Source organism: Melozone crissalis, unplaced genomic scaffold (assembly GCF_028551555.1).
Source record: "Melozone crissalis strain CALT ecotype California unplaced genomic scaffold, PUWL_Pcris_2 ptg000004l_1, whole genome shotgun sequence".
NCBI classification, from domain to species: domain Eukaryota; kingdom Metazoa; phylum Chordata; class Aves; order Passeriformes; family Passerellidae; genus Melozone; species Melozone crissalis.
In genome coordinates, this window is record NW_026535782.1 from 36,858,560 (window position 1) to 37,095,806 (window position 237,247).

General features: G+C 39.7%; 5 protein-coding genes and 1 non-coding gene across 10 annotated transcripts; 3 read left to right on the forward strand and 3 right to left on the reverse strand.

The window, feature by feature from the left end:
- The first annotated feature begins 419 nt into the window (after positions 1-419).
- On the forward strand, positions 420-10,358 carry AMDHD1 (amidohydrolase domain containing 1). The gene is made up of 10 exons (XM_054279668.1): positions 420-562; positions 930-940; positions 996-1,139; positions 3,020-3,084; positions 4,071-4,348; positions 6,962-7,187; positions 8,135-8,259; positions 9,111-9,204; positions 9,599-9,759; positions 10,148-10,358. Exons 1-10 carry the CDS (start codon positions 420-422, stop codon positions 10,260-10,262), a joined length of 1,362 nt encoding a protein of 453 aa, XP_054135643.1. The 3' UTR covers positions 10,263-10,358.
- Positions 10,359-12,455: 2,097 nt separating this feature from the next.
- HAL (histidine ammonia-lyase) lies at positions 12,456-23,567 on the reverse strand. Its single transcript, XM_054272043.1, has 20 exons — positions 23,268-23,567; positions 22,745-22,805; positions 22,548-22,575; positions 22,180-22,254; positions 22,009-22,081; positions 21,858-21,924; positions 21,640-21,677; positions 21,430-21,555; positions 21,020-21,159; positions 19,523-19,570; positions 18,766-18,913; positions 18,586-18,681; positions 18,412-18,470; positions 17,559-17,639; positions 16,802-16,867; positions 16,554-16,719; positions 14,336-14,470; positions 13,660-13,768; positions 13,498-13,567; positions 12,456-13,077 (listed from the first exon to the last, which is right to left on the reverse strand). Exons 1-20 carry the CDS (start codon positions 23,512-23,514, stop codon positions 12,937-12,939), a joined length of 1,974 nt encoding a protein of 657 aa, XP_054128018.1. The 5' UTR covers positions 23,515-23,567; the 3' UTR covers positions 12,456-12,936.
- Positions 23,568-26,171: 2,604 nt separating this feature from the next.
- On the reverse strand, positions 26,172-41,873 carry LTA4H (leukotriene A4 hydrolase). The gene is made up of 19 exons (XM_054272054.1): positions 41,719-41,873; positions 40,607-40,737; positions 38,346-38,466; positions 37,813-37,881; positions 35,938-36,042; positions 33,608-33,660; positions 32,927-32,999; positions 32,470-32,610; positions 32,217-32,240; positions 31,273-31,343; positions 31,048-31,159; positions 30,073-30,217; positions 29,892-29,995; positions 29,471-29,541; positions 29,188-29,242; positions 28,271-28,366; positions 27,664-27,746; positions 26,850-26,954; positions 26,172-26,537 (listed from the first exon to the last, which is right to left on the reverse strand). The coding sequence occupies exons 1-19, from the start codon at positions 41,863-41,865 to the stop codon at positions 26,417-26,419; spliced, it is 1,827 nt and encodes a 608-aa protein (XP_054128029.1). The 5' UTR covers positions 41,866-41,873; the 3' UTR covers positions 26,172-26,416.
- Positions 41,874-42,141: 268 nt separating this feature from the next.
- Positions 42,142-42,213, forward strand: TRNAD-GUC (transfer RNA aspartic acid (anticodon GUC)). The gene has a single exon. It is a non-coding gene; the product is annotated as a tRNA-Asp (tRNA).
- Positions 42,214-84,574: 42,361 nt separating this feature from the next.
- Positions 84,575-121,931, forward strand: ELK3 (ETS transcription factor ELK3). 2 transcript variants are annotated; one of them, XM_054272106.1, is made up of 5 exons: positions 84,575-84,921; positions 101,695-101,903; positions 110,216-111,001; positions 116,183-116,305; positions 118,907-121,931. In XM_054272106.1, the coding sequence occupies exons 2-5, from the start codon at positions 101,697-101,699 to the stop codon at positions 119,003-119,005; spliced, it is 1,215 nt and encodes a 404-aa protein (XP_054128081.1). In that variant the 5' UTR covers positions 84,575-84,921; positions 101,695-101,696; the 3' UTR covers positions 119,006-121,931. The 2 variants fall into 2 exon arrangements, with proteins under 2 accessions (XP_054128081.1, XP_054128090.1); XM_054272115.1 differs by lacking the exon at positions 110,216-111,001.
- Positions 121,932-124,526: 2,595 nt separating this feature from the next.
- CDK17 (cyclin dependent kinase 17) lies at positions 124,527-216,285 on the reverse strand. 4 transcript variants are annotated; one of them, XM_054272086.1, is made up of 18 exons: positions 216,266-216,285; positions 179,246-179,394; positions 174,644-174,682; positions 165,844-166,008; positions 159,544-159,677; positions 142,567-142,692; positions 138,564-138,620; positions 136,497-136,611; positions 135,860-135,954; positions 135,153-135,215; positions 132,343-132,466; positions 131,234-131,354; positions 130,733-130,830; positions 130,353-130,458; positions 129,531-129,573; positions 128,576-128,666; positions 128,270-128,347; positions 124,527-127,850 (listed from the first exon to the last, which is right to left on the reverse strand). In XM_054272086.1, the coding sequence occupies exons 2-18, from the start codon at positions 179,361-179,363 to the stop codon at positions 127,813-127,815; spliced, it is 1,611 nt and encodes a 536-aa protein (XP_054128061.1). In that variant the 5' UTR covers positions 179,364-179,394; positions 216,266-216,285; the 3' UTR covers positions 124,527-127,812. The 4 variants fall into 4 exon arrangements, with proteins under 4 accessions (XP_054128061.1, XP_054128042.1, XP_054128052.1 ...); XM_054272067.1 differs by lacking the exon at positions 216,266-216,285 and adding an exon at positions 215,263-215,483; XM_054272077.1 differs by lacking the exon at positions 216,266-216,285 and adding an exon at positions 214,527-214,643.
- Positions 216,286-237,247: the final 20,962 nt, after the last annotated feature.

Genomic DNA, 237,247 nt, shown 5'->3' on the forward strand with positions numbered 1-237,247 from the left:
GTCCGTCGGAAGTTGTTGCTGGGATGCGGGCAGGGTGTTTGGATTAACTGGAGAGGCGATGGACGCCGGGGAGGGGGCAGGTGGGCAAACAAACGCTCCCAAATCAGAGGCTCCTATTTTCTTGGCAAAGGGAAATCTCCAGGTGGTGCTGTGAGGACTCAGAGACCGGGAAGCCCCAGCTGGAAAACCCGGTGCTTGGGAGCTGCTCACGAACCAGCGCGGTGCACGGGGGCTGTCCGTGTTATCCTGGACCGAATCCCGCAGAGCATCCCGCGCCGGGAGCAGGATGACCGGGCAGGGCCGAGGCCGGGGCCGGAGCCAGGGCCAGGCGGGCGGGCCGGGGGCGGGAGGGCCGCTCGGCCGCGCCCCCCGGGACTTTGAGCCCGGCAGCCCCGGCGGTGGCACCGGCGGCCGCGGGCATGGCGGGGCGGCAGCGGCACCGGCTGCTGCTGGAGAACGCGGAGCAGCTGGTGCTGGTGTGCGGCCGGCGGGAGCCGTACCTGCGGCGGGACGGCGCCCACACGCTGGCCCTGCTGCGGGCCGCCAGCCTGGTGGTGGGGCTGTGAGTGCTCCCGGGGCTCCGCTGGGAGCGGGGCTGGCGGGAGGGCATCCCCCAGCGCGGTCCGGGATTCCCGGGATCGGCCTCGAACTCCATGGGAGAGCAGTCCCAAAGGGCTGCGGCTTCCCGGGGCGAGCGATAGCAGTGGGATTTGAGTGCCCTGCGGATAGACGCTGTGTGCTCGCTGATCCGCAGGAGGAAAGCAGTGTTACCTAGCAGGAATTAGAGCGGAACAGTACCAAGGTGTCATCCAGAGGGATCTAAGGAGAGGACAAGCGTTATGGCAAACAGCTTGAAACGCATGGCATCAGCCCAGTGTTTGCTGTGCCTCTGTAATATGGGCGAACCACCTCCACGTGTGCATCTCCAGTCCTCCTGAAGGTCCTGCCCCTCTTGTTCCAGGAGCTCTGTCGTCGAGCAGTTGGCTTTTGAACAGGCTCACACACTCTTTGGTCACTGTCTGTGTGTTGCAGGGATGGCTGTATCAAAGCTGTGGGCCAGGCAGATGTCATTCGCAATGAGTTTTCAGAAGCAACGTTTGAAAGGATAATTGACTGCTCTGGGAAGTGCGTGTTGCCAGGTAGGTGTATTTTTGTGATACAAAGGATAGCACTGCCAGCAGGTCAAGGCACATGATCCTGGTACTCAGCACTGGTGAGACACATCTGGAGTGCTGTGTCCACTTCTGGGCTCCACAGTACGAGAGAGACATGGAGCTGCTGGAGTGGGTAATCTAGAAAGATTATGACAGGTTTGAAACATCTCACGAGGAGAGGCTGAGAGAGTTTGGTCTGTTCAGCCTCAAGAAGAGACAACTGAAAGGGGGCATCATCAAAATCTGTGAGGATCTGAAGTGGGGGATGGCCACAGGAGGTTTCCAGGCTCTGCTTGGTGGTGCCAAGCAGTAGGACAAGAGGCAATGGGCAGAAACTGATGCACAGGAAGGTCCACCTGAACACGAGGAAAAACTTTACTGTGCAGGTGACTGAGCACTGGAACAGGGTGCCCAGAGAGGTTGTGGAGTCTCCCTGACTGGAGATATCCAAGGGTTCTTTTGGGCTTCATGGTGGAGCTCTGTCTCCTCTTGTTTTGTCTGTAGATCTGTTCCTCTGTATCGTAGATCCCCACAGGTAGCTGACCCACAGAAGGACTCTTCAGATTCACTGCTCTTTTCTGTGCTCTCTTAGCCCATCAGCCATTCGGCCACAGGGCTCAATCTGTCCATCCTGACCTGTGAAGGCAAAAGGGATTTAAGTCACAAATTCTCCAGCTTTGCCTGATAAAAAATCCCCAAAAGATGGGCAAGTCTATTGCACATTAAACTCTCCAAGTGGTGTTAGTACATGAGCTGTCATGTGGGATCTCAGTCTCTCAGAACTGGGGTGCAGGGTGAGCAAGACCCCCCCTGGGGGGCTCGGGAGTCCTGGAATGCTGCCAGAGATGTCTGGTGGCTGGACTTTGATCCCACATGGGAGATGACATCAGTATGAGGACGGGAGGATTTCACTGGGGTGAATGGTGAAGGGACAAGTTAATTGGAGTGTGAGATACAGGGTTTAAGATCCCTGTACAGGGGGGTCTAGAGAGGCAAGATGGAGGGATTGGGGCGTGCCCTTCTCCTTCTTCTTCTTCCTCTGGGCCTCCATCTTCTGTGGTGATGTTGGCACTCCAGGATTGGACCTTACTAGGGGAACACTGGTTAATAAGGGTAGAGGGTATTGGAGAAAAATGATAAATATTGTATACGTAACTCCGGGTATAAAGATAGGTGACCGCCCCAGGGGCTTTCAGTGTGTGCCCATGGCTGACTGCTGAGCAGAACTCTGTCAGGCCAAGAGAAAATCTTTTAGATAAGCAATTAATAAACACCGAGACCGAGAACAAATCTGAAGCTTCCTCTCGTCCTTTCGATCCCGGGGGCCCAAGGCCATCTTTGGGCTTTTCCCCAGACCATCTGAACAGCCCAGAAATCCCACACTGTCAGATCTGTTTCTCTTACAGTGGCCTTGCCATTCAGCACTGTCAGTTTCAGAGCTTGTAGAAAAGGCTCCCACTGTAATAAATGTTGCTAGACAAAGTCTAGTGTGCTAAGCCCAGCCTAAGCAGTCTGCCTTTTTTTAAAGAGTACAGGCTTAAAGTCTAATGAATTCTTTCAAAGTTTGCTATTTATGCTTTCTTCCGCAGTTTGAAAACTTTATCAAAATACCATGACAAACTCAGCAACTGATGCACTTACCTGGAGACCTTTCGCCTAAAGTGTCAGACCTAAAAAAAAATGAAAGAAAATTAATAGCCTCCGAAGAAAATCCTAGATATTTGGCTGGTTAGATTTTTGTTTCTCTAACCAATAGAGACTTTTTAGGGGAGTTTCTGCTGTCTATTTAATTTGCTTGCATGTTCATAACATTTTCTCTTACACAGTGAAGTAACTCAAGTGTACATTTACTTTGTTTTCTTTAGGCCTGGTAGATGCACATACACATCCAGTGTGGGCTGGTGATAGGGTTCATGAGTTTGCAATGAAGGTAACAGCATAAAATTACACAGATGGATTTGTCTTCCTCCTTTTTTTTAATGTATAACTGTTTCTACTTCCTAGTGACTCTCGTCTTTCTTTTACAGAAAAATACATAATTTCTGTCAGATAATCTACCCGAGGGAGAAGGGATGATTTTTGAATACTGATAGGCTGAGAGAGGAGTGTACCTGCATCCTTTGCAGCCACTATTGATATATTTTTGCATTAATTGAATCAATACAGGAGTGCCATCTTCTATTACTGTCTATGTCTTGATTTTTGCCTTCCTTTTTCTTTTCCACATAAATGAATTTTGAGCTAGAGATTGGTTTTCCCCTTGGACTTAGGGGAAGGCAAATCTTTGGAATAATTCTCTTTATGCTTCTTTGTGGTGGTGTTCACAGGGGTCCTAGGATGAGGGAAGAGACAAGAATCTTGACTCTGTGTTTCAGAAGGCTGATTTATTATTTTATTATATATATTATGTTAAAAGAAAATTATATATTAAAACTAGAATAGAGAATAGAGACAGGATTCATCAGAAGGCTAGCAAGGGATAGAAACGAATGGAATGATAATAAAATTTTGTGACTGACCAGAGAGTCTGAGACAGCTGGACTGTGATTGGCCATTAATTAAAAACAACCACATAAGACCAATCAAAGATGCACCTGTTGCATCCCACAGCAGCAGATAATAATTGTTTACATTTTGTTTCTGAGGTCTCTCAGCTTCTCAAGAGAAAAAATTCTAACGAATGGATTTTTCATAAAATATGTCTGTGACGCCGCTTCTTGCAACATTTTTTGACTTGAGTGGAAGGGAGAGAGAAGAAGAGGGGGAGGGAGGAAGAATTAAAGGGGATTTTTTTTCTCTCTGTCTCTCTCACTGCGAAGAGACCTCAAGGCACTTTGCAGTATCTCTTGGATGGAAAACACACTTGTTCATTGCTAATTGTATGGGGTGGTTTTTGTTTCTTTTCTTTAACCCAAGCTGGCAGGTGCGTCCTACATGGAGATCCACCAGGCTGGGGGCGGGATCCACTTCACGGTGGAGCACACTCGGGAGGCCACGGAGGCCGAGCTGCTGGCGGGGCTGCAGCGGCGCCTGGGCCGCATGCTCCGCGCGGGATCCACGCTGGTGGAGTGCAAGAGCGGCTACGGCCTGGACCTGCACACCGAGCTCAAAATGCTGCGGGTGATCGAGCGCGCGCGGAGATCCACCGACATCGGCATCTCCTCGACCTACTGCGGGGCCCACGCCGTGCCCAGGTGATGGGCTTCTCCTCCTCTTCCCAAGCACTGCTGCTTTGCTCTGGGAACCGGCGTCTTCTGCCCCGCTCCTCAAATACAACATGCCTGAAAAACAACAGCCAATGTTTATTTATAGGAAGCTCTCCTGAATTTCAGGGCAGCATTATTTAGTGACTCCTAAATGCTGGCATAGGCTTAGCTCAGAACCCCTGTCTCCAGCTGATGCTCACACTGATCATTACACAGAAAGTTCTTCTGCTTGCATTTGCTGCCATCCTTCAAGCTTGGTCTCTGCCATGAGATTTTATTTTGGCCAAATAACAACAGAAAATACCATATTTAATCATTATATAGCTCCATAAACAAAGTTTAATTATGCTTCCATGCAATGAAGACTTGCATGCAAGTCTTACAGCTGTGAGATGAAAATTAAACTGTGTTTAATCAATTATTCTGATGGTTCAAGTAGACATATCATAAAAATCCTTTCTCACTTCTGATTTTGATTTCGCTATGATGAAAATAACATCTTAATGTTATCAGATTTCAATGTATGAAGGAACTAATGAGGAGTTTTAGCTGGATATTTTGACATACTAAGTGGTAGGCTGCTGCAAGACAAGGCATGTGAGATGGAGGCAGGCTTATTTTGTGGCAGTATTCAAGAGATGTTTGTTAAAAGAAAAAAAAGCGTACTCCAAAAAAAAAACCAACCCACCTTTTCTAACATTCAAGAAAACATGACCTAGAAACTATTTTTTGCAATCTAATTCTTGTGTGTTTGGAGTAGAATGGTAAATTATCTTTTGTCAATCTAACTATGGAAAATGAATCCTGTATCATCTTCAGTAACTGGGAGATGGTTAAGAATAAAGTAACTAAAATTGTCTGAATGCAGCAACTGCTTCTTTCAGGAAGCTCTGCTAAAATTTAGAGGACTTAATGGCAAAATAAAATAGACTTTTCACCCCAAACTATATCTATATATATATTTCTTAGGCCTTCCTTTCTTCTTCCCCTAAAAAGCCTTGGCAGGATCTCAGTCAAAATCCTGAAAGATAGTTTTTCCCACCAAAATGCTTTGAGCATTTCTATAAACCAATGAAATAATTTCCAGTGTTTTTACAAACATACTAACTCTCATGTGTTAGGAAGACAGTTATGCTTTCTCATTCTCTCCACGTTTCTGTCCCCACTGATGCACATCAAGCATAACAAAATGTAGTAGTAGTAAGGATATTGTATTTTAAGTAAAGAGAAAAGGTAGTTGGGAGTTTGAGGAAATTTCTTTAAGGAAATACTGAGTTATCTGTATTTTTCAGTTTGGGTCTTTTAAAACCATCTCTTCTGTTTTCAATCAAATGTTTGTGTCTAGACTATTTTGCTTGAATTTTATGCTACCCCTCAAACTTAGACTCTGGTTTGGGTTGTCATTTTGACCAGGAGGAAATCTGCAGTTCTTCCTTGGTCCCTCCAGTCATCATTTTGAATCAAAACTCATGATATGGAAATGTCTGATTTAAAAAAATCATTCTTTTTTATTGTTAAGAGATTATTGGGCCATTTTCCACTTTATCAAGAAATTTTCCAAGTGTTTTCCTGAGCAGAATTCTTCTGCATTAAAACAACAGCAGTTTTGTTTTGTGTTTTGGGGCATTATATGTCTTAGTGTTTCCCTCTGTTTTGTCTTGGCTCTGGCTCTAATCTTCCAGCCCAAATTCCTCCAAAGGCTCGTGAGTAGACAGAGAAAAGGGAGAAGCCTTGGCAGGGTCAGAGGCTGAGCAACCCTGATGCCTGTTATGGCCTTGTTTATAAATTCAGCCAGAATTTGGCTTCTTGAGTTGATTCCATTGCAAGGCTCCCAACTCAGCCTCATGTGGCACTCCACAGTGCCAGTGTCTGCCTGCCTTGCAGTGCCTGAAGTGAGCATTCAGGTTGTCAGGCATTTAGCTGCTGTACATCCCTTGTCCTTAGACATTAAAATTGGAAAATGCTAACTCAACTGCATGTTTTGGGATTATTTGCTCTTTCTGAGGCATTTAGTGATCTCTCCTGGATTATTTTTATGTAACAGAGGATTTATAAATGGTTCTGACTTTTGCAAATCAAACCTTGGGAAGACCCTCTGATGAGAAACAGTTTTCTGTCCATCACTCTGAGTGATGTAAAAGGAGGAGAGGTGAATTAAAAATAATGACTTATACTGCATATCCCCTTTGAGCTTTGATATTTGCATAAAAGTATTGTATGGATACCATTTAACACACTTAAATTCTCACTTACATATTTCAAATAGTTATATTTTAGGATACAGTATAAAGAGGTCAGAACATATGAATAGGAAAGCAGAAAAAATTGGTTCAAAGTACCCTATATCTTTGTTAGCATCCAGGATGCCAACCTTTTTAAAAATACTCAGTAATACAATCTACTTTTCTTTGAATGGAAAGTAACTCATGTTGGTGAATACATGAATTACCATGGGACCTAATTTTTTGATTTGAATTTTTTTTAAGGGACTCAAATTTACATAATTTCCTAAGTAATTCAGTAATTGCATGTATGGCTAGAGTGTGTGCCAGACTTCAAGGATGTTACTCACAGGGCTCTGTAACATTTTCTTTTTGTTAGAGGGAAAACTGCTGCTGAAGCCACAGATGACATTATCAATAACCACCTTCCTAAACTGAAAGAACTCAAGCTAAGTGGTGAAATACATGTTAACAATATAGATGTCTTCTGTGAGAAGGGAGTCTTTGATCTGGAGTCTACAAGGAGAATACTTCAAGCTGGAAAAGATATAGGGTTACAGATTAACTTCCATGGTGATGAACTGCATCCGATGAAATCTGCTGAGGTACGTCTTGCTTAACATTCATTTTCGCTCCTGTGGGAGCCCAATCTGTGAAGGAGTTGGAGTTTTCAAAACTGAGTTTGTCTTTTCTAAGACTTTATGAAATGACCATCTGATAGAAGCAGGTGCCAGGGAGAGCAGTCCATGTGCAGCTTTGGAGGTGAGGACGTGGGAGGAGGCCTTGACCTCTGGGACTAACGTGCACTGGCTAACCAAACATTGACTTTGCTTATCTTCCACATGGGATACACATTGGGAAGGTGGATATCCATGCACCCAAGAATGACAAAAACATGGTTTCTATGCAACTTGAAAAATATTTTTTTTTGTTAAATATCCTGTTAGAAGCAACAAGCCAAATTGCAGTGAGCACACTCAGCGGTCTCATTACTCAGATATCAGTTTATCTGAGCACACCCAGAGAGGTGGTTTAGTCAAGACTAGGCTCCCAAATATCTTGATAAAGAAAGTCCCTTTGACACCATGTTTCACCATCATTTAAATATTGACTCCTTCCTCTGGGGTCTGCCCAAGCTGTGTATAAAAAAAACCCAACTAAACCAAACCAAAAACTTGGTTGATCATAAAAGCCTATTTGACTTCCCCATTGTAGACAGCATTTAGTTTTGTGAACCATTTTCTGATGGATCATTTATGAACAGGAGTTGATAATGTTTTCATCCATGGCTCTCAAATAGTTTATGTTTTAGGCTGGTAAAAAGACCACTGAAGGTGTGCTTCTACTCTGTGGGTGGATAAAGTGATCAACTTTTCCTGCAGTAAATTAACAAATATTTTGTATCTGTATTCTAACTGTTCTTCTAAGCATTCTTTATTTTTTGTCTTCAGGTATATTTTGCATTAATAGTGAATTTTCAAGTTGTTAAGAAACAACTTTTTAAACTGAATTAATTGAGACTAGTGAGTAATTTGCTTGAATATTCCCTTAGCTTGGAGCTGAGCTGGGAGCCCGGGCCATCAGCCATCTGGAAGAAGTCAGTGATGAAGGTATTGTGGCAATGGCAAGAGCCAAGTGTGCTGCTGTCCTTCTGCCAACAACAGCCTACATGCTAAGGTAAGCCCTAGAGTGAAGGGAAACTTCTGTAACTGCAAATCCATGTGTGCGGTTTGAGGGAGTTTTAATCCAAAAGCAGAAGTGTGTATCTATGCCTTAAGGATCAGTCCGGGTCAGTGAAGGCATTCACACATACAGGGAGCTGAATGAGCCTCCCTCCTTATGTCTTATTTCTGCTGGAAATCCTCAAAACTCTGTGAGACTGCTGAAAAGTCTCACAGTAGATTCAGAGTGGCTTTATGGCAACTATGGCTAAAAATTCCTAGAGAGTGTGTTTCCAATCCCCACTCCTGCAAACACCTACACAGATTAATCCAAGGACTGAACAATTTTGAAGTGGCTCTTCCAGATATTGAAGTTATTGGAAACATCTCTTGCATTATAATTGCTAAGTGAAAGGATCTCTAATGTATGCAGACTAAACTCATAGACTGAAAAAACAGGAAGGGCCTATTGCATTGCATGTGCCACTGCTCATATTTTGGAGCCTGTCTTTGAAGCTATAAGAACTAGAAAAAAGTTTTTTTTTAGAAGTGAAAATTTTCATCTTGTAAATTCTTAAGTGGCTGAGATCTGGCTAAATAACAGAACTTCAGTGGTCTGGAGCCTGATGGTTGACACTGGCTGGTGCCACATGCAGTTACTGCAAAAGTGGTGGCTCACACTTCCCATTTATGTTTGTCATAGGATAATAGGTAGGGGTGCAAGAGGAGGATTTGGGCTTTTACTTCCATAAGGATCAGTGTAACTGAATGCATGAATGTAGCCAAACTGAGAGATGACTTTTACCCTTGTAAATCATTGTATGATAACTAAGCAAATTGTACTGATCAGTTTATTTTTCCCACTAGACTGAAGCAACCTCAAGCTAGAAAAATGTTGGAAGAAGGTGTTATAGTTGCTCTTGGCAGTGACTTTAATCCTAATGCATACTGTTTTTCAATGGTAAGATAATCCTGATACTGAAACCATAGAATTATGAAATTTCTTACTAGTACAACTTGTGTGTAGGTCTTGTACACTTTGTGGCTTCATGTGTACAAGGAGAGCTGCCTGCCCCATGCAGACAGCTGTCTCTGTGTGTGTGTGTGTGTGTATTGGTAGTTTTTGCCAGAAATTCTTGAACCAGAATGGGTTCCATCCTTCATATGCACTGACAGGCCTATTCAAAATGCTCTCAAAGCTACTGATTTCAGAGTTCTCATTTTGGATTTGGCAAAATTTATGTTGTGCAAAACAGCTCCTTCTGTTGTGCAAGGAAAAAGGAGAGTGCTTAGGGATTTGAAGCATAAACAGCTTTGTGTTGTTGGAAACTCCCATTATGCCCTTCCTTGCCTAGCCTATGGTGATGCACCTGGCCTGTGTGAACATGAAGATGTCAATGAATGAAGCACTGGCAGCTGCCACCATTAATGCAGCTTATGCTCTGGGCAAATCAGACACACATGGCTCCTTGGAGGTCGGCAAGCAGGGGGATCTTCTTATCATAAACTCATCAAGGTTTGTTCTTCCACTGGCATTTGAAATGTGCTTTAACCTTAGTTATCTTCACTGAATAAAGGGACACTGGTAGCATTTCAGACCCACTTTCATTTTCCTTAATTACTCCAGTGGAAAATAAAGCCTAAGGCTTTGGGGCAGTTATTACAAGTAATCTGTGCCTAACTAAAAATTACCTAGAGATAATATGTGTTTGTTTTGTGGAATAAATTCTCTACTGATAGACTCACGGTAAGAGTGAGTGATAGACTCACGCAGTGAGACAACATGTAGATATGGAATAGTGTTTTCCCATTTTCAAGCAAATCTTATAAAATTGCTGGGTATGCTGGGCATGTGACCTGCTCTTATGCAAGTTCATATATTCTTAAACATCTTGTCTTTTTAGGTGGGAGCACTTGATTTACCAGTTTGGTGGACATGACGCATTGATCAACTACGTTATAGTTAAAGGAAAAGTCATCTATGAAAATGAGAGGTGTGAGGCAATGGGCAGTTACTGAGAGAAGGAAGTAGTTTAGTGAGCTACTAAAATCAAATTAGGATGGAGTATTTCAAAGCAACAGACAAATCAGATTTGTATTTACTGGTAAATTGTTTGCCTGCTCACCTTACTCTTATTCAAATAAACCTTACCAAGCATTACCCATTTGGTGCATCTCCATGTCCATTGTCCTTCTCTCCAGCACACTAAACAATTTCTAGTTGTATCCATCTTAAATAAGACAGTTTCAAAATATGTTTTCCTATACAACCAATCTATAATATTATAATATTTGAAAATAACCCAAACAAACTGGCAATGAATAAACAGAGTTTGGATCCAGGTAAGATTTACTGGGGAAGGTGATGCTAAGTAACCTGTGACAGAGGGCCAGGGGCTCAGGCATGCACATTTGGGATGGCCCTTGGCTGTGTAGGCAGAAGATCACATGCAGTGTCATAGAGATGTTGCACCTAATTTTATTTATTCTAGGTTGAATCTGAAATAACATGAGATACATTTGTTTGTGGAAGTTTGAATGTGATTCTGGTAAATTAAGTATGATAACTTTTACCCAAAGCCACGTTGAAACTTAGGAGCCTAACTTTTAAAAAGTGCTCTTTCATTTATCTTTCAACTACTCCTTCCCCCCGCCCTCGCTTGTAACATCATTTAGGAATGCAGTATGTAGAAAAAAGGATGATGATACAGCTCTGGATAATTTAGGCTTTTGCAGTATTTAAGCAGAGGGTCTGGGGTAGGAGGGTCTCTGAAAACCCATGGACTAAGTATTTTTTTCAAATTTTCAAATGGATGGTGGCTGCAGAAGCAAAAGGGATTTACTTTCTGAAGTAAAGAATGAAAGTGCACCTGACAAGCATGAAGAACTTCACAGCAAAAATAGTTATTGATATAAGCAAGTGACATAACTTGTGATACAGAGCAGAGTGCTTTAGTGAACCAGACCCTTGAGGAAGGACAATGGTCTCATTCTGATTAACAGGTATTTGAAAGCCATCACAAACATGCATGAGCATTATTTTGACCTCCTGATCTCCTCGAGCCTTGGACACATCTGTTAACACCCAGAATCTGCAAGCCATCCTCTGTAGTATCTTTCTTTGTGCTTTATTTGATCCAGGCTAGCCAACCAAATCAGATTTTAAAACAATGTAATAGCATTCCTGCCACCTGACGTGTTTGCCTGCAAGCAGATGTTGTACCAGATGTGGATGTGGAACTTTGTTTTTATGAAGCTTGAAAGAACATCCCAAGTATGTGATTGCACAGTCCATTCTGCCCAAGACAACCTTCATAAATAATGTTTATACAGGGATTTGGGAAGGCTATCAGGGAAGGAGCACAGGCATCTCTCAAATGCAGGGTGCAGGCAGAGTGGTGCCTCTCAGCCCTGCACAGGCACAGTGCAAAACCTGAGTCCACTGTGCTGCAGTGTGTGCTGGGGATCCCTTGGTCCCACAGCCAAAGGCAGAGGTGAGTGGGAAGCAGGGCCCAGAATCTCTTCTCTGAATGCTCAAGGCATTGGCTTGGGCATTTGGCAACCTGCCAGGTTGGCAGCAGGCAGGAGCCCTCTCCTCAGGGCACAGTTACCATGCCAGGTGTCAGATGCTCAAAGGCAGCCCCACAGTGGAGCTGCCCCTTGCAGCATAGCCAACAGCCTGGGGAGGCTTTCAGCTTGTGCTGAATGCCCCTCAGCCACATCAGTACTGCCCTGTCATCACTGCACCATGAGGTGAAATCCATGTCCTGGTTCTTGCCTTGCAAAACAAAGCCTGTGCCAGAGGTCAGTGCTGTGACACAGAGCACACTGACTCGTGATCCCATTGTGGGGACAGGGCCCCCGGCAGACAGGCAGAGACCTGGGGAGCCACGGGAGGGTAGGTCTTGGTGCTATTGCCTCAGCACTGGTTCACATGCACTAGTCCTACACCTCCTCTTCTCCCTTTTCTGGCCCCTGTGTCACCTGTCCTACTTCCAACTTAAGCTTTTGCTTTACATTTTCATCATCACACAAGTGACAGGAAAATAGATTGCTACAACTATATGTGAAGCCCCAGTTTATTGATTGCAGGTGTGGGCCCATAGCTCTTGGAAAGCTGCATTAAATGTAGTCCATCACCAGAATATAAAATATTTGTTCTGGAGCAGTGATCTCCATAGCACATTCCTATGCACACAGCTCTTCTGATTTGTGAAGCACCTACTCTAAAAATGCTCCTGTTATACAAGAGCCTATACCTCACATATGATCTGCAAAAGAGACTAAGTAAGTGTAAAGATAAACTTGCTTGTGGCAAAATGAAGGGGGTCACAGCAGTTACCCAAGGGGGGAAAAAAAGGTAAGAATATCAAACTTAGGCTGTTTGGTATCATTGGCACAGATGGAGAGAAAACAAACAAAATGTTGACAAAACAAATACAGGTTTCATTAGGAGTCCGAATGATTTGTATTCAGAAGTTCATGAAATTCAGTGAAAACCACACTATCATGACAAAGTTGTCTTTTACACATGAGGAAAGCAGTGAGACTTTTCTTTACTATCTATTTGTGCTTCTGAGCTCGACAGTCAGGTCCTCTGGGTCGCCTGGAGAAACCACACTGAGTGTGAGTGGAATGGCCATGCTCAGGTGAGGCTCTGGAAAGGATCTGCTCTCTTCCAGAGGATCACAGCTCAGAGCTCATTCTGATGCCTGTGGTCATGACTATCATCTGCACTCATTCTCAGGGAGAAAGCTGTAGGTGAAATGGGTCTTGATTCAGGGATGTGTTCCCTCCTGTACTTTTCAATGTAAGGGTAGGCCACTTCCCACACCTGTGGAACAAGAATGTGAAATAGCAGTCAGAGGCAAAGAAAAAGTCAGCTAAGACATCAATGCATGAGTTCAGGAAACCCTGAAGAAAAGTTATTGGGTGGGATATGCTGTATGGGAGGAGCAGAACTAGACAGGCAGATAGAGCAAGGTTTAGGGAAGAACATGTGGAGGGAGCTGAAAAGGCATGGGAAAGGATACAGCTCCAAGGGGACAAGGTGAAAGGACTCAAGGCAAAAATACTTTGTCTTGTCTTGTTACCAGGCTAATGCTCTGTGTGCAATAGTTGGGAGAGGGCCACTGTCACTTGCTACAAAACTACTTGGCCATGAAGAGGGTTGGGCAGCAAAAACAGCAGATGGCATGGACAAAGAAAAAGGGTTCTAGACAGTCCTGCACAGAAGCCAAAAGCCAGCACTCACCTTCTGCTCCACGAGCAGCCTGTGAGCTGCTTCAATGTCGGGGGCCATGAAGCGATCCTTTATCCAGGGCCTGCGAGGAGACATTGGGCAAACATTAACCCCACTGGCAGCAGCTGCTCTCCATGCAGGCAGCCCCTGGGGAACGTGTTTGCCTGCTCTTACCTCACCACGGAGCGCACAAGGTCGTAGACCTTCTCCAATGGCGTGGTGGTTCTCAGAGGGCGGAGGAACTCAATGCCCTGGCAGGCGGCGAGCAGCTCGATGGCCAGGACTGGGAAAGCAGAGCAGCCCAAGGGATGTTGGCAGGCACAACTCTAGGTGAGGCTTCCTGTCTAAAGCTACCCCTGGCCTTTGTGCTCACTCATACCATATGGTTCAGGCAAGGTGAAAAACCAGTGGGTACACACCCCCAGAGAGACAGCCCAGAGCCAGGATCATTCCATGGGTGATGCTGGTGGCAGTGCCAGTCACAGCAAGCAAATTTTGGGTGCTGTTGTACAGACCTTTCAAGTGTACAGGAACTCCTGGTCACCAGAATCTTAAATCCCTAGGAATCTCTTCCAGGGTAACTGGAATACTCAAATTAATGTTCATCATAAATCAGAAAGCTTCTTTTGCACTGAGAAAAGAGGAGCCTGAGTTAAAAAAAAAAGTTCTCCCTCTAAAGCTTGCCAGAGCCCACATGAAAACACCAGGAAAATGACAGCACTTTGGAAGAGAGTCTTCTGTCTTGAAAAGTTTGCATTCTATCTGCCTACCTTACACCTGATCATTATTGGTATTAGCCCCTCATTTTCATGATTCAAGGTCTGTTATGAAATCAGAATTTTAATTTTACCTTGTTCCACATGTTCAATAACTCTCAAAGCTTTTCTTGCAGCCCATCCTCCCATGGACACGTGATCCTCTGTAGCAGCACTGGTTGAGAGAGAATCCACAGAAGAGGGGTGGCACAAGGCTTTGTTCTCAGACACTGCAAAAACCCAGCGCAATGAATGAAGGACAGAATAGGCAGGAGACAGCAGAAGCAATGGACAACATGGAGATAAGAACCTGCCCACCACCTTGGGTCCAACTACTGCTCCTCTTTTGAGGACACATCAGTATTTTACCTGGACTGAGTAATTTGTAATAACCACCTTGAAAACTACCATTGCCTCTGAAAACACTAACCAACAGCAGTCTTTAGATGCAAATATTAACCAAATACAGAATGACAGCTCACTCTTCACTCCCTTATGTCCAGTTTGAGTTGCTGTGGCTCAAAGGCCTGGAGGAAACTGAAGCAGAAGAGCAGACGGCATAACTGAAACACAAGCCTGGTTCTGCCTGTTGCTCTGGGGCAACTCTCTGTAAAGAGCATTGGCTCCCTCTGGTTTGGTCACAAAGATCACCCCTCCCCTGCTTTCAAGAATACAGCTAGAGATCAGCATCTGGTCTGCTCATTGCAGCTGAGGCACCTTCAGAACTTCCTCTAGAAAGATGGGGAATGCAATATAAACCTTCTCCCTCCCTCACCTCATAAGGCAGCCCATGTCCCTGAGGGTGACACACTCCAGCTTTGAAAGCCAGGTCCAAGATCTGGAATAAATTCTCATGCTGCATCCAAAAGCAACAGGCAAATGGCTGCAGAAGAGGCCTTAGGCACCACTCAATGACAATTTGAGGTTGAGAACTGCTCTTTAAAAGAGAAGAAATGCAGTCTGCATTCACAGCACTCTGGCTGCACTCAGCCTTTTCTTTCTGAAGCCCAGCGGGATGCTGTGTAACGCTCTCGCCAAATTAGCGGCTTCAGAAAAGCCACAGGAGCAACAGAGAGGTGGTGACACCAATTGCAAATAGGCTGGAGTGACAGCCTAGGACCAGAGCCCAGCTGGCACATTCAGGTGATGGCAGGTCCCGGAGAGGCTGCCTGTGATCGCTGCAAACAGCTCGGTCTGGCAGGCACAGAGCTGCTGGAGCAGGGGCAGACACACACATCCAATGGTGTTGCAAAATATCTGCAATTTTTTTTCAGATTTATCTATTAACCCCGGGAGTGAAAAACATTAGCTGGTACACAAACAACCCAGAAACTGGCAGAGTGATTTGAGAAATATTAGTGATTAAAAAAGAAGTTGAGAAAAATAAAACAAACTCAAACTTCAGATAAAAATTCAGATAAAATCCTGGCTGTTTTGATCAGGATGAGGTGATTTTGACCCATGGACTTCTAGTGTCAGCAGAGGCAGGGCTGTAATTTCACTTCCCACAGCAGAAATCACAAACACCCCAGAATCTGTCACCCCAGATTGCAGAAGTGTGCAGTGAAACCTGAAGCCATGCAACCAACTGAAGCCTAAATTTTCCCCAGTCAAAGGTAAATCTTTCAGCCCTTAAACAAGGGGATGAGCATTCAGGCTCCTCTTCCAGACCCACTTCCCAAACCAGCCTCTAGGCAGAGTTCCTTTAGCCCATTGATTTCATTAATTCATTTATTTTTCTCCAGACTGTTTATGTACACATTTAACTGATATCCTCTGTTCCTGTGTTTGTTTTTAACTTTTAAAATTTACTCTCTTCTCACAGCATGTTTATCTTTACATTGGCTCATGTTTTCCTGAACCTCTGAACTGTAGTATGCCAGCAGCCAGCAGGCTTCTTGTTGCCTTAGCCATGAGTACTAGAGGAAAAACTGAAGTGATGTTTAATTTAAGTGTGCTCCCCCAATAGCCAGCCCTGCAAACTCCAGTCTTGTGAGGGCTCTGGGGTCTGATATTGATGTGCCAAATGGAGACAGCCAGAAGTGAGGGCATCAGGCCACCTTTGGGACAAGCCTTGCCACCAAAGTCCGCTCAGAGTCTGCATGCCCAAGGGTTGCTGCAGAATAAGGAAGCCTGAACTGAAATAATTGCAGCCACACCCAATGCTCATACTTTACAAGACAGCACAGACCACACAGAGAGGACACAGAAAACAGGAGCCAGAAACCTTTGTACCTACTATTAGATTGCATCTGTCTGAAAAAAGTTAGTCTTTCCAGCTTGCTCTCTCTATGGCATTGCCCAAGCACTCACCCAGGGCAGCTGCTGTGCAGTGTGCAATCATGAAGCCTGAGTTCAGACCTCCTTCAGTGACTAAAAATGCAGGCAGTTCACTGAGTGAGGGGTTGCAGAGCCTCTCAATTCTTCTTTCACTAATTGCAGCGAGTTCATGCACACCAATTGCTAAATAGTCCAGAGCCTACAAAAGAACATCTCATTAAACCAGATGAAAAAAACAAACCAGAAAAAGGTTTTTTGCCTTTCTTCAAATGCTGAATTACCTTTGCAGGATATTCACCATGAAAATTTCCTCCAGAAATGGTCTCTTCTCTTTCAGCAAACACCATCTTTAAGGAGAAGTTAAGGCCCATGTGGGTGAAATACAGTTTACATGAATGATATCTGCCAGTTATCAGAATATCTTAACTGAAGGAGTGTTTGTGCCAATAGGCTTTTTTTTGCAAGCACATTATATTGCATTCACACTTCCATTTTTCAGGAAATGAAGACACAATCTCAGTTCTTCAAATTTGTAGGTACAATTTTGACATGCATTTTTTTCAAATAAGCTACACAAAGGGAGGTCTTTGATTGAGGGTGCAAAAAACCCCAGCTGTTCAGATCCTAGCATAGATTTTCAGTTCCTTGATAGATTCTCTCCATGACAGTTACAATTTTGGCACTTAATTAGTCCAAATTTGAATTGGACTACTTCCAATTAGAAGAATTGAATTAGATTCTAATTAAAGATAAAAAGATGTTTATAAGATTAGAAGCAATAATGCTTATCAGCAATTGATATGATGCTATGTACAGCATCATTATAGTGCTGACAGAAAAGCAGCCGTGCATTACAGAACTGACAGAAATCCTTCAATGCAGTCATAGGGAGAGGAAGAGAGGTTGCTGTTGCAAACAATGGCAGTTATTGACCAAAGCCAGTTATGACTTTTTTGCCTCCAGTGTAACTGTACAGAAGAAAAGAATAAAAAAGGCCAAGCAGAATTTTATATAGTAATAAAGTAATCAAAAAGATACAGGGTTGTCTGTGGCGCTGTTGAGTTCCGTCGTTATTATGTCCTTCACAAAAGCAATTGTATCATTTACAATTCCATGGACCTAGAACAAAAGACATTGGTGCCTGAGCTTAGTATCTGTACTCAGTTCACTTTCAGGATGCTGACTGAGCTGCAGGGACCCTCTTTCCCACTATTCCACTTGATTTTCACAGATGGAAGATGGTTTTGGATTTGCTTTTAACATCAGGAGCATCACTGCCAATCCCAGACACTTCAAAGATGGTATTTACTATTATTACGGCAGTTTTGCCAAAAGAGTAATCTGAATATGACATTGTTTACCTATTTGGGTTGGCTTACCTAAATGGAAGGTATTTATTCAGTGGCAGAAGAATTATAAGGGAAGAAGTAGCCTTAAAAACACTCACAGAAAACAAAACCTCTTATTAATTAATTAACTTTCGTTAATTCCACTGATTTAATAGCTTTGCTCCTGTTAAAATGCATAGGATTGAGGAATTCCAATATATCTGAGAATCTACATTCTGTTGGCTTCTGGAAACACCCAGTTCATGTTACTAACACCAATGCAGAAGAAAATCCCTGCAAAATCTGCAAGCATGGAAATCAGCACTTTCCCTCTGCTTCTGACCTCTGGCCTCTTCCAGATCTGGACATGGCTTTGTTAAATGCTGCCTGATCTGTACACGCACGAGAGCAACAAATTGCATGTCTCCATTAACAATATTGAGGCAAAATAAAGCCACTTCCTCTAACAGTGTCAGACAGCACCTAACTGACCGTATTTCTGAGGTGGAAATTTCGCCATCATTTATCTATTGTTACAGAAGGATCTAAAAGTCAGTCTTTACCTGAGGGCAGCAGCGCATTGTGTACGCGTCCTGAACTCGGTCACAGAATCTGTGGCTCTCTAGAAGACACAAGGAGGGCAAACCCCAAATATTGCTTACATAAAAGCATTGTGTCCTGTTGAAGGACCCAGCCTGTCCTGGTAACCTGAGAGGGTGAAGGTTCAGATTGTTCACCTGCTATTTCTGATGGATGATGGTCAGAATCTAGAAGGGACCTGAATCGAAAGGCCACTTCAGCCTGCCCTCGATGCGGGCGCACCGCGTGGATATCTAGTAAGAGAAGTCAGACTGTCGGGCTGTGCCTCCCTTGTCAGGAAATGCTTAGCAAACAGACAAGGAGGGCCCAGTACTCACCAGTGTCAAAGGCCCTCGTGGTACCCTTCAGCACTTCCAGTGTAAGGGCAGCAATGATGTCAGCTTGCCTCGCTATAGCTCCGGCTCTTTCCACCGCCTCACACCCCAGCGAGGTGATCATTTGTGTCCCATTGATGAGTGCCAGACCCTTCCAAGAGAGAGCAGATGTCAAGTGAATTCACTGCAGTTATTCCACACACTGTGACAATTCCCCCTGTCTGTGACAATTCTCCTTCTCACATTAAGGAGTTAAAGATCTTTGCCTAGCTTTTTGTACCATCCTGAAATCATAAAATGCACAGCTTGACTGAGCACCTTTGCTACAATAAAGTGTTTATGCTCATGACCCCATTAAGTCTCTGCAGACACCCTTGGAGCACCAGTAGTTCCAAGTAAGTCAGATACCTGCTTCAAGTCAGGCATCTGACCTCCTGTCATGGCCAAAGGGCAGGGAGGTACCTTGAAGGTGCCTCTTAGACAGCTGTTTCAGGATGATTTAAAGTGCTTTTGAAAGAGACCTGTCTGTCTCCACTGACTACAGAGCCAATCTGAACACCAAGCTTGGGCCTGACATTTCAAGTCAAGTAAGGTGACACTAAGAGTGGTGACTCCCACTCCTGACAACACTTCATCATTATCCTTCTAAAGTTTGATTTAAAATTATTATTAATTGATGTAATGCTTTTATTGTACCTATAAAGCAAATAGTGATTGACTATGCTCTTTTTCATCAGCTGGCATCATTATACTTTATTACCTCTTTTGGTTTCAAGGTAATTGGTTTCAGTCCATGAGCTTCCAGGACCTGTGAAGGAGTTAAATGCCAAGGCAGTTAATGAAAATACTTTTCAGTCACTAAAGTCACAAAATTAAGTCAGTAACACTTAAATGTTTCCATGAACAGAAATATTAACAAATTTCTTAAGTGATGGGAGAAAAAGAGCTTTACATCACACATATTTTTTTTCTGCTGGGCTAAATAAAGGGCTTCCAAACTAGCACCTCACTTCCTAGTGCTAATACAAGAAGGTAGCAGGAGCACTGAGGCAAGATATATGCCACTGTCACAGCCCATTAACATCTACCATGTTCTAGATGGTGGGAGAGGGCTATAGGAAAGAAGGCTGGAAACCTCTTGGAAAGGCAGTTCTGCCTACACCCTTCCTCATAGCATTTTGGCTTGGCATAAGTTATTCCTTTTTAAATGGTCCCTAATCCTTTCTATAGAAAATCTCTAGTGACAGGAGGAGTCCTATCCAATTTATTCTGGACATTTCTATTCTATAGGGCAATTGCTCCTGCAGGAAATGGAGAAACAGCATAACCTATTTCTCATTTAATCCTCTCACCCTGTCCAATGGAAGAGGTATTGCACCTCAGAAGTGTACAGCTATAACTTCTGGTCTAGAAGGTCCAGGACACACTGGTCTGCTTCCTCCTTACTCCTCTCCCTGTGCAGTCCTCAATCTTTCTCCGGTCTATAGTGATGTACACCTATCAATCCATCAATGGGTCTGGTATTCAAATTTTCATGGGTTGGAGTTACAGGTGTAGCAGAACAAACTACCATGAAAGACTTTGGAGGGGCTGGACTTGGAGATACTTAACACAAGATCAATCTGCTGGTGTGCCGGTGGCAGAATAACAATGGATTAAAAACTAATTTCATTGTAATATCTCCATCTTGTGAAGGAGAATGATATAAAGGTAACCCTAGCTAATTTATCAAAAATGAAATATCCAAACCTGTGTATTTACTTAAAGACACTATAAAATCAGTAGAAATTTTACTGCAAAGGTCTTGCCTCCAGTAAATCCCCAGGTATACTCAGCATTTGAGAGGTGATGTTGGATTTTTTAGAAAAGTATTGATGCTCATGGAGCTGAAGATAGAGTAATAGTTCTTTCATGGTTGGTATCATATCCTCTCCATTTCTCCAGTTCATAAATGATGTCACTGTGGTATCTTGTATAGCAGTACTGTGGCATGATATTTCTTTAGAGGTCAATATCATGCTGCTTATTTATGTCTGCTCCAGTGACAGTTCTTGTATTCTCCATGGATTCACCTTTCTCAAATTAAAGAATGTGTTGCTAAAGGCAACCTAGTCCCAATTCAAACTGGGAGAGAAAATCCAAAGACTTGTACGTGTTACTAATCTGAGCAAAAGCTCTCTTTCTCTCAAAGCTGCATGCAATTTGAAAAATGAGTCAGCAAGCTAAAAAAATAAACTATCAGCTGCATAAATCTTACATATTTAGCATCAGCCCAGCCACTCTTCGGGGACCACATCTTTCCCTCTCCAATTAATCCCAGAGCAAGATGAGAGAGAGGGGCCAAGTCTCCGCTGGCTCCAACTGTCCCTTTCTCTGGGATATAAGGAAGGCAGGATGCTAGAAAGAAAACAAAAATCACTCCTTTTAGAGCCTTCCCTTGATACACTCCTTGGAAAACAGAGAAGCCAGCTCACAAGTGTGGCCACAGTAACAGCCCACAATCATGGACAATGGCAACAGCAGGACTACTCTTGTTGCAGCTCTAGTCTTGGTCTCTCACAACTACCAAGTTGAAAGACCAGCACCTGCATCTTGACCCGCAACCTTTAACAAAACAGTTAAAAGAAAAAAAAGGGAAAGGAAGATTTTCTTTAAACATCTTTTTACCATTAAACACTTCAATAACTTGCTCGAGGGTTTCTAGGGATATTCCACTGTATCCTTTGGCTAGGACATTGATTCTCAGTGCCAAGAGCATGCGAGTTCTCTCTGGGGTCAAAGGTTTCCCCACACCTGAAACAGTAACAGAACCCCCTCGGTTACTCACCCGCTACCAACAAGCGCAGAAAAGGGAAACACCAAGCAATCTCTCATTACCTGCAGAATGTGAACGAACCAAGTTCACTTGAAGCTCCCTACAGAAAAAAAGAAAATATGTTAAACCTCAGAAGAAGTCTCATCAGGTTTGATTTTGCACAAAACAGAAGGAATTTCTGAAGTAGCTCTCTCATTTAACCCCAACTACAGGGTCAAACTGCTCCCTCCACTTCCTTTCCTGAAAAGAAAGGACAGGGAAGGCTGCACACACAACATACCTCAGATTGCTGTTTGGGATTACAGTCCTGGCAAACTTTCCAAAACCCGTGGTGATTCCATAAACAACTGCAAGAAATGTACACTGCTGGTAAAGGAGGGAACCTGATGAAGTCTTCTAAACAATTAGTAGTTTAAAGCAAAAATATTTACCTGTCTGTTCCTTTACGATCCTTTCAATCACTTCTCGTGATTTTTTGACTTTAGTTTCAGCTTCGGGTGTGAGCTAAAACAAGAGTAGTTTAAATATTATTTTATTTGTCATTATTTAGCTGTGGAAAAATAAACATATAATTTTTAGTTGTATTTGTCCAGAATTTTTACCTTTATCTTGTAGAGTCCCTTTCCTAAATTGACCAAGTCCTCCGTTGTTAAGCTGTTGCCATCTAAAGAAATATACTACACCAAAGAACCACCTTTTAGTTTGGGATATGGATACATACAAAGTTACTTAATAACCACTATAAATAAAAAATACAGTCACAACTCAGCAATGACAGGAAGCTGCTTCATGCTTATTCATAAGACAGGAACTCGGGTAACAAAAACATAATAAGCACATTGTAATTTTGTTTCCTAGACCCAGCCAATCTAATAGCCCCTGCTTTTGTGAAATGCTGGCTGAACTCTAAGCATTTTCTGGTGAGTAGCAGGATTTGTTATTGAGTTGTAAAATCATTGGTGATTCTTACCTGTTCTGGTTCTCGGTATTTGCTGTATCTGAAAGTTTTGTAAAGGAAAAAGGGCAGACAGGATTTCACAGGCAGTGACCACTCAATTACACCTGGCAATGTGTTTTAAGAATGAAGGAACCCTAAAAAATGCAGGAAATCTAGAAAATTATAAATCTATAACTGTAAAAACTTCACAAAGCACTCAAAAAGGATACAAATGAACCCCTTCTGGCTGAGATGGTATGAAATCTGGAGACATTATATCTCCTTCTATAACTAGAAGAAATAAGCAGAATAAACACATACAGGTTTAAATTGCATTATTCACATAAGTTAATTTGCTATTTATTACAATTCACAGTAACAAGAATTCTAATTTCCAGTTATCAGTCCTGAACATACTTGCATGCTTCTGGGAAAATAATAAGGAACTATGTATTTATTTAAGATATTCCAAAGGCTAAGGCAGAACAGCTTTCACTATATATGACAGCAGATACAAGAGATATATATATATTGAATCCTGTACCTTCTAACTTTTCTGTAGTTCTGTAATTTAAAAATTAAATATTCTTAAATTATTGGGCATTATTCCATAAAAGCTTGTTTATTTACAAAATCTACAAAGGTAGACAATCTCTCAGGTGCAATTTTAGATGAATCTAGATAAAGCCACAGTTTGCTGACTCAGATGACAACACAGACATTCTACAATGCAATGCTTAAGACTTTGCTTACCAACTTCAACAAATTCATTGTCTTCCAGAGCATCCCCCACGGTATCATCAAGATCCAGCAAGCCAAGTCCCTTGCACCTTCGAATGTAAAACTTGACTTCTTCCACTGAGGCAAATCCCCCGTTGTCGGGTTTGTTTTTCATGTAGCGTCTCACAGCTTCCTTCCCCAGCCACTCGACGGTGTTTGTGGAGCTCAGGCATGGCACTGCCAGCCACTCTCCTCGGACGTGCACCGTGTACCTCGGCATGCTTGCTCTCCTGAAATTGCTCCTTGACCAAGCAGGGCTGCAGCGTGCAGCAGCCTCACATTTACCGTGTGATGATGGCCTGAAGAGCTGTGCCTATCTAGAGCCCAGTGTTGCAATCAGATAGAAGCAAAAATCCACCCTCAACATCCTCACCTTTGTAAATAAACGAGATCAATGTGTTCGGCTGACTTTGTCCAATCAAACCAAACCCAGGGAACACACCCTTTTCACAGAAATGACACACCTCCCTAGCTATTGCCACAGGAATTTTATTCCAAAGATCACATCAGGAATACAGAAATGAAAAACCAGGAGCTGAAATTTATGTACCAGGAATGGATAAATTGGACAAAGATGCAGTGCAACTGTTCTAAAAATGCAAGGGTTTAATAAGAGCTAACAGCTATTGTCCAGGAGCAAATCACACTAACAAAAACTGAGGGGCAGGGCTGCAAGAGAGGCACCTTAGGAATACGGGTTGCTCATGACTGCTAGGACTGAAAGAGGATTCTATTACACTTTTACAGCTCTATCCAGAGCAGGATAAAAGCAGGTAGTAGAGGCAGCAAGCCTGCTTTAATCAGTCCCATGCTCAAGTTGAAAACACATTTTTTTATTGTAGGTAAGAAAAAGATGAATTAATTTCTACAACCTCTTCCCTTATGCTGTGGAAGATGTTACAAGAACAGTTATCAACAAACACTAGGCCACAGCTGCACACTATCAAGCCTGGTGCTGCTGTGTCATATCTTTGCAGAAGATGCAAAGATATGGAGATAGCTGTTGAGATGGTGCCAAAAAAAAGTTTAGCAATAACCATGTACACACAGAATTTGAAAATCCTTCTGGTTTTAAAGGCAAAATGGTAACAACTCACAGTCTATGCTTCCCACACTAGTGGTCCCAAACAAAGGGACTACCTAGGATTTAATTATTGTAGGGAATGTTATATAGGGATCCATCAGTCAGGGACACTGTCCCTGCAGAGCTACCTAGGACCATGATAGAGAAAGCCATGCCTGACAAAATTTTCTTTTTTCTGACTCTGAAGAGTCAGAAAGACTCAGCAAGAAACCAGGATTATCTGGCAGCAGGAACTCTAAGTGCCAAAGCACTGTATATGATACACGGGCTTTTACAACACAATGCAAGTTACCCCAAAACTAGTGACAGAAGGCATTTATAAACCAAGGACGGTTTTCATTGCAATCTGATAACTCCAACCAGAGCCTGTTAACATCAAATATCCCCTCCTGTGACCAGAGCTCAAGCTCACATATAGAGCTGGGGGAAGAAAGAGGAAGCAGGGAGACGTTTGGAGCCCCGAGTAACCCGGCTCTCCCAGAGATGGCTGAACACCTGCCTGCCCATGGGAAGCACTGAATGAATTCCTTGTTTGGCTTTGCTTGTGGGTGCAGCTTTTGCTTTATCTGTTGAACTGTCTTTATCTCAACCCATGAGTTTACTCACTTTTACTCTCCCAGTTCTCTCCCCCATCCCATCCCATGGGGGAGAGAGTGAGTGGCTGTGTGGGGACCCAGTCACTGCCTGGGTTTAAACCACAAGCTGAAAGCTTATACGGATCAAAACTGAAGTAAATCAGCTGGCAGGCTCCTCTCTCGTCCTAAGTGCCCGATTTAAACTGAGCCTTTTGCCAGGATTATACTGCCACTCTTCTCCCCTGAACCAGCACTTTCTGGTTTTGTTTGTCACTCCTTGATATGGGTTATCCCTATGCCAACAGATTTAATTTATGCAAACTGTTCTTATCAAACTCGCTGGAAGACTCAGCCTAGAGATGGCAGCATTTGCCACAGCATCATCTAAACCACTGGCTGGAACTGCTGCAATAAATACAGGAAAAACAGAAACAGCTCTCCCACTGTTTTTGAACTTATCTCCAGTTGTTATATGAGCACGAGGGGTAGTGCCCAGAACCAGTTAAAAAATCCAAATATCAAAAGACTCAAACTGGGTAAGGAAAGACTTGGGCTTTAGCCCCCTCTACAATAATAAGTTTTGAAAATAAATAGTGGGTTGAAAAAACATTTTGGTCTCCATTGTCCTCTTGGACTCATAATAAAAATTTCTCCCACAAGAAAGAAGAATAAATAAAACAAAACTATTAAATCAAAACTTTTTGTACAGATCAATACACAGACAAGACAGACAAGTATGGAGTGAAAAGATTTATTTTTTATTCTTTAGGTACTTGAAGTTTCAACCACTGTGCTATGGAAAAGAATGCTGTGCACAAAGAGCCATACCATCCATCTATTAATTTTCCAAGTTCTTCAATTCTGTCACTGACAAATGACCACATCTCAGAACAGTTTTTGTGTATTCTAAAAATGCCTGTAATCAAAACATTCTCTCAATTCCAGAGATGTAGCAATTTTGCTGCTTTACTTGGAAATGCAAAATAGAAAGTGCAGGAGAATGGACTGCAAGCAACCTTGCCCCTGATGAATTACAGCAGTGCTAATTATCAAAGAGGAAGAACTGCCTTGCCCTAAATGGGACATGGCTGTGTCCAATGAGGATGGGTGTTATAAAAGAGTAGGTTAGCTGGTCAAGGGGGAGAGGCAGAGAGACAGAAAAGGAAAAGGGTTTTTTTTGGTTTTTTTTTTTGCTGGCCCTGCTGTGCAGGGCTGCTGATGGGGCCTGCTGCAGTCAGAGTCTGCAAGGGCAGCCTGCAGTCAGAGTCTGGGAGTAGTTGGAGTCTGCTGGCAGTGCTATCTACTGCAACAGTACTGAACTTGATTTGGAAAATTAATTTTAAGTTACAGAAGTACCAAAGCAGCAGAGCATTTTAGGGTATAATCAAGCACACATATCAAGAGTTTGGGCAACCAGTCTCTTCTTTCAGCAACACAAAATCTCAAAGAAATAAGTACACTTGTCACTGGTCCTGCTTCAAGTCTTTGCCCACGAGCATTGAAGTGACAGGGTGCATAGAGGCCCTATGCTCCAGAAACGTCTTGACAGCCAGATCCCGACTCTTGTCAAAACCATAAAGGTCCCTGTAAAAGAAGGAGTGGGGGGAGGCACCATTACAAAAACCCAGGCAAATAATACAACAGGGATTTTCCTAAGGTTTTACTTTTCCCTCAAAAGCCTTTCCTTAATGTGCATCCTGGCACTAAGCTCTTTTCTCTGAAAAAAAATGTCAGCAAGTGGAAAGCGCCTCTGAAGATAATCTTGTTCACAGTATACAGAGAATTCTGTGTTATGCCACTTCAACATATACAAGAAATGCATTTCAAGCATTATTCATCCCATTATACCAGAGATGTCAACAGCATGAGCTGCTGTGACTTGGAGATTAGTTTTACCTGAACAATGGTCGAGTAAACTTCATCCTGCCCTGATCTGTTGCCATTTTTAAAGCCAGAGGAATAGCTGCTTCCCACTTGGACCTGATACAGAGGCGCAGCCATCTGCAGAGGGGAGAAGGTTGCACTTATAATTTCATTTGTGGCAGTGTGGTGGTTGGTTATCTAATGATTCTGTTCCCATAAATGCTTTGAGCACTGCTGTGTCATCATGGGAATGAGATTCTAGCTCAACATCAAATATTTAGTGTTTGACTAGCACATTACATACATCAGCTTTTTTGTACAACAGGAAAAGATTGCAGCCAAGTTCCTCCAAAATGGAGGATTATTTTCTGCAGCTATTTATTTTTTATATTACAATAGTGTCCAGCTGCATCACTCAGAACTGAACTGTACAGCACTTGTTCCATTTGTCCAATGGATAAAACAACCAACCAACGAAATGAAATTGAAACCAGCTATTATTTTGCTTTAAAAAGAAATTGATCTTGTTACAAGAAGTAGAAACCATACAATATGTTTAACCTTTGTTATCAGGTCATCAGGTTCCTTTGCTAGCATGCCAGATTAAAATAAAGAACAGCTTATCTGCTGTCCACTGAGTTCTTCTACTAGAAGACTGTATTTGCCCAATTCATGAATAACAGGATACCAAGCACAATGCCTGCACATGCATTAACAAAACCACAACAACAAAACCCCAAACCCAAACCCTGCCCCAGTTCTCTAAAACAGGATGTCTTAGGTGAAGCAGGACAACTTGTTTTATGAAAACATTTAATATTTTAGAAGTGCCCATACTAGAACAAACCTGAATCTTATTTCAGAGTTGTTTATAGCATTGAAGTCATATACTTCCTGCATGCGTTGGACATGTGACAATGGAAGAGGCTCCTGAAAAAGAAATTGCACAGTCAGAATAAGCCAGAGGAAGACTTCAAGCCAGACATTTCAATAATAAACAGAGTAATTCAGGATGATGGGTGCTACAAAGAAACTCAAGTCCTACCATTACAAATATTTTATTTGTTCCTTTTATCTTTCCAGTGCATGGAAAGGGGCAAGGAATAAATATTAGCTAATTCCCACATTCTGTACTTTTGAAACATTCAAGACAAGGTATTTTTGTTCAATTTTATTTATAGCTTATTTGCTATAACGTTTGATACAGACCAATTCAAACACCTCATGGTTTTGGTTTTAGCTTTCAATCCAAAACACTTTGTGTGTTGTTCAGTAGTTGAAGAGCCAGACATAATAAGAGGGGCAAGGCTGAAGTTTTCAATAACTATGCATGGTGAAAGCAGATTAATTTAGCAAAACCTAAAGAAAAAAAGTAGCTTAATTTCAAAGCACGTTAGAGCTTCTGTGTCTGCTTTTGTGATACCAGAATCAAGTCATCCCAGGTGTGCATTTACCTCCAGAAGCAACAGTGCCAGGAACTCAATTAACTGATGAGATGACATTTCCTTCAGGTCTGCTGAGCTGAATGAGCCCAAATCACTTTCTTTTGCCTAAAAGAGAGCAGTTACTTAATTTTTCATAGGTATTTCAAAATACAATCAGGTGTTTTTTTCTGGTTTGATATCCATACTGTTGTGCCATTTCACTTAAAGAAGATACCGATCTGTGCAATAAGGGGAAGGGAGGGACTTCAGCTGCTCTCTGATGTTTGTATTCTTCACTTATTTTCTCTCCACTGATCTTTTTATCCCCACTGCCTTTCTGTTAGTTAAGTGAAAAATCAAATACTTTTTTATAAAAAGTAACATTAAGGAAAAGAAAGTTAAAAGATAGGATGCAAGTACAATGAAAAGCTACAGAGGCAACAAAAGCAGGGTGTGCTGAATTCTCTATTAGTTGCATGACTTTTATGCTTCAAACTAAGAGAAAATTATGTGGTATTAATTAATATACTTTATGTACCAGTTTTTGATGGGAAATACATACTAACCCCAGTATACCATAGAGAAACAACTGCTAATACAATATAATCAGTAATGTAGAGGTACCCTGGCATTTGTTTTTGAATTGAGCCATAATATCAGGGTTTAAAGAGTATTTTCCATTTGGTTACTACATTTGTATAACAAGAAGTTGGCTCTGTGCCTTGTGAAAATATGGACTGCACTTCACAGACAGAAGTCACAGCTAATCCCCTGACTCTACATTGAACATCTAGTCTGGGAAATGCAAAATCCCTGGCAGCCATACTGTGACTATAAATACACACACTCTCAACAAATGAGATTTTAGAAGAGAATGGCTCACTTTGTATAACAAAAAATACTAGCTTTTCAAAATAGAGACACTTCAGCATTCTTTAACCACTCACTTGGATCCATCTTTGGCTCAAGGCAATGCAAGCATTTGATAGTGTCGTATCATACCTGTCAAATATTAAAAACAAAGGTTCACATAATGGAATAACCACAGAATAAAAGACTGAAAACATTAACAGTGACTATTTTTACTGCTATATACACCTACATAGTACTAGAGCATTTTCCAATAAAACATAAGATTTTCACCCTGTTTACAAACTGCTTCATGACTTTTAGGAAAATCACATGCAATCTGGAGAAGGAAAAGATGAACTACAGAAGAGTGCAGCTTACGTAGGCTTCACTGGTGGCATTCCTGGAGCATGAAACCACGAGTTCCAGTCAACTTTATCAAGAATATCTACCTACAAAGCAACATAAAATCTTATTAAATTTTAAATCTGATTTTAGATTTTTTTTTGAGAAAACGAAATCTAGTTTCAATCTTATTTGTTTTGATAACACTCCTCCAATTACATGAAGAATCCTACACAGATTACTTCAAAACAAAGCATTGCCCTCTACAAAAAGAAAAAAAAAAATAAAAGGCATCTTAATGCAAACCCATCTTCACAAGGTACCAGATTACATCATATTAAGTTCTTGAAATAAAGAAAAGAAATATAAAGAACTGGTATTCAAATAAGTTCTGACCTAAGTCAGAATTTCACATAATTAAAAGGTTTCAAGCAATCAGTTTTAAATGTTACCCAACCTTATCCTTGAAGTAGGAGTACAAGAACTTCTTCCAGTCCTCCGTTACAATGCTCTTATAAGCAAATGTCTGAACATAAGCCTTCAAGAAGCCAATGAAGACATCTAACAAAAAAGAAAACGTTTTAGTGCTTGAAATTAAGGTGGAAAACAAAAACATATAAAATCTGACTAATGCTTACCTGGTCCTCCAAGGAGCTGTTCCAGGTAAAAAAGCAAAGCAAAGCCTTTCTCATATGGCACAGATGAATAGGCAACATCAGGATCTACTTCATCCAGGTTAATGACAAGGTTAGTTACAGGATTTTTATCTCCAAGAGTATTTATCTGTGTCAAAGACACAAGAACACATATCAGTCTAGGAAAACTGGTGCTCCTGCAGATCTGTACTAATTCTATTTATAAAGGTATAAACCATCCAAAACGGAGACAGCTTCATTTCAAAGCATTCTCTTTCTTTTTCTGAAGTTCTGAATCTTCACAAATCTTAAGTTACTAAAATTTAGAATCAACCACCTTGTGCTCCAGCTGTCTCAAAGCAGTTACTTACTATCATGTCTGTCATAACCACGAGCACCTATTAGTCTGGCTATATTTATCCCTTATTAACAAACTATTTGAACTACTTTGATTTGAACTATCATTAAGCCTTTGAATTTAAAATCTCTGTTGACAGAAGAAATGCCAGCAAAACTTCAGCTCTGGATATGGGCAGAACAAATTTCAGGCTGCTCAGGAAACTAGTAAGATATCACAGACTAGAAATCTGAAAACTAAAAACAAAACACGAAACTAAACAACTCTCTTAGACAGTAAGAAATCAGTTGTTTGCATGAGGCACTGGAAATTCTGATGGTCATGGCTGCAGATAATTTTGATTAACATTCAGCTGCTTACCTGTATGCTAACAGGTAATACTGCAATTTAGTCATACCCAGAACAACCAGAAGAGGCTGGAAAGATGTTTAGCCTCACAGAAAAGCTTAAAACAATTCAAAAAGCTTTATCTAATCTGAGTATATGAAGCTATTCTCTTGGGTAGCAATCAAACATCTTGGAATCAAAGTTGTTCATCCTCTAATAAGAAAGCATTAGGAAAGCTGACAAGACAAATTTTATTTGTGGGAAACACGTATGATGACTTGAAAAGTATTTACCGAGTTCTGCAGTTCTCGCCAACCTCCCAGGGCCTGGAAGTGCCTGAACTGCTCACCAAACAACCGGCCACCGATCCTGCGCTCCAGGTACACAGTGTGACCCTCATTCAGCCTGCAAACACACTGATGAAGTCAGCACTGGCAGGATGGTAAAATCAATTTAGCCAGTCTCTTGACAGATTAAATTTAAAATATGATTTGCATGGCATTGAACATCATACCCACCAAAAATGCTCCCATGTTTTGTTGGTTACCAAGTTTCCTGTCCAGCTATGAGAGATTTCATGCGCAATAACCTAAAACACAAAACCAGATCCACCATGTAGACTCCTCTGGGAAAAAACCATCAGATCCCAACAGAAAGAACAAAATGTTGATGGGATCTCATTTGCCATGTTATGTTCAAAAAGTCAGTTAGCATTCATAGTTCTGTAGACCTATCCATATGAATTTTAAGCAGAGGACCAATGCTACCCTAGCTGACAGAAACAATTTTCAATGTCCGGCCTGCAAGCCATAGAGCCATACTGATCAACAGCTTGGTGTAGGTAATTTGTTCATGAAATCACATTTCAGAATACAGAATACCAGGTGATGGACTAGTACTGCTTTCTCACCTAAGCAACTTCTGCAGTGGGAAAGCTAATGATGCATGATACATTAAAAAGTATCTATGTCAAATATTTCAGTATTCTTTGTTTAAGACAATCTTTTTTTTAAAGTTTAGCAGTACATCAGTCTAGTAAAAAGACATAGGCAATAAAATTGCATTCAGAGTAATCAACTTTGCAGAAAAAAAAGACACATAGAGGAAGAAGTTATCTCCTAACGATTTTGATGAGGCCAAATCAGTTGAGATTTTTAAACACATCTGTACACAGATGTTGTGGTTTAACAGGACAGGAAAAGAGTTATGGAGCAGCTAACCTCAGTCAGCGCCCTGTGTATACAGGCACCCATGTTACTTCCATCTGTTGGTTATACAAAATAGATGCTTTACAGAGTTTACTGAAAATTAACACTCACGTTTGTGAGAGTCCTTGACTTACTGCCTTAACTTTTAATTTCCCCAATGAAAAGAGATCAAGTTTACAGGTATTTATTATAAAGGAATTCAGATACATCTTCAAGTTGTGTTCTACTTGAAGAGATGAATATTTTTGACTTACGTTTGATAGAGATCGATCACCTGCCTAAAAAGAAAAGGGAAAGACAAGTTAGTTGTTAGGTTCAAGTCAGCCTCAAAATAGATCACTTCATGCAATTTCTTGTATGATCCCTAACTCTAAAGGAGGAAGGAACATTTACAGGTCTTTCTAGGAAGAAGACTAATCTTCTTCCTAGATTTGTGCATTAATATCCATCACCTAATTCATATGCAAGCCCTAAGGAAAAGCTGACTTTTATTGCTGCTATACTCACCAGTAGCGTTGGAGTTACAAAAGTAAGACAGGGATTCTCCATACCACCATAAGGAAAAGAAGGTGGTAAGACTAACAAATCATACTGTCCCCACACATAAGGTCCTGCCAAATCTTCTGCTGTTTTCAGCATAGCTTCAGCCTGAAAAAAGAATTCACATTAGTTTCTAAGATGATTTTTGACTACAAACACTGAACAAATAATAAGCTATTGATCCCATTTTTCATTCCCTTTCACCTGGACAAGTCCCACATGTAAAACAAATATGGGACTCTATCAATATATATTTTCAGTACTAAGTTTGTACTACAATAGAATAATAGCATTTTGTGGGATGGGAGGAAGAGAAAGGAGAACTAAAAATGACCAAAACAGTGAACTGTAGTCTGTTTCTTTTCCAATACTATGTGAAATAGTTATCTTACAACACTGTTTTTTGCTGTAGTTAATTACTCACCTCAGAAAATTCATAGGCTGATTTATCCACTAGTTCCTTTTCAGCCCACACCAGTGTCCTTGGGCCAATCTTTCTGTTGAAAGTAAAAAAAAAATGCCAATAAGACAGTACGAACCAGAAATAATTCTATGTGAAACTAATACAGACAGCATACGTGTGACTGTGCTCTTGAGTAACCCACATTGCAGGGGAAACTCATTAGAGAATCTTTGTCTGCTTTTCCTCTCCATTGCTGAAGCAAAGGCTTAGAAAACAAAACAAACAACATGCATGCATTATTCAGCACAAAGGAACAGGAAAACCTCTTACGGATTTTTAAACACTATCAAGCCCTAATATAAAAACATTATTGTGGCCTAGATTAACACAACCTTTTGCCAATGAGAAATGAGGCTGAAGCAATACTTTTCTACCTTTGACAGAAAAGGTTTATCTGTTAATAGACAAGGCTTATCTGTTAACTAGGAAAGAAGATCTATTCCCTGTGCTAAATTTTAACCACTAAGGGCTTTTTCAGGTCCCAACTCTTTATGCTGTTTCTCTAATTTACAGCACAAGTAAAAATTATCCAAGAGCAAATCAACATACATGCACTTTGATACAAATACACAGGTTAACTGAATCTATAAGATCCTTTAAATTGAGGTTATTAATATTTATACATTGTACAGATTCACTCACCTACTTTCTAAGGCTCCAACCACTAAAGCAAACAAGTAGCAAGGTACAGGAACCTAGTGGAGAACATAAGAAAAATAAAGAAATCTTATTTGTAATGTCAGTTATCAGACATCAGAAGAAGAACAGAAGTATATAAATAAAGAAGTATTCCTCCAGAGTTTCCTGCCTTAAAGGCAGGCACTGTTTTTTTCAAAAACATTGTTCTTTCTTCCTGAATGATACTCCTATATCTACAGGATGTACTTGCTTCATAGGTGTTTCAGGCAAAACCCACAAAACTGTAAGTATCATCTCTGTTTGAAAAAATCTGCATACAAAATTCCTGCTGGTTTGGATTCTCTTCAAAAGCAAGTCAGTTTTCCATATTCATTTCAGTTCCATTAAATTTCATGGAAGGAGAAGTTATGAGATACTGCTCAGATAAAGGGCAGTTTTATCACACAGAAGGATGCAAAAAGAGCTTTAATGAAGTAAACAAGAATATTTATGGATATAAATACATTAAAGACAAAAGATTCAGGAAAAATCAAAATGTGTATATTTGATTTCCATGTTTAGAATTTAAAAAACTCTAAATATTTTTTATGTCAATGAAAAAAACTCCTAACTGAAGTATCTTTATAGAGAACTGCTTTTTCCAAGTGCTCTGGAAAGAAAAGAGGATCATACAGCCACCCATGTAAAAGTTTCACTTCATCTGAATTTAAACAATGTTAAATAAGTAAGACTTTAAATCATACTTAGCTGGAGACACAATTTCAGAAAATTTTATTCTACTATTATCCACAAAGCATTTAAATATTGTTTATTAAAATACCCATATCATCATCTGTGTTTTAATTTTACCTATTAACCCACAGAACATACTATTGAAAAGAACAAAGTCCCTTGACTTATGTTATAGATGAGTTAAGAAAAAACTATTAATACACCTCCACACTTTGACGCTCAACTTGCTAATTTGACATTTTGAAATTCAAATGTCAATGACTGTTGGGTTGTAAACCTGTTTTTACAGAGGTTGCTCTCCACTACCCTTCTTTCCAGCCTGGCTATGCAGGAGCAGAGAAAATAGTTTTAGGTAAGGCTCAGCACACACACATATGCAAGAGCTTGATGCATTTGCCTTTTTCATCTGAGGAAACAGACACCTCTTCTAACAAATCACTGTCAGCGTCAGGTGATGTGTGTGTCCTTTTGCATGTCTTCTTTCATTTTGTGCTTAATGTGTTTTTTTTTTTTAAGAAAAGCATGTTCTTTTAAAAAATAATGGTTTCTGTACCAGAAATGGTAGCATAATTTCAATTACACTAAATGTTATTTCTTGTATAGGTCTATCATGCTTATCAACAGTGTATTCCTAGATAACATTTATCTCTGGATTACACAAACATAGAAGTCTTCTGTACTGAGAGTGGCAAATGTTTTGGCTCCACAGAGAGGGCAGGGCACTGCCTACTGATGAGCTCACAGATAAGGGAACTCTTTTTTCCCCTCTCTCAGGTTTCATGCAGCAGCCAAATCAAACCCGACAGCTGCTGCAGCTCAGAGTACTCTGACCCCCTCCTCTCCTCCGGTCACATCATACCATTCCTCCTTGCAGTTATTCAGCGTCAACAGCCCAGATCTTGTGTTAATTTTATCTGCTTGTTCAGCAAAATGAACTGGGCTCACCAGAAGAGCTCATAAACACCAGAACCCAAAAAAGTGTGAGGACAAAAATGCCAGGAGAGTAAATCATGATTGCTGCTTTATGAGCAGTGGAATCGTTAGACTAGCTGCACCATTTACTAAAACTTCCAGAGAACAGTAATCTTTGATTGGCTGGAGATACTTTCTTTCCATAAAAACCAAAATTTTCACATTCAAAAAAAATTTTAAAAATTTGTTGTTAGAATTTGCCTAACTTCAAGCTAAAATTTTGTTCTGATGTTGAGTTTCACTGCTTAGATCTTGGTGAGCTTAAATTTTGCAGGGTCTGTTTTCCAAAACTTCCTCACATATTATTTGCATCTGCACTATTTTCTAAAAATCAGTGCAGACAGAAAGGGCTGTGACAGAACTAGTTTTGAGTATTGAAACATTTTCAAAACTTGAATTTGGCTTTTCTGTGAATGATTTTCTGTGAATGCCAAAAAAGACCAGTAAACAGCACCAGCACTTACTGGTTGTCTACTCAGGTGAATAATGCCTCCCACTTCTGGAGTGGCAAAAACCCATGTGAGTCACGAGATCTATCCGTGAGCTCAAAACCATGCCTGAGGCAGCTGTGAGCTGCACAGGTCAGCAGTAAGACCTCGTGCAGCCCTTGCCCAGCACGGAGCACTTACGTTCTGGCTGAAGCGGTAAACCTTGTGCGCGCTGTCCTCCGGGTCGGGCGCCTCCCCATCGCGGTTGGCGCTCATCAGAGCCACCAGCTCCTTCGGCACGGAAATCTGAAAGGACACCCAAGCACATTGCTCCAGATTGCAAGGCAAGATGTATTCTATTGCCATCTGTATGGCAGATTACCTTTGTCAAGTGGGCAGTTTGCCTTATCTCTCTCTCTGAGTGACCACAATCTCTCCTCCCTCCGGAGGGGACATTGCTGATAACAGGCTATTGAATGTCAGTGCATGACTGATAAGAACTGTAACATCCCATTGTGAGACGCTCCACTCAGAGGGAGGAGCCAAGCATTGCTACCCAGATATAATCCAGAGGTTCTGAAACACCAGCACGGCTTCTCCACTGGATTTCCCAGAGGAACAGCAGCTGCCTTTTCTTCCACTGGATCTTCAGAAGAAAAATACACCCTTTTCTAAAGGATCCCCTGCTTCAACAGAACCACACCTGACACTCCAGGAGGACTGCAGCCACATTTCCAATTGGACTGCTACCAACACCCTGACTAACAGGGTGTCAGGTTGAGTTCTGACTCTGTCAGTTTTAGTGTACTGCATTGTCTATTTTATCATTTTATTTTTTTCCTTTCCCTATTAAAGAACTGTTATTTCCTGCTCCCATATTTTTTTGCCTGAGAGCCCCTTAATTTAAAATTTACAGTAATTCAGAGGGGTGGGGAGGGTTTACATTCTCCATTTCAGGGGAGGCTCCTGCCTTCCTTAGCAGACTTCTGTCTTTCCAAACCTAGACACATAAACAATGCAGCTGCCACCCAGCATTACACTCCACACTACAAGCAGCTGATAGCAGAGCAGCCCAGATCTGTTCTGTTGTTAGGTCATCTCTGTCAAGTAGAACACAAGGCATATGGAAAAGGTTGTCATGAAGACAGGCAATATTGAATTAATCAGAGGACTACCTCCAACAGAAGTTAAAAGGCTCACTTTCTTCAGACAACTGAATTGTCACAGTGCACATCTATCCTCCTTTTTGCTTCCTTAAAACTGTTTACACCAGGACTGTCACAGACACATTTTATGAAAAATCCTTTCCTTAGGATTTTTTCTTATGAGAAGCTGAGAGGCCTCAGAAACTAAATGTAAACCATGATTATCTGCTGCTGTGGAAAGCAACAGGTGCATCTTTGATTGGTCTCATGTGGTCATTTCTAATTAATGGCCAATCACAGTCCAGCTGTCTCAGACTGTCTTGGTCAGTCACAAGATTTTATTATCATTCCATTATTTTTCTATTCCTTGCAAGCCTTCTGATGAAATCCTTTCCTCTATTCTTTTAGTATAGTTTTAATATAATATATATCATAAAATAATAAAGCAAGCCAATCAAGCCTTCCGAAACATGGAGTCAACATTCTTGTTCTCTTCTCTCTTCCTGGGACCCCTGTGAACACCACCACACAGGACTGCAAATATCCTCTAGCTATATATCAGAATATATTACTTTAAGCATACATGAGAGCCTTTTCAAGTGTTTTTTACTTCACAGCACTCTTTGCTGTCTTACCGTCAGCATTTCCTGATTTTAGAGCATCTTTCTTTCTTACTACTGCATTTTTACTTCCTTTTGCACATAGATACATAACAATGAAAAAAGAGTTGATATATACAAAAAGGAAATGGCAAAATTAGAGAGCTGCCACAGGGAAGATCAGCTCTTTCCTCTCACATTAAGGTGAAGGTGAATATTCTTGGTTTTATATCAGGCCACATGCTGGCAGCTACCAAAAAGCCCTGCCCAATATAAATCCACCCATTGTAGGAGCTGTCTTCAGTTAAGACACATGACTTAGGTTCACCTACCTCTGCATAGTAGGTTAGTTTGACAGCAGGTGTGTCTTGGCATGGAAAAATGGCTCTGCAGTGGATAGCCTAGAGAGGGAAAAAGGAAAAGAAAATAAAACAGAAGTGTCTTTCTGATGCAGAGGACTAGAAATAAATCAATTAGTACACTATAGTGCAAGTCCATACAGCTCCTCCAGAGAATTCATTATCTATAATCCAGTACTTCTATCACTTAGAGCTTACAGGCCTCTGTAAAAGGAGCAATACTAGGTAAGGCAGATCAATAGACACAAGTATTGCTTGTAAAGAACCATTTGTTCTTTAACAAGGATACTGGAATGGGTAAAGCACTTCCAGAATTACCAAACTGTAAACATATAATAAAATCTTAACAACATCCTGACTTTAAGTGTTTTCTTTTAGAACCTTTGACATACAGCTAGGAGTTACAGGCTACTGCTCTTCCCTTTTCTAGCCTTTCTCTGCAGTTCTTTAGAAACCAAGGGAAATTACAGTGGTATGTCAAGAAGTTTGGAAAAAATGAACTCAACCTGGCACTGGCTGAAGAGAAATGGGTGTTTCTTTCCAGAAGTTTGCTCTGGAGTAAACCACTGGAGAGCTGAAGACTGTGGAGAGCTTTCAAAAGAGATTTCAACAATTGCTTCTTGTCCCCTGTATAATAAAGAACACAGACTGTTTTGACACAAATCCTGATCACACTGAAATTCCTCTGCAAAGATGTCTGAAAAACAGGTCTGCAGCACTGTCTCAAAAGCATTAAAAATGAGAACAAGTATCATATTAAAAAGCAATAATTCCCTTTCAATTATGGTATTAAAAAATAGCTTATTTCATTTTTTACATCCCAAGGTACTTTTAATACTGTTTTTACTAACCAGAAACTTTTCCTCTTCTCTCTTCAAGGAGAGCACAGACCTTTTCTTTAAAATATTAGGGCCAGCTACATGTATATAGTTTTGTCACAGCTAAGTAACCTTGTACATGTATGTGTATTGCAGAGGGTTTTTTTCACTAAGAAAAAAGTGCAAAACCCTGCATAAGAAGATACATGACTTAATAACATAGAATAAGTATCCTGTACATAAAATTTTAGATTTTTGTATCTGACATTAATGTTCTGTAAGTATCATCCTTAAGAAGAAAATAACACCCTGAAAATTATCAGTAATTACAGAATCAATTCCTATTAATGGTAGAGGTTAACAAGAAAAAGAAATCATGTTCAGATTTTATTCAGGGTTTCAGAACTGGTGTTAAGTAAAAACTAACAGTTATGTGTAAGACAGGTATCAGTTTGCTAATGAGAAAACACACACCAACCTGACACTTTCATACTCTTATTTATTAAAAATGTATCTTAACCATCACTGACACCCAAAGCACATGGAAGCACTTGCTTCTGTTCTCAGAAAGTTCCAGATTATACATGCAACTCTTGGAATAAACAATCCAGCCATAAATCAGAACAAACTTCAGCTAATCAGAGGAGTTGGACACTAGATAAGCTGACCAGGTGTACTCATCTGGATTATAACCAGTATTCCAAAGTACATATTAGACAAGAAAAGAGAAAATAACTGGTATTACCATAAGGCACTTTGCTTTCTGATAATTCAGACTTCCAGCTGTAACTGCCACCCTTTCCTATTGCTGTTTTATTGATAGTTACGTGGGGGACTATGTCTCACACTAGATTGTGAATTCTTGTGGTCACACCTCATACCTCCTTCTTTTTTTTTCTTACCAGGAAATTCAGGATTTAAAAAAAAGGCAGCTGAAAGTCAAATGAAAGAAACAGGCTTATATTTCTGATGTGGCCTGTTTGCTCAAGTACTTAATTTTCAATTATTTGAAGTACTTAATGTTCAATTTCGTAGGAAACCAGAAGTGTTTCTCCAGAAGGGACAACTATTTTATGACATTCCTTTCTCTTCCTCATTATTTGTATTTCTCAACTGCACTAATTCACAGTACAACATTAAAAAGAAAAAAACTTTTCTCAGGAAACCAGACTAAACTGAAAGGGTTTTTAGAGGTAGCAATGAGTCGTAAAACCACACAATAATAAGTAAGAAGCAACTTGATATTCAAGTGTATTCAAACAAGGGAACTTCCTTATACAATCACAGCTTTCAGCTTTGGCACTATGGAGGACTGAGATACCACTGAGTCACAACATACAAAGCAAACTGCCAAAAAACATATTGTAATTTGGCAACAGCTTTTTAATTCATGAACATTAAGAGGTAGACCATGGTTAGTTCACTCTCCATCATGCTGCCAAAACTCAAGTTCCAGCTTTCAGGGACTTGGACTTAGCATAGCAAACAAAATAAAACTTTGATTATTTGAAAACATGCTCCTATCTAATCATAGTGGTGACCTGAGGTTCTACAGAAATGCAGAACCAGCTGCATAAAAGAAGATCCAACAGGGGCTGCTGCTCCTTGTGCTCCACACTGTAACAATTCAGAACCAGGCAAGCAGAAACAGTATTACTGATTAGAAACACTGGGAAAATTGTGATACATTTCACATCATTCTGCTACTCAGTCTAGAAAGTAATTTTGTACGTGATACAAGGTCTGGGACAGGTACAAACACTCAGAAAGTTTTGACTAATGAAAGCCAAACATGACATTAATCTACAAGATCATACCAAACAAATGCAATACCCTGATTCTAATTTATAAGTCTCTTTGCAAGCTTTACTCAGCAACCCTACAGGCAGACAAGCAGCTTATACAGTGCATTTTCAAAACCACCCAGAGGAGCAGGCAAAAGTGTGTACCTTCTTAGTTCATTTGGAAACGTGATTTCTAGAGGGGTCCCCTTGAAACTGTGCTTTTCTCCAAAAGCAAATTGTGCATCCTGTCCATTTACAGTCACTTTAAACACCTGTACATCTTTTGTATCCAGGACCTGTGATAAAGAACATATTGCATACCAGTTAAATAGCATAAAATAATAAATGCAGCACTATGAAATCTTAAACACAAGTCCCTCTGAAGGAAAAAGTATTTTCTAAGTAAAACCAGAAAAGCTGACTAACTGCGTTGACCACCAGGAACCAGCATTTTAAGAGAGCAGCACTGAACTGGGAAAGCTGGAGGGAAAAGAGAAAGAAAACCAACTTCTGACCATAGAAGTGAGTTTATCAAGAAAAACTACAGAGGTAAGCACTCCACAGTACTGCTATGAAGTGAGGAGAACGGTATAAAAGCCCCTGCTAAGGCTTCAGTCCTGGAACACGCCACTGTGAATCCAGACCTTCATGCAATGGAAGGTGAATTAAATAGTGCAGCACTCATTTTTAGCACGAACGAGGCGTTACTCTTTATTACTAATAGGACTGGGCTTTTACCCTACAAAAATAAGCTCCAGCCACAAAAGAATTTTATGGAGTCAGCATGAGAAAAGCCCCGAACTTCGAATATAATGCGAAGTTTAAGAGGTTCACATGCCTATATGGAGAGGTAACAGAGAAAGCAGCTGGCATAACGAAACACACAGGCGAAAAAGCCTAAATCTAGATTTCCACTGATTTATTCCTATCTTTTCGGCAGCATGCTCTTCGCCGCTTTAAAGGGAAGAGCCAGCCTCGCCCTTCCCTTGCGCACCGCGCCGGCTCTGGGGGGCTAAGCGGAACCGGGGGCTGCGAGGCGCTGTCAGCCTCCAGCCGAGCAGCAGCCAGGGGCGGCGGGTCCGGGGAGGGCCAAGCGGCGGCAGGGAAGGAAGGAAAGGAAGGACCGGGACGACGGCCGAGGGAAAGACGGGGGAGCGGGAAGGACGGGTGAGCGGGAAGGACGGGGGAGCGGGAAGGCGGCACCGGCGCGGGCTCCGGGCTCGCCCCTCACGGTCCGCGGGTCCCCTCGCGCCCCCCGCCCCCTCCCCCGCCGTTACCAGGCAGCGCAGCGCCTCGCGCTCCGCGCGCGCGGTGAGGGCGGCCGTGCCCCGCAGCACCCGCGCGCTGAAGTCCGCGCGGCAGCGCAGGTGGAGGTGCCGCGTGAGGCAGCACGCGGGGGACGCGAAGGAGCTCGGGTCCGCCATCGCTCGCGCGCCGTATGCCCGCCCTGCCCGGCCGTGCCAGCCCGTGCAGCACAGAGCCCGCCGCGGAGAGCGGAGGGGAGGCCCCTGGGAGGTGTAGTGCCGCCCTCCGCGCGGAGAGGGCGGGGGAACGGCGTGAGAACTACAAAACCCACAATGCATTGCGAGAGAAAAGGGGCGGAGGAGCCCTACAGAACTGAACAGTATGATTGGGTGTCGCTAGAATGCGAGAGATTAAACAGAATATGAGCTCTACTGGAGGAGCCGTGAATGTACAGTTCCTCGTTAGTATAGTGGTAAGTATCCCCGCCTGTCACGCGGGAGACCGGGGTTCGATTCCCCGACGGGGAGGTACGAAGTATTTTTTTCTCTAGTTGCCCTTAATGTAAAGGCAAAATCATTTTGGTAAATAAAATCTGTTCCCAGACAGCCGTAGTAAAACCGTTCCGACTCTGAAACAGGGAGAACAGAGCAAAACCTATCCGGATCTGGCTGCCTACCTGCTCCAGGGCTGAGGTAGTGTCAGAGTCTCACAAGATCAGCTGCAGAACTGAGAGCAGGCACAGGAAAAGTATTTTCATATTTTAGTGGCTCAAACAGCTGAACAAAAGAGTTAAACCTTTCAAAAACGTTTACCCTTTTTCTTAAACTGGAAAAAACCTAACTCACCCTCAACTGAGTCAGAAACAATGGGAAGGGGACAGGTCAAACAGGCACAGAAGAGGGAAGGTGGAAGGCCAGAGGCCATGGCCTGGCTTGCAGTAACACAGCCTGGCACAGTCCTTAAAGTGAGAATTTCAGCCATTGGAAAGCCCTGAGACTTCACTGGATCCTGCCCAGAGCACACTTATGTGCACCAGCTAAGAGTAGTTCGCAGAACAGCTGTGAGACTCCAGCATCCCTGCTTACCTTTACTTAGTATCACTGAAAATGCTTGTTAGGCACCCCCTCTTTTTTAATCCTTTTGCCAGAAATTTATTTATCTATCTATTTATAACACAGTTCAGCACAAAGGTACTAGGAGAGGTCTCCTCCTGTCTGTGGGAGGTTAGCAGATGCTAAGCAGTAAATATGATTGCCCAAATTTCTCTTTTTCCAAGTCAGGAAATAGTTCTGTGGCCAATTGCACATAAAAGGAGCAAGGAATTAGGACCCAAGGCAAAAGGCCAAGACACCCAGCTGTGAGGCTGCATGTTACTGGTGTTCAGAGCAGGAGGCTGGTGAGCCCTGCTCTGGCCCTGGCTTTGTGCATTCTGGCAGTTTCAGTAAAACTAATTTGATGCCCTATCTACTGAAAGTAGATAGTTCTGTACCATGAGCAACCTTGCATCAGCCACCCAACCAGCAGCAAGCACCCAAGGGAGAATATACACAAGAGAAATTTTCTCTGTGTAATAAGAGCTAAGAGACAACTTGACAGAAAAGTTCGGCAACAAAGGGAATTACTCTTAACACAGCATTGCTGGAAACCATGGCCATGTAATTTCAGATGCAGAATCTAACCCCTGTCACCCTCAGAAATTGGTTTCCACCCCTTCAGCCCTAGTGTGGACAGCCATGGGAGCAGCACACCAAGAGCTGTGGGAGCTGAGGGCACAGGAGGAACGCCAGGCTTGATGTACTGTGCAAGACCAAGAGATGGTTTCTCTGTGGGCTCATAAGCTGATGGCAAAGCCCATGAGCCCCTCAAGAGCATCCCACCACCCCAGCTGTCCCACCTGGATGTGAATCTGAGATGGCAATGTGAGGAGTACATGAAGAAGAGGGGATGTGAGCACCATCCACAGTGATACCCTGGAGCTTTGTATAAACTCCTAGACTACAGCCACATGCCCAGACAAACTAGGGCAGGACTAGGAAGGAGTTTCAGTAGGTCTGTATTATAGAAGGGAGAAAAAATAACCATAAAACTTTCCCTTTCGTGACTTCTGAATTTCCTGCCACACTCACTTCCCGTTCTCAAAATCCACATATATATGTCATCAGAAAATCAAGGGAACTTAATTTGTTTAGTAGGCAGTTTATTTCAAAACAGAGGTCAGACCATAAAATAAAATAAGATGCAAGAACCATTTAGTTGTTCACGTGTGCTGGCATCCAGTCAGGCAATTTCAGCTGTCATAAAACAATAAAGGATAAGAAAAGCAATTAATTCAAAACAGAACTCTGCTGACAGTGTTTTTAGTCATAAAAAAAAGTCTTGTAAGCAATTTCATACCTGCTTAGTCGTGGTTCTTGTTTTCAGATTTAGCTTTCACAGTGCTCAAGCCACTACCCAAGAGGCAAAGTTTTGCTGTAAACCCACAGCTTCTAAAGTCCCAGAAAGGCACTCTCATTGGTGCATGGGAAAAGGTGAAAGGAAGAAGAACAAGGAGCTCAGGGCACTGAGCAGGGTTTTACAAGGTCAGCCTCTCTCCACCTGCAGGGTACTTTGTTCTCACCCAAGTCATCCAGGTCAGCTCAACCTCTTTCCCTTCTCCTGTGCTACCAAATCCTTCCCCCACACCCGCACGCACGCTCTCCAGCTGGCAGCGGGGAGCCAGGACAGCTGGAATGCCAGCACGGTGTTGTTGTTCTCCAGCTGGAGCCAGGACAGCTGGAATGCCAGCAAGCCCAGACACACCTGCCCACAGGTTTCAGACCTTCCTGAGAATGTGAGTGCAGTTCAGAATGGCTTCCTCATGGGCTGTATCCACAGGAGGCACAAGGTGAGGGATCCCTTGGATGGAAGACTTTCACAGTTGTTTGCAGGAGCACAATTTGAATGAGCACTAGTGAAATCTGGAGGAGCAAACAATTCAGTATTGAGAGTAGAATTCTTTCTCCGATGCCTCTTTAATTATCTACACACAGCTTTAACCTTCATCTCTTTTGATGCTTCTAATCCTCCCACTTACCTGCCATCGTGTATGTGTGATTTATCACCCTCAATTTATCCAAAGCTCATGGAGAGCTTTGATGCTTCTAATCCTCCCACTTACCTGCCATTGTGTATGTGTTGAGGATTTATCACCCTCACTTTATCCAAAGCTCATGGAGAGCCAGTATTATGGCTGGTCAGTGGCCAAACCAGCAAGACAAGAGCAAGTTGGAGAGCAAATTACCAGTTCCAGTCTTGCCAAATACATAGGCTGGTAGCAAAACAACACTGTGGGCTGGAGTGTCAGCGAAAGCATGATAATGGAATCTTGCTAAAGCATCTGTTTGAAATGTGTTCAAGCCCTGGGGACTGTGTAATTTCTAGCATTTTGTCCTCTGAGGTTTGTATTCATAGGTGTATTTAACTAAGCGCATTTTATGTACCCTTAACTCTGCCAAATATTTCAATTAACCTTTTTCAAGGTGATTTTTTGAAAAGCAAAATATTGCTTGCAAATGTTAAAAGACCGCTTTATGTCATTAGTAATGACGAAACAAAAACTTAGGAGAACTGAGTATCCTGGAAGTTTTATATTGGTGATTACTCTAAGGACAAGGAAAAGAAGATAGGACCCTTTCTCAAACTTAATCACTTACGTTAATTGCATATCACTTGGAAGTAAACTAATTGGTAAGTAGGGAAATAAGGAAGAACAGATCAGAAAATGTCACTATAAATGCTCATCAAGAGGTAATAGCAGAAACAGACAATGACAAATTGTTTGCAAGCTTTCTTGCAGGTCAGGACATCCAAAGCAAACTTGATGAAAAGGCCATTTAGGAGGATATAAGCCCTTTACTCCACCTTGTTTCTTCTACAGAGACTCCCAGTGCTAAACCTTCTGGCTGCTAAGAGAAGAGGGGAATCTTGGCCCCTCAGAAGGTGCTGAAACACTTTGCAACAGTAGCTGCTGAGCAGGGTGAACCAAGGGATTATATAAATAAGATAAGCCGTGTAAAAGAATTTATTCTTCATTGGAAAAGTTTTGGCTTGTCATCATTAGTATCCACAAACTGTTGGCTCCAAGAACCCAAATTTGCTCTGCAATCTTCTCTCTCCACTGAGGAGTCTGGCTCTGGCCAGCTCTGTGATGGTGCCGGCCTTGGATCAGCTCCTGGGAAAAGAGCTGTGTGAGGATGACAGCTGGGCCATGGCTGTCCCCAGGCTCTGCTGCCATCCCTGTCCCCTCACCATGTGCAGGTGCTGAGGTCTGTGCCCTTGCTGGTGGCAGCCTGGCCCCAGTGCCCCCAGTGCCCACTCCTGCAGCTCCCTGGCACACAAACAATCACAGAGCAGCATGTGGGGCTGTGAACGCAGAATGCCACCAAGGAGCTGGCACTTGAGCCCTCTCATTGAGAATTTCCAGTGTCTTCACACAGGTCTGGGCATTCAGGTGCTGCATGTTCCTGCAGATCCACTTGGGTCACTGGAACAACAACAATATAAACTGGGTGGGATGCTGACCCACCTGTCAACTAAAGTATACCCAGGCCACCATCAGGCATTCAACCCCAATGCATTGTGGTTTCATGGCTCCTCTAGACTACCTGGAATTTTCCCATTTCTTCATTTGCTTACAAGAAGGGCACATTAGATGCCCAGTTTTTCTCCAGTAGCTCTTAACACTTGAGCATAAGGATGTACAAGGAGCTGTTCTGTTTTGTACGTGAATGACCATTAATGGATCCAGTTTCCTGGGACATATAGATGGAAAATACTTTAAAGCAATATTTTAGTAGTAATTTATTCTCCATTTATTTATTTTTTACACTGCTTGAGAATGTCCATTCTATTTCTTTTCTTTTTCCTGAGCAAGATAGTTCCTCAGTGCTGTCTTCTTTGTAGAAGTGATCGAACACTACATACAGTTCTATCTCTACCTGTCAGATGGTCTGTTAAATATAATTTCCATGTTGCTAGATATGCACACAGATTATACCACCAGAAAAATTAGTTTCTGCTATTAGACTATGTTTTCTAGGACATGTTTAAGCTACTGGAGAGATCTGATGTGCAGATTCACTCATTATTTCAAAAGGAAAGCATCCAAAAATCACAATACTAATTTGATAACATTAACCTACAACTTTGAAAAACACTATCAAGTAACTAACTTAAAAACTGCTACATGAACAGGCTATATTTATATTTCTACACAGATATGGCACAATTCCTTTTTTCCACTTCAGGATGTTCAGTGTGTTTTCTTCTCCAGAGGATGTTATTTAACTGTGCTTGGAGATCTGGCAGCCCCAGGATGTCATCATGACTGGCTCAGGAAAGGTTAATTCCTGCTCCAAATCCAAAAATCTAGATGATGCACAGTTAACTCTTCTGTTAATTTGATGCTAAATGTCTGTTAAGCTATTTTGCCTATTCAGGACTTTGCTTTGTCTCATATTTTTCTTTGCTAAGTATTTTGAAATACCATGGCTGACAACACTTCCTCTTTCTGGTGAAGTTACTTGCATGTAGCAGCAGTGGGTTACAATATCCTTCTCTATCTGAAAACCCCAGTGGGTACAAAAGTTTTTATACAGACAGAATTGTGGTATATGAAGAAATCATATATGTTTTTCTATAGCTGTTACTATCTTCACAATCTTCTCAGTCATCAGTTTTAAAAACTTCTGCTTCTGGATGATGGGGTCCTTTCTGTTCCATGAGGTACCAAACAAACAAGCTCATACTAACTTTTAAGCATCCAAGATCTAACACGGAAACAAAAGAGATGGTATATAGGTTTCACACAAAGTATGCTCCCTTGAGTAGTTTGCAGATGCTCATCTTCATGCAGAATAAACTCAATGATCACAAAAAGGAAGGTTTTTATTGTTTTTTAATATCTTAAGCTTTCCAAGAGGAGATTTCATGCTTCTTTACTGAGGATTCAGCTTTGAGAGACCTTTAGCCTGGTGATGAATACAAACTGCCTCTGGATAAATTTGGGATATTGTTTTAGAGTTGGAAGCATTGAAAGATACTAATTGTTGATCATTTTATTACTTATTTTGCTAGTAGCTGGTACTGAGCTGTGTTTTGTTTTTAGTATGAGAAGAATATTGATAACACACTGATATTTTGGTTATTGCTAAATAATGTGTGTCCTAAGTGTAGAACTTTTCTGTTTCTCATGCTCTGACAGTGAGCAGATGCCCCACAAATATAAACCACAAGATAAGGAGGCTACACCTCTCAGCAAAAGCCACAGCTTGACAATATAAGAGCTGTGAATGCCCTGCCTGCATGGACACAGATTAAAAATCCAGTAAGGTGTTAGAAGACCCCAGAACAAAAACTACAATTGGACCAAGAAAAGCATGTGACTAGCATAGGGGGGAGCAGGGGATTGTCTCTAAAAGCATCCAGCTCAAGCTGATCTGCTGCTACACCACTCTATGAAATTGTTTATTTTTATAAATTCTGATGGCTGAGACTCTCCCATGAGAAATCTAGGGTCCAGCCCAAGGAGGGGGAAGTGGATCTGAGAGTGGGGGGATGTGTGAGCGGTGAGTTGAAAGAGAAACCCAATGCTCATGGAACTGCTCACTGTCACGGGACTCCAGTCCCAGGAGTTACAACCTCAGTGATGTGTGCAGCTCCTGGAAAGGTGTGAGAGTGCTCAGGCAGTGCCTTCTCCTTTAACAGGAGTGCTATGGAATTGCACCTAGGTCTGGTGCTGACTTTCACCAGCAGATGCACAAAAGGCATCCATCACTCCATCCATCACCTCCTGCTCCTGCACCAGGCCATGCCATCTGGTCCCTGTGACATGCAGCAACTGGGCTGCTCTTGAGCTCATTGTCAGGCCTACTTCTGTATCTTGGACTTCTCTTAACTACCTTTGATTTTTTTGCCTTTGGATTGACTTCTTGGAATCTTTCTTTGGTTTTTCAGGGAAACAGTGCAAGTAATTATTTGGATATTTGTCCCTCATATCCATATTCAGAGCAGGAATGCAAACCAGAGCAAAAACACAAGTAGAAACAAAAGAATTGTGCAGAAAAATACTTCATTACTCAAAGACTTAATCAAAAAACATAAGTCTTACACATCTCAATTAGAGACGTATTTATTCAAGAGTGGGAGCAGAGAAGAAATATGTACTAAACATCAAAAGCTTCTATTACAATTTTGTATGAAAAGTTCAGTCATGTGCTTTTCTCTTTTCAGTTAGGGCAATAGTATCTCTGTAATTTTTGAGGTTGCAGAGGTGTTGCTTATTTCTTCTGCCTGGTTTACTACAGTCACACCGTCTGCAGCATTCTGCTGTTGCTGCAGCACCAACCAATGGAAATTTTTGCAAATCATTTGATATTATTTTTCTGCCCCTTCTTATGCATAGACTAGGAGTGTGAGCTGAAGACTACTCATTAGAGCAAGTTATTACCTTATGTGATGTTGTCAGTCTCTCCAAATTTCAAAAGCTCTGTGTCAGATACATAAGAATTTAATATTTTTAGTCTTGAATTTCCCTCTGTGGCTTTTCTGCTAGGTTTTGCCTGGCAGCAGCACTGGTGTCAACTTGTAGAGTTACAGCTGAAAAAATGGAGTTGTTCGATGCCAGTACGTAGCAAACTGCTTTTTCATAATAAGCAATGAAAGAAATTTAATCAAACAATATTATAGAGGAGAAGAAAGAATAAAAAAGAAAGGAAGCAGAAAAGAAAAGAAACAAAGACAAATGCTTTCTCCAAAATCACTGAATGATAACGGGAATCTTTATGACTCCTCAGTGAAGCACTGTAAGGGTGTGAACAGCAGCTGCTTGTTCACAGTTTGTTGTCTTCCATTTCTCAAACCCAGTCAAGCCTTTCCTTATCCTCATTTCAGTTGCTGTCAATAAGTACCACTGTTTACTCTGCATGAGCTGCTCCCTGCAACGCTCTTCATTTGTTGTCTCTGCTTTTTCTTTGCTCCGGATGTCTCAGCTCCTCTGCAGAAATACCCACAAAGCCCCCAGTGTTCTGGCCATAAAGTGAAGTGTCCCTAAATAGATGTACTAGTAGACTTCCCCCTTTGTCTGTATGTGGAGCCCCAAGTCTGAGAACAACTGGAGACCCTTACCACAGGCACAGCCAGCTGTTCACCACAGAGGAAGTAATTTCCATACTTCTTGCATAGCTACTTTTTTGCCATGGTTATTTCACAAGGCAAAAATGTCTTCCTACTTCTTCAACAATTTGTGGAATAATATGGAATATAATACATGAACTGATTAAATGTGCTATTCAGGTGGAAGTCTGTCCCCTGAAAATCTATAAAACATCCCATAGATCTAGGTTTCCACACACGTGGTGCTCTCAGTGGAGGCATTGATCTACTCTTTTGGCCCACTGTGCATAACCTCGGCTGTGTGACATTGCTACAGCACGATGCCTGCAGCCCTTCCTGTGCACAGAGAGCTCCAGACCTGGGAAGCAGGACTTTCTTGGGAAAGGCCTCAGACCAAGAGGAAAGGTCCTGTGCAGGTTTCATGCAGGGCCATGAAGTGCAGACCTTTCCACTTCTCCCCCTTTCTGCTGAAATAGGTGGGGGATGTCCCCAGCACAAGGGAAAACCTTGGGGCTGCTTCCTTACTCCCTGAGTCTGAGTTCAGATAACCAGGGGTGGATTTTTCACTTTACTCATCACACGACCTCAAGGGAACACTTTGCTGAGCTGTCCAAGGCCACCTTCAGCAGAGACAAAGGTTCAAGAGAGCCCAGGAGGCCAGAGCTGAAAAGTCTGCCTGAACAAGTATTGCACCGAGACACAGGCAGTCCCTCAGGCATGTCGAGAAATAGTTCCTGTAACTGCTGGGAGGTGGGATCCTCTCATCCTGAACACACACCAGGGTGCTTGGGCAAACACTGTGCAGCCTGGACTGAAGAAATAGCATAGGTAGCTCTCTTTGGCAGAAGCTGAAGTAGTTTTGGCTCAAATCTCATTAAGGGGAAATAAAAAGTCTGAAAGGCTTCAGCAGAAGACATGTTCAAATAAATTTATTTTGCAAGAGCCTGACCTCTGCAGGTTTCTGGCTGAAGTCCCAGGGAGCACATTTAGGTGTCTGGGATCTGTTTTCAGGCACTTGGTGGTCGCCAAGGGGGCTGCATCCCCTTTGTAGTTTTGGGAATTTGCATTTGCCAGGATCAGTGGTGAGACCTTCCTTCAGCCATGCCCTCTGTAAGCCAGGAGAGCCAACACTCAGGGATGAAGGATTTGTGATTTTGTGAGGAACATAGCAACCCAGCTTTCCAGACTAACACCTTTCATCCTCTTGCTCCCATTAGCCAGGGCTGGGCTGTCAGGAGCACTGTGCAAGGCTGGTGGGACAACTCAGCCACTTTCCAAGGAGCCCATGGACCCTCTGAGTCTTGGCCATCCTCACCAACATGGTTCTGAGAAGCAGTGCAGACAGACCACACATGGTCTGGTGCAGGTATAGCAGTTTAAATCTTCCCAAAATTCCTTCTCTTCTGCTTTTCACAAAGCACAGCATAAAGCCTTCTCAACATCACTCCACTCACAGAATATGAAAAGCACCATTTCTACCAGAAATCAATAGATTTCTCTTTTCAGTTATGGGGTATTTCTTTAGTTTTTTTAACTTTTGTTTCCTGTCTATTGCCCTCATTAACTTACCAGCATCTCCTGGCAGCAAATTTTACACCAATGTGTGGGCTGCCAGAAGGAGGCTAAAAGTGTGCAAAGCACCTCAAAGAAATGAAAAAACAAGCGGGGACAGGTGTGCTGGGCAGTCTGTCTTTCCACTGGGGCAGAAGTGGAACATGCCCAATGGAATGGAAAGGAAAGGAAAGGAAAGGAAAGGAAAGGAAAGGAAAGGAAATCCTGTGTACAACCTTTCACACTGCCCAACCTCTCTCTCAAAATTTGTTAGAAGAAAGCAGCTACACCTGGTTTTGACTTGTGCTTGCATTTAATGCATAACTGCACCACATTCATATCCCCAGCTGACAGCAAACCTCAAACCATGGGACGAATCCCCACACACACAAAGAGATGCTGGAAGTTAAGTCAGCCTTTGGGGACTGGTGCCCACTGGCAGGTAATATTTTTCAGCCATCAGTCCAACTCATGGGAACTGCAGTGCTTGCCTTTCTTCCACTGTCAGTATCCAGGAGGATTCCCCCTGTCCCACAAGTTTTCCTCCAGTTGATCTTTGGAGGATCCTTGAGTGTCTGAGATAGTCCAATGAAGAAAGTATTGGTCCAGTCTTGCTTTTAAATAAATCATTCCTACCAAGCCCTAAAAGGGAGGAAGTAGTACTGCCAGAAAAATACACAAAATGATGCAAGAGCCTGAGCTGAACATATTTACTTTTGTTGCTAAAATATGTAGCTGGACAATAGCCACAGCAAGCTTCTACTCAAGTAATATGAAACAGGTTTTATATTTCTGTGAAGACACTGATGAAAGCTCAGGGAATGTATTTTTAAACATTTTTAAAATAGATGTCTATAAAATCACAAGTGGTCTGGGGAAGATGAACTGGGAATGGTTATTTATTGTTCCTCATAAAAGGAGAACTAGGAGGCATACACTGAAAATTTTGGAAGCAGGTAAGAAAAAAAAGCAGTTTTTCCATGCAGCTCAGTTAAATGCAGCCATTTAAACTACGAAACTCATTGTCACAGGATCTTTTGGGCACTAGGACTATAAACAGATTCAAAAGAGTTAAATTGAGTGGATGCAGCTTCCAGATCCTGAAATCTATAAAGTGCAGGTTTCCACAACCTGGGAGATTATAGCAGGGGTAAAAATCAACCCATACATCTTATGCCGTTCTCCTTAAACAAGATAAAGGTACTGAGTGAGGTGAGCCCTTGGTTCAGCCTGCTTCTGGACTTTCTTAATCAATTTTATTCCTAATAAGATACATATTTTTTTTTGTCCCTGGCAAGCCATATATCCCGCTCAGGAATGTAGTGTCTGACTGGAAGGACATGGGTCTGCTCAGTGCAGATCTTGTCACAGACACTGACTGGGATTTCAGAGAACATCATATCAAGCTCCTCTGGGCTCTGCCACAGGCTCTTTGTGTGACTCATTTCAAAAGTTTTGCTAAAAGATAGTAGTTTCCCCTTCATCTCTCTTGTGACTTTGACTAAAAAGCTTTTTTGGGGAAGGCATGTGGTTGCAGGGCCTATCATCATAGAGTCCCTGTAACCTCTTTGGATGCAACTTAATAAAGTAGCAAGAGAACATGGAAAGGAAAGAAACCCCTCTAGCTTTCTCCCCTGATGGGAGAAGGGTAAAAGGTAGGAAAAGAAGGTTATTACCATGGGGCCCTCACACCTGGCTCAGTTGGTGTTACTCTCCCAATAGAACAGAAGAGGTTGTCACATCCAAGAAAGGGGCTGCACAGTCTCCAGCCAAAATGAACTTGGCAGCGGGAGTCAGCGTAACAGAGCACTCACCTGTCAGCAAAAATTACAAATAGTATTAATTTCACATTGTGACTCATGTTCTCTCATTCAGTCACTTGTTTATGTTGCTAAGTAAGTATCAGTTACAGGAGAATAACTGAACCTTCAATTTGCAAAACAGTTCTTGGTTTTTTGAAGGTATTGAATTAATTGGTAAGATGTTGCTGTTGTGGTCTGGCAATTCATGCCCTGTTGTGGCCACTGTGCTTGGGGGTCTGGAGTCTTTCCACTCTTCAAGGAATGGGTTCAGGCAGCAGCTCTAGGAGCCAAAAACTAACTGTCTTTGCTTGGAAGCCAAGCTTGCACATACCTAAGCTGGTTGAACTAGATATTTCAGCCACTGTGAACAGTTTATAATAAAAACTTCTGCTTAAAGACTTAACTCCATGAAAACTTCAGTGAGGTCTACTGGCTATCCCTGTAATTGTGACCAGTCAACAAATAATTTTGGCATTTCCAAAATCTGTTTTGCCAAGCAGATGTACATGCAGACAAACACTTGTATGTCCCAGGAGCAGTGTTGTACCAGTGTTCAATCCCCTTTTGTACAATCTCTTCTCATGGGGGAGGTGTAGGACACTATGATATGTGAGGCAGAGAGGAAAGAGCACATTTCCAGCTCTGTTTTCCTTATGAAACACAATTATCCAGCTTAGCCCCACTCTCACTGTGGCTGCTGTGAACCCACAGCCAGCCTCTTGGCCTGCAGGACAAGCATGGGTGATGTGAAGCCGGGTGCACCATGTGCAGGTGCCGTGCCAAAGGCTCAGACCCAGCTCATTCCAGACAAACGAGTCCCGAGCAAGGCAAGCCGGGCATTGGGAAGGCCAGGTGGGAGCCTTGCTTTGCAGTGCTGAGGCTGAACCTACACAGAAGTTGAACCTCAATATTAGGAGCCTGAAATCAAACACTTCCAACAATGCCAGGGACTTCCAGGATCTGTTCAGTCTCAGCCAGTGCCACTCTTGCTGTCTGCTGCAGGAATTCTGCTTGTTAGCCAGGAAAATCCTTTTGTAGGAGTAGAGAACCTTTAAGAAAGAAAAACTGCATCTGGCATATGAGATGAGAGTTTCTGGTTTACCTCCTCAGAAATCTGCTGCTGTGGAGTGGTGACACCTAATGGTAGTGACACAGTGTGAGACAAGGACACAGCAGGGATGAAAATGAGATAAAAGAACTGTGTCACTCTTCATGGACAGGAAGTCAGTGTCAGGATACTTTATGCAATTTACGCCTCCCATTTTGATGCAATATCTCTTTTTCAGCCTTGGCTACCTCAATGTAATGTATTTTTAAGATCTGCTCATAGAGACTTCATTTCTAGTCCTGATATTATACTAGCCTTTCCCTTCCTGTGTTATTCTCTGTTGTGCTAACCCTTTTTATTAAATCCTGCAATTTGTAGCTTGTCTCAGAGCAGCTTGTTCAGATTAGGCTTGCCTAGGGGCTAGTTTAAATTGCTCACATGACTCCTCATAAGAAACATTACACACATGTTAAATTCATGAGCCAAAGAAGGCTTGTGTGTGGAGCACTTTCCATTTCCCTTCGCCCTTTCCAGGTGCCTTTTTCCTCATTTTTCATGCCTTTCCCGCATTCCCCTTTGCTTTCCCCCCTGGCCTTCTGTGTCTTTGCATGAAAAAAAAAAAGAGAATCTCATCTTTGCACAAAGATACACATCAATCTAGTCTGTCTATTTAAATATTCAGATCTGGAATCTGTCCCTATCAAATCCATTTTCATGTAATTGTAATACAAACTGCAAACATACCTGAAATGTGGAAAGTGAGCAAAGGGAACTATCCACATACCCAGTGCATTAATAAAAGAAAGAGGCATTTTTGCCTCTGGTTCTGGAAAGCACAAAACAAGAGTGGTTGTTCCCACTAAAATTTTGTTTCAGACTGTCCTGTATTGCTCTTGGAGCAGAGAATAGCAGCTTTCCAAAGCCTTACTCCCAGTATGCCCCCAACATGTTCTCCAGAGCTGAGAGTAGGACCCCCAGTACTCTGATTACTTGGGTACCTTTCCTGCAAAGAGCATCTTTAGAGGGTCACAAGCACCTGATTCCAGCTCTTGTTACTCAGCTATATCAGGAATGCAGCTTTCTTCTAATTTTGACTTCTGCTGTCTCTTTGCTGGAAGGCCTGCAGATGCTATGCTGGTGCAGGCAGACAGATTTATTGTTTGTTTTGGAGGTGAGCACCACCAAGGTGAAACCACTCTCAGTGTGTCTGAGACCAGTCACAAGCAGGGGAGTAGCAACCAACTATGCTTAGCCCAGCTACTGTGAGTTGAAAAAATGATGCTTAGCATAATTAACTGAAAACAAGTAGTTGAGGAGGGAAGAAAAATCCTGCTAGTGCCTCTACTGAGGGCAAGGCTGTGACATTTTGCCCTCTTTAGGCATCATGGAGAGGAAACATTATGAACCGTTTCTTCTCAAGTAAAGGAAAATAACTTGCTAGAGTTCATGTCTCCTTAGATTCCAGATAATGAGGCAGTACCAGACCTTCATAGTTCCACCTCACACAAAACTGCTCCTCCTGCATTTAGTTACTGAACAGACCACGTCTGGTGCAAGTGTAAGTGACAATACAGCAAAGCAGTCACCTGTTCCAGCAGCAGAGCAGGAGCAGAGCACGTTTCCACAGTGGGGAGAGCTGGCTGCAGGAACGGCACAGCCCCACCATGTCCCCATCTGGATGTAATCTGAGCTGTTAGCCCTGCATAAAAGTGGATGGATGGTAAATGGTTTAGAGGCTGGTCTTGAAGGACCACGTCTTCCTCTGCAGACCTCCATGGAAACTCAGATAATTGGAAGTATTTTTCCTGAAAGTCTGTAAATGTTCATCCAGAACACAAGTAAATTTCAGCATGAATGCAGCTGTGCAACACCACCCTCCCAGCAGCCTGATGGTCCTTGCTGGTGTGCAGATATCAGCACACACCTAGCTGATATCATGCCGTGTTTCAACGTTTGAATCAGCTGTCCTAAGCAGGCTGGGAAGTTGCTGTTGTGCCTTGTGCTCCTTTGCTCTTCCAAAGTTTGAATTCTGCTATAAGAATCCCCCACCCAGAAACCTTCCTGCCCCATTCCTAAGACTGGAAGACCTCTGCCGGTGGCTCTTCACTCTCCTGGCTCTTCCACTCCCACTGCTTTCTGCTTTAATGCACCTCTCCTTCTAAAGTAATTACTGAGAATTACAGAAGGTTCTTTTTGAGACAGTCATCAAAGAACAAACTTGTCCCAAAACAACTTGCTATCTAAGACTAGGCCCTCTTCATTCAGGAAAGCAAAGTTTCTTCCTACAAATTTTTGGTGCTGGGTTAAAGCATTAAAGCAGTAAAGTCAGGAGGGCTTTCCTTAGAACGTCTGTGATGTCATCAGACAGTGAGGATGCAGATATGCAAATAATTGCTGACAGTAAATATCTACTTACCTTTAGTGTACCTGTAAATTCTTTATGTATTTGCTTTGCTTGCATACCCATGGGGGTCCTGGAGTCCTTAGCCACAGCAGCAAGAGTGTAGCAGTGGACTGGAGCAACTGCATGGTAGGCAGAGAGCTACTGACATTGAAGGACAGTAGCTTAACTTCTTCAGGGAAGACAGTTAGATTTACTGCTGTTAATAATTTTAATTGAAAACACCCGAACCATATTCACATGGATTGAGATATAATTTATTAGTGAATAGGAGTAAACAAAAATTTAATGCAGGCGGAGCAGTAGAGCACATGGTGTTCCACATGCTTGGCTGCAAAAGCTGTCTGGTGTGTTGCACTGCAATGTTCTCAGAAATGCCTTTACTATTTATTGTTGTATTAAAGGTTCTTTGTTTGGACTACACAAAGATACTATACAAGCCTTATCCAGAGAACACCACATTCTCTGCTAGATGCATCATGTCAGAAAGAGACCATTTCCATCTCCTGACACCCTGCCCAGTCCAGCCTCCAGCAACACTTCCTGATGATAGGCATGTGACACCATGTAGACATGGTACTTCCTGGCTGCATTTGCTGTCAGACTGTTGAATATTTCATAGAAAATGGTGACTGAATTTGAAAAGTGGCAGAAAGAATATTTTAGGAATTTAGATTTCTAGGTTAAAGGCAAAAGCTCTCTGATTATTCATGAATGCTGTTGGTATCAACGTGGAAAGAAGACAGTATTCAATGAGTCATAAATGATGTGCTGAAGTACAGGCAAAAATATTCTTAATATTTTTACAATGTGATAATTAAATATCCCTTTAATTCACGTCCATAAATATGTGCAATGCAAGTTATTATATTTTTATTTATCAGAGGACTATTGCACAAATTATAGGCATACCCTTGAGACACATACACTTTTCCTTACGGATGTCTCCCCAGAGACACAACAATCCAGTACACGTTGTTGTGTACATTTAAAGATTTATATTTCAGTGACACTTTCATTGGTTCTACTGACTTATTTGATGCTTAAATGTATTCAAAAAAAAAGGAAGTATTTTATATTTTGATGTCCTGATGGTGGCAGCAAGAGGTTTTACAACAGAGCTTGCAGGAAGAAACAATGACCCAGCAGTAAACAGCTTATGTCTTCAAGAGGAAAAACTGCCTAGCACATCATACCATTACTTATTTTGTTCTCTCCATTCAAAGACAAGTGCCACATTGTAATTTACACAAACCAGATAAATAACAAGGAATATTGAGCCCTTCCAGAAGCACTGGTGGAAATGAGCAGTTGCCTAACACATACATTTTCCTCTGTAAAGTTTTCTTATGAGGAGAAAGGAAGAGATGTAAAAAATGAAGTGCAAAGGAAAAGGAAAGTTGCAGAGGGCACCCCAATGTATGCCCTTCAGATAGGTGAAGACCAACCATCTCCATGAACATTTTATTGCCCATGGCAGAGTATCCAAACTGCTCCTCCTTGGGGAATAGAAGGAGTTTTCATCCATGATGGCCAGAGGCTGCTGGTGACAGAGGGAAAACTGTCACCACATGTGATTTGTGTAGGAGGCCGGAGCAAACCTGCTGTGCTGCAGACTTGCAGCACCAATGCTCTCCCAGTGTTCTTACCCACTTCACAGCTTGCTGCAGCCAGGCAGATGGAGACAAGCCCTTTTTTTCCCCACCAGTGTGCTCTGTTGCTCCTGTGTGCTCTGTTCTCTGGCACTGTAACTTTGCTCACTTGACCCATGTTGGTCATGGTGGGGGCCTGGAGCCTTGACATGCCCCCGGCAGAGGCAAATACCCTTGATTTTGCAGACCTTATGGTGCCAGTGAGTCCATGAGGCAATTGGAGCAGGGCTAAAATGACAAAAAACCTGAGAGGAAGAGGGACAAGCATGCCACAAAGAGTCGTGTGGGTAGATGCCTGGTGCCTGCCTCTGGTGCCCTCTTCTGCATTAGGCTCGCAGCTGACACAAGCTGTGCTAACTTGGAGTGATTAATAAGAGACTTAAACAGCTCAACCAATCTGCCTTCTGTCCTTAAAAATTAAACAACGGTAACTAAAACTAGTAATAGGGCTTTAAGAGAGATCAGAAAGAAAATAAAAATAGCTCTTTTCACTGAACTATCTTAAAAATGATATTACAGGAAATGAATGCCTGTGAGCGGAGCAGAATGGATATATTCACTACCCATATCACAGAGGCAGACTCTGGTGCACACTTCCTAGGGAATATAAATTGTAAATATCAATATCTTGATCCTTATCCTGCACTTATTGTGGTGTAAAGGAGGAGCCACTCCACAGTGAGCTCAGAAGTTAAACCCTCTCTAAAATTCATTTGCACAAGACCTGAATCACCCTGTGTTATGGTCAGTGAGCCGAGATTGACAAAACTTGCCAAGCCTCTTGCTCAAAAGCAACTTTACACAAAATAGAGACACTACTGAAAATTAAACAAAAAATGTAGGACCTTAATAAATGGGAACATGCACCAGCTATTGTTTCACAGACTGAAATCATAAACCTGTATTAAGGCTATCAGAAAATGAATTTGGAGCATTAAAAATTTATAAAGCCTTTGAGTCCCTGGAAAGATCATTACTAGGCAACGTACTGCTGTGGTTCCCGTCACAAGACTCAGAGACGGCACAGACCCGGCTCCGCATCAGCCCGGCTCCCTCCACCCTCGTGGGGCAGAACAGGGAGCCTTGTGAACACGTTGGGGCCATAAATGCCTTTGTGAGAGGATATCTTTGCTGCTGTGAGGAGCATCAAGTCAGCAGGAGTCTGCTGAGGCACACGGGGTGGGAGGACTGTGGTCTCCTGTTATCAGCTTTCCTTGGGTTGAGCTGTAGACAGCCTGGTTATTTCCCACATTTGGTACTCTGTGCAGTTTTGACCTTTCCCTTAATGTGAGTTAGCGCTTTTTCCCTCTGTTTAGCGGCTGAATCTGACTCAAAATGCCTCATGAGAAGTACTTCAAATGAACAGGTGCCATAAGAATCCTTTGACTCTAAAATGGCTTAGTGTTTCAGAGGTACTGCTACTGACTTCATTCAGAGTGACTGCGCTTTTAATGGTGCGTGCAGTTTTCTCATCTACTGCTGGGAGGTTTTGTAGCAAAAGCACTCAAGGGGCTCAGCGTCTCCTCCAGGCTCTGCCCTTCTCCTTCAGCCGTAACACCAAATGTGACACTTTCTGTGCAATAGCTTCTGTAGTTTTGAATAGGGAAAATAATACGCTGCCTCTCAGAAGTGTTAAAGGGCTCTGATCCTCCTACTTATGAAGTGCTTTCAGTTTTCAAGAGAAGGTGCAGTAAATGTAAATTATTTCTAGGTATTACTCAATGTAAATGAAAGAGAATATTGATTTTGCAGGTCTCGGATGAAGTGGAAGGGTAATGTCAAATGTGCTGTGCTAGTAATAACTTGGTGAAAGGAAAACCAAGACCCAAGATGTTGGGATTGCTATCAAATCTATGCACAAATGTATTTTTAGAGGCCAGCATTAGGACTTACACTCTGCCAAAAGTTAGATGGGATTTACTAGGTTGTTGCTCTCCTGTCAAGGTATATTGCCAAAAGGCTGATTTACTTTTACATCTTTATATCCATTGCTTTATATTGTGTTGGTTGTTTAAATATTTGTATGCATTCAGGAGCAGCAATTTCATCTCTCTAACAGAAAAATGTTGCAGCTGGCAATGGCTTTGGGCCAATAATACACAGGATGTTTGAACAGCCCTGTGTTCAGTGTTCCTCTGCCCCAGCAATCTGGATTATGTTTTTGTAAATTTATTTGATCATAGCGCTCATGAAAATGACAAATTAACGTCAGTGAGTAGGAGCTAACGTGGTCTCAGTGTATCTCAAGCAGTCTTTGTTCTAGTTCTTCTCAGCTCAGCCCTGACCTGCTGTGCTCCTTCCCTTCTCCAGGTTATGCTCCTCTCCAGACTGACAGGGGTGGTGCGCTACAGAAACTGCAGATACTACAAGAACTGATGAATTACTCACTTTGTGTAATTTAAGGCAAGTGAACCCACGTGAGTTTCTTATAATGAGAGGAATATGAAGTTATAACACTTCATTGCTGTAGTAACTGGCCAACAATCAAGAATTTCATTAAAGCCATGAGCATTTCAGAATACACTTACGTACATTGCAATGCTTTCATATGTTAGTAGAAGCCCCCTCATTCACACAACCATATTGATTGTTTATACTTTCGGGGTTTGATTGTAAGATTCAGTCCTGAGATGTAGGGTGCGTTAGTGACTGAAGACTGATACAAAGTGGGAAAATGAACCTCTTTAAGCCTGCAGTGCTAATTTCTCCCATACCCACATACACCCCCACAACATCTTTAGTTTTCAACCACTTTAAAAAGTGACTCGCTTCTGCATTTGGAAAAATATCAGTCATCATCATGGATTTTGGCAATACTGAAAGAAAAGAAGAACAAAACCAAAGAGCAACAAAAATTCAGCATCACAGAGTAAGCTATACACACTGTGCATGCACTCAGATGACATCCTGAGCATGTCCCAAAGGCAGGCAGTGAAGCCATTTACACCAGCAAGTCATTACCTCTCAGTGTTTAAGTTTAGGTGATGTTCATCTATAGCTATCCCAAGGAAAACTGTCATTTGTCCACTGAGGAGCTGTCCAGTAGACAAGAGAGCAGTCCAGTTAGAGCAAGAGAGATCAATAGAATCAGCTTTTGCCTTCATTTTCATCATGACTGCTTACAGGAAATTAAATTGAATTTGACATAACCCGAAACACACCATACTGCCATTTAATTGAATGATAATATATAATATAAAACACTCCCCAAAGTTGACCTGCTAGGTCATTTGATTAATTGAACATTTAGCACTTCCTCCCACGTCTCCCTACCCTCTGCTCCCTCTTCTCCAAAAGAAAAATTGATCAACTCATTCATTATTGGCTCTTGCTACAGGATAATTCCCTGTTCTTTCCAATGCCAGTATACAAGTGTTGCCATCTGTTAAAGAAACCCAAATCAATGAATCAACAAAAGGAGAATGAAAGATATTTTTAATGGAAATCACAAGCTAAGAACCATAATGTTTGCAGAGACCAGTACACTTCAAATTTAACATTATCCTCCAGTTCTGTGGAGGATAAACAAATCCATGACATCCAAGTATCCCACCTTTGTGGCTCAGGCTGGCCTTCACTCCGCAGTTGTTGTACTAGTGGGTCTAATGAGCAGGACAGTTTGCTTCATCACATCCACCTTTCCAGCAGCTGGGCAGAAAGACAGTCTGGCAGCACACTGCCAGACTGGGGCTGCTGCTGCTGCCTTCTCCTGTCTCAGTGTGAGTGCACCCAGCAGTGAGCCCGAGCACGGGGCTGGCCCGTGTCCCTCCTCTGCACCTCTGCTGGCACGCCCCAGCCAGTTCTATCCATGACATGGGTGCCAGGCACTGCTCCTTCATCAGCAACAGCTTTAAATGCTTCCAGCCTCTCCTGAAAAGTAAGCCACTAGCCAAGTGTTCCACTAGGAATGGAAATTTGAAAATGAAAATTGTTGTCAAGTCTGGATCACAATACTGTCTTATAAGAAGAATAGAAAATTTAGGAGTAATGAGGATTCACAGAGACGGATTTCCCCAGACACTTCCCTCCTCCTCTCAGAAATTATGCCCAAATAAATGTTAAGGCTTACCTCAGATATCCATATTGATAACTATAATTAATTGTACACCACTATGACAGAGCTTGGACTACTAGAAGATTTGACCATACTATTCGATTTTTACCTCACTATTAGAAGATTGCTCTGTACCCTTCTGAGATAGGTCATATGGGAATTAAGTGGAAAGCAGAAAGCATTGCAAAAAAATTTCAATACCATAATAGTATTTTTGCTAATTATTTAAGAATACAAGCCCTCTAAGCCATGTCCACCACTTTTTGTAACTCAAAATGCTCAGGTAGGAGGGTCCCAAAGGTGGGATCCCTGTGGAGTGGCAAACAAATAATTTCTAATATGTGATATGGGATTTTGCCTCAAATCTCTGCCTACATAGCATTAAAAGCCTCATGAACTGGTAGAAAGTAAAGGACCCTGTGCAGAGGAATCATGACCATATTCAGTGGAGTGCTTTTGGCAGGTGACAAGATGGGGTGGTTGTGCAAGCTTCACAGAGCCCAGTGCACAAGCTGTCTGATTTCCTGTGATTGCACTGGTCCACTTAGCAAGTAAAGAGAGGCTGGTTTATGAAAGGAGATTACCATGTTACTCCAGTGGCAGCTCAAGATGTGGCCAGCAGCACTGGTTATTTTTTTCCTTGAAAGACCAGCTGTCCTTCCTGAAATGTAAAAATTGGTTGTAACTTAGTTTTGGCCTCTCTTGGGAGACTTGAGCAAGACCAATATGACTACTCTATTCACACAAGGTAGAGCAAAAACATGCAACTGACATGTTGGAAGCTTTTCTTCCTCACCTTGGGGAGAAAGCACTGAGCTCCTTTTAGCTTTGCATTTAAAAATTGAAGTTTTCGCTTTTCACAGTAGATCATTCACATCACAAAGTCCTCCTGTGCCAGCCCCATCCTGCTGTGCCCCCTTCCAGGTGGGAATTGAGATGGGAGAGGAAGCTGTCACTCACCAGCATCATTGCAGAGGCTGCTGATGGCAGAGCCTGTGACGCCAGGTTCAGGAAAGCGTCCCCAGGAGAAGGCAAGAGGAATACCAGCCTCCAGAAAAACAGACTGTCTTCCTCCTCCCCTCATCTGTAGGACTGAGCTTTGGAGTATGCAATGAGGTATTCCTGCTTGAAATTCCCTGTTATATGCCCAAAATGCCACTATAGGAATGCTGAGTTTAAGAAATTAGATTTGCCTTCGGTTTCCTCCTGCAAACCCTGGAGTTGGTCCTGCCTCTGGTGTAGTAAGGGGTATGGTTTAATCTAGTCCTGGCTCTTTCCTCCTATTGGAAATAACATTGGTGCTCCAAGAAGATGCAAATGTTAAGGCCAGATGATGTTACAGACAGAAAGGAATGACCTGGTCAGGAAGGACGAAAGGGAGCTTTTTTACCATTGTGCAAGTACAAGTACACCTACAACAAATTGCAGCTATTGGATGCATTGCTGGTGCTAAACATGTTCTGACACTGGGTCCAGAAGTCCAGCTAGAAGGATATTATAGGGTTGCAATTTTCTCAGCAGCTAACAAGTGAACATGAAGTTTTAGCTGTCTTGAATATTGGGGTTATTCAGAAGAATCCAGGAGTCTAAATAGGTCAACATTCAATAATAGATACTCAGGTCATATGTACAACATTTATCAAGATGGCATAAAGGCATTATCACAAATTGAGAGATGATGCTGAATTTTTTGTGCTGCATATTCCAAAAATATTGTGTGAATGTCACCACTTATGCATTGAGTTCAGTCTAAGATAGCCAATTCCTGCCAATTTTTCCTCACTCTGGAGCCTCCTGTAGGTGAACAGTACTGAACACCCTGGAGACTTTCTGCAAGATCCTCACCTGGATGGGATGACCTGGAAGAGGCCACTCGCCAGCGTTTCAAGTGCTGTATCTACACCACGGCTCACAGAAATCCAGCAGTGAGCTGGCACCTGGGTTTCAGTACCAGCAGACCTCCTAATGGCAAAGCCCTTTCAGTTGTAAACCAGAAAGGCAAGAGATTTTAGTTGTCTCTGAAGGAGACAGCATTCAATGCTCTCCTTCTGTCTAGGTCCCATTATCTGTGCAAATTGTGCATGTTTTTTCTAACGGGAAGAGGTGATATGTAATCACAACTGGTCTATTGCCATCTTTGTTAGCTTGTAGGAATAAAATTTAGACTCCCAGAAGGTAATAGTCAATAGATATCATTATCTGTTTCACGGGAGTAAAGTACTCAAAAGAAAAAGGAAAAAATTACATAGTCTAAATCAAAGCTGATGATCGGAAGAAAAGAAACATCAAAAATACAGAATGTACCAATGTTCATATGTGTTGGCTAATTTGTCAGAACCAGTGGTTCTTGGATATAAAAATGACAGATTGAAGGGCTTGTAAATCACTGTTTAAAGCGTCTGTTTCTTCCCTAGTATGATGAACAGAATGCTGTGTAAACGTCACCCAGTGCCAAAAGATTAAAATATGTGGTCAGTAGAAGAGTTTTATTATTTTCTTCTACCACCATCATAGGAGCAATAAAAGAAAGATGAGGGAGTACAGGTGGATGGGAAAAAAAATGGCTTAGAGGTGTCAAAAGAAGACTGACAATCAATGAGCAAATGCTGAGAAGTGATCAGACTAACAGTAAAGGATGCTGAACTGCCTTCCCACTTAAGATGAAAATCCAGCCACAGAATCAGTGGAGATGCCAACAAGGCTGCTACCTTTAGCAAGCTATCTTAGTGACTCCAGAAAACATTCCAGCTACCTCAGCTGGCTCACTTACCAGTAGGCCACACTGCTGCAGACATTCACACACAATTATGATGTGTGGAACAGAAAAAAAAATACTTGTTGAAAAGAGCTCCTACTGAATTTCACACTTTGGGCAGCTCATTCGCCACTGTAAGAAGATGAATTGCTTGCATGCTCAGTTATTATTTTTTATGTTCTTCAGGAGGGGAATTATTCAGGATTAGGAAATGAAAACTACTGGTCAATTTTGCAGCTCTGACTGCCTCTTCACTGCCTCAGTGATAACATTCTTCGAAATCTGCTGAAGGGAAGGTCTCACCCACTGAATCCTGTGTCTAATCTAAAATGCTCCATACTAAAACTTCCTGTAGCTTGAAAACAAAATGAAGAGGGAAAAAATAAAGCATGGCCAAGAGGAGAAAAAGGATAAAAACATGGGAGAGATTTGGTTGTATTATTAACAAACCTTTGAATTGCTGGTTTTGATGATCAGTTTTTGAGAAAAAAAGATTTTCTCAGGTCTATTTCTAGTATGTCTTACTGTCTCAGAAACCCATTCTGAGGATTCAGATATCTGCAGGACAGGTGCCTAATAAAGCACAAATGATCGTGTCTTTGTGGCAGAGGAGATTAAGCCAAACATATTAAAGTCAATAAAAATCTCCTGGTGTTTTCAACAGGCATTGAATCAGGCACAAAGCAGGTGGTGGGGTTTCTGCCACCTGTCCAACTCTACCACAGGACTTCCAAGTGATCCCAGCAATTAATTTATGCTTTATGCCTCAGGTTTCCTTTTCTGCTAAAGTTTCTGCCCAAAGGCATAGTCAGGCTTAATGGCTCACAAGGTGATTGTAAGATCCTAGGAAGTGCTGCAGGACTGCAAGGTACTCCCAGCAAAAATGTTCTTTTATGTTTACACACTTAATGTTTATGATTTGAGGGACTGGTGAGCACAAGGGTTAATTACAGGTTCCCACGGATTATGTTTTCTCTCGTGGGCCTACTTTGAACTTCACTCCTGTGTTTATTTAGCTGTGAGTATGTGTGTGCATGGCCCTGCATGCAGCAAAGGGCCAGAAGGGCCGAGCCCCTCCCTGAGGAAGCTCTGACAGAGGATCTGTGCAAATGTGCTTCCTCTTCCTTTCACTCCCCAACCTTAAGGTCAGAGGATCTGGAAAATCCTCCTCCACCCTGTGACTTGATCTGATGATTGTAAGAGAACTGCGGTTCCCCTGCGCTTCCTGCTCCTTCCGCTCCCCACCCTTCCCTCTCACTGCCTGGTAACCCTTTAGAGCCTTCTCCAGAGTGATGCCTTTGGAGCCCAGGCACTGCAGAGAGACACAGGGGAGCTGGCTGCTCGTGTTTGCACAGGATGAGCAGCCCTGGGTTATCCCAGGTGGAAAGCTGTTTCTGTAACCCCCGTGGGCCAAGGTAACATGTGAAAATTGGAGGTTTTCAGGGACATTGCTTCCTGCTCTCTGACAGATGAGACAAGCCTGGAAAATGCATCAATTATTAACTCAATTGAGATGAGCTAATTGATTTTCAAATTCTTTTTATATTTTAAATCTCAGATTTTTGGATTCAGGGCAAGTCAGGAATTCCTGTCTTTGGCTTCCAGCTTTGCTGCAGCATGAGGGGCCCCCACAGTGGCTAGTGCTGGTGGCTGGCACAGATGGGAGCATCAGGGCTGCAAGGATCCTTCTTTTAGGCTTCCTGCTTTGACTGGAATGCTCCCATCAAGGTGCTTTCCCACTGCTGCTGGTGCTGCCCTGAAACAATGCTCTGAGGACTCTTAGAAAGACCTTCAATGTCCCCCATGTGGAAATCACAGGAAAAAGGGCAGGTGGCCAGAGGTGTGTCTCCATGCCAAAATATGTGCCCAAGTTGGATGCCAGGCAAAACCATGAGCAACCTCAGCTCCAGGCACGCCTCATTCCCAACAACACAGCACACTTCCCACTCCCTGGACTGTGAATATCTCAGAACTTGGCCTTGGCTGCCATTTTTAATGTAGCTACAGTAAAATGGAGCGCCCAGATTCCCAGCAGGGAGAAACCACAGCCCTGTCCCACTGCAGCCCAGAGGGCTCTTCTCACCCTGTTCTCTGGAGGAGAGGATTGCATTCCTGCCTGTCTGCAGGAACACACCTCGTGGTGGTGATGTGATCACGGGTTCAGGTCGTGGGTTCAGCTCTGTTGGCCAGTCAGCTGGGATGGCTCTTCCTGCACGCCTCTCCTTGCTGCAGCTGGAGGTGCAGGAAGGGACACTGGGGACAGGATGACTTTATGTGTGTCTCTGATTCCACCCTTTACAGCTCTTGGGTCATTTCAGCAAGCAAACAACCTGTCCCCTCCAGGATGGGACAGGGAGCTGGCAATGTCACCTGTTGCTTGCATTTGTGGTGGACAGTCTAGCCAGCACTTTCCAGAGATGCTAAATGCACTCCCAAATTTTAACACACACAAACCTGATTATTTTTTATTCATTTAAATTATTTTTAAGGAGCCATTTATTAGCACTTGTTGCTTTGGTATGCAGTTTGAATTTCTGATGCCATAGGTAGATTTTGCCTCCTTAAAAGGATCTGAAGGTGCTCCCAAAGGGCACATTCAATGAGCTCCTTCACTTCCCTGCTCAGTCTAGACTCAGCAAACAGGTTAGGTTCTATCAGTGTTTGTGGTCTGCAGTTAAGAAAGCTGAGACACATACAGGTTATTCTAGTTCTTCTGCAGATTGATTCATTACAGACCAACAGGTCAGGGCTGCAAACAGCAGCAATGCTGACCCACAGAATAAGAACATTCTAACATTAGCATTAACCCAGGTATATTACAAAGATCCCCATGGAATTATGCCTCATTGGAAGGCCTTTCAGTGAGCATAGCTATGTATAAAACATCTTTAATTTAAAGGGCACAAAGTGTCTTGGATTTTATTCTACTCTGTTTACACTAAGGTGCTATTACTCTTCCATGGAAGTGAAACTACACTGGGCTTCAGCCTGAAGAAAACCACAGGTGTTTGTATCCTGCAGCAAACATTTCTGGATTCCTACACTAGTGTTTGTACAGGTAACTGTGAAAGGAGTTACCAGGGGGCCACAAACCTGGCTACAAATATATTCACAAATTACACATTTCCTGAAGCCAGAACTGCTATATATTGTGTACAGCATCTGACACAACGTAGTTGTGAGCTGATTAGGGCTCCTGTGCTGTTCTGAAGTGAAATGGTAAATAAAAGAGTGATAATGACGTCTTCTCTTTCCTTCTACACAGCATTGTTGATGTGGTGTTTTGGTTTAGTGGGTCTAATTAGCAAACTTCTGGAGTTGCTCCTGAAGGAAAAGGATTTCAAAGAGACCAAGATTTGACATTTGTGAATCCCATCTACTCTAAATAGAGCTTGGATTTCTTGAAAATTTTTAAGAAACATAGCCATGGTTGTTACAATAGTGATGAATTCTGAGCATTGAAAAAGGTCAGATGAAAAGCAGTAGGAGGACAGGATGCTGGGATAAAGCACTGAGCAGATTTACTTCCTAAATTAACATTTTTCTCTCTCTCTTTTTGTTTTTTTTCCCCTACTCTCCATGGGACTTTGTGGAATAACAGCATCTTGTGCTAGACAAAGGAAATGAAAGAGCATTAAGTACAGGTATACTGAAAATGTGGTAGGCAGAATATTGGGACATTTTTAAAGAAAAAAAAAAGGAAAGATCTCAAAAAGGAATGCAGATTTAAGTGGAAACATGCAATTCAGCTTATCAGCAGCCTTACATCTTACTCATTTTTAGATATACTGGAAAGATATTAGGAGGACAAGTGTATGTAAAAGTTTCCAAATATTATAAAGACAATGAAGTAATTAAGTTTAAGAGAAACTTGTGTACATCTCTCCATGCAAATATGAAGCAGGGCTATTACACCCATCTATAGATATCCTGATTTTGAAGAGACTTCACCAAATTCTTCTCTGTCACAATTTCAACAGTTTCAGACATTTATTAAGCTCAGAGCTGCCTGGTGTAAGTGCCTGAAAACATAAGCTGCAACAACACTTGAACCAATAGATGTAAGAATGTTTGTTTTAATAAATGTAAGGGTGACAAATTCAAATGTTCAGTATGTGTGGATTACCTTTTAATTAAAGATAAGCTTTGCACTGTGCAGCAGCTGATGATTTGCTAGTACAAGGTGTTTGACACGTATCTATGGCAAAGCATAAAATGTCACAACATAGACGTTGGAAACATTGCCAAGTTTACCAGAAATGTCCATCTACCTTTGCCACTTTGCTTTACTAGCTGCACCCTTGTGCCTGATCCGAGGTTCCAGGAGGACTCTGCACTCAGCTGCCCCGGGCCAGGAGGAGCACTGGGGCACACTGACAGTGGGACCCATCTGCTTGGCTCTGGGAGTAGTCTATCTCACCATCCACCTCTGCATGTTGGCTTTATGTCACCACCCCCCTGGACATGTTGCAACAGGGTGTCAGAGCAGTTCTTTGCCTTCCCCTGTCCTTTGACATGCCAAGGAGATGTCAAATTTGCGGTCCTGGCATCTCTGCCCATTCTTCTCTTTTAGCCTCCTTATCCACGGGGCTGTTTCTGATTTCTTGCCTTGCTGTCACACTTACTGGGCACACCCATTTGACCTCAGGTTTCTGCGGGAGAAAAGGAGGATCAAGTTACCTGTTTTCTATTTCTGGCAAGAATTTCAGAGCCCTTTCCTGTGTCGAGTCCCCTGGACTCACTAAGGATAAGCTCTTGCAGAAGAGAGGAAGCAAAGAAGACTCCCATACCAACAGCACTCCTTCACTCCTTCCCCTATCTCTCCGAATCTCTCTGCAACCTCTGGATTTTCATCTGCAGAATGGAAAAAGATAAGCTTTGCCCCATTTTCCTTTCCCACAGGCACTGTAAAATTATGAGGAGGGCTGGGGGATGTAAAAAAGCATAAATATAAATAGTTTAGGAAAAACAGATTAAAAACAAAAGATAAAAACCTGCAAACCAGAGAAGAATACAGGAGAAAAAAGAAAGAAAGAAAGAAAAGTATGAAATAAGAATGAGAAAAAAACAAAGGTACAGAAAAGAAATCATGATCCCAAGTATTTGCATAGCTGAGGCTTTCACTTCCACAGCAATGTGCACTTCCTAGGTTGACAATACTGTGCAGGAGTAATTTGTCCTCATAAACACTGATTTCACACATAACCAGTTGAAAGGATCACAAAAACCCAGTCTTTTGTGAGATGTCTGGAAATAGCTATATCCAAGTTACAATTCCAGGGAACAAGGAGAAAAAGTCAATACAGTGTGGTGCACTACAACATGCTTCCATGTTCTGCCTGGGATTGCTCCCCAAGTACCTCCTACTGGGATAATTTAAAACTTTTGACATCCATGACCAGTGCATACAAATTGCATTCTCCTTTGCTTTTTCTTTATCATCTTCCTCCCAACCTTCCTCTTAGTTCTTTGGGTCAAAAGGGCATAACTTCCTGTCTGCCTCCTAAAGCCATGGTCTTTTTTATTTTGAAAGAATATTGAGTTGAAGACTAATTTTATTTTGCAGATAACTGAATATGAAAATATTTGAAATCCATAGGAACAGAATTGGAGATCTATTTTAATGAAAAAAAAAAATCAAAAGTGGTTCCCTTAGAATACTTGTAAAAAAAGAAACAGATGTGAAAAAACTTAAATGTGAATACAAAATAAAAGCCAGACCTGTAAATACCTTTTTTAACATATCCTTAAGATATGGAAACAACTTACTTGGAAAAGTGAAAAGTAAGGTGAAAATACAGCATTATAGGCCTAAAAAACCAAAATCAATGAGAAGAACAAAGTGTGTGAGGATTTGGACAAGCCAAATTAACGCTGACAGGACTGGAGGAGAGCAAATAAAATAATCTTACCTAGGAAAAGATAGTCTCTGCATGATAGCTGAACAAAACATTGGAAAGATGACACTTCAAAAGATGATCCGTTATCTTCACCAGGAATTTCCTAAATTCTTACCCCAAACAGGCTGTAGTAAATAATTTCTGCATGCTACTTAAAAGGATGTTTGTTTATTTTCTATAAATCAGAGACCAAGGCTACTTTGAAGTTTCCAGACAGTAACACCACGTACACTCCCTTGCGGTGTGTGGGTTGTTTCCAGGCTGAAAGGTTTAGAAAGATGCACAACTGAACTCCTAAGGAGTTCTGGAAGTTAATCAATTTAATATAACAACACAAACTGTTAATTTTCTCACTATTTTGAGGAAGAACAGTAAAAGCCACACCTGAAAAATTGTGGGGTTAGAGGCTTCATCCGTATCTGTTGAACACTTAGCACAAACAGCTACAATCTTTATTCCCTCTAGGAGATGAATCCTCATCCTCAGTGAATTTTTTATGTTTAAAATACAGGCTCACTCAAAAATTCCAAGTATGTGTCTGACAGAAAACAGAGATTTGGTTGATTTTCTTCTTCATAATTTTAAGATGTGTAGGATGTTGTGCACACTGGTACAGATTCTAATTCTTCAAATTAATTTGGTTGATAATATGCAAGATATCAACTGCCAAAAAATGGAAAACAAAGGACAACAGTTATCATTTTACTTGCAGAAATTTTATTAGAACAATTGACAAAAAAAAAAAAACCCAAACTTTTAAAATTAGGACATCAGTGCAATGTCTTTATGAAACTTCCTAAGCAATGATGACAGCCCAAAGCAGACGCTTCTAAAATTTCTTCAGTTCATATCTCACAGACCAACAATTTTCTGCAACTTCAAATGTTGGACCAGTAATGCACTGTAATCTCATACAATAGCACAATCAGTACAGAGCCACCCTGTACATTAGCATTAATGTTAGTGAACACATAGAATATCCACTGAGTGTATATCCCCTGCCCTGCCCATGTGCTGCTTGCTTTACAGCTCCCTGGAGTAGACATTTTTCATTCTGCATTTGATACTAGATGAAATGTCTTTAGTCTCCTTTCCATCTTTGTTATTTTTTCTCTTCCATCCCCTGGAAGAATCCCATCCTCACCTCACAGACAGATGACTCCTTGTCATCTCCAGACAGATGACTTGGTGTAAGTCTTGATTCAAGTCACTTAAATAGCAAATACCTGTTGCAGGGTGACAGTGTGATTGATATCTTACCTGCAGAGTTTGCAATTTCACCCAAAACTCCCCCAGATAATGCCAGAAGCCTTAGCTTCAACATCTGGGGCTCTACCTTCTCAAACAGATATTTTCCAGACAGATGACCTACCTTTTTGTCCAGACCTCAGAAGGCTGACAATACAAATCACTGCAAGGTAATATTTCCTGAAAGATATAAACTACTCTCACAATTCGGCAAAGATCTTAAAACAGCTAAGTAAGCTCTCTCTTCCTGAAGCAAAGGACCGTTATCAATAACTGTTCATCACTTCCTGGAACCCTTGCCAAGAGAACCAGAACATCTCAGTTTCCTGTTTCAACCCACTCAAACGTTATGCAGAACTTTGAAGAGAGGCAATGAAACAACAAGCACCTTGGAAAAAAGACACCACCTCTATTTCCATACAGTTCCATGGAAATGAAGCAGTCTTGTGAGAGGAAAAACTCATTAAGACGGGCCAAAATGCTGCAATTCCAGATTTGCTTTGTGTGTAGACATCTCTAAGCTACAAGTCCTACCTTAAAAGTAGCTGGCAAAGCTGCAATGAGGAAAGACAGAGGTGATTCTTGCTGGGAGAAAGACAGGCATCATGGAAGTTGCTGTTTCCTCTTCCATACCACACACATCCTTGAGGGCATCTGTTTCTGGATTATTAAATTAATCTTCTGCCTGTGACTCATTTTTGTTTTTTCACAAACATAAACTCCCTTGGCAGCTGTTCTGCTCAAGTAGGGAAAGTATCAGGCCTTAAAGGAAGGTTTTTGCTGTGGGAGAGAAGGGAAGACTGTGGAACTTGAAGGGGCAGATGCAGTCCTGCTCTAAATATGACTTAGAGCCATGATTTAATGATGTGGCACTTGAGTGCATGGAGGTCTTGCTGACCATACTAATTGGGAAAGCACAGGGAAGGGGAAAGAAAGTCTTTTAGCATCATGGTAAATGCCCAACTTTGATACCTTGCACAGGAGACACAGGTCATGATTCTGACTTCACAGTTTCCAGAATTACACAGGACACTCATCTTTCCTTTGTGTCTTTACCTCAATAAGCTCCTCATAGAAACACACACCTTTTTGTTTAATTGAATCAAATGATGAAACAGTTTTTCTGGGATGAAGAAATAATTGTTCAGAATTGCTTATAATGAGGTTCAAACAAACAAATATACCTGAAAATGCAGGCTCTGAAATAGTTGTTAAACATTCAAGACAGTGTTCTTTACCTTTAGTAAGTCTTTCACTAGAACAGCCCCTTTCTATTTCCATGGAGCCCAGGTCTTATCTGTCTTACCTAATAAAGCTGATCAGAAATGTAACTAATAAATTAGGGTAAAATACACATTTCTCTGAGTTTTCACCTTTTTTTAATAAAACTTTTTCTTGTTAGAATCACATGTGGGATTTTACTCTGGTGTTTTCAAGGAAAAAAGATGCCTGCAACCTCTAGGGGAAGAATTGAACAATTTGCGCTGGTTTTAGATTAATCCAGAGAGCAGACCCAAGTTATCTGAGCCCTCTGGTATGAGGTTTCCTGAGGCTCTGATAGGCAAACCAAGATTATCAAGACAACCAGAAAGACCAAAGAAGAAGGTGGCTAAAGACTGTCTATGTTTAACTGGCGTAACACTGGTCCTGAGGACAGTCTGCTCTTCCCTAGTAGCCTCTTGTGTGGGTTAGACAAGAAGAGAGGAATTTATATCTCTGTGGAGCTGTGCAAAAAACCAAGTTGTTCAAGAAAGGTAGAGAAAGTGATGTCTGGCCTCATATGGCTTTACCTTTTCTGACTGGGGTTCTTTGTTGCCTAATAAGTGCAAACTCCAATTGACTCTAATCACATGATGAAGGCATTTATACCTTATCATCATGTGGACTCATTGGTGTCTGTGACTTGTTGAGTTCAGTTACATTTCCTCCTGATTGTAACACTAACAGGGTCTTCTTCCTAAGAATTAAGTTTCACAGAATTTTGATGGACTTTAAAGTAATGTTCATCTCTGCCCAACCTGTAAGTGTGTTGGGACAATCCCAGAAAAACCTGTAGGCTGGATGGAGAAATGATTGAGAGCAGCCCTGCAGAGGACTTAGGGTGATGGCTGCCAAAAAACTCAGCATGACTGGGCATTGTGAGCTTGCAGCCCAGAAAGCCAATGGAATCCTGGACTGCATCAAAAGGAGCATGGGCAGCAGGTCAAGGAAGGGGATTCTGCCCCTCTGCTCCACTCTGGTGAGACCTCGCCCAGAGTGCTGCACACAGCTCTGGGCCCCTAACATAAGCAGGATATGAATTGTTGGAGAAAGTCCAGGGGAAGGAACGAACATGATCAGGCGACCAGAACACCTTCCCTATGAAGAGGCTGAAAAATTTGGGTCTGTGCAGTCTGGAGAAGAGAAGATTGAGTGGAGAGTTCATAGCAACCTTCCAGGATCTGAAGGGGGCCTGTGGGGAAGCTAGAAAGGGAATCTTTATCAGGAACTGTAGTGACAGGACAAGGGGGCAGGGCTTCAAACTGAGAGTAGCTTTAGATTAGATGTTAGGAAAAGATTCTTTACTAAGAATTTACTGTGAGGGCAGTAAGGCACTGGCACAGGTTGCCCAGAGAAGCTGTGGATGCCCTGTCCCTGGAAGGGTTCAAGGCCAGCAGTGTGGCCTTGAGCAACGTGACCTAGTGGGAGGTGTCCCTGTCTTTGGCAGGGAGTTGGAACTACATGATCTCTAGGTCCCTTCCAACCCAAACCATTCTATGATTCTATGAATCTAATGTTGGTCAGGTTGGCTGAAGTGGGAAGCCTGGGTTACCTGCTAGCAGGGAGAACTGACAGACACCATGCAAATTCCTCAAAGTGTGCAAATCAGCCACACGCACGTTGGTTCTCTAACTTGCACTCACATGGTCTGTGTTCAGAGAAGACTCATTAAAAAAAATGGGTTAAAGTTATTTCAGTCTCTTTGGGAGTGGGAAGCCAGTATTTATTTCTGAAACATCAACAGAGCTCTGAAATTGTTTGTAATTATCCCAATGAAAATTCAGAGTAACACCAATGATTTTACTAGTGTTCTGTTAATTTAGACATGAGGGAGCCTGGGCAGAACAGGAGTTGGAATCAAATCCATTATCCACAGAAGCAGAATGCTCTAACACAATCATAAATATTTGCCACATGCAAAACTACACTTCCCACTGCTAACTGTGATCTTGTGATTTGATTAGAAAAAAACCCACTCCCTAATTTACAGTGTCATTTTATCAGTTTTAAGCACAAGGGTTTTTAGAGACCATTCCTTGCTGTGCATTATCCTTGTGCTAAATTGTTTATTATTAAAGGCATAATTTTTATAGAAGTAAAGACCAGACAAGAACATTATCATATAAATAGGTATGGTAAATAAAATAAAGGTTAAATTGATATATACTTCTTAATCATGTGGTAATAAGCGAGGACACAAACATGAAATAATGAATTTTGCTGATTACATTGTTATTTTGCTCTTCATGCAAATTATTTCCTGCAAGTCAAAACATTTCCCTTTTATCTGTTTGGTTTTTGTATTTAGCAGAAAAAGAAAGATAAGCACCCCAATAAAATACAAACATTATCAGAAAAGATGGACGGAAAATAAAAGACTGATAACTATAGGGAACGTAACTCAGCAGATCTTATGCATGCAGAGATAGGAGTTTTGTATTATTTTAAAAGTAAATTGCAAACCATCTACTTACTGTTTGCTATGTGTTTCAACAAATTGTCTGAAACCTTCACATATTTTTTATGCCTTTTTACATTGTTTTTAGCTTGGCAGCCCCATGGATTTTTTATTATTTAACATACATGTACTTCAGTTAAAATGTTTGTTTTGTGATCTTCCCTGTCTACCAGATGACGGAAAAATTCTCTTCCATCATACCCAGCATCATGCCTTATTACTATGGCTATGAAGGAACTGCTGAATGATCCAAATGAGAAACATAAATATATACATCTGCATTTATATGTGTGTAGGGTTATAAAACAGGTTTCCAACATACAGAGGAAGAGTACAATGGTTAAAGCCTACGTTGACTGCTCAGGAACATTATCCATTAGCATTGCCTACACTTTTAAAGTCCTGTTCCTCTATTTTACTGCAAGCATTAACTTTTAGAATGAATTAAAAGTGGAACTTGGATGAAGGCCTTTACTAATTTCTTTATTTATTACGGGGAGTTAGGAAATTCCCCTACAATTTCCACAAGGATGCAGACAGTCTGGACAGACAGACAAGTGCAAAGTGGGAGCTAATGAATATTGCTCCAGTGTCAGACAGGTAAAGCACTCCCCCCTTCCTGTTAATTCAGTCGAAACAATGAAGAGAAAAACCCAACCCACCCTTGTCTTGTTTGGCTTAGACATGAACCCTTGATAAGACTCTGGAAAACAAGAAACTTTGTAATAGATTTTAGCTACCTTTGGCTGACAAATTCATATGTCATAAAAACATAAAAATAGCGGTGCACTTCTGCCACTCAGCTTGATGTGTTGTAGATTACAGAAAGTTACTGAGATAAAGAATTACATAACATTTTTACTTGAATATTACATACTTTACATTTCTCTACAGAAAGGATATCCCAGCAGGAAGGAGAAAGGTGGAGCACAATCCCTGTAGCATTTCTTGTTCTGCATTGTACAAAACTTTGTAGGGAGACAGGAAGAGGATACGGAAGTTTCTACAGGAAAACAGAGAAAAGTTCAAACATAAACAGTATCCAAAAAATTTACCAACACTTTATAACATTTCCTTCTTCTTTTAAAATGTTTTAGGACAGTTACATTACAGCATTGTTTACTACACATTTGTATGTGTAAGTATTTTTACAATTTCTCTTATAATATTAATTGTGATAATATCTCAAAGCAATTTTTAAGATGAATTGTGAAAGCTTTATAAGAGTAACATATGCAATAATCTATTTGGGACAGCATCCTCTTTTTAACAGAATGAGCAAGTTAAGATGGACATGAATTGTTGGAGAATTCATGTCAGACTAACAAGTTGATACTACAATCTGTGCAGAACTTTGAAGAAACTGGGTGTTTAACTAACCAAAGTCCCCCTGAAGACCACTTCCTCAATGGACCCCTGATTGAAATCCATCACAGTCAAAAGAAACCCAACATAACTTCAGCACCTTCTCCAGCAGGATGGAAGATCTTGCTTCAGCAAAGTTTAAGAGCATGCCTCAATCTAGCGTTGCAGGCAGCTGAAATATGTATGAGAGGGTTTAGACAAAGACCTGTCCTATCACCTGCAGCAGCCAAGGTGGGATGGTGCCATTGATGGGATACATGCATGTTAGCTGTTCCCACAGGCTTGTATCTACAGGAATGTCCCTGTCTGAGCATCCAGGAGCCACCCTGGCAGTGACGCTCGTACCCCCTGAGCTGGGACGGAAGCCCGTTCCTGGCCGCACTCTCCACACGCACACCAGCTCGACCCCAGGTTTCCTTTAGCAGAGTCTCAGACCATCCTTAAAATAATTTAATCTTGGTGCAATAGCTAATTAACAAAGCACCAACTCGAGCTGGTGTCTCTGAGGAGGGACCCCGAAAAAGGAGCCCCTTTGCCTTCATCCCCTCATCCCCCCTTCATCCCCCATGCCTAAGCACTGGGAAGCCTGAGGGTCATCGGCTCCTGCGGCATCTCTGAGTGTCCAGTCCCTCTGTAATGCACTTCAGAGGCCCCTGCCTGGGGCTCCAGCCACCCAGAGCTCAACCCACAGCTCTACTGCAGCTGCACCCCGAGCCAGCTGCATTAAATGCATTTGGCAACATGTTGTTGCTTGAATACATTTTGTGTTAAGCAAAACACAGAGCACATGGTTAGCTCCTAAGAATTTGTTTAGTAATTATGGACTTTGGCTTGTGTTTATGGCTTTTTGCTAAGTCTGGCTAGGAAGGAGTCTATGGTTTGCATCAAAAGAGCCTGCCATATAAATGTGGCGACTTTTGACAGCGCCCAGTCAGGAGCACAAAAGAGCCAAGGCAATATTCATACCACTGTAGATTTGGCTGCATATCCTCAATTCTCTTAGAACTGCAACTACCACAAGCATGTGATGATAGGGTACCAGCTGGGATAATGGGTATCAGCTTTTCAATGTGCCTGTTTCAGGTACAGGTAGGACAGTAATCATGGTCTATTACAGAGCAAGGGAGTATATGAAAGATGTATAAACTGGGAATTTTTGAGGAACAAGATCAAGTTTGCATTGCAAACCTACATTACCTGAGTTTTTAGAAGGATCAAAATGCTGTCACTTTAAAATTACTTAGATGTGAGTTTGCCTACACTGAAAACCTTTCATACTTGTAGTTAAAGTGTATAGAAAATAAAATCTCCTCATTAGCAGCTGAAAAGTGATTCCACATTTCAGCTGTACAGAAGGCAGAATACGAAACAAAGATTTACCAATGTCTTCTAACCCTAAGCACATAGTTAGGGTGGCTGAGTTATCTAGAGAAGCTTTCCAGGATCCCTGCATGGTCAGTAGGAGAAGCAGACACCTTGGGAGCATGCATACTGGGGACATAAATTACATGCCTTGAATTATTTTCCAAATCTTCCTCCATTACCATTCAAGAAAAAGGAGTGCACATGAACATGCAAAGCAAAGGTATTAAGACACATTAAATTTTAAACACTTTTTTGTGTAACATGACTTAGAAAAAAGGATTTTCTAGCAAGCAGAATGGAGCTACAATTATGCTAATAGCTGTCATTTCCCATAAGAAACACATAATCTGTGTACTTTATGGTCTGCACCAATGACTGGTTAAAGGATTAGTTTTGACTTCTAAAAACTGAACATTTTTGAAGACTTTGCTTTTCCAAAGTGGCTTTTATATGAGGTTTATAATTATGGCTATGGAGTATGAGAACAGGAAGGGCTTTAAGAAAGCATCAGTTATTATATTAGAAAATGCACATCACCGAGAACATGCATAATTAACTTTGTAACTATAAAATACAAAAATAAATTAATTGGAACACTATCATAAAATACACAGTAATTAGAAGATAAACAAATTGTTTAACTGTTGTTCTTTTCACCTATCTGAAATTTTTAAGTAGACCTGTGTGTCCCAAAGTGTGTGTCATAGTGGGAAACATAAAACTGTAAGGTCACATGTTGAAGGTAAAACATGTTCAATTTCATTCACCATTTAAAAATTTTAGAATTAATGTGGGCTGACCAGAAGTGGCAGTGAGTTGTGCTCCAGTTGACCAAAAGCATTTGAGAGCAATAAAAGCAGTTTAATTATGTTCAGATGCTATGGTGATATTTGTCAGTAGAATTACCTTGGATCCCTTATATTTAGAGATTAGGTTAGGATAGACTAGACAGATGGGAAATGGTGGGGGAAGAGACCAATAAAATGCAGCTATAGTTCCAGCTCAGACCTTTAATTAATTAGCTTGGAAAAGAAATTGCTGTAGAAAAGATTGGAAGATTTAAGAGAAACCTGAAATAGTTAATCTTTGCAGTTAGATTGGACTTCATGGTTAGTCAGAGATTCATGGAATCCTCTTTCCTTGTTTTCATGGGTTGCTCATTAGATGCTCTAGGCTCCTTCAATACAGTGACACCACATTCCTTAAATAACAAAAAAAAAAATCATAGGCAATTACACTGCACACAGGATGTAATTCCTTATAAACCTTTCACTAAGAAGGCAAACCTAATGAAATTGCACACGCAATGATGCTTTCACTTGAAACATGTTGGGTCATGTGCTTTCTTCCACAGCACACAGGGAAAGCAAAGCATTCAGGAAAGCAAAATGTGCCAGAGGAAGAGGAGTGTAAAAGCAGTCATTTCCCTCAAACACTCCTTCCTGATCAAGCACCACAGCCTTCCGGGGGTGGACAGGGGAGAAGAGGAAAACCTTGGGGTCTCTAAAGCATCACTCTCTTGAGACTGAAGGCAGATCTCTAACTGCAACCTAACAACAACTCTCATTCACAGACAGTCACGAGGGACTAGACCATGCTCCCTAAGGGAAAAAGAAATCCCTGGGAAGACAGAAGAGGCTCCTGCTTCCCTGCCAAAGTCCTACCATCTGTACAGTATACTTGTTTCACAGTGTAAAGAAGCACTTAGCCCTCCTCCTGACTCTGACAGGAAATATTTTAGGTTAAAACTTGCAGGACTTCTTTGTTTCAGAAAACATGACATTAAGTTTTGAAGCTTTCGATGGTAACATGCAAATTTTTTCCCACTAATCTGAACCAACTTTGAACAAGAAGTTTCTCAAGAACAAGCACAGTTCTGTTGATGTCTGCCATCACCTCTTCTAAAGCCCACAATTTTACTCTAGATAGCTCAGCAAAAAGCCCAGGAAGAAATGCTTGTGGGAAACACTGTGCAACCTTGTCCCTTGAGTTTCCGTGGATTTAGAGTCAGTGTTATATGCTGGAGCTACAGTATTGCACACAGCACTTTTCTTGCCAGTGAAGCTGCCAGTGAGATGAGATAAAACTGAGGGTCTGATCACTTTGTGAGCAGTGTGGATCCCCCAGGGCTTTTTGCAGTAATGAAGTTGTTGGCTCTAAAGCCTGTGCTGGTTCAGCTACAGGAGAGTGTGAAAGAGAAAAGCCAAACCTCCTAGAGCAACATTCATCAGTATTGATGAAACATTTGCAAAACATTTAAATAATATGTTGTGAACGGCAACCAAGAGTCTTACATGAATTAGACTGTCATTTCAGCTCAGGCAATTTGTTTTTATTTATCCAGTTTCCAAAATTCCCTGGAAACCCTCCTGTAACCTGTCAGGTAACCACCTAATCCAAGTTAGAATTGCTGGAAAATAAGAGAGGAGAATGGTTAGGAGTGTTTCTCCCACAGAACAATTGTGTTTGTTGTCCTAAAGGCAGATACAAATCTGAAGCCTCTTCACTGCAGAGTCTGTAATCTAGAAAGAAATAAAAAAATCATAGAGAAGATGAAACAATGTATACATTCATTAAATATATTAGCACTTAAAATATTAAATGAAACAACAATTATTTCTAACTGCTTACAACTTTGTTCTTGATAATTACATTTGATTATAAGCATCTATGTACACTTAAGGAAAATTGTATACCACAAAGTGACATTACAATTATATAATTTAATTTAATAATTTTATTATGGAGGGATTCAAGGCTCAGAGTAAAATTACACTGAAACCTAGACCAACCCCTTTATGAGTCTCAGCCTGAAGAGCTTTAAACAGAGATCTAGAGGACAGCAAATCTACCTTTACTTTTTTGTTTCCTTCTCTCAGATTGTTTAATTACAGCAGCACATGAGATTTATGAACAGTTTAAAAATGCAGGAGAAACAATCTGAAAAGACAGACAAAGCCTGGTTTCTTAATTGATGTAATCTAATAAAATGAGGCAGAATTATAGTCACTATTCTTAGGAATGCTTTGGGGCAATTTTTTCAGCAGGAGTGGTTTATAAATACAGGCTCTCCTACAAATCACACTGTCTCTAGGTAAACAGAGACATCCTGGGTGCATATGTTTGTTCAAGGATTGCCTGAACCCATCAGATTAGGATTTTCAGCAGCAGTAACCTGCCTTACTGGTTGAAGGGAGCCGTCTCAGTTAAACTTAGTCCTTTGGGAGTACAACAGCTGTCGTCTGGACCAAATCTGAGCAAGGAACAACAATTTCCAAAGCTAAACCCTCACATCTTCATAGCTTGAGGACAGAACTAAGGCTTCACAGTTAACAGTTGTAATGATATCATGTGCTGATGAATGGATGTGAAATGAGACACAGAAGCTGACTAGTGACTCTGCTAAAAATACAACCACCATTTTAATAACTATGTCAACTGACAAGTTTTTTGAAACAAAGAAGAAGAAAACTCCTACACAACACAAACATACTGTTTTCCTCATTAATCATCTTGTATTTTTGCATCAGATAATTCTTAAGGTTAACTCGAAGTGTAGATTAATCAGGTCAGGCAGATATTGCAGAGGAGATTTCAGCAATCATTCTGGAACGCACAGTGTTTTTATCAAGACATAGATGTAGCTTCCAAAAATACTTTTCCTATGACATCCATAGTGCTACGATCAGTAGCCCTGGCCAAAAGCTCCCATTTTCTTTCACTTCCTGCAGAGTTTTCTGAATTGCTTGTGTTTCCAACACATCCTGGTGTCTTCATTCTGTTAAACGAGTTCTGCACTTTTTACTCCAGATTTTGCAGGGTAATTATGAAAAGCCCTCATCCAGTAGTCATCTGACCTCCACCATGGCAGCCTTATTTAGGTTTCTTACCTCACTAAATTAAAAAAAGATTGGTGTTGCAAAAAAAATACACACACAAAAATTGGTGCTGTAAACAGGTACAGCATAGGAAATTGGAGGGAAAAAAGGTTTTAAACATATTTCAGAGACATAGTGTGATTTGTAGAAGAAAAGAACTTGTACTGTTTTTGAGAGTTTCTTCTCTCAGATCTCCACACCAATAGCTGGTCAAGGCAACTGTGGTATATCTGCTTCACCTCTTGGTCAGAAAGACAATAAAAGATAAATGTAGAAGATGAATACTGGTCATCCCAGTATTCATCTTCTACATTTGCTGTCAGTCCAGCATTTCATTTTGATACCATAAAAATTTCTCTGACTGCCTTGTTTGCAAAACTGTGTCTTCAGCCGTAGTTTCCTAGTAATCCTCACAACTTACACTAGTGCTAGCAGCAAGGACTTTATCCACTGTACATTTAATCTAGGAAATATACCATTTGAAATTAAAGATTTCAATGCTTCTTTATTTAGAAAACACAAAAAGAGGCTTTATCAGACCTCATATCTCTATTCTGAAATTCAGAATGACTTCCGAAAAGAAATTATTTAAGAAAAATAACAAAGTTCCATTATCTGGTGTGCTGGTATCCAGCTATTCTTGCTCCTCTATGGCATGTTAGAAGACAAGAAGGAAGAAACCCGATGGACTTTCTCAAGAGACTGAATTTGATCCCATACCTCTGTTCAGATGCTATTGACTGATGTTGCTGCTGTGACAATCTCTTTAACTCCATCCAAACATACTTGTGTTCCCAATGACATTGCAAGCAACAAACCAAGAGAGTGATAAAAAATAATCACAGCTTCTATGTCGATGCTCATCAAAAACAGTCTGAATAGAAGTTACAGTGCTGCAATGATAAACCTCATTACTATTAAAAGAAATAGCAGTATTGGTTTTGAAGTTTTATGCCTTGAGCATCACTGATGTTCTAGGCAGATAGAAGATAATGTCACTCACTCTGAAAATTTCCAAATAAAGTTATAAATGCTGATATATGAGACACAAGAATACACAGAATTTATGTAAACTCCCAATACTGGAAATGTGTCCCTTTTAATAAATCCAACCCAACGGTTTATATCTGAGGTCTACAGCTTGAAGGTCAAAACCTAAACCTCAATCAGCTGCCACAGATCTGACTCTTGAGATATGATGTGGAGCTGCAAGATCCTCGTGCTTGTGTTTGATAATTTGCAATAGGAAAAGGGGAAATAATTTTAAACTAAAAGAGGATAGGTTCAGACTGGATATAAGGAAGATATTTTTACAATAACAGTGGTAAGGCACTGGCACAGGTTTTCCAGAGATGTGGAGGTGCTTCATTCCTGGAAACATTCAAGGTCAGGTTGAAGCAGTAGCTCTGAACAACCTGATCAAGCTGATTATGTCCCTGCTCATTGCTAGGGAATTGGACAGGACAATTGTCAATGGTCCCTTCCAAACCAAATAAAACTGTTATTCCGTGATGCTGTGATTTGAGTGTTCCTTGATTTTTAACATGCCATTTCCCTCGATTTAAGTTGCTGTACCATATTGCACGGCTTCTGTACTTTTCTGTCCCTGCGAGGTTCAGCTTGGGAGGGTGGCCAGCGAGTGTCCAGCGAGGCACTGCATCCCACCAGCCCCTCAGTCCGCAGGGACCCCACCACAGGTGCCCAACGCTCCCCTCCACGGTGACCTCAGCCCCAGCGCGGTGGGACCAAGGCGGCCGTCTCTGCCGGGCCAAAGCCGCCACCATCCTCCGGGATGGCCAAGGGGTTCATAAGCATCTCCCCGGTGCTCCCCGGGGAAACGCGGGTGCATTTCGGCCCGAGCAGCTGGGGCGGCCGGCGGGAAGCTCCTCCCTGGGGGTGTAGCACAGGAAGGGGTGGCGGTCGGGGCAGTCGCGGAGCTCCCGGCGAGCCGGCGGAGTCGGCGCTGCCCGCTGTACTATGCGTGTGTCTTGTGTTACAGCCATGCTGCACATCGGCGGCCAGAGCGAGGGGCGCGGGGAGGAAAAGGCTGTTTACACAGACTGCAAACCGCCCGGGGAATAGTGCGGGAGAGGAAGTGAGCCGGGCCGCTGTCTGCCTGCCCCGGCTTCCTGCTCGCTGCCTCTCACGGGCAGCGCTCACACACACACACACACACACACACACCGGCCCGAGGGGGGAAAAAAAGGAAAAAGGGAAAACAAAATCAGGATCTCATTACTAGAGCAACAGAGAGCCTGCAGAAGACTGTCAGCATGGAGAATCAGGGAATTTTACTCATCTCCCTCTAGACTACCAGGAGAGAGCGGAAAAGTTCCTCAGCCACTGGGTAGGTACAAGTGCTGCTGCGCCCGCCCCGGCTCCCGCAAAGTTTGGGGGGCTGCGGGCAGGAGAAGGGGAGGCCGCTGGTGGGGTGGCAGCCGCGGGGACAGCCCGCGGGAGGGAGGTGAGGCTGCCGGGCACCGCGGGAGGGGGCTCGGAGCCCCGCACGGGGCCGGGGAGCCCAGGGGTCCTGCCCCGGGGTCGGGCCCGGGCAGCGCGGTGGTAGCGGGGCGGGGGGCGGCAGTCGCGGGCCGGGATGCCCGAGGGGGCTCCCGCCGCCGCAGGGGGCCCCGCCCCGGTGAGGGTTTCCCCGGGGGCCCCGCCGCCCCCCGGGAGCTGCGGGTGCAGGTGAGGGCACGGACCGTGTGGGTTTGTGCGGGGGGCAGATGCCGGAGGGTGAGGAGCGGCAGGGCCGGGAAGGAGGCGCCGGGGGTCGCGGGGAGCCCCGGGACGCCGCTCCGCCCGCAGCCCCTCGGCGGTGCCGGGGCGTTCCGTGTCCCGCTCCCGCGGCGCGGTGCCGGCTGGCGGTGCCGGGGGCCGCCCCCTCCCAGCGTTATCCCGGTTACGGCGCTCGGGGGCCGCCCGGTGCCTGTGAGGGCGGCGGGGGCGCCGCGGGGTCCCCGGCGGCGCTGCGAGGCCGAGCGGGGCCGCGGAGGGCGCGGGGGGAGGGAAGGGAAGGCTCCTGCAGAAACTGCAGAAGGGGCTTTAAAAAAAGGAAAAAAAAAAAAAAAGTGTCGGGAGAGTTTCTGGCTTGTCTGGAAACAGCAAGACTAATTGCCATGCGCTTCCGGTTTGAAACTGGCAGCAGACAACATCTTGAAAATGAGTCACTGCAGCTCACAAAGAAACTCTGTGGTTTTCTCCCTCTCAGGTTTATGTATTTGCTCCTTTTTACAGTTTCCTTTGTAGTCTTCTGCCTTTTCCCCGGACCTCCCCCTACCCTCTTTTCTTAGCCACCTCCTGCCCCCCGACCCCTTTGGCCGACGTGGATAGTTTCCACCACCGACTGAAAAAAAGAAAAACACAAAAATGTTTGTAAGGGAAGGGAAAAAAAAAAAAGAGAGAGGGAGAAAGGGAGAGAAAGTGGAGAGTTGTTGTTGGATCTGGCTTTGCTGAAGGTTAGAGGGACTCTGATGCTGCAGGGGGAAAAAGTTCCCTGAATTTTCCACTGGCTGCAGGAAGAGAGCCCATTTAGTCATGGCTAAGTAATGTCTGCACACACACCAACTAATCTCATTAGGAGTTTCCGTTCCCTAACACAGGAGGGTTTTGTGAAGCCCTGTCAGCCTTTCTAACGTTGCAGTTGAAAGGGAGACAAGTTACATCTTTATTTACTTAGGAGTGTAGTGCTATGACAATTTTATATAATGTAGCATCTTTGAGGTCATGAGGACTCCAAAAGTCAATCATTGCATTTCATTTCAAGCCGAAAGCCGTGATTCTTCTTGTATTTTGCTCATACATACTTTTCAATTATTTCGGATTAATTTATGCCTAAATATTTCCATAGGGTGAAACATATAAATGGGGTAGCCAGATGTCTGTGTTATGATAAACATGTTCTGTGCATGTCTGACAATTGCATGTAATTGCTAAGTCAAAAAATTTTGAGCCAAGATACTGAGGTGATGGCCATATTTGAAAAATATATTCACCCACATAGCTTTCCTGTGATGGTGCTTTACGTATGTTATTTTCAAGTGATTTTATACATACCAGTTTTGATTTAGTGGTTTATGTAATTACTTTATTATGATTTGCTTTCATAATGGTCATGAAAGAAGCCTATGTTCGGAATTACAAAGATTTTTGCCCTGCCCCACCAATCTTTAAATTAAAAGCAACAACTTTTTGCAGAAAAAAAAAGTCAGGAGCAAACAAAGAAAATGGATTCTTGCTTGCAAGTGGATTTTAGCTGAAGGAAATGTCAATAAATGAGAATAAAATTGTATGCATTAGGACGTAACACCAAGCTACTTACTTGAATTATCATGTGATAGCATTAAACTAATTTGCAAATATTATGCAAAAAAATAGTGCTTGCAGTATATCACGTGTTTACCTCAGAGGATCTGCAGTGTTTCCTGCACTTCCTATGTCCAAGTGGCACAGAAAAGTTCTTCATTAACATAATTTCACAGAGGACTTCTATTAGTGGATTAGTGACACAATCTCCAGACACAGATGTCTCTTGATTTTCTAGTGGGGCAGTGAAGAATTTTTAGAATAGTGTATAAACCAGACAATGCCTAATCTCTGTCTCAATCAAATGCAGCCATCAGGAAGCAAGGGATTATTTTTCAGTTTTGGAGGTTTATTTCTTTTGTAAATTTCTCAGTTTTAGAGAAAGAAGTGCAATACTGGACATAGTGTTCAAAAACCTGTTGAATATGTTATGGAGCAGTTGGTGTGGTGTACAGCACCAAAACTTACTGAGGAGTGTTTCCTGGCTCCCACTATCTTTCTCTGAAATATGGACAATAAATTGTTCACGTATTGTGTTAAATATTGCTGGAATTTCGTGTGCTGTCTGCTGAATCAGAGTAGATGAAGCACACACATTCATACATACTTACACCATATATATATGTAGTTTATCCACACTATATATGTTTTGTGCGTTGTGTTTGTTTAAGTGTAAAACATTTTGATGTCCTCAGGAAAACAGATGTAGTAGTAGTTTACTTCGTGTTGTGTGTTCTGTGAATTTGAAAGGCTGAATGAGAAGTAATCTATAGATGTGTTACAAATACAACAGTTCTGAATAGAATAGAAAAAAAAATACAGATATCATGTAATGCATGATAGTTTCCACTCAAATAATAAAAAAAGTATTAAAGGTGGTTTTATTGTAAATATAATTTTATTCTTCACCTGTCTAAAAATGTGTTAGGTGTATATATTGTCTGCTCAGTATTACAATCATTGCTTACAGCTTGATTTTTCCTAATCAACTCTGTGAGTTGGTCCTAAAAAGAAAAAAACCACTGTTTTATATCCTTTCTGATATCACCGACTCCACCTAGATGCAACAGCTGAAATAAGCAACTCAGTCTCAGGGGAGAAACTCAGTTTCACTCTTCCTTGTAACTGTTTATAACACCACACACATGGACACTTCCACATGTAGAAACAAAAGTGTATTTTGTTTTATTCATTAGTGGTTCTCAGTGCTTACTGATTCACAATGGTTCTTTGCTCCTGCTACTTGATGTTATTTCATTAAACTTAAGCCATAGGAAGAAATCAAGTATATCACTCCAAAGACTGAAGCATTTCCCATTTGCTGTGCATAAAATCTAATTATGTAAACTTTGCCTTCTTGTAGTGCCCTTCTTGGGATGGAGGTATTCACGACAGAGTTATTCTTAGGGGCAGCTATTATTGGTCAAGTGAACACAAATATTGGTCAAAAACTGGTTCTGAAAGACTTAGCACAGAATTAAAGTAAATTTTCAGGTTCACCAAGGTGCACAGAGCTTGTTGCTTGCTCTGAGGCTCATATATTTGCATGTAGGAAGGTAGCTATGTGCAACACAGACATGGAGGTCCTTGAGCTGTACAGAAAATACAAATCTTAGCCTTGGGAATGCAGTCACATCACAACAATGTTGCTTCAGAAGACAGAAATAGGTATCAAAATAAACAGACATTTGGCTACTAAAGATAAGGGAGTGCAGGATAAGGGTGGGAGCACCAACACATAGTTACTTGTGATGCATGTATTTATTAAAAAGGATTTTAACTAGTGAGTTGGTGACATCATTTAAACTTTGTAAGTTCATGTAGTTACCATTATCTCTCTGAGTGGTTCTCTGTCATAATGCTAAATAATCTAAGATAATAAAGAACTGATAAATGAGCTAGTACTTCCTATAAAGATATGTTGGGTTGAGCTCCTTTGTGCAGTGAGGTGATTTATCAGTCCATGGCTTTCTTCTGGTGGAGATGGCTCCCGTGCACTGGTGCTGCTGCTGGAATCCATTTTGGAGCTGTGCACTGATTATAGGACAGTTATCCTGGGCCAGTTTCAGAGCACTGTTGGTTTGGAGCTGCTGTCTGTGCTCGGGGACCACACCCGGTGGCTCATGCCACAGGCTGTCCTGACGGGCCTGTGGAGGTCGCCTTGTCTCCTTGGATTGATTCACCCTGGTGTTCCCCACAATGGGGAGTCTCATCGTCTTGAATCATTAGACAGATGTTTACTTCATCTGTGGCTTGTTAAATGAATCAATGAGGATTCTGGAGGCTGTTAAGAGCTCTCGAAAGACCAAATACATTCATTCTCATGTTGAAGAATGAATGATTAAAGATTTAGTCATGATTTTGAGGAGAATGTCAAGGTGTAGGCACAGGAAGTCCATCTCACTGCACCACAAAATACAAGGCTGCATGGATGGAAATAAAGCAGATGAAGCACAAAGTGCCTCTCAGCTGCGCACTTCAGAAAAATAAATTCATCTTTGTCCTTAAAACTTTCTTTAACGCATTGTGATTTTATGTGCCAGCAATTGTATTGCATTTCAGGTTCTTACAGGTTTGTTGTTAAGAGTGGATTTTAATTTAAAAGCTCTTTGAAGGAGACTTTCAGCTTTTCCAAAAGCAAGAACCAAAGAAAACACCTGCCAATGAGCATGGGTACAAAAATATCACAAAGACACTTCTTGGCAGCTAATTCAATGCCAGTTACTAACTGAACTGTATAGTCAGTTCTGCATTTTTATTTTTTATGAATACTGTGGTAGTTTTTTTGCACTATCAAAATGTACGCCGGAGCTGTCGATCTGCTTGATAGGTGTGATTCCTGGGCAGTATCTCATATTATACCAGAAAACTAAATATTTAAGTAATATTTTAAAGTTATATGGCAGCTAAGAATATAGGAGGCCAATTTTGCCATGCCCTAGGCGGGTACAACTCAGCTGAAAATGATAGGGGATTTTTTTACTGTTATGGAGTTCTCAACACCGTGTCTGATTTTCGGCTGCTTGCTCAAGTGGCATTGCTGTGATTGTCCACAGCAGTGGCGTTTGTCCTTCTTGTGTCTGTGGGTCCATAATTGTTTCTGAGCAGTTGTGCCCACAGTGGTGGTGCTGCAGTGCTTCTGCCTCACTGTCAGAGGAAGGTCCACTGACCCCACATGCACGGGCCGAGTGTTGAAAACTGTTCAAGTGTGTGATGGCAGTTATAGACAGGACACCTATGGACTTTGGAGATAAATATCAATCAACTATGTAAAAAAAGGTTTTTGAAGACTGCAGCGTGTGATCTGTCCACATCTGAGCAATTAGATACAGCTCAGGATCTTCAGGACAAGAGTCTCTGTAGGAAGCCACAAACTTACTTTGTTTTGATCTTTTAAAGCATTTAGGCATGTATTTACTTTTGAGTGTGCCAGCATTTCTGTTAATGCGCTGAGACTAGGTGCATGTTAAATGTAACTAAGGCACTGCAGTGGCTCTTGCTTGCTCTGTGAAGGGTCCTCCTAGTCTTCCATAGCTCTAAATTTTGCAGTGTCAGGATGTACTGTGTGAGTGATACTGGTCATTCCATGGCTTCCCCCTGACCTATTTCAGAGAGTCACTTCAGTCATGTCTATGTCTCTGCTTTCCCATTTACTACCCAATATTTGATCTTTGCAAATGCCATGTTCACTACATGTTAATGTGTTTTGGCTCTTGTGCAAGCAATACTGTCTTAGTTTTTTCAGCTTTAAAGTACACAATTGTCTTATCTTGTGGCTCCTAACATGAAGATCATTTGAAGTACCATAAGGGGAAAACTCATGTCTTACACATTTTCTTTTATTTTTCATTGTTATTAAATTATGTAATGAATAATACAGAATTTTTATGAATACTACCAGTCATGCAAAATTGGTAAAAATTTTCTAGGCTCTAACCTAAGTATTAAGTCCAAAGTCCCACTAATACTATTTTACACGATGGTTCTTTTTCTGAAAACATTAGTGAACGAGCAAAAATGTTTGTGTAGAAGATGGTTTTGCAGTTGTACACAAAAGGGTAGACTTGGATTATATCCTTCATCTAAAGGATCTAAATGTTTTCAATCAAATGTCCTCCTATAAGTTTCCCATCCTTATTTTGCAACACAGCTGATAGTTCATCTGGAAAACAGATTTCTATTTCACATCCATTTGCCTCTAATGTGGTGACAGCACTTCTTTACTCTCTGTATATTTCTCCTTTTTGTTGTTTTTTTTTTAATGAAAATTGATCAGATGTGTTTCAGTTTAGGCTTTTTGAGAAGGAAGCTAATGTGTGTTGTTGTTTTTAAATGTTTATGTTGTGGTAGTGTTGAGTGGCCTTTGCTGTATCAAGTCACAATACAGCATAAACAAAAAAATTTATAGACTGAAGTACCACCATTATCTCTTCCCAGCAATTAACAGTAATTCATGTGAAGAAGCAATCTTTAAAAAGCATTTAGAAAATAAGAACAAATTCCTTTTGCAGCTCAGTTAGTTAGATCTGGAGAAAGTTGACTACCTTCAGAGGATTTCTTCCATGCTACACTAACATAGCTGAGATGGGAATGTGGGTTTGGATTCTGGATATAGACCTCTGTGAAGTCTGGTGACTCAGAGCAGACTCAGAGCAAGTGGCGTGTGTGGTCAGTTCAGCAAACTGTGAGTGTGGAATAGGGCTGGCATGGAAAGTATGGCTGCAGCACTCCTTCAGCACTGCCACTTCAGTGATAAAAACCCTCACGGAACAGAGCAGTTGGATTCCCTGGGAGCAGGGCACAACAACGCTGACTGTGCAGTCTCATCCAAGTTGAGAAGAGGGAATACAGTCTTTGCATTTTATTTAAATGTGTAATTTTATACAGAATTCAATAGGACACAGGATTCAATAGGACAGGATACAAGTCAAAACAGTGGCTGTTATGCATCCTGAGGAGCAGAGACATTGACAAACCACTTGGTGCACTGGTGTCACTTCTAAACATGTGCAATCTGAGCACTCTGCATACAGCAAAGTTTGCTGTAATCATTGGAATACTCTCTCATTTCTCTGTCATTCATAGTTTGCAGCAGCTGTGGGAATTAGTTTAAGCACACAGGACACAGTACAGTGACAAACAGCTCTTCCCCTGGCTGAGATCTCATGTATTCCACGATGCATTCTGTGGGGTATCCCAGTGTTTAATGAATGAAGTTAGGTGAACCCTGTAGGTCCTTGTTGGTGTAGTAGGCAAGTGAATAATGTCAGGAGATTAAAATATTTCAGTTGGGTTTTGGTTTAACTTAGTGCATGATAAACACGCAGAACTTTGATTAGCACTGAGGAGAATAGCAGATCTTTGAGATTTTTATGTCTAAGAATAGTTATTAATTTATGTTTTTACAAGTACAGACCTTGACTAGTGCTGTGACTCGTTGCTCATTTTTTTATGGCTAAGGAACTTACATTGGCTTGTGCTCCAAAACCTACTGCAATAGAGCTAATGTTTTGGGAAGAGACTGTCCAAGTAAAATGATTCCATATTTGTAGGTTACCATCTGCTGAATTGTTTACACCATTTTTGGTATAATGCTATAACTGACTTACCTTGCAACATGACAATATGCAGGTAAACCTGAATGTTATTTAATAGATCAGTGGCTCATTTTGCTAATTCAGCAAATTCTGAAAATCCAGTTGCATGGTAAGGCAAGTCTGACTACCAGTCTATGCTGCAATGATCTTGCTGTGCTTCAGGTTTCATGAAAATTGCCAGCCACCTTGGTTTTCCTTTACAGAACTCCAAGGGCTGTTTCCTGTCCTTTTGGCCAGTTTCCTCTCTGCTCACAGCATGAAAAAGACCTGCTTTTTTATCTGAGTTTCAGTCTAGGAAAAATCAGTGGCAAGGGGAAGATTAGTTTAAACATCTGAATATGAAATGTATTAAGGCAGCATTTGAGACAGCAGATAGTAATAGTACACAATTTAACATATTAGAGCCACTGAATAATTACAAAGAATTTGGTCTGTTGTTGCGAAATTGAAAATTTTAATACTTCGTTTAAAGAAGGGAGTAAATAAAGCATTTACATTTGGGAGTAATCATGTCTTGATATATTAAGTAAACTTTCAGAATAGCTGCTGTTCCTGGAGGTTGAAACCTCTGCCTTCTTCAGCTCTGGAAACATCAGAAATTTTATACAGGACACTCAAGTAATCATGATCTGTGTCCTACTGATGCAGACAAAAATATAAGAGGAAGTCATATGGGAAAAATAAACATATAGGACTGGTTTTGAAAGCAGGAGTCCCTCAGATTGCAGTGTAGCATGCTGCCAGCGTGCCACAGATGTGCACCACATGAGCAGACAGAAAGCAGTGTGAGGAGTCTGCACTCATTTTATGGCTGTCCCAAGGTGAAGGGTTGGAGCCATTACAGATTTACGTAGTTTTGTTTATGGCTAGCTTTAGAAATAATTGAGCAGGTTATTTTTTAAGCCTTCACAGGGAAGCAACTAGCCATGTTCCCTCCTGCTAAGGGCTTTTACTCCAGTGGGATTAAAACTGTTTCTTGAACTGCATCCTTACAGAAAATGTGCAAACACTGGTGTTGTAGAGGCGGTGTCATCACACCTCTGCTTGGCAGGCAACCAGTCCTTTGTTTTATTAGGTTGGAGAGTGCAGAACTTTCTTCCTTTGGACATCTGCCTCCGCTTTTCTTTGACTTAGGTAAAAAAATTAAAAACTGCAAACACTGTATTACCAAATGTACCTACTTGAAGCATTACTGGACATATGTGTGAGTACTTTCCTCCCTGTGGTGGAACTTGATGTTATCCCTTAATGTTTTGCGAGATTTTGCTGCTGTCTCTTTTGTGTTGCTTTTAACCACAGGAGTCTGTTTATTTTTTTTAAACGTGCTGGGCCATAACAGTGGGTATCCTTGCTTGAGAAGGAGACCTTGTAAATTTTTACTGTAAATAATCTTTGTAATTACAATTTAAAGTAAAAAGATGACTGTTACGCTGGAGTAGCACAGTAGTCATACCTTGTATGACTCTGTTGAGTGGATCGTCCTGCAAAACACTCTGTGTTTTTTTGGCACATCCTTAAACCAGTCTGTGTTTGTGTGGCAGTATTACTGTAGTTTTGCAGTAAATTGGAACGTGTGCACTGGGGCACCCCTGTGGCTTTCTCTAATGTTTCCACTGGGTGGTGCTGCAGGAATTCCTTTTTTTTTTTTTTTTTTTTTTTTTTCGCTTGAATCTGCATTTCCCAGAAAGACGCCTCTAAAATATAATAGGAGGAAGTCCTGATTTAGAAAGTTTTTGCAGTTTCAACACAATGGAAGGACTTGGAGGATGCTCTGACAGGAAATGTCCTGGTTGCTGGATGTGGAAAAATTACCAGCATTCTGTATCAAACACACAGTTGATTCCCTAAAGTGTCCTGGGTATGGATTGCACCACTAGTTTGATTTATTACCTTTAATAGAGAAAGTTCTGCCTCAAATGAAACCAGGTATATTTACACACTTAGTTCAGAGCTTATTTTTCCAAGCCCAATTAAATTACTAGTAAAATCTCCTTTGATGAATATATGAAAGCTTTCTAAGTAAACAAATGGATATTTGTTTTTTCTCTTTTCTGGCAGAATCACAAACTCCTCACCAACCACATCCTATTTATCACCCTTGAAGCATCTCTGTTGAGAAATAAAGGGTTAGGATTGACTCAGCTTTTTCTTTCAAATAGTTCTGAGCAAACATTTGGGCAGATTTGGCAATTGTCTTTAACCTCTCATGATATAGTCATAGTTATAGATGAATTTTCAGTGAAAAATGTTATGGCTGACTAATTTTTAAATTATTTTAGGAAAGTTCTTTTTGTTGACTGACACTCTTGCTTCTGTAATTAGAAGAAAAATGTGTACTTCAATTTTTAATAAAAAATGAAAAATAGAAAAAAAAGAAAAATAGAAAAAAATGAAAAATAGAAAAAAATGAAAAATAGAAAAAAATGAAAAATAGAAAAAGTGTCCTAGAGGATTTATAAGCTCTTAAACTTTTCATATTAACATTCACTTTAGAACTGTGTTTAGGATATATATAGACACTACCTTGTTCTGTATTTTTGTCTGTCTGTACTCTTTGATATTTTATATAGCATGGAATTTGTATATGGAATTCTTTTGCCAATTTCCAGCAAAAGTTTTTTTTTTAAATTAATTTGTAACTGTTTATTTTCTAAGTATTAATGGACTTTAAAATTAATTTAGTTAAGTATAAAGATCTCAATTTCTATTGTTGAGAAATGGTGGTTAAAAAATAATGGCAAAACAGTCACATTCCTTGTACATGGTATTGGAGCAGTCCTCTCAAGGGTTAAAATGAACCTGAGACACTTAGAAAAATAAAACCAGAGCTGCTATTACAAACTGGGACAGATGTAGGAGGCCAGGTTTCCTGTGGCCCATTTTCCAGTTTCCTGGCTGCAACCTGCAGAAATAAAGGAAGCCAAATGCTAACGTGAATGAGAAACTAACAATGCCCCACGTCACGCTGCTCAGAGAAATGTGCTGGGCAGAACTGGGATACAAAACCAGAAAATGGACGTACAAAAAATGTGCACACATTTTCCAGAGTAGCTGAAATGGTAAAAAAAGGCATCTGTTACTGAGAAATGCTGTGTGCTTGCAAAAGCACCCACGTGCCTGTAAGGGAAATGTAAGTGGAGGTGTGTGCCTGCTGTGATGGGGCATACAGAAAGGAGCTGGATCTTTTGCAGCTGCTTTGGCTACAGAAGGAATCAGCAGTTTCTTCATATGCTAAGGGAAACTAATTTCCCTACCCTGACTCAGCCTCTTAATCCTTTTCACGTACATGTCTGATCACCATCTTTCTGTGACTACCTACATGGCATAATGCTGGCTAACACCTTTTATGTCTTCCTGATTTAATTGGTCACCAGCAGGTTATTTTCAGCCTCTGGGCACCCCAGCCAGGCTGTCCCACTCAGCTGTCCTTCCTCTGCCCCAAATCGCGCGACCTGGTTTATAGCTCAGGCTCCCAGATGTTCCTTTGCAGACCCTCTAAAGCAAAAGGGACTGGTTTTGATCCTAATGCCTGGAGGGATTCCTAGTTTGAACCTTCAAAACTTGTTCAATCAATGCTGATTGTCCAGGATCAGCAGAAAAGGCTGTAGGGGAGCTAACATGGAGAAAAAAATCCAAGTAGGAAACCTGGACTACTTGGGAGAGCAGAGCTCTGTTACCGCTGTAACATAGTTGTGTGAAAGCTAAGGACCTCTGCAAAAGTCCTGAATTTCTACAGAGCTGCTTTCCAGCTTTTTGCCTTTTACATGTGGCTTTTCCTATGCAAGAGTCCTACAAAACTTGATGCTTCGAGGACTATCCTGCTTATCTCACAGTTCATGTCATAAATCTTTCCAATACTGAGATTTTGGTTAGCTAGATTTGTCTCTGAGCCTCCTGGTTTTCCACCACTTTGACCTAAAGATGCCTTGCTTATTTGTTTTATTTTGCCCAGCACATTAATAAATGTATTTTTGCATCTTAATGCTACCTTACTGACTGACATTTTATCACATGAAATTTCATATGTATTGTCTTGTTAAAAAATGAAAAATCTTATGCAGCTCATCAGCACATATATGATCCCAACTATTTCTAGTGCAACTTGTATAATGTTTTCATAGTGTTTGTTTCATGCTGGTTGGAGCCAGTCTTCATATACTAAAGGGGGAGAGAGTATTTGGCATGTAGGCCCCTTGCCTAAGTGAGGAATTTGGGTGGACCCTTTACAGGAATATCATCTCTCAGACACGACACTTTGCTCTATGGATGTCTCTGTCCATTTCCATTATCCTCTTCAGGGAGAGCTTATGGTGTTGACTCCACTGCTGCTCCAAGTTTAGGCATTTCTGTTAGTCCCTCAGTTTGGTTGACACAGGAGCAGAATTATCAGCACAGACACTCTGATTTGCTGCCTTCTGGCATCAGACCTAAGCTTAAAGTTTGGTGTGTGGAGGGCATGGTGTATCACACTGATCATGCAGTTGCTAGGGTTTGTGTGGGGGGAAGCACGTTGCAAGGAATGTAAATTGCTAATGCAGATGGTGTCAGTGTGGTTCCCTGTCACAGCTGCCAGAGAAATGGATTTTCAGAAAACTCAGTCCTGAAATACCATTTTGCTGTCTAACACAGCATTTCCAAGTATAATTTCTTCTAACTATGCCTGTGATTATTTGCATGAGCAGTAGCAGAAGTGATCACAAAATAAAATTACTAGGCTATCTGGGTCAGGTCAAACTAGCAAATTTTGTTTCATGGCTTAGAAAGCATCTTTGACTGTCAAATGCATTGTATAAATATTTTAAAAAATGGTAAGATGGCAAAATCAGATATGTCAGAGTTAATGGATTAAAAAATTGACTCTTTTGTCTGTATGAATTTTGATTAGGCTTTCCATGACACAGGGTATATGTTTCTAACATAGGTTGTGTTTCTCATTCTGTACCATTGATACATGTGACTATCTAAATGAGGGTTTTTTAAAAACTATTTTTTCTGCTAATCCATGTAATTCAGTATGTGGTTCCGTGTATTATTTATTGCTCTCCATTCAGATCTTGTACTGAGCACAGAAGTAAGAGGAATATTTATTATTACTATTTAATATTAATAAAGAGTTGAATGAAATGTGGTCACTGTAGGAAGTGACCACATCCTAACAACCCTTTCTGTCAAAGTAAGGCAAGACACTGAATTCCCTTTGAGTCAGTAAAAATTCAAAAGAGTTGGAAAATACATAAATGAAACATAATGTTTTCTGAAGATCTCCAACTCCTCACAGTCATAATTTATTATGACTTTTAATACAGGTACCAGATTTTTGGTTGAATTACATATCTTCTAATAAATCCAATACATCTGTGTCGTGATTTTCTTGCTTGACCACTCAAATGGGGCACAGGTGTGTGGCCCTGTGTGGCCATTCTGTCCTCCCAAGGGGACAGTTAGTGTCTTGTGGAATTCAAAACAGTTCCCATTGAGAAAGGCAGGTTAGTAAATCTGTTGGCCTGATTGGAAATTAAATATTTTGTATCAGTTGAAAATCTTGTCACTGCAGAATCTTAGATTTTTCTGTTGTTGTGGGCAGAATGGGAATTTGCCATGGGCAGAATGGGAGCTGCAGACAAAGTTTATTAGAGAAGCCTTCCCTCTGAGTCATGGGGTGCAGAAGGGACCCCATTGCTTTCCAAACTCCTTCTCAGAGAGGAGTCCAGGCAGAGGATCCTCCTACAACTATTCCCCTGCAAACCGCATTTTACAGAATGGAAATGAGATTAACACCAGTTTACCAAATTCAAGAAATCTGAGATTTTACTTCACCATATACACTTAGAGCAAGGCTTCTGTTATAGGTAGTTACAGCTGTGAATAGTCAGTGTGACTCAGACCTGCACACCTCAAGCTGGGTGGTTAGAAGAGTAGGACCATACAATTAATGATCAGCTGAAAATGTAATTAGCATGATTTGCCACTTGTAGGAATCATACATACAGTTGCTGTACAAGCAATATGAGAAGCTTTATACAGGAACTCAGTGGCAGATGGAGGGATGAAGCACAATGCAGCATTGAGCTGTTTTAATCTCATTTCTGTAGGGGCAGACTTGGGTCATAGCAGTAGAAGATTTATGCATGTACCAACTGAGCACATTGATGCTGAAGTCTGAGGTACACAGGTCCTTTATAAAGCCTCTTCAGAGCCACAGGCTTGGGAGAGTTTGTGGTCAGGCAAGATAGGGTTGTGAGGAGCTGCCTGAATCTAATCCCACCACAGCCATCTGCCCTGGCACCAGGACCTGGAGTGACCCCCAGAGATTGTCCATGGATCTCAGCTGGAATAACTGAGCCACTTCCAAAAAGGTGGCAGTAACCTTTTATGAGATAACCTGATGGGAATCACTCCTCCTTGCTCACCAGGACCTATGGTTTGTGGAGTGAATGTTCCTGTGGGATTCTCTCACCCAGGCTTGTGCTGTTCATGCACTTCACATTATGCCTGTGGCTGAGTCACCTTGAGTGCCACACTCAGTAGATAAAATGGAATCCAAAACTGTTTACATTTTACAGATGATAAGCATCAGAAAACAGGTTCATCATGGAAAGTGTAGTTAGTACAAAGTTAGCTGCAGTTACCTTGTGAGCTTTCATGGGCAGAGGTGAATGGGGATGGAGCAGGCTGCAGCAAAATGTTCTTCACTGGGCGGTCAGTTCCACCTAACCTCTCGTCAGAGCCATGAATGCTGAACTTGTACTCTAAGATCTGGGTGAGAGAATTGTGTCTCTGAGGTATTACACTGTTTTGGGTGATGATATGGTGGTGAAGTTTGTATTGGTACTTCCATAATTCTCAACCCTCTTTAGTTTCCTCAGCTGAAGTTCTGCTGACAGGTCTTTGTAGCATAGGACACATTTTAGTACAATTTTGAAGAAAGAGATTTATATGGCACTTAAAATTTTCCAGAGCAACAGAAGTTCTGTTTGTGATTTCTTGTTAGGAGGAATTTTATTATGCAAGTTAAAATTATGCAGGGTATCGCTGCAAAATATGTGATGTACAGAAAATAGAATTATTTAGGAGGAATATGATTGTATATAAATACACGTTTTTAACAAAGTCAATTGCAAAACTTGCAAGTATTAGAAAGTATATACATATATGATGTGTATCTGTATATTTATGATGCCACATTAATAGGGACACTTTATTATCTATGAAGTTATAGATAAATAATCTGTTAAAGATGCTAATGTCTGCAAAGAGGGTGTAGTTTAAAGAAACTTTTAAAGGCTGTAAAACGAGTAACTGTCAGGTATATTTAATCCTAGCTATGAATTTTGTTTTGGTGCCTTATTTTATGTGGAAAAGGATTTGTATAAAATTGCAATGAAGCAAATGCAAATGTTTGAAAGTGCCAGAGCTTCCATATAGACTGTTCTGTTTCCAGGACCCCTGACAGTCCTAGGAGCCTCAAGTGACCTTTGAAAGGGCTGTGTTGTTATGGTGTCACTCAGCTGGGCATCAGTGGTTTTGTCTTTGTCATTCAGACGGGACTCTCAGTTAATTAGAGAAATGAGGATTTTGAAGAGATAATAAAATCATCATCAATTCTGCCAACCCTTGTTTGGCTAGCTTACCTAAAAATTATTTGGACCAAAACATAGCTCCAAATCCTTTTTTTCCCACAAAACTATTGACGACGTTCTCTAGTATCATTAACTTGCTTTACACTAGTAAAGTAGCTCACGCAATTTGTTTTTCTTCATACTCATGGACCTTATGCACGGTGATGTCCTTCCTGCTGGGCAGACCTGAAGAGGCAGCTGTTCCCGCAGCTCTCCCGTTCCCTGCCGGGGATTGCTGGAAGTCTTGTGCCCTCTTGTGGTACGCACATCCAGGGAAGCGGCAGGCAGCCAGCCTGGCATCCCGTCCGTGGCATCTGCTAGGGCACAAACAACACTGCATGGCGAAACAAGATGAACGAGAGCGCTAAAAATCCTGAGCTTGTCTAGATAAAGACAGAAGTACCCATTGTTTCATGCACAGAAGTAAATCAGGTAATAATTAGCCCCATCAGCGCCATAGTCAATCAATCAATACCAGCAATAAATCTCTGTGACATAACATGTCCAAGTTAAGAATCAGAAAAGGCAAAAAAATTTTATTTGATTCAGTGTTAACATGCTAAGGCTGGGAATGTTTTTGAAAGTGGGTGAAAATCTCATTTAATATTTCTGTGGTTTAAAAGGTCAGATTTAGCTGCATCTTCATTAAAATAAGTTGTTAGCAGCGATAATGCTCCCAGTTTTTAGTTGTATATATACCTGTGCTGAGTTGGAATGTAGCCAGCCTTCAGTTATCATTTTATTGCAGTGCCTGAACAAAAGATTTGTTCTAGTGAGGGCTCAGTAGCAGAGGAAAAAGATATTCAAACAACCTTTAGCAGAGAAAAAAAATTCAACCAACCTCAGATGTTAGACTCAGGCACTGTTAAAAATGTTCCTCATTCTCAGTAGTACCTATGATAATGAAAGAAAAGATCCCCATTAAAGAGAGGTTCTGGATAAACATTACTGTGCTTAAGTGTACTGAACTTCCAGATTTTCTAAAAAATCAAGAATGTCTTTTGAACTATTTGAATTGGCAAACAGAAGCATCAAGAGTAATTTGAGGCCCTGGAAAAAAACAAAATAGGCAAAGGCAGTCTGGTGGTGGGAGGGGGAAGGGATGTAGCTTCTGGTCCTGTAATCAAAGGCAATTGCTCTGGTCTTCCCTTGTCCTCCCCTTTTTCAGAGTGATGTATCTGAAGTCCAGTAAACTCCTCCTGACTGTAAACAGCAGGTTTTTAATATCATTTCAGTGGATAGTCATGTTAAGTCCTTTTCTCCCTGCCTTGTGTGTTCCTTTGAAGAGCAATTGCTTACAATGAATGGAAGAAGCCAACTGGCGGTGACCTTGTATAATGTGAACTTTGTGGGCAGTGCTTTTCTAAATACTTCCTCTATTTCATGTGACCCTTCAGAGAACAGCAGTGGAGAAAATACTGGAAAAGCAGTGGAAGACCTGTAGGTCTTGTGGATGTTTGGTTGTGAATGATGTGGTAGCTTCCCTTTCTCAGTTATATAGGATGACTCCTGTATAAAGCTTATTACTGAAATGAATGTTGGGTGGAACACTTGCTCCCAAATGTTTTTCACACTGTTGCTCTCCTTTGTCCCTTCTAGGTATGGAGAGTGCAATCACACTGTGGCAGTTCCTTTTGCAGTTGCTGCTAGACCAGAAACACGAGCACCTCATTTGCTGGACGTCTAATGATGGCGAATTCAAGCTTCTCAAGGCAGAAGAAGTTGCTAAGCTGTGGGGACTCAGAAAAAACAAAACTAATATGAATTATGACAAGCTGAGCCGGGCGCTAAGATACTATTATGACAAGGTAAATTTTGTTATTCTCATGCACACTAAGAAAATAGAAATGCTACCAGTTAATATTTCTCCTCTCCGTGTAAGCTATTCAGAAGTTCCTCTAGCTAGTCAAGATCCTAGAAGGAAAAGATTGTAGAATACAAATATACAGATATTGTAGAACACAAATCTTGCATATTCACATTTCTCAATTTTAGAGTCGAGTAAATTAAAGGAATTTCCAAACTGTTTCTGCACCCTTTTTTTGATGAATATTATATTGTTTTTACTAATCGATACTAAATCTTTTCAGGATTAGTTCTCCTTAAATGGATATTTTTCAATAAGATATAAAAATTCCAAGTTACTAGGTTTTACTATTTCCTATATTCTTGAAGATTAAATATTAATAAAAAAAGACTCTTGTAGATTTTGTATATTATAAAGGAGAACTTCATAGCTGTGCTTGTTGGCCTGTTTTCATCTTGATTTTCAGAAAAAGGGGTGAGATGAAATTATACAGTGAGTAATGCCAGTGTTCAGCACAATTAGGGCATGTTTGCTGCCTGCACAAGGCAGAGGAAAGTAGATACTGTTTCTGGACTGACCTTAGAGTGCTGTTGTCATGTATTATTTGTAGTACACCAATTCTTGCAGGGCACAGTGCTATGCAGTCAATCTAACACAGTGATCAAAAAACATGTTGACTGCAAATTAACAATGAACAATTGGATGATCTGACTTTCCATGACCCACAGGGGCTCCTTCTCCTGAAAGAAAATTTTAGTTTCAGATTTAGTGATATTAGTGGTTTGTCCAGTAGTCAGATTTTCCCACTTAATAAGTTTCAAAGGTGGCCTGACTGAGAAGGCATGAAAAGATTTGGTGAGGACAGTACAGTGGCTGTTCTGGGCAGTTGGTGTGATGCATCCCCTTCACTACGTGCTGAAAAGGCTTCTGCTCAGCACGGGAAAGCTTGTTTCATTATATGACTCCAGCCCCTCTGGTTATAAACTTGAGTGGGATCAATGGAGACACAGTGCCTGCTGGTGCATGAAGAGCAGAGCCAGGCAGAGCCCAAATATGCTGTTAGTGACTGAACAGACATTGCCTAAAAACAAGGAACAAGACATTTCTAGCACTTATGCTTTGAGATCTCTCTGTTATCTTTGAAGTAATGGAATATAATGGCTCCTTACCTGAGACTCTCTTGCTTATTTTGCTTCTTTTATCCCTTAACCTTTTTTTTTTAACCCCTGTTCTGTTTTCAGTCCCCTGCCCCGAGCCTGCACACACCTTTGTCATCTGTTTTGTCTCTGCCAGAGTGGCTGTACAGTTTCTTCATCAGTTGCCTGGCTGAGGCAACTGCTTGCTGTTTGTAGAGATGGTCTTCTGTCTGACAGTTTTATCTAAGTGGCACAAGGATTTTGGCCAATTTTTCAGGCGTTCTGCGGTCCAGTGGAGGTCATAGCTCCTAGATGGAAAGAAGAATAAATTATTTCTTCTCCATGTACTGCAATCTGGGTTTGAACCCCAATCCAAACCTATGGCTATTTCTATTTAAATGGAAAGAGTAACTCCTTTGGAACGAAACAGTGGGAGCTTCTCACTCTATAGGTATAGTGTTTGGTGAGGTGTAGGTTCCCAGACAGTGGAGAAAGGTGGATTATTGGGGGAGTGCAGAGGGACAGAGCACCTGGCTGCAGGTTTTGAAGTGTGAGAGAGAATGGTGTAAGATAGCAGATAGTGAATCCTTGTGGAGTGGCAGGGAGTGCTCAGCAGTGGGTTCAGTCCTGAACGCTTCCTCTGCCTTCAGTTCAGTCTATATTGCACAGCACAGGAGGGAAGAAGTCAAGAAAAGGAGGAAAGGCTCCTTGACATTCTTCCTTCCCCACTGCAGAACAAAAGGGGAAGGACTGCGGAGGTGAAAGAGCCTCTCTCAGACCGTAATGCTCTTATGCTTGAGATCATTCATTAATTTGTGAGATAAACCTAAAAGCAGTCTAGACTTTGAGGTAGCCTTAAGGAGCTTCTGAAATCCTTGTCCCCTCCCTGCTGGTGAGCAATGATGGATGTGTTGGCAGCTGGGGGTGCTGGGACAAATGGGATGCACACTGAACAAATGTGACAAACACTGAGCTGCACATGGGGGAGTGGCAGCAGGAAAGATGAGGCAGAACTCTGGACAAGACTTCACTTGCACTATGGAGTTGTTGACAGGAATTTCTCTTCCTACAACCTAAGTGATACGGCAGCATGTGAGTTTGAGATAAGGGTCATTGACTTTTTAGAAATTATGGTAGAACGTGGGCTGGACCTTCCTTTCTCGGACTGCCCTCTGCTCCTACTGCATACAGTTGACACTGAACTAACTAATGTTTCATGGATTATCTTTGAAATTATTCACCATGGAGAAATAAAACCTGATTGCTGGATAAGTGGGGGTTTATGAGCTCTGCCTTTTGCTTGGGGGGAACACTGGCTTGTTAAAATTCATCATCTGATTCATCTGAACTTAAAAGTAAATTAATTCCAGTACTGGAGAAAAATAACACAATTAGGACAAGTTCCTTAGCCTGGCTTTGAAAGCAAGCATGACATGCTGTTGAGGCTGATGGCTAGATTTATGTTAAATTCACAGAAAAAACACCCCAGGAAATGTAGAGTATGGCATGTCTTGATTGTAATTTGCTGCCATGATTATAGTTGCTAAATGTTTGTAGATAATCTGAAGACTCCATTTCCTGTTTCATTTGTTCCCCAAATTCTTCCCCCACTCTCTTATTTTATTTAATGCATTTCTCCTATTGTCTCAACAGAGCAGCAGCACAGATGACAGATAGCACTGAGGAAAGGCATCCTGTACTCTACCTACAGCTTGTGTCCACCATGTCACACACTTTTGCCAGTCAGAAATCCCTTGTAATGCTTTCAGGCAAGAAAATGCTTCAGCACTATTCCCACACAGAGCACTTGAGCTTGAAGTAAAATACCTATAAAAGTAGGGTTAATAAGTTTATTTTTTTCCTCAGGTTACCCAGTTATTTTGTTTTTATGGTAGCTGTAATGGCACATATCTTTTGGAAGTCACCAGGGGTTTCAAGGCTACTGAACGTCCCTATGAATATTTCACGATGACACCACGAGAGAGAAGCTAGTGATTTTTCCCATGAGGTTTTTTTTCTGAGGGAAGGAGGGTGAATCCAGGAAATTACGTGCTGATATTGACATTAATAAGATGTAGAGGTTGTGGAATGTGGAAATCAAGTCCTCAGAAGTTAGGAAATAAAAGAATCACAGTTCCCTGGATAACCCTAATGTTTGCATGAGTTATGCTGCATCTTTAATTACACAGTCACATACTGTTGTGATGAGCAGCTATTCAATATTTTTGCATGTTCTCTGAACAGTATGTAGCCCAGGGCTTTACTCAGTGAGTACTATTCAGTCTGGTATTCAGTCAGTTTTAGTTTCAGTTATTGGCTGCCCACTTGTTTAGATGGCTTGGCAGAATGATTTATAGCATTAAAATAATATTAAAATATTTATAGCATTAAAATAACATGGGCTGCTTTGTGCTCATTGCAATGCAGGGCTTCTCAGGTGCTCTCAGGATTCAGAGGTGCCAGTGCATTCACTCCCCTCCCATAGCAAGTCAAGCCCTATAACCTGGTTACTAGTTTGTATTTTTAATGTCCAAGTGTGGGTGGAAGCATGAAAGAATTGTTTTGGGTTTGGGTCCCTTGCTTGGGTGCTTTCTGAACTTCAGGATATAAATGAGGATATACTTCAGGATAATGAATAATACTGTTTTACTTTTGGGAAGGTCTTCTCTAAGACATCTCAGGGGAAATAGAATCCTACAATGAAACAAAAGCAGTGTGATTGTGCTGGAGTACCAACTATACATTATGTAGTGGTGCAGGTCAGAGATGTTACAAGGAAATACTTTAAGGGACATTAGAAAGTACCTTTATAGAAAACTGGAAGGAACCTCATCCAAGTGTGATTTGTGGAAGTCAAGAAAGTGCTTGGCTGAAGTGGCATAAATGATTATATAGTGCTATCCATATGGAAAGGTGGGAGTAAAGGATTTGATACTCAGTGAGAGGTGATGGGTAGAGGAGAAAGCCCAAGAACACCTGCCTCAAAAAGACACATAAAACAGTTCATGTTTGATGTGAGAGGAAAGGGATGTCCAGTGACCTGCAGCATAGAGATCAGAGAACCTGGTCATAGGTGCTAGCCAGAGAAATAGCCTTTATCTTCCAGCTGGAGGTGAAGGAAGAAAGACTGAAATCCACCTAAATGGGAGCCTTGATCTTCCAAAGGTCAGTACAGGTGCACAGGGTAGTAGCATCTGTGCCTGCATCAAAAATGTTACAAAATCTGACTTCTGCACACACAGTGTACAAAGCATTACTGCATAACCTGTGATGCTAGCAGAATCTGCCTACCTGCACAAGCTGATGTGGACACACTCCCATTTTCCAGAGCAGACCATCCTGCTCAGGTACCTTCTGCCAGCATGTGTACTTCAGACACTGGAGTGTGAGCAGCCCCCTGTCTGGGTAGGGGTCCCAGTAGCTGGAAGCAGCCTGTATAGAGTTCTGGGAGGGATTCATAACCTGTGCTCCTACACGTGTTGCACCCCTCAGTATTCTTAGAGCCAGGGAACTTGCAACACATCCAAGTGGGATGTAGGAGCAGTAGCTACAGCTCTGGTCTTTCTTCTTTTCTGACCAGGGATGTTTAGTACCTACAGACAAGTTCGTTTTTCTGTCATAAATTGTGAGATCTTGGGCATCCTGATTATAGGTCACTTCCTGGAAAGAGGGAAAAATGGTCTTCCTGCTCCTGAGATAGTCTGAAGTTTGATTAGGAAGTGAATCCCATGTCCCAGATCAATCTCCCAAGTGGCTCCTGCAGCCAGCAACCTTGCCAGCTAACAGGTTTGGGTCAAGCCACTAAATGCTTCAGTCACCCTGGTAGTATAGTTCCACATTTGCTCTAAATGGCTCAAACACGCAGCAGGAGTCAGAGCTGATAAAAATAAAACACAAACACATGATGGATTCAGTGGTGCATAGTTGACACAACCCCTCCCCGGGACAGTCTAGTTGAAGCTGCAGGGAGAACCAGCTCAGCAGCTGCTCTGTGGAGGACAGGGCAGAGGAGAGCCATCCCTGCAGCTGATTCAGAGCTCCCCGGTGAGGCTGCTTTTGGAAGGGCTCATAAAGCAAGTTCCTGAAGTGCTGGGGTGTGACTGAGCTCCCTAGCAGGGCTGATGTGCTGGAGCAGGCAGCAGGCACTGCAGCTTCCCAGGCACCTCCACAGGATGGGCTGGGCACGTTTGCTGTAGTCACTGGTTTGCACACTGGGGGCAGAGGAGGGGAAGTGTAGTGTTCAAGAAGCCAAGAGAAGAGGGGCATTCCTTACTGCCTGCCCTCTCTCTGAGTGTCAGAGTGCTGTCTATTGATAAGATTTATTTTTTTTTAAGCTGTTGGGCTGGAGCCCCTGCTCTTGTCCCGGTTGCTCATTTCTTCTCTGCAGCAGCTGCATGGGCCCAGCAGCCCTGCCCTGGCTCCCTGCAGGCCTGGCCAGCAGCCACTAGCACTCATTGCGAGCCTGTTCATGAGGGAATTTACATAGAAAATTCAGAGAACAACAACAAAAGAGGGCTAAATGTTCACATACACTTACTGTCCTGCTACCAAGCAAGTGCTCTAGTCTTCTGCAGATGCAAGAAGGCACAATTCTTAGTCCTTTCAAACTGCTTGTTGTGGTGCCTGTCACTGTCTTCTGTGGTTTGAACTGTCATAGCTCAGAATTATTCTGACAGATCACTGAGGTGATGGTAAAAATATCCTGCTTTTTACCTTCAATTATGTGTCAAAAGAATATGGAAAAGTCAGTGCCTTTCCGAGGCACTTCATTAATTTGTGTCCTTATTTTCTCTTGCATGCTGGTGGAGATTTCCTCAGGCTACACATTTAAGAGAAGCCTGCAAAGTGCTTGAGGGATCTGCACTTGAATCTTTTAATCTCCAGCCATCGTTAAGTGGGCCTTTGCTGCAGGCTGACAGAGTTGGAGGAGCAGCACTGCAATGTTCTTAAAATATAACTGTATTTAATAATAACAAAGGAAGTATAAACTCACTAGTCCGTTCAGTTGCTTTTTATAGCAATGTTCCCCTGTTTCAAGCCTGCATCAGTGTAAAAGTGCAATCCTTAAATACATTTAATCTTGTTCTGCTGGGAGTCACATTTTCCAAGGAGAATCTCAGTTGCTAGTGCTTGATTCAAAGTTGCCAGGAGCAGAGGGGAGGCATTATTTTAGATTAAAATATAAATATAAAAAAATATATATATAAAAGAAAGAAAACAAAAGTCCAGTTGGGATGGGTTGTTTTTTTTTTCATATGTGAGTAGTTTGGAGATTTTGCTCTTTGGAAAGAGAATGCAATATTGAGAGTGCAGAAAAAATGCAATCATTCAATGTTGCACCTAATTAGCAATGAAAAAAAAAGTCTAGGCCAAACCCAAAACCATGGGAATGAAAGCTCATGCAGTCTGAGATTCTGTGGGCTACTTGTTTGTCCTGAACCTCTGGAGGGCAAAAAAAAGACACTGCAGCATCTGCCAGGTGGGTAGATGTGTGTACAGTTCAGCATGGAAGAGGGCAGTTTGTGCCTTTAGTCTGAACTTGTTGAATTTAATTCTTTTCTTTGCTACAGATCCCTGTTATCACCTTGGGAAACAACATTCTCTATTTGTGCCACAGCCTCTGACCTGTGATGCAAAGCTGCATCCCAGGGTTCTTTTGTATTCATTCTTTTGTAGGGTTAGTTTTGTATTCAAGAAGGTGCCTGAATGAAATGCCAGGACACTCAGACAGATGAATTACAGAGTGAAGTAGCTCAGCTGAAGGATAGCAAAGGTTCTGATACTCAAGTGCAGATTCTTCTTTCACAAAATGATCCTTTGCTTTTGTGACTGAGCAAGGTGTAGAGCAGGCAGTACAAGCACCCAGAACTACTTGTTGTCTATATATAGAGAAAGATGATGTCTCTTTTCCTTTTCCTTAATTTTCTGTTTCATTTTCAGTCAGCTTAACAAATGTTTCCACTATTGGTGTCAGAAGCTGTGGTAGAATGATAAACCAATTAGATTTTTAGGAAATTTGTAAATATTTACATTCCCATATGTACAGCAGAGCAGATGTCTGCAGAATACCAGCTGGAGGTGCAGCAGATGTGCTGGACTAAAGGGAAGCCTCTTGGAAAGGGTTTTTCAGAGGCAACTTAACAAACTCTCCACCAGGGGTTTCAAGAAGAGAGAAATTAGCACAGAAATCTCAGGACACATTTCTTGTTTTGTTCTGCAGCACTTGGCTTAGGGTGGTAAATGTTCCAGCCCCTAAGCCAGGCCTGTGCCATAAAGTGCCTTCGTGGAGGAGCTCACATACCCTTGGGAATTGTGTCAGAGCAGGCAGCCAACCTGGGTTTGCAGGAGGAGCACTAGGACTAGCAACAGGATGCTGATAAAAAGTCTCAAAAGAATCAGTTCTTTACATAAAGGGAACACTTCAAGAAAAAAAATAAATGGTTCTACAAACATTTGAGAGGTTTGGGACTTTTTCAATAATTAATTTTCATAGTCAGTTTAGACTGATGAAAACCTTCTGCCTGCACCAGTGAGCATCCTGAGCCTAATGCAGGTCTGGACATGGTGTAGGGGATATTGCAGGACACAAGTACTTTTCCAGCCCATGCAAGGGGTTGCATTTTTCACAGACACAAGTTCACGATCATTGGCAGAAAGACAGTCACTGTAAGTTTAGCTCAATCCTTTCCTTATGTGGTAAGGAACAGAGGGTAAATAACTGGGGCCAGGAGGCTGAGGTGGTTTTGTCCCTTGCAGACATTCTGAGAGTACTTCATCCTCAGGTGTTGGTGTCAGTTTTAGGTGGCATGAATGAAGGAGTTTGCATTTATTGTGGAATGCAAGTGGTAGCACAGCTCAAATCCACAAGGCAGCAGAATTGCTTTTACTGGAAAGAAAATATTCCCACGCTGCTTCAGGGGAAGCAGAAGTGAAACAGGCCACCAGTAGGTCTTTGTCACCAAGTGATGGTGGTTTTGTTGGAAACCCTGAGGAGCCAGGACTGGACTCTCTGGCTGAGCAGAGAGAGGTATTAGAATAAGCCAAGGGTGATCAGCATTTGGAGCCCCACAAAATGACTGCATAGCTTTATGAGGGGACAGTGCCCCTCACCCTTGTGTGTGCAGTGCTGAGTGCCTCTGAAGCACTGATCTTTCTAGCACCTTCTTTGTATTTGCAGAACATCATCAAGAAAGTGATCGGACAAAAGTTTGTATACAAGTTTGTCTCCTTTCCTGAGATTTTAAAAATGGATCCCCATGCTGTGGAAATCAGCAGAGAGAGCCTTTTGCTGCAGGACAGCGACTGTAAGATGCCTCCGGAGAGCAGGGATCAGCACAAGCACAGCTTGTCAGCACTGAAAAGCACAAGCCGTAATGAATATATCCACTCTGGCCTCTACTCCTCTTTCACTATCAACTCTCTGCAGAACCAGCCAGACCCTTACAAGACCATCAAAACAGAAAAACTGGAGAAGTCAGAAGGAAACACACCAGTGGAAGAAGTCCGAACTGTTATCAGATTTGTGACAAACAAAACAGACAAACAAGTTACGAGGCCCATGGTGTCGTTGCCTTCTACTTCTGAAACAGCAGCTGCCTCTGCTTTCCTCAACTCTTCAGCTAAAATATCTTCCTTAATGCTACCCAACAGTGCCAGCATTTCATCTCCATCATCATCCTCCTCCAGGTCACCATCTCTGTCTCCCACCTCACCCCTCCCTACAGAACACAAGAGCTTCTTCCTTGACTCCAGTTGCCACGACTCAGATTCCCTTGAGCCTCTGAACCTCTCCTCAGGCTCCAAGGCCAAATCCCCATCTCTTCCCCCAAAGGCTAAAAAACCCAAAGGCTTGGAAATCTCTGCCCCACCTATGATTCTCTCCAGCACTGACATCGGTTCCATCGCCCTCAACAGCCCCGCGCTTCCTTCGGGATCCCTGACTCCAGCTTTCTTCACTGCACAGGTAAGACCTGCCTGTTTCCAGGCATTCCCTCCTTGTGGCCAACTGTCAGTTCTGTGAGTCTGTCACCATCTGGTGGGAGAAAACCCCAACAAATGGGAAAGAGGGAAACGCAGCAGTGCTCTGAACAAGGGGTGGAAAGTAGATTTCTCCTGGAGTTTGTTCCTAATTGAGTGTGGGAAATCCATCACAGTTCACAGACTGCCTGAAAGAATAAGGAAATGGGCAGCCATTAATCAGTTTAAACCAGCCTCCAGATCTACAAAACAAACAGGAAAAAGCCAAAAAGAAAACCACAGGGGTTTTGTAGGTCACAACTTGAGCATGTGGGATGCTTGGTTAGATTTCTCTACTAGATGTTGCAATCCATTCAAGCAATGTGAACTTTTTGCTAATTTCTGAACACAGAGCAAATTAAATGGTTTCTAAGACAGGCTCTGAAGTCAGTTTAATGCACAGATTCACAGAGTACTTGCCAGAGCTTCCCTTCAGCACAGAACTACTGAATAACCAGAAGGTTATTTTGTTCTATTTAATAACATATTTGTGGTAATGTCAACAGTGAGTTCTCATTTTCAAGTTAGTCTATGAAAAAAGCCTAAGAGTTCAGAGCAAAAGGGTAAAGTCATATAGATATGACTCAGTATGTTCATTGGTGAGTTTTCTCTTACACCTCAAAATTAGACCAGAAATAATCCAAGAATAAAATTATCCCAATGTGGAATATTCCCCAAGATCCCCAGCCCTGAAGTAGTAGTTGATGCAAATACTGACATTGAATGCAGCAAAGTGGACAGGAAATAAATGAGGACCAAGGTGTGTTACAAGCCCTCACTCACTTCAGGCTGCCTAGAAGACCCATGGTATCCAGAATCCCATCCCCTCTTCCCTGTTTGAAGGTGTTGGAGGTGTTTGATGTGGGCAGCACTGTGTGCTGCACGGCACAAGGGCTGGTAGGAGGGAGTGTTGGCATGTAGTAGGAGTCCTAGTAAAATATATGTATTGTATAAGTGGCCTTGCCCCAATCCTAGTTGTTCTAAATGGGCTGCAGCTGTGGCTAATGAAGATAAATGGGATAAAAGGGGGGTGGGTTGGGTTGGGTTGGGTTGGGTTGGTGGGTCAGGGAGAGCCTTGGAGGAGCTATGAAGAAGAAGCAGGAACATCATTGCTGTGAAGAGCTGTGTGTGAGAAAACCACTCAGAAGGTATGGGACTTTAGAAATATGATAACAACAGTATGGGACTCTAGAAATAGGATAGCAACAGTAAGATAACAACATTGGCAAGTGCTCTCTGCCAGCACAGCACTTGCTCTCCTGAGCTTGTCAGCTGGCTGCAGAGTGAGTTTGTGCAGCTCAGGCACACCTGTAAGCCACCAAGATACAAAGCTGTGTCACCAAAAAGAGCAGTTTGTGAGCTGACACCTGTCATTTTTGACATCACAAAGCCTTTAAGTGAAGTTGTGTTTGGCAGGAAGAACAGAAGTGTGGCAAACCAAAACTGAGATGCATTGACAAACTTACAACCTCTAACTGTGGTGTAACCACAGTATTTTTTTCACAGGGAGCAAATCTGACAATATCAGATGCCAACCAGACACAATGACAGTGTGAGTTATTTCAAACCCACTTTTATCTGTTGCTGCCCCCAAACCACAGGATGAACAGAGATTTGTTTCCTGGTTTTGTAATTATTTCTTTGAATATTTAACTTTCCCATGCACCTGTGAACTGGTGTACTTACTGCCCTGAAAGATGTAGAAGGGAATTATGTTGAGGATTGTGGCACTGCTTTAGCAGGAGGGATAGCTAAGGCTGTGATGAATGTTACCCAACTTAAAGCCATCACAAATCTTTCTTGCAGGTTGTCCTATCACAGAAGAGGCATGTGGCATCTGTGTAGGGTAGTTCCCAGGTCCAATTATTTAAACTTTTGGCTATACAGCAACATAGCTTTTATTCTCTCCTTTAGCCTTCTTTGTCTAGTGTGGATAAGAAGCACCCTGCATCCTAAAAACTCATCCTAGTGAATATAAAATGAAAACTACATAGCAGCTGTGTTCAGATAACTGTAATATCACAATGTAGAATAGCTAAAGCCATAATTTAGACAGAAAATCTGCTGTTCATCCCATTATCCAAGGAAGAACATGCATCATATGTCAAATGTTCTCTGATTTATCAGATCCCAGTGTGAACACCTGCTGCCAGGGGCAGGTGCAGAACAGGATGTCTGCTCCAGGAGTGATGTATGTTCTGAGAAGGTCCTGCTGCCTGAGAGGATTCTCCAAATGGCTTTCCACTGTACCTGCTGGTCATGAGGAATACCCTCAGGTGGAATGCTGTGAAAGGGCACATGATACACACAATCAATATTAGAACAGAAATGTATGTGTGACAGCACTTGCCTGCTTTCTAACAGCTGCAAGTGACAAGATTGTACTTACACACATTGTCACAGAAGTCAGGAGGCATGAGCATCATTGCTTGACAGAATCCTCTCTGTGCAATGAATTATTTCTATTTAAACTGTTCCTGTGCTTAGATTACACTGATGTTTCACAAGTAGGAACTTCCCAATGGGTTCCACATCTAATACCAGATGCATGGCTGCATGTGGGCAGAAAATGAAGTGACACATCAATTTTTGCATGTAATTTAGGGATAGGCTGTCCTGTGGTGTTGTTTATACTTAGATTTCCTCTGGTGGTTTTGATACTTGGATGAGGCAATACTGAGAACAAGCCTGGGATGCCCTGTGCTCTTTTTGCATTAAATATTAAACAGATTTGGAGGCTTCATTTGGCTGGCTCTTGGTTCTGGCAGAACTTGCAGACTTGCAGAGTGCTCTGCTCATCAAAGGATATGAGCCTTTGCTTAGCACTGTTTTAGGCATGTCAGTGTGCTTCCAGAGATGAATGGAGGGCAACTCAGTTTTTCTGGTCTCTCTGAAGACTTGCTTTGGCTGCATCTAGGTAGGAAAAAACTTCTCCAAGTCTTCCTCATTATTTTCACAAGACCCCTCAAGAACTGCACTTTGAATTCTGGATATCTGCAGCTTCTTAGAGAAAAAATAAAGAATGGAGGCTAACCACGGGACTTCTTGGTACAGGTGCCACAGTACTGTGTCCTTGGTTGAATGTTGTTTGGTCTAGCTACTTATATCTTTGGTTTTAAGGTTAGTAGGCTCTTCTGTAAGTAGATCTGAGTATTTATCCTGACCTAATTCAGTGTGTTGTCAGTCTCTTAAATCTCCACCAGCAGCCGCCTGCCAGTGGAGCATCAGCTTGAAATGTGGCACAGGAAAGGGACTCTTGCTGGTGCTGCTGATTTCCTTCCCCATGAAAGCACCATGCTCCTGGGAAGGGAGTGTTTGTAAAGGACTCTTGACAAGTGCCTGCTTGTTAAGTGGTTTTTTGGGGGTTTTTGTTGTTTGTTTGTTTGGTTTTTTGTTTGTTTGTGTTTTGTTTTGGGTTTTTTTTACAAGAGCTGTCACTTAATGAGATCAAGACTGATGCCTTCTCCATACCAGGCTTTCACCCACTCTTTGCCCCTTTTGTTGGCATGCAGATATATCCCAGCCCTGACTGGTACTTCTGTGACCTGCTGATTTACTAGCACAGGTTTATTACTCCTTAGGACAAACATGGTTTCTTCCATGGGGTTTGGTGTTTTTGATCCACCTTCAGCACAGTGAAGGTGGCAGGGTCCTTTCCCTGCACATTTCTCCACAAACCCCACTTCATCTGAGATTCCTCAGCAAAACCATTCAAGAGCAGCCAAGGTCTTTGTATTAAGCCTTTCAGAATCACCAGGATAACTAATGCCTGCTGCTCCTTGTCTCTCCCACCTCTCCTGCTGGTGCCAAAGGAACTGCCTGACCCTGTTGTGAACTGTCACAGCAGGTCTGTGTTCCGCGTGCCTGCCCTGAGCCCCAGACACTGCAGCCGATGCCCTGGGCTGGGTGAATCTGGCACTCCAAATGCAGTGGGCTGTGGCAGTGCCTGTGTGAGCCTGGGGCTGCCGGGGCTGGCACAGAGCAGGTGTGATGGCCCTGGTGTCAGCAGCTGCTAAGGGACACCCTGGCTGCAACTGTCCTGCATGGGAGTTTGTATTTCTGGCCTGGTGGGGAGCACCAGAACACATGACCTGCTGGTTACTGCAGGGAGATGCAGGTACTCTCTGTCTTCTGTCTTCTCTTTATGTGTTTTAAACTCTGGACAAAAGGATGCCCCGGTTTAGCAGAACACTGAGACAGTTGTTTGACATAGCAAAGCACTTGCTTGCTTGCTAAGTGTGCACTCAAATTCCATTAAGTGCTTTGCTAAATAGGACTGATTTTGATAATTGGCATCAAGATTACTGGTGAGATTAACTCATTATGCCAAATACTTTTTTCGAAAGTGTCACATGTTCTTCTTTTGGCATGATAAAAGTTATTCTGGATACAGAATTATTCACATAATTCTTCATTTGAATAAAGATTTGCATGTGCTCTAACTCTACCTCCCCTCTAACTGTGCTTTTAAGAATGCTGAGGGCAATTCTTGTGCATTGTGGCACTGAAAGGAAGCACCTCTGAGTTGGGAAAAGCCTTGGATTCTAAGTTCTTGCCATTTTGGTTCTCTTCAAACAATCAGCTGTGCTCTCTGCTGTCCATACACGTGTCTCTCCCTGCTCAGCCCATGCATTGCCAGCTTCTTGAACCATCTTCCTTTACAGAGGTGCCATCAGGGGAGGAAATGTCACAGGCCAGCAGTGACCCTTTCAGCTCCACACACAACTGTAGTAATGCCTCAAAAGCTGCAGTCAGGTCAAGGAACTGCTGCCCTTCAAAAGGTTCTACTGTTTCTGAAGGAGCCTGGGTGGTGCTGGCAGGCACTGGGACACACATGGTGTTATTCTGTATGTTACACAGTTGCATGAGTGTGGTTCAAATAAACAATAACTGTGCATCTTGTTAAGCAAACAGAAATTAAATCAATTTGCCTATGTAGGAATGTGAAACGTGCAGGTATCCAGAGACAGGATGCAGGGCTGGATGGGCAGCTGCTGCTGACCATGTGTTTGTCTGAATTCACTGGAAAATAGAGCCAGTAGATGCTGTGTAAGGCTTTAGGGGTGGTGAGTGCTGCATGGAGCTGTAACTCTGAGCTGTGCATCATGGTGTGCTTTTTGTCTTGCAGACCCCCAGTGGATTGTTGCTGACCCCCAGCCCGCTGCTGTCCAGCATTCACTTCTGGAGCAGCCTCAGTCCTGTTGCTCCTCTGAGTCCTGCCAGGCTGCAGGGACCAAACACTCTGTTCCAGGTAGGCCTTCCCAGTGCACAGGTTTCATTGCTAAATGCACACATATGGAAGAGACATTGTGGGAACATCTCTTCACATCAGTCTGGAGCTTTTCAAACAGATCAAGAAAATACAGGCATTAACAACCACTTTTAAAGAGGCCTACTTACTTGTACCCTCTTCCAGTCCTTGGCAGCACAGTCAGAACCTACAGGGCAGTGTCTGCTGCAGAAAGCACACATACATTGTGTGAAGGAAAGAGAAATAAATGCTGGACCCTGGAGAGAGCAGGTAACAGCTCAGAGCTGCAGGAAGAGAGTGCAGACCAGTGACCTGCCAGGAGAGGGCTGGAACAAAGACTTGGGAACACCAAGACAGTTTGGATCTCACCCAGTGAGGTGAGTGTAGGTTTATCCTTTTGTCCTAATGAGCTATTTCTCACTCAGAAAGACAAGGCTTTCTGAGCCCAAAGGGTCCATTTCCAGTTCTCCTGCCAATTATCCATGTGTCCTCAACCAAGGACACACCTCTGGGCATGACCTTGCCATATGTAACAGCAGAAAGGCAGCATTGTGTCCACTCTCTCCTGAGTATTGGCAGAGTAAAATTCTCAAAGTTTTATAGAGATGTGGTAAATACAAAAGTTACTAAATAACCCACAATGGCCACAGCAGTCAGCTGCAGCATTTGTCTGAGGCTCAGGAAGAAGACAGTGGGCATGGTATTTGCAGCTCCAGCTGCAATATTTGCTGCAGTACAGCTGATTCATTAAGTCACAGAAGAAATTATGTTGATCTGCTGATTGGCAAGGAACCCAGTGGCCATCTGCACAGCTGAAGGTGCAAAGACACCCTTGGAATGAACACCCCAAGGGCTGTGGAGGGCCAGCACTAACAGAGGAGAAGGTCACTGCTAGACAGGGACCCTGTATTAGTCTCTGAACATTCAGGAAGGCTGACTGCCCAAATCCAGGGCTTCAGCTCAAGGAGCTGCTCAGATACTGGGATAATCAGTCGTTCTACCTCCAGCTGCACATGGAGCTCAGGGCTCCTTATCTGTGTTTCCAATAAACTCATTAGTCCCTGCCGGACCTTGGTTTTGCACACATGGTTAGAAACAGCCAGACATTTCACCTGAGAAGTGCCTGGGCTGAGACCTGGAATGAGTTTGTACAGACACATGTTGGCCATTCCCTGGGGCAACTGAAAGTCAGGGGTGGCCTTGGCTTTCCCTGCTGAGAGACCCAAAGGGCCTTGTAAATGATGCTTGATTCAAGCAAATGCCATGATGACAAGCTGTAGAGCACAAAGCCTTATTTTAACAGCAAATAGGAAGCAAAAACCACAGCTGAATTCTGGCCAGGCCCACGATGGGTCAGCCAGTGTAGGCGGCAGGGTAAAGCTCTCCTCAGGCTGCCTCACAGGCCAGCCCATGCTCCATGCATACCCAGGGAAGAGCTTGTAATCAGTTTCTGTGTTTTAATGACTCTTGGCACAAGTGATGGAAGCATTTCCTGAGGTTTGGTGTGGTTAAAGCAGAGGCATCAGGCAGTTTGGGCCACACCAGGAGAATGGTGCCCTGCAGCACCGTGCTGCCCAGCCCAGCTTTACATGGAGTGGTGGAAGACAGGAATCACCAACCACCATCTGAGTGGAAGAGGAAACTTGTTAGGAGCACGTTATTATATGCACATGGAGGGTGTGGTTACACCACAGTTGGCTGTCCAAGGACTGATCTGATAAGGGGTAAAAATACACCAGGTGCTTGAAGTTGTTCAGCTCTGTCTTCTTCAAGCCAACAGAAACGCAGCACAGCCCATGGAGCTGGGCCTTGAGGCCAGATCAGTATCTACCACTGGGATAATTCCTGCCTCATGCTGCAGCAAGTTTATTCCTCCTACTTGCTTTATTTTTTTGTCAGGTCAGATGTTAAGAACTAGTCAATACCCACCCTGCAGTCAAGGTGCGGTCACGATGCTGTTGTGAACTAGGAATATACAGCTTCTGTACTGGATAAGGTTTGTGCACAGCACTTCTGAAGCAGCAGGTGACAATAAATGACTCCACAATAAATGATGACATGTTCTGCTTCACCTGCTGAATGGTGGAGCTAGTTTGTAGTTTCTGAGTGAACATAGAAACTGTAATTACTTGAGAGTAATCTTCCCCAAACTTTGTATCCCAGGTATACTTTTTCTGCTATAAAACTACATCTGTACTTTCCCTTTTGCCAAACTCTTTCCTGCATAAAAGAAAGACAAAAGGGATGTATTGTAATTAATAATGTGTAAACTGAAAAAATACTTTGGAAACAGAATGGATGGCAAAGATTGCTCTGTGGTGTTCACTTTTCCAGGGTGATGATAAATGTATTATGTGAACATTTTATATATAAAATAGCCAATAACAGGTTTTTATATCCTTGTGCATTTACAAATTATTCAGGTTTTGTCCTCTATCTTGCATCCCTAATGACTGATGCAGGCATTTGGTAGATGTCTTATTGTATAGGCATCACAACTCTTGAAACCATTTGGAGCCAGTTGCTAATGCTAAATCCAGGTGCTTCTTGGGCTGAATGTTTTCAGATAAGGACTAATTTTTACCTTTTGGCCTCTTACAGTTTCCAACTCTGCTAAATGGTCACATACCAGTGCCACTCCCCAGTCTGGACAGAGCCTCTTCACCAATACTGCTTTCTCCAAATGCTCAGAAATCCTGATGATGCCTCATCACACCAAGGATGTATTGGTGGATTTAACACTTCATTCCTATGGGCTAGTTTTTCCTGTGTCATGAGAAGGACATTGTGAAACCCTTTATTACTTTGGTTTGCACTTTTCATTACATGGATAATCTACTTTTATTATGTTAGCATTTTTCAACAGTGTTTATATATAAAAGTATATATAAATCTGTTATGCATTAAATGAATTATAATTTTTTTATATCATAGCTCTCAAGTGTTGAACACTTCTGCTGTTGATGAAGTACTTTTCTTAATGGATTGCAACAATGTATCTATTAGGGATGTGAAGCTTCTTTTTAATCCCTTTTGCTGCATATTATGCATTGCGCTTGTGTAAACTATAACCGGCTGTGCCTTCTTTTGCATAAAGTCATGTAAATGATTTATATATTTTCTAGTATTAAGATAAAAAGTTGAAAGAAAAAAAAATAGTATTGAACAGCCCTATTAGTATTTCAGTATTTTCTCCACAGATAGGCCATATGATGCAGTGTATTAATGTAACTTTGTATTAAGTGCTTTGAAATTGTATAAAAATAGCCTTATAATTTTCCTTTGCTGAAGTGGAAAACATAATCCTTGTTACAGCCAGGAGATGTAGTTCAGAGTAACAAAGCCACATTTACACATTTATGCCCAAGTTCTTCTGTCAAGTTGCAACAAGGAGGAGCTGGGCTGTGTATGTTCATGAGACGTTTCCAGCATTTGAGCTCAGAATTTATTTGGCCTAGACTTCTTATGAACTGTCAACATTGTGTCTGGAAAGAGTGCAGGTAATCTTTGTCCTCCCAAGGAATGAGGATCATTCCCGATAACTTCCAGGTACTTTGTTCAGCTGTGCCAAGTGCCTTCTACAACTTCCCTGGAAAGACAATTGCAACTACTCAAGCTCTGAAGGTCACATTTCCCCTTCCCCCAAAGCTGGAAAAGTTGCAGGTCTGTAAATTGATGCCTGGTGCTTGCAAAGAAGCAGAGACTCTGCATGTGGGATGTTTATGTATAGACAGCTGAATTCTGGATGAAAAAACAGCACTGTGTTACCATATACTTGCAATTTGAATTTACTGGGTATGTCCTCTACCTTGAGGGGATGGTTTAGTCATCTAAATGTCAGGTTAGGATTAGGCCAGACTCCCTGGCACCACAGACTCTAATCCTGGCAGGGCTGGTGCAAATTTTCAGTTTCCTGATGTGGCGAAATTGGCTTGAATGCAGCTTTACTGTGTCGGTTTTTCAGATGAGACCTTAAAAGCCAACCCCAAATCTGATCCCTGTTTGTGACAGGTCATTCAAACCTCAACTTTGCTTTCTGGCCGAGCAGCTGGCCAGGGTCTGTTCTTCTTGAAATGTATGCAGTGAGTTGTCTGCTGATTTTCTGCTTGGATGCATTTCAGTGATGATGTGTGTAGCTATTTGTAAAGTGCTTTTGGATCCTTCAACCTGAAAGGTGCTAAATAAACATTTTATTAATGCAGTTCTGATGTTGAAAAGCCATTTTTGGGGCAGAGGTGGTTGACAAAAGACAGCAGGAATTTCCCTCAGGCTCCTGGGTTGCACAACCAAAAACTACTCAACAGTTCCACTTGCAGAGATAAAAACCTGCTGTAGCCACGTAGGTAGCAGCTGATAAAGACAGCAATTGAATGCCAGACATGAGGAGAACAAATGAAGCACTTGGGACGGCATTTGCTCGACTCAGTGTTTCAAGAGCTCAAGATGTGCCACCCCACTGAGTCAAAAAGAGAAGATGAACCTACGCAAAATTTATGAGTGAATGCAAATGTGATACAAAGTAAAATCAGAATAGGTTGGAACAAATGGCAGTGTTTAACTGATGGGATTGACAAGGTTAGTAGAGATAAGTCACAAGGGCTTGCAGACTGAACATTTCTCTTCCAATGCATTCCTCCCAGACACATGGAATATTTTTCAACAAGTTACAGAGAGGCAATTATTTCACCTAAAGAGCTGACTCCTGCCTCATTTTTAAAAACTCATGAATATCTACTTACACCTATAAGGCACGAACAGCAGCATAGAAACTTGATTTGTATGTGCCACTGTAGCTAACAGGAGAACCCAACATTGAGATGGTGTTTCTCACTCTGAGTTTAAAAAGATGAAGACATACTAGTATGGAATATTACACTGCAAAAAACCAGCTGACCATGAGAGGAGGGAGTGTGTGACAGAGAAGAGATTCTTAGAAATACCCACATTCCCATGATTTTATTTCTTCCAAGGTTTAACTATTAATAAGGTGGATTTTTTTCTTCTCAAAAGGCTCAACACACTCAGAACTCCCCTCCCATCTTCCAGCCCTTAAATGATTTTGTACTTTTTTTAAAGATCGCAGAGAACAAAAATTCTGGGACAAAATCCTATTTCAAAACATTACTGGAAAGGATCTGAGAGAATCCAATAAAACAATGGAAGACAGAAAGTGGGAAGAAGTGCTGTCTTCTCATCTTTGAGAGAATAAAAATAGCAAGAGAACACATTTTCTGCTAGTTGTCTTTTCAGCTGAAAAAAAATAGGCTGTCAAAATCTGCCTTCTAAATCAGTCAGGAACGTGGAACAAAGGCTTTTGCTATTGGGAAGTATTTATACAAATAGAGTCCAGCCCCTCAAGTCTAACACTTATATGAAACACTTGACTGTTATGCCTTATGCTTTGAAGAAAATATTCTATTGGTAATCTACTGAATTTTATTAACAGGCGTCTTTTTAACTGTAGAGAAAAATCAAATAAATGTTTTTAAATAAATACTGTGGAAGTGTCAATATTTCTGTGGCAGGGAGAGCTCCAAGCCAACAATCCTGGGGAAAAAAATGGGAGTTATTATCTTTTCAGTATTCTTGGTAGTAATTGCAATTTGATCATAATCAGGGGATTTATTACAAGATTTGCAATTTATTCGTGCTTCAGCAATACAGAAGAAGTTCCCAGTTACCTGGGTATAGGTACAGTATATGCATATATATAAAACAGGGTGGGTGCACAATTAGGGCATGTTTGGCTTACCTGCACCTTGTTACTTCAGGAAAGCAAGTTAGCCTCCAGGAGGGCCACAGCTACAGGGCAGCTTTGCCAAGAACTTGTGCACACCTGTGGCCCTGGCACATGTAAGCAGCTTCAGTTCTAAAGAAAACTTTCAAGGTGGGGGAAAGAGTGATAGGTGATAAACTATATCAAAAGATCTGACACACATTCATGATGTCAAGAAAGAATGATTTGTTTTGTCTGACTAAAACTGGTCTCATCAGACAGGCTCATTCCCCATCTGGAAATAGCTACCAAAGAAGTGAAGAACTGTCAATAATGTTTCTGTTTAAAGGGAAGTTGGTCCTTTCCAACAAGATTATAGGGTTAATTTTAACAGAACAACCCTCTGCATTAAAAAGCTGTGTGATCTCGTGCCTATGGGAAACATCTTCAGAAGCCATCATGACATCCAAATGAATTTAGGAAAGGCACAGTAAGTACAGGTAGTCTTTTATGTAAGGGCATTTCTATTCCCTTCTGATCTTCAGACTGTCTGTATATCCTGCAGGATAAACAAACACAGGCCTCAGGTTTAAGCATAACCCTCCAAAGTCAGAAGACTACACCTTTTAAAATCCGTTTTAGCCCCGAACTGTAACTGCTCTTACTCATTAATGTGTGAGTCCTCTGCACAGATGGAGTAGAAACCTATTTCTTGAGGGCAAAGAGACTGACAGCACGAGTGAGAAGCAGTATGAATTTATTTAAATGAAGAAGGCAGAATGAACCTCAAGCAAGGACTCTGGAGCAATCAGCATCATGGCCTGCCTTGGGTAGGGGCTGGTATTTGAAGAAAGCATTCTAGGAGAGAGGATTCTAGGATGTGCTGGAGTTCTTTTGTGGAAGATTCCCATCAGTTCACATTCACTCTCCAAGAAGTGCAAATGCATAAATGTAAACTTAGTAATTCCTAACATGGCTCCAGGCCGGCTACCCCCTCCTGCAAATCAAATAACAAGACAGCAAAGAAAGGAAAAAAGAGTCTTTGAACAAACAAGCTCAGGGTGTGAAAGAGGAGGGGCAGGTGACAGCACAGATGCTACCAAGCAAGGCCTGGAGGGAGGCGCTCTACAGGAGCACGTTGGAGAAGAGACAGGGAAGAGCATTTTCCCTGGTTAGCAATCCACAGTCATGGTAATTCCATCAGCAGAAAGATCCCGCTGCAACAAATGAAGGAACTTCACAGCTCTCTGGGGAAAAATATATTTCAAGGCAGAGCATCTGAGCCAAGTAAGACTCATATTTCATTAGAAGGACCGTAAAAGTGATGCACTCAGGCAGGCCTGCTTCTTGAGTGAGCTTGAAGGATGCAGCCAGCACAATAAATTAAGCAGTTCTTTACCACAGTAGCATGTGTGTATGTGTGCATTCAAAGTTTAACTTTGCTCTAAAGTCACAGAACTTGGAGTGAAGGGATTTTAGAAAACATGTAAAAATGATCGGAAACTGTTCACGTTTTCTGACATGAATTTTCTGACATCAATTGATGTCAGAAATCTTGAATTGATTCTGACATCAATTTTACTCAGTTACTTAGAGAGGGACTGCCCAGTAAAAGTCACATACAAGAGATTAAAAAAACCAATATAGAATATATGAACTCTAATCCCAGTTGTGAAAACAGGTTCCCACTATGGCCGAGAACGGGACTATGATTTTTGTGCAGCTGAACTCCACGTCATGAAAGAAGGTGCACGGTAGAAATTCCAAAGCCCATGTACCTGCTTGGCTTTTATACTTTTCAGGATCATCCCACCTGTACAGTCAGAGCTTACCTACAATGTTTCAACTGCTACATACTTCCTTTCATAATTGTACTTGTTACCTTGCCAGTCTCCTGCATTGGTATGACATGGATACTGGTGACATACATGGATGTACACAAATGTCAAGTGAGAGCATGAAATCTTTAACAGCCCAATCTCTGCAAATATAAAAACCCCCAAACTGCATAAAGTAAGCATTCAAGTTCCTTCCCAAAATAAAGGCACTTCACAGAGATGTTACATTTGTTTTAAAGACAAAATTTCTGAAGGTAAATAAGGTACTGAAATATGCTAAAAAGGTGCATGAATTACTTCAACTCTGCTCATCAGACAAAATGATCATGTCACAGACAAGGCAAGTTCTGATTTCTCTTCAGCATCATCATGTGCTGTAGCTCTGTATTTCTATACCCTGATTTGTTTGGATTTCTTTAAAGTCTGACCTTAATTCTGAGTATTTCCTGGGTTTATAATACTTAGCCTGCAGATATTTACTACATACCTTTCATATATTTTGTCCTCAATAACAGAATGTATTCTTAACCTTAATTCCATTTTAACATTGCAGAACAGAAAAAAATGTACCTTTATTACACTGAAAAACTCATGCACAAACAACAAGCAAGCAGCCCAAAGAATGCTACTTTGCAGTTTTTCAAATGATTTGCAAATACAAAGTATGTTGATTGTTTAATAATTGTTTATTTTAACTTTTATTGCCCAATTCAGGGATACACTCTGGCTACTTAATGCTGTGGTAAAGCAGCACAAAAATAACACAGCCATGTTGAGAAGCACGTTCCACTAGAGCATTGCTGAGCTGTTGGTTTGCCCCTTCCATCTCCCACCCTGTCCTGTCAATCCCCATCCTCCACCCACCCTCTCTCCCCTTCAACCTTCACCTGCACGAGAATGCAGCCATACCACCAGCACCTGCCTCTGTCCTGGCTTCCAGCCCACCTGACTCTGACACACACCTACACCCACACCTGGCCAGCCCTACCCTGGCCTAGGTGGGACACACCAGTTATCTCCTAAAAACAACTACCTAAAATCAGCCACGACATGCAGGCCATTTCTCATTAACTGATCACTCATTGTCAAGCAAAGGTGGTCACACCAAACACTGAAAGTCATCCATTTTTAGCAACTCTCTGCTTGGTTTTTGACACTCTTGAGGCCTTCTCCCAAAAAGGCCAACACTCCTAAGTTTTTGGGGACAGTGAAACCAAGTCCGTAGCACCTGACTCTGCCAGACAGGAGGCAGAGCACAGAATTCCATAGAAAGAATGTCAGAGATGCCCAGCGACTTCAGACTTGCTGACTACTGCCCCAAACAGGCAACTGCCCCAGAACTGTCTCTGCTGATGCAGGAATTTCAGTAACAGACAATTTTAAAAAGCCCCAAACTGGCTTGACAACAGATGGCAAGTTTCTTAAATATGTTCTTTAAAGCTACCTCCTAATGAAGAACACAGATTCACTTGCAGGTACTTAGAAAAAATTTCTTTATAAACAGACTGTTTTAATTTTATGGAAGATCTTTTCATCTGTAACAAAAAAGCTGAATTCCTACTTAAAATGGAACATCCTTTTGTTAGCTGCGGCTGACCCCTTTCTAAGTTTATTAATGCACTTCATTTTACCAGGTAAACCTTTAAGTCCTTTACTCATTAGTGTCACATTATTACTTGTTCTTTTATGACCTATGAAGTATTACTGTTCTAGAAATGCTAAATCACACATTTATCCACAGTGAACATTTAGTCTATCTTCACTACTTCTGTAAAAAAAGATGTTTTTCTGACACTTCTTTCTTCAACACTGTCACGTCTACAACTTATTTCCTACAAAGTTCATAGGTATAAAATCTAGATCAGATCCATAGCAACTATAAAAATATATATAACAACTATTTCAGGACAAGGTTTTGCATCAGTGCCAACTGTGCCTCTGCCACAGCCATAGCGCTCGCACTGGGATCAGGGGAGCCCCGCGCGCGTCCGAGCCTCAGGTGATGCTCCCAGGCCGGTGACACGCAGGGCTGGCTCACCAGCAGGGACACAACACTGAGAAGGTCCTGAGCAGCCTCAGCCACGGATGAGCCACGCCACTGCCCCTGCCACTGCCCTGAAGGAACTAAAGGAGCAGCCAAAGGTGACCCTGGGGGCTCCCACAACACACGGACCTCGCTAAACGCTGCCAACAATGCCCCAAGAACCGCAAGTTCACTTAGTCTGTATTTTTAACAACACAGGGCTTTTGTTATTATAAATTTCAAAACAAAACCAAAGAATTCCACATAATATTTATACTTTCAAAAGTACAATATTAATACAGGTCGGTCAGTTAGAAATAACAGCAGTTTGTTAGGTCTACAAGATTTAACGTAAAACCGGTTTACAAATGCTGAAAAGCAGTAGTGGTCCAATAGTCACCGTTACACATGAATTTCTCTCTTCCAGAAAATAAAATTAAAAAAAAAAAAATCCCAACTCAAATTTACTAGCATCAATGAAATATTAATAAAACACCCCCAAACATGCCACAATCACTATTCACAAATAAAGTTAAAATGAAATATACAAAAATTCACTTAATACTGTTAAATAACAATAAACTACAAGATTTCCTGAACAGAAATGGTAGGACCCCTGAACGTTTTACAGTGAATGTCAGGAAAAATTAAGTTACCTATGACTATTTTCATGATATACCAGCCAAAGATTTACATGACCATTTCAAAATATACCAATAAAGATTTACAGTCTCTTTAAGATGCACTAAACAAATAGGTTCATAAAGGTGAACACAAATGCTTAAAAATACTGTAACCATCACCAAGGGTGTACTTATGATACTCACTGAGATGCATAAGCATAGTAGTAATATGTTTACTATCTCTGGAAAACAGGTAACATCTAAGATCTGAAAAACTCTCTAAGTTCCCATTGTAAAAGCTCTGTAGCATAGTGAGTTCTTCTCAAGTACAAACTTGCATCTTTCCAGTTGATTTCAAGTGAATAATGCACAAATGGGAGAGGAACAAAGTGGGAAAAGTGTGCCATTATTCCCATGTTTGTGTAATTAGTTGTCCTGTTCCTCTGTAATGAAAAGTAAGCCAGGGTCCAACATATATGAATTGTCCTTTTACTATTTGTATTTCTAAGTTAAAAACAAGGTAAAAAAGTAATTGTTTCTGCAGGCCCCATATGCACAACAATGTGCAAATATGTTATGCTGGAGTAAGCCTGACAAAACGTCCAGCCTCCATGCTCTTAATTTATCAATAACTAACACAGGATCTGAGAGCAAATCAAAGTTACTTTTCACTTGTTTGAATCAACCTTCACACCATGTGCTTTTCAAAAACATAATATGCATTATAATTTTTCAACTATTTCAACACATACGTCCAATGTTAAATAAGGAATTAAGTGCCAAGAACTTAGAGCATTAAAGATGGCTCACCTACAGCCAAGCAAAGCTATGTTTACATTCCAGGAAACACTGCAGTTTAAGAAATACAAAAAAACCCCGCAGCAGTAGAACATTTTATCAAGAGAAACAGATGCATTCACATATCATAAAGCCATTGCAACTTCTTCAGGCATGGAACTGTTGTGTTAACTATACAGACAGTAGTTATTTAGCAGCAATGATTCCGCAATAAATAATGCACTGTGTTTCTCAGTCCTGCACAAAAATTGCAGCTACAGTTACATCAACAGCTGTAACCTACTGGCTCTAGTGGCAGAGGAGACCTTAAAACCAACTGTACAAAAAATTGTCACACTGTGACAACAAATATAAAAACATAATTTGCAGGTTGGAAATAAAAAGACTCCACTGTTAAGAGGACAGTGTAGACAAACTGCGATTCCAAGTCCACCAACAGAAAGCACTGCCTTTGGATCCGAGTCCTTGATTGACAGGATAGGCTTGGGCTTGACTCTGCACTGCCCCCTTTAGAAAAGCATGCTCTGCCTTCTGTTCTTCCCATGTCCTGCAACACAACACGGACCATGGTAAGAAACCGAAGCATTTGCACAATGGATTATTAAATTATCCAGATCTTCATCCTTCTTCAAGGCAGCAACCCTGGTGCTTCACTCAGCTTCAGCATCTTTCTTTTAACTGAACTCACTGCATTGGTTTTTCACTTTGCCACCTCTAACCCCCATACAGTACTGGTTTGAAACTCCAAAATGTTCTCACCCTCACAGTCTCTGCCCACCCCTAGTAAAACTCACACCTTACTGTGCACGTAGCTTATGTGTCTCTACAGGAATCTCAGTAAATCATTCTGGATTTTATTTTTCAGTATATTTACACAAACCGATTTAACAAAGCATTTTTCAACTCCAAATGCCTCTGGCACAGCATTCTTTTAGCAAGCATGAGAAAATATAAAGCTTTCCATACCGGTCTCTGGGTAAGTGGAATTTCGAAAGCCAGGGTCTTTTTGCAATTGAATCTCTTTTAGACTGAATATTGAAACACCTGGAATGTAACAAAGAAGTTAATTCATATACAAATGTAAAACTATGTTTTATTGACCAAAATTATATTCTTAATTATATAGTTTAGATTAAAAAAATTCCAATTCACAAATATTTAAGCTACTAGATATCAGATGTTTTAATACTTTAGAGGGTTTTTCCTTTCACAACATACTTAGCTTTAATGCACTATCTTAACAATATTCTGCTACTTTACGACTCCTCTTACTTTCAGGCAGAGTGTGTATTCTTGTTCCAAGACTTCTGAAGTATGCATGTTTCATGGCCTCTTCTGCTGAAATTCTCTTCTTTGATTCATACTATTAATATAAAAGCAAACAAGTGTGTTGGTTTCCATTAAAAATCTTATTTAATCAAGTGATTTCATCAAAGGGAGAAAGAGTTCTAGCTGCTCAACATTTCCCATAATTCACCAGGACAATTTTTTCATTACTTTCTTTTCACACATGACTACCAAATGGTTTATCAGAATCTGTACTGGCAACACGTAACAAGATTGCTAAAATAGTAAAAATAATTTCTGCAAATGGATACAGGTTAAAACTACACCTAATCTTTATTTATAGATGGTACAATGATTAGGTTCCTCCTCCTTGGCATCTGTGCAATTCTAGGCAAGGATGCAAATGTTTAAAAAGCCGCACACAAATAAGTTACAGTGCTGCATCTACTCAAAGATGCAGGAGTTGGCCTTCCATCTTGCTTCCACTCATTTTTAATACAGATGCAAAGACTAAACCTACATACCACTCAGCTTTTGAATACAGCTGCAACATCAAGGAGTAATATTACACCTTACTAACTCCTTCTCTAGTACTAAGCTCAGTTAATCATTAAAGAAATCTAGCATTTATATTTAAAAGTTCTGGTTTAATACTGCATTTCACAAGAGATTTAGTTTTTTCAGGGCTAATACAGAATAATTTTATTTTTACGAAAGGTAGTAAGAAAAGAAATCAGTTCTGGGAGAAAAAAAAAAGCAAGCATCAGTTTTTTAATTCTCACACTACAGACTTCTCACATCTGTCATCCACTACAGACTCAGCTACACATTCCACTTTGAGACAGAGCTAAATGCTTTGACTTCTAATATGTTTTGTGTGTAATATATTAGAACTTGAAACTTGCACTTTTATAAAGTAAAGCGACAAAACATATCTTACTTGAAGGAACTTCGCTATCAATTCAATTCCTTCCGTGTCTAGCCTAAAAATAAAGATATTTTTAAAAGTTAAAACAGTTATTGAATTGTATTTACAAAAGTAAAACTGCAGAGGAACTGACTTAATTAAATGATATCAAACCTGAAAATTATTTCTAAACATGGAAATGCTTTCACCTAAACAACATTTATTGATGTTAATGTGAATACATAATAATATCTCAGAACAGGACTATTTGGAAAACACTGGGGACACCCAAATCCTTAGTTTGGATCGTCATTTACTAGACTGACCTCAATAATTTATTTAAATATTTTTAATATTTCCTTTAAGATTAATACTACTTATTTACTAGAGGGATACAATATTAGATCTTCTTCAAGGTAGACAATTAATATCTTTGTTATTAAGTTTATTTATAATGACTGCACTGACCCTTCATCTTCCTCATTATGGTTTTAAAATGATTACAAGAAACTGCTCAAGAAAACCATTTTAACAAATGGCCTGGGTCCAGTATATAACCAGAAGAGAATCTGTGATCTTTAGGAAATGCTGTGTGAATTCTCTGGCTCTGGAGACATTATTTATCAGAGTTTATCATTCCACAGCTCATTAGGAAGCTGTGGTACCCAGAATGATATCAGAGGAAGTAATCCCATAGTACCAGGTTCTGCTTTGCATTATCATCTGCCCACACTAACACAACTGATGAACAGTTTTACACCATTGAGTGGCAGATTGTACTCAGAAATGCATTCCCACTTAGGAATATGCAAAGCCACAGGGATGCATATTTTCTATTAATAAAACACAAAGTACCTTGGTGCATGGTTGATGAGAGGTTGTGGTTTATACTTAGGAAAGTTGTAGTTTCTAAATTCATCACTGGAAGAAATGCCTGGCCATGTTTCCTGACATGGAGTTCCTGCATTTAGAAGCAGTAACAAATTCAACTTAAAAAATGTAAACAAACAACTTTGACACAAAAAAGCATTTAATCCTGTAATTTAAAGGAGAAAGGGAAAAAACTATTCAACATGCCTATGTTGTGCAAACTCAGCTGTACAGTCAGCTAAATAATTTTTCATCATCTTGATGAAAAGGTGATGATATACATACTACTGTTCTGAGATAAAGATCCACAGTTCTCACACAAATGTGGAGCATTAACATTAACATTACTGAAAGTATCCATTTACCAAGAAGTCTGAAGATTAAGTGCAGTTCATCTTCAACAGTTGAACCAGGAAAAAGAGGCCTTCCTGATGCCATTTCAAAAAATATGCATCCGACGCCCCTTTATAAAGACAGAAAAAAAGATAAATTAAATTAATTTTAATTTCAGCTTGTAAAGGCTTCTGGGATTTCTCTTCAATTAAAACAAATTATTGGTTGTTAGCCACACACTACTATTAAAATATTTAGAAAGATTTGTAGTAACAGAAGAGCTGTCAAAGACTAATAAAACCTGTGTCATAGCTATATTATATCCTCTTCCTTCAGATGTTGAGTTAATCAATTTTATTGAAGTTCATGGTAAAATACCACATTACCCTGTCATTAGGAGAAGATGACTTGCTTTTTTCCCTAAATACAAAAATTCAAAGGCTGTGTATTTGAATGTTACTATTTAACATCCAAGCTGACATTTTTTAACTTGACTCAGAACTAAAATTTGAATTAGACAAAGCTATACAAACCACATGTCAATTTGAGTTGAATACTCTGAAGATCCAAGGAGAACATCAGGTGGTCTGTACCATAATGTGACAACTTCATTGGAATAAGTCTTCGTAGGGACAGACTTTGCTCTTGCCAATCCTTGATAAAAAGGGAAATGAAGAGTCATGTACAGCTTGCTTAAATCCTTTTTGTATGAAATTGACAAACTATTTTTAGGACCTTATTATACTTGCTAAATACCATCATTATTATACATGCCATCTCCTAATGTTATTTAAGGTCCTAATAAAGAGATATCTATTGCCTTTTAGTATTTATGGCAATCTCATGGTCAGCATTTTTAAGCACAGAAGAAAGGTAAACACATCAAAACCTGGACTAATCCTGTAAATTTCATTAAATAGCATTAGATTGATATGACACCTCCCTGTTGTGAAAACCTTCTGCACTGTTTCTGGAAAATTACATGGCAAAAGGCAGAAGGCAACAAGCAATTAACTGAATAGTGGAAACAGACCAAACCAGTGCTGGACCAGTAAGAGTTTTCCATCCTAACACTGTCAATTTGTCAGCAATATCTTCAATAAAATTCAGATCTATCATGTTAGATGCAACCTTCTGAGCAATTTTCATTCACACAGAAGGGGTAAAATCAGAGGCACAGAGCACAACTTTCAAAGGATCTTCCAGACACAGAAGGCAACAGGGAAATGTGGATGTCCCGCTCCACTGTAAACCCAAGGCATTTGGTGTATCAGTGATAGTGCAACATCTGACAATTCAGCATGTGAACAAACCCTTCCTCTCTCCTGTCATGGTTACCCTGCTTTAGAGTGACTGTTGAGTGGTAGGAGAAGCAACATGAGCTCCACCTTAAGGATCTGACTAAGTAACAATTTCACAGGAAGATGTAAGACTGCTTTCAAACTGCAAGTAGAGTGACAGTGTCACCTACAGAGGTATTACCCTGATTACTTATGGCCTGTAAAAGGCTGACTTTCCTTTTCCATTCGAGAACACCCAAATTCACTACAGACCCAATGGACTCATTTCTCCTTTTAAGGAAAAATTATTTTCCTTTGCTGAGAGAAAAGAATAGCTATTACAGAGTAATTTCAGGCCGTACCAAAGTCTGCAAGCTTCAGTTCTCCTTTCTCATTAATAAGTAGATTTTGCGGCTTCAAATCTCGATGCAACACCTTTCTTCTATGACAGTAGGCCAAACCACGAAGAATCTGATATAAAAATAGCTACAAAAGAGAACATTCACATAAATTAGACCAAAAAAAATTGTAATCTACACATTGCATGACTAGTTGGGCACTGGAGAGTTATGTACTGTAAGCAGGACAAAATGACTTCTCTAAAAAGTGAGTTACTTTCCTTAAGAGCAAATCCTGGACATCATTATTGTTCAAACATTTAAAGTCATTTTACGCTAATGCACTGCCTTAACACCACACTTTACAAAAAAGACTTTCAGAGCAATTTGTTCTGTTTAACTGAAGAGTAACACAGGCTGTTTATTTTTAAAGAGCATTTACCACTGCACTTCCCCACACTAATGTCTTTAAAGATAACTGTCCCTGACTATATACTCAAGTTGCCTTTGGCCACAGAGCCCCTTCTGGAAATGCAGCTCAGCAGCATTTCCATCCAACTGTGCTGAACTATGTAATGAATGTCTTGGCACGCTACTGGAAAAATACATGGAGATTCACAAGCTTAGGGAAGATGGAGAAATGGGTAAATGAGGATTATGAAAGCAGCCCAACTGCCTCTGGTATTTACATTCATCCCCTCACCTTGACACACACAGGTTTATTTTAATCCTCTGGAACAGCAAGCCAAGCAAACAACTTCAGTCATGCATATCAATGGTGCACATATATAGACATAAAAGTAGTATGGGGCAAAGAAAGGTTTAGCAGTGGGCAGCCAAGCAAGTTTAATGTATGACTGTATTAAGGACTACTACTTTGCAGTTTCTGTATGTATAAAGGTCTGATCTCAAACATGGGACTTTTGGGTAGCTATTGCTGGCATTTACCACACAGCAGCACTCAGTCAGCATAAGTAATCAAATGTACAAGAAGAAAATATGAAGATTACAGAAAGCCATGTGACAAATTGATCATGTAACAGGACCTCTGAGGAAAACCACTAGAATGTTTTCATATGACCATATTCTATTATTTTGCACCAAGTGACACTACCAAATTCTTTTTCATAAACTGGACAAATACACAGCAGGTGTAGTTACATCCATCTGTTCTCAGTGTGCTGACATGGGATTCATCTGTGCTAGAAAAATAGGAATTGGGATTAATTTCTTTCTCCTTACTTTCCTTTCTGAAGAGCAGAATGAGAAGCAACAAGTCTTGCTCCATCTACTCAGGCCCATACTGTTGCAGGGGTAGGCAGTTCCAAGCTTTATTAGCACGACTTCAATAGAAGTGAAGGGCCCTCCCTAATGTACCCTGGGACTGCAAGGATTAGCCAAGAATGCAAAGCAGGTTACTCTACAGAAATTGTGAAGCTTCCCCACAGTTGGCAGGGATTCTTTTGGAAATGCACAGGATGCAGTTCCAGTATTAGCTCAAAACTTTGGTTACAACACTAATACCTGCAGAGATCACACACACCCTCATTTTGTCAAAACACAAAAACCTAAAATGAGCCAAGGAATGTGAGGAAGTGATGTCAGGGAGGTCTCTCAAATGTTAATGATGACTCAAACCCCCACAGTTATTATAAGGTAAGCACCTACAGCTACCACAGCTGTTCTGGTTTCCCAGTGCCAAAGGTACTGACCATATAAATTTGCTCTCTGAGCATAGCTTAAACCATAGGCAAACAAGGAAAAACAATTCCTCTGCTTAGCTCAGGTTATCACAAGCAGATTCTGGCTTGTTCACTAACTGCACTTAATAATAAGAATCAAGTTCCCACTTACAGCTTTCCCTTATTTTTTTAAGCTTAAAGCACTGCTTATGAACTTGCAGATAATTAAAAACGGAAGCATAATTATGATTTTTGGTTGCCTCTCTGAAGTAGAAACAAATGAAAGAATTTCCCTTTGCAGTCTCTCAGACGAAGCAACAGAGCAGGTTATGGGCAGATGTCTTTCCCTGGAGACACTTACAGAAAATGTGGCAACAGAATGAAAGGGAAAGCTCACCAAACAGAAATCAGTATCTTGCCCATGTGCCAAATAATTTCACTCATTTCATGACAGTTCTGTACTGTTTGGAAGCTTGTTTCTAAAGCCCTAAGTATTAAAGAACACTAAGAGTTCTGCCAGTTTTCCAATTAAAGCCTGGTTTTTACAAGAGAAATAGCTGCTGACCCTGACTTGGTTTCAGCAGGTCAGATTGGAGACTGAGTCACTTGACCTGGCCACAACCATAACTAGAAGAAAAAGCAAATTAGGCCCTAAGGAAAATTTTATTTCCATTTTCTTACTAATGGAAAGATGAAAATTACTCATTCTTAAATACATATTTTTGATTTCTTACTTGTGTGGTGGGCAGTGGCACCCAAAACACATTCAAAACTGAGGCCAAATTTTCCTCAGTGTCCATATATAAATCTGAGGATATATCAAACTACAGACTTAGTAAATGAGAATAAATAATGGAAGGACAAGAAGTCAAAAGAGTTATGAGTGTATTATTCTTTAGGAATTTTTAAATTTTAGATATGTAACTTCAAAGATAATGAAAATACACGAACTTATATAATCCCCTCTTTTCAATGTTTTAAACACTTAAAGACATCATCTGATGTCAAATATAGCTAAGTCAGGCCAAAAAGGAAGTTAAGTTTCTTTATTTTATTTTTAAAGAGACTAAACCACCTAGCTCCTGATTATAAAGTTCTCTGAAATTCTTAGGACAAAGCTGGAAGGTGGCCACTGTTACTAAAAACACTCACCTTTACATTGTGCATACTCATGATGTTACCACAGTCATCCATGTACTGCTTCAGGTCCTTGTCCTGGCAAAACACCATCATCATGGTTCAGTAAAATTGTGTGCAACAAATCATGAATATTACTTATTGTTGGAACTGAAATGATTCATCAAAAAAAGAGATTTCTGCATAAGATACTAAATGATAAAAACCCCTAAAGCCTGGACACAAATATCCATGGTTTTCCAGAGGATAGAAATACCCTTTTCCCAGAAAGCTGTACTGTCTCAGGCATCATTACTTGCCATTGCCTTCTCCTCCACCTATGTGAGGCACAGTATTTTATAGAATTGGTATATTCTCCAATTACATTGAAAGTCAGCTATGTCACAAGAGAAAAATATCATAGGAACAGAAAATATCACTGGAATCATAGTGTGATTACCATGTTATACAGGTAATGATTTTAGAGAAGCAGACAGTTTGATCAGGCAGACCACCAGTAACTGCTATTAATAAAACTCTGAAATGACCACAACAGTGTTTACTAATCTACAGCCATTTAAGAACTGAATACATTGTTCTCATTTTTAGCTGAATGACTGTAAATGCAGGAGAAAACTCAAATATTCCTAGTATTTTAAAAAAGAGTACAGAAGTTTGTTGTGTTTCTGTTTCTTAGAAACAATAAATCAAATGTAAAGCTCACTAACTGTTTAAGCACTTACCAGGTATTCAAAAACAAGAGTCAAAGACTTGTCTGTGTGCACAATATCATGCAATGTAACAATATTTGCATGTTTCAGATCTTTTAACAATGACACTGCAAGAGAGAACAGGAAGAACAAAATAAGTGCAAAACACGTGAGGAATAAATGCAATTTCTAGTTAAGATCATCCATATAAGCTATCTGGGGTTTTTTAATTAAAAAGCTATTTTTAAGAACATAATATTCATATAGATTGAGTTAATAAAAAATGTATTTAATCAAAACAACAAACACATACTTGAGTAACAAGCATGTATTTCTTAAACTATAGTTTTCAGACAGACGTAATTCTGTAAAATGTACTCTGAGCTCCTGAAAGTTACTCACCAACAGCAGTCTAATTCAGTATCTAATCATCCACTTATAATACTGCATCTGAGATAACAATCAAAATTGAATTTGAAATCACAATAAAGCAAATAAATTTGAAACAAAACTCTGACTATGTCTGGACTATAATTTCCCTCATCAATACTAACAGTAATTTCACTAATGTCCCACGTAGGCTATGTATTTCCAAGTACTGATGGTGCTTTGGTCAAAAAGAAATCTAGAAGTATCTGAAATTCTAAGAACTAAAAAAAAAAGTTACCACCTTCTCTTATGGCTGTGCATGGTGCTCCCTCCTCATGTTCCAGGCGGATTTCTTTCAGAGCTACCAGATTCTCGGTCAATTTACTTCTCCCCTTATAAACTGTGGCATAGGTACCCTATAAAATGGATAAAGAAGGGAATTTTTACAAGTTGTTCCTTTATCAAAACATTAGTTAAATAAGAAAATACTAACTTCTGTCTGAGGATCTAATAGATTTCATTTTGGATATGAATAGTTTTTACATTATATTCTTTTGACACGTGTAAAAGTACAGGAGTATTCTTTTAAGCACAGGACTGAACTCATAGAAGCCACAAAGGATGTATATGCCTAACAGCTCTGAAAATTGCATGGAAACCTAAACATCACAGAGCTACCAAAGAAGTCAGATCAGGTAGCATTAAGTTCACTAAGTTCACTGCTGGGATCATTTACACTCCTCAAAGTCTCTATCTGACTACAGATATCTAGCTCAGGTGTCTCCACACTATGCTGCATTTATGTTTCCAAAGGCTGCAGACATACTCTTCCACAAACTCAAGGAAAATATGTAACTTTGGATAGCTTCTTGTCTTCATTAAGTACTTTTAGGCAGCAAGAGGTACAGAACTCTAGAGGCATATTAAATTAAGACAAAAAATTCTGACAAAACAGTAGGCAAAACTAATCCCTGCAAATGCCCGAAAAAGCAACAAAGGTACAGAAAGTGCCCTAGATCACTACAGTACTGTAAGACTCTGCAGAGGATCTGAACAGGTTGGATCCATGGTAGACAGCAATTTCATGAGGTTTAATAAGACCAAGCACCAGGTTCTGCACCTGGGTCACAACAACCCCAGGCAGTGCTGTGGGCTTGGGGAAGTGACTGGGAAGATGATCCTAAGAAAAGGATCCGGGAGTGCTGGCTGACAGCAGCTGAACATGAGCCAGCAGTGTCTGCCCTGGTGGCCAAAAAGGTCAATGGCACCTTGGCCTGTGTCAACAACAGTGTGGCCAGCAGGGCCAGAAGTGATTGTGCTCAGGACTTGTGAGGTGACACCTGGAATGAATCCTGTGCCCAGTTCTGGGCCCCTCACTGCAAGAAGGACATTGAGGTGCTGGAGTGTCCAGGGAAGGGTAATGGAGCTGGTGAAGGGTCTGGAGCACAAGTCCTGTGAGGAGAAGCTGAGGGAGCTGGGGGCATTTAGCCTGAACAAAAGATGTTCAGGGGGATCTTACTGCTCTCTACAAATGCCTGAAAGGAGGTTACAGCCAAGTGGGTGTCAGCCTCTTCTCCCAGGTAACAAGTGACAGAAAAACATGAATAGGCTTCAAGTTGCATCAGGCAGGCTCAGATTTTATAACAGGAAATTAAAATGTTTTAAACGGAGGACTGACTGCAATATTCACAGCAGAGATGCTGACCAGCCCTGCTTCTTTCTGCAATGTTTACTGCATCCCATTTCAGTGCTCCTTGTCCATTTTCGATTCCATTGGTCAACCTCAATCAAACTGGACAGGAATGACAATTTGTCCCTCCTGAACTGAACTGTTTCTCTGGAAGTCAGAGGATGACTGGAGAGGGAAAGCTGCTGCCCCCTCCAAGTGTGTTATGTACTTCCCTTGGCAGCACCTGGCTGGCTGCCCAGCTCAGGCGTGCAGGCTTCTTTACCAGAACATGCACAGAGCTATTGCCTGCACCTTCCAAGCACTGGTGTCTAATCCATCATGAACATTCCAACACCTAAGTCATGGCAAGAGGACACCAGACTTGGTGTTATCATCAAAAACATAGTGTTACCATCAACAGAATAATTTTGTCTATCTGAAAAAAAAAGCCAGAAGGTCACAGCGTATTTGCTAATGTAGTCTTGCTCTTCCCCAGCTCTGACAGTTTTCCTGCCTTTTTATTATTATTTATGCATAAACATTTGTGTAGTTGTGACATTGTTACACATGTTGAATATGTGTGGTTTACTGAAAAAGTAAATTCAACAGGTATTTTCAGGGATTTGGAAAATTTCAGTTAAACTTATGCAAAATTTTACATAGGACATTGTCATCATTCCAAAAGACAGCTATACGTACCTCTCCAAGCTTTTCTAACTTGATATAGGTTTCCATTTTTCCAAATCCAATTTCTGACTGCAATGAAAAGAAATGGCAAATTGATCACTAAAACCAAACACTTCATTCATACATCATTTAGTGAACAAGCTAAATTCATTTCAGAAAATTACCTGACAATACTTGACTAACACTGCACAACTCCAGTATTTTAAAAACAAATTAGCACATTTTGATATAAATGCATCCCAGCATCCCAGCCCAGTGCTCAGCCTGTTGGCCAGTCTACAGTGTATCCTGGAGGGATTGTGAGCTGAGTTACATTTAGACAAAACCTCACTTTAACCTACCTCCTACTTAGGTTTTCTCCACTCTTCTGATCTGATTACTACCACTGAGGTTGTTATAGCTTAAAGCATGGAAGTAATCTCAAACTAGTCCATCCTTTCTCTAGCTCAGCATAACCATATGCTGCTGCTTTTTTCAAAGTAATCTTATTTGTCTGCTATGTTCAAGATCTCAGCTCCAAGCATCCTCTTCCATTCTGAATTCTCAATGCCTTTTGGACTGAACCTTCAGGAAGAAAATCCCTAAGCACCATTCCTCAGCAAGCTTCAGCTTTGTCTCAGCAGTTCACAATTTATACCTCTTAGCTCCAAATCTTTGTGCATTTTACTTGGATCTATTTATTCATTTTCTCTTTTTCTGTCACCAACTCAGCTCTTCAATGCAAGCCAGAAGGGTGTACCAGCCTATGTAACACATTTACCTCTGAACACTGTAAGATCATTACTCTTTTCCCGTTCAAATCCACTGCTACTCTCATATAACACAGTTCTCTCTTATCATTATTTTCTCCTAAGACCACTGTGAATTACACCAAAGCTTCCTATTCTTGCTTCAGTGCTGAAACTATTGCTCCTGAATGTTAAAAGTAAACATGAAAAGAATGAATTCTTGAAGCAATTTACAGAAGACATATAGCCTGTACCCTGTCAAGCCCCCAGATTTATAGGCTTCACAGGGTCATGCTTTACTGACAACTGAACACACTGCAATAAAAGAGCAAGGTTTTCTCCCCAGCGCCACCCCTCCTTTCATTTCCAAACGTAGCTCTTCACTGGTTATTTCTTTCCAAGGAACAATCCTTTGACCCTAGGCTGTCTTCAGCACCTAGATCCACACTTCACAAGCTGATTTGCTCCTAAAAATGTGATGGATTTTAAAATTTTCTACTATTTTATGGTAACATAAATACTGTTGACTGTATTAAGATTTGACAGCAATATATTATGAAGGGAATAAAAGTTTGATTAATACTTAGTTTTCAGAACACCTGTATGAAAATACATCTGAACTAACTGTAAGATCATATCTGCAAACATATTTCATATATCTAGGGGGAAAATGGGTGTATAATTACATTAATATAACATTAAGAGCAATGCTGCTTTATTAAACTAGTGTAAGAACTGAAATGTTTTAGAACTGTATAAGGAGACTTTATTATCACGTACATTTAGAAGCTTGTCAAAGACAAACCCTTTATCTCAAAATACAAGCAAAGTTGATATTTGCTACCCTTGTAGCTCCAGTGAGACTTTAAACACACCACTGATATAGGTGCAATGTTAGCAAAATAAATACTATGTTTCCAAAGTGCATTTTGACCTAGTTAAACAAACATATCTTGAAGCGAGTATTAGATGGCATTAGAATTAAAAAGACAGGCTGCTTAGTTTACTGGAGAAACTAAAGAAGAACTCATAGCCATTGGTCTTGCTACCACCAGACAGTCTGGAACTTAAAAGCCAGATTTCTAAGAAACCTCAGTGTTTTTCATTGAGACTCATAAACTTAGTATCTGTTTAATACAAAAAAATCATACAATATTTCCTACATACAGAAGACAGGTGTTCTTCAAGATCTGCCTTACAATGTGTTTTTGATCATATTGTGGTTCCTTGTCACTCCTAAGAAAAAATAAGCTTTAAATCCCTCAAACTAAGAACAATTCCATTTTTAGTTCAAAATAATTTTTTAACTGTTTCATCTTTTTCTGCAATATGCATCTATCTTGTCTTACATAGAAACACTGATGCACAGTATTTATGGTCTTTTACTTCTAGTGTCTGTGCATACAATACTGTAACTGTTTACACAAAATGCAATTACTGTAAAAACAAATTTTTTGCTTGTATTTCAAAGAAAAACACCAATTAAAGTATAACAAGTCATCACCTGGTACTTCTGATAACCTTTTCCCTTTGATCCCTATTAAGTCTTGAGAAGAGACAAGCCTTTGATGCAGAGCACAATACTTATCTATTGTAAGTAAAAGTCTGCTAGCAGGCAGTAACAATTTAAGAACAGTGAGTCCTTGGCTTTCTTTTTTTGAAAGCTTAGTTGGAAATCACAGCAAATGCATGCCTGCATTCCACAGCAGGGCTGGCAGGTTTCATTTTGGACTTTAAAGCCCTTTAAAAATGAAAGCATTTTAAAAGGCAAAAACAACACCACCTTGTGATGGGAAGCTGATTCCAGGCACACACCACATTCATTAGAGGGCACTGTTTTTCTGTCAGTTTTCTCAGAGGAAAAGAGGAGAGAACCTCAATTGCTCTCAGGGGTCACTGTTAAATGAGCAAAAACTTCTCCCAGATTCCAAACACTTAACTCCACTGGCAAGGTTCTACTGATAAGTTACTTTGCCAGCATCTGAAGAGAGGTTTGGGGAAATCTGTTCCTCAGTTCCATGCTACAGCAGCAACTATGTGGTGAATGAGCTACAAAATTCTGGCACAAGTATTTAAGCCTGACACAGTATCATTACTTCGAGAGATTCACTTAAATATTTTCTTTTGTTGTTTTTTTTTTTTTTTTAATATTGTCTTTGCAAAAGGTGGCAGAATGAAGATCAGAGCTTTGTTAGGCCAGCACAATAATTTTTTTCTTTCAGGGTAAAAATACTCAAACAATGCTTTGTTAGCTTTGTTATAGATAGACCTTATTAATAATGAATAAAATAAAGATATTTCACAGTCAACAAATCTATTTCACTATAGGTACTTTCCTATTTATTTTTCAGTAAGTAAGTAATTAAATCAAGAAAACAATGATGTACACTTCATAAACCCATTCAGAATTTCTCTGTGACAAATTTCTCACCAATGAATTTACTCAGGATGTAACTCAGTAACTGTCTAGCAATTCCTTAAGACCCCAACACTAAAGAACACTAATAGCTGAAACTATGACTGAAACATAACAATTTTTTAAAAAAAAAGACAATAATGTTTTTTATTATTCCAGGGATGTGCATGATTTATATGTAGAAATATCTAAGTTTTCTAGCACTTATACTCTAATTATAGAGTAGGAATACTCATTCTGTCATCTTTAAGGAAATTTTTTTAAAGTAACTAATAATTATTTTTTAAAGTAACTAATAATCCAAAAAGGTTTAAGTGAATTTATTCCTTCATTCTTTTAGGAAATAACACGTGCTTTAAAAAAGAAAAGAAAAGAAAACAAAACAAACCCAAAAAACCCATAAAACACTCACTATTGTCTCCACAGCAATTCTGAGAAAGAAAATGTTATCAAATACAAAAAGAGCAGTGAGGAGGACCTGCCTTCATATTATGCTGCTTTAGGGCCTTCCTACTAAAACACGAGGGGACCCAGCCCTGGCTTAAGACTGTGTGGCCTATTTGCTCAAACAGATCATCCCTGCTCTAAAAAGCAGAAGGATTTAAGTATGTACTTTGGGAGTTTAGTTTAGCCACTGCTTTCAATAGGTCAAGACCTTCACTGAGAAACATGAGAGCACCAAGTTAGCAGAAGAAAAGTGATACAAAGTGTGAAGTTCTCCATTGGATTTTGACAAGTACGTGCTGATGTTCAGGAATAAAACGCCCAAGTGGAAATGAAGCTGAAATATACCCATGAATACTGGCCTGTGTGTTCAATGGAACCTGAAGAGCTGAGAGGTTGGTTAGAAAGGCAGGTGCATCACACTTACCAGGGACGCCCGACGAGAACGCCGACTCATGGGCTGGTCAAAGGGCGGGCTGTTGATCTGCAGCTTCTCCAGGTAACCATCGGGGATCCTGATGTCAGCGGGCAGCGACAAGCGCTTGTTCAAATCCTGCAGCAAATAATGGGGAAAAGAGAAGGGACAAGTTGAATTCAGAATTTCCTAAAACATCTTCTAATGTCTGCTGTGTTACTATGTAAAACTGAAATATTTACACAATGAAAAATAATCTCACAAAAATGGTTTTAAAAGCATATTTGCTTCTTAAAATACCTCAACTTGCTTATATAACAGGTTAAAAAAACCTGTGCAAACTTATTACTCTGACAAGAGGAATGAAATATTAAAATGCAAATAACTACACTGTAGATAAATGTATTGAGTTTACTTGAATACTTATAGAGACCTGGAATACCAGAAATTGAGAATTCAGAGACTTGTGGATGCACTTCTTTTCATACAGTAGTTACTTTTGTATAAGAAGAGATTTCCATAATCCCCTCTCTTTCTCTCAACTACAAAAAGCTACAAACTTAGTCTATTTTTTCCAGTCTCACAAAACAGAATCACTTCATTATTAGAGCCAACTATTACAAATATTACTACATTTCTTTTATTTGCAGCTCTTTACTACAGGATCTTTTGAAAATGAAAATGCCATTACATGTAAGCCATTTTCTCTGCATCACATTTTGGTTTTCCCCAGTAATTTTTTTCAGCAACAACATACATTATTTTTAAGACAAGAGGGAAACAAAATCACTTTATTTTTTACCAAATGAGAGGAGATGAAAGAAGATTTGTTTCTGCACATTTGTATTGTTTTTATCTTCCAGTTTGGCTTTAATCTCAAACATGCCAAGAAACAAAAATATTAAATATTGTCTCAAAATGGCCAGTCACCATTTCATGAGATAAAAGGACATCACAACCAGACTCACAAAAAATGGTAAGTCATTTCTGAAACAGCAGGAACTGTTTTTCAGTGTAGGTAGTTTATTCAAGTAAAGAAAGTCATGCTCAACATCAAAGTGCTCAATCCACTCCCAGAGATTCTACCCTGAAGCTGAGGACATCTCTGGAAGCACCACTGTTTTCACACTTCTCTCCAGCACAAGAGGTAACTCTGTATTTCTGTTGGCAGACCTGAGATTTAATCAATACTGACCTGAGGGCAGTAAAGCCTTCTTGAAGCTACTCTTTTCTGCCTTACCTATCACCTCCAGCTGGGCATCCTGAGCTAACCCAAATGTTGGCAGCTACATCCCTGTTCGGTTCCCCTCAGGCTTGACCGTGTGCTTCTACTCATGTCTGGAGCAGCTTTGAACCATTTCAGCATGCTAAATAATCAAGAAACTCTCAGGCAAAGTGCATAGCTTCCTGCCAGCTTTGTGCTCCAAACAGGTTCAGTGTAAGGTCAGACAAGCTCACAGCCTGAACGCAGGGCAAGGGAGGCACAGCAGGGCAAGCCCGGGAAGCCGGCAGCCAAATTGGCTTAGGCTGACAAAGAACTGGATCGTCAGACTTTTCAAGACTTGAGATCTTGGTGAACAACTTGCTAAGCTTTCAGTGATGGGAATGTATTTGAACCGTGTATATACATGACCTGTAAACATACCTGGAGCAAAAGCTAAGCAGAAAACACCAGTTAAAGAGATAGACTTTGAAAAACCTACATAATTTGGGAATTAGTTCAATCTCAGGTAGGACAGAAGTGTTAATATATATCCCCCTGGATGATTTACATATTCTATTCACTACGGCCACCCCATTCAGGCAGAAATGTTTGGATAGAGGCCAGAAAGCGCTAATTTCTGGCAGCTGATCCTCCTGTTCTGCTTTTGCTTCTCACATCTCCTTAGGTACAGAGCACAAAGCCTGCTAGCTTCTGCTTTGCTGCTCAACATGAGCTTCTTTGCACAACTGGAAAAATCAACATCAATTTTTTATCTACTACAGAATTTTTAAACTGTCCTTAAACAAAAAAGTGCTGTTAACAGAATGGCAGCTTTGACCAACATTTTGAAACTAAATTAAAAGAAAACAGAAGGTATGGCTCTGGTCTGGCATACTTTCTAGTTTATTAATTCATTTTCAACTTGCATATTTTAAATTTTTTAAAACATTGGCAATTGTAAAACTGCCTGTGTGCTTTTTGCGAGAGTGGTAGAATCAACATATTGTAACAGGACCTGCAAGTATTCCCTAGAGTAAAACACTATTTTCCACTACAGTAATTTCCTTTTCGCCAGGCTCTGCTAATGCCTCTCTTCCACTAAAGAGGGTTTCAGATTATGAAAAAAAAATATGCCATCCTATAATTTACTGCATTCCACAGAAAATTCTGGTAGCTGTTCACAACAGCTGAGCACAAAGGAAGGCATGTCACGTTGACCTGAAGAAAGCAGCTCTGACATGTCACTGCAGAGTAAAACCAGGAAACTGCTGGAACAAGACAGGGATGACAGGAAAAGGATCAGCATCAGTCTCTACCTCACCTTTCTAATGTAATCCCAGATCAGCACTGGGCCAATATAGTGGCTTTATGCTTTTTTTCTGATGGCTCAAGAACAATTCAAAAAATACCAAAAGAACAAAGAAAATATCAGTGAGCTGAGTTTTTCAATATAACTTCCTGAACACAACAGATATGACCACTATCCTATAAACTCTGTGACAAAATAGCTTTTTCCTGCTCTTACCTATTAACTCTCGTGGCACAGAAACATGTTGTAGTGCTCTCACTGTCCCACAGTGCTTGTTTAACAGGTGTATTCATAGGGACTTTAACAGAAAATGTTTACAGGGATATTGAAGTTATGGACCTCAACTCAAAGGCCTCAAGAAATACTGATCTGATTGTAACCCCAAGCTCTCCATGTGCATGTTCTCTCCCCTCACAGCACTCATGGCTGGCACAGCTGAAGTGGTGCTTCAAACCCACCTCCACAGCCAAGAAGCATTCCCAAGCATATCAAATTGATGGGTATACAGGAAGAAGGAAGCAAAGGCAGCCTTTAGGGCTGCAATGGCTATTTGAAAACGATGCCGCTGAGTGTGCACTGTGCACTCAACACACACCTTTTCACACGGAGGGCAAGGGAAACAAGGCAAGTCTAAGATTCTACACAGGTACAAAGAATCCCTTACTTTGAAGCCCAGCTATCATAGAAACAAGATAAAAATATGATAGACATGGAAAATATGGTTATGTGAGGTAAATGCAATTCTATTACAGAATTCCTGTTCCTTCATTTTCAAAACCTCTGTGTGTGCCATTTTTGCCACAGGCCCCATGACTTCAGAGATTCGTGTGACATCCTCAGTTATAAACCAAGACCCTCAGCTGTACGCTTCTATTTGGTGCTCCACAGAAGGCAGTACAGTCTGAGTCTAAGTACTTACTGCTGCTAAGGCCAAAATCAGTTCCAATTTATATAACCCCCCCAATACAGTAATCCACTTTTACATAAAACAACAACCCTCCTCTCTATGCAACCCTCATCTCAATGCGACTCCCCTGCAATGTCTTTCTTTAAAAAAAAAACCCTGATCAACCTGAAGAGAAATGGATACTATTTTTTAAAATTAGAATGCCTGATGTTAGTAACACTTCTTGGCCAACATTTATAATGTAGTAGACAATACATCACTGCAGTTGCTCTTTTTCTCCCCTCAGAAAAAAAAAAAAAAAAGAAAAAAGAGTATTAAGTGCCGAAAACCTAAATTTTTGCCACGTTATTTATAAAGTCAAACACAGTATCTATTCTCCTTAACTTTCTTGAGCTGAAGAAAGGTTCTTTTCTGTGAGATAACCATCATGACTTCATGGAAACTGCAGTAGGTAGTTTATAGATTTTTCCTCCAAACAATTTACACTACAATACTTCCAAAATTCATGCTTATTTGGCTATGTTAGAATGTCAACCAAGCCAAGACTTCCTTTTAGCAATTAAATATTGCTATCTAGCAGCCAGAAACCTTTCATGATGCCAATATTTGAAAGATTATAGAATTATATATAATAAGTCTTCTTTGTATTACAATTTTCCTTTACCTAACTCCCTAAAATAGACAAAATGGAAGAAAGTAATTTAGACTACAAATCCAAATAAGTGAAAGAAGGAAATTATTATGTTGTATTTGTCTGTACCACCTTAATTTCTCCCAGTTTTTGCAATAATTGAAGCAACCACCTCTTGGGAAAAGCAAGCAATTATAATTAAATGCTATACAGTAACATGAAAGGGGATTCATTAGATGTGCATGAGAGGAATAAGCAGAATGTTTCCTAGTGGCTAAATAGAAAAACTGGAAACTTAAATCACATCAGTCTGACGCAGTTGAAAAACCCAGTTAATTTCACTGAGAAAATGTTACAAGAAAAGCAAGAACCTACCAGACACCTACCAATTTTGAGCCTTAACTGCTCAAGACCAGGCAGTCTGCTGACACTCGTGCAGTCTGGTCATCTAATGGCAGCAGGACACTTGCTCTCCCACTAGGGGCTGACCCTGGTGAACAGTCAAGTCTTCCAGTGGAGCGTTCACTTTCTGCTCGCACTAAATGCAGAGAAGACTGAAGGATGGTGAGGAGATTTGTGGGTGTGGGTAACAGCAGCGTAGCAGGGAAAGCAAAAGCTGTGTGCCCCAGCAGAATGGGAAAAGGAACTGATTCACAGCTTCCTCTCTGCATGCAGGTGTCCAACAGCTTCCCAGAAAGCTGGGCTTAGCATGCACGTGGCCCAGGAAGTGCAACACAAATGCCATAGCCACAAATGTCCTCCTTCCTCCCCCCTGCTCCAGCTTTTACTGCTGAGTGCCATGGCAGATGGCACAGAACAGCCCTTTGGCCAGCTGGGTCAGCTGTCAAGCCCAGGGGAATCAGCCTGTGTCCCTGGTGGTGCTGAGCAGCCTTTAGGATGAGTCTGGCCTTGGTGCAGGAAGCCTGGACCTGCCCGTTCCATGCAATCGCCATCTCTACTCCCTCTCTGCTCCTGCAGCCATACCACTGCAACCCTGCTACAGCAAACCTGCTCTTCTAAACCACATGGCTGGCTGCTCTCTTGGTGTGACACCAGGCTGCAGGGCCAGCAACAGCAGGAAACAGTAGGGAAGTAGATTTTTAAGAATTTCTTAATTGTCTTAAATCTCTGTGCAATTCAGTGAAGAAATGAGAGACTTTCTGGCCAGAGGACTTAGTTCACATGTATTTCAATAACCAACTGAATATAATGGCTTGTTAGCACTTCCCATAGAAAAGAAAAAACTAAGAAACTTAAACCAAGGTATAAAATATCTTGCTAAAATGCTGTTTAAAGAAGTCAGAAGGAAACATGTAAAATTAATGGCAGGACTGAATTTTTCCCTATGCTCTTTGAGACTGTCAACACTACAAAGTTAAATGACTGTTTTTAACACTAATTTTGCATCCCTTCATAAATCTTCTAAATTTTTGAAGGTAGTAAACTAGAGCAACTCCCTATGTTATCTTATATATCCTTTTTTAAATGTAACAGATCTGTAAGTGGTGTACACAGACCCTCACCTCTAAGAGAGAGAATCTGGGTAAATTCCTTATAACTCTTAAGAAGCAAGGGTTTACTGGAATGCAAAACCTTAGCTTTTAGGGGCAACAAAGTAGTTCAAGTAAAGCAATTAATCTTTTACAGAATTGAAACTATATTATTTTCTTGTATTTCACTTAAGATTTATTTTCCCAAATGAGGATTAATTTATGAAAAAGCTCTTGTCAATTCATAGCATTTTCCAGTTAATTCTTTTATACTTAGCTTTAGGGTCAACTTGCAACAAAATATATCAGTATTCAATAAATGTGGTACTCTAAATGATCAAATGCCTATGGTTAACTGTATGTTATTTAATGAGCTGTTTTTTGATCCAGTTCCAGATTATACTCTGGAGAATATAGTCAGCCACCATTTGATTTGTTAGGGGAACTGGAATGCTTGTGGCATTTTCCTCCTCCTTCCACAACTTAAAACCACATTTTCTACCCTCATATGCAATGCTCATTCTCAGTTTTGCTTTACTACTGGTATTACTGGCAGAGAAATGCATTTGTTTTTATAGTTTTTCTGAAATTATATGAGTTTCACATTTGTCCTACTCTGCTTCATAGCAGATAAACATGTAAGCACTTGTGACAATAATACCACTTTGCTTTCTGTGGAGATAAACGACTCTAACTTGTGTTTATCTTTGTCATCTATTTCTAATGCCAGCTACAGCAAGTGCTCTAAGAAGAGCTACACTTTGTCCAGCCTTTTCTTTCATCTGGCTGACATCCAAATGTGTTGCTGTAACTTGATGTGGAAGTTCTGTCTACCACTGACTACTTACACTTGGGCACAAGAAAAGGAGGCAGGAATTTCACCTTAAATTCTGCAGGTTCTGTGAGCTGAGGAATTTGACATTTTACATATGCAAACCTGTCTTCTAAATGAAAAACAAACAAACAAACAAACAAAATACAGCCTTGCCCCCAAACTTGGTAAGTTTTTCACACATATAAGTAAATTCCAAAAATCCTTTTTTTTTCATTACCTCTGGTTCTCTTCTGGATGGCCTAAAATACTATTGCAAATATCAGTTTCTTCACTTGCCACCCGTAGTAAAACATTCACAAGACTTTATTACTAGAATTTTGTTACTATATTCTGTTTTTCACCTCTGTCAACTTTTTCCTTAGCTACCTACCCTTTTCTCCTATTTCCATAATAAAAACTTACCAGCTATTCCCTTTTATAATTGCCTGACTTGACTCATTTAATACTACATAGTGCCACACTGTGACACTTTTCAGTAAGTCTCATTCCTACCCACAGGTAATTTTCACTCCTCTTCAATCCTGTCAAAAAAATAAACCTATTTTTATTTGTGGAAAGAACACTGTTAACATTTTCCACTTTAAATCAGATATCATAACAAAAAAAACTTACAGATTTTGTTAATTCACCATTATTTGTTTTGGCCAAGATGCACTACACACTTCAGTTAATTTCACTGAAGTTTATAAAGATGATTCTAACTCAGGATAGACGATGTTTGAACTTTACATATTAAAACTGCTGTAAAAAGAAGCAACTTGAAACATTCACATTTTTTATGTGAAGTTTGTCTGTCTTCTGTCAAGTCATTTGTCTTTGACAGACATAGGACATTTAAAAAATAAACACTAATATTTATGATGAAACAGAAAAAATACGTAACCAGAAAACTGCCCCAGGGAAGGCTTTGTTGAGGTCTTCCAATTCCAATTTTCCTACACTACAAAAAGCAAAAACGAAACCCAGACTACTTTTATTTTTAACCTGTAACAAATGTGCCAATTTGCAGAGTGCCCCTTTCTTGCTCCAACAGTAAGTCAGTCTCTCTGGCACCCACTGGACTACCAGAGCTGCTCATCTTCGAACTGACAGGCCATTTCAGACTGTTACCACACTCACAACTGCAACTGCAGCACGAGAAAGAAGATTTGTCAGAAAAACTTGAAGGGAAAACCCTGATAAAACATCAGCCTCAGTCCACTCTTACTGACTGTTTCATTTAGCAAACCTAACAGCTGAGTATCTCCAAAGCCAGTATTTCATTGCCTGTGGCAGATGTTCCCAATGCTTTTGGAGGAGAAAGGGCTGGGTTTAAGAAAGTCTCATAACTACCCCTTCCAAACAAAGGAACTAATAATCCACTGATGCAAGGTTAGGAGTCAAGGGGAGTAGGATGCTGTCTCTGTCAGTGGGTGACACAAACTATGCTGCCAAGCTACATCATTATGTACCTTATAATCCTTATTGCTTTGGCTATTCCGTTTATTGGTGAGCTACATTTCCAGACCAATCATTATTTAAGTATGTAGTTCAGACCAATCATTATTTAAGTATGTAGTTACTATATGGCAACAGACAACTTGCTGGTCACTTCTCCCTTAAATTTTAGTTTATCTTTTAAAAGTTGATTCTGCTAAATTCCATCCATGAAATTTTGCTACAGCCTCACAAAGAAAAATAATTGTTCTTCTAAGTCTACAGACATCAGCCTGACAACCCAAACAATCCACCATGGATCAAATGAAAATGTTCCTGTGTAAGCATGGCTCTGAATTGGCCTTCTACCAGCTTCAGTGAGAGCCAGTGAGACATCTCAGCTGCAATCACAGGCTGTTCACTAGTTACTCATTGCGCTTTTGTTCACTGGAGAATGCTTAATGACATCAAAATACTGCATCATACAACCCTCTGTGCAACACAATTCAACTTCATTACATGCTTACTGTAAAAGAACCTCCAAAACCAACCAAATTTTTACACTATTTTTTCCTTGCATATTTTAACAAAGAATGTGTATTATGTGCTACCTCACGATACACAAAGCAAACAAATTAATTTTAAGACATCAGCTTGTGCCAGTAAGAATTTAAACATTCTAATATACAACTTTTAAGCATGTACTTACTGTATCATTTTAGTATCAGATACCATGTGGAGTTTTTTCTGAAGGTTGCCTTATCAATTTTCAGTGCATTTTTGTCAAATGACAGTTAGCACAGTTGAAGCCAACTGGATCCTCTACAGAATTATGACATAGAACAAGACTGCTAGAGGCAAAAATAAAGATATGAAAAACTAACCCTAAACCAGAGAACATATTTGTAAAAAACTATTATTTGGTTACAGCTCTGTAGACCTTCAAGATCTTTAAGAAAAACACCAGCATACACAAGCACCAAAAGAAACCTACAGCATCCTTGCAGCACACTATTTTAATACCTTTATAAATAGGCTTCAATTACTGTAACCAAAAAGACTATTTTAATAGCTGGGATGAGTTATCTATACTGGTCTTCCTTATATGTATATAAAGCCCTCATCATTCCCCCACACAACTGACAGGTTTAGGTATAATTTCATTATGATGCATAAAGTGCATTTTTTCTGCGTTAGCAGCATGATTTAGATCTGAATATTAGATTTTTCCTTTATACTTGAATGTTGTTACTGTTACAATTTTACTGAAAACATTAAATCACAATTATTCAATTACTTTTCTGCTAAATTTGAGGAAAGTGTCATCAAAGAATTTTTCCATTAGCAGCAATAATGAAAATACAATCTTAAGATCCATCTACAAAGGATCACTGCTAGATTTCACATCACAAATCCATACTGGTTTTTATCAAGTCAGCTGAAATGCAGCACAATTTAGGAAAGCATCAATTTTGAGTACTGAATCAAGGGGCTCTTTTACATTTGGGACAGAATTGACCCCAAATACGGTGGAATTCCTTCATCATTTAAATCAAAAGGTCTTTTTCCAGATATGCTAATCAAGTACAGAAAGCACTTTCAGGGACTTTATCATGAGATGGAGCCCACAGGCCATTTCAGACTCAGAAGAAATACCAGTGACCACAATGACAATGCATGTTCTCTGCCTCCTGCCCAACAAAAACACAGCTTGTCAGACTGGATTTTGACATGCCAGGCAAAGACAAGGAGCCCAGCCTCGTCTGTGAAATATTATTACAAATTCTAGGGGTAAATCTCTGCTTTGGGACTAGGTGTCACATTTTCCCAGCACATCCACTATCATCAATCAACAAAGCAAGGACTTTACCACCAGCAGCTGAAGAATGTTATTGCCAATATCTACAGTATTGGCAATACTGTACACTACAGTACAGTGGCCCTCAAATAAGAATGTTAAATAAATATGAATAATATAAAAATTAAAAGCATAGAAACCAGTATTGCAAGCAGATATCTTTGTTTTTATTTATTTTAGCACCATGAAAAACTTAGGAAATGTGCTAAGCATCTTTTCATTAGTATTTGCAACAATTAGTATTTTTGAAGGCACATAATTAGAATTACAGGCCAATAGGTTCTTTTAAGCAGGCAAAAATATGAATTCTGAACACTTTCTTTTTCAAGATACATCTAGTGTATTTAGTGTATATTAGTGTACAGTACTTCTCACATTAAGTGAGAATTTTCATTTCATGGATATGCTGCTTAGGCTACCAACTAGCTGAAAAAACCTGCTCTTTCACACATTTTTTAAAAAAACCACAGGCTGCTATTTTATTTACTTCATCTCTCCCATTACTTTTAAAGAGAAGGGTTTAAACTGTTCAGCACAAATACAGTGTTCACAAACTGCATTCCAGGAGCTTCTATTCACATCCAATGAAACCAAACAAAACAAATACATGTGTCAGAAAACCAGTTTTGAAAAATATGAGAAAGGAGAAATGAAAATCAAATGTGAGACATTAACTTTCCTTTCAGCAAGTATATAAATACACACGAAATTTGTGACAGATTATACCAGAAACAGTTGAAAATTATTCTTCTGGGGTTTTTTGGTTGGTTTTTCCTTTGGGTTTTTTTTTGGGGGGAGGGGGAATTCTTTGTTTTCTTATCATTTTATTGCATCATAAAGCTTGTCACGAAGTGAACTTAGAGAATATCGGGAAGAATGGAAGAATGTAAAAAATAATAACAACTATATAGATACCATGTCTGATTTTGTTTGCCTGCTAAATTGCCAGCTTTCAAGATACCACTCTGTAGCACCAGCCTCAATATAAACCCCGCTCAAATTCAGGGTCTATGGCTGTGTGACTCAGCAGTAGGTGCTGGGCAGCAACACAAGATAATAAAGCAAGCTCTGCCTTACTTACTACTATACCTTCCTGATTTCTAAACATGGATTTCTGTATGTTTTCATCAGTTTCTGTAATATAGTAACAAGAGAAACTGGCCCGAAAGGAAAAAAGGTAGTGTAGGTTACCAGCTTGTAAGCAAAACAAGGCCAAGAGGAAGGAAAAAGACAATACACCACTGCAAAAACACAAACCTGGACCTTTAAAACAGTTCTGTGTAATATTAATTACTAACACTAGCATTTACATCATCAACAATGCTTTAAGTACCAAAAGGTAAGTCCCATGAAAAAGTAGCTAGTTGAAAATAAACCAACATCTTGAATATGGAAATGGGAAATCTGACCTTCCTGGATTAAAGTGCGGCTGGAGTACAGAATATGAAACTGCACCCCATTACTGACTTTTCATCTGATGCATTTCTGTGATTATGAGAGATGTGTTTTATAGATGATTGAACACATCCAATGTCATACTAGACTACTCCTAAATGGAACTTAAAGGAAACCCAAGACATCAAGACACAAAACCAAAAAAGCATGTATTCTATCCTTATAGAAAGAACATTGCCTAGGGCAGTAACTTTTCTAAAGGAGTATTTGCAAGTGGAATCCAAGAACTTTAGCACCAGAATGACAAAGGTTCTCAACAGAAGGTCAAAAAAAGTGTTAATTGCTGATAACAAAGGCAGTTACCCTTTAAAAAGTCTTGGAAAAGGCATGTTGAAGTCATCTGTTACCTAAGCTGAAATTCTTTTACTTGTTGTAGTGACAGTGTTCTGTAGAAGAAATGAGTCTGCCAATCAAATAGATCAAAAGGAGGTCCATCAGCTTAATCAAAACCATACTAGTAATTTAGAATATGCACTTGGGTTTTTGAAGGGAGCTTCTGAAATCACCAAGGGTCACAGAAATATGAAAGTGGGAGTTTATAAAAAGGGTAATGCATTTTCCAGTGTAACCTTGAAAAAGGTTGAGAAAAATGATACAAGCATGACTGAATGGAGATAGTGCAGTGACCACTGAAAATCAAAAGAAGCCTTGATTGTATTCAGCTTCAATTTTTTTTCTGTCTAGTACTGTAATCTTCTGGTAGGTGATCATGTGCTTAGATTCACAGAAGTGACAATCAGAAGAAAAGCTACTGCTTTCTCAAGAGTCAGAGAGAAGCAAGTTCAACAAAAGCCAGTAAATGTGGCACAGATAGTTCTGCAGCTGCCAAGCACAGAAGGAAGGGGGAAGGAAGAAACTTTGCTCAGAGAAGGCCACAAATAGTAATGTCTCCTTGGTATACAAGGAAGCCACCTGGATGGTAAGATAGCCTGAGCATTCAGCCCTAGGTATCTTAGATAAAGTGGCTTCCTCCTTCCAAAACTAAGGGCAGAAGAAAATCCTGTACTGCTCATGACCAAAAGCCTGGGTCAGTACTGCATCCAGCCTGCTGTTCAAGTATTTAAACAATTGAACGGAGCTGAGAGCGCCCTATTTGCACATGAGAATGGAAACCTACAAATCACATTCTAATCTGAAGCCTATCAACAAATTCTTAACACTTTTATCAGCTGAAATATCAATTAATTTTGTGTATTTTTCTTAGGAGAAGGTACACTTGCCCAGGTGGACCAAGAGCATGTTGAGTTACTCAGACTGTGCGTCAAGGCCCCCAAAGCAGTTATACCCTGGTAAAGAGTGAAGCCCAAAAAAACCTTGCTTTTCATCTACATTCTTACTTTTGGAAGGTGACCATCACAACACACACCTGCCTACAGCATCAATTTGTAGCCTTTGTATTTCCTCCTGTTCAGTTACAAGTACTAACCATGCAGCTAATCCTCTCAGGGGAGAATTATCCCCCATAGCAATGTGGTAGGAGCAGTCTGATCTGGAACACACTTCTGTCACTAATGTGACAGTCAGATGGATAAGAACTGTTTCTCAGGATAAAATATCTGGGAAACAGGTTGGTGAACAGTGGGTTATGGCCCTCCGCCAGTTCACATGCTAAGACAGCTAACAGACCTTGGACTTCTGGGAAAGGGAAACAGATGTTTCAATTTGCACAGACTGTTTCTCCTTATTTTTTATCCACCACAGCTCTTAGTGATGCACTCACTGTCCACTGCATAGGCACAGGGCCCCCAATGAACACTTACAGCTTATAACATAAATTTATATTAATGCATTACATCTTTTCTAGCAAAATCAAACTGAAAATGCTTTAAGCTATAGTTCCATGATCTGGAGAAATGTTTCTCATTGCATGATGAAAACACCTGCACTTAAAATAGAGATATATGTGTAGACATTCTTAAGCTACACCACAGACACTTCAAAAAAATTATTCCATCCATTTTGTTTGATAAACAGTCCTACCGACTTAGTAGATAATCATTCATATTAGCAGAAGAGTAGAAGTCATTTTAATTAAAACCTAACAGCTGTTTGAAGCCAAACTCTTCACACAATAGATCCTCACACCTACCGTCAGCATGGTTCCTGCCTGAACGAGTGGCAGGAAGGAGAAAGAAAAGGAAAAAGCAGCTGCTTTACCAACAATTTGCAGTCTGTGGATTACAAGCAAAATAAACTTTATCTAGGCAACACAGTGAGACTCTGGTATTTTCTCTTTGTCTTCTAAGCACATGATAACAAGGAACAATCATTATTAAAAACCCAATCTCGAACCACAACTGCAGCGTTGTTGAATTCAGAAGCAACCACATTATCACCTCCCTGTCATGCTGGCCTAAATTATAACTGATGGGGGAATGGGGGGGGGTGGATATAACAGACTGAAAGCTGGTATTTCCATGGCTGCTATTGTGCATGGGAAGTTTTCACCCCAGCAGACTTTTCACAGCAGAGCAGGGCTCTTTCTCATTTCACTACCACCACTTCATACTCAAAATGTTTCATACTTAGGTTACACTGCAGTATAATGATTTCCTATCTAAAGCAGGGCAAGTTAAGGTAATGAAATTTCCACTTTCAATTGCGATGGAGATTCTGCTTAACAAATATGTTTTTCATTTCTCTCTGCTGTTTATTTTGTATTTCTCTATATGAAAATTTTGGAAAGATCAAGTTTTACTTCCCAGTAGAATCTTTCATATATTCTGCAGCAGAGAATATGTCTGCTCTTTGACATTTTATTTGTAGCTATGCATTACTTAGGACGGGTAGTGCAGTGGGGATGGGCACTAAAAATCAGAAAGTGTATTCTAATGGACAAAATGTGTCAGGAATAATAAGTTTTTTTTTTTTTTGCTAATTAGCACTTTGAGTACAGTATGCAATTTTCAGCAAGCATTTAATAAAACCTGGTTGGATTGCTAATTTTCAGAATCCTAGAGGAAGTTCAAGCTGAGCATAAAAAATTTGGTTATATATACAAAACTCCTGTAACTAAAAAGGATGTGTCAAGGTTTCAACTTTACCTGATTAGTTACCTTCAAAATGAATTATGACTTCGGTCAATTCAGCAGAAAGAACCAAACATATATAACCAAGAAATTATGTACAAAACCACTATAAATACAGCAAATATTGGTCAAACTAAGCACAAGAAAGGACACAGCCACAGTGTGACAGGCACATTCATCTTAGTGAGGAGGAACAAGGAATATTGCTTTATTGTGTTATCCAACTGTGTATGTTTAATCAAATACCTTCCACAATGGATTTCAGCTGGAGCTAATGACCTCAGCAGACTACAGCAAAAACATTCTGTCACACATGTACTAATTTACTCCAACCTGTAATGTACAGCATACAGCTATAACTCATCCTAAATGGCTATAAAGGGAGGATGTCCTCAGGCTACCCAATGTCTAGAGACACCAGATCGCCACCAGCCATCAAAATAAAACTGAATAATAGAAACTTACTTCACAACACAGATTGCTTCTTTTTCTTTATATAATCACATTGCTACTACTGAATCAGCCAGCTCCACCGCACAAATCCCACAAGGCGTACGGGCACAACTCTTTACAAGAGGAAAGAAACCTTGCTTTGGTTCCCCCAAAGGTCAAGGAAATAAGTGATCCCATTCCACATGGAGCAAAATGAGTAAAACTGGGTCTTTTGTGGATTTATACCTTGTAACTGAACTCATATATGGATATTGCAACTGAACTCATATATGGATATATTAAAAACTGCTGGTTTTTAACTAGCAGTGGATACATCAGCAATGTCTCCCAATGTACAGCTTTTTTCACAGAAATTAATAGAGAATTAGAATCTGAGATTTCTAGCAATCTGTCAAAACTGACAGAAAATGACCCATGGGATAAAAAGAAGGAGGAAAATACAGGCAGACAATGTAATCACTTAAAGCCTTTTCACTTAGGAAATGAGAAAGTTGACTTGAAAAGATTATCATTAGAAAGGTATTTTAACCAAAGCTATGAGATTGTTGCATTTTCCTCCCTCTGGAATTCCCAAACAGGTGCAAGTCCAACTTAATCTGCTACAAAGTACTTCTAAAAAGCAAACTTAAGTCCACCAAAAGCATCTCTTATTCTTAAAATTCAGAAGTGAGATTGTTTGCACTCATCAGCATGAAATCTTACAGGAAAAGTCACTGTATCAATACTACAGTGATTTGAGGGAAACATTACAATTCTTACAAAATATACATGAACAGATGCCAAAAAACCATTTGTTCTCTCTCTCATTGACTGAGCAAGCCAATGAAGAAATAATGCTAATTTCAACAGTCAGAAGCAAGCATTTGGAATTTGGTAGAAAGTGAGAAAATCAGCATTGCATACACAAAAGGTAAAAGCTTCCTAAAACCTCTTAAACAGTAATATTAAAATTGTTTTACAATTGAAGAGGCAAATGAAAAGATGCTTTTATTTGAAAAAAAAAAAAAGCCTTCTGAAAAATTACACAGGAATTTCCTGACCTTTACTATTCCTGAGATCTTTACTAATTTCTTTTGGAGTTCTAGAATTCCAATACAAAAGAGAATCCTTTAATGGTTCTTAGCCCTCTCTGGAAGACCTGATGGATTTCCATTTCAGTTTGTTAATTTCATTATGAATCATTAATTTCTTTTTTTCTTTCCTGTTCTAAATATGCATTTCAAAATGGAGAAGAAACAGACAATGAACAAAAAGCAAATAATACTTTTAAGTAATTTCCTTGATTTTTAGCTTCTCCAGCATATATTCTGATAAGCAGATTTTCACAATGACTTTTTTCCTTAATTGAAGTATCCTGCATAAACCAGTAAACCCACCTTTGTTCTCCCAAGTAAACTTCAGCAAGCAAAGCCAGGAAAACAAAGGTCTTAGATCAAATAACATAGAAATTTTAAAATTTGAATACAAAACCTCCCAGGTGCAAGAAACTATCTAAATAATTAATACAACTAATTCACACATTTTTGAAATCATATCTGCACTATATGCTTGAAGCCTTGGAATTCCAAGCATAACAGAACGCCTCACAAAAAAAAATTTTTGGCATGGACACTCTACGGTAACTTATCTAAATCAGTTTCTCAATCCAGCATTTGATATGAACCTTGAATGAAGATTCAAAATCTTACAGCTATGCTTATTGCAATGTATACCAAAAACAGCAACTACAAAATTCTACATGTTTCTGTAACAAAGACATCATTATAACTGCAACTTTTATACACTCCAGAAAAAGGGAAGTGTTCTGTTTTAGTTCACCAAGGGAAATGACAACAAAGCAAGCACAAGGGTGGCTAGTATTCATAATGAGAGCCATAAATAAAGGAAATTATGTGCACAGTTATTCATAAGGTACTTTTCCTCCTTTTGTTTACCATCCTGTAAAGTTCCGTTCATGAAAAAAAACAGGAAGAGAGGAAAAGGCTGAAGCAGTCAAGACCATCGCTGCTGCTGTACCATTACTTTTGCAAAGACTAGAAAAACAGTGTTAAGTAAAAAGTGTCTAAACCATGTATCTTCTTGAATGCATTCAGTGGCTTGCACACAATGAAACAAAAAGCTATTCAAATGCTGCACGTAAGAAATTCCTCCCAAAAATTCAGGTTTCAAAACATATTTAGATTTTCAAATTTAACAGCTTATAAACAGTGCAAGATAACCATTGTTCTGTGTGATAAATGGAGATAAATTTAAACAGTATGAAAACAATGCTCTCTGCATGAAATATATGGCAGAATGGTCGGTTAAAGTTAATTGAAAAGACAACCAGTTACAACAAACAATTAAAGCAACTCCCAACTCTCTTGTCAGTTGAAATGATCCTTATATGAAAAGTGAATTACCTCCATTGAGATTCGTCTGTGTATCCGGTTTCTGAGACAAACTCCTGTGGGAGACTGAACCTCATCAGATGACGTTCCAGAAGCTTGATCACTTTCCCCATCCGATCCCATTTTCAAATTTTCATGAACAATATCTTAAAAATAATCCAAATAATTGAAAATAGTTAAACAGCAATGCCTCAAATAGCTCTTTTGTACAGAAGGAAAATAACTGAATCATTACTGTGCACTGAGTTACAGCAGAGTCAAAGACTCATCACAGCCATGGCAGACTTGATACACACTTTTTATGACTCAGTAATAACCACAAAATGAACAGGATTATTTTATAGGAAGTCTATGCAAACTTACTTGAACTGCAGCAAAACCCAATTTTCCAAAACGAAAGACAGACATTCCAATTCCAGCTGTAATTCCAAAAAGCCAACACCCTCTCCCAGCTTCAGTTCCTAAAATTCCTCAGTACCACTTCTCCTTTAGCTGCTTTTGCATATACAATGTTGCTGAGAATAATTAACATTTTCAAATCAGACTAACTAATGCTGGTAACCTAAATATATCTTCAGAAACTTTAAAGTCCTACCAAGAGGTATAGTAGTATTTTCAGAAATGGCAAATACAGAAGCTTCAAATAGAAAATCCCCTGGCATCCATGTGTGAAGTCAGGGGATGTATTAGAACCATCTAAATCAAGGTCCACAACATACAAGTGCATTCAGTAGAAGACCTGACTTTTAAGAGACATTAAGTGAAATCCGTGACCTTATGGAAGAATTTACCTAACTGCTTGAGTTATGTGATGCAGGACCTTCATGTCACCTGAAGTTGTTAATTTTTACACAATCCTTAAGATTCCTGCACATAAAAGCTTATGTATATGGTATGAACACATACATATATACATTGCTTTTAAGAACCAAAGGGTTTTTCAGACTTTGGAGACAAACACTGTAATCAACAAAAGAAAATCAAGGCAGTGTCATTACAGCATAAAGAGCCAAATGATTTGCAAAAGGACACATGGGAAAGTGGCCATACAAGCAATTTACTATGAGTAATGCTCCATCATCAACTTTGAAATAACTGAACGGCAAAATTACTCCAGAAATTAAATACCTATATGTATAAAGTAGGTGCTTCAAAAGGCACCAGTTTCCCTGCTGTCTCCTGATCCTTGTTAGAAATCATTATCTTCAACAAGGTGTAAAAGAACCTGAGGAACAACTAAAAATCCCAGAACTCTATCTCTGAAAAATGATAGTATTAGCTAAATACACAGAGATCAATTCAGCCTTACCACCAACACACCTGGAAGTATTTAACATTTGCAAAGCAGTACAGCCAATTAAAAAAGCCCTCAAAAACAAAAAGAGAAATTGCAAGTTCTACCACTATCAACAAGCAAGAAAATTGGATTTTTTGGGGAAAAAAGCACCACTAGAGCTATGTTTCATTATCTGCACATCTTCTAAAATATTTTTTATCTAGCTTGGCTCACATAGAGTCATGCACACTTCAAAGGAGTAAATTCTTCCTCAGTACAAACAATTTCCTTTTATGGAAAACAGAATGGATATAAAAAGAAAGATTAATTTGTAAGTTATTAGCAACACATATTTTAACTCAGAATACTGTAATTAAACACAAACAAAGCATGCATCTCATGCACAAAGCAAATTTGCCAGCAGTGATGCAGATTTATATTGTCTTTCTATCAAAAATCCACACTGAATCAGAATTTTCCCTGCAAGTCATGCTCAGATTTGGACTAAATGAAAAAAACCCCAAACCTGCACTCCTTATACAATGAGCAATCTTCTGATTTCAAACAAGCTAAATACTTATCAGTGCTTCTAAAAGCATGGCAATGCGAGCCACAGAAAAACAGTTTCAGAAAGTGGTTCCTAAAGATCAGCCATAGTTTTCAAGCTAAGCAGAAAAAAATGTGACTCTCTTCTGCTAAGCCTCTAAGAAATGTTTTCTCTGTAGTGACTTGACAGCTGTCTTTTTAAAAATCTCTAACAAACTGTGGAAAATTAATTTTATTAATATAAAAGCATTATTTAAAACATACTTGCAGCAAAGCTGTTATGCCAGCACTGTTATATCTGGTATAACAGCACACTCAGCATACTGTTTCTTTAATAAAAACTCTCCTTTAAAATACTTTTCTGAGAGGTCATGTAATCCAATTTAGCAATTACAGCTCTTTAGATTCTGTTAGCAAAATGAAGTGTAACAGCAACTGACAATTGCTCCCCAATCTGTTGATCCCCATGTTAAAACAAGCCCACTGGTTGGGACCCAAAGTCTACTGTCTTCATGGAAGCTAGGCAAGGCACAGTTATCTTGGCAATCTCACAAAATAAAAACTGACAAAATTAAAGTAGTACTGTGTTTTAAGCCATGGTGCAATTACATAACTTCTTTTTTAAAGAGACTGATTTATATTTTAAAGAGACATAATTACTTTAAATAAAGTAATTATGGGACAGATACTATCATATTTGTCACATTTAATTCATAAAAGCATTTTTATTATGAATTTACAAGTAAAAAAGGAGAATTGGAGATTCAATGCTCAGAACTACATAGAGCACCCTAGTTGACAAAGATAATTCTTCTTCTACTAAGAAGATCACCTGTGTAATAACACACAACTAAGAGCACTATTTCAAGAACTAGTACTACAAACCCATATACCTGGGACAGATAATGTAGCTGCAAGGAAATACTGTTCTTTGTAAATCAGGAATGTGAAGACAAAGAGGGTCTGTACCATCAAGTCTAAAAATGCAGTATTTCAGACTTATTTAAGACGATGCTTTGAATACCACTGTGATATGATTAATTCTGGTAAGTCTGGATAAGCTACATACCCAGAACCAAGAAGGTTTATGCAGGATACTGGCTGGAGCAAGCAAAAATGTATCATTAAGCACATGCATTTCCAATAGGCTAAATACCCAACTACTCCTATCTATAAGGGTTTGCAGATGTTTTAATTATTTTCTAAACAGATATAATTATAAGCTTTTTAAAAATAACTTGACTGTGCTGTCATCTGATATAAATGCATCCTTTTATCTGATTCAATTAAAAAGGCATTAGTAGAGCCTTATGTTCATTATTTTAATGGCATAAACCCCAGACTAAGGCATTAACCCAAACATTTTAATCATTTTTACACAGGTGCACAATGATGCTTAAATAAGCAATGATGAAAACCATTAAAATATTTCTCTAATTTCTCTAAGCATTTCTATAGACAAGTTTACCTGCATGAAAGCTTGCTTGCATAGTCTTCAGAGGTTTTAATCATTCAATAATGTATTGAATTGATTTCATTGCAATACCAAGCCATTCTCTTACATAGATTATTTATTTTAATGTACTCCACATATCTCATTAAATATCTAGAATGGCCATGTAATGAAAAGCTAGGTGCAGATAACTACAGTATAACAGGGAAACTACAGAAGTACATTTAAAGGAAAAGGCTGTCCTCGTTTCTGCTGTGAGGAACACACCACAGAAGGAATTAATACAGGGAACCTGCAGTGCAGCAAATGAGAACTCCTCCAAGTGAGCCATAATCAAAGTCACTAATTAGTACTGAGTCAGACTGCATGATCTTTCCACCTTACTTCAAATTATTACAAAAATAATCGTGTGACTTGCATAACAGATTTCTTCCACGGTGCACTTTTCCAAAGCTTATTTTTCTATGAAGTGGCTACACTGTACGATTAATTTCAGTGATAATTCAAATTGAGGAAGACCATAGTGAGAAATTGCCTTTGCCATTACCATTACTGAACTATGGAATGCTGTATGGAAACACCATTTCTTTCAAATAATATTTATGCAAAATGAAACAAAACTTCTCCATAACTGTATCAACACAACTGGCAAAAGCAAGGATTAACTCTCTCCTGGCTGTTACTGCAGTTCACCAGCACGGCCAAATTCAGTTAACTCTGCACATTCCAGGAGCCTCTCCAGAGGTGATGTTAATATAAATATGGAACAAAGACAGCTGGATTCCTTCTGCATTCAGCCAGGTCAGGTCCAAAAAAAGTTTATTACCTCTGGCTTCATCATGGACTGCAGCAGCTAAATGTTTCCAGAGGTACAAGACTGTAGAAGCTGTACAGATGTAACTGAACTAAAAAAAATCTATCACCTAAACCCTCATTGAATAGTTTCACAATCTTGTCTGAAAATCACTTCTATTATTTAAAATCATTCTGGTAACTGAATACTGAAAGTTAAAATTGCTAAAAAATTTTCTTAAAAAGGCATAGCTCAAAAATTTTTCCTTTACACAGCATTTTACAAAACATAAAGCTAACAGAGAATTTCCAAGTAGAAATTATTTTTAAAGTATTTTGGCATTTTACACATTATCACAACTGCAGAAACTCAAGTTCAACGCTCAAAAAGCAAATGGAACTCCAAAATCCTCCTGGGCTTCTCAGTCAACTTTTATAATGATAATCTCATTCAAACATGGGCAACATGAAGATGCACTTGTGGCAGGTCTCAATTTAATCTGGTTTTCTTTAACGAAATAACCATCCTTTACCTCACATGATTTTGTATTTCAAGGATACCTTTCTGATACCACTTTTCTACCTACAAAATAGAGGAAAAACTGTAAAGAAAAGAGGGTTGATGAAGAAAGCAAAGGAAAGTCTCATGCAGTGTAGCACATTTGACTATTTTGTTTCTGATGTAATTATCCCAACAGGGAAAACCTCAGCTTCCTGATGAGTAATAGCCATTCTCATATGGCAGGAACAAAATAAAGAAAGATGTGAAAAGGAGCAGAAAGAGGAGTTATGATTGCATATACCTGTACCTCTGTTTTTTACCACTAGATAACACATACAACTAGCTTGTATTTCCACCTAATAAGGAGTTTAAAAAAAGGCATTATCATATCCAAAGCAAAAAGATGTGTTTAACATAGACATACTGAGCAACCAGGCCCAGTGGAAAGTGTCCCTGCCCATGGCAGAGAGGTTGGAACTAGGTGATCCTTTGAGGTCCCCTCCAACCCAAACCATTCTGGGATTCCATGTTACACTCAGTACATACATCTATTCCATACTACTTAAAAAAATTAGAAATTCTTGTTAAGGGCAACACAAGTGAGAGAGTACAGGCACCTCTGTACTCAAACACACATCCTTGCTTCTCCTGTACTTAGTTTACATGTATCTAGTTTGACAAATAATCCAGAAAGACTACATATTCAGACAAAAACAGATTCCTCTAACTAGACAATTTTTTTTTTAAACTCTCTCTGTTAAATTCTTGGCAACTTAATTACTGGTTTGGCAAAAATGAAAAAGCAAATACTGTTTACAGGACTTGAGAGGAATCAGAAACTGATAGAGTAGTCAAACCATGCACACTAAAACCCATTTTCTTGTGTGATAGCAGCAGCTGCTAGAGTAAAGTCAAAAGGATATACATCTTTTTTCAGTTGGAATGGTAACTCAAGCAGTAAAAAGGGATTTTTTTGAACATGATGAGTGGTATTACACCAAAGGAGGACATAAAGGGTTTGACTACTATCTTGAAAATTCATAGCTTAATCTCAAACATCAGTTTATCGCACTTCTAAAGGAGGGCAGGAGATTGCAAAATAATATAAACTCTAATTAAGCTGTGACTTGCTCTCATTTTCTAGTATCAATTAATTAAGCATAATTTAAAATAACATAAAAACAGGATAAAACACTAATGGTGACTGGAGGCACCAATTTGACAAATTACTTGAAGAAAAAAAAATTCATAACTTATTTGCTTCACAGAAGCACAAATAGCTCAGGACAACAATAAAAAGGTAATTATAACTGAGTTGCCTGAATTTGTCACTGAAAAAACCATTTTTTTCTCCAGAACAATGAGATGTAATACAGCAGTTCTTTTAAAATTCCACATATAGGATGAATAGTACATTTATTGTACTTCTTGCCAATGCTTAACTGAGGTGGATACATGGGTTCTTTTCAAAGTATTAAGAAAGAATATTTTGTTACTTTTGCAACTTTTAAAGTTGTAAAAAATTCATGGGTGTTTTCTGTGTGCTCTTCTAATTGCTTTCTTCCTGAAAATCTTAACAGACATTCAGTGCCTTAAGAACAAATTTCTCGAACTCCAGAAAAAATTACTGCATACTCTGATATTTATTAAAGCAGTAAGAGTATCTGTACCTCTTGCTATGCATCAATACCAACATTATTTTTCACAGAAAAAGTATTTGAAACAAACAATGCAGGAAATTACCTAATCTGCTCCCATTTCTGGGCATTGCCATGAAAGAGCCGAGGCTGCCCCCGATGACGCTGTGTGGTCTCCGTAAAGGGGGCTTCTTGAAAGATCCCGTGTACTGGTGGAGAAATGAGTGCATGCTGTGAGACGTTGGAGGCCTGCCATTCTTCACAATAGGCTCTACAGTTCACAAGTATCAAAATATTCATTGCCACAAGTAAGGAGGATTGTCAGGAACATGCCAGAAGAAAAAAAAAGAAAGAAGAAAAGAGTTAGTAAATAGGAAATCACCAGCCTGGTAAAATTATCTTTCATGCTAACAGCAGACCACCACACTATGGCCATTTCTCTATTGACACACTATGGCCATTTCTCTATTGACACACAAGTACAAAACATGGCATTAAGTGTTACCCAAACTTCATTTTACTAAATCCTGTCACTCTGCTGCTGGACAAGTAAATGCCCTGAATACACAGTCTTAGAATGTCAATAAAACCAGAACACTGTAATTATTTTCTTCTGTCTTACTGCACAATGCTTCATCTTTACTTTTAAACAGGACAGCTGTTAGATCAACTATGATGAGCAAATTCAATTATAAGCCTTCAAAAATATTCTCCCCTTCAAAATTTTTGTGGGTGACTAATACCAAAGCCTTGCCACTGCAGATCTTTAGAAGAAACCATACCTGTCTACACCTCCCAGAGTTGTCATGCCATAATTAAAGTTATTACCTTCCAGGGTATCAAAAAAATTAAGCATTCAATTTTTTATTTATTTTGGCTTTCTATTGGTTTGTGTTTCAGATGGTTCACAGAGATTTAAAAAAAAAAGTTATTATCATTGATAAGCACTTTCTAAAAGAATGAAGTGTTAGAAATTTTAAAATCTCATTTACAAGTGTGAGCAGTATCTGGGTATTCATGTTCCCTCAGCAACCTGACTCCTCACACATGGAGTAGCCCTCAAGGATAGACATGGTCCTAGAAGCAGGCTAACTCTGAAAACATGAGGGTTTTTTTTACCCCCAAAAGAAGCAGAACAGATGCCCACTTGCATTGACTGTCACGACAGTGGACTTAGCAGAGCCACCAATGAAGTCATTCATACAAGAAAATAAAGATGAAATACTCTCACTTCAGAAACGAGATCAGAGTCATCTGGCAGCTACATGCAAGCACTCTCCCTATACTAGGAAAAAGAACAGAAGCTACGCCCAAAGAACAGTTGAGATTCACGTAATTTTGTTTTTCCATCATTTGATTGTTTTTAACATTACAGATTCATGTTTGGTTTTTTTATTACCCAGAAGACGGAAAAGGCAGCACCCACACACTGAGCAACCACAGTGTGAGTGTTACTGAATGGAGCAGCACCCACTGGAGCCAATGCTCCTGGGTGTGCTCAGAGCTTCACTCACGCCTCTGGGACAGGGAGCAGTCTGGGATGCTATTTCATCACTCCACCTTATATATCCACATGCAGGGATCCCAAAATCTTCCTTTACCTTCCAAAAAAGGGGAGTAAGAATAATATAGCTAGGAGAAGTATTTTATGGAAAGCAGAATTTCAATGGTAAAGGAAAGGAAGAGCAACAAATGCCTAATAACCTATGGAAAACAGGATCCTGAAGGGAACACCCTCTCTCCCCATATACACAAAAACCTTCTAGATACATTATTATGATTAGTCTAAAGCAGAGACAGGAGTACACAAACACAATTACCCAAGGACAGGTCAACGACCCTAAGAAATAATTATACAAGGAATTTTTGCATATAAACATGAACAACACAGTGAGACAAAAAAATCAAAAAACATTAACTCATCTGCTGCAGGGAAAAAAATAAAACCCCTGGGGGAAAAATTATGCTGCAGACCAAAAACAGAAAGGACATGTCAGCACTGTTACAAACCTGCCTGCATCCTTTCATTAGCATCCTTCATAAACACAGCGCTGGAGTGGCTGAACATGAGGAAAAATACACCACACATCTGTGTATACGTCTGTAAAGCATGATCAGGGTCTTCAAATCCCTGCATATCTCTGTCCCTAACGCTCATTTCTGTTCTAATCACTTGCACCACCCTTTTGACTTAAGAGCGGTGCCAGGTTCATTGTTGCATGCCTTTAACAGCAGATTTATCCTAGGGCAGCAGGCAGCAAATTCCCCATCAATTTTTAACAGAATCTATTACTACCATGGCAGGACACAGGCTCACATTCAGCACAACTACTGCTTTTGGTAAGTTAACAAAAGCTTTTTGCTTTCCAACTTTCTTGCTAATTTGAATTTGATTAAGTTTCTAGTCTAAACACCTCACACTGAGTTTAGATGCAGTGGTGAACAAATGAATAGTTCCTTGTATGTTATGGCTTTTGTCTACTCATGCTAAAAGCAATCTACCTTCATGAACTGTGCAGTATGCAAAAGAGGCCAGAATTTATGAATACACTGAATGTCTGCGTAGAGATGGAGTTTTATGTTCATTACTAACATGACAGTGTGATGCACAGAGATAATTGAAAAAATCTGTGTTCCTCATGGCACTGAAAAATTTGTATGTATTTTACAGTTAAAAACAAAATTCTTAAAATATCCTAACATATGCAAAGTTCAGCTCAAATATAGGGACAAATACACATCATATTAACAAATAAATTTATATTAAAATGAAAGATAAATGGTTAATATCATAAGATCCAATTACACAGAAATAACTTTTGTCACCATAGGAAACTATTACTTTCCTTTACTGTCTTAAGTACTGTACTAAATTGTGGAGCCCATTATAAAACTTTGCAACAATAATTTAGGTCAAATAGTAGGACAGGCACAACTACTGGCAAACAGTGAAGTGAAGGTTACAGAAACACTCACGTGACACTGTATTTCTGACTAAGACAAGTACTAATACTGCTAGTTTATAAGTGGGGGTTTAAAATCCTGATACATGTTAATTTACAAAAAAGGAGGGATTGTACAGCATATGATGGTATAACGTGGGCTTGCATTTTGGAAAGTATATTTGTTATAAACAATTCAGTGTGCACTGCCCTATGCTAGGAGCTTCTGAAGAAACAGTTGCATGAATTCTGCATTATGTTACCTCATCCCTGCAAATGTGACAGTAACAGCCAAGAGTTGCAGCAAATATTGAAAATGGTCAAGAAAACCTTTGCCGGAAATTAATTTACAAGACTGCTTATTACAGTTTTCATGCATTTAGGAGATACAAGAATTTTAAAAAGTGCTTTTAAAAAAACTATTCAACTCCCTCTCTCTCCAAAGTCTCACAAGTACTTTGTTTGAAGTTACATTTTCATTTAATTCACATCCATTTTTTCATAATTATTAATATGTTGAATCACTATATTTAAAGTACAACATGGCAGTTCTAAGATGCAAGTTTAGTCAAGTGTCTGGCCTTGAATAAAATGTGTCTAAACTGTAAAAGCTATATGCCTTTACTACATATATCTACAGAAACTGCTTATAATTTATTTCTGGGATTATAGGTTTGATTAGTCTTTAAAAAATGTTTCCCCTATATAAAACTCATAAACATACCTTACTTTAGTGTCACTCTACTTGGTAAATATAACTCAGTAGCCATGTGCTGCTGTTGGTTTAATACTCAGCTACAGGCTAAATGAATGGTGGAAATTAAAAGGTCAGTAAAAAACCACTAAAAATTCACAGTGTGGATCTACTGCATTTTGAGATCATGCCCACATCTGGTACTCCTCTCTCACGTAGATTACAACAACAGAAGCACGACACAACCCACAGACTCACTGAAGGGCTGAAGAGGGCACCTGGGAATCTGCTGCATCCATCACCTCATTCAGCACAAGAGTGAAAAAGCCAGCCATGGCAGGTTGCATACTGCACACAAAATGATTCTTCTGTGGAAACTCCTTGCACAGGATGATAAAACTACCCGAACTTGCAAGAGTCAAAAGGAGACTGAACAAGCAATCTGCTCAGGGTTACTAACCACACAGAGACTTGCCTAGTTCAGTAAGTCTCTGAGCTAGAAACTGATACAGTACACTGGGGAAATGATGCTGTACTTTGTACTTGTCCTCAAATGTCATCCTCAGAGACTGGAGAACAGACAGGCAGAACTCCAGCTGTCCTTACAGCACAAGACTTCTGCAGCACCTGGACATTTACTTGTGTTAGCTGTTGCTGTCACAACCATTCCAGCAAGGGTCTTATTAGCCATTTATCTCCAGCTCTCTTTCCTCACCCTACAATCTGTAGCTCCAAACCAATAAAACAAACTGATATAGAAAACAAGTTGAAACAGAGACTTTTCAGTGGTTCTTCTTATATTGTATTTCATCAGTTGTTATTACATTCTCTTATTTTGGCTACAACATCATGTAATCTTAGACTCATCTTCCAAGCAATGCCATTTCAACATTTTCATTTCTTAGGCAGCATACTAAACTATCATGCAAATCTAGTCTTTCAATGTGAGAGAAGTTAAAAAACATTCTCAATGAGAATATTTATAACTATACTAATGTACAGGATGACCACATAGTTTTCATTGTCCCTGAACAATTCTTGCAATAGACACCCTTTAAAAAAGAACATCCACATACGCACATTAGTTTTATATCTATAAAAACACACCCTTCTTATTTTAAACACCATGTCCATGGTATCTTGTTTAAGTGTGCACCTTCAGCAAGGGTTAAAACTGAGCAATGCATGGTGACTGTGCACTGTTGTATTACTTGATGTTCAAGTTTGGTGAGTGCTGAGTAACCCTTTATATAATTTGGATCATTTTCTTGTACTTCTCACATTCTGTTGTTCAAACCTCTGTCGCTGTTGCCATAACCCAAAATAAATCCAACAGCACTGTTCAAAGAAAATATTGCTCAAAATACAATCAGTCTGGCTTAATAATGGTTGAAGAGTTGCTAGATTATGAAATGCTTTGGAATACACACACCTATTTTAAGAAAACATTGTACCCAATGAGGTACCACTGCTTTCCTTTTGAAATAAAGCCAACACCAATGCTAACCAACATACAAAACCATAAAACAACTCAAATGAACCACTGAGACAAATCAATTGTGTAAGCGGATGAGATTTTTTTTTTACTTCATAATTATGAAAACTGGCAGAGCCAAGTAGAACAGCAGTGTATATAACCAAGAAACCTGTCCAAAGAATTAACTAAACCCAACAATTTTATAAAGAGGCTTCGTCTTCTTCCTTTAACTGCAATTTAAATTAACCAAAAACCTTGACCTGAAATTATTCCTGAGTTAAGCAATTTTTCAATGAATCCACAATGTTTCTTTTCCTCATCCATCTATTTTTTGATAACAAAAACCCACACTACCACTTTCTTTCCTGTGCTGGATTTACTTAACTGGATTTACTTAAGCTGAGCTCCAGAGAGCCTGCAGAACTGCTGGCATTTCTTTGCACAGCCTCAGCAACTGACATACTGTCACACGTCAGTCAGCTGGTGGATTAAAGAGAGAAAGTGTTTTCATTAGGAATGTAAATGCATTTTAAAACACTTTTTATGAATATATATTATCACATACTCAACTAAGTCTTTCTTTTTTTATGTCCCATGAGTATCACTATTATGTGACAAAGAGACCAAGTTGTTTTTCAGATCTCACTGCCTAAATTTTGCAATGGTATTTTCTTCAACTAGCTTTAACAAGAATTAAATCACCAGCCATACAAGGTGACATTTTCCCTTAAATCAAACATCACTGACAGAGACGAGTATGTCTGCAAAAAAATGTTTGATTCCACAATCACTATCCATTCTGGACATGTAAACCATATAAATACATACTTTAAATTCATAAAAATAAAGTTAAAATACACATGTGGAGATTTTCTAATCAAAGTAAGAAATACTGAAGACTTAGCATTTATGATTACTGATTTGGGTATAGAATGGGGATTGAATCCAGGCATGCCCATATTCTAAGTAAGGATGAATCTTTGTGACTGTCACAATTCATTGCTTCTACCAAAAATGTGCCTCAGGGTTCTTCCCCCTGCCTCCCAACAAGAAAGTAATGTAATTTTGATTCAGGTTTTTGAACAAGATGACTATGGGGTATACAGAGCACACATGCTGACAGAAGGATGGAGGCAGAACCTCACTTGACACTTTAAGCTGCAACTTGACTTTGGACTGGCTCACGTGTAAGAAAATCTCACTAAGTGTCTCAAGAATCCACTACTGGATTTTATAGGACAGGATTCAATGCAGTTTCTTTTCCACCACCTTGACCTCACCCTTGCTCCAGAAAACTTACAAGGTTTTTTTTATCATTTCCAATTTATGGGGAATGCAAAAGTGTCAAAAATCTACATTTGTGAAATTAAATATTCATTCTCTGAACATCTTTGCATTCATGAAGCTTATACTGCATCATCACAACATTTTAGAACTATTTATGTAGGCTTCTCAAATGCTACTGTCATGTAACTTACTCATATTTCAGCACCATCTACTACACATTCATTTACCTGATCTGAATGTTAGGCTCTGCTAATGATTATTCAGTTTTTACATAACAAAACCTGATATATATTTTTTGGAACTGAAATATAAAATATTTTGAACAAACTGCTAAAGAAGCTGCTGTCAAGAAGCCCTATTTTTCTTCAAAAAATCTAGAATGTAAGCAGGTGAATTTCTGATATTATAGAATTGGCATGCTGCACTGTATAAATTTTAATTAGACTGCTGTAAGGCAGTCAGACCCACTCAGTAAAATTAGTTGATTGCAGGTGACAGCCTCCATATAAGATACATTTAAATAACCCAAAGCAGCAATACACTTGCTATAGATGTACTCTCCAGGAGCTGGATGAGGAACACTCCAAAATACTGGGTATTTATAGATTATTTTATGGGTTTGTTTCCTTGGATTCTGTTATGTGATACCCAGGAAAACACTGAGTCACTCTAAAAACAGAACAACCACTCAATACCATTTAAACCAGTGTTTGTCATTAAACAATAAGATGAAATCCTCAAACTACTGAATATTACAATTTAAAAATTTGGCAAAACTTCAAGGGATTACTCCCATTGCTCAAATTAATCTATTTGAGTACAGCAGCCGTTCCAGAGCAAATGTTCCTCACCTGCACAACACAAGGCAAAAAATACTGGTAGAACATTTGAAAAAAATATGCTAATATAACCCTGAAGAAACACAGCTGTCACCCTCCTCTGAGAAATGAAGTACCTCAATTATTAGAATGCAGTGTAAAGTCCTATATACCTTTTTTTAAATTTAGGACAGAAAGGACAGATTTTTTTTCTGTCTTAATGACAGAAACAAACTACAAATACACAAGGCAAAGAATGAGATCAAGACTTCTAAAAAACACTATAGAAAACCTTTCAAAGTTATTTCATGCAGAGTGAGGTTTTGCCTTCTAGGTATGAAAAAAATAAAGATCACAATCAAGTGAAATATATTGAAAACCAAAACCCTGCCTTTAAGATTTATTTATTTCATACTGCTCAGAAGGTAATTCTCAAGATGATATTTTTGGTCATCAGAACCTATACTGGAACATAAGCAAGGTAGTTCTGTACCTTAGGTCATATCAAGCATAACACACCATCAGTTTAAAACTGTAACTGCAAAAGGCATCACACTACACCAAAACCTTCAGAAAAAATATTTCAGCTACAATTTAATTCAATGCATGTCGATACCACAGCCAAGATACAAGTATCCCTGGCCTCTATCCTTGCATTCATAGAGACAACTCCCAATGCAAACATCTGTGAGACCAGGCTGCCAACCAAACCAGAGAAGAGAGGATCTGGCTCCTTTTTGTCCTACTTTCAGAAACAGTGTTGGCTACTTATGTGCATTTTACTTTTCTATAATTAACGACTCCACCTGAATACCATTTGAAAAGCATCTCTGCATATTCATCAGTGAGCCTACACTAACAAAAATCTGGAGTATTAAGACAGTCCATTTCTGCATCTAAACATTATGTTCCCTGCCAAACTTGTACTCTACTTCTAAGGAAACATTTATGAGTGGACAAAGCCCCCACACAGCTCTTCAAGACTATGGGTCTCTGCAGCATGCTTTCAGGCACTGAATTCTCATGCTCATTTCACTTTATAAGCACTTCCACATACGAACAGAGCCTCTAGGTATTGTGGGAAGAAGCAAATTAAAACAGAAGGGAAGAAAGAACACTATGTTGTGCAGCATACGTGGGATGGAGAAACCGTACTGAACAGTAATAACAAAAAAGGATGCAAACCACAGCACAGAAGAGTACATACAGACTATAATAAAAACATTGCCAGTACAGTGTAAGGGACAGTACAAGGATCAGTGTTTAGCTGTGACAGCTACCAATTACTCACAGTAATCTGTAGTTCTAGAATGAGTTCTAGCAGTTCTGGGGATTTCTTCTCCCTCTACCCACCCACATCTTCATATTGATACTTTCCTCCAACATCAACAGAGAAATTTTACCAATTTATTACCAGTAAGCATTTCTGTGCTCATATTTTCAATTCAAGAACACTGTCTTGAAAATATGCTGCAACACACTGTTTTCCTTCCATACTCAAGGAATTACACATAGCAGATGGAATGGAAATTTCTCAGCTCTGTTGAAGATGACATGAAATGATTAAAACTACAAAGGCATTTGGATGTTCTGAGACAGTATTGCAATGTGTTAAATTGTAAAAACATTCATCCCTCTTATCAGAGTATTAACTAGCCATTAATGCCTTAAACCTAAAAAACACTTACGCACTTTACCGTAGCTGATCCTTCCATTATTACTCACACCTGTAAAATTACAAAAAAATTATGCAAGTGTTCATGAGACTGGATCCTATGATCACATCACTGAGCTAAAAGAGACCAAATGAAAATAAGTATTATTTTACAAATTCATGTAGCCATTTCTATCAGAATGACACCTTTTTTTTGCTTACTATGCACATGTGTATTTATCTGTACCAAAAACCCCAACAAAATAGACGGCTTTCCAAGTTACTTATAAATTAATGCAAGAGCTGTGGCTGTATTTTGGAATGTGTCTTGCAATTATTCTTAAAAGCATGCTTGGAGTTTGTGATAGTGCATTTCATAATGTTAGACAATACAGCCACATTTTTTGCTTTCACTAGAGATCATATGTGTTTGAAGTATTTGCATAAATTTTACACTTAATTAGGCATTAAATATGCATGATTTGGATGTCACTTCTAGCCAGATTTCATTAGTGTGTCATTGCCAAAGAAAAATTTAATGGGTAAATTTAGTTATCAACTCCTACAAATTATCATTTTATATTGTCAATATTAATCAAAATACATATAATAAGGTAAAATCTAGAATTAAAAAAGCAAGCATTGTTAGTATGAAAAATTAAAAATAAACAACAAATCCACCTAATTGGTTTTATATGTTGAAACACCAGAGACCAAGAAAAGCTTTTGTCCTCAGATGAAAGACTACCCCAAAGTATACTTCCTACAGTCCACAGTTCATAAGGCTTCAGCTATATTATTAGGTATTTCACTGGTCCCTCTATTTTTACAGTTTATGACCTGATTTGGCAGTGCTTCCTCACCCAGAAGCCAATTATGATGAACATAATTTGTATGAAAGATTAAATTATATATAGGTTTCTGGTCACTAAATAATTTGATGGTGTTCCAAAAAACCCAAGCCCAATGGTTGTTCTATATTCAGTGCAACAGCTCTGCGCTACTGCATTGAACAATATGGGTTGATCCCTGCTAATCCCATTTTGCTGCTCATGGATGAGTGATGCATACTGAGATTGTACTGACATCACACGATGAAGGAGGCTGTGTATTAAATGAGACTGCATACAAAAGGGGAGCTGATTCAGTGGTACCAATGCACTGCAAAGAAATCAAAAGTTATGGATCTATTTTTGTTGCCGTGAACTACAAATGGGACAATTTGTTCTACATTAGGAGTACTGTTCTTTGAATCTTGAAACAACCCACTCAAAGCTGCAGCAAATGACAAGGTGGGCCTCTGGATGGGAGCTGCAGTTAACTTGAAATCACAGGCAATTGTTTTGGGAGAAAAAAACATTTGACAGGAGGGCAATAACACAGGTTATTGCAAACAGGTGACCATAAGGAACGGTCCCTAATACTATGTACAAGTGATCTACATCTGGAATGGCAGGTGCTGAACTGCAACTTATAACAAAGATTTTTACAGAATATATCTCTATATGTCTATATACATATTTATATAAAAATTTATATATATAAGTATTTTGCAGGATATAAATCAGATGGAGATAAGTCTGGATTCTAGGTCAGCACAGATGTGGTTTTCTATGGACACAGTCTCTACAATCTCCATAACCCAGTAACACAGCTGTTTCCCAGGAAGGAAAAAAATAGCATGTATAAAATTATAACCCTCAGTGAACACAGCCATCAGCATGGAATGACAGGAGACAAGATGAGCGATTTACTAGAAAGGAAAACTTAAAACAAAAGAATTGGACAATAACAATGGAATTAAATTTTGCTGTAAAGGCCTTCAGCATTCAGGATCTAGTCTTGCCTTCTGACCTGAAATGTACAGTTTCAATCCCCTTCAACTCTTATTTCTCAAGTTCATGATGTAATGCTTGAAAATAAAGCACATATGAAGAATCACTTTCTGAAGATTATTTGTATCCCTGACTCTAAATCTCTGTAGACTAATATACTGGCATGCCTTTGATTTACTAGACATTAAGTTTCTTCAGGAACAGATTCAAAGCCTTTTAACTGGGCACATTTGTTTCTCTGTTCCACAGGGTAAAGGAGCTGTTTGCTCTTAAATGCAGAACTAAGGAGATGGTTACTCCTGCCTCCTGAGATCAGCACCACCACAGTAAAGGATGTACTTTCAAGATCATAGTGCAGCTATCACTTTAAAATATTCTTCAAGAGACTACATCCTCTCATGCGTCTCAGTTGGATATTTACAATTAATGCAGGCTTTTTAGCACTGTGATTTTGTAAGACGCCAAGGAAAATCTTTCTCATTGAAGCACTCTTTTGTCAGCAAATTTTTTTAAATGCCCACTGAAGGATTTTTTCCAGGCAATGTTCTTTACTAAACTAGTCTTTCACCAAAAGAGAAAAATAATTTCTTGGCTGTTTTTTCAACAATCGTTACCCAAAGCCCAATCCCTCTGGTCTGTCTGAAAAAATACTCTTTCCAAAATATCTTCATCTGTGGGAAAGTTAGAGCATCCTTTAGAAAAGCAAGACTAGCTAGAGCAGCAAGCATTTTCCAATCCTACTTTCTAAGAAAAGTAGGGTCAGAAAGGAAAAACAAAGGAGAACAAAAATCCACAATGTAGTATCCTGTTCACATCTGCAAGATGAAAGATAGCACAAGTACTAATAACTGCTTTCTGGAAGAATCTGAAAAAAGGTAGCAAGTGTCAGTAAAACTTTTTTTAATGACATGAAGTGATGAGTTAAAGATTAGGCACAGCAAAGTACAGTTTATACTCTTTGTCTTCTTTCAAGAGGTTCTACAACACCTTGAGTGTATCCAAGAAGACTGTACTAAGGCACCAACAATGTTCTGCAGGTATAAACATTGCATATGTCATTATTACAATTTTAATATGCAAGATTCCCTTTGGCCAATGAATTACCATGGAAAGTAAAATAAAAAGAGCACTAAAAGCTAGATAAGTAATTTGAAATTAGGAACATTTTCTTGAATTGTATTTTTTACTTATTTTAACCCTTTAAATATCTACTGACAAGATAAGCTTGTCACAGTTTGGTGACAAGCATGCAGACATCCAAGTTTTATTTTTGGGATTATTCTCAGATAAATATTACAAGCTGCAAATGGTTTTATAGATGGCTTAACATGGCATAAGCTCATGCTTCTGTAAACAGGTAATTGTGTTCTCTGTCCCTCGAGCTGATACCCAGCACATGGTCCAGTTTAAGGTAAAATCTTTTTATTCTTCCTGGATTCAGTTTCAATGAATCAATTCAGCAACCCAGTTCAGTACACTCAACGATGCTGGTAACAATTTTTTAATGTTCATTTCTCAGCATGAAAGTAACATTCTTTGCACTTATTTACATAACAAAATCAATCTTGCAGAAGTATATACAGGTCTGAAAAAAATATGCATCAGTAACAAAGGCGAATACAAGCGAAATCACGTGGGACAAACTCAGTGTCTCAAAACCGACTTAACAGATAATGCAAAAGTACTGCAATTGTTGCTGCAGAGTAGACCTGCTATATCAACATATAAAAAGTTGTAATAAACCTTGTCTCCCAAAATACTGGGCATGGTCCATATTAAAAACAGGACAACAGCAATGAATATACCAGGGATTGAAGGTAAAAATGAAAAACGTTATTAGCTTTGTTTTGCCAAAGGTAAATTCTGCTCTCAAAATCTTGTTATGCAATGTATCTTGAACAGAGTTTTAAAAATCTGCAGGGCAAATTCCATTGTCTCTACCTCCGCTCAAATTTCCTGGCCCTGTCAGTTTTCAATGGGAAAACTCAGAATCCTTTATTGTTGTGAAGTGGGGCAAAAATAAAATTCAGATCTCTTGATGAACAAAAAAATCTTAGATATCAGCAAAGCAAAAAATAACACTAATCAGCACTGAAGATGAAATATGACTTAAATGCTGCAGCCCAGGAAGCAGAACAAGCAACAAAACCTCTTCCCGTCATTATTATTGCAGATTGCATCCAAAAGCGGCATCATCACTAATGGGGACTTTACAGCAGCCAACACATCTATGGGATCAGCCAAAGACTTATGTAAGAATACAGAGACAAGCTGGTTATCCTGAATGTTTCTAGTCACCTTCATAGTGGTGAAGAGAAGTACTTCTGAGAGACATGAAGAGATAACAAAATTTAGACTACTGCACTGCATCATCAATGTAAGGTAAACAGTTTTATACAGAATGCTTAAGCAATTAGTCAATCATATTACTAAATAATGATTTTGAGAACAGACTGAATTTGAAGCCATATGAAGCTGATGTGAGACTCACTAAACTCATACAATGGATTTCACTATACTGCAAGAGCATCTATAAGCCTTGGTGCACACGACATAAAAAGATAAATTTAGGTAGCTTTTGATAAATAGCTGTATGACAGTTCAATACCAAAGCAAACCAAACCAGTATGTAATACCATATCAAGCTGTTAAAAGAACTAGGGTAGTGGAATATAAGAAAAAAAAAAGGTTAGAGAGAAAATCCCTGCAACCGTGAAAATTTAAATAAACCCCAGCAATGCTCACTTGAATAGGGCCTGACAAAATTCTTACATTTTCTACAAAGTAAAAGACATGCTTACCGTTATCTTTGCTGCTGTTTTCTTCAATTGTCATTTGTTCTGCTAGCTCAGACAGCGATTCATCGATGGTCTGGCTTCCTCGCAAGGTTAAGGAAAGTCTTCTCTTAAATTTTTTCATTCTATCGATATTGAGTCTGGCTTAAGGAAGCCTGAAAACAAAAATAAATAACAAAAAGTGAGAAATAATTAGGTAATCAGAAAATGAAGTTTAATTGACTGACATAAAAATGCAGGAAGGCTTACAGAAAACTTGGGCAATATGCAAGTTATACTTAAAATAATATCCCTAAGCAAGATTACTCTACTGGACTGAAGATGAATGTGTTGAGAGGTTGATGCCCATACATTTTTGCAATTTTTATTTCTATTTGGGAAAAAAAAAGAACATTTGGACTTGTTTGGATTTTTGTTTTAGAAAAACAGCTAACTTCATAACCAATTTTACAGTCCAATAATAAAGGAAACAGTCATCTGAGAACTAGATCAGTGTGTGCTCTGTGGCCTCCTCCACAGTGTCTTTCACTAATCCCACTAAGGAGAAGGGGACTGTAACCCTTTTTCTTTTTCAGCCCAATTTTTTATGATGAAAACTTACCAAACTCCTCTCTATTTTACCCTTTTTACAAACAGAAGAAGGGGACAATGCTGAAAGTCTTAAACACAAAAGCAGTTCTCAAACACCATCCCACCTAGAGAAATAGAATGACCAGGGTCTGGTAACAAAAGTCTGGCTTAGAATGGATGTTTCCCTTAAGAGTCAGGCAGTAGGATGGAACTAGGAACAAAGCAGAAGGCACTTTGTCCCTAGAAAGCTGTAAGCAAACAAACCATAATAACAAAGGTCCAGGTCAATAAACATGCTGCCACAAGTCTGAGCTGGCAAGTGAACTTTGTGGTGCACCATACATGTGCCCTTGCACAACAAGAGGCACATTTCTGTCTCTCCTTACTCCATATGGACAGTTCACCCTTGATGTTATTTCTCTCTAACTTGTTCATCTGCTCATAGACTCCAAGAATCACATATGCAGTGTTCAACACAAGCACAGCATACTGAAGTCTGAAATGCTTGTATATTTTTCCCCCCTCCCATGAGGTTCTTTGCCTTCCAAAAATTCATAATTCACATATAAAATCAAATTTTGCTCAATGTTCTCATTTAAACAGAGAAATGCAACAAGTAGTATGCCAAAGATCCACATTTAATAACACATTGTGAATACAATTCTATATTGACAGTGTCCTGTTAAGTGTACACATTTCAACGAACTTACTCTTTTTTTAAGCTGCTTCATAATAAAAAGAAGAACAAATTGGTACAACAAATCTGAAAGTGGCTGCTGAAATTCTGCTGGTGGTAGCAGAATTTCACAAGATTAGATTGTTTAGGACAGCAAGACACACATTAGGAGTGGATAAAAGAAGACCTTTGGGATATGAGCTCCAAAGTCTGAGACGAACAGTAAAATCACCAGCAAAGCAACAGCTGCATCCCAGGGGAAAGAGGTGGATTACAAAACAGGGTAACTAACACCTCAGACAATCACAGCTACTATAAAGCAAAATCATTCAGGCACTAGGTAGAGATACATAGGAAATAAAATATACTGCTGTACATACAGTTAAGCCAGCAGTTTCTTAACTGCCCCTTTAATGCACTTCTGTATGTGCAATAAAGCCACACCTAAGCATGAATAATTTCACTCTCTCAAGTCAAAAGCAGGATATTCTTATTGTTAAGAAACTGCATTCAGATAGCAATCCAAAGGGAACATTCATTTTTCCTGTTCAGGACCAGGCTACAAAGATGTTACTTAAAAGTGTTTTATTTATTTTCAAAATAAATGCCCATGTTTCTCTAAAAAGGCCAATTTTGTAAAAAAAAATTGGAAGGACACATCATTTATGTGTAGTTTTACTCAATTGTCCCATGATGTTTTTCGAAACCTGCATCTTCCTACCTGTATTATTCTCAAAAAAGGATACATGCAATTTTTAGCTATGTAATGCCCTAAAGCTATTTGACAGCACAACAATTTCTTTCCAATTTTCCACTTGGGCAGCAACTGAAAAAACAGGTGCTTTTAAAGGGAAACACGCTATTCCTGGCTTTTGATCCTGCAAGTACTTAAACCTGCACAATTTTTTAATCAAAAAGGTCTACTGCTGAAGAATATTACATATAAATTAACAGACATATGGATTAGAAAATCCAGAAAACATCTGAAACCTCAAGCTAATTAAAAAATCCCAAAGTATTTTGTTTACTATAATTACAACATTTCTCCTGTTATGGCAGGGTTTCATGGATTAATGATGTACCAGTTTTGCTAACATTTGGAATTAATTCATGGCTTGATTTTCAAATAATTTAACAGTGAAACGGAATGAGGAGTGGGAATCCACATGTGACAGAATGTTCTCGTCTACTGAAATGTATGTCAGCTTTTTAAAGGAAAAGATGCTCACTGATATGAAAACAAATTTTTCTCCCTTAAGCCACCAGTATTCTTCCTAGTACAGAATTGTAAAGAAGAAAAGAAAAAAAAAAAGGAAGTATTGACTAGTACCTAGCACTTAGAATGTCCTCTTTTCAAGTTCTTTATTCTCATGGCCAGCTGCAGAAGCTGTTCATTCTTGGAAGTTTAAGACAGGACATCAGTGAAAAAAGCTTTGAAAATATGATCCCTACAATGCAAAACTAACACTGGTTCTCTAAAATGACAGTGCTTTCACAGAAAAGTCCAAATTGTCTGATACTCATTTTCACCACTTAATAGCAGATGCATACACTTCCTATCTCCCTTTAACATTAAATTTAGTTTAAATCCAAAATGGAGTTACTTGATTAGTAATATACATGTAGAAGCAATGTTTTCTCAAATTCTTAATGACTGTGAAAAGAATAGTTATTTCTACATTTAGCTTTAGAACAGAGCCCACAGGCTTGACTATTCTATTCTGCAAATTTCTCTACTCTGAGTAAGTCATACCCAAATCAAGTATTTCAGATGTCACAGTAGATAGAGGCATACACTTGAATGCAACTAATGCAAATTCTAGTCTCCTGCAGACAGAATGAGGACAAGCAATCTGATATGACACACTATCTGATACAACCTACAAAAGCTGGCAGAGACATATTTGTTCAATCTTAATACTGATATGAAATAAAAGAAGCAAAACTGTATTAAAGGAACTGCTGCTTCTTACAAACAATCTGCAGCCTAACCCTGAAAAACTGTTCTTTTTGTCTTTAAAAGTAATATAAATTAATCCTTGAAAACAATGCTAAAATCTACCTTTTCTACTTTCCAACATTCACTGTCATTAACTCAGTTTACTTCACTAGTATTAAACCCCTGTCTTGAACCCAACATCTTTTAAAAGTGATCTTTATAATACAGTTCTGAAAACAAAATCAATTTTTTAAACTGATCCAGGTAAGACTCAATTCAAATATGTGTGTTTTGGTTCTCTTTCTCTGATTCACACCAATCCCTCCCACGATGCCTGAAGGACAGCACTTCTCATTTAACACATAGATATGTTCACTACACCCAGGCTGTACTGCAGACAGACATGAAAGCACTTTGATTCCAAAGCAGTAACTCAGCTAGACTGCACTCACAGTCACCAAAATTCAGAGGTCTTACACTGCCGATGGCTAACATTCTCAAAACCCTTCCACTTCTTTCAATTTCCCAGACTCTTAGTTTCTTGGAAGTTAAAAAAGTAAGGCATTAAGATCTTCATACACAATTACTATGTGTCCTCAATCCTTGTAAGTTTAAACAAATTCAGTTAAAATTTTCAAAACTGATAAAGCTATTTAACACCTTAAATTTTAGTCAGTTTATTTCACAAGGGTCACAAATAACAAAAGCTTACTATGATTTTGCTGGATTCAAAGTCCTTTGAAGTCAAAGGGAACCTGTCCTTCAACTTCAATTAGCTTAGGATCAGTCTAAGTGCTGACTCCTCTATTTCCCTAAGTTATATTGCATCAAGGTCCATCTACATAGAGATTAAGCATTTTAAAATTACTTTTCCACTTATATAAACACTGAAGTTGCAGCCAGACTCTTTTTACAGGCTGTTTTACAAGGCAGAGGGTATTTTCAAAACATCTAAAGGCAGTTCTTGTTCTGGAAAACTCAGCTGTAAGAAGGGGGAGGAAATTAGAAACCCTAACAGCATGAGCAACAGCATGGATGCAGCATGGCTCTTAAAGATGGGTTAGCAAACTATAGCCCAGGCACAAGACATCAAAGTAAACAGGTAACAGCACTATATATGAACTCCTTGTGTCAGAAAGAGAGGCCTGAAAAACTCAAGAGTGCTACAAACAGTATTAATTACAAACAAAAATAGGAAACACCTATCAAGGATATTGTCCCCATATTCTAAAAAGAAAACCAGCTTTCCACTATATTAAACTGTTCCCAATCCCCGAATTTAAAAAATAAACACAACCACTGATATCAGTATGTTGCACATCACAGAGAAAACTATTAGTTACACTAATGAGAAATATATGGATAATTTATCCAACATACTGAAAAACCAGTTTGAGCACTCATAAAATTCACATATAGTACAGATGTACCTCCTTACAATCGCAATTCTGCTCTATAAGAATGGATTACAAACATGGAATTTTAGTCATTGCATCTATTTTTTGTATTTGCCTCAACTGGCATTTGTTCACATCAGTGAAAAATATTTTCTACTGCATTTTTCCACAGTTGGCCTTTGGAAAAAACACAAGAACGGTTAACTAGACTCTCTTGTCAGGAGCATAGCTACTAAAAAAATTACTAGCTTTATGCTGCATTGGGTCAAAGAACTGACATTGTACAGATATAAGTAACACTTGACAAACAAGGCCTTTATTACTGATGAAAGAAAACTGTGAAGTCAAATACCTCAGCTTAGTCTGACCTCCCCAGTGCAAAAAGGGCAAAAGGACCCTCACAGCTTTTTCCTTTATGAGCAATACTCAATATGGAACTGAACTTTCCCAGTGAAGCCCTTTTTTATGTACTTACAGAATCACAGCCAAACAAATACTCAAAATTGAAGGTACAAAGGTATTTACAAAGGTTAACTTCTTATCTGAGGATAGTGTTACTAGTTAATACAGGCAAATAGGCTCCTCCTTAAGTGAATGAGAGCATCTATATTCAGCTCCTGATCTAGATCACTAACTGGAAGAACCACTCCAAAGAGAGGAAATATAAGGAAATTACCCCGTCCTAATTTAATTTTGAATATGAATACTTTTCCTTATCTTCACGCCCCTCCCCCCCAATCCCTTTGCCTTTAAGGAATAATGAAGGACACAAATTAGTACAAGGGGTTTGTATTTTATTTTAATTAATCTTTCAAGTAAAAAATATATATTGAACATTACTACAGACATATTTAACTATGCTACTGGTACTGGATTTAAAACACTGAAAACCACCAAATTTGCCCAAAAGACCAAATTTTGCAGTCCTATGCTTATCTTCTTTCTCTGGACTCAAAAAGCTTTACAAAGGTAACCACAGCAAGTTTACATTCTTTAAAATGTAGAGATGTATTCACTCCCACCTAGATTCAAGCAGTATCAAACAGCAAAATCTACAAAGATGTACTATTTGATAGATCTCCCTGGATTAGATATGTCATACTGATTAATAACTCCTTGTTAATTATCAAAGGCTCTGTTCTCTCAACTGCCAAGTGAAAAAACACAGTATGAGTCTGGTTAAATTGGCTGACATTTAAGCCAAGAAAACAAATGAGCTGACTGGCAAAGCTTCCACACTTGCTGTCAGACCCATAAACTGAAAGGCTCTTTTCTATTGAAGGGGAAGGTAAAAACTAAAAGGTTACATGGATGTAACATAAATACTACCAGACAGTCACAGAACTTCAGATCTCAAAAGATGTAATGAGCACTGGAAACCAAAAGCAATGTCTGTAATTTTTTAAGCTTTGATTAATAATCATAAAGCCTTAATAGAGCATAGGAAAAAATATTTTTTAAAAATAGTTGTGCACACAATGCTTGCTGCTCGCTAATACTCAGATTATTTTAGCAATAGATTGACAATGTTGCACTATCACTTCTGAGACAATCCTCCTCAGTCTTGCAAACAAGCAAGTCTTTGGAAGAACATTGCACAGAAAATTCCTTCTAGGTTCAAGAAGACAATGTTGGTTCTAAGACTGAAAAGCATCAGCAATCTTTTGTGAGCCTGAGCAATTGTGTCAGTAAAAAGCACAGTTTTCAAGGCTGCTTTGTTTTTTTTTCCATCACAGTTCAGGCACAAAATCAAACAATCTCACACCAAAGAACCTTCTCCCAAACTCCCGTTGCTCTCAGCCCAGAACCCCCAGTCCTCTAAGCATCTGAACCCCCACACCAGAGCCTTCAACCTTTGTTTCTTATTGTGCTAACAAAAAAGTTTTACTAACAGCCCAAGACCTAAGGCAATGAAAAGCTTTTAACTTATTTTGAGGTTCTTGAATCAAGCACTAAGAGACAAAGACATCAGAGTAATATAAATTGAGATAAAAACTAAAGACACACCTGTTTGGATGAACAAAGGACAAGGCTACAAGTTTCTAAGCAAGACAAAAGAAGTTTGGCCTTTTACTCTTAGAACAGAAATTAACTGCACTGAGGAGAAATTACCCACCAAGTAAGAAAAAACATTTGTAGTTGTTAAGACTGCACACAAAATGAAGACTGATATAAAAAAACCAGTTTACTAGCTCACAAGTTTTCTTCCAAATGTCAAATTTTTGGTTTATTACATCCTGAACTTCTATACAGGTTCTGTATAGCGTGAACACAAAAAAAGCCTCATCAAGCCACCCAGAAAGTCCTGACAGTAAAGCCAATCAGGCAAATGTAAAATCAAACTGTTCCATTTACTGCATGTACAGCTCTGTGCCTAAGAATATCAAAGAGCCATGAACGGTTTAAAATCATACAACTTTGGGTGCATTTCTCTTACACTTCTATGTACATGCAGAAGACAAAAAAAAGAAAACAAGCTAGGAAAACCAAACTCTTTCACAGTAATACACTGCTTGGTTTCGAATTATTTTTTCTTAAAAATAAGGAAGAATGATATAGCAACAGACGAAGAGTTTTCACTTAGTGAATTAAGAGACCAATAAGCATAATGGTACAGAACACATTCTACAGTATTGATGACATATATGCATATTTTTCTAACAGATAACAGGCCACATAGATCTGATACACTGAAGGCATTACATAGAGACACAAAACAAGACGTTATGAAAAAAACCAGTATGATAAAATGGACAATTCTGAGACATTTAATGCCTAAGATTTTTCTGTCTCTTCTGTACTCTGTGTTCTTCTAGAGATTTCTGATGAAAATGATACTGTCAATGGTATAACTACTAGTCCTGAAATAACAGAGACAGAATAACTTCACCACAACTAAGAAAGCAAGTACTGACAGAAACAACAGCCTAAACAGTTTCTTATAGTTGGCTGACTAAGTCTAACAGCTGCACTGAGATATATCAGAGGTAATTTCAAAGGAGCAGTAAATAAACTCATTCTGGCAATAAATAATCTTTGAACTATGGTTCAAAAATTGCTTGAATACATGAACATCTTTTATCCGAAGCTATAAACTTCTCTGATTCAGTATTTAAAAAAAAACTTGCGAATTGTCTTTTCTTCCTTTCTCCAATCCTGTCATCGATACAGCTTCAGAGATTGCTCAGTAACAGAAAATCTCTGAACAGTAAGTCAATTACAGCATTTCCCTGCTCTATTAATTTTTACATAGCAGTCAAGATTGTCCCAGCATGGCACCAATTTGTTCTGTTATAGCATTCAGACAAATGCCTGTCTGAAGTGTTCATGCTGCCATTTAATGGTCAACCGAATGTGCACACATGGATCATTTCAGTATTCACTGCCAAGGATTGCAAACATGTAAGACACTATTCCTAATGCAATTGATTATTTAGCTGACAACCTGGGAAAGAAAGAAGAGTTTTAACATATGTTTTGCTAAGCAGCTTTGCAAATAGCTGTGTTGGCAACAAGGTGGTGGCAGTATGCCCTACAAAGCAAGAGAGGCAAGCATGAGGCTGCTTAAGCCAATTTAGTACCTCCACAGAAGTAGAGTACTGACCATTAGTGCACATCAAATCCAAGGTAAGACTGTCCCTACAGGGAGCACTATGATAGAACTGTTGTGTACCAGAAAAATAGCCTGAAAAACTGCAGTTTTGCCAAAAGCCTATTTAGCTTAGCTAAACAAAACCTGGGATCTGAAATAAAAGCAATCTATGAACAAAATAAAGGACAGCAGCAAATGCTGTTAAGGGAAGATGACAGGGGAAAAGAACAAATGGATAGGAAATACAGTAAAGCAGAAGTGCCTTGTTCCACTGCAACAAACAAGTTCTGGCCACTCTGATTCCCACACAGTAACTACATGCAGACTCTTCTGTCTTACTCCTGCACCAACATCCTGCTCTCAAATTAAGTCTCAACAGATGACAGCCTCACAACAGGTATTTTTCAGGGTTCAAGAAGCCAGGGAAAAGAAGAAAAAAGGTATGAATTTATTTAAACATACAAAAAAGGCAACTGCCATATATCAAGCTGTCAGAACTGTCACTGTTGGCTCAAGAACAAGAACTCTACATGCAGCCTAACAGATACTAAGATTCAAGATCTCTCAGTATCACTTGATATTCCTTTTCTTTGCCTGAGCAGATCATTCTTCTCTGCATGTCTTTTACACACAATCTTACATATTACTCTTCCTCCAAGTAACTGAGGCTGTCCAGAAGAAGGCTCCCAGATTCTGAAACTAAACAGAACAACAAAATAACCACTATGTAATCTGGGTGACTCCAGTTAATCAGTTTGAGAGGCCACTCCCCTCCCAGACTGAGCAAACAGTCTAGCACTTCAAAGGACGCTCGCTCAAACTTCACATCACCTCCTTTTAGTATAAACAATTCTCTACCTGAAGGGATCCAAACAAGTTTTGTGGACCTTGAACAGAGACCAGAGGAAGATTAAGAAACAACAACAAAAGGTTATACAGAACTGAGTCAGTGACAATACTTCCATCTTGACTCAGCAGAGGAGACAAACAGCAACCACTAAAATAGAAAATTGTGTATCTGCAAGTAAATGTCAGACCAGTAAGATAGCATTAGTATATAGGAAACCTTGGAAAGCAACAAGTATTAATGTCAGTCAATAACCTTAAACCTAACAGGAATAATTAGGAAACACAACCTGAAAGACAAGTAGTCTGCAAATTTATTTTTAATAGAATTATAAAAAGGTAAAACAGCTGTGCCTAATGCCAGGCAAGCAACACTGATACCATCAACAAAAGTAGAAATTCTCTCGGATCCTCCTGCAAGCTACGTTTTAAAGGCAGAGTAAGGACAGATGTATATTTTATGACAAAATTTCTGTTAAGAAACAGTTAAATAATCAAACAGGATGTACAGAATACTGTTTCCAAATATATATTTTCCTGGGCAGACACATTTGCCCTCTTTTGTTTCTCAGGCAGAAGAAAGAAGTGAAATTTTATGTTTATCTTCAAAATAATTTCTTCCAAACTATAAACATTATCGTTCTTCTGCTGTTAAGAGCCCAGTCTCATCCTGGCAAGGACAAGCAATGAGCCAAACCCCTGCACAGCAAACCACTTTCCATTCCGGGTGTTAACTGTGTCCAGAGGCTGATACTACTATTACTGTCAATGATCTGGATAAAGCTTCCAAACTCTAAGATTTGTCTCACCAACAGAAAATGTTTCATAAAAAGGTAAATTTAAATTTTTGCTTTTACATAGACTCAAATTCCCCACAGAATCTTACTTCAGAATCATATATTATTATACTCTATAAAGATCAGTACTGAAAATAAATTCTTCACTTGGAGAAGTACTGGAGCAGTTTTGCTGTAAAACTCCATGGCAAGAAAAAAGAATCCTGTTACTATAATGATGTCAGCAGATGACATAACTCTCAAACTAGTCCAGTTGAGCGAGAACCACAGAATGGCTTGGCTTGGAAGAGACACTCAAAGGTCACCCAGTCTAACATCCCTGCAACAAATAGACACATTTTCAACTGGACCAAGCTGCTCAGAACCCTGACCAACCTGACGGCGCGTCTACCATCTCCAGGGCAAACTGCTCCAGTGTTTAACCACTCCCAGCATAAAAAAAAACAACTTCATTTTATCTTCTCTGAATCTACTTTCTTTTAATTTAAAACTAGTATCCATTGTCCTGTCACAACAAGCTCAAGGACAATTTGGACCACTACCAATCTACAATGACAGAGACAACTAATTCCTTCCTCCCTCTCCTACTACATTCCTTTAGAAATTTGGTTCCTATAATGCTTTTTTCTTTCTGGAATCTATGTGCTGGGAAGAAGAGACACAAAGACAATCCACGCTACAGCAGCACTAACATTCAACACAGGTAAGCCAAGTGTAAGAGCAATAGATGTTACTTTAGTAATTTTTTTTAAATCTACTTGGTTCTTTGCTCCTTAGCCTCCTTTGGAACACTCTGGTTGGGTTTTCCCTCTGTATTCAACCCTTAAATATATAGTACAAAGTCCAACTGACGTCATTTGTCATCTCATAGAGTAAAAGATCATGTTTTGACTGATATAACAGAAGGCCTGTTGCTTTAAAAGTTTGGAACATGCTACTCTTTCACCAAACTATTCCTATGTCCAGTACTTGAGCTGATCTTGAATTACACAGTTCAACAGCTTTGGAAAACAGTATTCTTTTGCCAAAATATTCTTTAAAATAGTATTACATGTGTTCTAAGGGAAGCTTGTATTTGCATTACCTCCCAGGTATGCTGCCTTTCAACATACCAAAGTATGCTGAAGAGTAACCAGAAATCTTCCCATTGCAGTTTATTTCCTTTTGGTAACTAGGATCCATAAGCTTGAAATTAAACAGTCCAAGCTTCTAGTTTTCACTTGTAGTACTTGTAATTCAGATTTATAGCTTTACTCTCTTTAAACTTAGTCTACATTACTATTTAATAAAAGGGAACCCAAGAAAAGACCTTCAAAAGAACCAGCCATCTGTCTTGTTAGTAAAGCATAAAATAATCAGGTGCTACCATACTGAAATTTAAGTTGTTCATCTTAAATACAGCTACAGCACAACACCTGATAACCACATCTACCTTTAAAATAAATAAAGCAAGCGATGTGTTTTTATTAAGAAATACTAATTACACTTGCTTTTAAAGAAGGTTTCTTAAATAAAAACCACCAAACCTTTAAGATTCTAGTTATGCAATTATTTCACTCTTACATTCTGATGAAAACTTAAGAATAAAAATCTGCCAGATTGTTGCCATGAAGTGAGTCTTAATTTTTTATCTCCCTGGACTCTTTTTAATACACTTTTGTAACAAGACTTGAGAATGAAACTTCTCACCAGCTGAACGGTAAACCAGAATGGCAGAAGCTTCCTTTAGTAGAGGCACTACAGCTGTTGACTGAAGTAAACTATAGGTCTGCTTCACAGAGAAACAAGATACACAAGCACAATTAGGAAATTTCATGCTTGTAACATGAGCATAAATTTCATTTGCTTTAGTAACAGTAAGCAAACCTTGCTAGTTACAAAGAAAGAGTGGTTTTAAGGAAGGCTGGGTCATAGCAACCACGCAACAGGCAAATAAAAAACTGAATTTTCTGTCTACTGAACTGTGCATGCTTCCTTTTGTTGAACTGTTGATATGCACTCTCCTTTCTCCCATTTCTGATTTCAATCACATGAAATAAACTGTTGGATTTCCAAACAATATGCCACCTAAAAGTACATTGTATATTCATACAGCAAATGAATTCAACTTTTTCTTCCCAACATGGTTCATGTTACATAGGTACTACCTCTAACAATAATTCTCTAAGCATTACCATTTCTTGCATCAGAATGACTCACTGGAACGAGCCATACCCTTTGACAAAATTTACTGGAATTGAGCACAAATCTGAGGTTCTATTTCCAGACCTTGTTACTTTAAATTCAAAATAAATTCAAATAAATTTGAATTTAGAAATTTCACTTAAAAAATACTACAGTCAGATATCAGTTGTCTGGATTAATCTCATGGATTCTTTCTAAAAAAACATTCTTATAATTGTAATTTCAAACAACTGGGACAATTGTTTGAAATCACAATTCTCATTCTAAATTTATTGACCTATCTTTTATTCCACACCACTGCTGAAACTTACAACAATGTTTCTTCAAGGCCCATCTCTGAACACAGTATGTCCCTAGCACAGGTTACAAGGAACACTTCTTGAAGGGATTTTTTCCAGGGTATTTAAATGACCTTTAGATATAATCTAGGGGGTTCCCAGCTCTTCAAAAAGATTGTTATTGTCTCTACAGCTCAGATTCTTCTTTCACTATGACGCTATGGTGACTACAGATTATAAGACATCTACTTTTAGGTTTTTTAATTCAGTTGGAAATAAAATTCACCACAGAACAAAAACAACATTGCAATACAGTAAGATAATGAATGTTTACAAAAATCCTTTCAGAAATTCTGAAAAGTTGTTTTTAGAGCAGCCACGAGGGGAAGGACTTGGGGGTGTGAGTGAATGAGAGACTCAATGAGGCTTGTCAATGTGCACTTGCAGCCCACAAAGCCAACTGAACCCTGAGATGTATCCAAAGCAATGTGGCCAGCAAGGCAAGGCAAGGGATTTTCCCCCTCTGCTCGCTCTGCTCTGGTGAGACCTCACCTGGAGTGCTGCATCCAGTTCTGAGGCCCCTGCCACAAGGAAGATGGGGACCTACTGGAACAAGTCCAGCGGAGGGTCACCAAAATGACCAGAGGGCTGGAACGCCTCTCCTACAAGGAAGGGCTGAGAGAAGAGAAGGCTCTGGAGAGGCCTTTTAGTGCCTTCCAGTACATATAAGTGACCTACAAGAGAGCTTGAGAGTGACTTTTACCAGTGGCATATATTGATAGGACAAGGGTGAATGGCCTTATAGTTGAAGGAGGGTAGATTTAGATTAACAGTCCAAAGAAATTCTTTAAGGGTGGTGAGGCAGTGGAACTGGTTGTCTAGAGAACTTGTGGACCACCTCTGGAAGTGTTCAAAGCCAGGTGGGATGGGGCCTTGAGCAATCTGGACCAGTACAAGGTGTTCCTTCCCACGGCAGATGGGCTGGAACTAGATGATCCTTAAGGTCCCCTCCCAACCCAAACCATTATATGATCCTACAGAATCAAGAGAGCTTTGGATCTTCACAACTTAGCTATCTCAACTGTTGGAAGTAGGGTCCAAAATGATAAAATAGACACAAATTGTTAAGTGGTTGTGAAGTATTTCCCTTCTGAATTCATTAGCGTTATTAAGAAAAGAGCAGTAGGAGAAACTTGATAGTGGCAGCACATGTAGCAGGCATGAAGTTCCTTCTGTCTGATGAATTGCGGTAGAAGCATGATCACCTTTGCTTTATACAAAAAATACAGAACATACTCAAGTTAATGACAGTTAACTTGATGGTTAAAATGGTTCTCAAGAAGATGGTTCCCAAGAAACAAGACCAGATTTGCTAAATTAAACAGGGCTTGCTAAAAAAAAAAAACCCACTTAATTTCCAGAGAAATAACAAGTAAATATATATATATATATGTATAATCTTGGTATACTGTTACTGAAAGCAACCAAACAAAATAAATTGAGCAAAATCTCAAACAAAAATCTTTGGAAGTGGCAAGCAACCAAGTAAACATAAAAGAACTGCACAGATTATAATGCTCTAAACACAATCCTAACCTCATTGTGATGTCCACTTTACCAGCTCAACCTGTACTTGGCAGTCCACATTATAATTTATATAAAAGCTACTTCAATTGTCTCTTCAGCTCATCAATCTCCAATTTCATTCTAGCATATAAGCGATTGAAGAGAAATTATGTCCTATCACTCTGCAGTCTTAGGGAAAAGAAAAAAAGACTCACCTATTTTCATTGTTAGTATCATATCAATATTTAAACATTTACTAAAAAAGACTGTGAAGCAGTATATACAAATTTTTTCTTGCTAGGAAAGTTACTCTGGAATCTACAATTTAAAAAACTGCAATAAATCAAGTTCTAAAGCTAAACATATACTGATGCTTCCACGATAAAGCCACTACAGCACTGGAGAATGAAGTTTGAGCAAGGAACTGCAATGGGCAAAGAATGAGAGATGCAAACTGAAATGATAAGCAAGGAGAAACTGAGGTAGAGAGAAGGCTCATAAGGTATTGAAAAGCAGTGTGAGAAAGAACTAGAGCAAGTTCTTTCCTATCCAAAAGTCCTCTCATCAATAAAGACTGAAAACTACAGAGATTTGATCTACATTTCAAGACAGTAAATGGGGTATTAGGCTGCTTAATTACTAGATCAAAAGCCCACACATTCACATGATGCATAGCACTAGAGTTTTCCAGCTTTTCTGTATGAATTTGTTCAAAACACTCTAAGCATAGCTCTGTTTCAAACCTACACTGAACAGAGGATCAACTGTGCTACCACAGCCACCACAAAGCTGAAAAGCAGCATTGTTGCATGCTCTGATCAAGTCAACAGAAGTGTTATTATTTGCTTACACTTGATCTGGATCAAGTTTGCACCGATGGGTGATCCAGCAGGGAGAGCAATGAACAAATCCACTATTGCTGGAGGTGCAGCTGGCAGCTGAGGCACAGGAGCCCATAAAGAGAGAGCTGTACTGACAGCTTTACAGAGTAAAAAAGCAACCACAAAACCCTATGACTCCCTGAGCAGCCTTATTTCACACATTAAAGAAACAAGGATTTGCAAGAAGTCCACTTATGGGTTAACATTCTTATTCTGTATTTTGTTTTTAAGAATCTTCTCCACCACTGAGTAATTTTTTTTTCTTTTTTATTCTATTGTTGACTTAATTACTCTCCCACTGAAGTCATTAAAACGCCCATCAACTTCCCTAAGAACCATTAGACCAACCTAAACCACCTCAGACTAAAAGCTTTAAATTTAATTTGCAAATGGAACTTTTCAAAAGTTTCTATCAGGTCATGAAATTTTATTGTAAAATTTTGTCCTGGTTCAGAGCAAATTTGTCAACCCAGGACATTTGTGAAATTCTGTTTTCCAAATCTTTACCTTCCTATTTCTCAAGTGTTTTTAAGAAAAAAAAAGTTCAAGAATCCCTTCTAAGTTTAAGAACCAAGACCATCTTGAAATTAAGTCTGTGTCTGGCATAGGAACAAGAATTGTTCAGTCAAGATACCATTTTTCTCCTTACTCTGACACTGTCATAGTTTTTGCTTTTTATTTAACTTCACAAAATTAGTCAGAGCTCTATGAAGTGTCCAGCCTCAGGAGGTTGTTCCTTCAGAAATCAATTGTGAGAAGGGCACAAAAGGCTTAAGGACAAAGTCTAGGCTAGTTCATAGTTGTGAAGTCTTCTTATAAAAATAATGCAAGAGAGAATAACAGTGATAATATATCTTCATGCTATAGAAAAATATGTTAATGATTTGCCTCTTCTAATTAGTGAACCCTTTAAGGGTTCATTAAAACATTTATCAGGTTTTAATCTTTAAAAGGAAATGCCACACAAGATCTCCAGTACTTCAAAGATCTTCGGTTTTCTTTACTGTGCACAGGAAGCCTTAAGTCAGTGCAGTGTTACTATCTCCTAAAAATAATTTAAACATTTAGTCAAAGGAATGATGACTACTGATACCACAGAAATTGATCTCATTCCTCAGAGACACAAATATATACACCAAGCTCCAGTCTGGTACGCTCTTCATTTATTCCATCCTCAAAAATGGTGGAAAGCCCAAAAGTGTGATGAAACAGGAAGTCAGGTTTTGGGAAACTGAAGTAAAGAATAAGGTCTATAAAGATTTCTCAGAAGTCTTCAAAATCCAAAGAGGAATCTTGTTTTATTCAGAAATAAGGTAATATTCAAAATGTTTTTTTAACAGAATTGTAACTCATCCCCTGCAGGTAAACCAACAACAATTTGTTTCTTCTGCAGAAAGAGCAAAAGACAGAGCTGTGATTTATGAGGATGCCAGCACAAAACCAAAAGCAAACTCTTACACAGAGTAAGAAACACAGAAGTATGCAAACCTCTTACTTACACTGTCTAGGTAAAATCTTCCATGTGCACTGCAAATAAATTTACTGGTTTTGGTAAATCAGATATATTTTAAAGCAAAGGCATAGCACTTGAAAGTTATTCAGTTTTAATACCATGTATTCTTTTGCTCTTAAACAGTTTGCTCTGAACATTTAATTCTTCTAGTCTGCTTTTAAAACTAGATGTCCTTGCCTGTACTCCTTCAAACTATGAAGTAGATCACTAGCCAGACATTACTCTGCCATCTGTGGTCCAGTCCTTTACCGTAGATGGCCAACTTAAATTTCATGGAGTAGAAACTACTCAAAGTAAAAACACTGAAATGTGTTATTATTTCTAATTGTCTTGTATCCGCAAAACAGTTCCTTTAATTTAAAATAACAAAAAGAGAAAAGTTGAGAGAAATATGACTCAGCCAATTTGACAGGAACGTTTGATATTTTACATACTTTCAACATTGTCTCAATGCGTATTTATGACTGATTTTGAAGCAACTACAACTAAAATTTCTGATACAATAAGATACTAATCTGCAAGGAATGTTTGCTTGACTCCATAAAGTATTATATACACATGAATACACTAACAGTTGTACAACAGCACACTGCTTAAGCATACATACTGGAATTCATTTCTTGGAAACAAGATTGACTATTTTTGTCTATAAAAAGTAATACACTACAGCAAAGTATGGCCACCACGAATGATTTTTCTGTTTATTTTTGCGATGCTTCACATTTTATAAAACTATTTTAACTTCAGCAAAGGAACAAGACTACTTGGAAATAAATGGATTATTACTGAAGGTACAGTTATTCAAAACATTTGCAGTATTTGATCCTAATATAAAAGAGTAAGTATGGCTAAACAATAGATGGGAAAAATATGCAGCAGTATAGACAATTAACCAAGTACTTGATCCCTGGAAGTGGATCACCATTTTGCCACAAATGGATAAATTTAACAAGAAAAACATTAGTATGAAAAAAATTGTAACTTCACTGTACTTAGATGCCCATGGTTGAAAAATATGCCATCAAAATCAGTACTTCTGTAAAGAAAATAATGTAAACAACGTATCCATAAGCTAATTTTCAAAGAAGGATTTGCTCTGGATAAATGTATGCATCAATTCTCAGCTCCCTGTAGGGATCATTTAAGTCATCCAGGAAACAAATTCGGATTCAATGCTAGGATCAAAGTTTTCAAGGAACTGCAGCACGTTCAAAAACATGTTCAAAATAGTTACAGATCAAAATCAAACACAGAACAGTATAAAGTGGTCAGTAAGTCAACACTACAAAAACATACTCATTTTCACTGACAATTTTCAGTATTGCTTATCTAGCTATAAATTCAGCTACTTGTCCAACATCAAAGCATAAAACATGAATGTTCTTTTAGAATTAATTTTTCCATCTTTTCCCCATTATCTAATCTATGATCATGTTATCTTTTTGATAGGATCAACAAATATTAAAGCCATATTTAGAATTACAGAACAGGCCATTCCAGGATTCTATGAATTTTAGAATTGTTTGGGTTGGAAGAGATCTTAAAAATTATCTAGTTCCAACTCCTCTGCCATAGGAAGGGATACCTTTCACTAGATGAGGTTGCGCAAAGCCCCACAGCCCATCCAGCCTGACTTTGAATGCTTCTAGGAATGGGGCATTCACAGCTGCTCTGGGCAACCTGTTCCATTACCTCACCATCCTCACATTAAAGAATGTCATCCCAATATCTCATCTAAAACTATTATCCATTTTAATCCATTCCCCCTTGACCTGTCACTACATGCCCTTGGAAACATCTCTCCATCTTTCTTGATGTCTCCCTTCAGGTACTGGAAGGCTGCAATCAGATCACCTCAGAACCTCTTTTCCAGGCTGAACAATCCCAATTCTTTCCGCCTTTCCTCATAGGAGAGGTGCCCCATCCCTTTGATCACCCTGGTGTCCCTCCTCTGGACTTGCTGCAGCAGCTCCATGTCCTTCCTGTGCTGGGAGCCCAGAGCTGGATGCAGCCCTGCAGGGGAAGTCTCACCAGAGCATAGCAGAGGCAGAATCCCCCTCCTTGTCCTGCTGGCCACACTCCTTTGGATACAGCCTAAGGACACAGCTGAAGTTCACATCTTGGTATTATAACAACAGAAGAAAGCAAATGCATTTTACAGGTGCTCCTAGTCTGATCCGGATTCCATTATGATGGACACTGATCAGAAAAGTACTTTCAGAATCTTGAGTATGCCTTAGGGGTAGCGAAGTTTTTCGCATGTTTATCTTTTTCTCTCCTTTTATTTTTTAATTTTAATAAAAGCATCAAAAAAGAAAATTGTGAATGCTCTTGAAACTTGCGTGCAAGTTGAATCTGGCTGTGAAGTAAAAACCACAGCAAAAAACCCCAGTGAATAACCCTCCAACCTTTCAAGTAAAATGAGGAAGAACACTGAGAATGGATTTAGTCTCTCAGCCCTCCATGATCTCTACAGAAAAATTCTCATGCTTAAGACAGTCTTGTTTTTTAACTGCATGTGTTTACAGTGCCATGAGTGCCTTTACAAAATCCACACAACTAAGCCAGCATCATTTAAAAATACCCTCCTTATGTAACAGTACTTTCATATGCATTTCTGCTGTTTAGCTTACTCTTCCTTGTGTGTCAAAGCTTATTTCTGATTGCACTAGATAGGCAAGGAATTAAGTTCTCCTGAACTGCTGAAGGTAACCTTTCTGAATATAAATAAATAGATGTAGTCAAATAAGCAAAGCTACAATGAAGATTTGAAATAAAAAGAACAAAGTACTAATTTGTGAGAGGCTCTTACTGAAAGCATCAGAAATTGTCTACTCTCTCTCTACTGCTTAAATCTTGACAAATATTTTTAGCCTTTTTTCCCTCCTTTTAGCTTTGATTTTAAAAAGTCCCACTTTCATGCTAGCCTAGTTTGTTTAAACATCAGCTATACATTTTTATTAGAAATAAAAGTAACAAAAATAGCACAATTAAAAATGAAAAATTGCCAAAAAATGGCAAGAATTTCACAGATCTCTTTTTAGCGTTGATAGATGTTAAGCGAATTACGTAGGAAATCTTACCCTTTTCAGGATACATAGGAAACACGTGAGAAATCACATCATTTTTCTCTAGTTCCCAAACTTGAGTCAGGTAAGTTATTGTAAAGAAGAGCTGAAGAAATTAACAGAGATCCCAGCAAAGATATACGCAATCAAATTATTTTGAAAGATAAAGATCACATTTGATTTGTTTTTTCTGGTGAAAATATGTAACTTGCAAATGTAACAAATTGTAACTTAGCAAATCTGAAATATTGAATCAATTTATCAACCAACAAAATGTTCAGCCCAAGTCCTCATTCCTACAAATCAATAATTATCATATAGACTGGAAAAATCAACAGAAATGTGTTAATATTTCACCTTAACCTTAAAAATATGAGTTTTCTGAATCTAAATAAATACAAAAAAAAAAAAAAAAAACCCAAAAAAAAACCAACACAAAAAGGAGTACTTTTTCTTCCCTCTCTATTTTGGTATTATTTGTCTTTTCTATATAAACTTACATCTAAATCTTGCCATTAGACTGCCAATATGAAAGTCAACTAAAGCTAAAACTCAATATGCTTGTGGACACTGTTGTCTAGAGAAAAACAAAATAACCAAGCTAACAAATAAATAAATAAGAAAAAGGCAAAAGTAGCTTCCTGAAAACAAATTACTTGGCTTTCCAGATAGGGGGTGGGGGGGAAAAGAAAATTTTAAAAAGGCTTGGCTCACCAGCAATTTTCTCATTCAGTAGAATAAAGTGTCAGCAATGCAACACTACCTGTTTTCTAACATAACCCTTAGCAATGATTCAAATGGAGATCATGACCACTTAAGCTCATACACTTCCCTATTAAGGATGTTTTAAGCTGTCTGCCCTCACAAGAAAAAAAACCCTACTAGTGTAACAATAGTGGAAAGGTATATCAAAAGGACTGTCCAGTATTTCTCCCCATGTAACATTTTGATACCTCATATTTCAGGACTGACAATGGAATGCTTTCATTTCAAATTTGAACACTTGTAATATGATAGCAGGTGCTGACAATCTAACAAACACACAGTTTTCAAACAAGCCTTTGCTTTGCACAGCCTCAGCAAACATCTCAACTTCAACATGACATGCACTATTTTTATTGTGTGTGTTTAAACTGTATTTCAAATGGTATAACAAATTGTTGGGGTAAGGGGGAAATAAACATTCACTGACCACTTGCTGTCACAGACCATGAAACAGATTAATTGTTGAAAAAAAACACTGACTCCAGTCTCCAAGTGTTGAAGTTAAATGGAACAGTGAAAAGTGAAAGGTTTTTAACCTGCAGGGAATAAAAAACTTCATGTCATTGTAAGACCTCATAGAAAGTTTTATAACATTTTCTGCAACCATTCCCAATGAAAGGCTTCTGCCAGTAGCAATGTGCATACCAATTACTCATAGCCAGCTCAGGTATCACTGCTGCAGTGACTGCAGTACAGAAAACAATGGAAAAGATCACCACAATCCACCACAAACTATTTCCCCTTGTGCTTTTGTTTAAATTGTTGCCACCTACACTGCCCTCACAATTATGCTGAGGCACAAATAGAATTATAAGCTTTCACAGTTTAGGATTTTACTGAGTTTTTAAGTGCCTTAGCCTCTTGCAATGAAGCAACCAAGGTATCAGGTGCTTCAGGACTGCAGGTAGTTTTCCATTCTGCTTTAATCAAAGGTGTAACATCAACACATGCACATACCCTCTGCCCAGCAACATAGGTGTTGCCTGGCCCCCTGAAGATAGCACTTCAAGAAGACAGTGATTTTCTCACCCAAAAAAAGAACTGCTGTCTTACAGAACCAGTGATTAATCTGGCCTGTTTGTTCTCACATTTATTTTCATTTGAGCTTCTATCACTTTCTAATTTTCTCTTTTTTCCCTGTGTGTAGGAGGAAATCCTACCCTCTGCTGACAAAAGAGATAATAGGATGTAGCCATTACTCATGAACTAACAAGACAAGCTCTTCTTCATAAAGCAAGAATTTGAGAGAACCTCACCAAGGAGAAATACACACACTTTGCTTTAGTGGCAGTAGGGATGAAAATCCATTTTGGACTCCCCATGATGTCTCTTCCATAACACATCTGACCTGCTGGAAATCTGGATAAGAAAGCACAAATGCTGTACGTGTACTCAGAGCATGTTTCCTAGACTCATCCCAATTAGTTCCTTCCCTTCTGTTTCCTATCACTTGAATAAAAACATTGGGAAAGATCCAAATAATGACATTTTTGACAGCATAAAGGCAAAGACAGCCAAACATTACCAAAGTAAATCTGAAACAAAGCAAGCATAGAGGGACCTCTTTTCCCACCACCTAATTCCCCATTACATACTTCCATGAACTTTAATCAGGTTCTTATAACAAAGACAGTACAACTCCCACATACAACAAATTCTGTAGGTATAGATCAATTACCTTCCTGAGAATTAATCTGTACCTGTAACAAGCTTGAAGAACTTCATTAAGTATGAGAGACTAGGAAAAAAATACTGAACCTCCAAACCTAACTACATGCAGCTTTCAGATCTCAGATGCATGTAGAGGACAGCACTCATGCATTTATATTTATATAATTTATATACATTCATATAGACTACAGCTGATAAAGCTATGCCTGAACAGCAACTTCCCCCTTCAAAAAGATACAATTAACAAAGTCACATAGTTAACCTCCCAAGTAAAGCACCTAAACATACAACTACTTGATAATTAGAAAAAGCTTTAGGCTTTGAATTAAAAAAAAAAAATTGAAATTAGCTACTTGTCTCAAATTAGATATCAGCGGAAGAAAAAGGCAGAGTTCACCTGCTGAACGTCAGTGACACACACAGAGCCATGATGCCCTAGGAATAAGACTGACTGATGTATACGAGCTGCCCTTTCCTCCACATCCACCTTCCACACTTCTTTATCACTCTAACCAGACTTTAAAATGAAAAACCCTATAATTCTATCAAAGAATCTCCACTCTACCAGGTTAACACAAGTATCATTGATTTGCTTTTGAAATATGTATTTATCATTAAATTTCAATTTTAAATATTCAGATCTGATTTACAAAGTAAAGTTGGGACCAACTCTCTTTAAGCCTATTCTTGCTACACATACTGTCTACATGCTGTGGAAATCTATTACAACAGAGTAATATAAACCAGGTATACTGCTTATTTCCACACTAGATTAGCTTTTGCTTACTACTGAAATACAACAGAGTTATAAACAAGTACAGAAGTCAAATAGAAAATACTTTTACTTGATTAGAAATTCCAATATAAAGAAAATAAACCTTATAAAGGCTCATGAGTATCCCAGCAAGATGATGTAAAATATCAAAATGCAGTAGTAAACTTTCATTTGGTGAAAGACTTTTGAGATAAAAACCCCGAATCCAAAGATTGATAAACTAAGCCAAGTGTGTGGCATGCTGCTGCAGTTGGCATATGCAGAGAGCAAGAAAATTTGGTAAGCCAAACCTGAGGATTTATAAACACTTGAAATATCTTGCATCAACCCTTAGAAATAAACATTTTCTCCACAGACAAGGGGTGGCAGAGAATTGAAACAGACACTGCCTGTCATACACACTAGCTAGACACCTAAAGCAAAACTTTCCATTCTCAGGTGTAACAACCAAATCCAGTTGTAAATACTGTGCTGAACCCCTTGTACTTCACAATAAAATAAAAGCAAGAATAGGGATCAGTGTTTGCTACTATCAAACCAGTATTAATCTATTTACAACTCAATATACTTCTGAAACTGAATTTCTGGTGCAATCCATGTTTTACAAACCACCAGTAAAAATTCTCATTGACTCTATTTCTCTAAGACAGCAAAATAAGCCCAAAACCCAGCTTTTTTGGATGACTTAAAGGATTGACATAGTTTATTTCACAATTTATTATGATAATTGAGAAATGGTTAAAAACTGTTTAATTATATATTACACTAGCTGACTTTTATTAAAACAAGATGAGGTTATGCATGAGGTGTAAAGGTAGAATAAATGTTTCTTATTAATAAGGCTTGTAATGAACGGGTTTTCACTACATTTATGACCAAAGTATCCTCTGTGAGAACTACCTAATTTAATCACCAAGTCAACTAAAAGACCTAAGAATCTCCCTTTGTTTTGCAGTATACTACATGCACTTTGCAGAGCATCTTGGAGGACAAATTGAAAATGTGCCATGTTTTGGAATGAATAGGTCTGATGAACAGCACATTAGTGCTTAGGTCAATGAGCATATACAGGAAAGAGCTTGGCAGCAAATAACTCATGTAATAAAATGAGATGACAGAAGGGAAGCCATGGTGGCCACATCACTCTCTGTGACACAGCCAGGCTATAAAGAGCCTGGTGCCCACCATGCCCTGACCCAGTCAGTCTCACATCCTCCAGGACAGGAGTATCACTCCCAGATACCTGTACTCCTAGAGAGGCACAACCTCTGGAGACAAAGACTCAAACTTGGGTTTTAATTCAGATTATTTATGTTGATCTGATTGTATAAATAAAAACACCTAGCAGACATTGTTATTCTCTTAAACGATACTGAATTAAGTAAGGTGCATCATTTTGTTAAACAGTACATGACATGCTACAGATGAGGTTAATTTTAGCATTGTTCACCATTTCATACCAAGGAAGTTCACTTCCCCCTTTAAAACAAACAATTAATTTTGAATAATGACCAAAAGCTGTTTAAAAGTACTTTCTCTTTAACCCAAGGAGAAGGTTAATACTGCTGTTTTGAGACTGTATATCTACATTTAAGACATCAATTTCTTTCAGAAAATCTTGAATTTATTTAGTGATTGTATTAAACTTCTACTTTAGCATGACAAACTCTTTAATATTCTTTATTCGCACAGCAGGTAATTTCAAAGAGTGGTCCATGCAGCTGAGAATGTAAACATGGAGATATTGCTGATGACAGCATTTAGGTCTTAGGAGAATTCATTTACTCTCTCAAGTGCTGCTAGACAATTCTGGGTAATGAGCAGCGAAAATACTGAATGAAGTATTTATGATTTACACAGTATAAATCATATTCTGATATGCTAGACATGCATTTATAACATGCCCAACACACATTAACTAATCATGAAGCGTGCAACAAAAGTAACTGCAGAAACTGCTGACAGAACATGCTCTTGCATGTGTGAAGAATATGTGGTTGCCTTTCTTTACATCTCATTTGCCATATAAAAATTTCACCCAGGCATAAAATTGCTCTTCCTCTCAACATACATGAAAGTTTCACTAAGGAAATTCCTGAAACTTTCATTGCACCTTTCAAGTAAGAACACTTCCAAATACATCATAAATAGGATTTTCAATAGTCCAAAATTCAAAAATAGGTCACATTTACTGGAGTTACTTTCAGACTCCTTACATGAAACATATAAAGGCCTACTAATGCTTACTATAATGTTAAATATTTTCTGTTTTCTACAAGGTCAGAATGTCTTTCTGACATTTGCCTTTCTCTTTTCGATTAATTTAATTAACATTTAGTATACATAATATTTCCTCCTTTTACTTGTTTGAAATAAATAGCTAGAACACCATTTTAAAAAACAAAATTCAAGATAAAGCCCTCTTCAATGTAATAGATAGACTGTCCCTAAGTAGCACTTTGAAATGACACAGAATTAAGTAATTCTTCAGGACAATCATGTACTGTTTTCACACATAGCTTTCCCTGATCAGAAGATATAAGTTCCCATCTTTATTACAACAGTACAAAATCGTAAAGCTACTCTCATGGATTTATTTCAGTAAATAAATTTCGGTGCAACATATGTACCAAAACCCAGAAAAGAGTAAGGAAAACCTGGGTAAACACACTGCAGTAATATCCAATTCTGGATCAGTGCACAAAACACTGTGCCCTACCTGAAAAGCTCTCTTTTGGTCCTGATTATGTGCTCCTTCCCCCCACTTCTAACACCTTCTGTCCTCTCTGCTACCCAACAAAACCACTGCTAACCCTAAGGGTTTGGTTCAAAAATATAACAGAGCTACTCATCCAAAGAGGGCAAAGGGACATTATTTAAAAAAAGATGTATCTCTATGCTGTAAAATAGTGCAGCTTTTCTGTATTGCAGACTGTCTAATCAAAAAGCTTCCAAGACTTTCTGATAAAGAGCCACGATAAGTCAATCCAACTGGAATATTACTACCTAGCAGAAAAAGCAAGGCTTGTGCACACTGTAGAAGGCGCTTGGATAGGAGTCAAATGAGAAGACCATCATAAATGTCTCACACTTCTGCACAAAACAGAACATGTCATTTTTCCAAAGCCTCTCATGATCACAGAAAGGCAAACATTTATAAACTAGAACATATAACAAGTAACACAGCCAAACACCACAAAAAATTTGGAAGAAAATTAACCCACGCAGTTTTCTTAATCCCTTTCAAACCTTTGATTATAAGAGAAAAAAAAAATCTATTATGTCATGAGGATCCACTAACAGTTAAATATATTACCTTTGGGGAGTGGCGCTTCTCATAAAAGTGACTATACTGAAAAGGAATTTTCTCTGTCAACAATTTTGCTTCCTGTGCTTTATCAGACATTTCAGACTTTTTTCTTCCTTCAGTGACAAAGACCTTTGTGGGGGGTTTTTTAACAGCCTACTATTGGAAGCCTTACATATCAAATGTAGCTAAGAGGAAACATTCCCTATATAAGACAGTTAACGGGGCTGTTTTCCAAGTCTGTGTTTCAGCACAGGCTGGAAGCAGTGAGGTCACATATTATGTTAATTCTGTATGAGATATGACTGAAGAGGCCCCATGCAATTAACTACACTGAGACATAAAGCATTAATGTAGATTAAATAATCCAGGTTAGATTCATTTACATTGGTATAAACAGACTGAGAGCAAGATAACATCTAGCCATAGAAACAGGAAAAACTAGGCCATTCTGTCAGTATAAAGGTGGCTTAGCAGTATTTTATACATACACTGTCTTTGCTTCTCCTGCAATTTTTTCTTAGAAATATTTACTAAAATCTATGCCTAGGTTTTCAGACACTGCCAGGGTATTATTTCTATTGACAGGTCTCTGCAGACAACTCCACAAAGGCTGATTTTCAAAGCATTCTCAGCACCTATACCCTTAAGATCAGTATCTTAAAGAAGCCTCAAATTAAACAACCAAAAATTGACATAACCCATCCTATGTATTTTTTTAGCTAGTGATGCACCACTTTTCATGAGAATTGACTAATGTCACTACACAAAACCTGTTGCAGTTACATTTTAAAATATCTTCAGCAAGTTATCTAAACTAGCATAGAACTTGGCAAATAATGTCAACCAATCCAAGGAAAACCTGGCAAATCATGTCAACCAATCCAAGGAAATAACTCTCAAAATTTAAGTAGAAGAAAATTTCACATCCTATCTTTCAAGTAAAAACACAAAACAAACAACAAACTCTGAATTAAGATACAATTCCAATTACCAAAAGCAGATATGACAATCCAATCAGGTAAAGATGTAAATTTACCATTAACTTCATGAAGTAGAGTATCATTAAAAAGTCAAGACTGAACATCAACTGCAGGTGTAAGATCTGCTCAAATCTTCACTTGTCTTACTTTATCACAGAGCACATATATTTAAAGAAGAAGGTTCTACTACAAAAAACCAGATCATTTTTATTTCTCCTTGCAATCCTAGTTTCTGAAATTGCCAGAAGACAAAACATGAACACAGTTCATTCAGGAACCTATTTCAATATTAAAATATACTATCACTACTACTCACATGACTAGAATTTTAAAATGCTAAACACTTGCAAGCAGGAATGATGAATAAAGAAAAATCTGCATGTTTTAGTGCTTACATAGTGAAAGACATAACTGCATAAGTGGGGGAGGTGGAAGGGGGTGGGAACTGACACTGATCATCTTCAGGCACCTGAAGCACTTAAGAAATCGCACCAGTGCTGGAGACATCTTACCCATTCCCAGCACCAGCAAGAAAATGCTTGGCTCCATCCCACAGCCAGCCTCTCTCTTCTTTCTTCACCATCAACTTTGTAATGCAGACAGGTATGAAAACCTCTTCAGTTCACTGATGCAAGAGAATGATTTGGAAATAAGTGCTTAATTCAACTCAAACTGTAATGCTGTAATACAAAAACAATGGTTCTGATGGGCTGCCTCCAAGGTAAATGTGAAGAGAGGTAGCTCTGTATTAAGATCTTTGGATTACCCTCTGAACCTATTTCTCTCTATTGGTTACAGAGACACATGTTTTAAAAAAGGCACAATGCAAATCAGTCAATCTGGCATAATTCATATTTTAGATGTGAATAATTTATTTACCGAAAAAAAAATTCATGTTTTATCTAGCCACTGCTAGAAACAGATGATTAAGAAGAATATAGGTATTTTATTAAGATGCAGCTACAGGTGAAAATGATCACTAGCTATCCATTCATGCCCAAATTAAACTTTAAACAGTGACAAACATCTAATGACTTAAATCCTTCAACTAATGTCTACCTCTTCCACTACCAGTAATATTCACAAATACCAGGAAGTCAAAACTTATTATGTAAGACCACCAGGAACAATTAAAAAAAAAGGTCCTTTAAAAGAAAGCAGGCTTAGAGCACTTAATTAACTGCACTGAACACTTTGTATTTTATACAAAAACCATACTCAAACACATTTTAAAATACTAAGTACTAGTAACTAAGCTGACTACCAAAGCATATCAAATCTGTATCTTCAGAACTCATAATCTGCTTTGTATCATTTCTAAAATACTAAAATTGCATAATTCAAGAAGAAAGGCATATAAATTCTGAAGAAACTAATTGCTATACACCATTATGTTGTTCCCCCATGCAGCCCACAAGAGAAAAAAAAAAAGACTATGGTTAATAACCAAAGGCCACCTTCTGACTACATACGTTTTAAAGCTCTTTTTTGGCTTATGGATCAAACATTTTGCTTTGCAGAATTATACTGAGATGTATCAGAAACAAGCCTCCAAAAGACACTCAGGCTAACTGTATTCCCTGATAAACAACCCAGAATTACAAGCAGTAGGTTTAAAAATACTGTGACTTGTGCAAATGGGAACACTGTTAAGCTGTTTATCTTGTTTAATCCTGAAGGTAAATAGCATAAGCTTCAAAATATTTTTCTTCTTTGCCATAACCTATTGAATCACATTTACAGAGGTAATGAAACATTATGGAAAATCTCACATTTTTAGAATTGCCTCTGAAATTGCTTTACTCAGTATTATACAGGTCATTATCCTCAAGACCACTCTGTCTGTAAATTTCACTATAAATTTCAGTGATTTAAATCCAAACTGTGGCTTCAGCAATGCCAATGATTTCGCCTCTCCCGAGGTTCAAATCTTCAGAAACAAAACAAGAACCCTGCATAACTCCACTACTGGGCCCATCTTAAAATATGAATACTATAGTTAAGTAATTTTTTTATTGTTGCATCTTCCAAATATTTTCAAACTCCTACTGTAGTTAATTTTCAGCTTATTAAGTTTAGTTTTAAAATATTATTTGCAAGAAAAAAGTGTAATTTTTAGTTTCCTTAGATGTCTTTCATCCAACAGTAATGATTTCCACACTAAAAATCCTATTTCATTTCATAACTCTCACCTCAAACATGTACCCATACTAAAAATTAAGAATATATTTTATAAGATGGATCAGTAATTGTTTCCACACTGTGCCTTATTACCCACTAGCAAATTAAGTTTCTGAGCTGCTGTTTTAAACATGATTTTTAAAAGACTTTAATGCAGCATATATGATTGATATATTTAGCAGCTGAGCACCTCCTTTCCTCTCTGTACACAGGAAGTTTCCCCTCCCATCTGCTCAGGATATTTAAAAAAATAAATAATTACAAACTGCTGTTTTTCCAACGATACTGCAGAAAGTGACTATTATTTACCTGTAAACATGAGAGTAAAGTTGAAGCCAAACACAACGTAACCTGCACCAGCTCCCTGACAGAGTCACAAGACACGTACTGGTACAAAGGCAGGAATGTGGGGATGAGAGCTGCAGCCAGCAAAGAGGAAAATCACTGCAGCTTTGAGTGATAGCGCCAGAGTTATGCCAGGTCGAACTCTTCTATGGAGCAAATAAGTTACTCACGGGCAGCAGCAGCCCAAGCTTTCTCTCTCACAGTCATACTGGAAGTCTTTAGTTTTCTATTTGGGTTTCAGAGCAAACATACATAAGGTGAATTATGAAATAGACACATGCTTTACAAGCAGATGCTTGAACCATTTAGTACGATATTTATGAGACGGCTTTAAGACTAAATAGCAGCTAAGCAGACAACAAGCCCCCTGCACATGTAGGTACTCTGCTGCTGTTTATGACAACCAGATCTTGACAAAGAGAAAGGACGGAGGAAGATGCACTGGCAATAAACCAATGACAGACCAAAAAAATGCCTTTTAATTTTCCCCAGTTAAATTATATAAAGCCACATCTTTTCTGGCCTACAGAGAAGATTTATGAATGCTACATTGAGAAACTCAACTTCATTTCAAGACATACAGAAATCTGATGGAAATATAACATGTAATCTATTATTTCATAACTGTTTTTCCTCCTCCTGTGTATTACTAATTATATTATTGATTACTTTATTTTCAAAATAAAAGCTCTCCCTAAACCCCACATACTGAACACAGATCAACACTTAATATCTGTTCTGTATTATACATGAGGAACTATTCCAAACCTTTACAGAAAAAATACCCAAACTAAAAGCTAATATTAATAGCTGCATATATTTAATTTAGTTATCAAATATAACTATTTTATTTTAAAATTTACTACACTGTATTCAATCTTTTAAAGCCTGATATAAAACTCCACATAAAGCAAACAAAGAGGAAGCTGCCACTTTTCCAAGCATCCATCCTGCGGTAATGACCCATTCTTCAGTATCTATTGTTTTCCTATTTTTCTGGAGTTACAGAAATAATGGGCAAGTTTCACTGACTTTCACTTTATCTGTGGCAATGCCCAACAGCTGACACCGAGCAGGTTTCCCAGGGCTTCTTCACCAACGTACTTTGACACTTTGATGATGAGGAGCCCTCATCACACACGGTTACGTAACAGAAACTATTTATAGGTAGCTACTTGATTCACATTATCCACTGGGTTTTAAACCATTTCATATATTGTCACTTGATCTGTCATTTTAGTTCCATGATCAAAATGCCACGTAAGAGCCAAGTAAAAAGTTTCAGTGACGCCTGTCTGCAATATCAAAACATACCACGTGAAGTATTTAATCTTATCAAGAGAACCAGACGTTAGCTTCACAAGATTGGTCCTCTATAAATATATGCTGAGCAACAGTTGTTTTCTTTGCTTAACCTCCTGCTCTATCAATATCCATTACTGTGCATATAACCAGCTCCTAAAGCCACTGAAAGAAACCTCAGTTGTGCTAAAATCATGTAATTTCTCAGTGTTCTGAGACATACTGAGAGATATGGTGAGCATTTCCACTCCAGAAAGTGCCCTACCAACCTGTACTCACAACTTCAGTGACAGCTGTTTAACACCTTCAGGTTCTCTTAGGAAACATCTCAGAGAACCACATATGACTATCAGCTGGTTTACTTATGAATATAGCAGTATTTCATGAACATCAACTTATTCTAAGAATATTAAATGCTTACATTTTCTTCAGCTTTTCTAACTGGCTAATGGCTTTCTTAGAATACAATTTCATCCTAAAATACAGCTAATTGTAATACTTGGTGACAGCATCGGCTTTCCTCATCACAGACTTTGGCCTTTCTTATCAATCATATTAATTGACCTCAGTGTCAATTTCTTTACATTTTTGTAAACTGGCTTCTTTACATTTTTTGTAAACTAACCTATAGACCATAAGTTTTTAATCCAGTTTTCTCTCAATTACAGGACAATGGTTTTGCTGATGACTAATATCCTTTGATCATTCTTAGTAATCCATATTTAGCAAAGCTACTTATTTCAGAGAACACCAAGTAACTGCAAACCTTACGAAATGTTAACTTTAATGACTGCTGTATAAAGACACCTTGCACATACCTGAACAACATCCAAACAAAGACACTTCCATATTGTAAGAACAGGAAGTCAGAAATACTTGAGAAAAGACATTTCTGAAAGACTATACAGGTTATGACAGTTGACTATGATATTACTGTCTCAGTACAGTTACATGCCTGCAAAATGCTCTAATCGACCAAGCAAAGAAGAGAATGTCAAAATTCTGACAATTTTAACACAAACTGAAAGCATCCAAGTATCCTTACTGAAGCTGACAAAATGCAGAGTTCAAAATCAGAGAACGTTGTGAAACTCTACCAAACCTTTAAAAACAGCAGCAGTCAGAGAAGGGAGTACAATTACGAGGTACAGATAATGAAATGAAATATGATTAGAGGGCACAGAGTAACATTCACTTAGGCAAAATACCTAGGAAGTTCAACCTAAAATCACAGATGGGCAAGAACTGTAGCTAGGAGTGCAACTGAAAGACATGTCATTTCTTTGTTCTGGTATAATAACACAGCCCTGATCATCTTAATATATGCAAAACTAGTTGTTCCAGAGATTCTAAATTAAAAAAAAAAGGTCATAATCAAAACATAAGATACAACCGCCCTTCAGCTTACTGCATTTGCTATGTACTACTGCAATAAGCAAGCAGAAAATTGTCCTGAAATTCAGAGAAGCTTTTCAGTATTGAGTTAAAAATGTTATAAAGTTGGTATTTTTCAGTCTTCTTAACATCATTTTGCCTAATTCTGTCTTACTACATGAAAAATTAAAATGTGACTCGACAGCTGTTTCTTCTGCTGCTGCATTGACAAATGCTGCTTTATCACATTTCTTTTTTTCCCAACACTCGTACTTAGGCATAGCACCCCTGATAAACTGATGTTTCCTAGTGAATGACATTTCTAATCCTTTAAAAGCAAGCACTACACCACAAAAGCCCAAATACCCCGTAAAGCACGGTTATAACCATTCCCAGTATCAGTGTGTCCATGGTATTTTATAACACAGCCAGGTACAGGATATAATGATCTCCAAGGATGTGGTTGAAGTCTTACTATCCAAGGACTGATGTATCAAAATCTGGTCCAATGCAAATTACCTGATTTATGCACTTATTATGTTCATTGTTTTCCATATAACGCGATCACAAAACTAAAGAACTCTTTTGGTTTCCTTTCCCAATGTTCTCGTGTTCCAAGTTGGCAAATCAGCTCAAGTACAGGTCTTGTTTATGCCTCGTGACTATCAGTGGTTTAAACTGCTGTTTGTACATGTTCTAATTAGCCAGTTCTACTAAACTCTTCACAGTTGACATCACTGCTCAAAGAAGTTCAGGAAATCAACAAGTCTGGAAGAATTGCCAATCCATCGAGTTAGTAAAGAATGAGTATCTATGAATTTGTATTCAATACAGAACTATAAAAAGTCATTTTTCCAAACAAGGATTAACTTTCATTCTTTTTCAAAGAAAAGCTGTCAAAAGCGCATCATGACTCTTCACAAAATACACAAGAAAAAAAACCATCCCATACCACTAGTGGGTGTTACTGGAGAAAGCCCTGTTTAATGGGAAAAAACATTACCAGGGCCCGAATATAAAATATTCTGGAAGTTTTAAAAGACCCCTAGGCCTAGACTTATTTTTAAAAAGCAAATTGTTGTCTAGTGATTAAAATAAGTAAATATAAAATGCTTTTACTTCTATCATCCATGTTGCTACATCAGTATGTGAACAGGCACCAAAAAAACCCCCAAATTCCAATTCTTACGCTCAGAAGACAAAAGCCACTGCCATAATTATGTGCATTGCAAAATAAGGCAATGATGGCTAACAATGCACTGGTTTAGTTTGTTCTTTAGATGTGAACCATAACTGTCATGTAAACACTTAGCATTTTAAAAGCATTTTTACACGCCGAAGTTGTAGTGCATTATATAGAATTCTGAACTGCTACGATTACAGTGGTGTCCTCCATAGCTATACAAGGTTTGCTGCAGAAATAGAGTAAGCATTAGAAAGCATGCAGCTAAAAAGTTAAGATATTTGTAACTTAAGAACTGTAAACCACATTTAGTGAGTTTCTAGCCCATGCTAGAAACGCTTTATAATAATTGAGCTTGATTTTTAAACATGATCTTGTCCATTTTCACATTATAACATATAATACATTCAATAAATACACAACTACTATAAAACTAGCAGCTTCCACTTAACATGAAAAGAGGGTCAAGAGCAAACTCATGGAAATATTTTGATGTAGACTGTTCAATGAACCAGATTTCGACAAAGCCTTTCCCAACTGCACTTTTTAGATGCAATTACTCGAATATACTGCTGGACAGAAACTCAGTAAGATGAGCATAACATTCTTTTTTTTTCTTTCCTAGCAGCAAGTAGTCATTTAAGAAATTACAAGACTTGTATGTTACTAGGCCATTCAAAAAATTCTGCATCCTTTTACTGTAAGAGCTCCACATCGTAACAGTAACACATGCAGACTGAGCATCTTAACATCCCTGTCATAAGCTATACCATATTTACACATTGCAGTGTTAGGCAGAAATTGAAGCCAGAGCCATTCAGGGGAAATATATAGCCATGATCTGTTTCTCAATTTAAATTATATTTGCAATCATAAATTAGGTATTTCACTAAAGGCTAGTGGCATTTTACATATTAAAAAGATCAATTAATGCACTACATTCTTAGCCAAGCCTAAAATAAATGACTCCCCACATTCAAACTATAATTTGCTTCAGACAACATGGGCTTTAATTTGCAAACTCTTCAGTACGGATGTAGGCAGAACCCACCTCATAATTTGTGTACAGCTCCATCCTGGGTAAACACACAGCTACACAGCACAGTATGCAAATAAAAGGTATGAACCTCATTGCGTTATCCTTCCTAAAGATTTTTTTTTTAAGTCAGACTCATTAGTGTCAAAGCAGTATTTAAATTATGCCAGGGAAAAAAAAAAGCTTTCATCTTTCCAATTTAAGTGGCCCTTTTAATGCCAAGTCAACATTGTAATGGTTTATCTATATTGGAAAATTAAATTCAGTTTGTTCTTTCAAACACAAACAATTTTAAAGGAAAATTTTCACCGTGTATTCAAACATGTGATTTTATGTTTTCATATCTGTTACTTCTACATTAATTATTCAAAACGAGCCTCTCTCATGTCACTTACAGAAGTGCAGATGTAAATAAAAAGAGCTGTGTGTGAATATACAGAATTCTTATAACAAAGCAATATGGCAATTTCTTTAACATCTTAAGCACATAAAATGCCAGATCACCTACTTCCTTTTTTTCCCAATTCTAATATGAAAAACAAATTCGAATTTGGTAGTAAATCTCATTTCATAAATGTTTTCTTCTCAGTATTTAACCTTTGGAGATATAGTTTCCAGTTCAATTAATACAATAAAAAAGCGGGGGAGAGAGAAGTAATGAAGTAATGGAAGAACGTCAAACCAGGCTTGCTCTTGTAGCTATACCGTGATACCTACAAGAATGTTGCTATTGATCTTCTGTTAAATTACAAAAGAACAGAAATTATTCACCAAAATTAAAAAAAAAAAGAAATGGATTTTTTTAAATTATTGGGTTTGTACTATAAGTCAATTTTGCTCATAACACCGTAACACTATTAGCAACCACTAGCAAAGTGCCAAAGACAGCAATGAGTTTAAAACAACTAGAGCCAGCTACCAAAATTGTTGCAGGAGAGACAAAGGGGATCAAGGTCAACATTCTTCTAGCGCAACAGCTAATCCACTCATAGGAACATGGAATTGGCACGGGTGGGCGTAATAAATTTGCAAGAAATATAAAACATACACGATCCCACCTGATTTTCCCCGTCTTTTCGAGAGAACCATTTTGCTCTCACTGGTCTCAAGCCATTACATATCTGAGCGAGGAAGGGGAAGGAGGAGTTCACAGAAGTTCAGGGTCAGACAATGTTCACGTATCCTGTCACCTCCTAACTCAAAGCTCAGAGCAGAAGAACTCTTATGGCACGCATTGAAACCTACATATTTTGGGTGTGCGTGTGGGGGGAGACCTGCAATAGGAGCGATGTGTCATACGTGCGGAGGCTGCGAGCAGGAGAGCTGTCAGGAGAACGCTGCCTCGCTTGAAGAGGAGGAGGCGGTGGGGAAAGGACGGTGACGAACGCAGTATAACCAAAAAATCCGGCAGTGCTCAGGGGCTGCCATCCCCGGCTCACCCTCCGGCCCGGCTTCGCTCGGCTTCCCTGGCAGAGGGCTCAGCCTCTCGGAGCTGCCCCCTGGCCCCGCGGAGCCGCTCCCAGCCGCCACCGGGCAGCGGAAATCCCCCGTAGCCCGGCCCGACCCTGCCCGGGGGCGCCGAGCGGCGCTCCCCGCGCCCGGGGCTCCCTGGGCAGCCCCCGGCCCTCTCGCGGGGCGCTCTCCCACGACCACCATCACTTCCCCCCTGCTCTGGGGCCGCGCTGTCACATCACCCCCCGCGACGTCCCACGCACCGCAGGCCGAGAGCCAACACCCCGCCGCGAGCCGGACCCGCACCCCTGGGCCGGGAGACAATGAGCAGCCACAACTCACCAGCAGCGCCGGAGCTTCGCGAGTCCGGGGGCGGTTCCTTTGCCCCTTCTCCTTCCCCTTCTCCTCCGCCTAGGAGCGGTATCCGGCCGCCGGGAGCCGAACCCCCCCTCCCCTCGCCGCCCGAGAGCCTTCGCCGGACCGCCGGCCGCGCTCCCTCCCCGAGGAAAGTCACTTTATTCCCCGCTCCAACATGGCTGCTCCCCCCGCCGCCGCCGCCGCAGCAGCAGCTTTCTCCTCGCCGCGGCTCCCCGCCGCCGCCACCGGAGAGCGGCCGCAGGCCGTGCTCGGGAGCCGCCCGGCCGGCCGCTGGCGGTGCCGAGAGCGTCAGCCGAGCCGGGCCGCGGGGGTGTGCGAGGAAGGGGCAAGCCGAGGCGAGCCGGGCTGGGCTGCGCGTCCCCGCTGCGGGCTGACGCCTCCGCCCGCTCGCACTGAGCCAGCCCCGCCGGCTCCGGGCGCAGGAGGGGCCGCGGGGACGCCCGTGCGCCGGCGACACCTGGCGGCCGAGACGGCCCCGGCTGAGCCGGCGGCTGCGCGGGGAGCGGGGGGGTCAGGGCGGAGCGCGGGGAATGCCCCGAGCGGCGGCGCGGGGAGCGGGGGCTGCCGCAGCGCCTTTCTGGGCCGCTCTCCCCGCTGCGGGGGAGCCCGGCCGCGCCGAGCCGAGTGGGGCGCTGCTGCCGTTCGCCGATCCTCCAGCGGCCCTGCGCGGCCGCCTCCTCCCGCGGGAGGAAGTGGGTCTCATCGGCAGAGGCTCCCGGGAAGCCGCCCCGGGGCCCTGCTGGTCGTCCGAGGGGTCTCCCCGAGCCGTTTCGTGTAGGGCAGGGTACAAAAGGGGCGTTTGCTCGCTTCATTTTTACCCGTTCCTTCGCAGCGTTTCCGCTTGGGTTGGCGGTGCGATTTAGCTCCTCTCTGAGGCATCCCCCTGCTCCCCCCTTCCTACGGCTGGCACGTTAATAACCGAAGTTAAGGGGAGCCGGGCGTCTCTTTAGATCAATTGCTAACTCACGTTTTCCGTATTTATTCTTGTAGTGTTTTCTTTCCTTTGTCTCCTGCATTCAGCAGTGCTTGTACCATCCCCCTTGTCCTTCTTGTGATCGCTCTGACAGCGCCAACCGCGCTGCCTTCCTGCGCTTAGAATCTTGTTCCCCTCAAAGTGATCCAGTCTGTTTCCTCACTTCTCAGCCCTTTCCAGCCCTAAATTTCTTAGGCTTTATGTGTCACTGAACGAGACCTAGGTGAAAGCTAGCTAGGTGAAAGCCAGCTGTTCTGTACTATGTTTTTTCACATTTCCATCACACAAAGAACAAGATCTGTCAGGAAGGCCAAATCTGAGCTGATTTTAGCGACATGGTTTTGAATGTAAAGTACCAGGGCATAAGTACACTTGGGCCAGAATCTGGAAAATGGTTTGCTTTTTTCCATTTTTGACATCTGCTGATCCTTGCTGCCTACCTGCTCTCTTGCTTTTTTCAGTTCAAATTTGGTGTCATGGGGCCTTTTCCCATCTTCATGCAGACCAGGGTTGAGGGGCTTAGCTTCCCCACACTCCTGTGGATGCTGAGTGAGGCCAAAACCACTTCGTTCTGCAGGCAGGTCTGTACTGTGCTGTGTCTAGGTGGAGACTAGAGTACATTTTCATTTGCAGAAGCAAGCCCCTGATCTTGAGGAACTCTGTGTGCAGCTTAGTCGAGCCAGGCCCTCTCCACAGTAGGGCCAAGGGGGAGCTGCCTTCACAGGAGCAGTGCCAGCTGAAAATTCCCCTGCTTCCAGCTCTGTTGACCCTTCCAACAGCACAAGCAAACCAGAACACAGACAAGTATGTTTCCCAGTAAACAGAAGTCAATTTCTCTTGCCTAAAAAAGGAGTGCAAGCATGAAACCACTTCTTAAATGCACAGAAATTCACTTTGCTCATGCTGATGTAAATTTCTAGTGAAATCGGTTTACGATAAAAAGAAGTAAACATGTCTCAGAAACAAACGTTCTGTTTATACAGACTAAATATGATTACCACGGTATTTTTGCATGTTTTCAAGATGCTGGATAGCTACCTTACATTTGCAAAACTTGTGGGATTTTTAATAACACAGAGAAAGCAGACACTTGAGCTTTGAACTTTCTGGTAATGCAAAGATACCCCTTACAGATCTCCTTTCAAGCTCAGGACCTACCAGTTCCTGCTAGACCTACCAGTTCTCCTGATCTTTGAATGCTAACTAGATGATGTATGTTTTGTTTTATCTTATTCAATTTGAAGGCTATTTTGGGTACATAGTAACATTAGAAATGATAGTGTGCAAGTTTATAATGTGCATGATTTGTAAAACAAGCTTCTGAGACAGCACAGTAACGAGTGCAGCATGTCCATTTACTGCAGCACATCCAAGTAAAGGCTGTTCTACCTATGAAGTACAGAGGGAACGTGGGTTGGAAGTTTATATATTTTATATATTAAAAATATCAGTAAAATATGTTCATTTTACTTGATTCATAAGTCCGCTGTTGATGCTTCTGTTATTACAGGAAAAGTAATTATGGCAAATAAAGGAAGAAACTTAAAAAATGAGCAGTTAGGATGAGTCACCCAAGAAATAAGGGGTCAACACTAACTGCAGTGTAATTAGAGTATTTTAGGGTTTTCCACTTGTAATGGGGAGAATTATGAATTTTTAACAGGGAAGAGTTTGTAATGGTAGAACACTTGATATCCATTTGGCCTTTTGTATCTGCCACTACCTCATGACCCCAGATGAAGATTTTCACATCTGGGCAAAAGACAGTGCAGAAGGAAGACAGAGTGACAGACTTAGGTTTGAAATGTAGGCACTGGTTTTGATTGATTTATCCCATGGGTCTAGTTTTATAACTATAGCTATTGATTTGTTTTATTATTTAGTGGATTATGTAGCAATCAATCATATTTCCTTCTAGCTAACCATGATGATTAATATTTTAAACTAGTTTTAAGATGGATTGGCTGGTGAGTGCAATAGGTCTTCTCTCTAATCCAGCTAGAATGGAATACACCCAGGTTACATGGAATGAATTATTGCCACTGGACAATCTGATGAAATCTACATCAGCCATTAGAATCTAAATCCAGCAGTAGGAATTCAGTGCTGTCAGGGGACTGAGATTTCCTGCTTTGAAAATGAACATTTTGGATTTACCTCTACATTTCTTCAACAAAAGTATGTAGTTATTCTGTGACAGTAAAAGTATGGGAGTTAAATCAGTGGAGTTCACATAGCGATAGATGGAAACCCTACAGAAACATGCATTTTTAACACAATGTATGTGGAAAGCAGTTACCTCCCTGCCAAGAGGCAAGCTCAAGATTCTGTGTCACTGCATCAGCAGTCAGCGACCTCGCAATCAGCCAGCAGTGTGGGAAAGCATTGTGCTAAACTGCAAGGGATGTGTTCGTTTGCAGGGGAAGGACTGAAAGCCTTGGCAGGTTATTAAAAGAGGAAATGATTTCCAAATACAATATTCTGTTTTGAAATGCAATTGTTTTTTTCTATTGGATGCCAAAAATTTCTGAAGAATGCAATATCCTCTAACTAATTGTATCTGTGCTCTGAGAAAAGAAATAGGGCTATTGTTCTCCTCACAGCACGAGCTATTTGTACGTTAGTCTGTGTAGCACTCCTGTCTGTAATGATTGTCTTCCACCTATGCAAAACTCCAATCCATTTAAAATAATCAAATTAAGATAGTTTCTTGCTTTGTTACATCAAGCTGATATTCAAATACAGCATTTTCCAGGTTACTTGGATTTAGTACAAGGCCTCTAGGCTAAATACAGTACAATTCTATTACCTCACTGGACGACCAAACCCCTTCCTTTCTGATGAATGGGAGCAGGAAGTAGTAACATGAAGGAGGTACCCCTTGAAAGAAGCAAAAATAAGTGTACTTCTACCAAGTAGAGCTGTAGCTATTTCTACCATGATTTCTGTAACTGATAGCTGGTCATTGTTATAGTTGCATTTTGCTGTAGCTGTCTATATTTCATATAAGCACATTGTGGAAAGTTACTGTTTTTTCTTGTAAACTTTGTTTTTGGTAAGCAGGAAAGAGTTATCAAAGTGAAAGTAGTGGGGTGTTCATTAGCTACACTTGAGATTTTCATTTGCATAGCTATACAGGTGTTTGGAGACTGACTAACTGCTGCAGAAAATTCTAGAAGACTAAGCACATTACCTGTGCTTAGTTCCTATCTCTATATCATATTTTTTAAGCATGTAAATATTTGTAATATATTACATGACATATACATATGACATATTGTCACTGTTTTCTTCCTTTATATTGCTAAACCTTTTAGTTCCTGTATGTAACATCACAATATCCTGTCACAATGCTACCTAAATATTGTTTCTCATTTCCTCACACCTTGCATCTCTAAATTTTGAAGAATATTTTTCAGTCATGTAGATAATGATTTCAGTATCTTTACAATATCAGAATTTATGCTTTTATTTATATCTGGCCTTTGTGGTATTTGTATATACAAAGTATCTACCAGTTGTGTATATTTCTTTGATCTGCAGCACTGTTTAAATGGAAAATCTAGTTTCATTGCTTGTTTTTTCTTGACTGTTTTCTTCTTCCAGATGGAAATTCCTCCAGCTAATGTAAAAGAAGTCTTTCCATTGACTTCAGCAAGAGTCAGCTTAGTTCTTGTAGAAGGAAGTTAATAGCATGGAGACAGACTCTTTTTGTGCAGTTCTGCCTGGATTTGCAAACAAACACTAGACACTCCTTTATTTCTCTACTACTGCTCTGAAAGACAGGACATCCTGCTTTTCAAAACAAAAGATATTAAGCCTACTTCAACTAGGTCAATTGCCATACTCAGATAGAAAATGGTGAGGTATTTTCTGTAATTGTCTAAAAATTAGGTTTGTGCCTTGGACAATACATGACTATAAAAATCTAGCCTAGTGAAAGAAATATTTTTTTATTCTTTTTTTTTAGATTTGGTTTACATTTTGTGTTCGAGACTAAAGGTGGTGAAAAGAATTTGAGCAAAACAATGAATTTCTGCAGGTAATGAGAATTGGTCACTTGTATGTGCACACCTCTGCTGCTTGTTCCTTTCAGGTACCATTCAGGGGTACAATTCTCCCTTTATGAAACAGAAATCTAAAATGGCAGGGGAAGAGGCTCCTATTTTTCTCTGTTTCTTTCATGTAGGTTCAGTGTCTCATACAGAATAGCTTCTTCATGGCAAGTAAATTGCTTCATAGAAATTTGCAGTCATTATTCACTGAATTGATTAGAAATGCCGTCAGTGAGTCTCAGAACCATTGTATCATTGCCAATTCAAACTACTTAGTGGATTTGAAATTAAAGCACAAAATACACAGAGACTCCTGCAGTTACAAGACTATAGGTGTCAAACATCGTGGTCTTTCCTTATTCTAATGGTTGCTCTCTCCAGAGTGTTTCAGGACTTAAATGAAATTGCTTTTAGTCATGACAGCTGGTTAGTTTCCTGTAATACTGTTACATAAAACTTAAGTTTGTTCTAGCAAAGATGGTAGCTGTTTCAGTGAAGATGAAACCAGATGATTCTCAAATTTATCTATTTAATTCTGGACAGGAAAGTGTAGAGAGACATGGGAATAAAAGAAGTGGGACCAGAACTAAAATCGGATGTAGAGAATATGAGGAGTATCAGAAAAGGCACATGAAAATGAAACCAGGGTGCATAGTGAATGCTGGAAATAAAATGAGACACAGGAAATCTGGGGATAGAATGAAATGAGCTGAGGGAAACATAGGCTACCTCAGCGAGAACTGAGTACTGCACACATTGTTTTCTGTATGCCACAGGTCAAGGGTATATGATATATTGTTCATGTGCAGAGTATATATTTCTTATATATTCTAGAAATCCCTGTGCATGCTCAGATCAACTACATTTTGGAGTTTGTTGTGCACTGGCAGCTGGTTGGCTGACTGCTTTGAAATTTATAATGGCAGCTTTTGTGTTGTCAGTAGGAGATAGCCTTTGCAAAACAAGCACTACAGATAGAGAAAGGGGACAGGAGGAGAGCTGGGATGGATGAAAGAGAATGCAAGAGAGAAGATACAGAAAACAAATTCAGGAAATTAGGAAGGAAGTAGATGTAGGGCTTTATCTGTGAGTCTAGGCCAAAGGCTTTTACCATTTTGTAATCTTAACAACACTAACTATGCAGGGGAGATAGGTACAATTAAGATGTTATTTTTTATCTGCCCCAGCTAGTTTCCCTACCCTTCTGGAGAAAGTTGTTACACCCTGAGGGAGAGGAGACAGAGCCATACCTATTTCCTGTATGGTGTGGCAAGTAGCTTTAACCACCAGTGAGGACAGAGAGGCAGGTGAGTCAGATGCCTATAGTTTCTTCCAACACACCTCCTAGGGAGGGTACCCTCTGGCACATGGGAGGGACAAAGTGCTGAGGTCTGTAATAATTGTTGAAATTGCAACAGCTAGATCAGTCAGGCTTTTCTTAACTAATTTTTGCTGAACTGTGAATCCTGATTTAGGCAGCCATGTGTATATTTATATGTTGGTGCTAGATTTGGAAGACTCCATCCAACTAAGAGAGAAAAAAGGGTGGCATAAGACCAGAAGAATATAGTTGGCAGCTCCTATCTGCTCATTGAAAGAAATGCTTCCTCTTAGGTACCAGTGAGAAATTTTACATAGCTACATGTGCATTTAAGGTTGAATAAGACAATTGATTAAACTGATATGTAACCTGTAGAATTTTTCTAACACTGAAAATACCAAAGTGCATTTTCAAATGAGGTTAACAATTTCTGTAGATATAAGGATAAAAAAAGAGAAGAGGTCACTCATAAATTCCAATTGATTTAAGTGTGGAATTTCTCACCCATTTCTTTTTGTGTAGCTGCTTGCTTTGCCAAATTGCTGATTGATCAACTAAACTATTCTCTAAGTCAAGCACAGCATTTTTCAAGTTCTGTTTCAGCACAGTATAAAATAATTAGCGCTATAAACAAACAAAAAAAAAAAGGCAGCAGGAATGCACCACGGTCCCCCACATACCTATTAGTAGTCATCAGTAGAGTCTAGCTGTTACCCAGAAGCATGTTAAAATTAAATGGTGAGCTTTATATAACATACTTATTTGTTCTTTCCTTCTTTAACTTTACCATTCTTCATTTCAAAGCTCTTTTCTTCACTTCACAACATGGCATATTCTTGGCCATGCAGATACTCATACTCCACAGCAAATTGCTGCACAATTATACTTACCTTTTAAAAACAAACAAAAATTCAGTTGGAGATTTTGTAGCTCAAACAACATGCATGGCTTTAGAATTAGTTAAGTATTTTGCAGGACAGATAGAAATTTATATCAGTTTATAGACCATACAGAATTTAGGATAAATGTCTACTAGAAATTAAAAAAAAAAGAAAAAAAAAGGAGATAACTGTGTGCTTGAAATTCTGTATTGGTGTGATTTAATCTCATTAGCTTCATTCAATATTTTGTTTTGAAAAATTAATTTACCTTTTTTATAATTCATCAAAACAGCTTATTTTGCCCACCAATAAGCTCTCCATAGAAACAGTTGTATCTTAGTAACATACCAAGAATAGAGTTCAGGGAATACACTGCATCTGTATATACTGCCCTTAAAGAACCATTTCTAGTTGTTATAAGGAAAGGTGAGAGTTTTCTTTCTGCAATTGTAGCAAGCACAGCACTGCAATACAACATCTCAGTGCTTCCTAGGTTGATCTCCTTACACATGAGATACAGGTAATTTCTGCCTCTTACTCCTTGTCCTTCGTAGGAGCATGTCAGCAAAGATGTCAGATGGCTGTCCCTTACAGCTGGGAGTTTATTTTTTGGTTTTGTTTTAATTGGATGCTAGTTGATGAAGTGCATGAACACTTCTTGCTTTTGGCCCTTGTTAGCTAAATTCAAAACTCTTTTTGAATTTACAAACTGTTTACGACTGCCCCTGTTTGTTTTTTTGGGTTTTTTTCTGTCCCAGGTCCTTCTACATAGAAAAATTTTGAAAATTGTTTTGCTGGTATCACCTTGTGTGGAATCTGTAGCTGCTCTGTAGGGCACTACTTTTCTACTCACCAGGTGACTCTAGCTTTACCAGCTCTCCTCTCATTGTGCCTCTCTCCTTTCTGCTCTTCCATGCTTGCTGTAGGGCCCTGTTTGTCCTCTGGCACCTTTGTTCTCTCTGTCCCTCACCAAGCTGAAGGGATCCAAGGGAATGGTTACGATGACATTTGAGCTTCTCTGCAGCAGTGTGTTGATATTTACACTGAGCTGATTATTAGCAAGTGGAGCACATGACTACATTGTAAAATATGCTGAGTTTAACCAGTGCTTCAGGGGAAAAGAAGCAGGAAGTAGAGTGATGCAGGGGCTGTGTGTCAGTCCTTTCATGGTTGGTGGGGGCTGTGCCATTAATTTGTCTGGGTGGTGAGGGATGAAGTGTGCTTTCCAGCTGATTCTTACACTGCTTTATAGTTGTTATTTGCTACATATTCCCTGCCTTGACTGTTACTCTTCTCTGCTTCAAAATAAACCAGGCCATTTAACACTAGGGCAGAGTGGAGGGTGTCCTAACCCCAGCCCTGCAAAAGAAGCCTTTTAAGATGTCAAGCAACAGAACATCCCATCCCAGGTTTTGATTAAGGAAAAGAGTCGTTATCAGCTTTGGTCTCAGGCACAGACTAACTGAGGGAATGAAGGCAGAGGCAAGATACCTCTTGTCTCAGCACACAGTTATTAAAAGAACATGTCTGGAGGCAAAAAAGGGGCCCAAGAACCCAGAGAAACCAGACAGATTTAACAAGAATTTCTCTTACCCTCTGTTTGGGGAGGCAGAGGGAAAGCATCTTGCTGAAACATGGTTTTAGAAATTTTTTTATTTGTGTGGTTAATCTAAATTTGCAACAGTAGCAAATGAGCTATTTCAGAATACAAAATGGGGACACTGGGAGGGGTCTTTTTTTTTCTGGTTTCAGGGAAATGTTAGGCTACTGTGAACTGCCAGTTATGTTTTAGTGAGGCTGAAGAGTAAAAAACAAGCAGCAGAGCTTTGGAAGTCATGGAGGCTTTGACACCTCTCTCTACCAACCTGTGTATGCCCACCTAACCCTCAAGATACCATTTTTTCACTTCTCTTTGGCTATGGTATCTCCAGGTTCATGTCTCAGGCAGCTGTTGGTCCTCATTCTACAGCTTGCATCATTTCTGCAGCCACAGGTCACTCCCTGTACCTTCCATGTGGGTGGAAATGGGGCAGGCCAGGGACCTTTTCCATGTGGGGAAAAGAATAACACAGAGTGCTGATAAGAGAGCAAGAAGGCCTGCAGTGGTATTGAAAGGTGGTCTCTGTGGAGGGAAGAGATTCAGCCTAAAGCAGCTGAACTTCTCTCCTGGGCCCCAGCAGAACCTGCAGATTGCTCCCTCATCAGCTCTCCAAGAAGGCTGTGTCCACATCAGTAATTCATTTCAATACAAGAGTGTGGTTTGGAGGAAAATCTTGTCATTGTCTCCACTTACCATGCGGTGTTTCAGTTCTCAAAGTGGTTTTGGTGCATACAAACCACATTCCTTCAGGAGGAAATGAAAACAGAAGCTCTGCTTCCAGTCTGCACCACATGCACCCTAGTGCTAATGGGGACAAGAGGTTCCAAAATAGCATGTGAGCTGCATCATCACAAGGTCCTCTAGCACATACCTAACACTTCTTCTCAGAAAGCTTTGAAACACATGTATAGTGGAGGTGTTTGGCTTCAGAGACTAGGCTAAATATAATCTAGAATAAACCCCCAAAACATATATCATGGAAAAATGAGGTGCATTAGTATCAACTATTTCATTCTACCAATCCAGTCCTTATATGCTGAATTACTTTCTTCTGAAAATACTGCTTACTTTTTCCTGTACCTTGAGCTGGCTTTAGGAAATGCCAAATTTAACCTAAAAATGTACCTGGAATGTTTCTTGTATCTAGTAAGGGGGATGCCCACACAACTTAATTATATATGTTAGCCCTTTAGTCACTAAAGACAGCTCTCTAATCACTATTAAAGAGCTAATGTTGCTCATCTTACCTTGAATGAAAGACATAAAGCAAAACCTGCCAGCAATCACACTAGTAGATATGCTGGTACTGTAGCCAAGGATACAGAGAGAGCTGTGGAATTGTACCCCAGGGTGGGTGAAGGCACATAGGCTGAAAACTGCACTCCGTAAGATGCCTACTCACCAAAACAAAAAAAGGCAGACATAGCTGGGTGAATAACAGTGACAATGTCATTCTCTCCTAAGTGGAAACTACTATGTGCCTGCTGTAAGGGTAGAAGAAACCAGTGTTTAGCCAGAATGATCAAAGAGGTAATAGTCTACATTTACCAAGATAATTACAAAATTATAATTACAAAATTATATAAATTCTTAACTGTTGTATTGTCTTCCCCCCCCCCCCCCCTTTTCCTCTGATATCCATTTATTTATGAGCTTCTTTATTTGCATAGCTCAGTGGCAGCACTGATGTAAACGTCTGCAAGTACCCAGTGCTCTGTGCTGCTATTGTCACTTACAGTCAAGATTTAGCTACAGCTGCTCCCAGGAGCCATAATGTGCCCTCATGCCTCACGTATCCTACTGTGAATTGAAAACATGTTCTAACAAAATGTTATGAAATTACATGCAAGATTCTGGAGATATTTTTTCATATGGAAAATTTTAGTGTTCTTTAAGAATCCGTAATTTGTACAGTTTAATATTTTTTTTCTTGCCATGTCAGATAAACCTAGACATTCTGCTCTCTGATGATAGCACATTTGGAGATATGAGAGAAACAGGGAGCTGCTGGAACATATTGCAGAAGCCTAAAGCACTTAGCAACAGAGAAAGTGTGGGCTGCAGCGACAGAAGCCGGAATGTAGAAACAAGTGACATCGAGGCGGCTGTTTGGGAAAGAAGAGCTTTTACTTTGTTTATAATTTCAGTAATTCTAAAGAACTTGGCAGTGTGGGAGGTCACTGCAGTCTGACTCTGCACATATCCTTTTCTGTGTGCCTGTTTTTCAAATGCCTATGATAATTATTACCAAGAGTGCTGGATGTTCTAATTTCCTTTTGTATTTCCTGTTTCTCAAAAACTAGAGAAGTAAAATGAAGGTATTTGTTTTGCATCAGTTTATTCTGTTAAGACATACTCGTGGCAGGTACTGTGAATAGTTTTTAAAATGATAGTGATAATGTCTTCTGGAGTGATACAATCATTTACCATGATGCTTTTTAGTGCTTTGCATTGGAACATCCTGATAGTGTGCACTAATGATAGTGTGGATGTCAAATAGCTGCTAAAGAAAAGATGCCTGAGGTGCTAAGCAGGGTAAATTGAGCTGAGATAAAATAAAAATGTTTCTGACATCACAGTGACTTTTACGAGGGCATTCAGGACTCAGTGCATTTCTAAGTTCTGCAGGTCTTACTGAGGTAGAAATTATCTGGAGAACTTTACTCACCACTTACTGGGGATTGTTTTACCTAATGCATATGCACCTGTAAATGCCAAAATCTCCTTTCCTCTGAAAAGTTATTGTGCACATTAAATGCAGGGGCTGCAGAGCTCTAGGGTTGAAAAAAAAAAAGTCCTTAGGCAACACAGGACATTTAAGGAACTTGGAAACCTTACCATAATTGTTACATTTTGTATTAATGAAGGTTGAACTAGCCATTATCTTGTATTTTCTTTTCCCTCTCTGTGAATACCTCTTGTGGTTTGCATTATTCAGTAATCTAACTGTATCTACTTTTGAGGTATTACCACTTGAAAATAACAGTCAAAGTAAATGATAGAGATGTACCAAATTATTATAATAGAGGTGCTACAGGACTTCATAGAACAGAAAAAAACACAAGCAGTAAATTTCTATAATAATGATGCCTAAGGAACTATTAGTATTGAAGTGTAACAAATTTATCTACTCACTGAATACTACAGTGTTGAATAGCTTCAGGCTACTGTTGATATTCTTTAACTCCACAGGTGACCTGTCATTGGGTAACTGGCCTTTTAAAGGGAATTAGATTCAGCCGAACTACTGATATCAACTGTTTACTTCCAAAATGCTATAGCAATTTCAGTTATGAAAATGCAGTAATCACCTCACATTAGATGGCAAATTTAAAAAAAAAATAGAAAAGCAAAATAAAAGAATTTTTTAAAAATTAACACAAAATGCAGTCACCAGGCCAAAGCTGGGTGACAAATGTGTTACTGAGAAAGTTAATAAAGTACAGAGACATCCCTGGGCTGTAAGAGAAGTGTAGTGTAGGTGTTTTCAAATCATCCAGACTCCAACAGGATGAACCTGAAAAGTCATCCTATGACACTTACAAACAGCAACATTTTCAAGCGTTCCAAAACACACTGGGACCTCTTACAGCTCACTTATGGAGAGAAGATCACTTTGGTTTGAACCTCCCGAGGTCCCTTTGCTTAGGAACAACCCTGAAAATATGTTCCAGCACTTGTAGCCTCAGGGCAAAACACTTTTCCTTGAGAAGGTTCCCACAGCTCCCTGTCTGCAAACTTCTCAGGGTCTAAGTGCCAGACTGTCTCTCTCCTTTTTAATGTCTCGCTTCCACATTAACAGCTACAGAGTCCCAGGGAGGAAGTATCACCTGTCGAAGGAGTTTAAAGACCTGAAATTCCAGCACCATTGCTGAAATATATGTCTTGACCTACTCCCACCTAATGTTTTTCCTTTCTTCTTGCTTTCTTCTTCTATTGCTCTCAGCTGCTGCCTTTCTCTTATTATAAGCAGGACCATTATCTCTTTATCTCAGATCTCTGTTGTACCCAGCATACACAATTGCCACCATCAACCCTTAATTCTCTGACTCAGAAAATGTAAGTCAGAGGCTTGAGGGAGCTCCACCTGCACTGCAGAGATCTGCCAGGGCCCTTCACCTTCCCATTCAGCACTCCCACTCTCTGCCTTCTATTTCAGTTACTGCTCCAAAGAACAGCTCAGATAATGGAAACTGTAGGAGCAGTAAGGTTAGCCACCACACTTGCCTCTGCTAGAAGTCTTAATTTTTATTTTTGAACAGTGCAAAATCTTTTCCAAAATAAGGAAAAAAAATCCCCAAACCAATCAACCAGCCCCTTCCCAGCTCCTCCTCCCCACCAAAACACAAAAAACTACCTTGAAAATTAAGACTTTTTTCTTCAGAAAATGAGCCTGGAACTTTCCTTTTAATGTCTGAAAGCAGTCAGCATCACTATCAGGCATGGAGCTGGAGCTACATACTAGTCAGTGTTGCTGTTATCAAAGGTAAGTTTATTCAACTTTAGGTCTGAGAAACAGAGGCTAGGGACTAAAGTTGCCACAGCTAACTTTATCCTTTTCTTGGCCCAAAACCCCTGACCACAACAAACGCAAAAAGTGAAAGTATCTCTATTAGGAAGGATTCTGAGGCCAGTATTATTTTTTATTTTTCATGTGTTTTCATTTTCTGTCCAGACTGTCACTGTCCTGAGCAACCTCTGGTGATGTACTTGAGAGACCTACTTCCACCAGTCTTAAAGGCATGATTTTTTTTTCCTCCTAAGGGAAGATTGGCCTTGGGAGGACTCTACTCTTAAACATCACAGGCACTTAGGATGCTGCAGACCCTTTCCCTTTCCTCTCGTGTCCCTTCACTCCTTTGTTCTGTCTTTGCTTTCTTGTCCAGTGTTTTCTGTGAATATCTGTATTCTGTCTGGGCTCCCTCCTCCTCTGCCTTGAAAAGAGAATACCAGCCACATGCTCTTTTCCATCCTGTACAACTAAAACAGAAGTTGTACAATCATCTACTATGCTTCCTTCTCCCTGTATGCCAAATACCACATCTTACAGCCCTTGAATTTTCCAAGGCAAATCACAGTTTCTGCATCCCATTAACAATAGTCTCTCCTCTCCTGTCATCTTCATGCCTGTACATTCCCAGATCCTTCACTCTGTGTACCTGTGGTACTGTGAATACTGGCTATTAAATGTGCACCCACACTATGCAAAGTAGCACCTGATCAGAAATGCACAGCGTGGTCCCAGATACACTGAGTCTGGAGACAGACTGTTCTGGTACATCCTTCTGCTGTAGTTACATTGTTTTGGTATTTCCACACTGATCAGTGCTGTGCCAAGTGGCTAAGCCTGATTAGAGCTGGCTCAGATGCTGCATCTGGTGTCAGGTCAGAACAGGCAACAGAGTCATCTGACCTCTCACTGAAATGGGAATTTGGCATTATGGCTCTGATCAACTCACTTCCTTTTCTTCTTATGCTTTCTGAAACACACCAATTTTCACTGTCCCTGAATGATCAGACTCCTACAAACTACCGATCATATAAGTGCTGAAAAGGGCTAGGTGGGTATTGCTGGGACAGCTGAACAAACAGGAGGAACACTATTACAGTAGGATAAACATTACTTTCAGACATGCATCTTATTATGCATTTTAAGGAAATTATTATGGGTTTTCTGGAGGGTTTATCTGCTGCATGCTAAGGGCAGGCTCTCTATTCTCTCAGCCTCTGAAAATGATTGTAATGAAACAATGTGAGCAGAGTCATCACACTGAGTCCTACTGTCAGTGACTGATCTGCTGCCTACCAGCTGAGCTGCACAGGCACAGCATTTCCATGTACATAGCCTATGGAGGGTAGCCTAGAAAACATGGAGGCTCCTAGGAAAGTACATGATCCATTAACTTTATCATTTTAAGGAAATAAACCAAAGATATAAAGAAAATGATGTTGTTATTCTAGAGCTGGAGAACACTTCTTGTAACGGAGCTTAATGAAATCATCCTTTTTTCTTAGCTAAAATCATGAGATGAACAAAATAGGGCATAGGCCCTATTTGTAAACTTTAACCTGGAAACTGATATGATACCATACACAATGCACTGGCATGTTTTGTTAGGTATTTGTATCACTGAAGTTTTGTCCTCTATGTTAATGGTACTGAGGAGACACTAAAAATCTTCACCTCTTGAAGACAAACAGAAGATGTAGTTCTGCAACAAGTAAAAAATGTTTAACTTGTGGCTTAAAGTTTGTAAGCATTTCCCTCTCCTCTGTTTGCAAAATGGAGATAGCAGTGGTGTCTTAGGCTGTCTTCAAGTATAGCTATATTAAAAAACAACTCTCCAGAAATTGCATAATTAGTTTTCATCCTGCTTCAAAAGAAATTTTTTTCCCAATTAGCAAAGTAGTCTATGGCTAAAAGAAAAACATTGTAATCAGAGCAGATCTGTACTGTGAAACAACTAGTCATGGAGACCAGATATTCACATAATGCACATTTTGGGGGTTTTACTAGTCTGTTCCTGGAGACTGAATGTCTGGTATCAGATGGAGGATGTCAGATGTGCTCATGGAGTGCACACTTCAGCTTAGATTCATTCAGAGCGAGTCCAGCCCATGCGCTCAAGATCATTCTGTAACATATAGCAAGTGCAGAACTGGGTATACCACAAAAGTCTGCTCTTGATCACAACCAAACTACCAATGTAAATGCACCTCCAAATTATCATGGAATATTTCTGTTCATGTTTTAAACCTAGTGATTATGTTTCTGATGTCAAAATTAAAAATCTATGTTATTTTTTGTGCTAACCCAGATGGATGTAAAATGCTTTACTTCAGAGAAGTTCTGTCTGCCTTCTTCAAGGAACCATTCTGTCAGCCTTATAATGGAATTATATAGGTCAGCATAATAAAATTTTCTTCTTTAAGGATAATTTATGAAGCAAATCTACTGCTAACAATACAGAAGAATGCAATCTACCCACTTACTTTGATTCTACAAAGGTAAATACCATGGTTTTGTCTCTGAATCTAATAAATATGCCAGAGTATATGAAGTGGATCTACTGAGTAAAAAATCAACAATTTTAATGTATCCATATCTAACAGATGAAAAGCCATATGTCCACCTGAAAGCATTTTAGTAAAATTTTCAAAACTTGCTACCAAGGTTTCCTCTACATTTGTGAGGCCAAGATCAAACCACATTTTGTTATTGCATGAATTAAACATGATAAACTGCTAATAGCAATTTCTGATTTTCCTAAGGTGTCATCATGTAGAGAAAAGACAATTGTTCACTTTTATTAATTTGAAATTCTGAGAGTAAAGATTACAGTTTTATTTTTCTTTTCACATGTATGTAAAATGCAAAACAATGGCTTGTTCCTAATTTTCTAAAATTCTAAAGTATTAAGATAAAAGTTTGCAATTACATAATTACATATATCATTATTAGAATAATACATATAAAAAGATCAGAATGGTTTATATAATGAAAAAATTAACTAGAAAATATAATTATATAGAATATTTTTTAAAGTATTGAAAAATATGAAAAATCCAAATAACTGTGTGAAAACAGATTTTTTTTTTCTACTTCCTTGAATAAGCAATGCTTAATAAAAAAATAACTACTTTTCCACATTGTGTCATTTTCTACTGCTGACCTCCAGTCTGCTAAATCTCCTAGTCCAAGGTCAGGCTATTGTCCAAAACAATTTCTGTCAGCTGCTTGAAAAAACCTCAATCAGCAGATACTTTGACCTTGGAGTGAAATATTCTTGCAAGCAAGTGCGAAGCTAGTAAGAAGGGAAAATGGAAGCAATGGTGTCAAAAAGTTTCAAAATTCATACTGTAATGCAGTAAGAAAAGGCCTGAACAGAAATGCATTTATCTAAAAATATTGGAGGGCATCACCAGCTTATTTTAGGTGTCCTTTTGTTGCCAATAGTTTATTCCTAGAAGAGGCTATTTTGATCCTGTGAGTACTCCCAGACCAAATGCACAACAGAGAAAGAGTCATGATAAGGATGCATTTGGCTACTCAGGAGTTATATATACAAACAATAGTGTAATTTCCCCAGGATCATTTCTATCTACAGCATTTGCAGCAGCTCAGAATTATAAACAGCAAATGTGCGTCAGGAGAATAGGAATAAAAATGCATTGTCATACTTGGCTTCAGGAGAATTTGGGAAGATCTTCAGAACTAATTTATTTCTTGGAATAGGTTATACTTTCTCTCATTTAATGTTTGGCTGAGGATATTTATGAAATGAAGAAAATATATTTTAAACAAAACATGCCACCACTTTTATTCCAAAATCAAATCTAACTACTAGATGGCTACCTAGCAATCAGCTTAAGCTGAATGTAGCTAAAATAGAAATAATTTACACACTCCATCTCTAATACTTCGCATTTCATGGCAAAAAACTACCTCAGCCATCTCTGCTCAATAAATTGGATGTTGTCTTTAGCTAAGGACTCTCTATAGCTTTTTTATACATACATGTAAGTGTTCCACATTTTTAGAGTGTTTCTAAGATGCAGTTTCCATGCACATCACTAAAAATCTTGTGCATACATTCACTTTTTCATTATTGGAAAGGATTTACAGGGTTTTTTTGCAAGATATCTTTACAGTCGCTCTAAACTAGCCTTAGGCGTAGCTTCGTCTTCAGAAGAATCCCTACGGCTTCCTGAGATTTGAGACAAGATCTTTTAGTGTGACATGAACTTTACTCCATAGTCTGTCTACTGAACAGAAAATAGTACATTCTCAGATGAAATATTTGCAGGTTCCTAGAAGCCTTTCCAAAATAATCTCATCATCAGTTGATGTCTACTTGAGTAGAATTTACTTGTAAGCTAGAATGAAGTATATTTTATAAAAATTAAGAGAATAACATGAACTGTAGGCAAGCTCTCTCCTTGAAGCAATATTTCCATTTTTGAAAAGTTGCTCACGAACTTTCATATTTCCAACTGCTACCTTTGGCACTTAAGTCCATAATGAAGATCTCAGTCTTCTTACAAACTCAAGCAGCTATATAAAACCTGTACTGTACCTTCCTCCCCAAAGACTGCTTAACCCACTCAATGCATAACGATACAACTTGAGTGGGTGAGTCAAATCTCGCAGATTGTTCACAAAAATATTACACACTCCTACACTTTCTTTGCAGCGGGGAGAAAAATCAGCTGAACACGGTCACTTCTCCCAGATTTCTCCCATTTTCTGCAGGTCAACTGAGATTAATTTTTATGCCTAAGGAAATTTTCCTAATGATAAAAGGAAACTTGGAAAACCTTTTTGTCAGCATTCACACTCAGATTTTAAAAGAAAAAACCCACTTTAATATACTGTAATCTTGAAAGCTCTCATGTCATCTTTAGAGTTTGGCACTGAAGCCTTTCATATAATACAATGAAAACACAGAGACAACTGTCACCCCAAGCCTGAATGCAGCTCTGTAAGAACCTGGCACTGGCATAGTTCTCAGTCACTGCAGTTCTTTCTTGTGTTGATCACTCTTCTCCCTTCCTGGTACAACACTGACGAACTAGATCAGAAAGGAAGCCAAGAACTGTTTTCAAGTAAAAACGTAGCATTTTCCTTCTCTTAGCATTCACTTGCATCAGAACTGTCCCAGATCTGCTTTCATCATATATTAAAAGATCATCAGTTGCTTGTCAAAAGACACACATGCCTCAGCTATTGTTAATCTATGTCCCAGAGTTCAGAGACCTTGCCACTGTCTGACAAATTTTGTATACTGCTCACTACAGGAAGAGCACTGAAATATTTTACAAATATGTGTCACTGTCTCAATAAAGGACTTGAACTGCTGCTTTATTTTAAAAGCTGTATGGTGTCCTAAGTAAGCCATTCCCACCATCTTTTCACATTTCCCTACCTTTGCAATCAGGCATGTAGCTTCCTAGTTCAGGACATATTTCTTGAGGGTATAGCAAAAAAATACAAATGCTGTCAAAAAAGGACAGTGTACCTCTCAGCTCCTTGATAACTTTCCTATGGAAAGGCAGTAAGTAGCCCTTAGATAAGGGTAAGAATCCACACATTTTAATTGAATGGAAACACAGATTTAAGTAAGGCATCTGAGTCTAAAGACACTTTCAGTAAGCCACAAGCAGCTTTACCAAAAACAGCTCAGAAGCAAGGAGGTGGGAAGGAAATGCTGACCGTCATCTCTCATAGCTGCCCATAAAGGTCCAAGATCCTCGTGTGTCTCATTAGCTGTAGGTATAGACAAATGCCACAGAAGGTGATAGCAAGAAGCTTGCAGGTCTGCTGCACCACTCTGCTTCCTGTACAGTTAGTTATTTGGAAGGTACATTAATTCCAGCATGTGTTTTGCCTCTGTAAGCTCTGCACAAGTTCTTATTTTTCCCCCTGCCATCGGACAACTTCCTCATATCTATAAAGTGCCAGTGTTCCTGGCATTCAGCAGCTTAGTTCACTTCTTCCAGCTGTATGATGGCTTTTTATGGAGCTTTATCAGGTAACTTAAAGACATTACTTTGATTCCCCTATAGCATGTGAATAACAAATGCTGTACTGTCATATAAAACATTGTGTTTCCTTGACCTTGTTTTGCTTGACTAACTTACAAAGTAAATTTCTCCGTAAGAATCGCTACATACCTGCTCTCGCTTCTTTCTCTAGAATCTCTTCTATTTTTTGAATCCAACAATTCACTCCTACTCAAAGGGGAATACCCTACCCAAAGCAGATTCCCACTGGCTCTTAGGACTAGGCAGGCATATTGCAAGTACAGTAAATGCAGATCCCAGTTCTGAATATGTAGTACATAAGTGTGTTAAGCATTATTTAAAATTCTCATGTCTTCATTAGCCTATCAGTCTGAGATACTAAGTGATGGCACAGAATCATTTCAGCTCAGACTATTTTTCCTGAAAGCATCAAGGAAGAGATGACATAAATGTAGCTCTTTCAAACCTCTGGGGACTGTCAAGTTACCCTGCAGAAGTCTGGTAACACAGCATCCATGACTGCCTCTTTTCTATGAATATCAAAGAGCAAAGTCTATAGGCACCATAATTCAGGTGTATATTTGCTACAAGCAGCCTACACGTTCAGAAAGGGATCTGAACGTGCATCTCAGAATTATCCATAGGAAACAAACTTTGATTGATGTACTAGATAGGGCTCAGCAGACGTTACCTCAGCCCCTGTACCCAGATATCACTGAACACTCTTCCTGCCCAACTCTGCTGTGATCATGCAGTGTTTCCCCCCTTTGTTTGCTCTTAGTAACCACTGCTGTTCACACAAGTGGAACTGACACACGAGAAGTAAGCAGGCAGCTTGATGAGTTAGCAGCAAGGTTTTCCTTCTTTACAGCTCAAGCTTACTCTTGGCCCCATAGCTATGAGAGCAGACACTTCCTATATGGGTTTTTACTAAGTTAACTCTTTGTGGGTGCTTCTATTTCTGAGGCAGCTTCCTTCTATCTCACCTGGTAGTATTAAAGCACAGGTTGCTATACCCTCTCTATTTGGGTCAGGGGATTTACCTAAGTTCCAATTCTTGGGATCCTGTCCATGCCAATGCTCCATAATCAATTGTCCCTAATGTTACTATAGTTCAAATTACTATCTAAATGTTCACTGACCAATGATGAGTAAATCATTAGCTTTCCAATCAACAGATTACATATTTTTAGGGTGTAGGGGCCCTAATGTAATGTAATTCAAAAACTTGCTATAAACTTTCCAAGTCATACAGGTATGCTCTACCTTTGAGGAAATTATCCTATCATCCTTCAGTAGCCATTCCTCTTACTGTTTTGTATACTTCAAGCTTTTCTCTGTAAAGATCAGGCTATATGTGCTGAATGCTTCTGAAGAATCCACACTCCTTCTGGAGTTAAAAAGTTCTAATAATTTATCTATAAGCCTTTTTGACTTTTGGACCAAATTAAGTGTCCAACACACTAAATGTAGCATGGAGACTATCTGAAGTTTAAACTCCAGTCTGCCCCAGAACAGTATAATAGGAATCAATATTGTAAGCATCCAAAAGTGAAATAACATAGACACTGTAGTGTTTGTGGTAGTGTAGTTCCTTGCTATGGTCCACCCTGGGTGCTGAAAGGGTCAGAACTGCCCTCCATACATTAAACCTCCACCTAGCAGGGAATGCATACTTTGATCCTGTTGAACTCTGACCCAGGAATTTTAGACTAAACAATCTTCATGAGCTGGCTGACCAACTACGCCCTGGTTAACCTCCCAGTGGTTACAACTTTATCTTTACATAGCTCTGCAATCTTGCCCTCTGGGGAATGGCTATCCTCCCTTTCCCTTATTTTCTGTGACTCAGTTTGTTTCTATGGCTGAAAAGCTAATCCAGATTGCAAATATTATATTCACTCCACCATCTGCTACCCAAATATTAGAGCTATGTAAAGTTTTACTCAGCAGTCCTGTTTCCAGTCTCTCAAGTTCCCCTTGAAGCTTCTAGGCACTGCTGGTTTGAGAACAGCTCTCTCTACATTCCATGCATGTGAATATCAGCCCTTTGGGATGCAGCACCATCTAGTGAGGCAAACTAGCTCAGAACTTCATAGGGACTTGAGATGAATGCCACTAGCAATACTTAAGTGGCACAGGCCACTTTTCCCAAGAGGCCAGTGTTTTATTAGTCATCTGGTATCCATTACAGGGAGTTCTTTGATTAGCATGGCAAAGTACAGGCAAAATCTTTAAATGTGGTGGTTGTTGCTCTCCAAGCCAAGTTCTCATATTTCATTTGTTCTGTAAAATTTGTCTCTGAACACAGTGATTTCTAAATCTCTGCATCAAAATCTTTTTGCCATGTTTTATCATTGCAGACTTCATTTTCTACCTCCTTCACAGATACCTGGGGAACCCACTCCCTCTTGTACTTTGTTTAATTTTGCTCCCACCTAAATGCATAGCCATTGTCACTAGATCTTCCCATAATCATAATCTCACAATACCTGTTGGCTAATGGATCCACACAACTCCCAGCAGGTAACAATACTAAATCAATGTGTAAAATGAGTCAGACACTTTAGTCATAAATTAATCATATTTTTGCAT

Bases quoted from the DNA above. Each gene is read 5' to 3' on its own strand.
- ELK3 (XM_054272106.1), top strand. From the start codon at position 101,697: ATGGAGAGTGCAATCACACTGTGGCAGTTCCTTTTGCAGTTGCTGCTA. The intron at 101,904-110,215 runs GTAAATTTTGTT...TTGTATTTGCAG, and splicing joins TAAGATACTATTATGACAAG to AACATCATCAAGAAAGTGAT. The intron at 116,306-118,906 runs GTAGGCCTTCCC...GGCCTCTTACAG, and splicing joins GACCAAACACTCTGTTCCAG to TTTCCAACTCTGCTAAATGG.
- HAL (XM_054272043.1), bottom strand. From the start codon at position 23,514: ATGCCGAGGTACACGGTGCACGTCCGAGGAGAGTGGCTGGCAGTGCCA. The intron at 21,160-21,429 runs GTAAAAAGATGT...TTTTCTTTCTAG, and splicing joins AGTTATTGAAGTGTTTAATG to CATCCTGCCTTCCTTATATC. The intron at 16,868-17,558 runs GTATCTTTTTGA...TTCTCCTTAAAG, and splicing joins ACAGCGCCACAGACAACCCT to ATGGTGTTTGCTGAAAGAGA.
- AMDHD1 (XM_054279668.1), top strand. From the start codon at position 420: ATGGCGGGGCGGCAGCGGCACCGGCTGCTGCTGGAGAACGCGGAGCAG. The intron at 8,260-9,110 runs GTAAGCCCTAGA...TTTTCCCACTAG, and splicing joins ACAACAGCCTACATGCTAAG to ACTGAAGCAACCTCAAGCTA. The intron at 9,205-9,598 runs GTAAGATAATCC...TTCCTTGCCTAG, and splicing joins ATGCATACTGTTTTTCAATG to CCTATGGTGATGCACCTGGC.
- LTA4H (XM_054272054.1), bottom strand. From the start codon at position 41,865: ATGGCGGACCCGAGCTCCTTCGCGTCCCCCGCGTGCTGCCTCACGCGG. The intron at 31,160-31,272 runs GTGGGTATGATG...GTGTGTTTGCAG, and splicing joins AAAACATGGGAGCATTTTTG to GCTGAATGAGGGTCACACTG. The intron at 29,542-29,891 runs GTTGGGTAACAT...GTTGCTTTGTAG, and splicing joins ACTCCTACTTCAAGGATAAG to GTAGATATTCTTGATAAAGT.
- CDK17 (XM_054272086.1), bottom strand. From the start codon at position 179,363: ATGAAAAAATTTAAGAGAAGACTTTCCTTAACCTTGCGAGGAAGCCAG. The intron at 174,683-179,245 runs GTAAGCATGTCT...GTAATTTTACAG, and splicing joins AAACAGCAGCAAAGATAACG to GTGTGAGTAATAATGGAAGG. The intron at 127,851-128,269 runs GTATGGAAAGCT...GTTGTGTTGCAG, and splicing joins TTCCACTTACCCAGAGACCG to GACATGGGAAGAACAGAAGG.